The following is a 235,035-nucleotide window of genomic DNA, read 5'->3' as shown; positions in this document are numbered from 1 at the left end:
GCCCGTACCTGAACCGAGACAATGGGAACTGAAGTTATATCTTTAGTAAGTTATATCTTTAGTAAATAAGTAATCAAACGCCCAGATCTAAACTAAGGCTGTTTCTGAAGCTTTATACGTGTGACATACAAACAAAATCACTGCTTTAATGGCACACAACGGAAAGCATACTTGAGAGAGACAAAGATGACAAGAAGCAAGAAAAAAGAACATGTGATTTAATTCCGTTCAGGCTTTTATTTTATTTGCTGCTTTATTTTGAAATTTACACACTCCAGTGTCCTTTCATTTCTGTAACTTAAAAAAGTACGAGTGGAAAAGAGCATGCTTTCTTAATCACGCAGCCGCTGTCCTCTAAACTGGCTCTGTAAAGAAGTGAACGTACTTTTCCACGGACATATAGCTTGCGCTACAATTTAACCAGCTGTTACTCTTTGCAAACTTTGCAGACACTTTTTATTTCAAAGTTTCTCGCTATACCCTGCTGTGCTTTCCTGAAGAATTTCGCTTTGCCTCGACTTTTCTTCCTCGTAGATCGCCAAGCCAGCAAGTGCCCTCTTACCCTGTCACCGCACCGGGCTCCTTTGTGTCTCAGACCTCCCTCGAATCCTTCCCGATTCTGCTTTATTAATGACAAAACCAGCAAGAAACGCGGGCAGGCAGGACTCCAGGAAGCTGTCCGCATTTTATCATGTCCTCAGACAATACGTAGAGGCAGGGCTAAATCCGCCCGGGCTCCCGGACAGCAGCGCGGAGCCCTTCGGCATCCTGCCACCTAGTGGAGCCGGACCCGGGGCGCCAGCGCATCCCGCACCGCACCGCGCGCAGCAGTGCGCTCCCTACTGCACTGGGCACCGCACCGCGCACCGCAGTGCACTCCTTGCTGCACCGCATCCCGCACCGCGCACCGCAATGCACACCCTACAGCACGGGGCACCGCACCGAGCCGCACACCCCAGTGCACCTCCTACTGCACTGAGTACCGCACCGCACACCCCAGTGCACCTCCTACTGCACTGAGCACCGCACCGCGCACCGCAATGCACCCCCTACTGCACTGCGCATCCCAATGCACCCTGCACTGCACTGCACCGCACCCAGCCCCGCACCCCAGTGCACCCCGCACTGGACTGCACCGCACCCCGCACCGCGGCAGACGGGAGAAGGCGAGATCAGCTTCTCCGAGCGTTCGGTGCCGGGCACCTGGAAGGCAGCTCCCGCCGCTCCCTGATGCGGCAGTGACAGCCCGCCAGCCCCCAGCCCCTCCAGAGTTCAGGGGTCTTAAGTAGGAACGTGAACCAGGATACAGATCCCCCCCCTGCGGGAGCCGGGCAGGGCTGGGATCCCACATGCTCCATCGGCCTCTGAGAGAAGTTCTTTGGATAAGCCCTGACATGCAGATCACCTAGATCTACCAAATTTTTTCACTTCACTTAAAATAATGAAATGTTAATTTAGGGACAGAATCAGAGAAGCAACTACATTGGAAAAGACCTTTGAGATCAACGGGTCAGACTGGAAACCGATTATTCTAAACAGTACACACTGGCCTGATACGGCCTCTTCCCCTTCCTAGCCTTTGGATCTCTGGCACAAGTGAATAAAGCAGAAAATGAGCAGGGGATTAGACTTTTTTTTTTAATTTACATTAGAAAGTGAGATATGTTAGTAATTTGAAACCATTAGTGGATCAGGTCCAAACTAGTTAAAATGTCAATTGATAATGAAGTATTCTTCATAACAGTATCTCCCTGTGGCTATTACCATAAGAGCTGATCTGCACACAGGTAGCAAATTTGGGACTAACAAAGACATCCCATCAATCATCACTGATTATGTAATTTTTCTTACATGAAAAATTCCACGAACTTTCCCTAATTTTGAACACTTCTTCTCTAAACTTAGAATATTTCTTTGCCTACTTCTTAAGTACCAGCTATGGTTCATCAAAACCCATGGAGTGATGACTTCCCTGCTCTGCTCTGGGATCCAACAATTTTGCAAATAAATCAGATGCTTTCACATTCACACATCCCTCAGTCAAAAACTCCTAAACCCTTGGTTTTGTTTTACATATTTATTGTCATTTTTCTCTCACATATCCAGAACATTTCCACTGGTACATTTCCTTGTTTATTTCAGAGTCCTAACCTTCCCAGAGATCTTGAACATACTCAGCTGACATGAACGTAAAACTTGTCATTAGCATTACTGTGAGTAGGAATAAACTGTAATATTTCTGTTCTTCTCTAGGGACTGAAATACCTCCAACTTAAATATTATCTATGCATTTCATTTGAATGAACTTCTTTCACTTTTACAGAAATGCAACTTGATACAACAGTTACTTTATCCTTTAGATGTATCCACATCCACCATCTATCGGACTCTGAAGAAAACACAGCGAGGCTGAGTTAGACAGCCAGGCATGAGAACAGGAGGATGAGTAGAGCTGGCTCCCTGTGCCATCCCAGGGATGAGTATGTGAGTAGGGCTGGTTCCCTGTGCCATCCCAGGGATGAGTATGTGAGTAGAGCTGGCTCCCTGTGCCATCCCAGGGATGAGTATGTGAGTAGAGCAGGCTCCCTGTGCCATCCCAGAGATGAATATGTGAGTGGAGCTGGCTCCCTGGCTCCCACACTCATGCAGGGGTAACTCAATGAGGTGAGAGCTAACAGGCTGTGGGCAGTCTGAAGTCCCCACACACGTGAGGAACAGACTGGCTGGTTAGGGTCCTTTCATGTTTATGCCAACTTAAAGTGATTTCTACCCTGGGGGCTGTATCTTGACCTCTCTCCTGCCTTTGGGTATGTGTTCCCATTCTGCTCCAAAGCCACCAGACTGCACGTAAAGCTGTGTAGGGCTTCTGATCTAGCTGAGAGCCCCACCAGAGTGGTGCATTTTCACTGGGATCTGAACTTAGGAGGAAGAAAACTCACTTAGCACTTTGCCATGGTGAGTAAGGGTACAAACCCATGGCAAAGGGCAAGGCAGAGAAAGGCAGGGCATGGATTTGCTTTACATGCCATGAAGTCAGCAAAGGAGCTTTGCATCCCCTCCCCTAGGTACAGCAATACACTGGGGGTCTGGGGCTTGTTTGTTTTTTAATCCAGCTGCTGGTTTTCAAGAAGAGGAGAAGAAGATGATTTAGTTGATTGGTGGTGATTGTTCAAAGATTGGACTTTATAGATCTTGATGGTCTTTTGCAACCATAATGATTCTATGATTCTAAAAATAATAATTATATTTGGATTTTTGATTAATATCACTGGACAAAGGGGTAGAAATTTTTAGTAGAAAGCATGATCATATGATCATATTAAATACAGTCTCCTCAGAAAATGAAGCTAAAGAGCTGTCAAAACTAACACTTGAAGTCACTGTTTTTCTGTTGTTGCTTAAAATAAAAAAGTTCTTTTTTCAGTCTCTCAATTCTGATCTTCTGAAAGAAAAAGTTCTGCACTGACCTGTCAATCACATTTCTAACCAAACCCACAATTTTTTTCTGAATATTTTAATTAACTGGAAACTACTTTTTTTTTTGTAATTAATTTTGTTTTGCAATGTCTCATTCAACCCCAAAGAAGTCTGATTTATTTTCCTTTTTTTTTTTATAAAAGCAGAGAACTCTAGCCACAAATCTGACACTGGTCTTTATGTCAAGCTTTCCTGTACAGTCAGTTGGACCTGGGTTCCCTTCATCATTCCAAGTAATTTCAACAATGGTGAGAAGCCTTACTTCAAATCCTTTTGAAAGAATGACCTTTACATACGGGTCAGGTATAGGTCCTCATACGTCTTACAAGCTGGGAAAGTAGTCTGGCCACTTTTCCATAGGGTAGGGCTTAAATCTACCCTGTAGCTGTCAGTTACAAAAAAGTGATTACTCTGTCGCAGAGCTGCTTGCACACATTAATAAACTACTCAAAACAAGCAACAATGAAAGAACTCTATCAACTACAGTTTTAAGTAAATGTATAATTTATTATTCAGTACAAGCATTCTACCTGATGACTTATGAATATCTACTCCTAGTTGCTAAAGTCCTCAGAGTATTCTCTAGCTATGGACAAATTAGCAACATCTTACTTTACATACTGTTTGTCAGTTTTGGCTTATACCACTATGAATTCCAAAGAACTTCTCTATTCCCAGTAAATATATTGAAAATTGAATCTTAACCAAGATAAAAGCTATAGCAGCATTCACTTGAAAAGTAAACTATTCTCAGATATTTACCAGACAAATATTTTTTGAGTCCACATTCATAATACTTTTAGAATATAGATGGACATGCAGAAAATGCCAGACTGACAGCTGTTGGATCCATTTCCACAAGCAAAAACTGCATCCCAGTACCTTGTCTTAATACTGCTAAAATTGATTCAGCCAATGTTTCAAGTATTAGCAGATTAACATTCTTAATCTGTGCACACTGGATACTTTTGGCAAGCAGAGTTATGTATGCTTCACCAGGATCTATGTTAATTCAATACGTAGTCACAAAAAATATGGAAAACAGTTTAATATTCCAGAGAAACTAAACAGATCTTTTATGAGGCATGTGCTTCTGTGGCACAACATATGCAGCTGGAAGGTGAAGTACCATCAAAGTACCAGACCTTTCATTCTGGGCAGGTAAAATGGGCAGATCCCATTTTGGTAATATCTTACATGGAAATAACAAGAGGGAAAACAGTGAAGAATACATCACAGGCTTGATGAAGGAATAGCAGCATAGCTGTCTGTTGGTGCTCTGTATGGTGCAACTCGTACTGAAATTGCAGAGGTTGATTTTTCAGGCACTACACACCAACTTCTTCAAAGCACTTCAAATTGCACACAATTTTCAACAAAAATTGTAACATCATACTACATGGAACCATCAGAAAAAAGTCAGATATGTTCATGTGCTGTCATTTGGTCCATGGAGTTAATAACTAGTACAATAATAACTTTTTTAACTGGAAATTGTAAACTTTTGAAATTGTAGACACACAATAAGGGAAATGTAAATGTATTCTTTCATTCAGAAGCACATGGCTCTGTGACAACCTATTTCTATTTATATATCTATTTACTGATGCATCAGAACAAGTATAAACTTTTAGACCTACTGATGTGTCATTTTGTTCTCCCTTTTTTGCATGATCTATCAAAGCCTGAAATCTTGCTGACTAAGTTTATGTCAAATAAAGTCCAAAAAGACCTAGAATCTGAACAGAGGTAGTTCAGACTTTGGCCTTGATTACATAAGAAAATGATACTACTCATTTTTCTAGAAGATTTCTTAAAATGGTGAAAACCCTTTGTTAGTAACTCTTGTAATATCAAGACTTGTGGTGGGTTTCAACAGTTTGTTCACAGCTTAATCAGAAAACAATAATTGTCCTGGCAGATAGGGTATCTATATAAAAATAAAAATAAAAATAAAAATAAAAATAAAAATAAAAATAAAAATAAAAATAAAAATAAAAATAAAAATAGAGACAACTTTTGACAAACATTGAAGCTAATGGAAAAACAACAGGTACCAAATGTAGGGTACATTTTTTCCACTTTACTTTACACTTGATAAAATATATTTGGTTCTTTGGAAGCTGAAGTAGAAAATAGTTTTCTGAAAACTTCAGGGTTTGTCTGCTTTCAGTCTAGAAGTAGTGAGGGGAGTTAAGAGCCTGAAAATCCAAGTCAGACAAGCTTGCAAGGTTTATGTTTCCAAAGATAGCTTAAACTTCTTCCTCTTCATACTGTCATGTAATAATCCCAGAACAATGGTATTATTGAAGTTAAAAGGGCAAAAATCCAAGACTGATACCTTCTGTGACTCAGTAAAAGACACACGCCGGCAATCTTAAACAGCTGAGCAACAAAGATTATTGAACTACCTAGAGCATAACAAAAAGTGCTTAATTATTTACAACTGCTTGAAAGAGAAAGGGCTTGAGTTCCTGTCAGAGTCCTGAGACTGGAATCATCTTTACTGGAATGTTACTGCAAAGATCATGCAGTATAAACTCTACCATGTGAATCCATGCAGCACGATGGATCCTTAACCCATTTCTTTTTGAAAGTATGCTTAGTTTGCTGTATGCTACTCTTGCCTAAAACAATTCTATGTGGGTCCAAATATTTTCTGAACTTAATGGAAAAAGTTAGGAGCAAACCACCATTATTCCTGTTGCAAAAGAACTGTAAGACTTGGTCTTTTTTTCTAGTCTTGAAATAGTTTAAAATTGCCTCTGCAATTGCCTCTTCAATAAGGAAGTTGCCTTAATACTCAGAATAAAAATAAAATAAATAAATAATGAAATGAAATGAAATGAAATGAAATGAAATGAAATGAAATAAAATAAAATAAAATAAAATAAAATAAAATAAAATAAAATAAAATAAAATAAAATAAAGTGGAATACCTGCTCCTGCTAAAGATATCCAAGAATTTTGAGATCACTGTGTGGTTAAAGGGGCAGACAGGGCATCACATGAAGACAAAGGGTGGGGTAGCACACAATTCCCTGTTTTCAATGCACTTCTCTCAGCCTTCTCAGCCCATATCCAGACCATTTCCAGAGGCCACGCTGAGATCCATGTTAGTAGGTTAAAGCCCTGTATTTAGTCAAGCTTCAGAAAACCAATAATCTTTTCAAGTACAAAAGAACAAGGATTGGGTCACTGACTGACATTTTCACAAAGGGTTTTCTACACCCAAAATGAGAAGTGATGTCTTCTTCTTTCTTGGTTTTTTGTTTGTTTGTTTGTTTTTTTATTTTTAGTGGCAGATGTCAGCAGAATATCATCAGTTACTGAGTTTAATCAACAACCTTTCCCAGTGGACACAATGAAAAACTGATATGAGGTTAAAAGTTTCTCTTAATGAGATCTTGAAGCTACTTGTGCTAAACCAAATAGGTACAGCTGTATTTTGAATAGTTGAGAATTTCAAGGCTAAAAGCAAGGCTTCTTGAAATTGTGTATATTTATGTCAAGCTGTGATTTACACAGGGGACAGCAGGAGAAACTCTCCTTTGTACAGCTATGGATAAAACTCCCTTTTCCCCCTCTTTATTTCTAAACTACCCTATGACTTTCCTGCAAGAAAAAGTTCATATTACAGGATAAGGATCATGTTAGATAGGATAAGAATCATGTTAGACAATCACAGCACAGTGATGTGCTATCAATGACAAAGCAGGTGTCAGTCTTGAAGCTCTCCACAGAATTGGTAGATAAAAATGCATTTCTCCACTTAAAAAGGAATTCCTGAGATGTAAGAAATAATCTTTTAAGATGACACTTTTTAATAAAAATTGCTAAACTGACAGAACATGAAATTTGATCATCAAGACCAGTCTGCCAATGTTGTAAGTACACCTGCAGAGCAATTCAATCCTACACACCCCTAGGTGATGCAGACTAAAAAATACTTCCCAGGGCTGTAGGCAAATTAAGGCTTATTGTAAAATACTGGCTATTGTAGTTAACACTGCAAAAAATAAGGGAGCAGACAATATAAGGGTATATAAAGCAACTGAGGTTCCTGACTTTTGACTTATTTACTAAAAAACCCAAAACTTTACATACTGATATAATAACATATGTAAAGGAATGAGAAGCTGGTCAACAAAAGGCTGAGGCCCTTTACAGAGACTTACAAACTGGTGATGAAATTCATGTTCCACTGCGCTCCGCCCATGAAGTAGTGCCCCCATCTCCCATGTCTGGTCAGAGATCTACCTGGATGATAATTCTGAGATGAGTTTTCTGAGTTTGCTCTGCTAAAGCTATTTGACTTGAAGACCGTCCAGCACTCAATCAGGAGCTGCTTTATGGAACCCAAATTGCAATCCTTTATTTGAACTCTGTCTTTCAAATGAGGGACAATGTAGTATTTTGTTTTGTTTGGCTTTGTTTCTCCATTGTTTGGTTTTTGGTTTTGGTTCTTTTTCTGAAAGAAAAGGTGTTATTTGATAGAAGGAAAACAAACAAACAAAACCAACCAACAAAACCAGATACATCACACTTCTCAGGTGTCTCAGTTTCTTCCCAGAGAAGAATGCTAGAATGTATCTGTGGGGGTTTTTTTTGGCATGAGAGGGACATGGTAATAATGCGTTCTGAGAGAAAATAAGAAAAAATTGACAGATTTAACAACACTGAGCACTGAAATTATAAACTCAAGCAGTTCTGAGGAGTTATCACAGAAAGCATTTTCAGATTACACTCTAGAATCAAAAAGGCTCTTTAAAAAGTTTCATTTTATTTCCCTACCCAGGGGTTTCTATAATTAGCTAGCTACAATTAGGACTATTAAGTTGGTCAGTGTCAGCACAATACTTTTACAGCAGAGTTTAAAAAGCCAGGTATACACAAAACCTGTTATAACTAACAAACTGGGTTTATTACTTAAGAAAGGCAAAATATTTGCAGTTTTATTTCTAACTGCATTTACCACAGAAATTAAAAATAGGAATTTAATACTATACCCTTACATAGACATCTCCGTTGCTGGCTAACAAAAACTTAGTTTACACTTCCCTGTGCCTGTGTGAAAGGAAAAATGCAATCCATTCATGCACACTAACAGATTATAAATTTAACCATTGCGGGAAAGAACCTTCTGTGGGTCTAATTGTAGACAGCACAATGAAAGAAGAATGGAGAACACAAGGTGTAAGCTATGAGATAGAAACTAATAATTAAAATATTGAATTATATTGTACAGAAATTAAATGATTTCTCATCAAATATTTGTTTCAGTCTCATTCATCTTTTCTCAGAACAATAGCATAGAAGTTAGACAACAATGAAAAAATTATGTATTTGAAATAGTAATCAGGAAAGACAAACAATATCAAGACTTCTGTTTACACTTTTGCATAATACATAAGTAAAGGGAAATGCTTATTTATTTGATGCATGGTTAGGCTGTGAAAGTCAATGACCCACAGCTTTGTTAAGCTCATAAGGAGTCAGGACACAGACACGCACACAGGAAGGGAAATATTTACCACATTTACAATAATTATTTATTAAAATAAAAATCATTTTAATTATTTTTAAAAATAATTAAAATCTGAAATGCCTTTTTATTGAGACTACCTCTATTTCTGTGAATTTAGGAGGTAACATCTGGTATATGTAGTTTATCACAAAACATCTCCTACTACAGCTTTACTTTTCTCAGTGTCATATCCTGGACAGGATCCTGGCTGGGTAGGCAACTGCAGTAGATAGGTCTGTCATATGCTTTCAGCAGCAGGAAATGAAATAATTTTTTTTTTGACACAAATAAAGACTATTTCATTGTGGCAGAAATATAAAATGGCTTTAGATGCTTCTTTTCGAGCTGGAAAACAAGGAGCAACACCTGAGTACTAGAAGTACAAGGAAAGTACATGTATAAGAAAATGAAACAATATGAACAGTTATGCATCTGTTTGCTGTAAAATAATTTCATTTTTATTACCTTGTAGGTTGTTTCCCCTATTGTTGCAGTGCTACCTAAGGTCAGCTAAATCAGGATTCTAGTCACTCTCCTCAAACTGCTTTCATTCTGAAGGTAAGATACAACATACAAGTGAGACAAACTTTTAGATAGTGAGAAAACCTGTAAAAAGAAGAGCCAGCAACATGTATATTAAAGTCTTCTCTTTTACCCTTTACCCAACCTCAGCTACCTTTCTGCTTGTCTCAGTCAAGCAGACCAAGCACACTTTTGAAAGAGCAGGTTCACCCAGTTATACCTGGGTGGGAAGAAGGTGGGGAGGGGTTTATAAGTGGAGAGAAGTCAGAAAGAAAAGTAGACATTTATGATTTTTAGAAAGAAGTAGTTAAACAGAGGTGTGATGAGATTCCTAACTCCCTTCCTTAAGAGATGATTAAGAATACCAATTAAAAAAACAAAACTAGAAAAAAAATGTTGGAAGTTGTGTTTCCTGAATTCTAGACACTAAGCTGAGAGTAGAAACACTGAACACTAGAAAAGGAGAGTAAGAGAAATAATTAAATTTTATTCTTCAAAGACTAAACTAGGAAAGAAAATAAGAAGAGAATTTTTAAATTGATACCATGCTGAAAAATGCAGATAGAACCACTGGTAAGGCTAGCACACCTCATTTTGTGTATGTATCGATAAAAAAAGAATATAGATTTTAAAAAAGTCCCAAACACCAAAACGGCAAACAAGACATTTGTCTTGAGATATGTCACAGGAATTCTGAACAGTGAGAATATGAGGAGGCAGCTTTTTGAAGCAACAGGACCCTTCTAGCACCTTTTTGTCTAACTATAAATATGCTTATTCTACTACAAATGCCTGGGGAAAAGTTCCCTCTCAAAACAGAGGCTAGAACACCAAGTGCCTACACCCAGTTGAGCACATTGTCTATATCCAATGAGCCTGAGTTGGTAGTTAGTCACAAATAGTCTGCTTGGGCAGACAGGAGCAGCAGATTCCATTGCAAAAAGGCAGCCTTTTAAAAAGGAAACACAGAGTAACCTACCTCTGTCTGGACATAGCTGACCCCCAGCAACAACTTTGTTAACATAAGAATAAAAGGTGATCTATAGAACAGTGAAGAAGAAATATCCTCCATATTAGAGAGCTCATGAGAAGGGGGTGCTAAAATTTTCTGTGTAGGTATATCAGTTGTACATACATAGAGACCAATTCATTCCCACTTGGGATACCCCCCTCCCCAATATATTCATGAGAAATTAAATTAAAACTGGTGTGGACAGTGCTGCCCCAACAAGGGAGCAACTACTGGGTGATATTTCCCTGCTTTATCCATGATTGTCAAGTACTGAGTTTCTATTTAAAAAAAAAAAAATCCTTTGTGTTCTTCTAGGAGGTTGGCATTTTTTAAAAATCATTTAGCCTAACCCAAGCCAGGATCCACACCCGTCACAGGCTTGCAAAACCCAGAATGCTTCAGATATTATTTATCTAAAAAGAGCCCTCAGATCTTACTTCCTGCAATTATATATATATATATATATATATATATATATATATATATATATATGCTTAAAAAATGAAGGCAGAGAAAGGTAAACAGCAGCTCAACCAAATCAAGTAGGTTGTTCCTTAAGTTTCTGCTGCACCTCAGTAATGGATGAAGCATGTGATCCATCTGCCTGATCAATCAAAAATCTCTTTTTTGCCTTTTAATCATCTCTGGATCAATTAGATGTACTACTCCCACATGCTATGCTTATGATTAAATATATTTTCAAACAGTAGTTTCAATGCCATTAACTGAATGCTACATTATCAAATGCCTTTCCTTATACTTAATCTACTGTTCTCATTATGCTTCTGTCATTGTTGTTTTGATCATTAACTGTATCACTAGAAGTGGCTTAATAATTACTCATTGCTTCTAGAAGCCTTAGTATAAAATGCTTCCTGATTCCTCGGGTTTTCTGGAAAAAAAGATTTTTTTATGCTATCATCTGTTAAAAACTTTTAACACTATTTCAAGAATAGTTGCAGTTTTTAACAGTCTCCTAAAAGAATTGCAACAAGTACAGCAGTGATAGTAACAGTTCAATAGAGCAATTGGATGTTCATAACACAATCATTACAAGAATCCATCTGTAACAAAAAGCAGTCCTTCCCAGAAGTTCTCCCAAATAACAGTGTAATGAATCACATGCTATTACTGTTTTGCAAAAAAATTCCCCAAGCCAAGATCTGTATTTATCATCTTATAACAAAGATGATCAAATTTAACATTGTTCCCCAAGACCTGGTGGTAATAGATTAGACAGGTAGACAGGTTACCAGGTTGTGAAACTTTTCCTCCATTACTCTAAATTTCAGAGACATCTAGACGAAAAGAATTTGTATAGGAATTAAAGCTATGTGCCTCTGCGTGAAAAAGGCCACTCACTTGAGCAAGACAAGGCAGAAGACTTCCTGTTGGCAGTATCCAAATAAACTATGTCAGCAAAAACTGCAATCAAGAAAATTGTCCTTAATCCAAAAACACTGTTCATTGCTTTTTCTCAAGTGAAAATGAAAAATCTGAATTTAGACAGTGCGGATAATAGAATCAAGCTTCCACACTAGAAACCATCTAGGAACTATTACTTCAGAGAGATCCTGCCCTTCAAGCACACCATGTCAATCATAAATGCCTTGCTCTTACCATGACTCTGTTTTCACTGCACCACCTTCTGTCTCACAGATCCTGAGAACAGATGAAAGCAAAATATCTTGGTACCAATTCAGGAAAGTGCTTCTGACAGATCTAAAGAGGCCTGCAAGAAGTGGAGTTGCAGTGACTCACTGTGAGAATATACATTGTCAATACCTACTTGTAGCACTATGGTCCCTGAATTGTCTGGGGCTCTGGCCAGTTCTTTGCCAGTTAATAGCCGGAACACAACATGATGTGACTCTGCTGTTGACTGTGATACTCTCTTCCACACAGTGACTCACAGCTTTGTAACCTCAAAGGTGTAACATCAGAACATGTTGCAAAATGATCAGCAGTGTCATGGGCAGGGAAAGCAAGACTATTTTGCAGTGCCTACAAATAAAGAGGCCAGAATAACAAATTGATGTTAAACAGGTGTTGTATTTACATACCAAAAGTAGAAACAGTGCAAGCAGGAGGAAAAAAAATTCTAAATTATTTGAAGGCATAGACAGCCTTAATATTGCTTCCAAATGTAATGAAGAAATCGAATTCCTTTTTTTTTCCCAGACTAATGATGCTCAAGATAAAATATGCTTTAAAAGTTGCATTAATTCCTTTAAAAAGTAGTTTCTTTCAACAAAAACTTCTGTCTACAGATTTGTTTGTAAATACTCATGCTATGCTCTTTAGGTAATGTGGATGAGACTTAGATGAGGTTTGTCCTATTTAACACTTCTGTGAAAACCTGTTTTCCAGTCATGTATTCTTTATATAGAACATCAAATATACATATAAAAAATTACAAATCCTAACTTAATTTGACTGAAAAGAGTCCTGAAAAGAGTCAAGGCTTATGGAAAAATAGAACTTTCCCATAGTGGCCACCTAAATCTATACATAACATGTAATTTCAAGTGTTACTTTCAGCACTAACTAATTTTTGCTACAAAGAAATTATTAGCCTAAGAACATAACAAGTTCAATTACGTATTTTCTTTCTCAATATGTCTTCCCCTATCTCTAAACAGGTACATTGATGGTTTTAATAGTTCACTGTTCAATGGAATTGAACTCAATACTTAAGAACATGTGACAGACAAAAACGTATGTAACCATAATGTTTCTATCATCACAGTCTATTGAACATTTTTTAAATGTTTTTTCTGTATTGTATTTCTTTTTGTGCTTGTTCCTGCAAAAGATTCGGTGTGTAAAGGCCTTCTCAGTTCAGTGTAAACACAGCAAAACATTAAAATTCCATTTTTGAAGTATTGATCTCACTTTATTTTAACCAAAGCAAAGTCTACAGAGGACTGTTGCATTTTTAATGGTATTTTGTTAGTTAATGATGTAACAGAGGGCTCAAGGAAAAAGTGATGACTTGTTAAAAAATGAGAAAGTCTCAAAAGGTCTTCCAAACAGCCAGCACTACTGAGCTGCACAGTTTTCCTTTTCCACTGGCCTGCTCCTGACAAAGGGAACTTTCTCTGCCCTCAGTTAGGTAGAAATCACAGGTTTACCTACCTCCATGATGAGTGCAAAGAGCAACTTACTTCCCATCCCTACCCTGTCTTTTTTTCCCTTTGAATGTCTTAGTGCAAACTTAACTGATATTGTATCATTAACACAGCCTTCTTTCCTTCTTGCTGTGATACTTTTAGCTCCTGGTAAAACTAAGCAAGATCAACTGTAGAGGCAGGAAAATCTTCCATGTAAAGGAGGAAGTATGCCTTGTTCTTCAGAGCTGGAATGGAATAAGGAAGGTTAAAAGCAGGAATAAACAGAAAAGCAGGCTAGGTAAAAGCAAGGTGAAAGAGCAGTGTATTTGTATCTCCACATAAGTCTTCTGATTTTTTTTAACTATTTGTATATACAGTGTTTGACTTTGAAAAATTCAATGCCTAGTAAGAACTAGAATATAAGCACTTCTAAAACTTGTGTAGTAAATATATGAACATTGCAAAGAAAAAATTCAAAGAGCAAGCACACTGAATTCCTTTTTATTTTTTTCTCCACAGCATTATGATATAGCCTTTACTTGTGTTGTCTCTTCATCTAAACCTGTCCATCCCATTCCAGGTAACAGAAACCAAGTAAGTCTAACAAAGAGAAAATCAAACCAAACAAAAAAAAGATGCTAGCTAGCACCACTGATTTCCCAAGGACTCTCCTAAATACAGAATCATAGGTTAGATATCCTGACACAAATTTCCATGTACCAGGAAAATCTTATTTAAAGCACGCTGTCTTTTGTCTGTTCTTCTAGATCCTGACAATAATAAGAATCCCATCAGTGTCACTCCTGCAAGTTAATTCTATTATATCATGAATTATTTAAGTAGAGATATTAGCAAATTATGAAGCATGTTGGTGGGAATATTTGCCTGTTATGAAATCCTGTCAGCTTGAAATGACCATTCAAAGCTCGCTGCCAAAGGAGCACGTGGAGATCTTGCAGAAAGTTAGTCAAAGGGTTAATTGGAGGTTTGTTACAACTGGCTAATGTGTACCAGGAAACCTATGATCATGGCTCTTTAGTGCCAGCCATGTGGTCCATTTTTCCCCCATATACATCTGGATTTCAGATGAGTCTGGATGATCTGGTTGAAGAAAAGGGTATTTCAGGGAAAAACATGGAAAATAACTATATGGACAGAGGCAAATTTTTTTATTTCCTCATAGGCAATTGAGTTTCCAAAACTTAAGTGCTAGTTAAGCTTTGTAGGAAAGCATTATGAGAAAGAAATCTATATCAAACAGCTGTTGGCAGCTTATATAGCTGCATTAACAAAGAAGGAGCCGTCTTCAAGAACTTGGACAGTTCTGGTATACAGGATGATTAGGACTCAGGGAATTTTACAGAATCAGAGTAGATAGGAAGTGTTGAGTATTTTACTGCACCAATTAGACAGAAGGTATCTTTTTTCATATACCAATGCCTGTTGATTTCATGCACTGAAATGAATGAGGTTTTTGTAACAAGAGAACTGTTATATCTATGGCAACAGCAACTTGAATAAAGCAGTTATGTCAGTGGTTAGAGACTTAAGAAGGAAAAGCTGCAGATACATATACAGGATCCTATGTACAAACATCATTCTACATGAGCAGACAGGAGGCTGGAATATGACCATTTAAATATTAGGGATTTATTAGAAGAAAGGAACCTTTTACAACCAGCTCAATAATCATTGCTTTTGAAGCATGGAATTATTACAGTTGGAAAAGATCACTGAGTCCAACCATTAACATAGCACCTCTGTGTTTACCACTAAACCACACTCCCAAATACCACATCCACATGCCTTTTGAACACTACCAAGATGGTGTTTCTACCACTTCCCTGGGAAGCCTGTTCCAAAGGTTGTCCACTTATTCAGGGAAGAAATGTTTCCTAATACCTAATCTAAAGCTTCTCTGCATATGCTCCAGCACCTCAATGTCTTTTTTGTAGTGAGGGGCCAAAACTAAATATAGGATTTGAGGGCCCACCACTTCCAAGTACAGAGGGACAATCATTGCTCTAGTCCTGCTGGCCACATTATTTCTGATCCATTCCAGGGAGCCACTGGCCTTATGGCCACATGGACACACTGCTTGGTCATGTTCAGTCTCAGTCTGATGTCAAAGACTATCAGGACATTCCCAGTGCATACCTGCTCCCACATGCCCAATAAGGAAGAGTTATGGTTTCTTGTTACTTGGACCAGGTGTGACAGAATAGCTCAAATTATCATAAAAGTCTCTTCCACACACTTTGCACATAAGTTTGGAGAGTAGAATAAGAATGCAAGTATAAGATAGCTAGAAAACAGTACAACATCTTTGAATGGTTTTCCCACACAGTTTGTTCTCATGACTCAACTGTTGGCATTTGTAACAATTTTAGTTTATACCACTGGGGATGTGGACAGTATCACAATTACTCTTGAAGACCTTAAAGCAGATGTAAAGGATATGATGACTTTGCTGGAAAAGATGGATGAGATTAAAGGAATGGGTAGCAAAGTCCAGTTAGCACATCCTAGGAATTCAGTGAGGGGTTGAACAGTTCCTCTCAGAAGAGAAACTGAGATTTTAGGAGCTCTGAATTACTAGTATCACTTTGGAGAGCCAGAATAACAGATCATAACATAAAATACCATCCTGACTTAATAAATTCAAACAAAATAAGTCTAAAAGACAATATATGTGTGGGAATTCTCACAATGCCCAGAGACTACTGGTGGGCAGCCCCAGCAGCTGTAAAAGTAAGAGATAACCAAAGACTTAACATCCTGTGGTAAACCTATGATAACAAGGCCATTCAGTATGAAGACATGACAATTAGGTTGTATGCTTTACTAACAAAAGAAAAGAAAGAGAAAAAAACAATATGAACCACCAAACATTGATTCAAAACTAGTCCCTTTTCCAAGAAGCCACATTCCTTTTGAATTGGTCAAAGCAAAATAAGAATGTGGCAACCAATAAAAAATACTACATATATGAATACACTGAAATATGTGGATAACCTTCAATCTTGATAAAAGTGGTAAGGCAAAGTGAGATTTCAGAATAAAAGGTAAACGGTGTAGAAAGCTCAAAGCAGCACTTGATCATTATAAACCGCCTTTAGAAAATTCAAACATTTGAGTTTCTAAGAGACAGGCAATACTATTACAAGTGGTTGCCTGAGTACCAGCAGAGAGTCAACAGGCTGAAACAAGAAGGTACTCACCATGATAACGAAGTGGGAGTACTGCCAGTTGAGATTAAGGGGACGAAACAGCATAGAACAGAGTAGAGATAGTGAAGGAATGAGGAATTTTTAATAGAGAGGTTGCATCTAGTAATATCAGGAATTGTTCTGACATGGATTTGCTACACAGACCAAAGCTTCTAGGTTATATGAAAAGAAGCTAAAAATCTGCCTGAGTGATACTAAAATAAAAGAAAGTATATCCAACATCCTAATTCTTGTTCTAGGTTTTTTTATACATTACTGTCATAATAAGAGATATTTTCACAAGAGGATTCAGATTTACATCATGTCCATGAATTCCCCACTACGTATGGGGAATTTTGACAATGGTTTAATGCTTCTATCAGAAAACAAATTTTACAAACAGAAAACCAGTTGGTATACAATTTATACTCACGTATTTGGCAGCAGATTGAAAGTTTTACATCAGGTACCATCTAGATAGATTTGGTAAAGTGTACAGGAGGAACACAGCCATAAAAAATGAATTATAAGCAAAACAGATAAAATGAAATGCTTTCCATATTTTTAAGCCCATTAGAATGATGACTGAAATAATTATGAGCAACTCAATTTGCCAAATTTCATGATGGCAAAACTAAAACTGATTTAAGACTAAGGGTGATTTCAGATCACCAAAAGAACACAGACCACTTAAGTGTTTTTTAGAGAATAAGTATCCATCTTTATATTTGAAATACCTTAAGTATAAGACATGCTACATCTGTTTACAAGTCAGCTGAAAAATCATCCAGGACAATATAAACTACTTTGTTTCCCACTTGTTTAATGAATGCGACCTGTTAAATTGCAATCACTTGTGCTACTTTAACTGGACTTTTTTTCAAATTATGCAATTTCCTGGATGTACTGCTCTTAACCATGGAACTGGTACAGCTGTTAGTTCACCATTTCCCATTTGAATATTTACTGATGGTAATTGGTCAATTCTGGAGACCCAGAGCTACTAAGCCTCTCTGAAAATGAAGATCTCTTACAATTTTCCCAGCTTGAGCCATTTTATAATCACCTCCTGCATGTAAAATGAGTACTGCACAGCAACAAGGAAAAGATGTTCGGAAATGTTCCCACAGGAGTAAGTAAAAACACACTGATATCTGGAAAATATGGATGACAGCCAAGACTTACCATACTGTCAACCAAAATAAGTCTGCCTAGCTGAAAAATCAAGACAGACTTCAAGGTCACAAATAAGCTGGAGTAAAAAGAATGTGAAAAAGGAGAGTCTGCATCAACAATAATGTCTGATTTACACTACCAAGCAAACACAAAAGGAGAGATCACCTGCTACCAGCTTCTGTGTGATTGTCTTGCTCACAGCTGAAAAAGCTATAGGGTACACTGGCTGCAAGGATACATTTCTTCTACACTGTAAGCCTTTGAAAGGAGCTGGGATTTTTTCTTTTTACACTAGGTACTATCAGGCCTGTTACTGAAAATGACCTTCCTAGACTGGTGCCCTTTGAGAAAGCAGCAGCATGCAGGTTGCATTTCAAGTGTCTGTTGTGACATTTTAATTTGGATGGGTTATAACGCAGAGAAAAGGCAAAAAAACCCCACAAACAAACCAACCAACCATCTCCAAATCTGAAACCTGAACCAGTACAAATAAATCACAATCATCAAATACTAAGCAACTGGTAGTATATTAAAGGTAAGGAATTTATTCATAGTACCAGCACCAGTCAGAAATAACTCTCTTGGAACATGTGATGTCAGTTGTAAAACATCACACTCAGTTGTCTTTAGACTTTAGCCACTGGGTATATAGGTTCTACTAGCAAGTCCATCTTCTGTAACACAGCTAAGCTAAATGAATAATAATATGGAAGCTTGATTCTGGTCATGGTTATTATAAAGTTGAGGACTGGTAGTCAATACAAATACAGAGAAGCTGCACAAAAAAGGCATAAGTTCTACTTTTCCTCTGCAGAAAACAAGAAATAATCAGACCAGTACTAAAAAAATCCTGAAAACTTAGAATAAAAGTTACAATTTTATAAGAACTGACATGGCTACAAAACCATTCTATTATTACACATGGCAAACAATACATCTTCATTACCAAAATATTTTAAACCGAGATTAAGTGTATACAGTTAAATAAAAAAATAAGCATATAAAGCTCATCCTTCATATAGAAGCATGTATTACAGCTGAGTCAATTTTAGCAACCTTTGCTCTGAGGAGGCTGTGTGAAAAGAAGGGGGTTTGAATTTCTATCAAGTTTCCAGAACTGGAAGTTTTTCTCATGGGAGTTCATTTAAAATGTTCACTTAGTTCTTACACCAGAGTTCCTCATTGTTAAGAATCTGACTTTCATTATACTTTAATGCAAACAGTCTGTCATATTTAACAGACAAGCAAATAAAATCCAGAAAATGCAGCTATTATAACGTCAAGTGGGCACTATTGAAATATGCAGACCATGCAGGTTTCTTCTGTAATAAGTGCAATTTTTATAGCACTTGGTATGTTCTAAGCATAACTCTAGCTAACCTGCAAATCCCAACATAGAAAAGGTTGCCTTACACATTGCATTAAGAAATAAAAGTTAAGCAAAAAATAAAATAAATAAGACAACTTTCACAGACACCTTCTGATCAAGATGAGGGTAACACATTTTAATTACATTTTTACAGTGTTATGTGCACAAGGACTACACTTATAATTTTGTACTCTTCTTCAAGACCAAACTTCTGCCAGTGGATGCTCAATTTCATTGGGGCAAAGCCTGAGATGAGCTCAAGGAGCAATGATGCCGGTGCATGTAATGCAGAACATTCTTCATTTGTTCTTCAAAGAGCTTCACAGGAACCTTGTGATGGATTATTATCGGTCATTAGAAAGAGCTCTAACCACAGCTCTGGAACTTAAAGCAATGCCCTGCGTAGCCAGGCGGGAGGTCCAAAGTCTGCCTCATTACTCGCAGCTGCTGTTCAGCGTTCCCACGCGAGTGTCCCCCCGCAGGCTCGGGCTCTGTGACACTGCGTGACACACACAGGTGACCTCGCAGGCTGCTGCAAGGTGAGGCGGGTGGAAGGAGCATGTTCATGACACCTTCATCTTTTACCTTGATCCACACATACAGACCAGCCACAGATCTACAGACACAACTTCACACACGGCTCTGCCGCGTCTACCAGGACCCACAAAGCAGCGGAGCCGCGAGTGCGCCGTGCCACAGCCGCAAGCGATAACAGCACCACTATCACTGATTCCTTGTACCCGGAGCCGTGCCGCGGTGCCCGGCGCGGAGCAGCGCCGCCCTCCCCTTCCTGGGCACCACTTCCTCCCCTCCCTGGGCACGGCTCCCGCCCTTCCCCTCCACGGAGCACGGCTCCCTCCCCAGGCCCGGCTCGGCCCGCGGCCCTCCCCCCAGGCCCGCGGGGCGGGGCCGGGGCGGAGCGCGGGAGAGCGGCCGCCTCGGCCACGTGCCCCGGCTGCGCTGAGGCGAGGCGCGCGGGAAGGGCCGGCATGGCCGGCGTGGTGTGCTCGTTCCGGGTCGTAGCGGGCGGCGACGAGGGCAGCGACAGCGATGGCGGCGACAGCGATGACGGCGACTGGGATATTGGCGTCGTGCGGCAGGAGCCGCAGGTGGGGCTGAGCCTCCCTGCGCCTGGGGCCCGCCAGCCGTGGTCGGGCGGTCTCGGGGTGGGGAGCGGCCTCGGCTTGGAACCGTGAGGGGAGCGGGGCGCGGGGGGTCCCAGGGGAGGGTGCGGCTGGTGCTTCCTCTCAGGCTGTTTCCTACCAGGGTACAGTGTACCCTCAATCCAGTAAATGAAACCTGGGCTGTAGGGGTTTATCTTATTACCAAACCCCTTAATGTTTATTTGAAAGCTCTTTCTCCCCTTAAATAGCAGTCCCTAGTCCTAATCATATTTCAGCATGAGAGTAAATTTGAAAGTGACTGGGGGCCTGTAAGGCTGTTTTATATCTTAAATTTCTTGAGACTGTTTCTGGCTAACTTGACGATTTCAGTAGTTTTACTGCATCTAACAGGTGTGAAGTATCCATCACTGTGAGGTAGAGGAGAGAAACCCTCACTATCTGTGAGGGTTTTTAAGCGTGGGTTTGTCTCATGACCAGAATTGAAAAATGGAAGTATAACTGAATTCTTGAAGTCTTAGGCTAAAGGTTATAGCCAGTGTTTAAGAGGCCTTGACCTTTAGGTAGATGTTCCTATCCAAAGATGTGTGTTGTTTGAAAATTGTTGCCTGAGTAGAATAAAAAAAAAAGGCCAAATTGTTCTGTTGACTGTTTCTCACCTATGGTTCTCTAGACGCTTTTGTTAGTCTCTACAAAAGTTATTAGAAAGATGGGTTACAATGTGCTGTGAAATTTGAATACTTCTAAGTTACAAATTGGGAGTTAAAAACTTATGATAAAAGACAACTTCATTTCATATCCACTTCTGTCTCTAAGGAAACTGGTGAATAATCAGTCCTCTGCTTACCAGCATATGTAAATGTTTTGTACACTTGATATAGCTCCAGCAGCAATCTTCAGCTGCATCTGCAGCTTTAATAGAGAACAAATCTATGATGCTTTTGAAAACAACTTAAATTAGGTAACTGTCTGATGTATTAACTAGTCTTTAGGTACTGACCCTTTTTTCAGCCAGAATGTTTATGATGCAGCACTACAAATGTCTCTGTCACCACAGAATTAGGATGACTGAGGAACTGTAGCCCTTCACAGCAGTAGACTTGGCTGTTAGGCCAGCCACTTGGTCACTGAAGTCCCCTGACTCAAACTTTCATATCTGTTAGTTGTATTTTTTAATGTTGTACTTCACAATATGTTAAATGTACAAAAAAACCCCGTACATAAATGCATTGCAAATTTTTTCTAGTGTCATAAGATGACAAAGAATCTTAATTGAAAACAAATTATGGTAAGTAAAATTGAGAGCAGCATGGGAAGATAGCAGGTCTGTTGAGAAAGAAGATATTTCCATTTTCAGAGAATGGGACCTCTCAGAAAAATTGATTTTAAAACTTAGGCTTTATAGTAGACCCAGATCTATGGAGATGAAAGAGCAAAAGTTATGTGATGCTTTCCCCCCTTTTCTTCTGTGCTGTCAGAGATTATTAGTGCTTTTATACTGAAACCAAGCTGTATTGCTTTTGCCTTGAAACAGTCTCCAGATTTTGATTTAATTTTTCTTTGTCTATCTAGCAGCTGGATCAAATGTTGCAGGCAGACAAGAATGAGGCATTAAAGAAGGCTCTGTTTCGTGGTGATGTGTCATTAATTGAAGAGCTCTTAAACTCGGGTGAGGAAAAGTCAGTTACAAAGTTGAATATTTTTTATTGAACTCAGCAAAAATTTCAATTCTCATTTAAAAAAAGACTTTATAGCCTTTACTGGAAACATTCACATGTTCCTACATGCACTCAACACATTATTTTGAAAGATTAAATTACTTTTTCAGTGACTCAGATTCGGTATTCCAGCACATTCCTTCTCTTTTGTCAGTCAGGAGACCTAAAAATTAAGAAAACTATGTTTGAACAATGAAATAACATGTTTCTTTGTTTTCAGATGTATCTTTAACATGCAAATAGCAATTAGAAACAATGAATTAGAGATGGTTTAAATTGAGGGGAAAATTCAGTGGGTGGTCATTGATTTTGAAAGTTGTACAGCATGGGGTAAGAAGGGGAGGCTAGGCTTTTTTATTTTCATGTTTCCCCAGTTTGGAAATTCCTTTTCCTCTTTTTTTTTTTTCCTCTCCTTCACAGCACTGGTAAGTGTCTGGTATGTGCCCTATGTGTAACTGCTGTCCTGGCAACATCAGCTGAACAAAGATTTTGTGATTCTGAAAGGTCTAGCAGGCTTTTTGTGGCATTTGTCGCTAAAAAGTAGTCTGTTTTAACACTGAAAAGCTTTTTCCCTGTTCTGTTACTCAGTATTTGTCTTTAATGTGTTTGTTAATCAGTGTTAGGAAGATTGGATCACTTATTCAAGCATCCAGGGCAATCAGAAACTGCATAGCTGAGTTGACCTGCCTAGTGATAATTGTCAGGAAGTTCTGCTTCAGCAAGCAAGGAGAATATAGTAACCAAGAGCTTGTTCTCTAAGGAAAATTTGTCTTAGGGAAGAAAGTAGTTTCTTGGTTAGCAATGGTCTTTTCTGAGTTTTGAAACAATGACATTATTTGCCCTTTTAGATGCCAACTGTTTCTCACCACAATGGGGGAATGGTTTTCTTTTTAAATTAAGCAAAACTGCTTCACAGACTGAAACACAAGAAGTGCAGCACAAGCATGAAATACATCTGTCTTGCTTTTAAAAAATATATTCTTATTTATGAGTAGAGTTCTAGTGATGTGTGTGTCTCAGATTGCTTATTTGTTTTGCTACACCATCCATTTGAAATTGTTGTATTGCAGTCAAACAGCAGTAGTTCACTTTCTGTGCTGATGCCTGCTACACAGTGGACATGTTTGTGCTATTGGAAGATGATAGCAGGTTTCTGTAAGAGCACAGGTTCAGGCCTAGGATTCATGCAGTCTAGTTTCCTGAAACAAACAAGGCAGTAATATAAAAGAATATATAGTTTCCTTAAAATGGAGCCAGCAGTACATTCTGACCCATCCAGTACTGTTCTGCAAAGTACTAGAACACAGTGCCTATTATGGAGGTCTTCCTGAAAAAAAGGTGACACTGTCCTTCTGGGGATCTGTGCTCAGATTAAATCTTTGCCACCAGCAATACCTTTAGTATAGAAGAGCTTGTAGGAGGCTCACTACCAGCAGTCAGCCAAACTCAAGGTTTTTGTTGGAGCTATTCCTTCAGGTAGAATGAGACTGTTGTCTTCTGGCTTGGTTAGATGTTGCCTTAGTATTTTTGGTGCTGCAGCAGTTTTACAGAGCTTCTTTAGGAGATGGAAAAGCACAATGTTTTTCCTTACCACTTCTGTTAAATGGCAACTTAGGAAAAAGTTTCTGAAGTACATGTCACAAAAAATAATGCAAGCAAGTAGCACCTTCCAAGATGATTTGGACATTTTGGTTTGTTTTAGAAGTAAAATGCTTAACGCCATGTGTTCCATTTCCTAAGATGGAATTAGAACTTACAACTCAGGACAGTTTAGGCTGATTAAAGATATAACTACAGTCAAATCCTCTGTTTTCCTTCAGCAGTTTGTTCCACATATATCTTTGAATGAATGCTGGAGCTCATCTCAAATTTTGTGAGCCAGTCCAGGGAATTATAAGTAGTACTAAACAACAGGAATGGGAGGGTGCCCAGTGTGTGTGAGAATAATTTTTCAGCTAGTTTAGGACTCTGAACCCTGAATCAGGTGACCACCATAGCTGGCCCAGCAGATGGAGACATCAGCAGCTCTTAAAGCAGACTCGGCTTTAGGATCGTGTGGGAACAGACCTAAGTGCAGACAGACTCAATACTTCTACTAGAGAAAAGTCTTAGAGCAGTATTTTAGAACTTCCTCTCAGGTAAATGGTGTCTGAATGAATGGATTCCAGCACTGAGAGCTGTTCTTTAACTGCATGGAAGTAAAGACCTCATATTTTTGGTGTCAAACATGGAATTATTTAGCAGAGTTACATCTTTCTCTTTAAAAACAGCCTTTCTACTATAGCTATTATTAGCCACAGTCAAGAAAGTATCTGAAAGGGTTATGGGAGAAACAGTAATAATCACAAAAAAAATTTCTTACTTTGCTGTTCCTTTGCTTCACTATCATTCATAATTCTTTACATGGTTTCTACTATACAGTTTGTCTGTGGCCAGAATGTGTTTATCCTCTTTGCTGCTCAAACAGGAAGATATTTATCTGTAACTCAAATTGTAAAGAAGAATGTTGCATCTAGTTTGTCTCCTAGCTGTAATTTGTGGGCCCATGTAACTGAAAAGTTCCTCTGCTCATACCTACAGAGGACCATGGATAATGGCAGGTGGGGGAGTCCAAATAATGCCATGTGTTTGTGATGCCAGCAGCAGGAGGGGATGGATGACATGCTGGTACTGGTGCTGCTGTGTTTTATATATGAGTGCTCTGTTTGTCTGTGTTGATCACTGTGACCAGTGGTGTGTGTGTGTGCCCCTGCTGGGACATTGATATGGGTTGGACCTGCAGTTCTGGAGTGCAGCAGCCTCTCTTCTCCCTGGCTGTTGGATCTGGCTTGATTTTTCACTAAAAAATGTTTTTGGGGCTTCACTGTTCTCTTGAGAAAATCTCAAGGGTCATTTTAAATACTGAACTAACACTGCTTACTTCAATAACTGCTCATGTAATGAGAGTAATAACCTATTTGAGTAGTCATCGAGGCGAGACATTTCTGGTTCAGTCAACAACTCCTATAACCAAGCAGCCAAGAAGCCGCATGTTCCTGTTTCAGTTGTCCTTTCTTCGTCTTCCTCTGGGATTACAGCTTGTTTGCATTGGGACCATCAGTACCACTGAGTGGTACTTCAAGACAGTCACTACCAAGATGGTAGGAGACTATGCTGGACAAACAACATATTGCCAAATAGACCATTCCACCTCTAGAACTTGGAAAAAGCACCAGCATCATAGCAGATACTGGCTGCTATCCAGGGACAGAAAGCATTGAGGAAAATGCCTTCTCAAGTGTTTTAATAGGTCTATATATAACTGCCAAGTAGGTCGTTACTGTTCTTCTGATGTGTATTAAAGTGAAAAGTTCTAGATGGGACTGCTTTTCTTCTCACAAGGAAAAGAGACGCAAAGACTGACAGGGTGACAGTTTTGGGGTATTTTTTTCTTACTAGTATTACTTCAGTGGGCTGTTGAATATCAGAGTTGCTAAATTCTTGAAGTGACTTAAAAGGAAGTTTCTGATATGACTGCTAAAGGACATTTGCTGGCTCCCCTTGTAGAACTTCTGTGGGCTTCAATGAAAAGTTTTGTACACTGCAGGTAGGCCAGTGTGCTAGTATGCAGCTAGTATGTGTGGGTTGCTGAGGAGATTTGATTGTAAATTCTGTGGCTTGCAGGTGTTACAATGCTTCAACACATGGCTTTCTACCATTGGATTGCTACCTCTTTATTGGTTCTGCAATCCCCGTGATCTTAAGAAATGAAAAGAATCAATCCAAGAGCAGTGACCTGTTAGTCCCTCAGATTTAATGACTTTATATTGCTACACTGAACACATCTTTGATGTAGTACCAGGACAGGGAAAGTACACATTTTGCATGAAAAAGTATGCATGTAGCTTAACTGTCACAAATTTCTTAGGATAGTTTTGGGGTTTTTTTTGGGAGTGTTTTTTCTCAAAGATGTGTTTGTGATTATCCATGATCACTCTAGGAATAATATAGAACCAACTGATGGAAGCTTTTCTAAAGGAGGTAATGTTTGTTCAAGGATTGAAAAATGCATGCAGGTGTTTAATAGAAAGTTGTCAGATGAGTCTCTCAGTCTGGTACTTGGTTCTCAGTGCATTTTGGAGGGCTGGGCTATCTGACAGGCATGCTTCCAGCCATTTTAGCCATTCTGGCTTGCAGGACAGAGAATAAAAGGAGTTGTCAAGCAGGAAACCCTAGATGTTGTGATCCTATTTGTCTTACAAGCAGTTTGCTTCTACAGCAGTCTTCTGGCCTTGGGAAGAGTCAAATTTTTTCATTTTGATTGAAGAAAACTATTGCACAGAGGTAGAGAAAAATTGTATATGCTTATATGAAATTACTTTTGCAGCTAAATGTTTGAGGTTTTTAGTGTAGTCTTTCTGTGGTACTTAACTCCTTGAGTTGAGAACTGGGCTACATTGGTGTCAGTTTTAAAAGTTGTTTTCTGGTGTTCTAAATAAAGATGTATTATAAAAAAGAAAATGTCATAAGAGATTTCTCTCCCTTTTACTAAATACAAACAGTAATGATACATACTGAGAGTAAGTTTTATAAAAAGCATGTTTGTAGTGATGCAGTTTGATGATTGTAATTTCTTCAATTTTGACAGGTATCAACATAGAAACTAGCTTTCAGTTTGGATGGACTCCCCTAATGTGCGCAGCCAGCGTGGCTAACTTTGCAGTAGTACGTCTTCTTCTGGACAGAGGTGCTAATGCATGTTTTGAAATAGGTAAGATGGAAATGAAGAATACTGGCTGGTAATGCCCAGTATCAGACATTGTCCTTATCTTTATTCTCTTGTTTATATGTGTTGGGCAAAAAATCAAAAGTTCACAGCAGAACTGAGACCCACTTGACCTTTCACAGTTTTGAAGGAAAAGTAGTAGTTTTAAAGTTAAAATTATGTTCTTGGAGTTGATCTAGAATCAGTTGCTGTGTTTTCTTGTTCTTTCTCTCTCAATTCCACTTTCTCCCACAACCTCCCAAATCCCAAGTACTTTTTAAAAAAGTACATGCTCAAAAATTGTAGTATAAAGCTGTACAGGTAAAACTTGCTGTGTTTGATCTGGTTATGAACTATGTATGTGCAGAAACCAGATAGCATCTCAAACAACATGAATAGCTTTCCAGTTCATTGGAAACTAATGTGGGCCTCTCTAAAACTAGAGTGCAATTTTTCTATTAAGAAAACTGTTCTTCATTGTGTTGCTAGATCACCTTTTTCTGCAGGAGTTCAGTGTAGCTTCTAAGCTAATATCAATTCCTAAGCTAAGTAATATCAGTTCCTCTGTCAATTTTACTGGCATATTAATAACTCCTTTTGTACTTAAATTGTGGTTATTTTCAATCTCTTCCATTGCACTGGAATATTTATCCCACAGTACTGCCAAATACATAAGAGCAGTAATCATATTTTCCAGTAACTTGACAGTAGTTGCAGTAGTAGTAGAGTGAAATGCAGATGGTACAAATCTGGTTCTGAAAATTTTCTCTAACCTCTTAGCAGTTGATCAGAGTATGAGATTAGAGTAGATTGCCTGCACCAAAAGCAATAATGCCTTCTTCTAATCACTGTCCTTGTAGCCATTTGCAGAGAACTTCTATGTGTCTGCATACAGCTTGTACCTGTTACTTGTTTATGGCTATAGAAAGCTATAAATGGGGCAGAAACTACTACGGGCAGTAGTTTAGGCTGCCAGGTAACAAAATGCATGGCATTTTTTCATGTGTATGATAACCTATCTCTGCCCAAAGTGGCACCTCGCTAGGATCAGGTTTCTTGGTTTGTTTCCCTATTAGACTGTGTAGGGAAACTGTAGCTAGGGCATATGGGCAGCAAAGTACAGCCAGGAGCAATCTTGTAAGTCATTGATTTGTGTCAGGTCATGTATGTTCAGTAAAGCTGTGCTGTCCTAAGGGGTACTGAATCTCGCCAGCCCTGCTGCTATTTTTTACGTCAGCAGGCAGTCATACAAGTGATCCTATAATAATAACCCTTTAATGCCTACAATCCTAATAAACAGCTGTACTGTTAATCACCTTGAGTCACTCTTCAGTCATTCTCTATAACTAGTTACTTAATTTTACCCTTTTTGGTAGTCCGCAAGAACTAATATATCATTCACTGCGTGGTGGGTTCAAAATGTTGGTTCCTTGACGAATAATTTCACCAGAATTACTGGAGTTTTCATCTAGTCTGAACATAAACTTATATTTTTTGCAGTCTTTTGGCAGTTATTCTCTGTAAAAGAGAAATCTAAGAATTCCAAGGTGTTTCTTCCCTTTCATCTCTTGCTCATGTGTATGAGCTATAGGTAGGCTGACAGAAATTAATTTTTCACTTTATCACTGCCTGAGATAATGAATACAAATACAACTGCAGGTCCCTCCCATATACCATTCCCAGACTAACAGTGCTTTAAATAAAGTCCTGCCATCTTTCCATTCATGTTGTAGTTGATAATCAGGTTAAACATTTTGAGTAAAATTTGTCAGCATATAAATTAATTTCTACATGAGGCAATTGAAAATTAACAGATGGTATATTAAAAAACCAAGTGAATTTAAATGTAGAACTAAGTTGTAGAAGTGGAGGACAAGAGGTGGTAAGAACAGTGGGGGTAACGTACATACCAAACTTTTCACGTCTAAATATAATGAAATCTGACCTCATTGAAGAATGAAGATGTTAATTATACACAGTCTTAAAATTTCTAAAAGAAAATTAGAAAATATGTTCTAACACTTGATAGGATATGCAGCTAATATAGGTGCAGCTAATACTATAGTTCTTAAATGGATGAAGGCATGTTGGAACTTGTGAACAAGTTTGTGCAATAAACAAAATGGGCAGTTACTCAAATGGCAGTCTTCTAACTGACACTGGGGCCAGCTAACTAAGGTGCTGTGTTTCCCAGATGGAAACCATGGTAATCGTGGGAAAGGAGGTCTCCTGTGTTCTGTGTGCAAACTGCAGTTGTACAGTTTTAATTTGTGAGCCAAGGTGGTATGTAACACCCAGCTGATGTCAGAGCTGGACAAGTGAATATGCTGGTATTCCTATGGACTGTGTAGATGCTCTTTAAATCCACATCTAAGCCAATACTTGTAATACTTTTCCTGCCACTACTGGGCCATAGTAAGTTAATAAATTTAGTTCTTCCTCCTTAAGACCTATCATGAAGCTCTTTTGCTTCAAGTGTCTTTTGTATGGGCCTCTGTTCTCCCCAAAATTGGTGTCATTATGTGTTCATTATACATTTCGTGTACCTTTTGCTATCCATTGCAGCTGTTACTTCCATTTACTGAAGGGGAGGAACAGGGAGTAACTCTACTGGTGTGGAATGTATTTTGAGAAATAAGCATCTATAGTTAAGCTCTAATTGTAACTTTGGGGCACTTTCAAAATATTTTAAATTTCAGTAGGAATAAATGCTTTACTACTGTGATTCACTCTCGCGTTTCTGAGTATCTCCTCAGGTGCCTTTTTCTTACCTGATCATTCTAGTGATTTTTACAGACAGGAAAACAAGATTGTTAGCTTTTTCCAAATATCATAGAGTATCAAAGTCTCAGTAGCAACTCTAGCAAATATAAAAGCTTTTAAAGGAGCTTCTGGATTAGCATGGTATTTACATATGTAATTCCCTAACTGCAAATTTCCAAACAGATAAATACACCGTGTTGATGGCAGCATGTACTGCACAAGCTTCAGAGGAGAACATCTTGAACACTGTTGAACTGCTTTTATCAAGGAATGCTGACCCTAACCTTGCTTGCAGGTATTGAAAACCCCACATTTGTGAATACAGTACAGAATTTAATATTATTATACAGAGACATGTTTATAGACATAGCTGTTGGTGGTGGTGAAGATCAAGTGTATGTACTTCTTGTAATTTCACTGCTGTTTGTATAAGAAAAGATTAGTACCCAGATACTTACACCTGTTAGTACAGTTGTTAATCTGAGTAAATAAGACTGTGATCAGCTTTATCAAACTTTAAGTATATTCTTCAGCTGAAAAAAATAAAAATTAATCTTAATTATTCACTTGACTGAAGTATAAGGGCAAGAAATATGTCCTCTGCCTTTCCTAAATCATATTACTTCTTCTGCATAGGGATGGAAGTCAAATAAATTAATTCTTTATTTAAGTTCATATCCTACTTTTGAACTTTTTTGTGGATATCTGGCTATATTCTTTTCACAGAGTGCTTCCTGTGGAAAACAAAATTCTGTAAATAAAATACATTTATTCCACTGCAATCTGGAATAATTTGGATTAAAGAGGTTAAGCTCCTTTTAGAAACAAATAATAGTGTCCTTCTTCAATTACAACTTTGTGTCTCAGCAGTTTGAAGCAGTGCATTGTGAGATGTCTGTAGTTTTACAGTCTGATGAAATGTTTCATTTTACATAAAAAAGAAATAAATTCTCGACTGACCCCAGGATAAACTGTCTAACGTCTGCTAAAAAAAATACTGCTTAGGTCAACTAGTTTTTCATCTAACAGCATTTTTTGCACCACACCTCTTTCATCATATTACCTGGGATATATAGACTGGGTAGCTCTCTAAAAAGAATAGAATTGAAGGCCTTTGGTTTTCCTTAGTAGAATTCAATTACTCAAGGCCCTGAACCTTGCTATGAGCAAGTACTGATAGACAAGGAGGAAACAGAGTTCTCCTGAAGTGCAACTGATGTCTGGTACCAAATGTAAATGCCATTCTTTTATTCTTACCAGAGAGACTAGAAATTCTTCATGAGAGAAGAGAAAGCTACATACTCTGAAATAATGACATATTGTTGTTGTCACATACATGGGTGTTAGAGTAAACATCTTGCTTTAAAAAGTAGGGGAAGTCTTTGCATTATTAACTTTGTCTTGGGTATTGGAAATGGAAGCAAGAGTGCAGTGCTGCAGGTTTGCATTTGGACAGGCCTTTGGCTAAACTTTGGGGGAAGAGAGTGTGAAAGCTGACACAAGAGGTAGGAATTCTAATTTTTAAATTTTATTTATAAACTTAGGGTAAACTTTGCATGGTTGATCTTTATATACAAATATTTATTTACTTCATTTTTGTGTCCTTAGACCTTGTGCTAACATGACCTATCCGTGCATCCAGCAGATATGGTTGTGGCGTTTTCAGTCCTGTTGTAGTAGTCTTTCTCAAATGAAAAGATAAATTAAGTGACAATCAGAAATGTCATATTTGTGCTAAATAAATGCAGAGACTTGAAAAACCCAGACCTTGTAGTCTCAAACCTTTGAGCTGCTTTTGTGCTTTTCCAGTATTTGACATATGTGCATGCCACTCTATCATTGGGTCTGCTCAGACAACAGCTGCTGTTTCTCATGGACTTCGTGCTCTGTGCTCAGAAATGAGAAAAAACCACAATAAACTGCCTTATGTGACAATAAGGGATCAAACAGCCGCTCTCTGGGGCACTGCAGTCCCATTCCACCTGTTTCATTAGAGCAAGCAGGATGTTCTGTGGGAGTGATCAAGAACTATCAGTGAGTTGAGATTATTGTGAAAGTGCTTCCTGTGTGATTGGCTTGCAGCAGGGGAAGAACTAAGGTTCTCATTAGTCTCATGGTTTTCTCAGCATGTAAGAACCAGAATGATTGTAGGAAGCTTCTCTTTTGTCCACTAGCCACTGGAATGTGTGTGAATGCAAAACAGAATACTTAACCTTCATGTAAGCAGGGTTTATTGTTTATCCTTTCTCTTTTGCTCCATCTGGGCAACCAGTAGGCTCTTTTATTTCATGTCATCTGGAGGTGATACACAGAAACTTGGAGGGAATGGGTCTAATTTATTAAGTGTGTGGAGTGGGAAAGGACTAGTGGGAAAGACATGTGATTTTTGGAATGCAAATAAAGGAGGTGAGTTTAGGAATGGGTAGGTAAATGGTTTCTTTGCAAGGGGATATGGTTCTGAGCCGAAAGTATTCAGTAGCGTAACTTAGAATATTTTTGATAAATGAAAATTAGAAACTGAGTATTGGTGGCTGTAAAAACACTATTGTTGATGAGAATGTAGTGTATCAAAACATAAGTGCTAGCTGAAGTGTTTTGAAAGTCAAACAAGTAGAGTAATGGCTAGGTGAGACATGAAGGCATTGTAAGACCTGCTCTGAATAGCCATTGCAAAGTACTATGGCCTGAATGCTTCATTTAAGTGAGTGCTACCTTGAAAAATTTGTTTTTCTTATCTCATGTCATTCACCTTCCTCTTGCTCCAAAATGTAAATTATATACTTTATCCCTTTGTAAGGCTTGGAAATCTTTTAAGTAGTGCTTTTTAACCTGCAGTGCTTTCCTAAAGTTATACTAAAATATGTTCTTCCAATATTACTTATTATATAGGATTTCCCACTTCATCACTAAATCCCACTAAGCCAGAAAATGGGCAAATAGATTATCTTCTGTCACTGTGAACACACTGTTGCCACTTAATTTCTCAGTTCCAGGCTTAATGTGCAGCAGTGGAGTGGGGAAGCTGGCTCCAGAAGCTTCTGAAGATGCTTCCTGTTTATCTGAAGAATTGTTCAGTTTACAGATCAACAGACTAAAATAATGTCTTGCAGCATCATTTCTTTGCTTTGGGATCTCAATAAGAAAAGATTTGAGACTAAACTCTGGGTTAAATTGTTTTCTGCCTGCTGTATTTTTTCTAGTATTATTGGTACACTGGTCTAGTTGATAAAGACGTTTTCAGTTACGAGGCTTTACTTAAAACTTGTCAAGATCATTAACTTGAAATACTGAAATTCTGTGTAGATGGCTCCCCAGTGGAAAGAAACCTGTGTGTAAATAGGAGACATCTCCTCTCCTTCCTCTTACGAAATTTTCCAGGAAGGTGAAGTTTGTCTTGCTTGAGATCGTGATCCCAAACACAAGCATGTTTATTTGTCAAGAGCAGTGAATTCTGCACCACAGATCCAGTTTAGTGACTTCTTTAAAGCTGTTCAATACATTTTTGAGTCAGATGCTTGCCATCTAGGAGGCAAAACTTTATTACCAGTTCTGTCATGGCTCTTGATTATCTGGGATAGACAGCTTCAGGGGAGTAGGTCTGTTCAGCTTGTTGTCTTGTGATATAAATTTTACCCCATTTTTTCCACAAGGTAAAGTGAACCGGTAAGAACTTCTGATTGTATCTATGTGTACGTGTCACATACAAAGGTTGGGATAGCCCTAAAAACTAAAAAAGCTTCCATTTTTGTCTTTTTCTCCAGTCTTCATGTAAAAGCAGGGAGACTTAGAGTGTGCAGCTGTGTTAGAGGATGTTTACATTGGATATTAGGAAAAGGTTCTTCTGCCAGAGGGTAGTTGGGCATGGGACCAGGCTCCTAGGAAAATGGTCATAAGCACCAAGTTTGACAGAGCTCAAGAAGCATTTGGACAATGCTCTCAATCAGGTGGTGTAATTCTTGGGCTTGTCATGTCTGGGGGCAGGAGTTGGATTCTGTAATCTTTGTGGGTCCCTTCCAACTCAGAATTTTCTGTGACTATAAAGATAAACAAACAAAAATCTCTCTTCATTTGCATGAGACCCTGCTTTTTATATAGGTGCTGCAAAACTAGAGGCAGACATAGTGTTTAATTAATAAATTGCTTATATGCCTTTTAAGATTTTATTTATTTACTGACTATAACTTGAGTATCATATTCAGTGTGGAAAAATGTCATGTGGCAAATTGTACCATACAAAAGGACATAATGGGTGTTTGGACAAGGTCACCTGCAAGCCAGACTGCTGAAATGCAGCAGTTCCTCAAAATTATGAAAGGATTCTTAAGATCTGTCCAGATGATTATCACTACACTCTCTATGAACATTTTTCGATTACACTAAGATGTACCAATACGTTTAGTTTCTCTTCAACTTAAGCAGGAAACAGTGGATTTGCCGTGTTAAAGCTTGCTGTTGTGGTTGTGGGGGTTTGTTGCAGGGTTAGGAGAACAGGGTTTGTTTTCCCCAGTGCTCTTGTCTCCCTCCTGTGGCCGTACATTTAAATGGATGCTGCTTTCATGGGGTGGCTCAGGATACCCCCCTGCACCTAGAGGTGCAAATTTGTGCAGCAATGCATGTATTTCTATCCTGAAACAGCTTGTAGCCTTCAAAATTAAAACTCAAGCATTAAAATTGAATGCTTGCAGTACTAATTACACAGTCATGTTGATGGATGGGCCTTTTAAATGTTGTATTTATTGAATTTTACCTGCAAATTGAGCAGTTCTTTTAATGGCTTTAGTGTCATTGAGTTTTTGGGTTGATTTCAGGTATCATGCCTGCAGTACTATACAGCTGTAACTACATCAGATTCTTTGGAGAAAAGACTATTCTGTAGCCTCAGGGCTTTTGTTTAGTTTTTTGCTTTTGAAAAAGCAGAAGATAGTTGTGATGTAGTATCAAAATTGGAAAAAAAAAAAGGTTGAGAGTGGGAGAAATGAAAATGAAATCAGGTGTGATTGGACTGGTTTTGCAGTCAGATGTAGATGGTAAATACTTCAAAGGTGATGGCATGGTAAGTTAGTCAATGCTAACTACCACTGAAAAGAAAGAAGCATGGAAGTGAGTGTCCATGTTGGGCAAACAAGTTTGCATTTTGTTGCTACAAATTATTAGGTTATCGTCAACTTCTGCTCATTCTTTAAAATACAGATTTCTGTATAGAAAGCTCTATAGAGACCTATAGAGATAGTGAGACATATGGATATCAGTTATTAAGTTGAAGATGGAGATTATAGTCTTTCTCTATTTTTATAGTAATCTCCATAGGGTAATTCATGTCAAGGGATTTCAGGAGGTTTCTAGTCCAACTTCTTTAAAGCTATTTCTGTTGTAGAATTGGGCTAGGTTGCCATCTGGTCAATGAGACTGGAGAGTAAAAAATTTCTCTGAGCAGCCAGTTCCACTGATTGGCTGCGCTCCATGGTGAAATGTCTCCTCACATACAGCCAGAACTTCTGCTTTTGTAGCGTTGATGAACTAAGTTAGAGACTAGTTCTAGAAAATAAGAAATAGAAAATAGAAAGAAATAGAAAATCTTATTTTCTGTTCTAGACTGATGCAAGTCTTTTTGCTTCATTACCAAGTTACTTTGTGTTGTTGACTGTATGTCTTGAAGGTCTGGTTACCTTTCATTTTGCTTATCTCTGTGTGATTGACCTTTTTCCCCTAGCATAAGGTTGTTTCAAATTTTTAATGTTACTGTATTACATTCAGTACAATTTTAACTGTGTTTGCATAAGACAAAACATTATCCTTGTATGAATGATCGAAACCAAAGAAAGATGTGCAAAGCCTTAGTTCTAGCAGTATTCTCTGGAAGGAGGGAGAAATTTTAAGGCAGTTGCTTTAAGACATGAATTTGGGGATCCCTCTAGTGGCTGATGAACTTATTAAGAAACCCAGTATTGGGAAGAACAGTCCTCCCATCAGGTATATCCTAGCAAAATAGAATAATCTTTAGAAAGCAGGTTTTTGACATGAAGCTATACATTACAAGTAATACATAATATTTTTCATTAAAAACTATTGCTTTTTAAAATACAATAGATTTTAATTAAACAACAGTAGTAAAATATTTTACCTTAAATCTTATTACTTAGTAGCAACCAGAAACTCTACAATATTTTTCCTCCAATACTGCCTTTTTATTTCTTAGTTCTGCAGTCTTATTCCACTAAAATGTGTCAGACATCTGGAAAGATAGTTTGCAAACAGCAGCTTTTGAGCAGTATTTCATAATGGCTTCATCTTGTAAGGGTCTCTAGAAGCATAAGATCATTTCTTGGTTTGAGACACTTCAAAGGAGAGCTCTTTGGAATGAATCATCTTGTTTAAGTATTCCAACAATCCCTTCCCACCAATAAGAAATGAATAGTAATAGATGAAAGAGAAAAAACAGTGGTTTATTAACAAACAGAATGCTGAAAGGCACAGGAAAAAAAGTAAATAACTGCTAGACCTCATACCCCACTGCAACAAAGAGAGACCCAAAATGTTGGAAACTCTTTGTTTCCGAAATAAGCCTGGCAAGAGAATTTCAGGCTTTGTAGGACAGAGTGATAAGATGGTGTGAGAGCCCTCCCTGGAAGGCAGGAGCCTCACAGAACTGTTCCAGCAGCAGACAAAGAGCTTCCCCATGGCAAGGCACTGCTGAGTGGGCACAGCAGGTGAAACAGCTGGGCTGGAGCTACACAGTGCATCCTCTCCCAACTCCATGCACTCAACAGCAGCTTGGGCTGGAGCAGGGTGGCTCTGCTCCACTTCTACCAGCATGGTGCCCCCCTGGATTTTCAGACAGGCAGCTGCAGAATTCACCCTCCAGGTAGCTCAGATAGTGCTCCTGCAGCTTCTCTGAGCCAGGGGGGGAAAAACCAAACAGAATGGCCATTACCTGAGCAAAGATCAAGCAGGCAGTGGTGCAAATACCACCCTGGGAAGAGACCCAAGGAGAGCTTTGAAAAACTCCAGCGTAAGAGCAATCTCCACACACACACACACACACACACACACACATATGCACACACACACAATGTCCCCTACTGCAGGGTCTTAAAGATACCGATATTTTGCTTACGCTAATTCTACTGGAGAGAGTTTTGCATTTATGAACATAGTTGTTGTTTTTAATATTCTTTCTCTTACGTATTCAGTTGTGATTTACATCTTGCCCTCAATGAAACCACACATTTTTTCCAAACTTTGGACTGAAATTGTTCTGTATGTAGAACACATCACTTAGGCATTGTATTTGAAAAATATTTTTTAATGAAAATAGAAGTGTTCCAACTTTTTTTTTCCCTTTTTCCATTTTGACATACTTGATTTCACCTGGCACCTTTTCTTTCAGGAAACAAATGACTGCACTGATGTATGCAGCTAGAAAAGGCTATCCTCGGGTTGTTGCTTTTCTTGTTGCTCATGGATCACACATAAATGCCCAAGATGAAAATGGATATACAGTAAGTGATTTATTTTGTGTGTTGTATTTAATAATAAAAAATTTTAGAAGTGTGTACCCTCTTGTATACACAAGTGTAGTTTGTTTCACAGTGCAGCTTTCTAAGAAATATTTCTCAGAATTTTCTCCTTTAGCACTACTTTGAGATCCTCTTGCATTAATTGTCTTTGTTTCCATATTGGGCTGTGTTTTATTGATTGAAACTGTTGTGTTTTGCTTCATATGTAAAATTGGTAAAACAAAGTTGTTCTTTGCAGGCATTAATATGGGCGGCACAGCATGGACATAAAAGTGTAATTTTGAAGTTGCTTGAGCTAGGAGCTGACAAAAATCTACAGACCAAGGATGAAAAAACAGCAGCAGACCTAGCAAAAATCAATAAACATTTAGAGGTATTTAATTTCTCTTAGAAATGCAAATTCTGTGTTTTGTGTCAAAAGTGTTTTCATTAATCATCTAACTTTCTGTAGAAATATTACTTTAATAACTACATAATAGCAGCTAGTTGAATACTAGTGCTGTAACATTTATGTTTATAGCAGACTATTTTCTGCTATATCACAGCTTTTCACGGGTCTGTAAAGGCTATATTGTAGTGTTTTGGAAACATTTTTTCTTTATTCTTTCAGAAGCGTTGACTTTAGATGTAGAATACAAAACAAGGGATTATTCATCTTTGCAGTGTTAATATGAGAAGTAGAAAATGTATTTTAATCTATATGCCAAAGTATGTGTGAGAATGCAGATATCAAACTGATTTGTAGTGTATAGCTTCTCATTGAGTTTGGAAGTGAAAAAGCTAAAGCCAAAAAAAAAGAGTAGTTGGTAGTGGCCATTTTCAAAGTCCATTTTCTAGAGAAGGTGTGAAGTAATGTACATTGGCCATCAGATCATGAAAGAGCAGCTGCAAATTACCAGTATAAAGAGCTACTGAAGACAACATTTATTCTTCTAAAATAAATGTTTACTGCTGTTATCAGATGATACATGGTGGATCAGTCAGACCATATTCCTGTGTATTTTGTTTTGAGTTGCTCTTACCAGTGATGTGGCTTTTTACACAGGCTCTTCAAAAATGTATGTGTCACTCTTATGAATTGTAATTTACAGCTTCTTACCTCTTTTTTTTTTTCCCTGCCAGACTCAAGGGCTAGACAGGAGCAAAAATGATAACTATGCACAGAGCTGTCAGTGGAAGGTAGCAAGATCTGTGTCTGAGGCTTAGTGATCTGCTGGCTCAGGTTACTAAGAAGGCTTACAAGTGCCTTCTGCCTTTGATAAACAACTTGTTCAGCAGGTTGCAGCCATATAATCTTATAAAATGACTTTCTCTGACATGGAAGGAATACAGGCTTGTCACACTTGAGAGATGGCTCTTGCCTCTTGACCTGAAGTGCTAACTTTCACACAATTGGTGCAAAGTCTTGCAGATGGTCTTGAGATATTTAATGATCATGAGCTTCTTCCAGCTTCAGGGTCTGCTTTCAGGCTGTTAACAACCCAAGGGGCTGTCATACAGATGATGTCTGCAGAAACTGTTTCTGGGAGGGAAAATATTTTTCTTCTGTATTATTCTGGATTTGTCTGGGAGTTATTTTTCTTCCAAACAGCCTGTATGGTGCTGTGTTTTAGGATTGTGACCAAAACAGGGTTGATAACATACAAGTGTTCTAGCTGTTGTTGATCTGTGTTTGCACAGAATCAAGACTATCTTTATTTCTCACTCTGCTCCCCATCTCTTGCAAGTAGGCTGAGAGTGAGAAAGAGGTTTGGAGGGGGTACAGCCCTGGGCTGCTCACTCCAGTTCACAAAGGGTACTCCGTGCCCTATAACATCATGCTCAGCAATAAAATTGGAGAGTGGCTGGGCTGGTGGGAGGTGGCAAGTGCCTGATTTTGCATCACTCTCGGGTTAGTTTTTTTTGTTCCCCTTCATGTATCAAATTGTATTATCTCAGCCCATGGAAGGTCTTCTCACTTTTACCCTTCTCATTCTCCCCCATCCTGCTAGCCTCAGTAGGGACTTATTTTCCAGCTAGGATCAACCCACATACCTGTGTATGTGTACAAAACTGTCCAGTCCAGTTTTAAATTCTAGGCAAGTGGTTTCACCATTTTTTTAATCTTTATTGAGGTTCTACTTCTTTTGCTGAATTTTTTTGTAACTATCTCAAAACCCACCCAGAGGCAGTTCAATGTCTGCAATTCATCACCAGTGCGTAGTGATGCCTACCAGAAGGCTTCTTCTTTAATCAGTTAAAAGAACCCCTGTCTGTCAGATATAGTTAACTCAGATTGTCGGTTGTAGATTGGTAAATCTTATGTTTATATATACACTGGAAGTGGAGATGTTAAAAGAGTCATGTGCCTTTTGTTCTTTAGAGAACTTACTGCATAGAATTCTTGTCTACAAGCAGCAAAAATTACTTTGTTGGTGTTTGGCTTTTTCTGTAGTGGTAGATTCTGTAGTGGATTTTTAGACCGTGTAATAGATACCACTGTGCTCAGTGTTCATCATTGTGCTGGAATTTGGTTAATCCAGAAATGCTCCTGGTAAACTCTTAGTTTAGTCTTAACTTCTCATTATAGATGTATGCTTTAGAGAAGTGGCAGATGTTCCATGTTCCCTGTAAGTAGTAATTGATTGTAATCTTACTCCCATGTATTTTTTATACATTTTGAGTTTTAATAATAATTAATTCATATTGACTTTTCCAGATATTTAGTTTGCTCTCGTTGGCTGCAAATCACTTGCAAGGGAGATACCATAAAGCAGTTGAGCAAGAGGCTATCTGCAAATTTCTGACGGCTGTCTCTGACCACAGTGTTGGGTAAATACAATCGTAGTGTCATTTTAGCTTATAAACATTCCTAAAATATTGTATTTGTTCATATCAATGATTAAGTTGTTCTGATACATAATGTGTCTTGTTTGGAGTGCTGCCAAGACTCCACAGTAAGTATATTAATGTACTATCAATTTTTCAAGACTGCGAACTTCCTTGGCAATATAAACAAAGAGCATGCTCTAGATTTTTCTTACCTCTCATTTAGTGTAAAGTGTAGGAGTGACAGGGTCCAATGTCACTTCATTTCAGCTCTGTTAAATTTGTATGCTTCCCTGTTGCATACTTCTTGTTCTGTTCTTATCTTCGTTTGATGTTAAATTTTTGATGCTTTCACTGAATGCCTATGTTCAGCTTCATTGCCACCAAGAGCTATGCCCTTTTCTTTTTTCTGTAATCAATTGGAGAGTCAAAATTAAGTGTGAACACTAGTTAAACCCCGGAAGTTTTGGCAGAGTGTGCCCTTGACCCTGAGGCTTGAAGGTGCCCTATGCCTGAAATCAGCACCTGCTTCAGCAATTTCAGAGATTTCTGATACGATTTTGTGCAAGAACTTGGCTAAGAAGTCCTCAACAAAGCATCTACTTGCATCCTTCAGCTTGAGCTGTGTGGTCTTAAAAAGACAGCTTGCAGTGCCCATAGTCTGTTCTAATTGGTCAGATCGTCCCTGCTCAGCCAGAGTCCTGCTGAATTTGGAATATTCTAGTTTTGTAGCATTAGGCTGATGGGCTGATGGCAGTTCACAGGGTAGCAGTTCACAGTGAGGTAGACTCAGACTTCAGGCAAAGCCTCACCAGATTCTGTTTTTAGAATCCTAGAATTATTTAGGTTGGAAAACACCTCCAAAGAGGCCTACCAAACACTACCATGTCAACTAAACCTTAATACTAAGCACTGTGTCCAGTCATTTCTTGAACTCTTCTAAGGATGGTGACTCAACCACCTCCCTGGGCAGCATGTTCCAATGCTTGACCACCCTTTCAGTGAAGAAATTCCTTCTGATGTCCTGCCTGTCCCTTGTGTCAGCTCTCATTTTGTTGCTGGTTGCCTGGGAGAACTAGCCAACCCTCCCACCTGGCTACAGCCTCCTTTCAGGTAGTTGTAGAGTGATGAGGTCTCCCCTGAGCCTCCTTTTTCCCATGCTAAAGAACCCCGGCTCCCTCAGCCACTCCTCATACAACTCACTTTCTAGACCCTTCACCACCTCCATTGCCCTTCTCTGGGCACGCTTCAGCCCCTCAATTTCTTTCTTTCGTGAGGGGCCCAGAATTGGACAGAACTTGAGGTGTGGCCTCACCAGTGCTGGGTGCAGAGGACAGTCTCTTCCCTAGTCATGCTGGCCACACAATTTCTGATCCAAGCCGGGATGTTATTTGCCTTTCTGGACACCCGGACACACGCTGGCTTATATTCAGCTGTCAGTGAGCACCCCAAGGTCCTTTTCTGCTGGGCCGCCTTCCATTCACTCCTCCCCCAGCCTGTAGCGCTGCATGGGGTTGTTATGGCCGATGGGCAGCACACAACACTTTGCCTTATTGAACCTGATACAATTGGTCTTTGCCCATTGATCCAGCCTGTCCAGATCCCTCTGCAGAGCCTTGTAACCCTCCAGCAGATCAACAGCACGGTGTCATGTGTGAGCTTACTCAGGGTACCCTCGATCCCCTCATCTGATCATTGGTAAACTGTTAAACAGGACTGGCCCCAGCACGGAGCCCTGGGGAATACTGCCAGTGAGTGGCCATCAAAGGATGTAACTCCATGTGTCACCACTCTCTGGGCTGGGCATGCAGCCAGTATTTAACGCAGTGGGCTGCCAGCTTCTCCAGGAGAATGCTCTTGAAGACAGTATTGGAAGCTTTACTGAGGTCCAGATAGACAACATCCACAGCCTTTCCCTCATCTGCTAACTGGGTCACCTTGTCTAAAAAGGAGGTAATGTTGGTCTAGCAGGACTCATCTCTCCTAAACCCATGCTGGCTGGGCCCCATTCCCTGGCTGCCCTGTACGTGCCATGTGATGGCGCTCAAGATGCTCCTTCAGTCTTTGAGGGGAAGAAGAGGCAGACCTTCATTTCAGGGCCTACAACAAGGCAGAGCAAAGCATGTCATAACTCAGGATTATGGCAAAAGATTTATTGTTGCAAATACAGTAGTCCTTTCAGAATTTTGTTGGATTTGCTCTTCCATTTAATTCTTTACATTACAGTTCATCTGATTGTTGAAAGCTGTTTAGTTATTTTTCCTCTTACACTTTTATAACCCTTGGTAGAGTGGGGAATCAAAATTGATATTTTATATTTGTTTATAAATGTTAAGCTCTGAACTTACAGTTCAGTGTTAACTACTTCCTCAGTCTACCTTCTGAACAATAGTCTTCTGGTGAGTTTCTTGATGGAGTAATTTCCACTATTTTTAATTACGCACAGTCCTGTTTTCTTGAGAACCTCTTTTGGCTTGACTGGAACGGGAAGGGTACCAGTTGTGGACTTAATCCAGTTAATATGAATATTATGTACGTAGTTGTCTTCCTTTACCCCACTTCCACATTTTTCAGGCTTTTGTGACCCAACTTTAGGGTTCATTTGGAATGTTTTGTGACTTAAAGTTACCTGTAGGTACGAAAGTCATCCCCCTTTGGGTTCAGTTCAACTTATTAGACAGAAAAAACATCTGAAATTTTTGATAGATTACGTTGTATGCTTGTAAGGTACTTCTGTTGTCAGGTGTGTGCAACTTCAGGTTCCTCCCAAGTGCTAGGGGGGAGGAACCTGAAGTTGCACACACCTGATGACAGAAGTAAAAGGCTCTGGGGAGCTTTTCTGTAACATTTTGTTATGAATGTCTTTTTTTTTTCTTTTTTTAATTTCCACTGTTTCTAACTTCAATCTCATTAATTATCTTTACAGTTCCTATTCAACTTTTCATGACATGGAAGTGTTTTTACATGGTCTTGGTCTAGAACACATTAGAGAATTATTGCAGGTAATTTTGTGGTATATTTGCTACCTGTCAAGTAATCCATGAAAGTAAAATGCACCTACTGCATTAAAAAAAAAAGTTATATGACCATTAATATCTTAATTCAAATAAATTCCTTAAACAGATTTTTATTTTTTTAATAAAATGGGAAGTTAAACTGCAGTGGACTAAATTGGTTTTCTTGATTACATGCCTTGGTCATGGCATTTGATGTTTCTAAACTAGACAGATCTTTCATTGCTTCAGTAATGACGTTTTGTAGCTGATATTATTTCTGAAAACTGAAGTACAACAGGGAAGAAAATCAAGTTTGAAACTGTTTTATTCTGGAATTCTTTTTGATGGCAGAAACCCCTTTGTTTTATACAGGAGCAAGATATAGCTTTAAGACAACTTCTGACCATGCAAAAAGATGACTTAATACAGGTCAGTTTACTACTTTAGAATATAATTTAATTTTGTCCTCTTTTTTTAAAGTGTTTTTAATGTCTTATCTTCTCATTGTAAATGTCTAACTTTGCAAGAATTCTTTCAGCATCTTCTGCAACTTCTTGAATTTTAATGTGATTATAGACAGGCTTTTTCTGATGTAATCTCACAGATCAATGAGTGATCAGGGATAAGCAGGAAATAGTTCTAGTTTAAATGTTAGTTACCATTTTTAGTTTTTAATTGTGATTTCTCTGAAGGGAAGTCAGTGCTAGGATAAGCAGTAGATACTACTGAACAACTACTTTAGATGTGGTCCTCCTTTGGAGGTGGTAATTTTTGGTGGAGAAAGAAGAGCTCTCTTACATTACAATTGCTTAAATTGTAGAATCTTGTATCCCAAACAGGTTTGTAAAACCTTATCCACCCCCCAAAAATGGAGGAAAGAGAAGATTTTGTTTCTTACAGTTTACTGCAGCTGGGAAGGTTCGTCCTTTGCTGTTTGCAAAGGTTGGTCTTTTGACTAAATGATGCATTATTACAAGGCTTCAGTTCTCAGCTGAGATGTGGTGGTTGCTTTTCTTTATTCTTGCTGGAATTTTTCCTGTGGGAAGTGAAAGGACTTTCTGTGCTTACTGGAGGATGCTATAATAAAATCCAATTATAGGAGCCTCACTGGAGCAACATAAGTACTTCAGGCTGCAGGATTCTTCTGAGTGCTCTGTACTGGGGAACTTTGGAATCTCTGGTCTGGGATTCCAAAGACACTTCGTAAAAACAGCTTCTTAAAGCTGCTCCCTGTACTGGAGCTAGCCATGTCCTTAGTGTCAGCTTTTTTTCTCCTAAGCCTGGTACCAGGGAGGTGTGTGTTCTGGCAGCTGGATCCAACATTGTATTCCTTTAGAGTCGATGTCAGCAAGGATTGATTTGCTTGATGTTTTGTCTTGTAACTGAATAGTTAATCACTTGCAATTAATTCTGTATTCTCAGGGGATGTTAATATAGAGAACTTTGTCAATGAAGAGGCTTTTATGACTTCACCCAGGGCAAAATATTGTAAGACATGTCAGTGTGTTTTGATGTTACTGCTTTTCTGAAGCCTCAGGATCATTGGACAGCATCCTGGTCTCCTGGGATTTGTAGAATTCTAAAGCCCCTGTTGATAGTAGTTTTGTCCTCTGAGGAGATTCTTGTGGATTTCCTCTCATTACTGTGTGAGCTGCTGTGTTGGGCATGATTGCATTAAACTGTAAATCTGTGATCATACTGATCACTTGCTTTGGTATTGTAGTTATTGCTTGTTTTTATCCAGTGAACACTGGAGGAAGGGGAGACAATTGTGAACTTCAGTGAATGGCTAAGCTTTATGGTTCCCTCTCCGAAGAGGTGGAATTTCACTCAAAATCAAAGCTTCTGTTTCATTGTTCTAAATTGTTCGAGGCTCATTATTATAAAAGCAAAAAAGCTTTTAACAAACTGAAGTAACTGCAGGGATCAGCTGCTTCTACACAGGAAGATAATATCTGTAAGAATTTAATTGCTTTGTCTGTTAACTTTGCAACAGCAGGAAACAGTTCCTGAAATATGTCATGCTTTGTGCATGGACATAAATTAATTAGTGAGTTTTCAGTTGAGAAGTTAAAAAATGGCATAACACTCCTGGCTGATTAGCTCTTCATAAGTTATCCAAAATTCTTTATGCAGTCTTGTTTTAGAGCTCTGCTAACGGTTTCTCCCCACGCTGCTGATAGAAGAAATCTAATCTGTTTCCTTGTAACTTCAGAGTTGAAAGTTTTCACTGTGATGGCAGACTTTCAGCTAACAGCCAGCTGTTCTAAAGAGCCTGGATCTTATTACTACAAAGATTAATGATGACCTTTGATGGATGCCTCTGAACCAAGCTGCTTTGTATCCAGAGAACTGGGGAGAAATCCTGTCATTAACATGATAAGCTTTCTTCCATCAAACAATATAGGATATTTTCTCTGTAAATACCTTTATCTGTATTCTACAACAAAGCCTAAACAATGAGTCTTTCAAGCTGAAATCCTTGCATTCCTTAAGCTTATAAACTGTTCCATTCTGGAAAAAAATGTTTTCAGTATACTGGGACATGTCTTTTCAACGTTTGGAGGTTTTTGTCTGCACCACTTGTGACATATTTTTTATTTTGTTTTAAGCATTTTTCTGATAAGATAGCAACAGAAGTAATTTAGTGTCTGGATGCATTTAGGACTAAAACGGTTTCTTTTTTACATTTAATTTAATTTAGAATAAGAGAAATTGACATCTTGTTTTAGATTTGAGACTGTGTAATGAAAAGTTGACACATCAAAATTCAAAATATAATCCAGAACTTCACATAATTGGATAATTATCTGGTCTGTGTGCTTCTATATCACAGTTCCAGGACTCATTCCTCTGCCCCCACTCCCTGAAAAAAGCACTTAATATTTGACAGAAATGTGTCAGATCTTGTCACTAATTAAAATTAGTGGTTACTTGGGCAAGGTAGCATTGTTGTAAGAATTTGTGCATAACTTCACTGGTTTTATCTGTGCAGTATATCATCTTTCATGTGCTGAGGCCATCTTATTCACCTCTTGTCACATTCATGCTGGAGTGAAGTTGGGGCTTGGATTTTGAAGGGCTGCCTTGTATGTATTTAAGCAAAGAGTCAAATAGATGTTCATAGAGTTGATCTGGCTAAAATTGAGAGTGCATATAGTCTGTTTTACAGATATGGGCAAATCATTGTACAGCCCTTGCATGTTCTTAAACATGGCCACTTCACAATAATACTTGCAAAATTTGGACTGCAGAACACAAGTGAACCAACATCAACTTAAAAATTCACTTACCCATCAAGAAGGGCTTATTGCACTGTGGTTGTTCCATGCATTCATTATTGGATGAACAGTCAGGTTCTGGGTCACTTCATGTTCTTGCAGAGATGATCTAGAAATTGGGAAGTAGTTTGGATGGATCTATCAACCTTCCATCTCTAAGTTCTGCACCTTTTACCACTAAATGCAGAATCAGTATGGTGGTAGAAGGCTTTATCTGTAGTGATATTTATTACATTCTTTACTTCCTGACAAATATTTTCAAGCTGTGGTGGTGCTCAGTGATCCATTTGCAGAAGAACAAAATGATGTTTTATTTCTAGGGGAACAAAGTGCATCTTCCTGATATGCTGGTCAGAAAGCTGCATCCTGATTTGCTGGTTTCAGGAATGGGAAGGTGGAGTCAAAAGCAAAGGCAGTCTTCACAATAGTTCCTACTTTAAGCAAGATAGTTTTAATTCCTCAAGAATAACTGCTGTTGTAGAAATCTGCTAACTTATTAATGATAAAATAACTACTGCAATGCTTTGTAAGCCTTAAGAAAATATTAGCTCATACCAGATAGGGCTCCACAAGGCAAACCTGAAATCTAATGAATTGAGCAAACTTACAGCTCAACACAAGTGGAGCAGATTATTCATACAAAACTCAGATCTTTCTATCTTAAGGCTGCTAGTGATATTCGCTAAAAACACTTCATTATCATTCATTCAGGGACCCATGGAAACCTACTAAAAAGTTCAAAAGTTCTTGACACCTGTAGTTAAATTCCCAATTAATCTTATTGGTATTTTTCATTACTGAAGAACTTACTTGTCTATAAACGTAACATGGTTTTGATATGTTTATGGGCTCATAAGTGTACTTTTAATTATTTTTAGCTGTGATTGGTGGAGAACCTGGAGTACAGTTTTATGCAGTCACAATGAACAATGAGTGTCATAACATTGGGTCTCAGAAAAAAGCAAGCTTTTCCCTAGGCACAATCTCTTCCCTAGAATGTCAATCTGATGTGGGTTAGCAGCTGTTCATTCAAAATTCTTTCCAACAGAAATCTGGGAGACTGCAAACACTAATATCTTCCAGATTTGTGAGGGTGCAGAAGGTAACAAGTCCACAGAATATCAGTGAGGGTCCCATATAGTCTATGTTTGGAGACTCTGAGATCCTTGCAGTCTCAAATGCAGGAGTGGTCTACCCCTGTTGAGTCAGGTACTCAGCTGGTCCCTTAGGAGCAAAGTCAAGAGGTTTTTTACTTGTGTGGGGGAGCATGTTAGTGCTGCTAACACCACAAGTCCTGTGTTGCACAGCAGCCTGTCAGATGAGTAAGGGAAATACTGAATGTGGCACAAAAGCATTTATTTTTTTTTCACTAAGTGTTCTGCAAGAAAACTCTTAGTCTAGGATTTAAATATGACTTAAAATTTAATCTGAGATGCTTGATGGATAGCACAGCTGTCAGTGTTTTCTGCTCCAGGCATCACTTGGAGAATCTGCTACATAGTATGTATCTTTTCTGTTTTCCTTCTGTTAAAAAGATGTCTTTCTCTAAAATTCCCCATTTGATGCTGAATTGATAATTTCCACTCTTTCTTTCTGAGTTAATGCTGTATCACTATCACGATGATTCGTTATCTTGCTGTCAGAGATGACTCAGATCATTCTGAAATGGAAAGCCTAACATCCTAACAAGACGGGGGTACTTAGGCAAACTGCTCTTTTTTTTTAATAAACCCTAAACAGATTTTCTGAATATCCTGTGCAGTTTCAGTTCAGCAGTTCCTTGTCTCTTGTCATTTTGTTCTGCATCATTGAATATTTTCTGTGGTTTTATTTTTTCCTTTGTCACTACATGCATTGTAGCTGGTTGCAATAACTTAAAAAGAGTTTCTTTTAAATCTTAATATTTAGAAGCTAGTGAAATGTGTTACTGTACTGTTATGTCTGGTAAGTTTAAAAGTAAATCATATTTGGAATTACTCTTTAAATTTAGATTGGCATTACAAATCCTGGAGATCAGCAGAAACTCCTGGATGCTATTAACGATCTGCAAGTGGAAGAAAAAAAATTTGAAGACATCTCTGAAATTATGAAGCTGGAATTGAGGTATTAACAGTATATCTAAGGAAATGGAAGTGAAATGCTAACAATTTAAGGTGACCGTGTTATTTTCTGTGGCTCAAAGGTAAAATTGTCTCACCTTACCCTTAATGGATAGCATTCATGAGAATATGCAAGTTAGTCGATTATGAGAGCTAGTGGTGGATGTGTTTTGCACAAACAAAGTTGGAAGCTTAGACAAGGTAGGCTCTGTTAGTCTTCCAGTCAAATTTGTCTGATTTTAAGATGCAGTAAAAAAAATGTGTGAGGGAGAGATGCATATAACTTCTGCATAGGCCCTTAATTTTTACCTCATAAAATAATATCTTGTACATGTGTATCTTAAATCATAAATGCTACTTCTGTTTAGATTCCAGATTTTTTCATTGTTTTTCTCTTCCATTGGAAGCTTAACTGGCTTCTAAAATATCTCTTTTTTTAATCTTACCAATTAAACAAGTTTAGAAGCTATTTTCCTTATTATAGATTATATATATCAGTAGGTTTATAAGGAGAATTTTTTTAAGAAAGTGTTACTCTTTCAGACTCCCATTCCAACTTGGTATTTTTTCCCATTATGGTATTAAGGCATCAGCAGTGCAACACCTCTCATACTTTTAATATAGTCTTGTGCAGTACCATAGAAGCCAGGCCCCAGCTGAGAGGTGTGTTCCTTAGCAACCTTATTAAACTTCATAAGTTCCCTAAGCACTGCTAGAGCGCTCCATATCCAGCACAAAATGAAGTATGTAGTAAGTACAAGGGAGCCTTAAGATTTCTAAAATCTCTTATCCTTTATGTGTAAGTAATTTTTTTTTCCTGGAGGACACACCTAGACCTCAATTTAAATTCCATGCTCCTATCTTTCCTCTTCCTAGTTCTCCAACTTACTGACGTATAGCTACTAAAAATGGATTAGATAGTAAAAGTTCAGTTCCTCTTTGAAGTGTGTGAATTTCCCTCTTGAGTAGTGATCTGACAGCTGTGATGGTACCCTCAGAGATATCCCTTCCCTCTCCAAAATACTGGGTAGAGCTGTCAGTACTACTTGAGTGCTGTAAGGCTAAAGTCCCTGTTAGTTCTGTTGTTCATCGGCCCAAAGAATATGCTTGGTTTCAAATTCAATCTGTACATGTCTCTGTGCTTTGGAGGAAACTGAATTGCTCTGACACTGTGCATTAGCAGTCAAGTCATGATGTGAGCCTGCCATGGTGTTGTCTTTAGAGTCCCAGTTACATGAGACTGTCCAGTATGTATTCCACTCCCAACCAATCATTCAAACACTGATTGCTCCCAGTGCTGGTGCTGTGCTGGTACCTTTATCCATTACTGTGTTTATGAAAAAGAGACTTTGTGGCCTGCTTGAGGAACGTTTTTGCATCACAATGCAAAGTTTGAGCTGTCAGACTTGGGAGAACATGCAAGGCATTTGAGGAAGCTCTTGAACAGCTGAGATGAGCTGGAAGAGCAGAGAGTTCATGTCCTGATAGAGGACTTTGATGTTTCTTCTGGTCTGTGAGGAGATTTCATTCAGAGACCACTCAAAGATAAGGAATTGGCTGAATATTCACACTGGGCAAGAGTTGTGGGCAATGGCTTAATGTCCAGATGAGAACACTGAGTGACGCTCCTCAGGGGCTGGTGTTGGGACTGGTGCTGTTTAACGTCTCTGCTGGAGACATGGAGACTGGGATTGAGTACACCCTCAGTATGTGTACCAATGACACAGAGCTGTGTGATGTGTTGGAGGGAAGGGATACCATCTAGGGCAGACCTTGACAGCCTTGAGTGGTGGGTGCATGAAATTCAGCAAGGCCAAGTGTAAGTGTCCTGGGTTAGAGCAATCCCAAGCACCAGTACAGGCTGGACAGAGAGTGGATTGAGAGCAGCCCTGAGGAGATGGACTTGGGAGTGTTTGTTGACAAGAATTACAGAAACACAGAATATCATGAGTTGGAAGGGACCTACAAGGATCATCAAATTCTCCTCCTGGAAGAAGCTCTACATGACACAACAAATGTGCACTTGCAGCTGGAGCGGCCAGCAGGTTGAGAGGGGATTCTCCCTGTCTATTCACTGTCATGATACTCCACCTGAACTATTGCAACCAGCTCCAAGACCCTCAGCATAAGAAGCACATCAGCCTGGAGGGAGTTCAGGAGAGGGCCACAAAGATGAACAAGAGGGCTGGAGCACCAGTCCTATGAAGACAGGCTGAGAGACTTGGGGGTGTTAGCCTGGAGGAGAGAGGGCCTAAAAGGGGTCTACCAGAGAGCTGGAGAAAGACTTTTACAAGGCCATGTAGTGATAGGACAAGGGGAAATGGCTTCAAACTGATGCAGGGAGGTTTAGGTAATAAAGACATAATAAAGAAATTCTCTGCTGTGAAGGCAGTGAGGTGTTAGAGTAAGTTGCCCAGAAAAGCTGTGGGTGTCCCATTCCTAGAAGTGTTCTAGGCCAGTTTGGATGGGACTTTGAGCAAGCTGGTTTAGTGAAAGGTGTCCCTATCTGTGGCAGAGGGATTGGAACTAAATCATCTGTAAGGTCCCTTCCAACCCAGATATTCTATGGTTCTGTAATTCTCCATCAAAACAACTGTGTACTTTCAGAAGAGGATCCTGCAAATGTGTACATGTGCTGCAGTACTGAAGAACTAAACTTCAGCATGCAGGAGGGTATAAACAAGTATGATACAGATACACCATAAATTTGTATTAAAATAGAGGTTTTGCTGCTGAGCTGGTGGTAGACCAGGGGGATCTGTTTGGTGCCTTTGGAAATGGATGTTGACTCTTCAGCAAGCAAAAATTAGCTACAGTTTAAGGTGACTTTTCCCAGTTTAGGCATTAGGCATTTTTGTGTTAAAGTGTATGCTTTTTTCAGATTGTTCCATAGTTGTGTTTAGTACATACATTCAAGCAGAGCAGCTTAAAAATCTGAACAGAAGGAGTAAGTAGAGAAATACAAAAAAATTATCTATTCACTGTGTGTGGCCAAATACAGTGAAATACCCACACGGTATCTGGTGCAGTCTCACACACCAGTGACATATCTTACTCCTAGTATAGTGTGCATTTAGATCATATGTAGTTCTCAAAACCAGAAAATAATTGAATAATTAAACATTGAAGTACACAAAATATGACAGCACTTCAGTTATGGCAAGCACTGCATAGTTTTCTAGAAAATTGCCTGACATGTATTCTAGGCATCTGACCTTTAGACTAAAATCTTCGGCTATGTTTACATGCTATTATATAAAGATTTTACTTCCCACTTGTTCAAAGTCACTCTGTGAGAAGGAGAATCAGTCATCAAGTCATAGAAAAACTAACATAGTAGAAAATCTTGAACTGATTGATTATAAACTTACAGAGTGTCCAGCACTGTGTAGCCACTGATGTTTTGACAGCCATTAGTTCTTTTTTAAAGTGATAATTTTTTGAAAACATTATTTCCATTTCTAAATATAAGAACATGTCACCACAACAAGTATAACATTCTATGAAAATGGGGAGTTTTTTAAGAACTATGGTGTAGTGAAATAGTATAATAGAATAAATGTTTTTCTTTCTCCCCCTCCCTAATTCAAGCCTGTGACATACTTTGTATTTGCCAAGAATCCTTCCAGAATTCTGAAAGATAATTTCTTTTGTAATGAAACACAAAAGATGCCAGCTAAAAAGTTATCTAAGTAAAAGAAAATATTTATGATTATGACTTGACTACAGTGATGTGGGAGAAGCTTTTAGACTATCTCCAGATATTTAGTGTTTGGGCTCTTTACCTGAAATACTCAGTTCAGTTACATTGTCCTGAAACAAGCAATAGTTTATTTTATAAAAACAAACTAATAAGCGTTTGTACTTCTCCATCTTCACGAAAACCATGTCCAGTACTGGTTTTAAACCTCCAGCATACCTATTAATGTTTCTTTATATTGCTGTGTTAAATATTAAAGTCTTAACAGTACAGCACTATTGCAAATTACAGATGTCCTGAGCAGCAGCAGAAATTTTACTCACTAATGATCCTGTGGCCAAAGTTGAAGGAAAGCACTCTATGACACTCAATGACCTAAATTCCATCTCCATTTAGATACATGCACTGCATTGGTGTGTAGCTTAGTTTAGCTGTTTGACAAATTTTGTGGATACCTTTTTGACCTCAGAAGAAAGAAGCAAGTGGTATGGGTATGTTGCATTTAGTTATATGTCTGCATTTAATAGCTGATTGCCTAGGGAATAGAGGAATGTTGTAGTCTGAGTTAGTTTATTCAGATACTATGGCTCTGCAGAACAAGAAACTCTGCAGGAGGAACTTGTAATTGTCTCTTGTTTTGGCCCTGCCTGTTATTGACCCAAATATCTTAAGAGTCAGCAGAAACTTTCCTACTGGAGATACAGACACTTCTCAGGAGTTTCAGGGTTTGAGAGCTCAATCAGTAAAAGCAATTAGATTATCTTCTTCCTTGCTCTCTTTCCCTCTTCCTGGTGAGCAGCAACAAGTTTCTGGCTGGCACCATGACTTATGACTAAAATTCTCTGACATTCCAGTAAAGTTGAGTCAGTGTCATGTGGAAGCTTTAGAAACTTAAAGCTTAAAATAATCTGTTAATTTTTTCTATCCTTCTCTCCACTTTTTGGAGACATGGGTCAAACTAATTTTTAGAGTTGACTTCCTGCTTGTGTTTGAGCACCAAGGAAAAATTTTAGATAACGTCAGATATTCTAGGCTCTGAGGTATATGTTTCTAGATCCAAGGGCCAAGCCAGTATTATTGAATTCTTATTTTCTTCAACACTGTTGGAGACTGTTACCCTAAACCTAGTCATTTCAGTCCTAGCTCCAAAGTACAAACCAGACTTTTTCCCTCATATCTACCTCAAAAATGTAAGCTGCAGGTCAGAAATATTCTCATTCAGAAGTAAGGCATGGGAGGGAGAGGATAGGACAAACAAGGGGAAAAAAAAACCCCAACAATTTGCTAAGATATTAAATGTCTTACACCTACTCACTTTTAAAATGATCCTGGGTTTTTTGTGTGTTATGGAACTGCATGTCTAACTCACTAGCCAGTGTTGAAAATTTGTATGTGATATTCAGCTTGCAAGAAGTTACAGCATTTGACAAATAACAAACTATTTTATTTTTCTAGTGAAGATGAATTGCTCAAGTTTCTTCAGAAGTTGAATAAAGAGTGTAGTAAGCTGATCATTCCTGTGCAGACCATGAATAACCATTTCCTCAAAAATTCTCACAAGGTATTCAACCAAACAGAAGATTGATTTAAAGTGCATTATTCCACCTTGTAAAATAAAAAGTATGAATATTCATCAACCATCTTGGTGGTTATGTAGTTATAGAAAGCTGTCCAGTGCTCTTTCTCTAAAGGACACTTAAAAATAATATATTTCAAAGAGTTAAGCCATACAACTAAACGAGATAGATTTGTTTCTTCATGTTTCTACACATAGGAGAGTTAAGGTGACAAAAGTTTCCAGCAAAGGCTGCTAGGGAGTAGTAGCTTATTGTGCATAAATCATACAATTAAAACCCAGCATAAATGCAGTTACAGACCTTTTCTGGCACTGTCTTTTGTGATACATGAACTGTAGAATACTAAGTTAAGATCTACAATTATGTAATTATGGCAAATAACTGTAATTATTAACAGATGGTACTGCAGTGGGCACCAACTAAATGTTATATTGAAGTCTGCGAAGATGTGATTTGCAGTGTTAAAAAGTTGGAAGAAGAAGTTGACAAACTGAAGGACCTCGTGGTGGAGGTGGGTGTGTGTGAGTGAGGCTGTTAAATACTGTGTACAAGTTTCTGATGCAACCTCAAATGTGACATATGTCAGGGAAATGTTTCATACCTTGGTCTGCCAAAGGCTGTTTAGCCTTAGCTTGGGCATTGCATCAATCTCTCCCCCTTCCACCTTTTCATGGACAGAAAGAGAAATAATCTCTAATATTCCATGAAAGTGTGGAAAATCTCCAAAAGAAAGCATAATCTACTTTTTTCTTTCTACTGCACAAAGGAATTAATTGGAATGTATCCCTGTACTCTTGGACAACCACTGTGGCATAGAGGCCATGCTGAATACTTACACTCTTACTTTTTAATTAAGGAATCTTTTGTTTGGGATTATTGACTCACAAGGAAGATACTAAGGTTTTATGGATTGAATGGGAGGCATCCCAGATAACTCTGCAGAGTGACAAAAGAAGAGGGTGGGAGAGGTCAAGGCTAGATGTTAGCACCACATCAGTCATTCTCAAGCCAACACAGTGACACTCTCTTGTCAGATGGGGTCATTTTAAGTAATAGGCCAGTAAAATGAACGGCCGCTGGGGTAGGGTAAACGGAGCATCAGTGTCAGAAAGGAATCTGTTGCTGAACGAAGCCATGTGGAACTCAGACCTTAAGTATAATGCTACTAATGCAATTTCCTGTAGTTTAAGTAAATTTAATGTAATATAACAGCCTTCTCCCAATAAATCACTTAACACCAAATATATTAAGGGGTAGCAACTGTGGCAAAGAACTTATTAGCTATTTATTCCTTTTTTTGCATATGCAATCATCAATTGTGTATATATTTGCCTCCTATATATGCAGGCCAGTTATAAGGGCTGGTAGGTTTCCAAGTTTGGTGCCACTTGACTTTATCTGTATTTAAGGTTTTTATAGCTATCAAGACAAATCACAATGTCTTTGTATCCTGTGTGGAACAGCCTTGTAATTACTTCAAGAAAGAAAATCCTTCTTTTTAAAATCCCGTTATGTTTTATGAATTTTGCTTATGAATACTTCAATACAAGACATTTTTGTGCTACTTAATTTGTGATGGAGCACTTTTGAATGTAGAGCACCCAAGCATATATTGTGAACCTGTGAATCTTAAGTGACACAGTTTAACCTCTTACATAAAATGTTTGTATAAATTCCCTTGAAGTTTTCAGTACTGTTTGCTAAGCTTAGTCATGACAAGACTTTGCCAGCAGTAAATGTCTTAGCATATAATTTTTGAAAGTATGGTAAATGAGACAGTCTTCCAAGCATTGTAACTAAGGTAGGAAATCAGAACCTAACCCTGCTGTCCTTTATGACAAGGCTCCACTCACATTCAACATGTGTCTGAGAAGGCACTATTTAGGTACTTTCCACTCTCCCTGTAATTTTGAGTAAGTCTAATCTGTTACCTATTTAACTTTCTTTTTAAGTAAACAGGTTTTTTTTAGTAATTAAATGGCAGAAGTTCTAGCTAAAACATTTGACAGTCAAGGTTCAGTTATTTTGTTGTTAGATTTTTGTAGCATCTAATAATAGCAGCGGTTTACTCCTGAGTAATTACGTTTGTAAATGAACAGTTTGTTTTTCTTATATAAGTTACAGAATAATTGAATATCAGACAAGGTGAACGTTTACACACATTTATTTCAAATTAAGTGGGACAGAGACAGAAAGAAGTAATATCTATCCTAGATGCATGCAGATTCTTACGACTGGGTACTTTATAATCTACTTAACAAGCTTTCACACTAACTTTTTTTTTTCTGCACTTTTTACATGGATTTAACATCTGTCTCAGTATGAAGAAAAGAATAAACCTAAGCAAGTGAAACTTCCAGAAAAAGCTGCCACCTTGGAAAAAAGATTAGTAAAAATGGGAGTGGTAACATTGCTTGGATTTGGTTTTTTCTTGTGTGTAATTAAATTAGTAGCAAAGAGAACCTGAATTTAAGTTTAGTGTTGTTTCTCATCATATGTGTAGTAATTGTATCTACTGTGTACTTTGATCTAAAAATAAAGTTATTAAAAATTAAAACAGTTATGTAAGAGTATCTTAGGGTTTTATTTTGAAATTCATTGTTGGTATAGAATGTAGATCTAAAATCTTGTCAAAGCTGCTTTTCATTTTTTGGCATAAAACTGTGATTATTGCTTACTAATTACTAGTTTTGTTTTTTTGTTTTTACCTGTTCAGAGGTGAATATAAGCAAATTCTGATTATATATCACATGTTTCTATTTAAAATTTTAATGCAGATGTGTTTTGGTGGTTGGCAGGGTTTAAAATATTTTAAGTATCACTTTCAATTTTATGTTGATAAAGATCTTTTCTCTTGCAGAGAGATATAAGTATTTTTTTCTTTTCACAATCAAGAGAATTGTGGAGATCTTGTTGCATTTTGTCTAAAAAGTCACTTCCCATTGAACTATGATACTTATATTATGCCTGAAATCTGCTTCCTTAGGGATACTCACCTCTATTAAGAGTTTCATCACATCTTTTAAAACTATTATAGTAGTACTTTGCTGTAAGAATGCAGACAACTTAGAAAGCATAGCAGCTTGGTTTTTCTTGGTCTGGTCTTTCACTACAAATTTTTTCATAATATTTTCTCCACTTAAAAAGGTGTTTGTAATCCCACAGTGAAACATTTGTAACTGGTTTTGATCTGCTTACTAAACTGAGTATGTTGGGAGAAAAGGAAGTTGGTGTAAGTGAATTCAAACTAGTTATGTTTTTGTAGGTTTCAGTAAGCATCTGTAAAAATGCTGAATATTTTGGAAGGAAAATTTTTCTTTCAAAATGAAACAAAAAGAGTCTAAAAAACATAAACTTGAATGGGTGTGTGAAACTTGGTCTCTAAGTTTTCAGAATGTTGTCTGGAGTCTTAACCTTTGGTATTCCCTCTAGAGACTACAAAGGAGAAGATAAAAACTTGGGTGCTATTCCAGTCATTGTTACTGCTGTTTTCTGCTTTTCTTAGAGAACTTCAGTGGGTGTTAGTGTGTTTCCTTGTTACTGCAATTGTTTACCTCCTTTCGTCCTTTGATGCCAGGAACATCCTACAGAGTGATGAGGCCAGAGGTATAAACAACATAAGTTGGGTTTGTTTTTGGGGTTTTGTTTGTTTGTTTGTTTGTTTGTTGTTTTTGTGGGTTTTGTTTGTTTGTTTTCTTCTGCTCCCAAACTGGTGTCAGAAGGGATAAGCTGTGTTCACCACCATCTACCAGAAGTGAAAATGAACATTCTATCAGCATGAACAAAGTATATAAAAGGAAATACTTAAAAAATAGTTCTCTGGTTCTTCATATTAACTTTAAATTAATCCTAAACTAACAGGGCATGTATTGTGGAAGGAACATCACCTTTTACATACACACCATTCCTGCTCTAATTAGCTCAAAATACAGTTCAAATGCAGTTGCTCAGTGATGGGTTGGCTCACAGGTAGTACTAGAACTTTGACACCTAAAGTCTTTTGGGAGTTTTTGTTGGATGAAGGTGTTTTGGGGTTTCTGGGGTTGGTAGTGGAGGGGGAGTGCCAGGCATGTTGTACAGACTGTTTCCTACGTGTATTTTTTGCATAGTTAAGTAGAATTATTTCAACTGCTCATAAGGTTTCTGCCCTTCAAAAGATTCTGCTTCTTAGCCCTTACTTCCCCATTTAAGTGACCAATTGCATTAACAAAGCCACTTCAAAGGACACTGAATATAGCTTTCATTTCAAGAGATGCATTTCTTGCCACTAGTAGATCTTGACATTTGAGACATCAAAAATTCAAACTCTTTTTCCATCAATTTGAAGAAAATATCTGGTCAGTTGGAGGCCTTTTAAGCTTAACTTGGAGCTCTTGCAGTTGAACTGAAAATCTGCTCCAGAAAAGGTTTTTCAGTATTTAACTAAATTATTATACCTTTGGTGTAAAATACTTAGCGGAGAAAGAAGTAATGCATGATAGTTGCTGGTAATTCTTTTTCAAGTGTGAGCATTATAATAAAGTGGTTTTTGCAGAAGGGAGTCAAAGGTCTGAACTTCAGGAGATGATGTCCAAAATACATTTAGAAGAAGCTGGTCTTTTTGAATTATCTTATGGATCACCTGTTTCTGATGCTTATAGTCTTAATTGCAAACACACATGTGAACATAATTTGAGTTAAACATAGGCTTTATGCCAGCAGCATCCTCGGTATCCTGTACTGTTCAAGTAGAGTGTTCGCAATTCCATAAACCGCTCACAAGAAGCAAGGGTCTTGGAGTAACCACTTTAAGCTGTTTTCATTAATTGGTCAATCAGAAACTGCATTGCATGACGAGGACATTTTAAGAGCCAAATGAACAGAGAATATTTTAACATACCATATCACTTTAAAAAAATGAAATTGCATTTACCTTCTTGGATTCCAGACTCGGGCTTAGATGAAGCATTTCAATATCCCTTATTCACTTTCATGTTGTTTCAGTGCCTCTTTCAAATTCTCTGACAAGGTGTCACAATATAGTAGTGATAGGGCTGGAAGCAAAGAAAAAGATTTCCTTCAGTGTCTGGCCCTTGAGCTACACTTTCAGAATTCTTACCCCCACCAGCACCTCCTAAGAGAGCCTTCATATGAAAACGTCCCTGCTGAGAGGCCTCCTTCTGCAAGCCATCAAATTGCAGTCTTTATCCCAGAACAGTAAGAATACAATGATTTGCACATCTATGAGGGGATTGGAGGAGAATGCTAAAGAGCTTTGCATGTATTGAGCAGGTAGACTGTGGCAGCCCTGCTGCTGCTGTTGTTCTCCTCCTACAGTAGTGCAAATTGGAATGCTGAGGATTGAGTGAATTGGACTTCGGACCAAATCCTGTGGGATACCTGGTTGCTTAAAGATGCAGTGGGTTCCTACTTGCAACTGTCATTGGATACCTAACTTGTCTTCATAGGGATGATTATTCATACCATGGCCTTTTCTGAGTCTATACGCTGTTGTGTAAAATTAGGGCCTTGGGTGATCCTGTGGAGATCGGAAGGAGCTGCAAGATTTAGTTTTTTTTAATTTTGCTGTCTAAGATAGGCTGTGACTTATTTGTCCTGTGCCTCTTCTGTGCTTTGGGATTTGCCCTGCTCTTTAAATTTGACTTGTGCAGTACCTGGCCTTTTGTAAGACATAGCCCTGAATTATTCCTGCTAGCCAATTACAGGTAATAAAGAGCATTTTGGGGTATTGTTGTATTGCATAAGTCTTACAGGGTATGTGTATTAAATTGAGAAAGAGTGAGGGTGTATTTCTATTATATTCTCCACTACCCTCAGCATGTGTTTGGTTTATCTTCTTTTATTTCATCCAAGTGCCTTGTTGAGGACAAGACTTAAAACGTACAATTTATTCTATCTTTTGTTGTCTTTGAACCCTTACAGGTGTTTCCCAAAGCTATCACTTCCTCATGAGCAGATGATTGATTGCATTTGCCTTCTCTATTTCACCAGTTCTGCAAAAGCTACAGTTTGTCTTTCTCAAATAAAACTCCTATGTTACTACAAATGTAATAATACACACTATGAAGTCCTACAAAATGTTGCTTTGGATCTTTATGTACAGACTACAGTTTTGATACCTGTTAGTAGGTAGCAAGGCTACAAAGCCTTGAAGTCTTAACAGGTATCTGAACTGCAGATTTCTGCTTTTGAAGATGTGCTGTCATTTCGTTGTTCTGGAGGCGGGGGGTGGGGTGGGGGGAAGTGTGTAGTTGAAAACTTTAATTCCCCTATTCCAGAAATAGGAATTTTCAGGTAATCGGGCTGTAGTGAGATCTGAGTGAGATACGACAATGGGGTATCACTGACATGAAATGAATTATGTGATATTAGCAGGTTTAATACCTGATCAATTACTTGTAGTTTTTATCCTGATCCAAATGGTGTAGTTTATAGAGCCATAGTCCCTGGAAGTGGGACTTAGAGAGATACCTCTGAGAAAGGATTTTCAGTTCTTTTAAGATGTGCTACTGGCTGTAGTATGTATGGGAATATGTGTTCTACTTAATAGTTTGGTGGGGGTTTTCTTAAAAAAAAATTCAGATGAGCCTTCCATGCCTTCATCTTTCCTGAAAATAGTCTTTTTTGAATGTAGAAATACAGGTTGAACTACATTATTTTCATTACTGTATTGAAAAACCTCAGCTCAATTTCAAAAGGTATGCAGAATGGGGCTTTCTGTGCTCTGGCTACTCCACTGTCACCTGTTTTGCATATGGCATGATTTCTTAACTGTATGAGAAACTGTGAACATAATACTTGTTGAAGACACCTACAGATTTCTAAATTCAGTCTTTTCTTGCAGCAAGGGAGGCCAGCAGCCTCTCCCAGCTGTATTAGGAACCAGCCCTCCCTCTAGAGAGACAGTCCTCCATGAACTTCTTCAACTTGAGTCCTTTCCGCAGGCTGCAGTTCTTCACGAACTGCTCCAATGTGGGTTCCCCCTTCTCCCCCCACAGGATGCAGTCCTTCAGGAATAGACTGCTCCACTGTGGGTCCCTGTAGGGCACAAGTCCTTCTATCCTTCTATGACCCTGCTGTAGCATGGGCTTCCCACAGGGTCACACCCTCCTTCAACCCAGTGTGGGGTTCTCTGTGAACTGCAAGTGGATCTCTGCTTCACCATGGACCTCTGTCAGCTGCAGGAGGACAGCCTGACTCACTGTGGTCTGCCTGGGAATCCGCCCTGGCAGCTGGAGCACCTTCTCCCCCTTGTTTCTTCACTGGCCTGGGTGTCTCCACAGCTGTTCTCTCATGTTGTCTAACACACTTTGGCACAATTGCTGTTGTAGAGGGGATTTTTGCATCATCAAATAGTGGTCCCGTAGGTGCAGCTACATCACTGATGGGCTTGACCTTAGCCAGTGGCAGGTTCATCTTGGGGCTGGCTGACATTGGCTCTGTCGGACATGTGGGAAGCTTCTGGCACCTTTGCACAGAAATGACCCCTGTGACCCCCTACTACCTAAACGTGGCCATGCAAAACCAGTGTGGTTCCCCATGTTCCTTTCCAAACTTGCCTGTTTTGTCATTCTCTATAGTGAGACTGTGGTTAATAGAAATAATGGATCCAAGGTGAACTTCTGTAGGGCTGGCACAAAGTGGAGGGGTTGGAGAAAGAATCTGAATAGCAATAAAGCTGGAATGCAGATGGGGCATATGACTAATGGAGGGGAAAAGGATGTTGTTGATAAGCCACTAATGCAGTAGGCACAGGTTAAAGGAGCTCCTGTTAATACAGAAGGGTGTGAGAAGTTCTGAGAAGTCAGCTTTTTACTGCAAGCCCGAGAAAACTGGTAGCAGGGAGGATTGTACCTTTCTTTGTATGGGTCTAAAATACTGCTGGAATTTGCTGTTCTTAGTGGTATTTCTCTGCCCCAGTAATTGACCCAAAGTGTATTGTAAATGCAATAAATAAGTTGGCCAGAAGCTAAAAATTGGAGTGTTTTTACACTGGTTGCATTTTATCAAATAGATACTGAATGCTCATCTGTTGCTTTTAAGACCTGCTGGAGTTAGTAAGAGGAGCTGTAGTTGCCTCTGGGCAAGTACAGTTGTAGAAGCATTCATGTGTCCCAAGCTTCAATTATTCTTACTCGGAAGTCTTTGCAGTCAAAAGATTTTGACATTGCAGTTGTGGGTGGTAGTTTGGTGTTGATTTCTGAGGGTTGTTTGGGGTACTTCTTTCAGGTTAAGTTAGTAGTGGGTGAATGTTAGCACCTCAGAACTTCACATAATTCTACGTTTTCCATTTTCTTTCTGAAATGGTGCCTACATCTAGTTCAGTGTCTGGAATCTTGAGAAGTTGTACCGAGAAACACGAGAATGGCTGTAATATACAGCCTGAAGAACAGCTTTTAAAGGGTGCTTCCTTGCTTGCTCTTCCAGGATTTTCACCTGGAGTTAACAACTGCAGGCTTCTTTTAGTAACAAGAGCTGCGTAGTCCCTAACTCGCTTAGCAACCTTGGGCATTTATTTGTCCTTTTTTCAGACAACGAATGCTGTCTCGGAAGTGGGGCATCTCCAGATTGGTAATGAGGGTTCGTTGTTTGAAATATGTGTTAACCCTGTATTTGCTGTGCAGAAATGATACGAAGTGAAAAAGTTGCTAAATCCTTTCTCGCCTTGGCTTCCAGCCCCGGCCGCATCTCCCCTCTTTCGGGCGGGGGCCGCCCGTCGCCTCTCGGGCCGTGGAGCGGTGCGGCGGCGGATTCCCCCATCCCGGGATTCAGGCGCGATGGGGCGCGTAGCCCGTCCCGGTGTCGGAGCCCGTGGGCCGGGAGTCCCCGTGGTGCGGGGCTGCGCAGGGACGCCGCCGGTGCCCGCGGAGAAGCCGTCCCGGCTTTGCGGGGCCCGTGGCGAGGGGAGGCGCCCAGGCGATGTCCACCTTATACTGGAACTGCTCTGGTTCTCTCCTTCTCTGTTTGCGCCGGATCGCGGTTCCGTTCTGTGCTCGGTGTTCGCGAGTGCGCGTACCGAGCCATGAATTGCCGTTGTGCCAAGCCCCGAGAGGTGCCAAGTGCTGCCGGTCTGTAACAGCCTGCCGGGGCCGCCGCCGGCTCCGCAGCAGGTCGCGTAGCATCTGCTGGCGGGTTTGAACTCACTGTCTGCTTGTGGGGTTATTGGAAAGCAACTGGCTCCTCGGGATTCCTTGCCTAATCAGAGGTGTTACCTCCTCCTCTTCCCCCAGTGTCTCTTGACATCATTTCATCCATCAGAGTTTCAGAGGAAAAAAAAAACACCAACCAAAGCAGAACCCACCCAGTCTGAGAGCAGCCCACACCAGCCCCTCAGTTTTGCCGTGACTGCAGGGAAGAGCTGGATCGGGGCAAAGATGAAGGATGGGAGCGGGGCTGAACTCCATGTCCTGAGGGATTTGGTGCAGGGCGAACCGAGAGGAATCCAGAGCGGTGCACCAACTGGCATCCCCCGTATCCCGGCAGAGGATCAGTAAGCCCCGCGATCGCGCGTAGAGATGCGAAGGTGCTTTTGTCCCACGGGAAAGAAGTAGCCCTCAAGCTGCGTTTGCCCCTGCTCGTCCTTGTTGCTCCATGGGATTTCTTCTGCCCCTCGCAACTGACCTGATGTGGACCGAAGCGTTTCTAACATGAACTTTCTCCCTGGGATCTGGTGGTCTCTTCCCTTGATCTTGGTCTGGGCGACCCCACCAGTCACCTCCTCATGGTGGTAAGCTGTGCAATTCCAGAAATTTTTATTTGCTCTTGGGGAAGGTGGGGTCGGATTAATTGTGATTTAGGGAAGGTGGGGGAAGCCTCTCCCTCTTAGTCTCGCAGAAGCAGAGCTCGCTGCTCCCAGCTGCTCCGGTCCAGAAAGTCCGGCCTTAAAGCGAGCGGATTTAGACGGTCCCGGCTCTCCGACCTCCTCCTCCGAATAAGCACAGCGCAGCTGCGGGGGCTACCCGGGGCTTTCGGCAGCGGTGCGGGGGTCCCGGCTCGGCGGGGGCAGCGGGCACCGCCCGGGGCCGCGCAGGGAGCGGGAGGAGGGCCGGGAGGCGGGAGGGGAACCCGCCCGAGGGGCGCGGGCGCGGGTTGCCGCCCGCCGCTGCTGGCAGCCGCCCATCCGCGCCCCGGCGGCCCTGGGAATTGGCTGCAGCGGCGCTACTTTTTTATTATTAATTTATTTTTCCTTCTTCCTCGCCCTCCCCCGCCCCTCCCTCCTTCACAGTCCTCGCTGAACTGCAAAGTGCCAGAGCAGGGGGCTGAGAGCCCGGCGGGCCGCGCAGGGCCCGGCTTCAAGGGATAGTTGATGTCGGCGCGGGGCGTCTCAGGCAGCTCGCTGCAGAACGGGTTAGAATGGAAACGTAAACCTGCCCCTCAAACTGGGGACCCCAAACAAGACCAGACTGGAAAGTCGTGGTGTAGGAAAGGAGTTAAACCCCTTCGTGTAATCCTGGGGAACACATTTAACCTTGACTCTGGCTGACGCACGGTCAAAGCCCGATTTATCAGACTGGGCATGTTTCAATAAAATGACTATCTGTGTCCTTAGTCGTATAAACGTTATTTATTGTGATGGCTTTTTGTCATGGTGTCTTCTAAATGCGACTTAACTATATATTTTTTGGAAGTTACGGCATTAACGATTTCATGATCGTATAAAATAATGAAAATTCAAGAAAAGGACATTTTCGTCTGTTTGATCTCTTCAAAAGACACCTATAGAAGTTTGGATTTTATGAAAGGTACCTTTCGAAACGTTTCAGGACTAATAGAGACCATCTGGATACAGATGATGTAATTTAATTTTTTCAAGGTTTGTTTTTCCTTTTTTTTTTTTTAAGTACTGCATGGAGCTGCAATAGCGGGGCTTGGGGTTCTCCTGAATGCTTCACGTTATTAAAAAAACACAGGGTCGATGACTAATTGTAAAGGATTCCCACCAAAAAGGCAGAGGTAGCTGCAGCTCGGGACCCGCCAGAGGAAGGCTCCGGGGCGCTGAGGACCCTGCTTCCCTCGGGGTCGGTGCCCGGGGGTCGGCGCGGCCCCCGGTGCTGCCCTGCCCCTTCCCTCCCGCAGGTACATGGGCGCCGTGGGCTCCTCGCGGGTGATGTGCGACAACGTGCCGGGCCTGGTGAGCCGGCAGCGGCAGCTGTGCCGGCGGCACCCCGAGGCCATGCTCTCCATCGGCCGCGGCGTGGCCGCCTGGACGGCCGAGTGCCAGCACCAGTTCCGCCGGCACCGCTGGGACTGCAACGCCCTGGAGCGGGGGCAGCGCCTGCTCGGCCGCGTCCTGCTGCGCAGTGAGTGCCGGGGCCCGTCGCGCTGAGGGAGGGGCTGCCCGGGCCTGGGTGGGGCCTGCAGCCCACGGCCCGAGGGTAAAAGGGGCTTTGGAGAGTCAGCGTGACGGTACAAGTGCTCCTCATAAGGGTAACGGGGCTGCTTTGGGGCTGGCACCCCCTGGGCAGTGTGCGGGAATGATGAGAAGCGGTGGCCATCCTCCTGTATCCTTCATCCTTAGCAAGGGTGAAGCTTGGTTTTACGTTTCATGAGGAAAGGAAGAGGACATGCAAAGTTATTTTAGGGTCTCAGACAGCAGAGCAGCATATATGACAACATGAACATTAAAAACCTGTATTGAATCAGAGAGACAATGTGGGGCTTTGGCATATTAGGAGCTAGCTCTGCAGCTCCCAACTTCTCTTCTTCTCTTTTTTTTTTTTTTCCTTTGGTGTGTAATGGATATCAAACCCACATATTAAGGCCTACAGGGAAATTGAGGTATCAGAATGTGGCAGCAGGATAGAAGACTTTCCATCACACCCAGCCTCAGGATACCAGGACTCGGGATGGGGCCGGCTGAGAGGGGCAGCTCAAGTGCAAACAGAGCCCAGTGCGTTGGGATGGCAGGAGACAATTCCTCCTGAGGGCCGATTCCCGCTGGGGCATTTCGCCGGGGAAGGGCAGCAGCAGGGGCAGTGCCTCCAGGGCTGTGCTGTCTGCGCCCATGCCGGGGCAGCACTGTCCTCCAGGCACTGCGGCGTTTCAGGTCAGGCTCCGGGAGAGAGAGAGGCAGGGCGCACACATCTGAGAGAGGTGAGCCGGGCTTGTGCAGACCCCAAGCAACTGAGGGAGCAACACTCTGCTTCCCACCCTGAGGGAGTAAGCAGGTTAAGCAGGGAGGCATTGTCATCTAAAGGTCGGAGTAAGGCATCTAGTGAGTCTTCAAATCTCAGATGTGGCCCTTTTGACCCTAAGAAGTGACTGGGATTTGTTACAGGGTCAGAATGTCCTTAGTCGAGGGATAAACCTGCTGAGATTGTTAGTGACTGCAGCTCTTGTCACCAAGTGCCACACCCTGTGCACATGGCCTTCCTTGGTGCACAGCCAGTGCGCTGACCCTGCCCTGGCACTTGTGTCCCTGGAATGTGCTCTGCATCATTCTGAGCTGTGAGCAGCCTGGCACCTGCAAGGAGGGGAGGAGGAAAGTACCCTGGGACCATTGCCCCACTGGTGGGGACGAAAAGGAGGATGGCAGACACTGGGCACACTGACCCAGGCAGGGGGATTTTCACTTCGTGCTCGGTTCTGCTGCTGGTGAGCCATTGGTTCCTGTAACCAGCTTCATGTTCCCTTGAGTACTGGTGAGTAACCAGTAACGTCACCCATAGGCTGAAGTTTTCACTGAGATTTGTCTGATATTCAGGAAAACATGTCTGGCAGAACATAGCCTAATAATGATGAGGCTATTTAATAAAAAAAGTAAAAATGCGGTTTTTCCAAAAGTGAAGTTTTCACTGTTGGCTCATGTGAGAGAATGACAGCATCAGGCTTCTGAGCTCTGCACTGAGCCTGATCAGGCTGTGATTGCCATGGAAATGTAGCTTGATAGTGCTCTAATAAAATTGATTAGTTCAATAAGCTCAAATAAACCTTTTCTCTTCCAACAATATCAAGTGTTTCTTTTTAATTAACACTTCGCAAATTTTCGGTATTTCTGAAAAAGTTTTCTCAGAAGTACATCTTCGAAAGTGTATGGTTTCTAACAAGCCATGGCAACTCCTGCCTGATTTTGAAGGCAATGTAGGGAAGGTATGATTTGCCCAGTTGCCATTTGCAAAAGACTTGTACAGCATGTGGAAGTTGAGGGCCCATTCATAAGATAAACATATTGGTGCTGCTGCAACTGAAATACTAAATATTAAATTCTATGGTGTAATTCTGCCTCTACAAAAAAAGTCACTGTTAACATTTGTCTTTGGGATGCTCTTTTACTGTACTAACATTACTTAGGGCTTACAGCCCTGCAAAGCAGGTTGTCTTAGATATTACCCAAAAAATCTACTTGCTCTTTCTATGCTAAAAACTTTAAAAGTAGGAAAATATTTCATAACCATAAATAGATTTGTGGCAGTGTAATGTAGCTCTGTATTGTAAACTACTGCATCTTAAAATAAAAGCAATTATTACATTGAAATATGTATCTAATTGCCTATGAGTAGATATAGTCTAGAAATTCAGATAATCTTTGGTATAATAAAGTATCTTGGTTAGGAGATGGGAAAGCTGCCAGAGCAGCTGGCATGAAGAAGTCACAGCTGCCAGACCAAATCCTGCCTCAAGCATGACACAAGCAGTGCTATTGATTTAATGGAACTTATTTGTGTGAATTACAGTTATGGGCTTGATTCTAAGCAGAAAACATAATATTAACTTACTTTTTAGAGAATAACACCCAAGTTTTCTCCCTAACATGGTCTAAACAGGAAAGTCTATTCCAAGAGCTTCAGGAGAGGAGAACTTAGCTTCAAGAGTTACTTGCAGTATTTTGCAATATGCGTGTTGTTTTAGTGTCCCTATTTAATAATTTCTTAAACTTATCTCTCACATAGCACTTCATATATTCTTCTAAATTCGTGAAACATGATAGGAATACCAGCTGTCCTATTCACATATCTGTACAAAACAACTGATCCATGAAAGTATATGAACCAATATCAAAAGCAAATGTTTAATGTTTTCCAGCTCTAACACTATATTGATGAGCTTTTACCAGGGAGGGGTCCAAGCTTAAGCCATGACTAATTCTGGCTCCAGGGAATGTGTATTTGTGTGATTTCAGCCTAATTTATCTTTTGCTCTGCAAAAAAGTCCAGTCTAACTGTCTTGGATATAGGACAGCCACTCTACCCCAATGATATTTAAAGTGACTTTTTTGTTTCAGGTAGTCGAGAATCTGCTTTTGTACACGCCATCTCCTCTGCTGGAGTTGTTTTTGCCATCACCAGGGCATGTAGCCAAGGGGAGCTGAAATCCTGCTCTTGTGACCCCAAGAAGAAAGGCTCTGCCAAGGACAGCAAGGGCCATTTTGACTGGGGTGGCTGCAGTGATAACATTGACTATGGCATTAAATTTGCCAGAGCCTTTGTGGATGCCAAAGAACGGAAAGGAAAAGATGCCAGGGCACTGATGAACCTTCACAACAACAGAGCTGGAAGGAAGGTGGGTGTCCATGCAATAGATGCCTAGAGATGTTCTTGAACAGCTTTGTTGTGTCTGGGGCAGTTAATGCTTGGCCCTTGCTGTCTGTCTCAGCAGTTATGAAGAAATACAGGAAGAGCAGGAGCCTGAGTTGCTGTTTCTATCTTCCTTGGAGGTTCAGTGTGACAGAGATCTACAAATAGACTGAATTCAACTGCCTAACAGTATTCCTGTTGGAGTCACTTCCGTCACTCCTTGTGTGGGAAGTTAAGCAGGAGTCTAAGCTCAGGATCAGTTTGGATGGAGGTTTTGTTTTGAGCCTAGTTCTTATATAAGCAGGAGTTTTATTTTTTCATTAATACAGAATGTAAATTCCTAAGAGAGGCTGAAGATCACATGGAAGAACAGGCTTGACAAAGAGCAAAATCCTCAAGAAAAAAACCCATTCTATCAATTTCTGTATGTATATGGTAAACTTAATCACAAAGTGAGCAGAGATAAAAGGTAATTAGGTCACTTTTAAAGAAAAAAAAATTCAAAATACATGTCCTTCCAAAAGGCAATGGCCTCAAAGCATGACCTGAAACCCCTTTCCTAAATATTGTATGAAAATACCATTCCTGAATTTCAACTAAAAAAAGTCTTTACCTTCACATTGAAAGTGAGTAGTTGCCAGGTGTATTGCCCACCTGTGGTGCAAGGGCTGAGGAATATCTGCACTAACATTTTGTGGTTGTAGCTATAAAAAGTAAGAATGGTGCATGAAACTGGAATATGCTGTTTCATTTTTTAAAACATGTTAAAAATTTTGTGCTCCCATGACATCTGAAATACAGAAAAAAAAATTTATTGTGCTAGACCAAGCACATCTGAAATTATTTGAAGAGACTTTTTGTGTCTTATCTTTATATATATTTAATGCATAAAATGTTCCTTAATGTCTTCCTTAATGTATATTTAATAGGAATTAAGTTGTTTGTATTCTGATCTTTTTTTGTACTGCAAGTAGATGGTTTTCCTGAAAAATTTTTGTTCTTCATCATCTTTTCTCCACCTACTTATTGCCAGCAGATGTAACTAATATGTAATGTAGGCAGATGAGACTTTTCAGATCAGTAATAGGCACGCGCAGTACTGTGGTCATGTTTCTGCTACTGTCCAAAAGAGGCTGAAGTCTACAACACAAAGATTCTTTTAGGGTTGAATAAGTTCCATGATGGGAAGTACTTTCTTTAGTATTTGAGCATCTTATTATTTTTAAGTTTTAAAAACACCTCTGCCAAATACTAAGGTAGTACTGGTAAGGTAGATTTTTAGAAAAAGATAAAGAAATTTTAATAAATATATTCAATCAAAAATAATGAACATGTTCTCATATGCTCTAGGACCTGCTTTATGGACAGAGACACTGTTTTTTATTCATAGTGCAGTAGTTTAGGTTTAGCTTTGTGGGGATCTCACCACCTCAGCTGCCCACATGCCTGGCATTTTGACCTGGGTAAGACCATCTGTGCCCTTGGCTTTTTCTTGACCCCAAAGGGGGTGTTGATATATCTCTTTAAAACCTAGACTATTCCAACTGTGCTGATTAAAAAAGAAATAGAACAAATATTTTTAGTATTCCCATATGAATCATAGAACATAATATGCTGTATATCAGTATAGGAACATTACTGACAAAAAAGAGACCATATTCCTATGTGCTTCTTACACTATTCCAGAAAGTTATTTTAAACATACAAGTAGTTAAATTGATTTCTGCTCAGATAATTAAAACCAAGCATCTGCTTAAATCCCAGATTTGTGATATGGCAATGAAATGCCAGTGACTTCTTTGAAGTATTCATGTCATTTACAAGTTGGAAAGAAAATTGAACATCCTTTGGTTTTATAATACATTGTCACTTTATTAGTAAGTGCTTGACTTAAAAAGGCTGCCCCACTATGCATCAGTCTCACTTCTAATCATGGAGCTTTCCTCTCTCTTACCTTCCTCCCATGATGACATTCCTCTTGTACAAACTCTAAAAAGTTCATATTTCATGAACCCTTAAGGCATAATATTTATAGATCAAATATCCATATCTACATAATTAGGAATGAATTATTTACTGTCTATGAACCCATCTGTTGTTCTCCAACATCATACAGATAGCTTAAATGTCTGAGATGAAGCTGAAATGGCTTTAATACTATCCAGATGTTAAATTAATGATAAGGATGATCTCTCCAGTGCAAACTAATGAAGATCTTATCCTGAAATGTTGGTTAAAATCTGTATAAGCATTTTAAGTATACTGTGTTTTAAAATTCTGCATAGGTCTGATGCCTAGCACAGGTACAATGCTTTACACAGTCTTTTAAAAATAATTTAAATATGAAATGCCTATGAATTTCTGGGCAATATTTGAAATGCTGTTCAGGGTAAAGAGCAACTTCATGGAGATGAGCTGGAGAGGGTCAGCGTGGTCAGCGCGGTGATCCTGCAGCTGAAACCATGGGGAAAGGCGGCACCTTCACTTCCCAAGGGGCTGAATGACTGTGGCCATTTCTCATTCTTTGCTCCTGTCCAGTCTGTGTCCTGGCACTATAGACCCCGCCGATCCTTGGGCTGACTGGCAGGAGCAGGCAGGTAAGCCCAGCAGGAGGATTGTGTGCACGGTGAGTCAAGCGGCCAGAGCAGAGCAACCACATGGGGATGACTGGATGCTACCAGTGGGTGTCACTACAGACCGTAATTTGGAGACCCATCGTAGGCCTGGCACTGCAGGATGGCTGGAAAAGGGCTGAGAAGCACTTAATTAATTACACTTTGTTTTACCCGTGTATATTTATATTTACCTGGGCATTTCTAAACAGGCTGTGAAGCGGTTTTTGAAGCAGGAGTGCAAATGTCACGGTGTGAGTGGATCCTGCACCCTAAGGACCTGCTGGCTGGCCATGGCAGACTTCAGGAAAACAGGAGATTACCTGTGGAAGAAATACAATGGAGCAATTCAGGTGGTCATGAATCAAGATGGCACGGGTTTCACTGTGGCTAATAAGAAATTTAAGAAGCCAACTAAGAATGACCTGGTATACTTTGAGAGCTCTCCAGACTACTGTATCAGGGACAGGGATGTAGGTAAGCCTCTACCATTACGTGTGAATGCTTTTATTTAAGATATTTGTACTTCAAAGGCAAAAAATTATAATTTTATCAAGTCTGTGTGTGTATATATACATATATATATATATATATATATATATATATATATATATATATATAATCTATAAGTCCATGCATGTAACCAGCAGGAAACAGGAAAGATGATGTTTTGGAAGGACTCAGTACAAGAACAATAGTTCCTTGACGTCTCTATGTGTACAACAGCCAGTTGTTCTAATATAATTCAGCAGTTTTTGCCAGATGCTATGGAGCTCTGGAGATGCTGTAAGGCAAAGCTGCTTTCAGGACAAGTTTGAGTTGTTCTCTGGAGGCAGGTCCATACTGGGCACAGCCACACTTACTCTTGTGTCACACTGCTCCCTCCAGAGCTGCCCCAAATCCTGTTGATGCCACCTCCTGTTGCACTGGTTCCTTTCCACGTTGTTGTGCTCCCACTGCAGTGCCCTCCTTGATCTGCACGTTCCCACAGCTCCCTGTGACTGTGGAGCCCGGTCACAGACACGCCTGTCCCCATCTAATGTGGGAGACACAGCCTGTGACAGTCCAGCCCTGCCTGCACCAGTCAGGGCAGCTGTGGGTAACGGGGGTGATGCAGCTGGGGACGTGCAGGTGGATAGAAGAGCAGAGGTGGGTGGGACACAGCAGGTTTGGCTGAGTGACACAGCTGTTTATTCCTCTTTTCGAGGCGGTGCTGGCTCTGTCCATGACAACCATCACATTTTCTGGAGAGTTGTGCCAGCCCCCGTGGGAAGAGATAAAGTATTGGTGCTGCTGTTAGCCCTGGATTTTCCTGCTTCAGAGATTCAGTAGAGGCACTCTTAGCAGTGTTACAGAATTCACGGCACTGCCAAGCACCAGGAAACCTGCTAACAGCTCTTGACCCATGTACAGTATTTCCTGATATGGCAATTAAATACTAGCAACTAGAAAACCAGAAATTTGGAAAAGAGAGGCAGACTGAGTAATGCATGAGAGAAGTTGTGGAATTAATTAATAAGTTGTGTAACGGGCCAGATTGCACCCCCTATGACAAATCTGTAAGTATCTGGATAGCAATGCAGCTCAACACTTTTTGGCACTGCTGCATGTTTACAATCCAAGTTTGCTTGGAATAAACATTGCAAAACAGCTGTACTTAAATAAGAACAATATGTGAATTCCTGGTCATGTACTATTGACTTCAATGAATGCAGAATTTCATCCAGTACAATTACATTGGACAGTGTTTCTGAATAGTTGAGTTGTTAGCATAATTTTAAATGTTATTTATTATTTTGGCAGGTGATGTTTATTACCTGCATGAGCACATACCATTCCTGGAATAGTGGCTGATACTGTAAAGTCTAATCCAAGTGAATAAATGGACATATTGTGGCATCATGCAGAGATAACTTTGCAGACTAAGATTTTTTCAAAACATTTATCTCTTGGTGTTGCCTCATTCATTGTAAGAAATATGATTTCTTTTCCCCTGGAAGAACTTTTACACTACCCAATTCTATGTCAAAAAGCCATTTAATCATCTCTTTGTACTAAGGCTAATCTCATCTGTCAGTCTTGTTATTGTGGAGGAGAGTGGGCATTTTTCACCACAGTGTATTACATGCATTTGCCAGACACTGACAAGCCTGCCCAGAGATGGCAAAGTCTGATATATTTTTTCGGCTCAGCTCAATATAATGCTGCAGCTGAGGTGGTGTTTCTTTGCTGCTCAGAATTCAGAGAATGTGGTTGTTTGGAAGAGCATATTTTTAGAAAAATGCAGTAAACCTTTGCTGGGATGTGGGATGCCCTGCTGCTTGCATGGAGCAAAGAAAGAACCACACAAAAAAACCCCTGGTCTGACTTTGAGGGAAATGATTTTGGCAGCTGCACCACATTTTTTTTGTTTGCCCTGTTGAGCATTGCAAAGTAGCAGTCTTGTTAAATGACTGCAAATGAAATGAGATTATGGAAGTCAGAGTTTGGAAATAGCTGGGGAGCATCTCAGTGTCAGCTGAACCTAATGCCACAATGTTTTAGTATGTCATTGAATACAGTTCTGGTTATCATTCTCCAGGGAATTCAAGTGATTTAGGGCTTCAGGGGGAAAAAAATATCTGGAGGCTGATTAGTGTTGGAGCTGAATGAAGGATTCACAGAGAAAATCTTATGAAGCGTTGTGACTTGACCAGGAAACAACTTCACAAACTAAAATGTCCAAGCCAGTGTGCTCTTTGGCTTGATTGTGCTAACACATAGGAACCAGTGAGTGAAAAGTGCTCAAGGATTCCATCATCAGCAGCCTACCCAGGAAAAAAGCACATACCTTCTCTTCCCCCACTGCAGCTTTCACTCTGGGTCTGGCATTCTGTCTGAGGGGGCAGCTGGACATACATATATGGAACACCCCAAAATGTAGGGTGTTTTTTGTTTGTTTGTTTTTTGGTTTTTTCTCTAGAATGGAAAAGAGGAGTAATTGATTTCAGGAGGGATATAATATGGGAAATCACTAATAGTAACTCAATGGCAAGATAATCTAATAACCTAACCACCTCTTTCCTTGCCTTAAGATTTCACAAAGGACCAAATAAAAATTTTTCAAAAGTGTTCAGAATTCATTTAACCCTACACACATAACTCTGCTGAAATGATTTTTGCTCAAAATTTCATGCTCAGAATTTGATAGAAACAGAGATAGAACATCCCAGAGAGCTTTTAAAAGTCATCCTAGGTAAACTGTTGTTTTTATCAATACATGGCCATCTCTTCAGCGCTGGCCTGGGAAATCCCAGCCCCTCCAGACAGATCTACCTCCAATGTGTACTGCCTGTTCTCTTGAACCCTTCTCTACTGAGTGTTGTCTATAAGATCCAGTAGCTCCAGAGCTACTTTTCTGTGAACATTTCCTTCAATTGTTTTTTCCCCAAGAATACTTGTGAGAAAACGATAATTGGGAATTTCACTGGTTTTGCACCTTTTTTTTGCTTTTGTTTGTGTGTATATGTGTCTGTGTGTGAAAGTCTAATAATGGATATTATTGCTTGACACCAGATTTTAATCAATAGAAGTAGAAGGAAAAAGCTCTTATTATATACTAATAAATACATTTTAGGGCTTTAGGAATGGAAAGAAAATATTTTTCAACATAACACATGTTGACTTCCAAAAATAACTGTGCAAACTGAGAAGAAAGGACTTGATGTACAGGCTGTGAAGTTGGCAGTGTGAAAAGCTGTGGATGTCTTGGCAGGTAAAATGCGTGTAGGCATGGCAGTTCCAACATTTTAAATAAAAACAAAGAGGCTGTTTGTACAAAAGCTTTTTACAAGTTAGAACCTACTCCTGCCTCGTAAGTGATGAGGAGGTGCATTGCAGGTAGCAGCAGAAAACTCTGCCTTATTTTGTGCAGTGTCTTCTGCTGCCTTCATCACTCAGGCCTGCCAAGGAGCTCAGTAATTTGTCTGGCTCCTCACTGCTGGTTATTGTTCCTTTTCCTTCTCACTAGAGAAGCTGCAGAGATTCTGAAGATGCTGTTTGAACTTTAAAAAAAGGTTGGTTTTGCTCAAAAACTAAGCCATTGGATGAGCTTGTTTTCACTTTTGTCACAATCTGTGACAATTAAGTCCCCTGTTGTAGTCATTGTAGTAAATGTTGACGTTTTGTGGTAAGCATCAGGTGAGTTCTAACTGTCTGTTAGTGGCTGAAATAATTTTGGTTTTGAAGCTGGTGGCAGATCTCCTGTTGCAAGCAGTGGGTGCATCCTGCTTAGGTTGTCCTTTAGTGCTGTGTGATTTCCCCTTACATCTGGAAATAAGAACATTGGTCTTGGAAACTAACTTGTGCCTCAGCTGAGGAATGTGGTCAAACCTTTCTGGGCAGCTCCTGATGGATGTGGGGGAACATGGAGTCTTCCTTCACCCCAGCAGCCAAATGGCACAACCCCACTCTGCTCCTGGCTGGGAGTTGTGCTGAGGTGGAGGGCAGATTTGCTTTTCCTTCACTGGTGTGAATTCCTGATGCAGAATGTTAATCATGTGGGTCACAAGCTTGGCCTTTGTAATATTTTTTTTGGTCTGAACAGAGAAAGCAGGACAAGTGCCTTTAAAAGTTCTTCACAGAATCAGTTAGGTTGGGAAAGACCTCTGAGATCATCACATCCAACCTTTGGGCAAACACCACCATGTCAGCTACATCATGCACTAAGTGCCACACCAAATATTTCCTTAAACATCTCCAGGGCCAGTGATTCCACCCCCTCCCTGGGAAATCCATTCCAATGTCTAATCACCCTTTCTGTGAATTTGGTTGTATTTTGCACAGTCTGGGATATGATGGATATTGCTGTGGGCTGACACAAACACCAGAACTTACATTCAGGTATCCCAGCTGTTTGCTCAGCATCATGGATGGAGGAGAGTGTGATGGCTGGGAAGCAGAATCTGGCTTTTCTTCTGCCACAGGTTTCCTGTGGGACCATAGGTGCATCATGTAGTTCTGCATCCCCCTGACTCTTCAGCTTGCCTAGACTGGGGGCACTGGAGGCCACTGGAATTCTCTCTTCCCCCATCATGGAGTGATTCCTGAAAAACAGATCTGGGAGAGGCCTCTTGGCATCACTGCTATGCCCGCTATGCCTGTTGCCCCGGTGCAGCTGTCTCTGCAGGGAGAGCGGCATGGCTGAGGGATTGCTGGAGTAGTGTGTGCCCATGTGGGTCGCTGCTGGGCCACGTCTCCTCCCCTCCTGCAGGGGATCCAGGTGCCAGCACTGGCTGTAGGGGCAGTAGCCAGGAGCAGGAGTTGCTGCTGGTTTCCTGGTGCAGGGTGTGCCTGATGCACCACATGGCTGGTTGTTACAGCCAATGGAGATGCTCTCCCAAATATCAGAGGTTTACTTTAAAGTGCTGTTCAGCCATCTCCCCAAGGACATTATGCAGAGCATTGGTCCATAGGAAGCAGCATTAACATGCTCAGACCCCAAGGAGATTTGGGATTGTTCAGGCTGCAGGTGCAGGAGCCTGTTTCTGGCTCCATTCAGTGGGTTTTCTCTTCCCACTGCCTGTTCCCTCTGGGGTGGCTCAGCACGTCTCTGCCGGCTGGTGCAGCAGCACCTTTGCAGCTCAGGAGCCCTGTGGCAGGGCCAGGGCTCAGCAGCTGGGAGCAGCTCTGGGGTGGGCCCTGGGCCCCTGTGCTGAGCCGGGGGCTGGTGGCCAGGAATGCCCTTCTGCTCTGCCTGCAGCAGAGATGAACCAGCCCTTCCTTGGTGATGCTCTCCAGGTGTATGCCTCTACCCAATGCATATTTAAATATTTAAATAAGTACAGGAATCTAGGCCATGGGAGGGAAGCTGAGATGTGTTCTAGGGGCTGAAGCACTTCTTCAGGACAGCAATTGAAGACTGTCCTAAGTTTGATAAAAAAGAGGAAAATTTGCACCCCCATGGCTGAGAGGCTGGATCGTGTTGGTCCCATGAAAAAACACAGTTTGAGAAGGTGACTTTGGTCCAGTTCCTGAGATCCCTCATTGCATTAGTGGTTTGGGGTCAGCCCCCATATAACATGAAGTCTTCCTGATACTGGGAGAGCAGCAAGGAATGAAGAAACAGTAAACATTTGTATGTTATAAACTGCTTTGAGACAGCAGTATCACTGCATACAGCATGAATTCACCATAGGGGGGAAAAAACTAAAATTGGAATTTATTCAACCTAAATTATTAATAATTACATTTTAACTGCAGTTTACATTTTATTAATTAAGATTGGTTTGCTATCCTAGCTTATGCAAATTTTAATTAATGTTTGCGTGTATTAGTTTTCCTTAAGAAGGTAAATTGTTCATGTTCGGTGTGCGCCTGCAAATACGCTTTGTAAAATAATTCCAGTTAATTTACTGACCACAACCATTACTTAGGGAATATCACCTTGCCCGAGAAGAGAATGGAGTTGTAATCAGGTCTATGGAAAATGTCAGAAGAATGTTAATTTTTGGATATATCTGCATTTGATTCATAATAGCAATACATAGGAAATTAGGTGAGGCAATTAATTTTTATGAAGTTTTCAGTTTGGTGGCAATAACCTGTCAGGAGCTGTGGTATTGATCCTAAAATGTCCCCTAAAATCAGTTTGTGTTAGATGAACAGTGGCTCCTATGTGGTACAGTCACTGTTCAGACTCAGACAAGCCTTACAGAGCCATTTGTGCCATATAGGCACAGGCATTTCAGCCGCTCCTCCTGAGTGTTTGAAGAACGTGACAAGGTGTGGTATGGTTCCTCTCCCTCTTTCTGTCTACAGCAGGCTGTAATTTAGTTCCTTCTAATCTTGTCATGAAAACGAGAAGAACCCTTGGTGTTACCCCATGGAGATGAGGCATGTAGAGCAGCAACTCTTCAGCTGCCACCTCAACTGCTGGAATGGGGCCTGTGGGGGGACACAGCAGCGATGCCAAATGCCCAGGGTGCTTCTGCTCTCACTTCTGCACAATTTATCACAGGCAGCACAGTTATTTTACCAACTGAGTCACTCACAGCCGCCAGATTTGGTGGTCTTCTCTCCTATCCCTCTCCTGCACACCCAGAGCTCCTCAGTAAAGCCCATGAGATCCTGAGCACCATGAAGATGCTCCACCTGGGCATTCCATTTCAGACAGTCCTGGGGGACTGGGTGCAGGACTGCCTTGGGAAGGGTGTCTGCTCCCTGGAGGGGAAGAAAATTCCAGGGAAAGATGAAGCAAAACATGATGATATGAACAGAATCAGGCAGACTCTTAAAGTATTTAATCCATTTTCTTCCTCCTCATCTCCAGGCCTGATTTCTAGGGTAAATATAGGGGAAATTTTACCTTTATAGGCAGTTTCCTGGCTTGATATTGAATCCTGGGTGATGTGATGTTAAAGGATCGAATACATTGCAAATTACGTCTCCCATACCTATTTTCATATGCTTGCTGTCTTTCCTTAAAATCTGCCTGCTGACTTTAGCTGCGTTCCCTCTGCAGGGTCCCTCGGGACAGCTGGTCGGGTGTGCAACCAGACGTCCCGCGGCATGGACAGCTGTGAGGTGATGTGCTGTGGGAGGGGCTACGACACCGCCCGCGTCAGCAGGATGACCAAGTGCGAGTGCAAGTTCCACTGGTGCTGCGCCGTGCGCTGCCAGGACTGCCTGGAGGTGGTGGACATTCACACCTGCAAGGCGCCAAAGAGCCCTGCCTGGATGGCCCGGACATGACCCACAGGCTGCTGGGGCTGGGGACCACCGCCTGTGCCCTTCCTGGTCCATGCTGGGACCACTGCCTGTGCCCTTCCTGGTCCATGCAGGAAATGCATCAGAGATCTTTTTCACTTCTATGCTTGGTTTGCCTCTGTTGTTCATTGCAGAGATGCTGCTGAAAATTTGATATAAACTCTGCAGCATTTACTTTGCATTTCTGCATGACAGTGTTGCTGCAGAGTTGTCTCTGCATAAACTGATGCAGCTCTGGAAGGATGTACTTAGCCAAGACTTCCAACCACCATGTAACTCTCCCCCAGAACCCTTGTGGCAATTCATTCCTGCCATCAGGAACACAAGAAGATACAAAATATGGACTTTTACAAGATCACCACCACCAACTGCATGGGCTGGGCTTGCTCAAGCATCTTCTGAAGGATCTTGGGCGGGTCACAGTTGAGCCCTGGATACTGAATGGCTCAGGAGTTTGAGCACTGGTTGGTGATTTCCCCATGGAAGAAAATTTGCAGCCAGATTGGTGAAAAACTTTACTTGGAAGGGTGTTTGTTCATCCCTGGTGGACTGGAGTTTCCAGCAAGGTGGCCACCAGAGGCAACCCTGGCCACGATTAGCACACTGTGGCTTCCTGTGGGGCAGGAATTGGCCCATGGCCTAAAACAAAGGAAATTGCAGGAGATCTATTCAGCCACAACACTTTGATGAACTATTAGAGTCAAAGCAAATGTCTTAGTTATATGTTTGTGAAAACTTGCCTTAAAAGATTCTAAAAAATAATTAACTGCTGAGGACTTTTGTTTCTGACCTGAAGGATTGAAGAGAATGGTTTTTCACCCTAGTGAAAACTGGGTACAGGACACACAACTACCTAAGGATAAGGTTTCCTCTTTTTCACATACACAATAGTGGAAAAATGATTGCGACCAGTGATGGAGAAGGAAATGCCTTGCCTCAGTAATGATTTGGATTCTAAAGTTATCAGCTTCTATGTTCTTTTAAAGTTAATAAATCTATTAAATGTGCTCAAAATGATACTTTCCACTCAGATGGCGACATCCAAATTAGATTTTTTTCTGCATATTTTCTGCAAAACCGCATATCTATGATTTGGACTGTATCAGCTTGTAATGGAGGCAGTTACAGGTTGTGCCAGCTCCATATGCTGGGCTGGGATCAGCCCAAAACAACAAGTTGCTGTAAAAATGTGCAGGCATATGAGGCCCAGAAATTGCAGCCTTGGTGGAGAGGAACTGGGTCAGAGAGGGACCAGCTGCCTCTCTTCAGGGCAGAGATCAGCAACACGAACCAAGAGAAAAATGGGTTCTGTGCCAGTAAGTATAATAAGGCTCTGAAAAAGCACCCATGAAGAGTAGGGACAGGCAAGATAATGAAAAAATAACATAGGAAAAGGAGGTTGAATGAGTGATAGAACACATTGTAGATGAAAGTACAATTTCCATATGAAAATGAAATACACTGAAGAACCCTAGCAGGTACAAACAGTGCAGGAAAAAGTAATATCCAAGTAGCTAACCAAGGCAATAAAGGGAATACTCTGGGTACATTTTGCTTTCGGAACTTTCTTGAAAGACTATTTAAAAAGGGGGTTTGGCATTAAGTGGTCTTGAGGGAGCAGTCATTTGCATCTGCAAGGCTTTCAAAAAAGTTTGTATCATTAAAATGGGTAATTCATTTCCAGAAGGCACAGCTGGTGTTAAAAGATTAGGAGGCTCCAGAAAGTTCTTTATTTGGACAATAAGACAAGGTTTCAGTTACTGTATATGGAAATGATCATGGCTAGAGGTAACAATACTCACACTTCTGTCTATAAACCAACTGCTGGTGGGAACAGCCGTGCCCACGTGTCCGTGCACGTGCAGTGTATATATGAGATGAATGAGATGTATATATGTACCCATGGGCAGCTCAGGGATTATACTGCTGGCCTCTTCATTGCTGCCAATTCTGGCTCTGGCCTGGATAAGGGAAATTTCATACATAATTGTATTTAAAGGTGAGCTCCAAGGAGAATTTTTATTGGGACTTCACTGTGAAATTAAATCCACATGTAGTTCGTAGCCTCAGCAATATCGTACTTTAAGGCTTAAAGAATTTAAAAGCAGTATAATATTTTTTAACCTTTTAGAGCCGTTTCTTTTTTAAGATTTAAGGACCCTGAGTAGCCTAAAAGATTATCTATTTAATAAAGCTGAAAATATTTCAGTGTTCTGGAAAAAAGAAAAAAGGCTCATTCTTACAAGAGAATTTGTTCTAGGTACTTGAATGAAGGGTAGTGAAATCAGATCTCTTCTTAAATCTGTTGTTTAATATTCCAGAATATCAACTCACCTGAATTCTGCAGTCCCAGATAAAGTGTTTTTGAGTCACTGGGTTAAAAGTGTATTTACTTTTATTTCCCAACCTGGTCCTCCTCCCTTAAGGCACATCTTCCTGTTCCAAACCTTCCTCTGGGTCAGAGGCCTGTGGTACTGAAGGCTGGTCTTACCAGTAAGACCAGGAAGAAGGGGGCATTGAGTCCCTTGGCCTTTTCAGTGTCCTTGTCACCCTGTCCAGCAGCAAGGCCACCCAGGTGTGCACAGCAGCTGATGTTCCCACTTTGGGCACGTGGCATATTGATAAGCTGTGATGCAATGCCTGCATCAAAACCACTGCACCAGCGGAAACACAGAATATTTCACAGCATGACAAATGGGTAAGTGCTGAGCTGGCCACTTACTTGATGACAGTTTTTTCTGCATTTATGGGGTTTTCTTGGGGTTTTCTTTAAGAGCTCAATATAGACTTCTTACAGATGTAGGCATTTCTGCTGCCTCTTCCACAAAGAAATGCACTCCCAGAAACTTTTGCTATTTCTTAGTGGCAAAAGACACTCAGAGATGCAAATATTGCTAGGAAAGGCGACTCCATGATCTTCAGCAAATCCAAAAAAGAATATAAGAGGGGGAAAAAAAGAGAAAACAAAAAAGAAGAAACAGAAATAGGCATGGCAAATGAAATAATACTGTAGTTTTGTTCTATGGAATAAATTTACTCATGTACTTAGTCATGAAGAGGAAACAGCTGTCTCTAGGTAGACATTTTAATGTCAGAATAATGTTAGCTGATGCTAAAGGTTGTAGGATTATTTTTTTAAATAGGCAGTCAATTTTCTTGAGGGAGTTCCCTTTAATTTGCTGCATGAACTCAGGATCTAGCAGCGCCCTGAAACACTGTTAGCCTGCCAAGCTTTTTGGGATTGCTTCCTCCCCACTATTTTCAACAAACTTTACCCTAAAAATTGTGTTGTGCTGTTAAAGGTGAAATCTTGTAAAAAAAGTTTAATTTTCTTTTACCACATGGAAAATGAGGGATGACTTAGGAATGGTGGTGTATATTAGGGCATGTGGGCATTGAAGCTTGAGAGATTGCTGCTTTTTCTTTTCCTGGAAAAATATCTAAAACCAATTTGTGCATCTCATCCTGGCCTCCCATCCCTGTGTGCACTTCTTTGCAGATGTGGATTAGAAATAAAATGCTGCATTTCTGGTACTGCACAGCTGCTGAAGGGCGTCCAGCCTGCATGCCCAAACCACAGCTGGGCACTACCTGCAGGCCTCATGCCCAGCTTCTTGAGGGGCTCAGTGCATGGGGGCAAGGGGGAATGGAATGTTCAGGGATTAGTGAAGAGCTGCATCTGGGGAGGGTGCTTTTGCTAAGAAAAACCAGCTATTACTGCAGTGAGCAGCACAAAGTGTACCAAGGCTCTCTCTCCTCCATGGCATGTGCCCCACACTCTTTGGGAGGGCTCCTGCAGGTGGTGGCTGCCTCCAAGGGCAGAAGGGGTTTTGTGGGCACATGTCACAGCCTGCACTTCAAATGACAGAAATTAACTTACATTATTATCAGAAAGACAGAGACAGCTCATGGGCTGTAAGCACAAACGTGATTTTGGGTTGTTACTTTTGTGTAACAGCTCATTCACCTGGGGAAATGGATGCAACTTCATAAAGATCTCTCGTGAGAAAGAAGCAAATGCATATGAGTCAATACATTGACAGCTCCCTCTGTTGCGGGAGCTGGGCAGGAGCCCTGCTGGAAGTTGGGTGGAGCCAGGGGCTACCTTTTACAATCTGCTGTAACTAGAGCCACTGATGTTTTCAGGGCCACCACAGGGTGACAGCCACACTGGCTGTGAAGGGGTGTGTGTGACATGTATGTGCAAGAGATGCAGCTTCCTTTGGATGTTCAGCTTCTGCAGTTTCTTCAACATGGCAAAACTCCTGATAATTTTCCTCCTTTCTGCTAGGGTAAGGACTTCCATGCTCTGAAAAACCAGTCTGGAAGTTCAGCATACACATCACATGATAAAAAAGAGAAAGCAGCACCTAGAGAAAGCAACAGCCCTCCCCTTGCTGTAGCACTCACGTCCCTGAGTGCAGTTCCTGCAGGGAGCAGCTGTTATCTACCCAGTGGGAGGGAGGGACAGAAGGGGCCAGCCTGACTTGACACTCCTGGGGGGGGGGAAGGGTCCTCTCCTTTTTTATTCTATGCAGGTTGTAGTGTAAAAAGATAATGTGCATACAAATTCTATTAAGTTGTCTTTAAAGAAAAAAAAAAAAAAAAAACAAGCAGGAACTGCTAACATTTGGAGTTAAAAAGCTTCCTCCACCCCTAAATCTGAAGATGAGTAATTATCTGAACCAGATTTCCACAAGGCTCATCTCTGCACTAAGCCAGAGGCTTTCCATCATTATAATCATGTGCTGTGTTTGCTTTTTGATCTAAGCCATACTGAACTTCACAGGAAACATGTCAGAGGCAGCAAAGCCTAAGGCAATAAACTCTGCCCAATGAAAAAGAAAATTATTTTGTTTGATTTGCCTAGTCTTCCTGATGCCTAGAATTACAATTAAAGATAGATTTTCCAGATACAAAAATCCATGGTCCATTATGGCTTATTAGGGAGATAGGTACTAGAAATTGTAGAAATTGCACAAAGTTATGTTTGAATTCCTAAATATTCCCCATGGTTCAAGGAAAGGATGTGATCCTTCTAGGAGTTAAGCATTCCTTTTTATCAGAGTAATACAGATTGTAATTCCCACACAGATCATTATATCTTCGAATAGAAGGCCAAACTACTACCTCAGCTGCTGACAAACATGGAGATTTGTATACAGCTGGTATACACTGATGTGCAAATGCAAGCACATTTCCATTTAGGACTGTGAATCACAGCCATTTATTCTTTTGAAATGTAGGGTATAGGTGGCTGGGAATAAGTGATACAAAGCAGCACAGGACAAGAGCTGACTATGCCTGATCCTTCTGATTTTCAGCAGCCTTAAATGATTCTGACAGAGCTGTTTTGAGGCAAACAAATCAGTATGGTTACCCCCAGTTTTTCAGCTGGAGATACACAGCAGTTCTGCTGAAAGGGTGTTTGCTGTGGCTGCTCTAGCAATTCAGATGAAAATAGGAGAACTCAAATATTGGTCCATTTAATACTTCCACATGCTTATCCACTAGCAATCCATTACCTCTAATCTTATGTCACATCCTACATTTACTGCAACCCAGACTAATTTCAACATTGCAGTGAATTGTTTTGCAGGAGTAATAGCCAGAGAAGATAAACCTGTATGGAACCAAGAGCCACACCAGGTCTAACATTTGTCTGTGGGGCTCTCTGCTCCTCTAGACCTCGGGGCTTGCCCAGGTCTCACTCTTACAGATGATTTCTCCTGATGTGGGGCTGCCTTTTTTTAATCTTGTAGCATAGTAGTGTTTGCATGGTACTTCTGCTCACTTGAACAAACATCTGTCTTCTACTAGACTAATGTGTCTGTGATCAAGTGAAATAATGTAATGCATCTTCTATTGTTAAGAAACACCTTCCTTTTATACCTGTTCTAGTACTGGGAGTTTTGTCTCTACTCACTCATTTCCTCACTGATAAACAAACCTATCTGCTAGTGATCACAGTCCCTTAAACTGCTCTGCATTTTAAGAGCAACAGCAAAGTTGAAATGGTAAAGTGACATTTTTGACCCACTGCATTAGGGTTATGTTCCTTATCTGGAAGTGAGCTGGAAAAAAAAAATCCTTGAGGCATCTGTAAGGATGCACTTTTAATTCTTGACAGAGAGGACTACTTCCTTTGACTTCCAGATCAAAATCTTCATTTTAGAGCTGGCTCAGTAATTTCCATCAACTGTGGCTTAGTCATAAATGAATACTTAGTCTAAACAGTCACAGCACAAGGATCAGATTTCCTGAGGTGAGCACTAATAGTGAAACACCAGCCTCTCCATTAATTGTGCATGAACTAACACCCATTTTGCTAATGAGCCTTCAGAAGGTACCTGAAACACCAGGGGTGTGAGGAAAATCTGTCAAGTATGTGTGCTTCTTGAAAAGTCAAATGAGGATACGGTGGCCTCTGTGCAGGGAAGGGAATCAGCCCAGTGTGCCATCCAAACTGCCTGGAGAGCCTAAAGCTGCTTTAGGCAGGAGCTTTAACTGTCTAGAAGCCTCACCTAGACTGCAGAAGTGAGGGCCCCGCCCTAACTGAGCTCCACAAGAAAAGGCAGTGACAATGTTGTTTAATTGTAACATTACCAGGTGTTTCATTACCTGAATGTGTAGCTACACCCTAGCTATGGCCAAACAGATACCACAGGTTTAAAAAACAAAACCTAGGATCTGTGTTCTGAAAAAGTCGAAAGACAGCAATGCTACAATACACAAAAGTTTATTTTTTCTTTTCTGAAGGCAAAATATAATAGAACCTAACATCAATGTATTTTGTACAACAAAACAGTTTTTATATGAGAACAGACAATCCATGAAGAGTTTTTAAGTCTTATAACTGCTTCCCTTTTTTATCATGCTTTCTTGTGGTCAACAGAAAGTTGGCACAGAAGATGTCATAGCAGTCAGTCAGTGGGCATGCTCCCTCAGATCCTTGTCAGCTGGTGCCACAGGCTGGAGGGCAGGATACTTTCCACTTTTTCCATCACAAAATTTAAAGGGGCAAAGAGGGTGCTGAGAAACTGCAAAGAAATCAGATACACATTCAGATCAAAATCCAGGAGACAATACACCTCAAGAGAAAGCTGTCCAATAAGATAAGACATTCTTGCTGTGTTTCTCTGTAAAATCCTCCAGCATGATAAAAATTACATAATTCACACATAAAGACTTTCAAATTCTTGAACCTTGCACATACAGAGATTTATGGATTTTGCAGTAAAGAAAGCAAGAGCCCCATCTTTACAAAGATCAAAGTGATGAACTACAAAAGTTTCCACACATCTCACATCCTAGATTGAAGCTCATACAGAAGCCACTAAAAGCTCAAACCAAAACCTAGTGAAGAGAAAGAGAGCCTTTTTCATAACAGGGGTATGCCACACCTCACAGAGACAAACATTGTGTCTTGAGAGTCAAGTTTTAAATGGTTCAGGGTTATCTACAGATCTGCTCTATACACTGAGGCATCACTAACTCTAATCCTAACATACTCTGCATCACTGACTAAAATTTATCTTAACATGTTCTCTCTAGTATAGAACACATCATTCAAAGAGTCTTCAATATATTAGTTTTCAGATAGGTATATGAAAAAATTCAAGATGAAGGACATTTTATCACAGGAAAAAACCAATGGCAGCTACATGTCACAGAACTCAGGTATTCAAAGCACGCCTGAAATACATATTGAAATACATATTAATTTTAATTAATTATTAATACATTTGAGAAATACATGTTAACTTCTTCTGTGGCAGAACTAAGTACAAAATCTCATTATGCTGCCAGTATATAGTCTCTGTTCAGGATACAAGGCTGAAAAACACAGGAACAAGGCTAACAGGGACAGATTTGGGATCTACAACTGTGACAGTATCAGAAAACTAAAGATTTGACTGAAAGAGCCAAACAAGGGTCATACATTTCAGTAACTTCAATAACTAAGAAACAGGAAAAACCCAACCACTGAATCCAAGAAAAGCCTTACAGAGAAGTTTACGATCATATGCCCAAGTTAAACACTTACTGTCTACCTAACACCTATGTACACACTCAAGAAACAAGAAGGGGTAATAATATTTCAGGTACACTTCAGCACTTCTTGCTGAAAGAAGAGGTATCTTCTGCTGCAACTGATCTTACTTTGTGTCTTCTACAGCTAATGAAAAAAATTCTTGTTGCATGAACTGTTGCTGGACCAGACCCCACTCACAGGCCTGGGTTAACACAAGACCCAGCTCACCTGCCAAGGGAGTCTCTTCCCCTTTGCAAAAGGGTTTCAAGGAGTACTGACAATCTGGAACTTGCCAAAACCTTTCAGCCTGGCCTCATCCACCCCACTCCCTCTACCCCCAAATCAAAAGTACCAAAGACATTAAAAACAAAGCCAGGAGGCCAGTTTGGAAACATGAGACCTAAAACAGAGACAAATATATTTGAGAAAATGTATTACAACGGAAGATACTCATTATTTACTGGAGAAGGAATTTTTTACTATCCTGGAGCTTTTCTGTTAGTGGATTTTTCATCTCCCAGCATGCTGGAGCAGTGATGTTCTTGTTTTTGCAAAGAAAAAAGTTTGGTTTAGAATAATTCATGGCTCTTCCCTCTCATACTCCAAAATTTATTAATCCTTGGTGGATTAAAAAAGCAGAATTAGGAGAGACTTCTCTGGACGTAGTTCAGGAAAGTTATGGGGGAAACATTGAGACTACTTCCTCCTTGGCAGTTCAGGGAAAAAACACAAAAATTTGTCCTGGTTAACAGGACTCTATTTCTGCTCATACTGAGAGCTTCTATTGCATAGGAAATCATATCAGCCTTTACGACTCTACACAAAATAGAGGGGTTCTACTAATTAAGAACTGTTGTTAGTTTATTTTAGTGGATGATATATGAAAATCCAGATACTCACTTCTCCTACCAAGCCCTTTTTTTTTTTTTGCAAAATTACAAGACATCAAACCTAACAACAGAGCCATATAAACCAGAGAATACCACCAGGCAGGTCTTACTGATTAGCAACCTTGACAGTTGTGCACATATCCCCTGCTCAGACATGGACTGATGCTTCTGAGTGGGCAGATATTTAACACCTGGCAGTATTTAGCTCAGCTTTTCCTGCAATGGTGTCTTTATTTACAGAAGGGAGCAGCAGCAGAGAATACTCACAGCTTTTGCAAAGACCCCCATGAGCTCTGGGAACTGATGTGTCAGGAGGGCGAGCATGGCTGTGAAAGAACAGAGGCCAGCAGTGAAGAGGATGAAGAAGGGAAGCTCTTTCTTGGGATAAACTGAAACCTCATGAAATGCTGTAGAAAAAGATATGAGAAGGGGAACGCATTATACATTGAAAAAAAAATCAAAACACAACACCGAGCAAAACCTAACCAATGTTCTTACATAGTTTGAACAACCTGAGACACACAAAGATGCTTTTGAAGGAAGAAGAAGATGGAAGGTCTGATACATCTAGGGACATAATTGTTGTGTCAGTAGTCTCTGCCAAATAATTCTCTCTAAAGATACTATTTCTGGTTTACTCTGGTGCTATGTACACATCACTTTTGTCTTTCTTGTGTCAGCAGTAACTATAATGCAGCTCTGCAACAGCTAATTCCAAAAAAGAGACTTAGAAATAAAGCATTTTAATTTTTTTTAATGTACATTATTAACTAACCCCATGGCTGCATGTTTGCTGATAGACAGAGTGCAGAAACGTGCCTGGGAGCAGCAGTGAGCCCAACCATATGGAAGCATTGCTGCAGACCAGTTAATGGCGGCTGTAAAACTACAGCCTTTGTAACTGTAAATTCTGAAGGTTTTATCTGTAGAGCAAGAAAAATTATCCTAACAGCAGGACGTATAGGCATGTATTTTAAAACCTGGAAATTAAATGAACAGTGAGTTTTTAAGATGTTTGTTAATATACACTGATAGGAATACTGAAATTTCCTTGACTCTGGTATAAAAAAACCCTTCATTGGACTTTGGAAAAAAAGGCACTGAGATGACTGAAAGGGTTAGAAAAGGATAGTGAATATTTTACCAGAGGGATATAGCCCTTGAACTTTTATGGCAACTCAGATTCAAGGTGAAAATTCCTCTAGGTTGGCAGAAGGTTGAGTGAATTCTTACCTTCAGTCTGTAGTTTAGAGCTACAGTCAAGATAAAATGCAAACTTTGAAACACTTTTTTCTCATATAGGACCAACCTCAAGGCTTCCCATATACTCAAATCCTATGGCTATTCATATATATGAAACATTACTCTTCCATTTTGCCTGCTTTCTTTGCTTCAGTGATCAGCTCTCATCTCTTTGTACTTGCAGATGACATAAACACAGGGCAATCCAGCAACATTCATGACTGCATTCATCCAGAGTGGAGTGGTTCTCAAAACCAAAAGCAGGAATTCGTAAGAGTTTAAATTAGAATATTAAAAACTAAAAATATGGATGACTTTTGAGTTGCTAGTTTGATCAGTTAAAAAACAAAAGTAGGGATAGATTACAACTTCTCTTTGATTTAAAATAAATGCAGAGATCAGAAATACCAGAACATGGACTTTGTAAGTCAAAGACCTCTTGTGCTTTTCTTGCACTGCCTTTTCACACAGGCTCAACCCTGCTGTCCCACTCTGTTATCCAGTCAGGGTAGAAGTTTTGTAATTGATATTTTTAATTTGGAGAGCCTATCAGATTGTTGTGTTCTGATATAATTCCAGGTGTCTCTCCCACAAAACACGCACAATTAAAGGGTGTGGACAGGTATGCAAAACCCCTCTAACCCACCTGTGTCTGTCAGGCGTTCTAAACCCTCCCCTCCTCTAACCCAGGAGATTTTGCAGTGAAAGGCATTTCCCATAGCTGCCAGAGCAGAACACACTGCCTGCATATGCTGTTAAAGAGTCCCGCTGTTAGCTTGTAACATTTGACAAGAACAATTAGCTTTGCATCTAAAAAGAGAATGCTGAGCTATTCTGCATGACTTTGTCATTCCTAAATGTCCTGACACTCCACCCTCCCCAGCTCAGCATCCCTCTGAGTACAGCAAGCAGAGCACTCTGAGAGGTGTTGTTATAATTAGGATGATTATAATGGGGTGGGGAGATACTGCCAGTTGCCAAGGATTTCTGCGTAATATCAGCAGGAATGTGCTGTGAAGGAGAGACTTGCAATGAGTGGATTTTCGCTGTATTATTCTCACCTAACGTTTACTCATGTAGGCTTATAAAAAGAGGCAACACCTTTTTCAGCCCAAACCAGAAAGGTTCTGAATGAAAGACTATAAAGGATGCAAATGCCCTCAAAAGCAGCCTTCCCAGCAGAAGCAGGCTTCATTTTACTTGTTCCAGAACAAATATTTCTTTATTCCTTCTTTGGGAGAAAGAAAGTGAGAGAAGAATCTTCTTCTTGGATCAACTTTTATTTCCCTCCTCTGCCCTGACCCTGCAAAATTGTGTGAGTTCCACTCGTGCTCACACAAAGTCCCACAGAGAGAACACGTGAGAATGAAGTGTAACTGCAAGATTGGCTGCTTTGGCTCTTCCTCTGCATTCCTGTGCTTCACTGCATGCACTGCAATGAGTCTCATTAGCTTGGACTGTAATGCTTCTTGGGGGCTGGATCTCTCTTTATATCTGCATCTGGGAACATTGCTGGCACTTTCCTAGCACACGCTATAAACGCACATAAAAGTGACTGAGATGACTTCACATCAATCTCTTCATAACAGTGCACACGCCATAACATGAAGAAAACCCTTTCTTTAAAGCTATTTAAACTGCTTTTTGGAGAATGTAAGCACAGCCTGGCATGAGTACTGGCTGCAGGAATGATCCAGCTGTCCTCAAGCAAGTTGGATCCTGCCTCGGAATTCAAGTAGCTGGTGTGTCTCCCAAGGATTAACAAGGCTGTGACACTGTGCTTTTGGTTTGAGGGGATGTTAACACAGATGAAAGATCAGTGTCTTGGCAACAGAGAATAGCAAGATCTAACTGATTTGGATCTCTTTGGTAATCTCTCTTCCTGTCTATAAGCTGTCAAAAATAATAAATACAGCTAATTGTTATGAACTGTGCTGAGGACCTGCCTCTTGAACCATCACAGCAGCTCCAGAGGCTCACTGTCAATCTGGTTATTCTAATCCAGTGTGCTCAATTTAAAAGGCTTCAAAGGAAACCGGTGCTGCAAGACTCAGGTAAACGATTCTTAGGTGTCAATCATAAGAAGAAAAACGTTGAACATACATGGTAGTAGCTCTCTATCTGCAGTTTCTGTACAAATAGGGTAAGGGTAGAAAAGATGTCCTTTTTCCAGTGGATAAGGGATCATTCTGAAAGCTGAAAAGAAAACACGGCGCGTAAGTTGCTGTGAGTCTGGCAGTTATACTTAAGAATACTTGCAATTCTGAAAAACATACATAGAAAAAACACTTACAGTTGCAAACAGCATATAAATTGATTAATGAAATGCCAAAATATAAATCTACATTGAGCTTTAATAAAAAAACTCATATGTTTATTTTTATTCTTGAGACAATGTTCATGAATGTCAGGTGAGACCACATTACAAGGACATACAAAAATGTTTGCATTATCAAAGCCCATTCTGCTTCCAATTCCATAGCCAAATTTACACATTTTGTCTTAGGCCTTTAGGCTGCAATTATTTTCAAATTTCAGGGGAAAGAAGTGTATCTGATATAACAGGTATAGCCTACAAAAATGAACAGCCAAGCCTGTAAATGCAGACCAATACTCACAGTCCCTGTGCATCAAGAATAATAGAAGTTTTTAATGAAAAAATACACTACTCTTTTTCCATCACACTCTAGCAAGCCAGCTAACACAAATGACATGAGCACTGAGGACCAGTTTTCCAACACAGTCATGTTTTCATTTTCTATTTGGCAATCAAAGATTAATACTAAATTTTTAAACCCAGTTTCCTCTCATGCATTCTTTCAAAATGCAGCAGATCAAGTCAGGTTTCCAATATAAATCTTCAGGTCGTGGATAAAATAATACTTAATCTTATGAATTTTTAAAATTGAAAATAATAACAGAGAGGAAGGGAAATGGATTACTAAATCTTGACAGTGCTGATGTCATAGGCCATCTGAGTGTGGTTTATGGAAACATCAGAATACTTGACTGAAATACAGCTTTGCATCAAGGCATCCTTTTCCATTATTCTGTATATTATTTTCACTGTTAAAATGTCATCAACATGTTATTCTCACTACTCTATGAACATCAGTCACTGAAGCAGTATTTTCCCCCACAGATGTCCTAGCAGCACTGTACACTTAAGTTGTTAGGTACAGCCCACTGCCACACAGTAACACTCCATTATCCCTGGCTCACAAGGCAACTTAAGGATTTGTTTAAATACACAGTCCCCCAATATTTTCAGCTGTGCACACTGCATTTGAAATGATGTTAGCTGTGGTTTTTTGTGAAATTATATTACGGTATTTTTTCTTGATTGCTGCATTTAAAGCAATAGTAAAGAAGGCAGAGATCCTAAAAGCTTGTAAACCAACCTGGGCTGTAATGCTCTTCCAGCATTAACCACCCCTCTCCATAGCAACCCAAAAAGCCAAGTACAAATACAATATCCAAGCAGTGTATGATCTTAACACACAACAAACTTGAGTGTCTGTACAAAAACATATGTGGGACGTGTTCAATGCTCATTTCTTCAAAATCCCTGACACAAGTTTTTCCTTCCAATTTGGCTTAATATTGAAACAGACAATCAAGCCTCTTCTGCCTTACCCTAAGCCACAGTAATATTAAAATTATTAAGATTAATAAAAATAAAATGTGAGGTGAAGATGTTGCTTTTACAAAGCAAGGGAAAACTGTATAGATAGATGTTACTCAATTTAATAATAATACTAATAATACTCAATTATAATAATACTCAATTATGCTTGACTTGAGACCAACTATGGGATATTTACAGCAAAATAGCTTTATTTAGCAATGGTATCAGCCATGGAAGGAAATGCTCTGGTTCATCTGGACCAGTTTGTGTCTATGTAGCTACTTCTCTGCCTCACTCCTATGGTATTATCTGATCCTATTTTACATTAATTGACTCAGGTAGCACAGACAAAGTTTGCCACTCACCATGTGCAGCAGCTGCAAGGGCTACTGGAGCATTTGGGAACCCCTAGGTTTCTTTCCTCATGCAAACAGTAGGAATTTTGACACATATTTAGAAACCAATAGTGACAAACCATCACCCCAGACACTTTAGAGACTTGGTTACACTTGAAACTACAGACCTCCTGTACAGAGAACCTGGCCCAAACACAGTGGCGGCACTTGGGCTTTTATAGTTGTACTACGAATAAAATACCTACAAACACATAGAAGAAAAGCAAGGGCAACTGCCCATGGATTATATGTAGACTGTTGGTTAAAACTAGTATAATTACATTTAACTTCTCTGCCATGTCTTCACTGGTTTTCACTTAGTTATGCAAAGATGCCAAGATATGAACCAAACATTATGATTATTGCACTTGACGCTGTGAAACCATTAAAACCCCTGCTTGTCTTCATGTGTGAACAAAATTTGAACAAAAATTTTGAGGACTCATGCACAGTTCGCATTTTTCCAAAATCACTGTACAAAATGAATTATGGATTTTTCTGCAGAAGTTATGCAATTATATTCATTTACATCTTTACAGGCTATTATAGAGCTATTAGCTAATAAATTATGTGTTCAGATTGCTGAGTTTGGAGATAATAAGAAGGGGAATGTAGTTAAGATGAGAATTCCCTATGTTGCCTTCAGGCACAGATGACTTGATTCCTAAGTGGCAGGAGGACTGCAGGGCAGCCAGACTCCTGTGCCAAAACTGGTCCTGGTACCAAGCCCTTTAGAGGCTCCCCAAACTTCTTTTGCTGACAAAGCAAAAGAAGATTTGTTCAGGATTCCCTGCAAAACACTTCTTTTACTGATGGACTAATGAACCCTGAGCTAAAGAACTTCTGCAACAACCCAGAAGAGAAGGAACACTGCTTAAAAGCAAATCATTAAAAAAAACAAGCCATTGGGAATGAACCTATAACAGAGAAAATAATAGACTGGGAGAAATAATGGGAGAGGAGCTAGCAGATCTGACAGAGAACAATGCAGCAGAGCAATCCCCAGGCAGCACTGGTATGGGTTACTGAGCAAGGTGTTCTATACACCTAAAAATAAAAAACCAGTGACCCTCAGGGAGCCTACAATGCAAATTAAGCAAGTGAAGGTCATTTCATACTGTAACTGAGATAGTAAGTCACTTTTACATTGGAGGTATTAAGTGCATTTCTATAGCAATTATCATGGTAACAAAAAATCTTTTCTATCAAAGCTAAACGACGACAAAAAATGGCTAAACACACACACAGACAAATTGGTATAATAACATATGGAGAGGATGAAAAAGAACAGAATAAAGCAGAGCAGAAATGGGGAACTAGATTACACTAAATCAGAAAAAAGGCCAACAAAAGCTGATTATAATTTGTACTTTTAAATTTTTCAGAAACCTGGTAAAAAACACATCTCAAAGACAAGATAAGATATATTAGAAGGTTAGTATATGACCTTTGGAAGTCATATACTATACATTGGATTGCTCAGAACCATGTCAAGCTGAGCTCTGAGTATCTCTGGGGCAGCAGATCCCACAGATCCCTCTCACTGTGAAAATATGATTCTTAGGTCTGGATTAAATTTATCTGGTTTGAACTTGTGTGTATTGCTTCTTGTCTTTATGCTGGGCCTTTCTGTGAAGACTGTGACTCTCTCTTCCATATCATCTCTCTGCTGGGTGGTGGAAGACAGCAACTGGATCATCTCTTCACCTACTGTAAGACTTCTCCAAGTTGAACAAAACCAGCTTCCTCAGCATTTTGTCCTATACAACATAGTCCAGTCCCCTATGCATCCCAGCAATCCTTCACTGACTTCACTCCAGTTTGTAAATTTAGAAAAAAGTCATAAAAATACAGCATTGTTTTATATTTCACATTAATATATACCTGTCTGTAAGGCACACTCATAATTCCCAAATATCAGAGCATTCACTGAATCACAAAATGGCGTGGGTCGGAAGAGACCTTTAAAGATAATCTAGTTCCAACTCCACTGCCATGGACAGGGACACCTTTCACTAGACCAAGTTGCCTGAAGCCCCATCCAACCCGGTCTTGAACACTTGGAGGGACGGCACATCCACAGCTTCTCTGGGCAACCTGTTCCAGTGCCTCACCACTCTTATTGCAAAATATTTTTTGTTTATGTCCAATCTGAATATACTCTCAGTTTGAAACTATTCATTCAAATAATGACAAACAAATCTCTGGAATGAAATAAGTTAAATTATGATCTCCTTATCCATGAGCAGGAAAATATGTCTCAAAGAAGTTGAGAAATGTTGTTCAGTATTAAACAGCAAATGCAAGACTTCTAACCCCTTTTACTCATTAAATGAAGTTCATGTTTTCAGTTCAAATTTCACATAGTTCAATGCTGGTGAGGATGTAACAGGTGTCCAAAATTCTCACGTATTATACTTGACAAAAACTATTACTTTTTCATTAAATTCAATAAAAATATTTTATTAGCTCCTTTGTAAGAAAGAGGATTACTTACTGCCTTCCCATGTACAGTGTAAGAGGTTCAATGCCCCCTCCACTCTTTTCCAGTGTTGAAGATGAAAGAAAGCATATGCTATTGCTTCACTGTCCCCTCTCTTCAGAATATGTTCAGGGGGCAGAATTAGGCTTTTCATTTCTAGTAAATACTGAAATAAAAAAGCAGAGCACAATTATTGCAGAGGTAATACAAAGCACAGAAAGCTGACTGCAATTCTATAATGCACGCTGAAAGGTCTATTTCTCTAAAGTACTTTTTCTCACAAGATTTCATCAAATGTGTAATATCAACAACTGCACTTGAAGACAACTATTGAATTATTCCCAAAGACTAAGATATGCTGTCAGATGGTTCTGCTCTACAGCAGTGGTATTGGAGCTACACAGAAATTCAAAATTAAACATCTCTCTTATTGAAGGAGATGAAAAAAAGGGCTCAAAGCAGAAAATGGAATTTAATTACAAGAGCTTTTTAATTAAAAGTGTTTATAATAAAATGAAGAAGAGTTTAAGCATTTTGATGCACAAAGTATTTCTATAATGAAACATACAGCACTCCTAGTTTGCACACAGGTTGCTGCATTTACTGCATTGTCATTAACTGGTTGCGAGGTATATGAACATGCAAGCTCGGCAGCCACCTAAGTAGCTAAGAAAAAGTTACAAGGTAAAAATGCTACAAAACTTATCAAGAGCCTGATTTCCAGGGGTGAGGTAGGGGTAAAGTATAGGACCTGAAAGCTTGCTACTTGTAACAGTTGTTGAATGTGTCATTAAAATGAAAAGGACCATTGTCTAAACCCACAAGCAATTTCCACTGAAATTTCCCCGTAACTGGCTCCCCCCATCAGAAGAAGAACCAGACAAAACATGCAGAGGGTTCATGACACAGGAAAAGACAGAAGTCTCAGACATTATTCAAGCAGATGATTTTTCTCCCTCCTCAATCCATAAACTAGACAGGTAACTAGACAGACAACTAACACCAGCTCGGCAGACACCGCTGGTGTTAGCGCGTTCCAGTTACTGGAGGGGGAAGAAAGAGCAGAGGGTAAAGACACACCCCTTGCTGGCATCCTTTACAGAAAAGGAGTAACAGACAGAAAACAAGCTGCTGAATCAGCTCCTGTTGGTCAGTTCTCCTGAGGAGTGAAACATTTCCCAGCTGTGTTCTGACTGCTCTTGCACGGCGCAGGGAAACTGTCGCTCTCTTCCAGGATGCCCAAGATCAAATGTTCTCCCCAGACCGTTCAAGTTAACACAAAAGGCAGCAGGTGAGTCAGCCCTAGCACAAGGTTGGGAAAGGAAAGGTATGGCTGCTCACTGGCAATGAAGGAGGGAGTGTGCAGCCCCTCCATTTCACCCTGTGCTGCAGCCTGGTCTGGAATGAGGACTCCAGGACCCAGGGACTGACAACTTCCTACTGCAGGCACCCATGAGGAGCAACCTGGCACTGGAGGCAAAAGGGGCCATGGGTGGTGTCAGCCTTGCCCAACCCCTGATTAATGCTGGCTTTTGTGAACAGGATGTGCTGGTGCAGAAAAGAAGGCAAAAGAAAGGAATAAGGATTGAAAGTCAGGCTTGTGGAAAGGAAAATGAAAGGGCAGAGGGAAATGAGCACCAACAGCATGATTTTGTGGAGGATGTCCCAGAGAGTGTCACCCCTTTGTCTGATGGAGATGTCATGCAGGTAAAGGATTTGGAGAGCTCATGATCAAAACAGAGAACTGTCAGTCCTGGGGAATAAATAAATACCTCAAAGAGAAATCACATGTTTCTGATGTAGGTAACTATTATAAGTGGAAAACCTGAATCAGCAGTGGGAGCAGTTGAATATGATACTGGATTTTGCCTAAAGCCTTTCAGAAAAATCTGAGAGAGCTGCAGAGCAGGTGGATTAATGAAGGAAGTTGCCATTTAGAAGGCAGTCCAGGGGATTAAGGGTGATAGAACAGAATAAAGAGTTGACAAGAAGGAGGGAGCTGCCAGGCTGACATGAATACAGCAAACGTTCACTGCCCTAATGAATGCCTCACACCCTTTTAAAAACACACATTATACCTGTTGAGCAGAATGGAATACAGCTGCAAGAGCTGCAGGTTTCTACCTGTTTTATTAATTCAGAACATTAACTCTTATTTCCATATTTTATGCAAAATTAAATGAGAAAATAAGTGCTCAATGTTCAAATGTTTCAACCAAAGCAAAAACCATAAACAAACCCAATGACATGTCACTATTAGTAGGGAAAGAAAAAGCAGGAAGGAATGTTGTATTTCTAGGAGCATTAAAAGAAAACGTTTTGATTCTTATATATTGCTTGTTATCAGCAATTAAAAAGAAATCAAGTGGAAATACCAGATGGAAGGATATATCTTGACACTTGCAAGATAGTCCTCACTCAGTTAAGTTGACTTTTCAGTATGCATTTTTCTCAGTTTCAGACAGAAATTATTTTTAGAAGCACCTCAGATCAAAAATGTGAACTCCTCCTCCCCTGTTACTGTACCACAGCTACCTTCCCAAACAAAAGTCCATAACCTGCTCTGGTGATATTCAGTAAGACCTCCATGCAAAGTTGATAGGTGGCTCAAGACTCATTTGTGACTCATAAATGTTTTTATTTTACACATAAATGTCAGCCACACCTTTTGGGCATATAAACTGCCAATTAATTTATTCTGGAGGCATTTCCAGCAGGAACACTGACTGTACACAGCCCCAGAGAGATCATGTCTGGAACACTTTGTACAGTTCTCATCAGGCACTTTCCAAAACAAAAAAGATCAAATTTCTCAAGCACACAAAGAAATGGTTTTGGGAGACGGCACTTGAAGGCCTCCATCTCCTCAAGTTCTCTGAACATTAGTAAAGGGTACCAAAAAGTTGCCCAGCTGTAAGTAGGGCTTGATTATTATGGAAGTAGAGATATGACTGTCCATGAAAATTAGAATGGTCTTGATATCCGTGAATATCATATCCATTGGCACATGTTGTATTTTCAAGGAGAGTTCAAGAGCTCAGAGGGCATTCATTCATTTGCTGGCAGGGCTAAGGGTCTACCTAGAGACACCAGGGGCAGCCCCCTTTTTTGGTAACTGCAGGCTACTGGTCCTGGATCTTTCAGAGGCAGGACTGAGCCCCAGCAACATGCTGGGTTTCTAGCAGGATGTCTGTGAAACCAGCACAGTCCCCCTGAAAGGCTTTGTACTGGACAACAAGACAAATTCCAGTCAAATGAACTAAATAATAAAAAAAATCAAAATCTTTCTATAAAAACCACCCAATGAGCTGCAGTCCTCATGCTGCCCATATAATGGGAACTACAGCCTTCATGGACTACTGCATGCAGCAAACATCTCCAGCTCTTGCAAAAAATCAGCCAAAGACATCTGACTGCAGTTTCCAAGAGGCTGCTGTTGCACTTCATCGAAGGCTAGACAACTGCAGTCTTCTCTTGAGCCAACAAAGACTTCATATCTCAAAATTTCCAAAGCCTTTATTCCAGAACACAGCCTTTGTTGTCACAGGACTAACAGGGACACAAAATCCAATCATACCACTAGAATTCATACTAGCAACCTACATCTCTTGACAGACTCCCTGTTAACTCTAGCTCCTGATACACTGGCATCCACCCAGATTGAACCAAACCCTTCACAATTTAAGTAATAAAACTTCAATACCTTATCAATCCTTTGAAAACACAGGGAAGACGGGAACCTTCTCTCATCCTGACAGAACTCTGAACCCAAACAGGGTTCCACTTCAGAGGGAGAACCAAACAACAGGCTAAGTAAGAAACCTAGCTAAGAGCTAGGCATTCATGGGGGAAATCTAGATGCTAAGACCAACACATCTCCAACTGCATTTTTTTTCAGGAACAAAGAAGAAGTTCAACTAGAACAAGAAATAAAATGCCATCACCATCCGGGCTTATCATGTTCCTTTAAAAAATGAACCAGCTCAGAAACAAACAGCCTAGAGAATTTCTGCCAGAATGATCTCTTCGCTCTTGTGGCCAGTGACAGGACTTGCTGAGCACTGGAAAAGGCTCCTCAGGGAAGTGGTCACAGCACCAAGCCTGACAGCATAAGCTTTTGGGCAATGTTCTTGGGCAGATGGTATGACTCTTGGGGATGGTCCTGTGCAGGGCCAAGAGCTGGCCTTAATGATCCTTGTGGGTCCCTTCCAACCCTGGCATTTTCTTTGATTTGATGATTCTATGACCCAGCCTCAATGACATTGGAAGCAAATACTGGAGTTGCACAACGATTTCTGCCATCATAAGATAGCTCAATTAGCCCTTTGCCACTGCATTGTTCGGGCTTGGATTATTTTTTGGATTGTCTTTTTTTTTTTTGCTTTTTCAGATCCCTCTCTTCTCTCCCTCCAACCTAACCTTTTTTCGTCAAAGTCCTATATTTAGGAGTTACAGTGTAACAGTAGTTTTCATGTACTTCTACAGAGGGCTCCTGGGCCAGTTACACGACATTTTGTGATAGATACATCTCAGCTACAGCCATTCTGCGCACGTACAGGGATGTGTTTTAATGAGCATTTGGAGAATGACAATGGACTTTGTACACATGAAGTGCAACAGGGTGGAATTTATACTTCTCTTGCTTCAATCAATCGAGTATACATTATCTATTTCACAATATTGACAGCTCTCTGGCTCCTAATTCTCTCCTGCTGGGAGTGCTTTTAGCATTCCATATTACTCCAATGACCTTTTATAAAATAAATCAACCTAACTCAGGCAGGTTTCCTTCTTTTCCTCAATTGTACAATCTGACTCTGAAATTACAGCTCAGGTTGCAAACAGGCAACAGTCACTGCTGCACCTGTGACAGCGTCCTTCCAGGCCAGAATATGAGAATCTAACATTGAACAGGAACTCTCATCTTCCCAGTGGGATGAACAGCATAAGCTTAAGAAAGTTCCAAAATACTGGTTTCTACATGCCTAGTGAAGCCACTTTCAGGTCACCTTTCACATTCTCATTGAACTGGTTGCAATTAAGAGGTTTGGCCTTTCTGCTAGAAATACAACAACAAATCAGTGTCTCACTGAAGAGTTAAAAACTCTCTCAAACATATCTCAAATAGTTTCTCTATAATATCATGGGGTGTGTGGAACAGATTAATTTCCCATCTGGTCTATGAATTTGTTTGCATTATTTGTTTCTATTAGCAACTAAAACTTACTAGAAACCACACAAGCATACGGACAGACACAGTTCTTACTAAGAAAACCAAATAAATAAGAAAAAAATTGAGAAGGGATGCAACAGAGAACAGATGCATCTTCAAAAGTGTTTAAGTCAATGGTTTGTTACATCCTTTTTAGAAGTTGTTTATAGACAAAATTGGCATTTCTTAAAGTAATATCAATATTTAAGTTGCCTGATTGAAATGCAGCATACTTCAGCAGAGACTCTCTTCAAATCAACTCAGCTCCTGGCTTACATACAAACCCATACAACTGTGTGCAGGACATAGTTTTGGCTCACTTTTAACAATCAGATATATGGACCATCATCTGTTTTCTCTTTAATGAATACCTCTAGTCTCATACATCACAGAAAGGAAGGGAGTGCTTTTCAGGAGGAGTTTGAATGAAGGGAGAGAGCTCTGCAAATCAGTTCAGGAAGGGTGTTCCACAACTGATAAATGTCCAAGAGACAGCTGTGGTAGCTTACCAGCATTAGCTTTTTATAGTCCTGTTCCATACAAGTAGGGAAGCCCCAAACACATATAAATAATATTGATGAAATTGTGTGTCTGTGTATACACATACCTTTTCCTCCAACCACTCCACAAATTATGCATTCGTCATGATACAGTATGTACATAAAAACCCCTCTGGAATAACAGCTTCAGTGGCAAGACAACCCTCTCTGTTTAACTCCTAAATTTTTGTGTAGTATGTTAATTAATTTGTCACATTTTGTAGTTTATTTCTTCCTCACTCTGAACAAAAGACTCATTAATATTTAGATTCTAGATAAGCACACATTTGTTTTATGCCGTTAGACTTCTTGTGATGCTGCTTGCTAAAACTTATCCTACCATTTCATTAAAAACAAATGGGATATGAATTCAATTACAACTGAGTGGAAGCTGAGGTGTAATATCCGCACACTGCATAAAATTATAACCAAAAATGAACTTTCACACCTTAATATCCTTTAGGTAATAGCAGCAGGAATGAGTGTGAAATCAGCTGTATATTAATCTATATCAGGCTATTCTGTTTCAATGTTAAAATCTGAACTAAAAGAACCTCCGGAGTCTGCTCCTATCATCCTACCTTGTCATCCTGGTAATTTATGTTTCACAAAGGTTTTCAACTTCAGAGTGTCAGACTTTGAAAAATAGAGGGAATCAATTTGCAATATGAACTTACAAGAGACTGTGATGGAAACATTTATCAATAGCATGGGGATAAGTGACGAAGATGGAACAGGCTCCAAAGGATTGCTTGTGACAGGCTAAACTGGTATTTTTCCTTGGCAAGATCTCCAATTTGGCCTCAGTAAAACATTTAGAAAGGTTTACCCAGAGCAGGACTGCACTAGAGAGTTAACCTGACAAGCGGGCAGAAGCAAAACACCAATGGTTGTGTTGTTGCAAGAACCATTGGGATGGAAGAAAGTAAACACAGAAGGCCTGGAGTCAAGCTTCATTAAAGATATTAATTTTATGGTAAGGCACAAAAATAGAAGTTCAGCTAATATTACAAAAGGACTCATTCTCACCTAAACTTGGTTGTCTAAACATCAGGCTTTTACTGGAAAAGAGTTGCTCCTTTCATAGTCACTGTAGAAACACTGAGGAGGAAAAGTCTGTCTAAAGATGTCTAAGGCAGTTCATTCTTTCCACTTCCTGTAGAGGGAATCTAGATGATTTTATTGAGACAACAGCCTAACTTTCAGACAGCTGTTTAGTGGTTGGCATTACAGACAAAGCTCACAGAGAAAACATTTAATTCCTGCAGTACATGAGAATTAACTTTCTGGAACCCATGTGTACATATGGAAGAGGGTTTGGGTTTATCTTGACCAGACTTGGTGTTCAACTGTACCTAATGACAAGGCTCCTACCTAATGACAAGGCTCCCTACATTAACACATCCCAGTTTTCCGCTGCTCACTTTCAAAGGGCAATACTAGCCCAAAGGTTTGTGGGGTGAAGTTCAGAGGCCAAAAAGGTCCAACTGGCAAAAAAATCTGCCTTTAGCCTTCAGCAACCTCTTGGCAACATTCTCATTGCTGAGATACAAACCCCAGAGCGCAGGTATGGGAATTAGAACACAAATTCTTTTTTTTTTTTTCCTTTGCAGTTCTCAGCAATTCTTCCTCTCTGAGCTTTGCATCCTCAGAACTTAATGACAGGTTGCTGCATAAGGGATTACTAACGCAACTTATATGAAGTACAACATGAACTCCAAAGATAGGTTGTTTTGTACTGCATGCCAAAAACATTTTTTTACATATAATCACCAAAACAAATAAAATATGCTACTTTGAACTAGAAGATCTTTAATGACTATTTTGCAAATAATAACCTATCTTTATGCATGATCTGCCTGCAGGTCAGCATTTGGTGAAATCCACATCAGTTAAAATTTCAATTTGCACAGTCCTGAATATGCGATTGCAAACCAAAGAACTGTGCATACTATCAGCTTTTTCCCCCTTTCCATTGTTTGCACTCTTTTCCACAACATCACTCATTACTCTAACACAAAAATCAGGAGTTATATCCTCAGCAGTGCTAGAGCTACAACGTTTTCTCAATACTCACTTTTGGCACATGTGGATTAAATTCTACTGCTCTGTGAATAGCTTCTACTGCATTCATCTCTGCAGTGCTCAGTCCTCGCCTTGAAGCAGCCTCTGGAGAAAATCTACAAAAAGCAAAGAAACAAACACATTAGGCCAGAAATGCTAATAAGAAAAAGTCAGAAAAGGAATCTAGAACATGGGCCCATGTAACCAAACTGAGTAATTTTCCTATGCTCTCCAAACTTCCATAGCAAGTGGAAACTCTGAGTGATCTATTACATCAAGGCCAATAAAAATCCCAGCAGAAGCGGAAAGCATGTTTGTATCTAATCATGGCAGAAAGTCAATTCGAACAGTCCCTTCTCTGTCACTAACCTACATTTGCTCTAGGTACCTTGCTAGGGGCATATTCAAGGCTGAAATTGCAGGGAAAAAAAAGGAAAAGAAAAAATAACAAGACTAAAAAAACCCCCAAAAAAACAATGTCAAATTATTGTTGGAGGGTTTATATTAAAAACAGGTTTGGGGAAGTTTTAGGAAGGTTCCCAACCCAATGCCCCTGGGTCAGGTTGAGATGGAAGCACAATGCAGCAGCAGTAGCAGGTGGTCTACTGGCTGCAGCACCATTGAGGGTAGCATGCCCAAACTGTGGGCAAATCATCTGCCCCAGTGAATAAAAAACCAGACCATGCAATCTCTTTCTCACCTCACACCCCACGGCTAACTCCAGAGCTGTACTTGGCAGGCAGACACCACAGGGAAAGCTGTGACAACCTTAGCCCTGCCCTCCCAAGCTGGAGTCGCTGTGTAGGGAGGAAAGATGTTGCAGTAGGTACTGGCGATCTACAGGATAAAAAGAATGAAAGAAAATTACTTAGATCTTGATGTGTACATACACTTTAAAAGCAAAAACTGTCAGGTTGTCAGTCAAGAAAATGGCTTTCCACTCCACTTGCTTTTCAACTTTAGGGGGGCATTCGACCCTCAGGTGCACAGACACAACTCTGCCTGAGATTTGTGTGAAGGCATCTGAGAGCAGAATGGGGGTTTTTGAGCTCCATCTCACGAGGAGCTGAGCACCCTTTCAGAGTGGGCTGGTGCTCCCAAGTCCACAGGCATCAAACAGATGTGCTCAGCACCTTGGAAGGTTGAGACCCAAGAGAAAAACATAAAAGGAATGAACAGATATTTGTGTCTCTAAAAATATGAATGTCATCTACCTCTCAGAATCCCTGACATAATGATGCTAAATCCACCTGCTGCTATTTAATTAGATGAGCACTCTGCTGAAAGCAGTTGTAAAATGACATTGTTACCAGTGCATCCACATTTAGTTTTTACCTTTTTGGGGTCAGGTTTACACAAAGTTGAAGAGGTTCAGCCACACAACCCTTTTCAGTTGCATCTTCACCATACTATCTAGGAAGCCAAAGCTCACCCAGACAGTATTTATAAAACTGGAACAAGAACTGAATTTATGCTATTTCTCTTCTTCTTTCTTAGCATCTCAAGTGCAATGTTTGATCACTACAAATTTTCTATATATAAAGGAATTTTATCAAAATTTTTATATTATTAATTATTTTTTTGTATATAAAGTAATTTACCGCAGGTCTTAATTTTCCTGCTAAATCAGTAGATTGTTAGGGTGTGGGCTTAACTAAGAAAAATCTTACATTAAATTAGGAATTTTGCTGGAATGTGGTTCTTAAGCACTTACTTGTCAGAGACAGCTCTGGCTTTGAGCAATGCAGCTGTGTAGCATATTGTTGCTGATTTTGGTAAACTTATATCTGTTGAAAAGAAAGGAAAAAATTAAGTATTTGAACACTTAAAAGTGTGCAGAAGAAAAGTGTTTGATTGATACTTTAGAGTAAGCATGACATATTCAAAATTAGTATGTGAACTCAGAATACTTTCTCATCTTGGGACTTATGCTGCCATGTCACATGGATTTTTAAATTTCCACCTGATATACAGGCTTTAAAATGTATGCTAATGACCTCTGGAAGTGCTACTTAAACAGCAACTGGTATCATTAGAGAGCTAATTCAAAGAGTGATATGATGGAGACATAATGAAAGAAGTCATTACTCCATAGATAAATATATAGATAATTTGGAATATCTGGATTTTTCCATAGTTCACAAAATATCTAAGTAACACCTGAGGGCTATCTACTTCACTCTTCATGTTTTCACTGAGATGCATCTGTCTAATATGAGTATGTGACAGCTGTAGAAGTTAAGACAGCTATTCAAGTAATAATGGATTTGACTTGCAAGCAACTAACCAATAGATTGATTGAAGTTAAAGATCTACAGTAAAATAAGGTGTTTTGCCTCTTAAAAAAATATTGGACCAAAACACACATCCACCAGACACTCTCTAGCCATTTTATCCTGTTCCAGAGACACACAGGACCATAAACCCAACTTAATCCATTAGTTAACTTAATTTATACATGTTTTCTACCAGCAAATTTGCACAATGCATTCAAAAGGTAGAGAGAAGTGCTGCTTAAGAGACTTGAGTGATATATTTGTTCTCATTGTTACAGAGAATTAACTTCCACATTTTTAATCTCATGGTGTGATCCTTGGAGATGTCCTGTGCAGGGCTAAGAGTTGGACTTGATGATCCTTGTGGGTCCCCTCCAACCCAGCTTATTCTGTGATTCCGTACTCTCCCCAGCAGTCACATACTGAGACTGTAATATTCCAGCATTAAAAATTTAAAGATAAAAGCTACATGAAAAAAACCCCAAACCACAACAAACCAAACCCACTAAAGGCTGGATTCTGCAAACCCTTCTGTACACACTGGTAACTTCCCATGGCAAACAGGAAACACAGCACAGCAAACACAAGGCACTGAGGTAGGTCCACTATAGAAGGGAGGAGCAGCTAATCTGACTGTTGTTCTAAGAAACTATGTGTCCCTTGGTTTGTCACTAAACTTGATTAGAAAGATGAAATTGCCATAACTTGGTTACTTCAGGATTAACAAACACTTGTTATTACTCATGTGCCTTGCAAGATAGGGCTTCAGAAGGGAGTTAAACAGAACAAGCAAGGCCTATCTCAGCAGTCACCATCCTTCACTTAATAATAACCAAGCAACCAGGCACAATGTTATTCTGTGAGACAGAAAACATTGCCAGAATGACTGTGGCACTTTGAAAAGGCTACCTGTTAAATCCTGTTATCTTTTTATGCACTTGCATTTCAAGTATGAGGCGTACAGATCCTGCTGGAGGCTTCCCTATAATGTATTGCAACTATAATTTCAAGAAAGTATGTAACTGTAGAGACTAAAGTAATTAAAATCAGCAGCATGCAGAGCAGTTTGGATGACAGGTTAATTACTCCACTAATAGAAGACAACTACAGACACAGGCATGAGCACATCTTCAGTGACAGGAAGAGAAAATATTTCTGAACACATCCAGTAATCCTCTTTATATCAAGTTTTCCTTAACATCAGGAGTTAAAAGTTATTTCCAGTAAACAGAAATTCCTTTTAAATATAGTTAAAACAGTTTCACAAAACACTGTCTTCTAGTAGATAGTAAGTGTTCCTGAGCTGGAAACATATGTGCACATAGATTGCAAGATGATTCAAAATGAACAGCTGGCATCTGCAAGGAAAAGAAATGTGGTGAAATGAGCTAAGGCTCAGATACACCATGTGAGTCCTTTTTGCAGAAGAAATGGGATTTCACAAAGAATGCTGTGTTCAAATCTGATCACCCATGGTCAAGAACAACAAAAGCAAATAGAAGGATTGGACTGTTTTTGTATCAAACAAAATGAAATAAAGACTGAGAGAAGATCCAGCTGTTTCCTATGCAGACCCCCATGGAACACCAGGAGAGAAGAAGGGTTGCTCAGGTAAATGACAGCATTGGCACAAGAATAGAGTTCAGAATTAAATTTAGGCCTCAGATTAAAAGAAAGTTTCTGTGAAATTAACATTTGAGGGAGATTTCCAGGTAGAACAGCAGGGCAAAAAAACCCAACTAATTCTAGGATGGGGCTTGCTGAGCTCATGGAAGGGGCAGTTTCATGCAGGGAATGCAACAGGAGGGGCCCTGATTCACCAAGGGGGCCTCTTCCAGTACTATGCTGCTAGAGAGCAAGCAGCACTTGTTTGAGGATAATACTTATAGACCCCTGGCAATGGATGAAATAGATACAAATGTTCATGTTTATCACAGAAGCACAGAGTGGTTGGAGTTGGAAGTGAGCTCTGGACATCATCTAGTCCAATGGAGACAGCTCTAACAGGTACATGCCTGCTTGCTTTCAAAAGTGTTTTTCTTTTTGTTTGCTACATATTAGACCAAAAGTATTTGGTCCTGCTATATGCTGGACTACAATGCTTCAAAATAATTTTGGTGTTATCTCCAAAACTTCACCCTCGTATTTTAAAAAGAAGCATAAACAATTATGTCTGGTAACAACTTGAATATAGCAAGGGAATTGTGTCCAAACTAGCCCTAGGAGATATGTACTCTGTCAGAACCAAAGTAAAGTTTTAATAAATGACTGTGTCCAGCTCTCTGAGCCATCTGGCAAAATATCTTCACATACACTGTTTCCCACCCTCCTGTGATTACTTGTGGAGCTCACACAATGTGCTGAAAGATGTGACTGCTATTCTGTTGTCAAATCCATCAGGACATTTTTGCCTAATAGAAACTGATGTGTCAATCTAGAAAAGACTCTCCTTCTTTCTTATTGCTTGTATTGTTAAACAGAATACAAAAATCTAGACTTAATTTATAAAAATTTTCTTTCAATAAGCCCCGGTCATGTATGAGGAGGGCTGGAAAGTGAATTCTTACAATTAATTTGCTTCTTAAGCAGTTGCTTACGAGAATGAACTGATGGAAAGATGCTATGGATATGCAGAATATGCCATATATCATCTAAAAAGGTCATGGGATCTAGTGTTCTTATCAATAGCAACGAAAACAGAAAAATTATTAATCTGGATATGGAATGATGCAACATTCCCTACCAAGTTAGCAGAAGGCTCTAAACATGAAGAGACAGGCATGTTGCAATTGCTTTAGTCATTAATAATATAAGTCACTAATCACAAATTATTCCCAAGTTTGCACAGGTGATAGGAAGAATTGCTTATAGATTGAAAGCACTCTAGCATATAAATAGCAGGCTGGATCAGTGATGACAGAAGAGAGATGCAGTCATCTATAAAGACACAAACATTAAGAAGGAAAGTGAATTAAGCTGATACAAATGGTTAAAAACAAGAGTAATGTGATGGAAATCATTAAAGAAAAGTATGAGATGAATATCAGGGGAAAACCACTATCAGAAAGATCTAATATCCCATTAGAACACTGATCACGTTTTCCTACACAATGTAGTAGAAAACATGCTGGAGGGAGCACAACTATATGTATGGTGGTTATGAAAACCAGTTCTGATTCTCTGTACTTTTGGCATTCTTTCTCAGTCATGGGAAACACCCCAATCAAACATAACCCCTATGTTACAGTGGGAAAAACCACAAGTAGCCTTTATTTTGCCATAACCACAACTAAAACGTACACTATTCAGATATGGGAAGATTTACAACTGCTGATTTTAAACATTTCATATGCCATTCTTGCTGACAAGCACATCAGTGACCAAGCAAGTGTCAGCCACTTTAACTTGATGAAGTTCAATCCTAAATGCCTGTAGAGGGGAAGGAAAATTTTCTGCTTAAGAAAGTTAAAGAGAGCAAGACTAGTAAAATTACTTTAGACTTCTCGTGTTTTTGCACAAATAGGCAAAACAAAAAATGTCACAGAATCATTTGGCAAAAAAAAGAAACCAGATGGTATGAACAGACACAAACTGTTGCTGAAACCTAGCTGAAGTGACAAGTGATTTTGATATGGAGGAAAGAAATCAGTTCTTGCAAGCATAAGCTGGAAAAGATGTGATAGGAACAAAGACAACTATTCTCTCGATACTACTGTTACATAAACTGGAAGTCTTGATTTGTTTCTCTTGGACAAGGTAGATTAGATTTTGGTATAACCATAACTAAAAGGAACTTTCTCTTAAGATATCTCTTTCAAAGAAACAAAAGGGTTATAAAATACCGTATATGAGGGAATGGCTGCTTCCATACTGCCACTTTCTGAAGAAAACTCTTCACTGCACTTATAACAACTACCCAGTTAGCTCCACCAGGTAGAATACCTCCAAAACGTCAAATATAAACATGGCAAGTAATAAAACCCCTTGAGACCATAGCTAATGTAACTGAAGGCTGCATACAATTGCTTCCTCAATCTGCAACTCTCTACAAAAGGATTGCCTTCAATACAAATAGAATTTACATGCATAATCTGTAAGGACAATAAGAAACTGGACAAAAGGGGCAGAGAAAAGAGAGTAGACGTGAATTGGCTACATTTTAGAAAAGTCACTTCTCTGTGTTAAGTGTTAGGATTTCACTAAGTTATAAGTATTCCAAGACAAAGAAATCTTTGTTTCTAAAGTTGTCGTGGATTGCAAGATGTAGCTGGGGGCGTGTATTCTATTGCCATCTGTTAGAAATGGGGCAGTTATCTTCTGTTCATTGGGCAGTTTTCTTTATCTCTTCCACAACCAATCCTCTCTCTGGGAAATATCTGCTGTTAATGAGACACTGAGTGTCACTGCATGACTGACAAAATTACATCATCCCACTGGGAGATGCTCCACCCAGGGGGGGAGCCAAGCATTCCTACCTGGATATAATCTGAGATTTGGAACACCAGAGACAGCCTTTTCCCACTGGATTCCCAGAGGAAGACCAGGCCCATCCACACCCCTACCAGACCTTCAGAGGTTTGGTACAGGCTCCAATAGAACCACACCTGCCACTCCAGGAGGACTGCAGCCACCATTTAATCAGACTGCTACCAACACCCTGACCCACATGGTGTCAGGTCATATTCTGACTCTGACAGTGGGTTTTTTTTGTACTATTACATTTGTATTTTTAATTTTTCTATTAAAGAACTGGTATTCCTATTCCCATATCTTTGCCTGAGAGTGCCTTAATTTCAAAATGATAATAATTCGGAGGCAAGGGGTTTACATTTTCCATTTCAAGGGAAGCTCCCGCCTTCCTTAGCAGACACCTGTCTTTCCAAACCAAGACAAAAGTGTTTCTTTAAAGGCCTGCATTTTGACATAACACTAATTTAAAGCAGGATTCTGCTTGAACAAGCTGTTACCAAATAGAAAAGTGTCAAAGCATAGAGTAGAATGAGATCTTTTGTATTTAAACCCCATTTCCTGTGTGTCCTTTGCTCTAAAACATTGTCTCAAGTGAACTCTGCATTTGGGACTGGCATGGTAATGTGGCCTTCCTCCTTCTCTGCAAAGAGATACATATAAGTGAGAGAAGAGTCTGTGTAAGATGTTCATTCTGCAAACCAGAAGGCTTTTAGTCTCACTGGAAAACACTGTGCTTATAAAAAATGAAAGCAAGGACAGGTTTAGAGAGGAACCATTACATCACTAAGATTAAATACAGAGGCATCCATTCTCTCTAAACCTGACTTTAAATTGACAGAAAAGTCTGGGTTTTCACACAGTGCCCAGGTTATCACTTAATATCTATCAAAGCAACTGGCTGCCCAGGGAAATTAATAAATCAGTTGCTCCAAGCATCACTACAAGCAGACCAACTCCCCCAGCCATAACTATTTCTGCTGTAAATAATATGGACATGTGTTAAATCAGAGCCAAAAATATTTTCAGAATTCAACAGTATTTAGGTCATCCTCACTCTATTGACAGACACTGAACTCTGAAACCATAATGATGTAGCTCAGCAACAGTCCATGCTGTTCCACTAATGAGACCCTTTTTCCATGAATAATGAGTATGGACATCAGCTCTGTTGCCAGGTACATAATATAAACACAATTTAACACATGGCTTTTGGTAAAGCAGTGCATCTGCTTGCAGAGGCTGAGGTTTCACATGATGTGGTCCAACATTTTAGCCCAGGGTGGGAGTAGACTGCTTGAGGAAATAATTTGTTCATATGTTATCAAAATACAATAAATCAGGTTTGGTCTTAGTCAAAAAAAAAGCAGTGGAGTGGGACCAACAGAAACTGCAGATAGGAAAGTATAAATGAGTTCAGTGTTTTATATTCCAATAAATCTTACAACACATGAAGCTGATGAGTTCTAAAATGAGCTGAGACTCCCTGAGACAGGCCTTCTGAGACGCATGAACTGTGAGGGTTATACTGGTTAAGCCTGTGTTTGCTGAGTCCTTTTGCAAACCTAGTGCATACACACACCATACCAAAGTGTGAGTTGAAACTGCCTATGCTCAAACAGCCAAAGTAAGAGCTTTATTTTTAAAAGCCTCATTTGTTCTGACTCTATCATATGCTTTTGAGAAAATGAAACACACTTTCAATTTTTATCAACTTCCATGACATAAAGTGCTACCACAGTATTGTTTAAAATCAGGGATCAGTGCTTTCAGTATGCCAAAGAGAGCTGGCACTGGAGTTTAGTCTTGAGATTTGAGAATATAGGCTTAATACCCTGTTCTGTCACAGTTCTGCTATTTCCCAGGACTATTACCTCATAACTACATTGAAGACTAGAAGGTGCCAACATACTGTAATGCCTGGGGAATAAAAACCAGCATTTCTACTTTTTTTGCTTTTTAGCATGGCAAAATAAAGAACACAGACATCTCTCCCAGGGTCACAGGAATTACTGAAATACAAGGAGCTACTAGAAAGACTCTGATGTTACCATTTTAGCTGCCAATGTCTTCAATCAGACTAAGTACAACCAAGAGCTCTTCCAGAGTCATTACTGCTACTGAATGGCAGTATTCAACGGCCTGGGTGACATTTTGATCTCTGCTTAGAATGATTTGACTCCAAAACGGTTGAAAACATTCCAGACTGGACTGGTAGAAGCGATTAACACTAATCTTGCTTGTAACCAGCTGCTTATTTACGGTGGTTTTTTTTTAATAGCCTTCAAGTGTAAAGACGTAGAGCTCCAGCAGCTGTGATTTGAACATGAAAAGAGTTGCAGTGCTGCATGAAAAACAAAACAAAATAATAAAAATGTTCACCTAGTCTTCTGAGCTTTCCAAAGTTTCCCTATGAGAAATGAAGTCTGCTACTCACTAGACTGCTATGAAGTTAAATCAATGTTCTCTTCCATGCTACTAAGTCAACAATCACAGGTAAGTCCATGCGGAAACTGATAATCTTTTCTTCAGAAAAGGTTTGAATAGCATGCAATAAAAATTCAGCAGAACCTAAACAGTCATTCTTTAAACATCAACAGAAAAGAAAGAAAGCACAGGGGAGCTGCTAGTGAGTGCCATCACCCTGTACAATGACTTCAGCATGGGCTGGCAGAAAAAATGCACAGTATGTAATCTTTGGATAAAGGATTGTGTAAGGGCATGTATGAAGCTCATGGCTATCAATTTAACTACAGTGTTTCCTAAATATTAGGAGTTTGGCTTAAATATATTTCTTCTGTGTGTATCACCTAGAGAAAGTACAAATACATATTTGAACTTACCATCATACTTTGCTAAGACTGCCTGGACGTCTGCATATGCTTGCAGTTCCAGCAAAGCCTCTAGCAGGTTTTCGTGGATGTTGAACATGCTGAGCAGGGGAAACTCTTTCATCAACTACAATCAATAACACATAAAAGGGTTAGATTATTAAAATGGAGAAGGGTTTCTTGTTCAAAATGCATTGAAATAGACAACACCAAGTTAAAACTCCTCAGTTCCTCTTGCTCTTAGTTCTTTCCCACAGCTCACAATTATCTCAGAAATTTCTGAGCTTATAATGGATACAAAGTCAGGTTCTTCTCAAGACATGCTTGTATAGGATGTAACTAGTCAAATCCAACAATCCAGCTCTCTGAACACATAACTCTCCTTCAATAAACAGGCTTCTTCAAAGTGACAAAGAGTTACTGTTCTGGGGAAGAATCCTCACCAGTGTACTGCCAGTGTATCAGTAGTACGTAACAGAGCACCTCTCTGGTGAAACCATAAAATACATTGAAAAACCACAATAACATCAAATTAGAGATGTTACATATCTACTTACATAGATAAGCTTACATATATGCAACCATATTATCAAGTATGTGATACCAGGAAATTAATTGTTAATACTCAAGAACAAATTGCAATTGTGGCCAACATAAAAAAAAAAGAAAGAGAAGGAGGGGAAAAAAAGAAAAAGGAAAGGAAAGGGAAAGGAAAGGAAAAGGAAAAGGAAAAGGAAAAGGGACAGCAACAATAGGAAAGGTAAAGCTTATGCAAATCAAACGCTGTAACTAAGGAATACATCTTGTATGACAAACTGAATGAGATATGGAGTTAAAATAATCTGATCTTTTCACATGTAAGTGCCTCTACTTTATGAACTAAGCCATTGAGAGATACCAGGAATTTGTTTTTAGATACTCTCAGTTCCAGTATCTGGATAGATTCAAATGGCTGAAGCTGATACTCAATTGCAAATCTTTTTTAAGTCACATCTATAAGAACCATCCATGTTTTTTACTGCAGAATTATTAAACAACATTTTTTATTGTCAGAGTGATTCTCTAAAGAACTGAAGTGTTAAAAGATCCTTGCTTCCTTGTGTCCTCTTTATGGTTAACTGCTTTCATGATGTAGATTCAGCACAAAAAGGTCCCGGACAGTGAAGAATTGGGGTAGCTGATATTACCACTGCTTCTCAGGAACTTGCATGGAAATACTAAAATTTACAATCTCTCTAATAGGGTTTATGAGAACAGAAATACTGTAACATGCCAAGTAAAGAATATGATTCAAGGTCAGCCTTTCTCTATTGGAAAATAACAAGCCAGATCTGAAAATTCTGACAGTTAATAAACCTACTTTTCAAGATGTAAACAGCAAAACTGATGAGAACCAGCAAATCTTAATCTCACAAACAGATAAGATAAAAGTAAAAAGGATTGAAATGAGGGATGGATATTCACCAAGAACTTCAAAAAATGAGAAAAAGGTAATGCACTGGAGCTTCTTCACTCTGTTAATAAAAGAGGCCTTAACAGGTAAACAGAGAAGCAAAGCACAGAGAATTGCTTTCTTGTGAAATGATCTGGTATAAGCTAGTGGAGGAACTATTCTGACCTTAAGACTCTAAATTTGTCTGTCTGGAATAGCATGGACTTTGCTGCAGTTTGAGGACTATTAGAAGATGACAGGCAAGAATGGCAGTGTTTTATTTAACTGATTATACAAATTTCTGGTGAGAATCAGGATCACTGAGAGAGCAGCTGAAAGAGGCCACTGAACTTTTCATGTTAATGGCATGGGGATGGCCATAAACTCCTGGTTTCATTGGCAGGAGCTGAACCTGTGAAAAAGAGCACAAACAAAACTGCAAAGCTTTTCTCCTCCATTAAAAAAAACCCCACAGATCTTGAGATCTTGATGCTCACATAACTTAAGTGAAAGGGTTTGAGAATAAAATAAAAAGTTTAAGTCATTGTTTGTGAAGAGAAGTAAGTGCAGGTGAAAATTCATATAATTGGATTCATTAGCTAAAGATCTATCATTAAGTTTACTTCTCTTTATTCTTGTCCTTACTCACTATTGGATTTTTGAGAGAGGAAGCTACTATTTGGCAGGAAAGAGCATGACAGAATCTGGCTCTACATAAATGTGATTTAAAGTTCAAAATGAACATCTTGCAAAGAAACCTCTCTAAGGGATTAAGAAAGATTATCCCTGCTCATTGAGAATGAATAACGGCTGGCAAAATAATATTCCCTCCATCAGTGAAGGGAAGAGCTGCTAGTTATAGATGTACTCTGGCCAGTAAAAGCTCTTACTCTTGTTCTCTGCCTCTCACTGACATCATTCACTGATCACTTTTTTTTGCTATTTTAATTAGGTTCTATCGGAGTGATAAAGCCTGTCTCAGACAGCAGAGGAATAAAGGTCACTGTCTGGACTGCCAGGCCTCCAAACTGAAGTGTTAATAAAGGTTTCATCTGGGAAAGGTCAAGTGTTAAGAAGTCCAACCCAGTAATATTGAACTCAGTTAATACTGTAGCCTCAAAAATAAAACACCTCTAAGTGACCACTCAGCTATGTGAACACTGACTGTGCATAAATGACAGCATGTTTGCTATTAAAAAAAAAGAAAAAGAAGATATTAACTCATTTTTCTGTCATATCTGGATGTAGAGTTTCTAGTTCTCACTGCAAATAATTTCCAGTCACAGTAAAAATTTGTTTACTGAGAAATCTGCCAGAAAGTAAAGCCACTTGGATGGAGGAATATTATGACAGGTCATCTTTCAGGTCTCATAGTGAAAGCAAACACTGGGAAAGAAAAAACCTGCCACACAGGTCTGGTGGCTGGTCAGGGAAGGCCACACACTGGGTCATGCTGAGGAGCAGTGGGAGCAGACTGAGCTTGCTTCGCTCCCTAGCAGATGGAGGGGGAGCTGGTTCATGCTCCACACAGAGATGTAAAGATGGGCACGTTATTCCCAAACACAAGATGAAAAACACACCCTTGAGTTCCCCAGACCCACACATCACTGAGCTCTAACTGGCCTGCAGTTTAAGAGGCACAGACATCCCTTTGCACCCAAAGATTTATTTTCTGCAAAGTTATAGACCAGTAGTTGCCAAATCATTTGGATTATAAATTTGAATTATTTTCACTTTAATGTAACCTGAGAAATTTTTTTTTGAGTGGCAAGCACTGCACTTCAAGACAAGATGAAGGCTCTGGTATCATCTTTCTCCACACCTTCAGACCACAAGAGACAGCCACCAAATTCAGCACTCAAGATTTCCTGAGCCACAGAGCCACTACAGCATTTCACATATACACTACTTAGGACTAAAATAGCCATTGTAATATTCAAGTTGGTTGGTTTCTTGGCTGGCATTAAAGAGAAGTGTTCCACTGAGCTAAACTAATTTTCACACCATCTGAAAACAGACACCACATGGCTATAAACGCATTCCCTCCTTACAACATGAGGATATTCAAATGGCTGTTGAACATTTCATTCCAAATCTATGTTCACAAGGATTTTACTTTGAACTTCTATCGGTCAAAATACCTTCTGGAAATCCAAGTCAGACCTGGAGCTGGGTTTGTACATATTCCCTTCCAATACCTCTGTGTGTTTGGGGGAAAATAGGTACAGGTGTAGAAAATGGAGCTGCTTTTCTTTGAAAGAGTCATTATGTATAATGCAAATATACAGAAAAGGTAGTTTTGCAGGTAATGCAGTTTAAATTTTTTAGATAAGTAATATTTTGGGAATGTAAGTTTGCAGAAAAATTCTGGAAGCAAGTCTGACACAATCTGAACACTAGTCCAAGAAGCACCCTATTCCCAGACTCATTTCAATTCACATTACAGGGCGCAGGTTCAATGATTTTGTGATAGATATGAGAAAATGATGATCAGGAAAAATATGGTACAAAGAAATCCATATGTGATTTGTTGGATGAGGAACAAGTTTAATCTCCCAAAGGACATTTATTGAAGAAGATTCCCTAACTGAGAGTATTTCAGTTATTGGAATTTTCATTTAGATCTATTTTTGAAACATTTTCAAGGAATGTAGCTTTAATGTCTGCATCCATTATTCTCCCTGTGACAACATTAACATCATGAACCAATTAACCAAGAAACATTTGTGTAGAAGCCCACTATAACCTCCAGCTTATGCCTACAACTAGACGCCAGGACTCAAGGGAATGCCAAAGGTGGGCAAATGAATAATGTTACACACAACCTGCTGTTGACACATTTATTCTCCATTTGCATTATGATTGTATACATGGTCACAAATTTTATGGGCAGGGCATGCAATCATTCATTGCTGCTTGTACTCCCATCTTCTCCACAAACAAACAGTAACATTAGGCAGATCAATATATTCAACTGAATGCATTCAAAAAATGAAGTGTGAGTTTATCTCAAAATAAAGAAACAACAAGAAAACAAGGGGAATTCAATGCAAACAGTGAAACTGTTACAACCTTAATTACTAGTGCATATGTTTCTGCAGTGGGTATCTGAAATGGAAAACTGTATCCTAAAGAAAGAATGGCTGAGGCTGCCATCTTTCAGGTCCAGCTGTCCACCAAACCTGAAGGACCAAGCACACAGTATGGATAGCACTGGCACCTTCACAAGTGCTTTGCATAAACTGCTGTTTGGTATACGACCTATAATCTGCTAACTGAACAAGGTAGCAAAGGTAAAACTCCAAGCCATTTCTGAGTAGAAAAACAGAAGTTTCCATTTCTGTGAGCTTCACTGTCTGCAGATGACCTTTCAGATGTCTAAGCTCTGACTGAAGCTCACCCTGGGCTTGAGGCATTGGCAACATGTCACTCCATGCTGACCTTCTGATGTCTAATTAGATGCACTAATTCTTAAGCTGTTCTCCTGGCCAGCTCAACTGGCAAGGACAGAAGGGCAGAAACACTGTCAGCAGACTAAAGTTAGCACACAAAAAGCCTCAGATGCTTAAAAATGAGTCTAACTCCTGGTCCTAAAAGTGCAACTCATTCCACCACTGTCCCTTTGTGAGTGGAATTCATGTGATAAAAACACATCATAGCTCTTGGAGTTGGAAAAGTATCTAAAATACACTGGATCTACCTGAATTAAAGTTCTGCTTAATTATAGCAACAGCAGGATTCTGTCAATTCATTAACTCCTTTAAGTACTGCATTCCTTTTGGTAAATGATCACTGGTTTCTTTGGAAGCAGCTCTACAGTTACCCTTTTACAGCTCAGACAGGATAGCAGCTAAGAAACCAAATCAGTCAGATCCTGTTGTTTTGAAGCTTGGAAATTATTAGCAGTAAGATCCTTGTATTTTCCTCATACGTGGAATTCAGGAAATTTGACAACTTCAGAGTGTAAGAAAAGAGACCCAGATCCAGTTCACACTAACTCTGGGATGGCATGGGTTTATAATTTGACAACATTCCATTTTAAACTTGAATTTAGACCTAGTGCTGCATAATATTCAAAGACAATATGACTTCTCTTCAATGTAGGATTAACAATGAGTAAATTAAGTGAAAAATAATCTTACTAAATATGCAAACTCTAAGGAAATATGTTAGAGCATGAAGCCTTTTTGTTCTCTCTTAATTGGAGGATTAAAGTGTTTAGAGTCTGACAAGTTCTTTAAGAAATACAATTACGAAAATGCTATTATTTGGATTATGCTGTAAAAAATGAATATATTTCAGGAATAAAGGGAAATTTAAAGACAGATGTGGCATGAACCCAGAAGAACACAAGTTTTTTCCAGATTTTACACTTACTACTAAACAATCATGTTATATAAAACATGAAACAGTTCTAAATTATAATAACGTTTGTCACATCAAATATTAGTAACTTTATAAGGTATGAAAATAAAGTCATTACTCACAGTCCTGCTGAAAAAAACCCCCTTTATTTGCATCACAGATTCACAGAATGTTTCGGCTTAGAAAGGACCTTACAGATCATCTAGAACCCCCCTGCTGAGGGCAGGGATATCTTCTACTAGAAACAACCTGCTCATGAAAATTCATATTAAATACATCTAATTCCTCCTGCAAGTAAAAGTGGCTACTAAGAGGTGGCAAAAGCAGTAGACAGAATTAATTCTTGAAAGAACATCCCAATGTACTTTTTTTCAGAAATGGACATATTTTTAGAAGTGGATTTTTAAGTGAAATAAAGTAAGGAAATTATCTAGGAGCTCAAAAATGAGCTAGGATGATCCAAAAAGATGGAAGACCATAATTAAAGTACTGTACAAGTCTCTGAATACTGACTGATGCAAGATGGGCAAAAAGGAGTCCAGTTACCAGGGCTGCCACCAAGTCTATGTGACTGTATTCTATCTTAATGGAATGACAATGCTAGAAACCTGTAATTTATATGAGAAACATTATTGTCAGTTTAGGTAGTAGTCACCAAATTTTTAGCTTTTGAGAGTTCTGAGCAGAATCACAATCATGACTAAAAGTGAGGGGTCTGAGTCATGTGAAGATAAAGGAAGGGATGAATATCATTAGGGGAATCACAGAAGTCTCCATTTTAAGAGCCCACTGAAATGAGGGATATTCCAACTTGCTGTACCCACTTACCATACCATATGAATCTGTGAACAAACAAACTCTATTTGAATATAGAGACATATGAAAATGTTAAAATCAGCATTTATCACTTGCCATTATTGCAGTGCTTGTGGATCAGAAAAAAGAGTTAACTGAAGACATCAGTCTGTGGTGGAGACTGGCAAATGTCACCATTCACAGGAGTAGCAAAATATATGTAAAAGTATAGTATAGTAAATAACAGTAAAATCTATGAGATAACACTGGTCTCATTGAACCAAGTACCTTTCCTTCAAATTTTAATAAATGGTGCTTGAAACAACTGCTACAGATGTGAATAAAACTAGAATCCCACTCACAACAGAGCAGCCTGCCTAACCTGACTTGTGTAACACAAGCCAAAGAGTCTGACTCACTAATCCTTGCCTCAAGCACAGAAGCATTTGGGAGACACAGACAGCAGCTGTCACACAGAAACTGTGTTGTTAAGTTGCTAGGGACCATAACATCTTTATTAGGAATACTTTATTAGGAATAAGTACTCCCTTTGTTTCACACAACTTGGTAATTCAGGGTGCAGAACACTGCTCTGGCTACATATATGTCTTACTCAAAAAGTAATCAGCAGTGCACTCAAGAATACAGAACTCAACAGAATCTTGAATAGAAATCTTTATTCAAAGCTCAGTAAAAGAAGTTGCCAAGAAAGTATGCTAGATTTGCAGAACTACCATACCAGCAAAAATCATTAATACAACTGATCAGAAGAAGATAAAAACCCAGCCTACCCATATCATTATAATTGATTTAGTGTGGTTGAGTACCCTTTCAAACCCTTCAAGTGACATAACCTCTTAAAACTATTTCAGATGCTTAGGGCAGCCCTACTATTTACAGAACTTTTCATGCAGCCAATGGCTAAGCATGCAGCACTCTTGACAATACAAGCTGCTTAGGTGTCCTCTGTGGCATAAAATACACATTTAGTGACTGCAGGTGAGCACCAAGATGAACACAAAAACACATTCAACTGAAATATCCTCAGCAAGGTTCTCAGAGCTAAATATGTAGAAGCAGACTTCTAGGTCCTTTATTCCGGTCTAAAGAGTAATTTCTCAGCAGATATGACTGATACTAGAAATAAAATACACTTTTCTGACCCTGAAAAAGCGTTTGTCATTCTTTCCTCTCCAGACTTAAGGACAACCTGGAGACCCTCTTCTCTCCTTAAACCTCACTCAATTCTGAACAAAGTTGCTGAGCATAGAGCAAGTTGCAATTCCACTGTCTCAGAAATATGTACTTAATAAGAACACAAAGCAATCTTCGAGGGAGTGCATGCCCATGGGGCAGGAGATAAATACACTCTAGAATGAGTTTCTTTCATCTTCTCTCTGAAGGAGGAAGCAATTAAGAACTTTCACTTGCTTTGTCTACTAGCATACCTTTTTGCCTACCACTCTTTTCTTTCATAAACATACATCTCCCTTCAATTAAACCTTGTTTCACCAAATGTTCTCCAGAACAATCCCAAGAAGCTCCAATTAGTTTGACAATTCATTTTCCTGCATGGTACATTTTCATCTGGATACTCTAGTGACCCAGTTAAGAAAAATGACACTGCTGGCCTGCTCCTGAATTCATTGGTGCAGCCACTGATTCAGTCACCCACAAAGCAGAGGGGGAAGCGCCTTTGCATACCCTCCACATCCTCTCTGTTTTCAATCAATGAAAAACATTAGATGCAAACTTAGCACATTCCTGTTTTCTTCCATTGTAATGGCAAGGGATTCTGAAAAGAGCAGATGGAAAGCAGGTGGCACAAAAAGCTACCCTTGCTCATCACCACTACTGGCTTGCAACACTGTCCACAAGGAAGTTTCAACACAAGAGATGCTAAAGATTACACACAGCCACCATTACGGCCTTTTCCCTCTGCACATACTAAATCCTCCATCATTTAGAACAAACTACTTAAAATCCTCCTAACATAATCAGCACAACAAATAAAACAACGAGAACTGTAGACTTTCTCCTCAGGGACAGTAAAAGCAATCTAGTTCCTTCACAGACCATATCATGCTCTGTATAAACAATAATAAAACTAGAATAATTCTGTTGACTACATTGGAGTTATTCCAAAAATACACTAATCAAAATGAGATCACAAGCTAACTCAATATATACAAATAGTGACAGCTGCTGGTTTCTATAGCAAAATATAGTAAATAATTATCATCAGAAATACAAGCAAAAGCAACACCTATGTATGATTCCATTACATGCTTCCATGGAAACTACAGGTTTGTATTTCCCATTAATTCAACTGAATGAATTACATCCAAGCAGCAAAGCCAGCAAAAAAATACTGTCTCAAAATCAATCATAGAAGCAACAGAAATTCCTATCCAGTTTTTTAAAATTAAAGCACCCTTGATTTTAAACAGTTTTTAAAATAAGTTTTTAAAAAAGCCCCTGCTTTTAAAAACCTTCAATATAATATTAAGAAATATGATTTTCCTATCAGCAGTGTATATAACCATAAAATAAAACTCTTATTTAAGTCACCAACAGCTCATTTTCCTTCCATTAAGGTGCTTTAAGTAGGATCTCAGTCTTTTCCTACAAAAAATTCAAGCAAGACGATCTAAGCCATCAGTAATGTCCTCAAGATGGCCTCATATATGCAATAAATTAAACACTCTCAAATATTTTATTTTTTTCGAAGTGGCAAAGACTCACTACATCCCAATCATATTTCCCAGATGGTGTCATGAACCTCTTAACACTTCATTTCCATCATGTTCCATGTCTTGAGAAACCTGTTTTCAATCTTTCAAACACAAACAGGGCCTCCACCCTCTGTTCCCTGATGTTAGATTCAGCCGTCCCCAGCCAACATATTCTTCGTATTCTTGTTAGGATTAATAAATTCATCTCCTTCCTCATCAATCACAAAGAAACCTTCAATGACAGATTCATGTTCTTCAAAACTCTCCATAAGTGTACTATTTATGTCTTCTATGAAGAAATGAAGGATATGCATTCATCAGAAATAAGTAGCTCCAAGCCAGTCTAGGAGAAGCATCTGCAAAGCTGACTTGACCCCAATCTTGCTCCCAGCATACTGGAGCTGTGACCTAGAGTTACTGCTGCTTTAATATTTCATCTAGAGACTTGCTAATTCTCAGCTCTGCTTGCTTAAAAAGAAGAGCTGTAAAGGTATCTAAGTTCTGAGAATTTGGCTCAGCGTCTCTACGTGGAAAAACACAGAAAGCATTGATCTGAGTTGAAACTCCCTAAAATGAAATTCCGTCTTTATACCTCCTTTGTCTCGCATCCAGTCCTTTCATTTTAACAAAAGATTCCTCTTGAAGAGTGTTTTTTATTTTTAAGTGTCTAATGGATGATGACTTTTTCTCCCTGTTATTGCTGCCTCTTGAGATCCATGTTGTACTTAATTTCAACGACTTTCTGTTTTGCTTATAAATTTCAGACAATTTTATCTCTAGTGAAAAATAAGTCCTTCACTAATCAAAGCTCTGTTTCTCGCTTTGCGTAAGAAATCTCGGACTAGACAGACCACCCAAGTCCCCAGACCAAGTGCTCTGCATACACAACCATCCATACATATTGACACCAGCAGAAGAATGCTTCACAGAGTATCTGTTCCCCATAGCCCTATCTACAAATCTCAAAACACATTTAACAGCCCTTAGTAAGCTCCAGAATTTGCCATAATTATGATGTGTGATATTTGAAGGGGAAATTCAAGATTTTATCTTTCTTGTGTATTAATGCCAGAACTTAGAATTCCAATGTCTGTCCCAAAAACATTTCAGTGTTTGTCCCACAGTGCTTGTGTAACAAAATTCATGAAGAATCAGCGGAGCTGGCTGGACTGAAAACAATGTTTTTGAAATCAACGTTCTCCCAGCTGACCAGAAGACTGTTAAAACAGGTCTTCCTTCCTCATCCCTCTTTCTCACACTCCTAGCTGTACAAGGGCTGTTTTTTTGACAAGCTCTTTTTCAACAACTCTGTTTGGGATTCTAGTAGTTCTGGAGATTTAGAGTTGTGTGCCTGAAGAGCCCCAGCAAGAGTCAGAAAACAAAGTTACTCACCACTTGGCATCTGTAGATACTTAGGATGAGAACCTCCATTATGACTGTGAACTCTGCTCAGTGTTTTCAAAAAATGCTTATGAGTGCTCCAGTTTCAAGAGATGTCAAGTCCTGGATTCCAAGCTGGCAAACACACTTGCCCTACTGCCCCTGATGCAAGTGCCTCAGCTCCAGATAAAGTCACTTTCCTTTTTACATTAAAATTCCTACTCACACGTAACAAGAATTTCCCTTTTCACTAGGCAGCTTCCTGGACCATTCATCTGAGCTGCCTAAAGCACACTTTACAGGTGCTTCATTCCAGTCTGGGATTTAATTTTGTGCATTTAAAATTTAACACTTGCATCCCAATTTGCAGAACTATGCATCTTGCTGTACTCATCTCTTCCATTTTTTTGTGGGAGCTGGAATATGAAGTGCAAGAAACAAAGGAAACTGGGAGGTAGTTTTACCATCATTTGCCCAGAGGTGTAGGGCTCCATTCCTCCTTCTGTCACAGATTTGCTACCTCAGGCAATATAGATCATCTCCTCAAAGAACTGTGTTCCTAATCTGCATTGTGGGAATATCACTGAAAGAAATTCTGGGCATTCACTGCTACATTGAAAAACTTGAGCATTTTACATATTTGAAACATGTACATTGCCTAATGTGAACAGCTGCCCCTTCTGCCATCTCCAAAATAGCTACTGTTCGGTGCTTCAAGTCTGTAGCTTTTTAGCTTATAACTACCACTTCTGGCTCCCCTGCCTACAAAGACACAATACAGTCAGCCCCCATCTCAGAGGGGGTTCAGTTAACTACAGATTCTTAACTTGGGGTTTGACTTTCCAGTGATAGGTTTTGCATGAATAATTAACACCCTCAGAGCTGAATAGTGTGACACAAAATGCACAGAGCCAAACTGCAGCTTTGAAGGAGAAAAGAGAATACTTAAGACCTGCTTATGAAGTTAGCAGCATTCACCACATGGCTCAGACAAAAAAATATTGCTAACTTCATGATCAAATAATTAAAGACTGCACTTCATTGCACATGTACCAGGATGGGAAGTTCAGTCTGCATGAGTAACCACCCATCTGCTATTTGATGCTGCTTTCATAACCCTATAAATAAATGATCACATAACTTTGTCTTTATGTACATTACACATACAAAAGAAATACCAGCAGTGCTTACTGAAGCAGGAGTGGCTGATAACTTGGAAGAAAATGTATAATTTCTATACCAAAATTATGTAAACATCACATGCGAAAGAAATCCAAACTCACATCTCTCATCATTTTCACTGCTTCCCTGGTCCTTCCCAGCTTCCTTGCACACATTGCCAGCCTTCTTTTAATATATACTAACACATTGGTGTCCCTTCCTGTATAAGAGGAAAAAGAAACAGCATTGAGATAAAACAAAAGTTCATTTAGTATTCCAACACAAAAGGAAACACAGGGTTTTTTTTTTATTTTTTCTTACTCACTACCATCAATGCTTTCACAAGAATTTTAATAAAACGTTACCAAAATCTGAAGATTTAGATGTGGCATAACAGAACTGAAATCTGTGGAAATAATCAAGATATACAGTGGCACAAATAAGTACTATTGGATTGGCCTTGCACTGTGAAATATAAGCAGATCTGAAGGTACAGTTGTGTACATGCTTGTCAAAAAGAAGTATTAAAGCAAATCCTCATCCTCCTAAGAATCTTTCTCTTAATGATTAGAAGAAAAGTATACTCTGAACTATTGGTTTACAGCCTTTATTCATTACCCAATTACCATCTTCAAATTCCTCACACCACTAATTAGGGATGGCAAATTAACATATTTCAGATATGATAGTCCTGTGTGCCAGAAGATTCCCTAACAGCAAGATGACAGAAACTGAACAGCAGTTATAATTATTCTCTTGGAGAATTCTTACTCCTTCCTTCTCATTCGCTTCAAATGTGAATTCTTAAAATGCTTCTGGACCAACAGGAAATGAGTGGACAGATAATAATCTATAAAATTACTGAATCATGAAAATGTAATACACCTGCTACAAATTATCTTTGTGTATAGCATGTTCTCTGTTCAGATTTTAGCCTATTTCTAACATTTTCAAGCCTTTCATAATAAGAACAACATGTGTGCTGAAAACATTCCAAGTACCCACAAATCGTTTTAAAGGTGTGATTAAAATTTTCAATAGATTAAGCAGCAGGTCAAAAGGACTTACGTTAGAGGAAAAAATAAATAAGGAGAGAAGAATTTCTTTAGCTGTATTCTGTATTACCTAATTCCTTATCTCTCTATTGATTCCTATATATTTAATACACAATTTATTAGTTACATCTGTTTCAATATGTTTATGCAATGTGCTATGAGGTATACATTTCAGGTTAAGCTTCTTTTCAGGAGTTTGAGCAGGAATGGTCAAAAGGCATCCACTTACTATGAAATCAAGATATTTTTTCAGGCCAAAATTCTCTGAGGTTACTAATGACTTGGGATGCCTAACATGAGCAACTTTAAAAATAAAACTGTCCTTGCTTTTAATAGGCTATCACCTAAAGAGGGCAAGTTGGGTACTCAAAGTCATCATTTACTCTTTATGGTTTAACAAAATATTTTATGAAGGAGGTGGAACATGTGAAGCAACAGAAACATAGAACAGTATGTTGTGGTTCAAGAGATTACAGTGTATTTCACCTTTAAAAGATGAAATGCCTACTCTTCATCCCAGAATTAACTCTGAAGACCAGAAATGGAATGCAGGACTTCTCAGAACCATGGAACTGCAACACATGTTCCTCCTCCACAGTCCCTCCTCTCCACCTTTGGAAGCCATGCAGAAGAATTCTACCATCAAAAGAATTCTATGTGAAGCCCCTGTGTCCAAGGCAACATCTGAGGCTGGAGATTCCCTAATTTCTGTGGGTGCACACTGACATTTTCAAGGGGAGACTGAGTGCTACGGAACAGTGGGATGATCAGGCCCCTCCCGAAGATACGGTCAGAGCTGGCAGTCACTTTTCAGCCTCCCTGCTCTGTGACAGTGCGCTTAGCTTTGTGATTCAATGGTTACTTCCTCTGCTGCAGTACCGAAGGGTGTCAAATCTGATGATGAGAGAAGCCACCTAGCACACACAGGTTACAGAAATACCATGCTTGTATCTGCCTGCACAAACTTTCCCAGGTTACCTCGGACAAAAACATCGTGACAGTGCTTACTAACCACTTATTGTGTACTTTTCATCGAATTGTTGAACTCAGGATGGATTGAGTGCACAAATTAAGGTTTCACAGATAACTATAAGCCTGTTTGAGCCCAAAAATTGCTTCAAAGGCTCAGCTGCTTTCTATTTTCACTTTCACCAAAAATGAAGAAATCATCCTAAATATGATTTTACAAATAACAAATTATTTAAACACTATCCCCAAGCTTTAGGAAACCTCGGGTTTTCAGGTATAGACTTGCATACACATTTGAAACCAGGGATCACAGACAATTTTACTATGTACAATTTTTATCAGTAATCTTCAAATTAAGGAGGAGAGCCAGAGGCTGTGAAATCAGGTCCTGAGAAACCTGAAGACGCCCAGAAGTATGCTAGTGCTTGTATTTATGTAATTAATTTGTGTTATTTTTGCCTAAGGTATCCATTGTAGTCTAGAAATAACCTTGACTGTTTGCTTTATTATCTTTTTTACTAATTTACTGTCAGTGAATGTATTTTCTTAGATTTAAGGAGTATCTAATAAATAGCACATCAGATAAACCTGCCTATTCAAACTTTTTAGAAAAGTAGTAAAAATCTAGACTTCCAATTAAAGCACTTTATTACTCCATTTTTTAAATTTTATGTTTCTGTGACCTTTCTTAATGAATGCAACTAACTTCCAATGTCCCACTGTCTAATGGGCCTCAATAACTTTTACACAGAACAACACAGTGTAAGCATTTACCCCTAGAGCTGATGGAAAAAAGCAGGCAAAGCATCACTTTACTCCAGTTTCCACCATTCTCTACTGCCTTTTCACAACATGAGCCCAGTTTGCAAAAAGGCGACTTCCTTAAAGGGTGTTCAGCTTTTTCTGAATGTCACATCTCTTTGACTCTGATACCTTTTTTCTTCTGTTAAGTACATGCTTATGCATCTTCTGCCATGACAAAATAAAGGTGCAACTGTAATCTGAGCATTGACATCTCAGCAACATAATCAAGCAAAAATACTAAAACAGAATAGTCAGGCTCTAGGACCACATTCCAGCCAATGTCAAACACTGACTGCATAGTTCTTAGGGGGAAAACAAAAAACCTCCAAACCCCAAATCCAAAGAACACTTTGGAAGTTCTCTCCCTCCTAATAAACTTACTGTGTTGGGCTTCATATTGGGCACCATGGTGCTGCAGCTGCTGGCTGCGCCTGTAACAGCCCTCTCCAGCTTTCAGAGCCTGTTTGAACAGCTTCTCTGCCTCTACAATTGTTGTTGCTTCCTCTTCAGCTAAGAGAATATAAGCAGTAGCACACCTGCAAAAATATCAGAGGAAAAACCATGAGAAAGGTACCTGATGTAAAAACTGAAGACATGCAGACTGGAAAGGATGTACTAAATACAGAGGCAAGGAAATGTTGTCCATGTACTTTTCTGATGAACTATTCCAATGAATAAATATTCTGTCAACAACACGACGACTCTCATTTTTAGGACCTGTATCACTCAGCTCTTGAGTACACCTACTGACAACTGTCCCAGAAAGTAAAGCAGCTGTCTCACTAATCCTACATGCCTAAAACTCCTTCTGGAAATCAAGACTAGTTTTATGCACTACTGTTTTAATATAAACCATATCCCGTACTGTAATGATATGAAAAGAATCAACAGAACTGTAACACTTGCCATATAAAAAGAACAGATTATAAATGTAGTTGTAAAGATAAAACAACAACAACAACAAAGAAAACCCAACCCAGACCAAGCAAAAACCAAAACAGCAACATGCCCTTGCAGCAGAGCTGCACTAGAAGTGTTTCCAGCAGGTTGAGGGAGGTGATCCTTACCCTCTAGTGAGCCCTGATGAGGCCACATGTGGGTGTGCTGTGTCCAGCTCTGGGCTCCCCAGTACAGGGGACATGGACATGCAGAGAGTCCAATGAAGGTGATTAGGGACTGGGACATCTCACATATGAGAAATGTGTGAGAGACCTAGGACTGTTCAGTCTGGGGAAGAAAAGGCTTTGGGGGGAATTTGTCAAAGTTCGTAAATACTGCAGTGGGGGTGCAAAGAGGAAAGTACCAGGCTCCTTTTAGTGGTTCCCAGTGAAAGGATCAGAGGCAATGGGTACAAAAAACCACACAGGATGTTCCCCCTGAATCTCAGAAACACTTTTACTGTAAAGGTGACTGAGGACTGGTACAAGCTGTCCAAGGAAGCTGGCAAGTCTCTCTCCTTGGAGACATTGAAAAGCCTGCTGGACATGTTTCTGTGCAATGCATTGTAGGTGGCCCTGTTTGAAGGGAGAGGTTGCATGCTGACCTCCAGAGATCCCTGTTAACCTCAACCATTCTGTAATTCTGTGAAATGGGAGTAGAACAGGCTTATAGATTGCTTTTCTCTTTTATGCTGCATGTTAAATCATTATACAAGAAGAAAAAATTCTTTCTTTTCTTCTGATGAAACACATGAAGGACTATCTCTAAAACACCAGTTTATGGAATTCTAGAAGCTAGCAATCTAACTTCAGCAACCTAAGGGATTCCTTTATGCATGTTAGCAACAGTTATACAGTTTGCCATACCAGTAAATCGTCACAGCACTGAGTTTATTGTGGGATCTCAAAATGCTTCACTTCTCATTGAAAAAAATAAATAACAGACTCAAGGACCAAAAGTCACAGCAAATTACATCATGTTCTCTCATATTATAAAATGAGTATTTCAGAATGTGTTTATGAGTCTCTTCTTTCTTGCTTCTGTTCTTGATGACTGAGAAATCCAGAAGCGAACTCTCCATCCTGTAAATGCATATTTCATATGCTCATCAGGAGGTAAATTAATTAGCATTTTTCTATGCTGTTCCAAAGCCTGCTGACATCAATGGGAAGACTCCCATTGTCATCACTACCCTAAGGATCTTCTGGGTAGCTAGCACGACATGCAGCTGTGCTGGTTTCCTTCTGTTGCAGGCCTTCCTTTGACAGGCCGGTAATCGTGGTTAAAAATTACTACAGCAAACCCCCGCCTTAAAATATCATCAAATGGATGTTTAAAAGACAGGAAATAAATGTTAATGTTGTTGTCACTCACTCATTCAATTCCAAAGCTTCATGTGCTGCAGAAATTCGGGCTTGAGGGTTTCTCTCTCTCCAGGCTTTTTGCATTACTATTCAATAAACAAAGAAGGAGAAAAAAATATCAGTTATTAAAGGATTAACAAGGAGAATCTACTGCCCTATAACAAAAGAACTTATTGATCTCAGCTTAACACACTACAGAGCACTTAATATAGCTCAGTGATCATTCAAAAAGACACATAACAAACAGGAGCTTTTGTCCCAGATACTCAGTGTTTTTTCTTCGTTCATTTAATTAAACTTTTTTCTAGGAGAAAGTCTGGCTGAGAGATCAGGCTGTCTGCATTGCCAAGTATAGAGGTGACAAGCAGCTACTTCCTCGAGGTGTAGTTGATTCCACAGGGAACAAAACAATAAAGGGATAGTTGGGGTTCTTACTCTAGCTCCTTATTGAGCTGTTGATTTATGTGAATGCTAAGCAGATACAACTTCCAGGCTAATATTACCACCTCATAATTACACCACCGAGTTCAGAAAACAGGACTCATATTTATCATGTGCCAAAAAACCACAATATGCTCTCCTATGTAACTATGCCTTCAAAATGGAGCACCCAACTGTTAGTATCTCTCCTTTCCTAAGAGACAAAGATTTATCTCTTCAGAGGCAAATTCTAATGACTGAAATCATTGTTGTATATTTTTAGTAGAATGAAAGTCTGTATATGGACTTCACAGTACAGGCTTAACGCAACTAAAGCTGCTTATACAAATTCAGTTGTAAATGTGCTGTTCCCCTTTTCTTACAGACCTAACTACATCAGGGAATGAAACATAGGTCTCAAATTTTACATCAGCTCTCTCTCTCTCTTCTGTCAGTGTAGACCAAACGGAACCTGGACAGTGTAACTCAACCTACTGCACTGCAGCTGGAGGCAAATGTATGTTTGAAGCCACTGCAAGAAAGAAGATGAAAGGAACAAGCCTTTACACTTTTAAATGACCTTGAATGACTCCAGCAACACAGCAGAACAACACAGCAACACAAATTAGATTGTTTACATATATAGACACTAGTTCAGACCTAAAATTCTATAAATTCATGATCAAACTTTTGCCTTTTCTTATCTACATGAAAAAGCTGATGTCTCACTGCATTTTTCTTGCATCAGTTTAAATCAGCCATTAATCTATGATTAATCTATTATCAATCCAATCGTTCACAAGGTCTCTTACTAGCATCTGCAGGCCGTAAATGATCTGTGTCACAGGTAAAGAACGTCTGATGGTCCTGTGCTGAAAGATTCATATCATAGTAAGTCAAAGGTTCTCTTCCTGTCACCCATGTGTACCTGCAAACATGCCAACAAGAAGACATTTTGGTTAATGAGGTCAGACTAGGCAAAACAAATCCAGAAAAGAATCCCAGACCTCTGAGATAGGGATAGCCAAGTAAGTTCACCTGGCCAATCTTCTAACCAATATACACTGCATTTCACCATACTGGGATGGAGCAATGGCAGCTGAGCCTAAGCTAATGAGGATGTTGAAAAGTACACACTAGAACCTGGTAACACATATATCCAAACATTAGGACTCGATGAAACCTATATGGAATTCATTAGGTTTTTTGCTATAATGGATTTGAACAGAAATGCTGCATTAACACCAGGTACAACACATTTAGGTAACTCGATCTTTTTTTATGAAGTTGCCAAAAATTGGAGAAATATCAAATATTTGAGAAATAAGAAAGTGCGTCAGCATGAATTCAAATTCCTTTCAATTCAGGAACATTTTATGAATTACAGAAAAACCTGACATGAGTGCATTTATCCACAGTTGATTTTGTTTTTTCATCTCTTAAGTTAGATTAATGGAAAAGTACAGTTAAGCTCCTTAAGGCAGTACTATGCCTGAAAACTGTAATTTTGTAGCACCTACCGATTATATTCAGCTCCTCTGAACAGATTTAAGGGATTTCGCCAGACTTTGCACTCTGTAAGAAGCAGACACACACAGAATGAATCTCTCCCAAATTACAATGGTACTTGAGGTTTATAAAAAACATCAGTTACCATACAATGAGCCTTACCAAATGGCTTGTTTTTTATAGGTGCAAATGCAAAAACCCATCAAGAGCACCAAGATGAAGGTAATCAGACTGCTCTTCCTTTCTTAAATAATAATTTAATTATAAATTAGTGTCAACAAATGCAATCATTCCAGACAAATAACCACTAACAAAGCCCCAAATGCCACATGAAAAGATAATACTGATTAGTTCCAGGACTCACATTTAACATAATGCAGAACTGCAGAGGGATCATACTGAGTTACTGCACTGAAAAAGCAGCAATTAACCCAGTCCCTATGGACTTGTTATTTCTCCAGAAAAACATCACTGTCCAGTTAATGCTGTAAATCACTGTGAATCTCAGCTACAGTTGCCAAATTTAATTCCTCCTTAGTTTGTGAAGTAAAAATCCATGGAAACATCTGCTGATCTTACTTAAGATAGATGCAGATGCTGAAATTGATTGGCAGAGAAAAGTTGATTGTGTTCCAAAGGTTTCAGAATATTAGAAACATTTTATAAATTTCCCTTGGGGGGAAAATCGTGAATTTTTCACACTACAAGAAGTAAGAGATATGGAAATCAACAACGCAATTTAAAGGGAAAATTGAAAAAAATGCTTGAATCAATTTGTTTGTACAGCCTTTGAAACAGTGATGTCTTGATTCTGGTTTTACCTTTAATTTAACACCACATTTATTTTCTTAACTTTCAACCGAGACAATTCACTCCAGTGAAGGTGAGACCAGAATAAACCCCACTATTTGCACAAGGACTCACTGAGAGGCAGGACGTCACTCCACCTCAGGTCTGCTACTGGATGAGCCTTCACATGGGGCTCTGCAAAAACTCACCAGTAGCACTGGCCCTCCAGCATTTCACTAGGTGCTTTCTACTAAAAATGCTAACCAGCATATTTCTCCCTATTAATTTTTCTGACATAATTTCTGAAGACATCAAACCAACAGTTTTCTGGTAGAATATTGAATCAGAGGGGTATCCTTATGGTAACAATATGCCTGTTCCCTTTATGCCTGTTCTGTTAGGACAAGAAGTACTGAACAGCAAGTCAACTCCTCCTCTTTTCTCATGGACACAGCCCCTACATCTGAGTATGGGGCTACAGTGGCACAGACAGAAAGCATTTTGCATAAATTACTCACAGTAACAGAAGGACACCCTCAGCAACACAGAAACTACTCAAGTGGAATAGGAGGGGGCCCTCAGTTTGCTGCCTACCCAGCAAGTGCATGGAGCAGACACAGCAACAGGCAGACTGTAGGGAAGAGTGTATTTGAAGTACCCATTTCAGCAGGCACTAATATTAGAAAGTTCCACTGGTTTACTCAGCACAAGTGCTTGATTGACATTCTGCTGTGCTCTGTAGTGCAGCCAGAGAGTATGGCTATTTGAAAAGCTTCAACCCCACAGTTTTTATATAAAATGACTTTCAAACCATTATAAATATTAAATCAACATCAGACTTCTCAGTTCCAGGTGTCTTGACCTGCTCTGTTGGCAACCAATGAGATTGGGTAACAAATATCTGCTTGCAATGACACTTTTTGTTCATCTTATTTGAATTCAAGTGGTTACACTTCACCCAAAGTATGAAGTATTTTGGAACTTAGCAGGGAAAGCTTAAACTGAGCAACAAGAAGGGGAAGTAAAGAAGGCCTTTTATTGCCACCTGAAGGCACAAATAACAGGCTATCCATACAGACACACTGTCCAGAGACACTGAGAGTCCCAGCTCAGTGTCAGTGCACTGAAAGCAAAGACACCTTGACTATTTCTTTGTATCAGAAAATTCAAGATGTTTGTGTGAACCTTATTAGTCAAAATACTGTGCCTTTGCTTTAAAATGACAGGAGTTATTTTGAGCTGCTGAAGTGTGTCTGAGCCCACTGATGAGTGCACACAGGTGGTTCCAAGCCATCCCACGCTTTCTGCCAGTTCACCTAAATCTAATATCCTGGACCATGCAGTGCTGCTATTCACAGCCTCTCTTCAGATGAGAATGACAACAGCTGAATTTGCTGTGCTACATGGAAACTTCCTTAAGTAGACTTAGTAAATAACAAGGTTTTGTGAAGCCATCTATATTATTTAACATGTAAATTCAGAGCTAATTCTTGTTTGCAGGTTTTCATGCACACTGAGGAGTAGAGATAAAATCTGACAGGTACAGACATAGGGAGCTCAACTGTGGAACAATGTCTTCTCCATAAGTGAATTTTTTTTCTTTTCTTTCACTTTTCTTTACCTGTAAATTCTGATATATTCTAAAAGCCTGCAGATGAAATAAATTTAATAAAATTCTGGTTGATTCTAGGGGCACATCCCTAAGATTATAGCCTGTAAGCCAAGCTAGGACAGAGACACATAAGCTTCGTTTTGCAGATGAGGAACACAAACCCAGATGCTCCTGCCCTGACTTTAACAGTGAGTATCTCTCACTCAAGCCAGAAGCAATAGCATACCAGCATTTTCATCACTCATGGGCTAATTTTTCAAACCCCAGGCAGCTAAGTCACTCAATTAGGGAGACAAGTTTCTCTGTGGCTCTTCCAGTCCACAAATTTCAGTGCTTGAGGGGCTGATTCATTTTAAGCAGGCTGGGACCATCGCCCAGGCACCTGACTCAAAGTGCCTCAGGCCTGAATGACTTAGGGTCACAGCCTTCACTCCTCACACTGAAACTTGAAGGGGATGTGAATGCCTGGAAGCTTGTAAAACTCAGGCCACAGAAGCCTGAATGCATGCCTCCTAAACTGGGGGCCTTTTAAAAAACCCTAACTATGTTAGGACTTGTCCGAAGTCACAAAGCAAATCTGTAGCAGACTCAGGAATGTAACAAGCCCTTAAGCTGTTAAAAGCCACCATGCTTCCACTTACTAAGGTGAAATCCAAATGTTGTTTAGATACTACTTACAAAAAGTAAGTTTTTTTTTTTAAATTTACTGTTTTTATTATCTAAAAAATAAAGTGATGCAAAACCAGATGAACATTTCTAACTTCTTTGTCTGATTATTTTTTTAAATAACTTTGTTATTACTTTAAATGATTTCACTAAAAATACAGCCTGCCTTTAGAATAACAGAATCAGATAATTGGTTGAGTTGGAAGGGACCACAGTGGCTGACCTCATCCAACCTCCCTGCTCAAACAGGGCCATCCCAGAGAACATGGATTCAGACGGTGCTAGAGTATCTCTAGGGAAGGAGACTCCACAGCCTCTCTGGGCAACCTGTTCCAGTGCATGGTCACCTGCACAGCACGGAAGTTCTTCCTCATATTCAGGTGGAACTTCCTGCGCAGCAGGGTTCTGCCCGCTGCCTTTTGTCCTGCAGCTCGGCACCACCGAGCTCACCCCTTGGACAGACACGGATGAGGTCCCCTCGCACTGCCTCTTCTCGAGGCTGAACAGGCCCAGCTCTCCCAGCCTTTCCCCGTAAGAGATGCTCCATCCCCTTAATCATCTTTGCAGCCCCTCCGCTGGACAAAGGACACTGCAGAAAAGGCACGGGCAATTTCGCAGGGTTCTCACAACGCGGATAAAACACATGCATTGACCACGCAGCCTGAACAAAACACACCGCGTGAATTCGGAAGGAAGCAATTAGCAGCTACCGAGGAGGCAGCAGTGCCATTTCCCCGGGGCAGCAGGAGCCCGGGACGGGCCGGCGCCGCTCACCTGAGACGCTCTGGCGGTTCGAGTCCGCGTCCCCGCCCGCGGCGCTGGCGGCGCTGGGCGCGCTGTTGTCCACCCCGCCCAGCAGGGGGCGCAGGTGGCTCACCGAGACCTGCTCGATGAAGGAGGTGCCGTACTTGCGGAAGTACCACCACTCGAAGATCTGCAAGGCACACACACGCCGTCAGGGCCGCCGGCCTCCGCCCCGACTCCAGCCCCCTCCTCCGCCCCGACTCCAGCCCGCTCCTCCGTCCATTCCTCCCCTCAGCGCTGTGCCGCAGCCCGACAAGCGAGGACGCGGCCTCCTCCCCGCGGCCTGCCTGCCCGAGCACACGGAAAATTTAAATGTGACCCAAGTTTCGGTGGAAAAATCCGAAATCTTGTCAACGCAATGTTTGGGTTTTTTTAACCCAAATAACCGCATTAATCTCAAATTATTTCAGCTGTTAGGCCTCTTTCTTTAAATTTACGTCTATAATACAGCTCCCCCCGCAACCCCCCAGTGGGCCCGATGGCAGCCACGCCGATAGGATGGATGCTGCGGCCAGGGGTGAGCCTGCCTCGCCTTGCCTCAACTCCCTGTGCAGTCCAGGGAATGGGAGGAAAAGCAGGCTTGCTTGTTTCCCCAGTACATGCTTCCAAAGAGTTTAATTTAAACTGAATTTGATTTCCAGTGAGTTTAATTAAAAAAAAAAAAGTTAAAAATGCCAAACAAACTCCAGGAAGCTGAATCCTATTCCTTTTAGGATTTTTTTTCCCCCTAGCTGAACGGTGTTTTTATTTTGTTTGGCTGACTTGGGCTGACTGCGAATTAGTTTTATTTTCAGGCATTTAGTTGAGCTAGCAAATCCGAAAATAATACTATTTACAGAACTCTATTTGGAAAATAATTTCACAGCCTTGTAATTGAAATTATACACATAAACATGTATCTGTGGTATTTTCACAAAAAAAATATATTACTCAGTAAGAATACACATATTTCAGGAAACCACATAAACCTGGAAATGAAGAATAATTCATATAAATATGGAAAAGGTTTAGACTGTAAAAATTGTAAAGAAACACATGCTTATAATGAATAGATAAGTTGCACTTGAATCATCACCCAAACATCTACACAGCACAAGAAACAAAAGCAAATCTAAGGAGTTTTGAGAAATTTGGCAGGATTTTGCGATAGTGATTGCACTAAAAATTGGGAACGAACAGTTTCTGCCCCTCCATTTTCCTCAGTATCTCCATGTTTTACACCAGTCCTGAAAGCTTTGATAAAATCTCTTCCTACTAGGCACAAACAACAATACGGGAAAGGATTGTGTTCACATCTTTGTCACCATCAGCGTGCTGTTGGGCAGGTTTTGCTGGGTCAGTCAATAGACAGCAGGCTCTGGAAGGCCTCTTTGGGGTCTGCCTGCTCCAGAAAAGTTCAGGCCAGGCTTCACATACTTCCTTCTTCAATTTTTTTTTATTTTTACGTTCTCTTGACGTCTTTATATAGTTGAAATTAATTCTGTCTCCATGAGATTGGATTGTCTGTAGACAAGACATACTTTTTACCCCACCCCCTTTTTTAAAGAAGTGGGAGACAAACTTTCTGACATAGAAGGAAAATGTTCCTCTCCAAAAGATGCTCCCAATACATTCTGCACTGAGGCTTCTCCTGGATTTAAATGTGTTGTTAAAGCATCTAGAGCATTAATGGGGAAGGACTCTATCTGCACAGGAGTGAAAGGGAATGAATGTGTGAATATGTGAACTTGTCTCAAGGGTGGCTACTTGAGATGAGTTCACACAAGATTGTGTGGCAGCTCTGGAGATCACTTCCCAAAATAATGTAATGGCATTTCTGGGAGACATCAACAAGAAAGAGTGGAGCAGTCTGATGGGAAGAAGACAGAAGGACTATGTGAACACATAGCATTTGAGAAGATAAACACATGGTCACAGAGAAACCAGAGCATTAACATATTCAGATCTTTGTGAATTCCTTCCCACCCAAGTCACCAAAAACCCACACAACCTGGACAGTTCCTCCTTACACAGAGTCTGAGGTGCATTTGTCACTGTTCTGGTTCCACTGGCATGTGCCTGCAGCAGCAGCCAGGTGGGAATGCCAAGTGCCAAGGAGAGAATGCTGATGCAGTGTCACTGAACACTTGTTCCACACTGCTGATAGGCTTCCCCTGGCACACATCTCTGCCTCTGAATGCTAGAGATGGTGGACAGGGAACTGGCACACATGTGTCAGCTTTGCTTTTAGCTGTTCTCATGCTCTTAGGCACACCACACTTTTTAAAGGGGTTAAAGTTCATATCTTATGATTTAAGAGAGCATCACAAACGCGGCTGACTGTAAGAGAAAGGCTACATCGTAAGATACAGTCATAGATCTGCTGTGAACATGTTTCTGTTCTGTCTTTGAAAACCTTGGAACAAAGCAAGGCACAAAAGCCACAGTTCTACCTGTCCAAAGCCTCAGAGGGAGAGTGTGCTAGGAATGAAGGATTATAGTCTTGCACTGAGGCAAGGGACACTCAGGAAGAATTTCACTATAGCCTAAGTCAGGGACTCAGGTACAGCTGATAGAGTGGCTGTGCGAAACTCAGACCATATCTAACAAGTTTTTTACTTTCTCTAAGAGAGGAAATAAAAAACGTTTTGCAAAATGTGCTAATAAATTCCTGCTCATTAGTTCAGTCATGATCAGCTTTTAGATGAGGTCAGTAAAACCCAGAGAGGGAGTGAGCAGCACAAAAGCACACTTGAGCCCACTTGTCCTGCACAAATGTATACCAGCTGGGAAGCTGTCACACTGAATTTCAATGAAACTGAGGGGACAATCACAAAGAACGTACATATACATAAGTGTAGTCTCGGCTACAGTTCAGCTGAGTGACAGAAACTTGCTCAAACATGTGACACAGCTGTAAGTCTGCCTCCTTAGACTTAAAAATACATTAATTATTTTTAAAAATGGCATTAAAGCTCATAAATTGTTTAAGGCAGCTTTGAAAAATATTTGCTATGTTGAGGGAATCCAATGCCAGGAAACATCAGCCAGATCTCAATCCATACCATCTCTCAGAAATTAAAGCCATAAATCATCATCATCATCATCATCATCACAAGCCTTTGCTTGGAGTGAATTGTTCAGCATGTATGAAGAGGTAAAATCAGTAATTTGGTACTTAAGTCAAAACAATAAATTATTTTTAGAGAATTTTTGCATCTTAGCATCACCTGGTTTGAAACCTGATTTCTATAAATCAAATTTGACTTCTAACTGCATCATGTAGTTTGAAAGCCATGTGAAGTCAACATGTCAATCTTTTAACAGTTCAGCAGATGCGAGATCATCTGATAGAATAAATTACTATAAGGATTAATTACTCACTGACAGAGATCTGGAGTAGAGAGGAAATTTATCAGAAAGGTAATTTCTGCACCACCTCTGAAAGAAAAAGCCACCTCATTTCTGTCATATACATACAGTGGGACGGGAGCTCATCTTCAGAGCTCTCCCCTTCACAGCAGTGGCAAACTTCTTGGGGATCTTTCTAGTTGGTGCTTTCAAATTGAAACAGGGTCAAACATCTCCAAACTCTCAAGGGATTTTTGGGACCATAATGTTCCCAAGGGCCAAGTTAAAACCCTGTTCTGAACATTTCCAGCTTTGTGCATTAAGAAGTGCAATTTAGAATTTTTATTTTTTTAATCTGGTATAGGTATTGCTTAATGTGAGAGTACTTGATTTTGGAAACGTTGTCTTCTTAATGCACTTCTCTTCCCTTGTGCAATGAAAATGTTATAGTCATCCTCTTTCTTATCTCTGCTCTCACATACAAACAATCCCAGATAATTTTATTTAGCTCTGTAGCAATGAATCTATTTCCACATCACTTGGCTATCAGATCTGATCTTCCTGCAGTTTTTCAGAACAGATACTCCATTATATATGCATCAATTCACAAGGGATGGTTTTGGTGGTGGTTCTCACTGGACCAAGGAGCAGTGTCTGTCCATGATTTGAATTACGCTTTACTCTTTCTCATATCTGAGACAGGCATCGTCTCTTAGACATCCCCTCCTAGTGTATGTGTATGGAGTCTTCAACAGAAGCACTAAAGGATTTAATTTGCCAGCAACTTCCACAGCTCAGATTTCTCTTTCAGCCTTGCAATAAGACTTTCAGGTCTCAGATGGCTAGATCTGGAGTACTCTTTAACCAATCTAATGGATTTCAAGGAAACTTACTCTCTGGAGGAACCGCATAGTGCTAGCAAGACTTGATTCCATGGTTAAGCCTATTTTATAAATAAAAGGGACCACAACACAGGTTTGGCTCAAATAATCCATGCTGTTTGTTTGCTGGCACACTACCTGGCCTGTGTCAACTCCCCAGGCAATGACTGCAAATGTTCCAGGTGTATTACAGCCCAGGGGCTGTTTCCAGTAGACACTATGGAAAAGGTCATCCATGTTTTGGAAAGCAAGAGTGTTCATCCATATGAGTAAGACTATACAATGCTACTTGCCTTCCAACAAAGCAAGCTGCTGGTCTGTTTTATTTAGCTGTTAGGGGTAGCCAGTGGCTCCTGATCCTCCAGTCCTGCCCATCTTGGATCTAGGAAAACAGCATGCCTCTGACCATGCTGAGTGTCCTTGATGACAGCCTTGAAGGATAAGCACCCCCTTTCCTTCTAAATTAAATACACCTACTCAGCATCCTCCTAGACTCTGCTCCTGGTTACTGAACCTCCATTTGTCTTATCTCAAAGAGTTAGCAGGAGAACATACCTGCACTGCTAGTGAGCAGCGTATTCAGAATTAATAGCTATTTACTTCATCCACCTCTGGAAATACAGAAACTCAAAAGAAAATAACATATTGCCTGGATTAAGTGTGTTACATCTCTCAACACTGTGTAGACCCCACCTAGTTATGACAGCATTTTCTTGTCTGTGGACTGGGTTACAGCCTGCCTTCCAATAGACCCTTCCTCTCTCATCTGCTCCTTGGCAAGTGTTTCCAGTTTCTTAGGAACTCCCTACAATGACTCTGCCCTTCCTGACCTTGAGCCTTCTCTGAGCAGTACAGAAACTTTGAACAGTTACCATGTATTGCTTTTCAGCCCTCAAAGACTGTCCCTGCACAACTGTCAGACTTTCCCAGAGCCTGTGGCAGCACCCAGAACTCAGCCACCTTTCTGGCTCTCTGCAGCAGACTACACAAAGGTAGTGAAACAATTAATATCTACAAAAAATAAGTCCTGTGTTACTCGGGTTCTCTCTCAGACTTCCTGTACTGGTACCATTGGTTACAAAAGGCTGTCACTCTGACAGCCTGCTATGTACTTGGGTAGCAGCAAACAGCCTAGCTGCTCAGTGCTAGGCAGTGTCCAGACTCATGCTCTACCTCTGTAGGCTGGCTTTCTAATTCTTGCATCTGAAAGACCTGGTATTTACTCATTGCAGAATGTTTTTTCATTGTGTAGCAGAAGACACTACTCTCCCAAGCTCAGAAGTAGAATAATGAGGAATTCTTGTGGAGATTTAAGTCTGAGGTTCGCTTCTACCTGTGCTTTGTTAGAACTGAGACTCTATCAGTTTGCGGTGTGAGTGCCTCACATGCTTGCTGAGCAACTTTAGTGATAACTGTATGTTAAATATCTGGCTTTATTTAGAAATCTCAGTGGCATTTGCATAGTTCTAGTTCACAGCATTTACTGGATGTCAGGTGTGTTTTGTGACAGTTTTATTACCCTGTGGAAAACCTCAACCACCCAGACATTGAATACAATGCAGCTCATTGTATTCTGTGGGACAGCACACTGTATTTTACTGGATCAACAGTAACTGTGGTGGAACCAAGTTTCCAATACAGTATTTCTAATGCAACTGTGGACTGAATCTTCTTATTTTTGATGCTTCCAACAGCATGTGGATGAAGTGAATATATGCCAAATTGTTAATTTTTAACTATGTGCTGTAGTCAAGTAATTGTTAAGGAAAATGCTTGAGATAGAAAAGTATTTTCTGCACAGTTCTGACTTATAAGAAAAAAGGCCTGAAATCCTTGCTTCAATTAAGTCACATTGCCTGCAGTGAGGCCAAAATTTTACCTAAAGAATTAAAACAAAGTATGAGACAAAATAAGAGAGGAGTGTAGTGTTTTGCAAAGGAGTAATGTAGTATTCAATTGCCCAAAACTGAACTTTGCAGTCATTGTTTCATGACCCAAACATGAGTTAGGAAAAGCAATCACTTTCCCATCAGTTACCACACTTCTGAAATGATGGAATTTTCCATTGTTTCATAACCTGTGGTGCTGTGATTTCTCCTTCTGATTAGGAACTGGAGCCAACTGATAATAGAAAGAAATCTGACAGCCCATATGGTGGAAAATTCCAAGCAATAATAGTACATCTAGCCTAAAAAGTACCCCAGTGATGCAGATTTGACAAGAGAATGTTTATTTTATATAAGAACTTCACTTTATACCATTAACAGGACTAAGAATCCTTTAGAACTGATGATGCTGTGTAGTCTGATGTGTGTGGCAATGTGGGCAATTCACCATGTTACTGGTCATGGTAAACAGCATGTAAAACTGGGCCACTGGTAAACAGCAAGATTAAGAAATATTTAATCTGAAGCACACTTGGGCTAATGACAAGCTAGCACTACCTCACTAGAACTTAATCAGCTATCTTTTCTGATGTGTGATCTGGTCAACTTGCAGTTTCTTCTTTCCATGACCACATCTGCTTTGCTCTTTTGCCATTATCAAATCTACAGAAAACATGTTCCTCTCAGCACAGACAGTGGTCCCCACAATCTAAGGTTCGTGGCTGTTACCTGTCTGGCCTATATACATTTTTCACATTTAGGAAGGTGCCATATGAACAGCAAACAACTGGTGCCAGTAGTGAAGACACAAAAAAGAAACAAAAAAAAGGCTTTCAGTCTGATTTCTGTGTCTACACCTCCATCACCTCACTGTTTCTTCAACTTGTTCATAATGGACTTTCTCAAGTAATACTAAGTGATTTCTTTTGATTAAGGCTCAATCTGATTTTTTTGTGGAAGGTTTCTATTGGTGTCCTTGTGCCCCTTCTCCATATCATAGTCTTGAGTATTTCTTGCCACTTCCTTCTTGTACTTCCCATCAAAACACAGCACGTAGAAATTTCTTGCTCACAAGTTGCCTGCTGAGCTCATTCCTCAGAAATTGCCTTCATGAGTACAGTATAAAATGTACCCACATTTGCAATGATGAATTTAGTTCCACATAAATTAGTCACTCTTCAAAGTTTTTATTCCTGATTGATTCTGTAATGTAATTCAATAGGGCAAAAAATAAACTGTCTTTGTCTTGCCACCTCCTCCTGCTGTCTTCACCCTGTAGCAACAAATATGGAACCATGTCTTTGAAACCCATGTTATTTCTCTCAATCCTTCTCATCTTGGTGGTGGCACACAGCATTTTCTTGTTTCTGAGTGACAGTGCTGCGTCTAACTTAATTTTCCTCCTGTGCATTTGAGTGAGTTCTGCTGAACTGAATCCAAGTCTTACAGGTCTGGCTCTTGTTCATATTCTGAAAGTTCTGTTGATCTCTCTGGAGCTCTGTCGAGTGCTTTGGGGCTCAATCCATACAAGACTGATGAATGCCCAAGGTGCAAACATTAGGTAATTGCCTTCCACTATGAGGAAACTCAGAGCAAGGCACAGCAGCAGTGCACCTGCTGCTTAATACCTGAAATCATCTAAGTGATGCGAGTCTCACAGGCATTTAAGCAGTCAAGGATGCCATTTGTTTATCTACATAGGCTACAGGCAATGTGGAAGTGAGAGATGTGGATTTCCTAAACCAAACTGATAGTATTCACTTAGGATCCTAGCTGCTTTCAGGTTTCTCTGAGATTAGTAGATCTGGGGTGAACCAGCCTCTAGACATGTTTCTCTCACTCCTCTTTCCACTTACCACTACAACAGCTGACACTTGGTCTCATTGGTCCCCAGTTACATGCCTAGATTTGGTGTGGTGAGGGACGGTCTACAGCTTGTATCCAGCAGATTTTAAAAGTGTACAACTTGAACAAACAAGACTAAAACAAAGGCAACCATTCCCTGAGGAGGGGAAGTGGAGAGGGAGAGGCTGATCACTTCTTCTGGCTATCTAGAGACAGGTCACATGGGAATGGTTCAAAGCTGTGATGGGAGGATAAGACTGAACATTAGGAAGAATATCTTCACTGAGAAAGTGGTCAAACACAGGAACAGGATTCCTTGACAGGTGGTGGATGCCCCAAGCCTGTCAGTGCTTAAGAGGCATTTGCAGAATGCCCTCAATAACATGTTTTAACTTTTGGTCAGCCCTGAAGTCATCAGGCAGCTGGACTAGAGGATCATTCTGATCTGTTCTGTGTTATGCTATACTGTTCATTTATGTTAGCAGTAAGCCAACTCTCAGCACTGAGGAAACAAAAAGAGACCACATACACATATGTACACCCTGTTAATTCCTACATTTTTAATTTCCATTTGTTTCTATGAAGATATTTAATAAAATTCAGAGAAAATGCTCTGCTTTGGACTCCTGCATTATGATCGTATTATGATTCACTCCACTGCATCAATTTGCATAAAGAAGCCCTCAAGAATTACATATGGGAGGAGGGTTTTTAATATGGTTTAAAACCACAGATATTTAAGCAAATAGGCAGCTATGTACTGGGAAAGATTCTAGAAGTGAAGATCTGAAATAATTATCCCTTGGAATCCTGGCACCAGAACTGGTGTTTCTCTAGTAATTCCTGCTGTATCTTTCAGAAAGGACCACACTACACTGAGATAGTTGGTACCTTTCCTCCTCTTCCTTTTATTGGCCTTTTTCATTTCAGTAGTACTTGTCAAGGAAAGCACTTAATGTGCAAACACTCGTTAAGAATTACTGTAGGGTTGTTAGTGAGTCACATTGTTCTTCAAGACTTTTTTTATCTTCAAAGATACAGCACTGAAACACTTTTTTTTCGTTTTCACTCCCACAGAAAGAGACATACAAATAAAGACAAATTTTATGTGCTGCAGAACTGTAAATTTACAGAAGAAAAAAAGATACCTATTAATCTGCATGAAGCCTGAAATACAATTCTGGATATCAAAAAATCAAATTCTAAAGTGGTATTAATAGATGTAGTACTTACCAAAATAAGTCCTGAGATTAATGAGGATGTGCCTGTCAGGGCAACATAGAACTTGGGGGTTAATGTGTTCAAGAACATACTCACTGCAAAAGAAAAGAGAGGAAACCATGGGTACAAGAGCAGGACATGCCCTCCATGTGTTGCTCCCTCCTCCCACCTGCAGGTAAATTATTACCTTAGCTTTGATAAAAAAGACAGTTAAAATAACAGTTAATATCCTGTTCCATTTGACTTAAATGTTATAAAGCAGAGCATTAGACTGCCACATGCACAATTTTGTTTTCACAACAAAGTCAATCACAAGGCATTGGAAAACAGTTGCACACATGTCTGGGACTTTCCTATTTCAGACAGTGCTCCACTGACATAGAGTTTAGGATTCCCCATGATATATGGAAAACATTTTATTATATGCCTTTGCTAATTCACTGCAGTTAGAAATCTTGAAGTCCATGTCAATGTCCTGCATTCAACATTGTCTGAACATCCTGTAGATCTTGATAAAAGTTTTTTTTATGCTTTTTACTTCTCAGTACCTTGGTTCCTCACTTACAAAGTAGAAAATAATGGCATTTTCCTAATTTGTTTTACTGCTCCAAAGTTGGTGAACTACTAAGTATGACAATAGTGAATAAGTGATTAGGAAAAGACCTAACTAGCTTTTTTAGTAAGGGGTGAAAATCATGATAGTTGTCCAGATTATCTGAAATCTAGGGCAGAAGTGAAGTCAGATGAGCAATTACATCTGTATGGGCCTCTGGAAATCCAAAGGGCTTTTCTACTCATATCCCATCTTGAAAGCTGCTGAGAAAACCACCAGGTAGTCATGCTCATCCCTCACAGAAAATCCATATGGCTGGCCTTAAGAGTACCCAGAAAATATTCTAGGTTTTTGATGACTCTACAGAAGCTAATAGTGAGAACTGGAGTTCTACTAAATTCTAGATGTTTAAAGAAAATGCAACTTTCCCTCACTTCCATTTTCCACAAATGAAAACATTCCTTATTAAACCACATAAAAGATTAGAATGCCTTCTGTAAACAACCCTACTGGTCTCATCCTTACCCAGTGCCAAAGAATTTATCATACATATATACATTTATGTATATACACACACACATATATATTTGTATATGTACATGTATCCAGGACTGCAGAGGGAACTGACCATAGTTTAGCAGATAAATTTAGAAGGCTTGTAGCACAGTATATGTCATTAAAAAACATTGATAAAAGACCTGGATATGTAGGTGTGAGGCCCTCAGCTCATTCTGTTCTCTTTAGAAATAACATCTAGCAGAAATTAAATAATATGAAGCCAAAAAATGAAGAGGAGACAACAACAGCAGAATACAAACCATCAAACATATGATTTAATTTCCATGACCAGTAAAAAAAACCCGTTTTCCAGAAATGAATCACTAAAAGAGATTAAAGCCCTGCAATTTGGCTGCTTTGTTTGGGTTTTGGCTGCTTATTTTCTGTGCTGTTTATTTTTCTTGAAGAGGCTGTAAAGTGTTAAAATGGAACTGTCCTTTCCTAGTCCACTCGAGTGGCATTAAAGTACCAAGCTGATATAGCAAAGAATAAATCTGGTGGGTTTTAATGCCACTGTACATTTTCTTTCCCAAATGCACTGGATGCCAGATTCTCAGCTAGTGTAAATCAGCATCACATCCTCTCAACTGCTGTCTGCAACACAGCTACACTCTCCTCTCCTCTCCTCTCCTCTCCTCTCCTCTCCTCTCCTCTCCTCTCCTCTCCTCTCCTCTCCTCTCCTCTCTCTCCTCTCCTCTCCCTCCTCTCCTCTCCTCCTCTCCTCTCCTCTCCTCTCCTCTCCTCTCCCTCCTCTCCCTCCCCTCCCTCCCCCCCCCCCCTCCCCCCCCTCCCTCCCCCCCCCCCCCCTCCCCTCCCTCCCCTCCCCTCCCCTCCCCTCCCTCCCTCCCTCCCTCCCCTCCCTCCCCTCCCTCCCCCCCCTCCCTCCCACTGTATCTAATAAAAGCAGACTTTATGTCTAATAAAAGCAGACATTGAAAAAGTAGTCCCTGCTTTCTTCAGCCACAGCACCTACTAAGAGTAGGAAGAGGAATGGAGAGACTGAAATAGCTTTGGCTTCACCAACTACCCCGAGTCTTTTAGAAGAAACATTCCTCATTTTGGAATGCAAATGTAAGCCAGAGACATACTCAAACTATGTCACTGGGGAAATTTCAGACTGCCAGAGAAACGACTTCCTTTGCTTAGGTCAGGATATGCCTGAGAGAGAATATGCTGTGATGGGATATAGATGCCTGTGTTCTACCTTGTAACATAGTGCCACTGCAGTGCCACCATAACATGAAAAGCCAGGCAGCAAGAGACTTCACAGGGGAGCTTTGTCTTCCACTCTCCCACCACAGCTTCACAACTTATGGAATACTGGAATTTTTTCTATTAAAATTTCCCATTACCCTGGAAGTAATTTGATTTCCAAAGTTGTGAGCCATCTAAGTCTACTGTGAAGATTCCACATGAGCATATCCATTGAATAAGGATATAGTCTATTTGCTTTAAATATTATTACTGACTCCCATCCATAAAAATTGTTTTGGGAAATAGATCCCCACTTGGAAGACCCCTCTCAACAAATTAGCTGTATGGAGCTCATCAGTGGTGTAGACTGAATAAGGCTCATAGGAAATGCTATTAGCTTTCCTCTGTCACCACTCTTTTACAAGCAATGTATAGTGGTTTATAGAGAAACTCTCACATGTGAATGGAGACTGGATCTTATTTATCTGTAATTTCCACAAGCATTACTGCTTTCTTCTTTGCCTGCACATATACTGGTGCTCCCTTATCCTCCTCAATATAAGCTGTTGCAATTCTTCACTTTTACAGCTTAGTCACAGGAACTGGCAAGGTGAACAGATATGATGCTGGATGCTTTTAGATTTTATGGGTCAGAATCCTAGATAACTGAAATTACTCAGTAGATTTGATACATGTGCACTCCATGACCAGAGCTGTTTATCTGGACTGTATCTCTCTAATCCTTTGGCCATTCTTTTTCCCACTCATTAAATATAAGAATCTTCTACTTCATTATGAAAAATATCACCTTTAGCCAATTGTTAGCTACTCTCCCAGTTCCTTTGTCTCCATAAATATTATTAACAAAAGGAAATACTTTCTAATAAGAAACATATTTCCAAAACTAAGTAAAACTAAGCATGTGTGGTCCAACTATTTTTATTCTGAAGTCAATGAGAACTCAATCATTGTTTCAGTGGAAACTACATCAAGCCTAGTTCTCATAATTATTAATCTCAAGAGTAAAAATCAATCCCTTTTTGCATTGTGATATATATCATTATCCAAAAGGGAGCATTTCTTTACAATCAGCATTCTGACACTGAAGAAATTGCTATTATATCCAATATCTCCATCTCCCAGTGGAATCAGGGCTCCTGAGTATGTTGCAGTAAAGTAGAGCCATTAGATATTACTACCTGTCCATCTGCCTAAATTTGGGTAAGAGTGTTTTATTTCTCTATTTCCATTTGATGATGCAGCAGGACTGAAGAGCAGAGAGATTTCTGAGAAATGTGAGCTGAACTCAATAGCAGATGACTGCAGAATAAAGAAGGCAGGTAGAATCATCAGCAAAAGGTACTACTCTATGTCATTTCTTCTGAATTCCAGTGTATGCCTAATTATTTCTGTTCACAAAGGGAAGATGTTGCAGCTATTCAGTTCACAACATCATCTCTTGTCTGTAACCTGGTAGGACTTAAAAAGTGCAAGAAATGAGTATCTAGACAAAGAAACTTGCCTGATGTTCCCACAATGGCAACTTGTTTGAAATTACTGTCAAATCCCAATTATTTGCACAGACTTTTGACAGTGAACAATCTATTTTAGGTGTGTTAGTACAGCTTGCTTTGTATTTTTTAAAAGAAAATCAGCATGACCTATAAATTCTGTCTAAAAAAGCCAAACCTATTTATGAGAGACTCCTGGCCTTCCATCCCCTCTTTCTTCCCTTCTCTTTATTGCTTTCATTTTAATAATACCTGAGACATCCAGAATAAGGCATATTTACATTTTCAGGAGTGCCTAAGTTACACTGATAAGTAATTTCATCCTTCTGTATACTACCTAGGGAAGGACTGTTATTTCATCATTAACTGTGCTTGTTCACAGAGATGAATTTACATCCTGTTCAATTCACAGCAAACAAGTTACAAAATCTAACATTTATATCTAAGATTCCCAGTTGAGACTAATTGAAAGAGGTGATTGAAATATTTTTGAAAGCAGATGTCATTTCATTCCTGTCATATGTATTTTTCATTTCCAATACTTGTGATTCATTCTGAACCTGGAACTCAACACAATAGGAAAATCCAAGTATTTTTCAAGTAACAAAATCTGTGAAACATGTAAAATGTATCACTCAAGATTACGAAAACCACTATTGCTTTATAAATTTCTTCAAGGCATTCAAAAATTTCTTGAGGCATTCAAAATTCAAGCATGTGAGGAACCACAGTAGAAAATACTGGCTGAACTGCTAAAAGTATCCCATTAACTGCTACATCAGTTATTTACATTAGAAGGTCAACTAGGGGAGGGAGCACTGCAAATACCAACTATTCCCACATGCAGATGTACTGAAATGACAGCCCCATTACCTACTTCTGAATGTGAGGTGATAGAAGTGTACAGTAAGGTCCAAATAAAAATGTAACAGCAATGTAATGTAAATAATATATACCAACAGAATCAAGCAGAGACAGGATTGTATCATTTATGGCACTCTTTGTTATCTCAAAATGCAGGTAAAATGATACATATCTCAATAACCTTGTTAAATAAAAAAATATATTATGCATAAATAAATAATATATAAGGTAACTTAAATAAATAAAAAATATAACTGGGTACAGTACTTAATTCTGTAAGAATAAATTGCCAGAAAATATATACAATTTTATAGACACAGAACCCTTCTAGTGCATTGCCAGTCCTTAAGTCATCATGGCTATAATATTTGAGTCACTAAGAAATTCTACTGTACTTTCTCCTCTGCATTCCATAATATTTGCTTGGTAAGCAGACTGATGCAAACTCTTTTAACACCGGTGCCAAGAGCCCCAAATCCCTTAGGCAGGCAACAAGCTAAGAAACCTATCATTGGAGACCTGTGACACAGCAATTTAATTTCTTTTCACTGCAACCATCCATTCAGGCTGCTGTTCCAACACGCTACAGAAGATAGGGCAGTGACTGGCTTGTTTCACTGGGGCTTCTGCTTGGATTAATGAAGCTCCCCAGTTCAAAGTTGTCGCAGCAATGAAGAACTCTTCTACCAAAGTGTCAGCAAAGAGGGCAAAATTAAGTTCAGTAAACCTCTTTTACTAAGTGTATAAACTTTCCCTCTCTGAGTATGAAACACTACATACTCTTAACTTTAATTGAACTGTTTGTACATAAACTTTTTGAACTCTCACCCCTCCCTCATAAGAATGTTGCCTATTTTTTGGGAAAACACACTAGGGTCAGGCTGAATTATGCATCATATACTGTGATGGTTTCCAGCTAAATGTAAATACAAACCCCATCAGATTTAAAGCTAGCACAGAGTATTGTCTCAGAAAAACAAAAGCACTTTCACCACTTACCAGGATTTCCCCTGGGAAGCTATCAAGATTTTTTTAATTTCTTCAGACTTCTTAAAAGAATTACCAAAGAAGAAGCAAGCATTCAAAAGTTTCAGAATGCTGCAGAGATTTTCCATTTACTTGTTGCAGACGCTATGCAGCATCCTAAGGCCTTTTGTCTCAATCTGTTTCCAAAAATTTCCAAAAATTTGAAAAAAAATTCTCACCCGTAAACAAACGTGGCCATTCCAGGCAGAAACAGCTGGTGTCTTGTCTGTGCACAAGGAAATCCAGATGCCCACTCACTGTTCAACCACCCAGTCCCATCCTAAAGGCTGAATGAGAGTCACATTCAACTGCCTGGAGCCTGTGCTAATGGCCAGGAGTCTGTAGCTCTCAGTTGCCACTGGATCAGAGCCTAGGTAAGAGAAGATGGTGATGCTCCAGAAGCCTCCTGTTACTTCAGCTCTGATCACCTACGTAGTTGTGCATAATCAAAGTTCTACCCACACAGATATTTCAAATTAGTGAAATAAAACTTTCTGGATGGAAGACCACCACATTCTCTCTGCCATGTTTCCACATCTTAAATACAGGTTTTCCCTTTCAATAGAGTGACACAATAAAAAGGGAACATGAGTAGGGACAGGCTTCTGGAGTAAAATTGGGTATGATGGAAGAGGCTTTCAGCCACAAAGCACAGCCCAAAGAGAAGAACGAGCAGATGGTAGTAAACACAGGACCAGTTATGTGTCAAAAACTTTCAGGTTCATTTACTTATAACTGAAAAATAAAGAGTTTTGAAAATGGTAACTAACATTCTTTCCACTTTGCGACCCAATAGCCCACTAAGCAAATTGTATCCAGCACAGAAAACCGAAACAAATCTTACTAAATTCAGTCCATCTTTTCCCAAAAAAATTGCTGTCTGAGGATTGCAAACAAATCCTATTTAATCATTCTTGCCAACATGCTAACATGTTAAGTATCTGAAGGCCAAAGTGACACAATGATCTGTGCTGGCTTGCTTTTCAATACCAACTCTATATTCATATTATGATGTTCAAAAGTTATCTGATTGATCAAAATCCTTGTCTCACTTCTTAGCAGGACATTAGTAATTATAGAAATAAATTAGTCTGTGCTGGCTGTGGAACTTTTGATACTTAGACAAAAACACTACATCCTTCAGAGTGCATTAGCCATTCAGCCTGTTCCAGTAAGTTTGCTTATCCTCACTGTGAATAGTATACAGGGAAATGTAACTGATAAGAGATAAGAACCAACACAGAGCTGAGGGCAGAAGGGCATACAGGTGCATCAAGGAAACCAGATCTGTGAGACAAAAAGGCACTTAAGACCCTACTGTGACTTGGGAAAGGAAAAAGAAAACCAGGTTAGAGGTAGACTAGTAAAATACAGAGATGAGTTTAAAGAAAATTAGAAAATTGAATGACAGTAAAAATTATCATGCATAGAAAGAAGATGATAGAGGCAAGAATGGCAAAAGTAAAAAAAGACAAATTACACAGGCAACATGAATGCAAACAAAGGCTATTTTTATTTCAGCAAGAGATGCTTTGCATGTCAGAAGTACCTTTTCACTGGGAGAAATAAGACTGCCAACAATAACAGCTTTGGTCATTTGGGAAGGGATGGTATCCAGAAGTTATTCCTTGCTACCAAATACACCCCAAAGCTTTTTCTCACAAACTATTAAACCCTTAACAAAACGTGCTACTAAAGGTTCCCATTCCCAGCTATATTTTCCCAAAATGTCCTGCTGTGGTCAACAGCTACACTATGCCTCAGGAACGGAGAGGTTAGACATACTGGCTGAAAATGCACGATAACTATGCCCACCCCAAGGAAAACATTCTGTCTTGGAGTTTGAATACTAAAGCCAGCTTAGTATCACTACATCCAAGCACAGTATTTTGCTATTCCATTTGTCTGAGGTCATGAGCTCCCTACCTTGCAGATCTGGAGAGAGTAAAAATATGAAGAAAAGAAGATCAACTTTCCCGAATGCAAGTCACTATTATAATGCAAATTTCCTGTCACATAGTTACCCCTGCCAAGGGATAGGGACATTTGCTCTTGCTTCCACAATGCAGCGGCGACATGAGTTAATTACACAGCTTCTGTTAATTGCAGAGCATGCTGCATGAACACCAAGATTTGCTAATAGCTGGCAGCAGAAACCCTTCTAAAAAAACCCACCCGTCCCCTCCCCCCAAACCAACAAAATCCCCACAGCATTTCCATTTAAAGAAAACGAGGGAGAAACCACTTCCCTTGCAGCCCTCAGCTATGAGGGGTTGAACTGTGCATTTCTTTATGACCATCACGGTGTCCTAATGCTAAAAGCAGACTAGTGATATTAATAATGTACAAGTGGAAAGGGAAGACTGGGTCAAATAAGAATGAGGCATCAAGGATGAGCAATGACGTGTTAAGTACAGATATTAATACTTGGATTTTTAGAGATGTGGATGCATAAAGTCATGTTGTTGTCAAGTCAAATTCTCTTGCAAAATTCACTTTCAGCTTTAATTCTTCTAAAATCAGCTTGCTTGCAAATTGATTTGAAACACTGTCATTATACATATCTCCCCTGCAGATTTAGTTTCAAGAATCATGAATTCTTGTCAAATTTTTAGTTCAGCATTGCACTGCATGAGGAAGTGCTCTCTTAGATTTGTGATGGATGTCTTTGTAGGCAGAACCATCCAGACACTGGAGAGAGCACCTTCACAGTTAGGTTGTGGTTTCCTTTACTAATCACACACACACCAGCACATGTATCACCCAACACAAAAGCAAAGGAAATCCGGATGTGATGCAGCAGCCAAATGAGGATGGATTGCCAAGAGGTCTCTCAGGTGACTGCAGAGCATCACCATGCAGAGACATCTACCTTCTCTTGGATACACACTTGTAAGAGAAAACAAGAATAGGGTTAGAGTATGGATGTTGCACAGTTTATCAAGCAGATGTTTTAAAGTCTTTTAGGTCTTCAGTTTAGGGTGCACAGCAATTGGACTCTTCCAAAAATCATAACATAGTAATGTATTTCATTGCAAAAATGTACTTAAACACTGCAACAAAATACCTTATTTTCCACTCTGCACCCCAAAGTGTTCAAAGAAATCCCTATTTCAAGATTCCTCTTAACATCATGTAACTGAATCGACAGATCTTTATTCAGTTTGGACTGGCACTCTTTGCAAAGTTAAACACACCTGGTACCTTAACTGCTGATTATTCTGAGGCATTACACAGATTTATGTGGTTTAGCCTTTCAAAGCTGTATTAAAACAAAAGCCAATTACTAAACCTAATTATCTAGAGTCATTTAAGAAAATTAAGGGCTTTTGTTCCAAGTACCAGATCAGTACAGCTCCTTCAATGGAATGGGTTGAGTTTTGCCCTCTTCTTTCATGCAGCACTCAGGGAGGTAACTGCACCATTAAATCTTTTTGATGTTGGTTCATAAGCTGTGTAAAGAATACCCTAAACTAAAAGTTTGTCACAGTGATTAATTCCAATGCCAGAGATAACAAAGGCTAATCTGCTCTAGAGAGACAAATCATGCAAAGCGTTTTCACCAGCATTCCACAAAAGAGAAAATATCCCATGGGTTCCCATTATCCAGGAACCTCTCTCAGAAGAGGTATTGCCCTGCTAAGACAAAAGAGACACATGAACAAAGCACCCTCAGCTGCCCTGCAGCCTCCTTTTGTGCTTCCTTTTGTTCCAGGCAGGATTTGATAGGAGCACTAAACCAACAGATATGAGCAGTGCTACACTTTCCATCTTTGCTTGTGTGTTGCATTCCTCGGCATACAAAAAGACAGGAGCACCATGATTTGTGCAACAAACGAAATTGTCTTAGCAATGGAAAAAAAAAATCAGAAAACTGGGCTGAAATTTGTACATTGACTAAAACTTTTTTTAAAAAAACATTTTAAAAATTCTGGAGAAATACTCTATTTCAGACGTTTCTGTCCTAACCTTGGCAGCCTGACTCTATATAGTAAATCTATTTTGAGAGTCTCTAAGATGCTGATCTCTTTACATACAAGAAGCTGCAAGGTGCTTCTTGGAATAGAGGTGACTAGAAAACATTTATAACTACAGCCAGCAGTATGACGACAATTCCCTGGAGATCTATAATAGCTGATATAATTATCCTGTCACTGAAAACTCACCTACGTACAAAATCAATAAGGTGTTTGTGCCGTTTTCTCCCATAAGAAATTTCAACCCATGATAGATTTCTATATGAGGCAGGGATTTGTATTTTTCCAGTAACTGATGGCCTGGGTAATGTGGCACAAAAATAAGGGGAAAATGATTTTTCCAGCAAGTATGATTCATTATTGCTATGTACCTAATAACCAGCTTTCCTCTTCAAAATATTCTTAACACTGTGTGACTCACGCAGTAATTGTACCAAAAGAAAAAGAAGACAAGGCAAGTAGAAAACTTTTACCTCTTTGCCTCCATTTTGGGGTATTTCAAAGAAAGCACAGCAGCAGGTTTGACAAGTACTATATAATCTCCATTGTCTACCAGTCTCTTGGGATATCCAACACTTATTAAAATGGAAAAGGCTCTTGAGTAACTCTGCAGACAGAACTGCAATCTGCATTCAGGACCTGACTGATGAGGAGACAAACGTCAGGGGGGAATTTTGCATAATAAAGATTTTCAGTAGAATGTGCTCCAGATTAAGAATTTCCAACCAAATGCAAAGCAAATGACGCAGTGGAAATTGAGGGAGCACCACTCTCACACAGACTAATAGACAAACAACATGAAGTTAGACTTTTTAAAAATTATCATCCTGTGGCTGGGGTGGTCCTCCTGTCCCCCATAGGCAGTGAGTCTCTCTCCAGTGCCATTTCCTCTAAAGGTCCTATGTGCCTGTGAGACAGAACTAGACTGTCCACAGTTTTAAAGTTTGGTTTGTTTCATGAGAAGACAAATTAAATGCCACTTAGTCTACCTCATTAACATTAACAATAATGATATTATTTGGTTTAGCCTCTGATGAAATCCCATGAGAAAAAGCAGTGCAAGACACCCATTATTTTTCTTATTGAATATTTGATAGCTTTAATTCCAAACATGACCGTGGCTGACTCGGCTGAAAATAACCAAAACAGCATTCTGTCCAAAAGTGTCTTCTTTAATTTTTCTTCCTTCTGTTTAAAATTACTGAATCTTTTAAGAGGTGATTCTCCTCATGCAGGTAGGAGGGCCCAGAGGAGTGGTGGAACAGGACTTGCACACAGGATTCAAACTGGTACTCTACCTGCAGCAGCAGTCGGGCTGTTCAGAAACACCACCCCAACCCCCTCCACACATTAACCCCAGCACTGAGAGTTACCTGGCAGCTACTGTCAGGTTTCTTTTCCTCTAAAGCCAACCACCATGGAGGGACAAGTGAAAAATGCAGGACTATATTAGCCAAATGTGGCACCCTTGGTAGATGTGAAACTCATACAAGGAACAACATCTGCACAGAACTCAGTGTAACCTGTGTTCTCATCCCTGTTCTTGCTCTACTCACATACTGCATCACCTCTAATCTGAAAATTCAAAGCGGTATTTGGAAGCTCCCACACTTAGATCCAGCTGGGAATGTGTGGAAGTAAACACTCATTTACCTGCCTGAATTCCCCAGGTAGATATCAAGGAGCTGAAGAAAACATCCCCACATTTTAGTAAATAACTCTCAGGAAATACTCTGCATGTCATACCATACAAAACTGTAGCTGGATTCTAGAAATGATGATACAGAAAGCAACTTTTAAAAAGCCCCTCTGTGATTATGTCTATGCCTTGGGTTTTGCACAGTTTTTTGCACACTGGCTTGTGAAAAAGATGCTGAGCTAAAGGGAGGGTGTGCCAGAAATGTGGCTTGTCAGAAACTCTGCCCTTCCATTCCATTGCATCATGCAGATCTGGGTCTCAAAACAGGCAAGTAAACGCTGAAGATCCTCTTGGCAAGTACCCCCCTTGACACTGACTAGAGCAAGTTCCTCAAAAAGCAGGCCACAATGGCTCAAACTGAACATCTACAATTAGGAAGTGGCTTTCAAAGTCTGGCCAGGCAGGCAATGTCACTGAGGTGAAACAAATCTCAGGAGCCCAGCTTTCCATTCTCTACAGCTGATAAGACCTGAGCACATGACCTGGTGGTCACTGCTTCTACTGATTTCCAAACATGACTGAGTGCCACTTATCACTGCACTCAGTGACCAGAGGAGGCCATGCTGCAAAAACAGCCCATCAAAATGCTGTGGTTTTCTTGCATCTGCTTGTTCCTCTTCTGGTCATGTTAAAGTATCTAGGACTAGTGACCATGGCTATGCTAATCTTCCAATGCTGGTGGTTAATTACAATAATCACTGCATTGGAATTTTTGCTGCTATCCATTAATTTGACCTATTTAGATTGCCCTGGAAAAGTTGTCTCTAAAGCCAAAACTTACCATGTTTTCTCTAAATGAAGTACCAGAAGTTTCTAGGGTAGGGGAATGCCAATGCAAAAGGATTCAACAGCTGGGGAACCTCCCATCCACTCCCAGTTGTCCCTACCTGTGGTGAGGAACTTTCTATCAGGTCTTTAAGGGAGAGTGAAAGTGTGTGGCACGTGGAGCCAATTCCCCTCTGAACACACATCTGAATGAGCAACTGCTTCAACAGAAAAATTCAGAACAAAACTTTGAGAATGGCAGAATACAAAATCAATACAGCAATACATTCAAAGTGGGCTCTGGTACAGAAAGCTCAAAGAGGGAATGCAAAATTATTGTAGGAGGCTACTTAACTTAATGCTTTTCAAAATGCCATTTGGCTGAGAAACAGAGAAATTCAGAACCTGTTAAGTGTGTTTAAGGACTTGGAACTGCAGCATATCAATGACCAACAAAACCCCTATTGCTTATTATTCAAAGCACCGAATACCACCGAGAGGGCAGCTGACTTTCTGGCTGGATCTGCCCATTAGAGAGGTGTGCTTAGGGATATATAATACTGAAGCAACATGGAACTTGCAATGGATCTTGGCTTCTGCTCCCAGCTTCATGCCTGGCTTGCCTGCAGTCTTTCCATGCAGTGCTTTGGATCCCTGACTGTGCTTTGGGAAGAGACCTAAGCAATCTTTTGTGTGCAAAAGCAGCAGAGAGATCTTTGCACTAATTTCTGTCCCCCCTACTGGACTCTTCACTTGCATGTAGCACCCAAAGTGAACTGCTCTGGCCTTTTCCAAGGATTGATTTTGGTGGTGTCACCCTCTGAAATCACTGACTGTATCCAAAGGAAGGCATTACATCCAGTACTTTCCAGCAGACCTGGTCTAGGTCCAGTCTGTCCTAGGACAGCACGGCAGTCTACACCACACCCATAGCAAAACCTGTGAAGCAAACTTGTTTGCTTTTCACTATATATAAAGGGGTTGGGAGACAAAATAGAGCATGAGAGCGTATGTAAAGGTGATTAGAACAAAACGCTAATACAGACTTGCAGACTAAAAACCTCTTTTTTAGCAGAAAAAGTGAAGACAACATATAACCTACTGTGTTGGGTTTGGGTCTCCCTGTATTTGGCTATGATCTCTCTCTTTTCTTTGTTACTTCATAAAAAGAAAAACAGTTCCCCAAAGGAGGTTTCTTTGAGCTGCAGCAATATTGGCACTATTAAAGAATGGGTCCCTTGAAAGAGCTATTTTTCATATTAAGCAATTAATCCTTCCCATGGTGAAGAGCTGCCACTGAGCAGGAAGATCCCAAACTCTGAAACATCATCATATAGGGGAATTAAGGAAAACCATCTGGGCTTGTTAAGGCTTTGCTGCCCGAAGGAAACAGCACACCAAAGCTTGCCAGCAAAGCCAAGCTCAGAGTCTACACTGTTAGCAGAAGCCAAAGGCAGGATATACCACAGGTCTGTGAGCTTGAAATGGTGTCAAGAGATGCTACCATCTTGCAGCTGTATTAAACAATGTACTTGTCTGACATGGAGTGGGGCAAGATGTGTTTATTGAAATGCATGAATACTTCAAGAAAGAAATTAACCCTTTCCCCAAAACATTCACAGTTTTCTCAGCAAAGCATAATATTAAAAAACAGTACTTAACTGTTTTTCAAAATCCATGGGGGTTTTTTTTCCATTAACAAGTTCTTTGTCCTGAGAACACTTAATTTTTGGATTAAAAAAATAAATCCAGTATTTTTTACCTTATGAGTTATGAACCTGGCATAACTCATTGTGGGGAAAACGCACCTCTCGAAATGGAAATATTATAGGCTTCTAGACTTCTCCAAAATGGTGGTTACCTTTTCCTGGAAAGTAAAACTCCTGAGAAAACTACTCCAGGTTTGTTGCTCATGAAATACACTAATTTTTAAAAATAATTCATTAAATAGCACAGAATCATTACCTTCTCCCTAAAGCTTTTTTTTTGTCCTGTAGGAGTTTTCACAATTTAATTTAATATTGCCAGTTTTACCAAGTTAAATAAATACCACCAGACAGGTAAATCCTTCAGAGATTAGTCTGTCTCAAACCAGAGCAGACAACTTGCACTTGGTTTTGCTGCAATTTTAAGTATGTTGCTCTTCTTGGTTTTCAGAAACAAGAAAACATATTTAATCCTATGCCTGATTGTTCCTCTGAGGTACAGCAAGGAAAAAATGGCCAGAGAACATTCTTTAGAAAACTAAAGCTGTCTTTGCCCCATCTGCCATCAATGCTGCTTGGCTGTGAGAAAATGCTGACTACATGGGTATGTATGAGGAGAACTGAAGTGCCTCAGAAGGCCATGACATTTTTCCCATACTCAGGTTTTGGGAAATTTTGGCAAATTAGGCAAGCTAAAATCACTGAGGCAAAATTACAAATGAATACGTAGCACAGACATTCAAATGAATAATTAAAGCAAATCCTCCTGAGTTACACAGCCTGCTGCCTGGGTGTTTGAAAACGAGCTCCTGAGGAGCCTCTTCACTGAAGTGGACAAGGACTCAGGGGCTGGAGAAGCTCCTTCCATGCAGACTGCACTGGTACCAAGCAGCACAGCTCGCCTTGAGCTTGGCTGCAAAGTGAAAACAGTATTTATCCTGCAGTTTCACACTTAGCTCATATTGAGTCAAGCAATTTCTGCCAAATCCTCACTGATAAGATTGAATAAGTAGAAAAAAGGAAAGCAAAATTGATAAACAAAATGAAACATCTGGATTCTCTACTGACAGCCTTGAAAAGTATAATTTTATTTCTGAGTAGACCACTATTGATTTTTATGTTTTGCTCTGAGCAGACAAATTTTTTCACCACAGTTATACTCCCTTGCTTCAGAACTGTTCATCACCAGGAGCCCTGCACAGAGCTGCCAGGAAAGCAGAGCCTCTGCCAGCAGATGGGCCCATTAAGATCTTTTGCTTGAGGCCAGCATGAGTGGGACCAAAGTGCTGTCTGTAGGTCAGATTACCTGAAGTGGTCACATGGGTTAAAAGTTATTTGCTCCTCCACCTCTTCAGGGCACACCTGAGTTTGTAAGTTAATTTCCCCAGCACACCAACATCCAGTTCACAAGGCCATTTTTACTTTCTTCCACACTGCAGTAGTTTGAAAGCCTCTTCTTACCTTCACTTCTATTATGTGCTTCTATTATGTGCACTTCCTTACCTCCACTGCAGTTCCTTCCTCTTGGACTTGTAAATTATTCATTCTATCATTTAGCTCAATTTAGTTTCAATTTGCAACATAATTCAACATAGCACAGTAGATTTATCCCCTCCCCTCCCATCCCAATGCATTGGAGACGGTCTCAAAAAGAGAAGGAGCCAGAGTGCAAAACTCGTTTGTCTTTTCTGACAGGAATACATACCAGCACCCATTTCTGAAGAGTTAAGCAGGAGTTGCCACTTCTAAAATCTAACTGTATAGTAAACAATGATGGGCCAAATGTATAATGAATGCTGATGGGCAAAACTCTAGTCCAAGTTCCCACTGACACAGAACAATTTCCCAGTAAATTATTTCATAAAGCTTTCCGTGAAATCAGATATCCTTACAGTTCAGCTAAAAAGGCTGGGAGGAAACTACAAAGAAGTGGTTGATGAACAGAATTAAAGGACAAAGGGATTTAATCAGGAAATACAGATATTTATTTTGTTTAAAGGAAGAATAAAAAGTTCCTTTAACCTTGAAGGAAAATAACCCTGTTAAAGAAAAGGAAACCATCACTGCCAAGGTTCTATTGCAAGAATAGTCTGTAACTGATATTTGTATTGCCTGGTGGGGTGAAGGCAGTGGGATTCCTGGAGGGGTGCTAATTCATGGGGATAACCTGGGGATGCAGCAGCAGCAGCTTCTTCTTTCGATTTGAGGCAGGGCAGCCTCTGTACTACTGAACTGTGCTTTGAAAGGGACCCCCAGGAAGCTGAAATCAGTAATTGAAGGAGTTGCCACACACTGTGAGCCAAGCCCAGGTGAGGGGCAATGCAGGCCCTTCCTGGACAAGGTCCTTTAGCAAGAGGGATGCTGTCTGGGCAGCAGAGCAACAGGAGGAGTGGTAGAGAGGGATCAAACTCTGTCCCATAGCAATGGGCTACTAAACCCGATGGATGCTGAAATCAGAGTTTGCCTTCTGCTTGCCCTCACTCCTGCCCATCTGTTAGAAAATCCACATGCCTTATTTTTACCAGGTATTCCTAGATTTTGTGTTAAAATCCTCCAGGTACTGCCATTTCCTACATCATCCCAACAGACTCAGCTACTTGGCTGCACTACCAGGGGATCAGAGAGCCACATCACTCCTTCCTCTAGAAAGAACTTAGGAAGAGGTTAAAACCAGTTCAGTGCCAAGGGGCTTGAGGTCTGACCCTGCTCCTCTATCACAGACCTCAGACTATCTGGCCTGGGCACAGCACCTTTTGTGGGAGGGCTGCCTGGACCAGAGATGCAGCTGCAGCTGTCAGTGTCCAGCACTCAGGGCAAACACAACTGCACAGATAGAGTTCATCTCAGCAATCACATGTGCTGCACCACATGTAGCTTCATTTCAGACTCACAATTCAAAGAGTGACACAGTATTATAACCCACCTTATAATGCCAAAGGAGCAGTTGTTAAAATATATCTTAGAAAAGCCAAAATTCACTTCTTGTATTTTTTTTCTTCAGCTTTCCTTCCTCCTTCTCCACTTTCATGTGATACTAAGCCACAGATTCTCCAGGCAGTTTCCCAAATAATCTATGCTTAAGATGGACTCCAAGGAGCAGATTTCCAGCCCAGGGATTTAGCTTTCCATCTCTAGCTAAGAGTTCCAGCAGCTCAGCAGCTGAACCTTTGTGTGTAGCACCAAGCATTTGCTTGTACTATTATTTAAACTGAGGGGTTTAGTGAGATTTTGATTGTTTGATTTAATTCAAGAACTTCTCCAAAGCTGTTTGCTCCAATAGCAAAAGCTTCAGGACAGCTCCATACCCAGTAATACAGGACACTCAGTCATTGAGTGCAGTCATTCAGTGGTTTTTTAGGTTCATGGCCTTGAGCAGTTGTGGGAACTCTGCACATCACTTGGGATGTGAGGAGTCCCCGGAGACCACGTCGAGAGCCGAAACGGCGTGAGGGGGCTCGGAGATCTTGGCATGATGCCCAGAACACTTGGTGGCTGGATTTCGATCCTGCAAATGAATTGCCAGTTTGGTATGAGGGCTGGAAGGTGTCACAGGTTTAAAGGGTGTTTTTATAAGGTGTACACAGGGTGAAAATATAAGTTTTAAAAATTTTTGTATAAAGGTAATGGGGACAAGATGGAGGGGACAGGGCGTGTCTCATCCTTCTTCCTTCTTCTTCTTGTTCTCCATCTTCTGCTGTGGTGATGGCACTCAGGGATTGGTTTGGGGAAGGGGTGCACTGTCCAACATGGGTGATAGGTATTGGAAGGTAAAGGTAAATATGATATACGTAATTTGTGGTATAAGAGACGGAGCAGCCTTGGAGGCGGTCGGAGAGTGTCGTGGCTGCCTTGCTGGTAGACCTCTGTCTGCCAGGAAGAAAATTTTGTAGATAAGACTTAATAAACAACCTGAAGACCGAACAGCAAAGAGTCCAGTCTCATTCTTCAGAGCCTGGGGTCGCTCCCTGGACCACCCAACTCACCTCGGGGGCAGAGAACAAGCAGCCGACCCCGAGAAGCAGTATTTTCACATCTCTTTTTCTGAACCACAAAAACGAGATAATTTACTGTCTTGTTTCACAGTAAAAGGACATTGTCAGCCTAAAATAAGGCCTTAACAGGCACATGTTTCTTCCCAGTTAAGCAAAAATACTGTGTTGAGAACTCCTCATATTAAATGGAAAAGATAATCTATCCTATTGATGGGACTTTTTTCCCCAATCTGTTTGTCTGTTATCTCTTCTGGAGGAAAGTTTCCAATAATGTAATTGCTATATTCTGGCCTTTCATACAACAACAAATGAAAAAATCTTCCAATACAGACATTGATACAGATATTACTTTCAACTACAGATATTACTTTCAATTTATAAATTACAGCATTGTGAAAGCTTGTAACAAATGAAGATAGTCATAATTTTGATGAGAATTTTATAAAGAGTTAATAAACACCGTCTTCTGCACTTGCATCTTTTGTCTCAATGCTCAGAGCACTTAAACAGAAATTAAAACTCTTTCTAATCCTGCAAAAATAGCCTAATATTATGTCATTTTTCATACTGACACAATCAGAGTTAAAGGGACAGAAGTGCACCCTAAAACCTCGGTTCTCCTTTTCTTTATGCTCAGCCTGATGCTCTACTATTAGATTTTTAGTCTGGTCTGAAATCACTTTCTAAAGTGGGATTAAGTGCAGCTGCTAGACTGCAGAATAATAATGGTGTTTTCTAATATAAAACTAATAGGAGAGTACCTTTTGGATATCTAATAAAGGAGGCTTTATTAATGAAGTCACATATGCACATTGCAAGAAGAGCTAGGACTCCAGGGAATGGCCAGAACATCCCAGTTGCTGACTTGTTGGTTTTGGGTTTTTTTAGTCACATTACCATAGAACATGAAATACTGATGAAAAGACAGCATGCAGAGCATGTTGCCTATATCTGCAGTACATGGACTGGTGTTTGCCTATCATGAGACAGGACTAAAAGCAGGTATACAAAGAAATTAATAGAACTCAACAGCTCTTGCCAACCAAAATCGTCCAGGCTTTGCCTAAATACTCATTTTGGTCATTCTAAGAATGTTTACCTTTGCAATTTGCCATTGTATTTCAATATTTGGGATGTTATTTTGCCCAAATAGAAAGGACAGATCCAGGAAAATCTAAACAAATCCCAGTCTCCGAATGGACAAAATAACATCTGGTAAAGAATTAGTGAAGTGACTGTAATCTCTTTTTCAATCTCATGTCTGTCTTCAGACCATCACAATCATAAAATCTCTGCAGCCACAACATAAAACATACCAAAACTTGATGTCCAAAAGCAAGGCTCTATGACTCAGAGGAAACAGGAGCCAGTGACATGACTTCTGTTTCAGAAAGGACTGCAGGTTGGAAAAATACTTGTTTTTTTCCAAGTGTAACAAGTAATCTAAGGAGATTATCTCTTCTAAAAAATTTTACTTAACACTTTAGTGTCCTTTCCATTGTAAATCTCAAAATGCATTGCTAAACAGTGGGCAATAAATTCACATTTTTGAAGGGAAAACTTATATAGAGAGAATCACTGATGAACACTGAGTCTGTGTTTGACCTCAGACAGGAATCACAGGGAAACTCACTTGCTCATCTTGATGCCAGGGAAGTTTTGCAACTGATGCTAACAGGACTAGGGTTTCACCCTAGCAATCTGCTGGCTCTGCCATTTCCTTGGTAGGGTTAACAATTCCAAAAAACTCACATCCCAGTAAGGCTATGTTGCTAATTTTGCAACATAATTTTGCAACTCATATCCCAGTAAGGCTATGTTGCTAATTTTGCTCCCAGAAGGTGGTCACCCTAACAGTGGTAAGCTATGCAGGGGGATCTTTAAGTGTTTACAGCAGAATGAAGAGTTCTTGGATACCTTCTCCCTTGCACTTTGGCTATGGTTAACAGTCATATACATTAAACAGAAGAAAGCATCACCTAGGCCCTATTTCCAGGCAAAGAGAGGCCTGATAGACAAAACCCATCTGTATCAGAGCCAATTTCTTTATTTTACACATCTGCTCAATTAATTTCATTTGGTGTTAATATACTTCACAAGAATCTTTACCAATGAAATAGCTGTTAAAGAATAATAATTTGCTTGATTGACTACTGTTCTCTGTATTTCTGCCTTTTCTGGATCTCTCTCACAGTGCAGAATTTTGCAATCAAAATCCCCACAGTGTTGGAAATAAGCCAGTCACCCTTGGTGCCTGAAGATTTTTAGCTTTTTATTTATATATGGTAGATTTTTAATGCATAGCTGTTTAGTTTCTAACATTTTCTTACACTTTAGAATAATACATTACCCTTTCTCACACATCATGCCACTTTCTTGAAATTCTGTTTAGCATTATTTTCAAGGAAAGAATTTCTAACAAGGACAGCCTGTTTTGCACCAGCACCCTGGAGACACAAAAAAATTAAAGGCTAAGAACCTTTGAAGAGAAATAAATTTAAATTCATGCTATAAAAATATAATCTGCTAGGGAAATGGATATATTTTCTGACAGCAGCTAGTTCAATTTTTCCCCACCAAGGAAGGACTTAGAATTACTAATTAGTCAATACAGGGTTGAGAAAGAATAAATTTTTTCTGGTCCAAGGGAAATAAATGATGAAGGTATCCAGATATATCTTTATATTAATACATGGAAATCATTAATCATGAAAATCTACAGGGAAGGCACAGGCACTTGCTTCACTCAGTGTCTCCCCTTCTCCCAGTGCCAAGTGTAATTACAGACAGCAGCAACATGTTGACAATAAACTTAGAAGAAGAAAGGGAAGTGGTGGGAATGGAAATGCAGCGTCATGTAGAGAAAAAACCAACAGGAGAAACACCGGAAAATGCAGTGAACTTCTCTTCTCAAAGGCAGAGCCACAGAAGCAGTAGGTTATCCCCACTGCAGTTAAACAGATGGCTGCAAAGGCTGTAACAAAACACAAAGATCACAGAACATCCTGCAAAGCCATAGAAGGAAGGAAACCAGTAGCATTGCTTAATAGTCTGCTTATTTTACAGTCAAGTGGATTGCCAAGTAACTAAGCTGTAACAAGCTCCATATTTAGGGGAAGAAATGTTTGTCTTCTGTCTGTCCTTGCTTGCAAATGGCAAGTGGAGGGCATTTCTAAGCCAGATTATTTGAGTACAGCATGTTCCACAAGCCCTGAGCCTGGGCTGCTGAGCAGCCGGTGTTAAACACGGCAACAGTTGACAAGCACGCCTTGCCAGAGTCCAAGTTTGTCACCATCACCGTGACTTTCACTTTCTGCTGCTCAAAACAAAATGCGAACAAATGACCCCCAAAAACCTGCAGTTACTCAGGAATCTGAGATTCCCACATCACTTAACATGACTGTGTCTCTTTAGAATACAAAAATGACAACTCTCTATGACAAAAAGAGCTTGATTTGGTTGTCTAAGCAGGTGCTCCAAAGCTGTGTGAGATGCACAGGGTAGCTGACACACTGACACAAAGCACACATAGAATACCACAGGGACTAACAGTTGGAGGCCAGGTGAAATATGTTCCATGGCATTTGAAATTACTCTATTTGCCTCATTTAGGCAACTGATCTGAGCCCCAAATGACCTTTTTATTTCTTGCATTCGTCAACCGTGTCACCACCCACAAATAAAAAATGAGTTAGTATTGCTATTTGAAAGCACCTGTATAGAAGTACAAATACACAAAGTATGTACATTTGGGAGCACATCTGAAATCATTTGCAAAGACTAAAAGTGTAGTATTCCTTCTGACAGGCACATACTGGAGACACTCACCCAAGGCAATCATCTTGTAAACACAATGCTCAAGTCTGAAGAAAGTCCTGATTAGGACAAATGACAGAAGACTTAAAAGGATAACACTTCAAGATCCAGGCAGTCCAGTCCCTGTCCCAGGGCATCCTGCTGCTGGAGAAGGACAGTGCAGGAACACAACAAGCCCAGGTCATTCATGTATGTGGGACAAAATGACCCCAGCCTGGGTGACTGACACCCACAACATTATTTCAAGGATAAATGTGGTTGGTTAAACTCAGCACTCCCAGCCCACAGGAGAAGGCAACTATCTGAATGATTATCTGATTGGTGGCTTTTCAGGAAGCACCTGACTACCTTTATTCAGAAGACACATCTTTTTCCCTGGCTCAGCTCTCTGCCGTCCAGGATCCTGCCTAATGGTGACAGAGTAACATTTAAGCTATGATGAAAAGCTATAAACTTAAGTGTACAAACAGCACCACAACCAAGGTATCTTACACGGTATTTTACCAAGGTATATTACATTAATGCCCAGCTAAAATATTGATGAATGAAAAATAATTGCTAAAAAGTAGTAATTTAAAATAATCAGCCAATTTTGAAACTGATTATTTGTTGGCTTGTTTTACTTCAAATAATAGGATCAAATTAATGACAAAATCACTATTTTCCTGCAATCTGAAAATGAAATTATTCTAAGAATCAAAGTAGGATTCAGCAATGAAAATATCCACTGGCTGATCAGAACTAAATTTGATTGAAATATGACTAAAATGTCTTTTGCTTGGGAAGTTATTGCATTTAAAGTCACTGTTTTCAGTTCCAAATTCATGTTTCACAGCCTTGACTCAGTTCCTCTCTTTATATACCAGCAACGAAAACTGACAATAGAAACCCACAAACCCACAACTGAGAACAAGCCTTTTCCCTGAAAGAGGATGTCATGTAAAAGTTTCTTTATTACATACTAGCTATATAAAATCCTCATTGTATGCACGTGTAAAATGTTTACAACATACAGTATTAGCACATACATGTGCTCCTGTTCTTTCATCCAGTAACTACCACAGTTACAATCAGAGAACACAAAACTAGGGGTATAAATAACTACAACATAAAATTCTGTATTGCTTTAAGCAAGTGCTGCTTTGCAGGCATGGCAGGTACCTTCCACTCACCAGAGGCACTTGCTGCTAAGCAACTTTCAAATCTTGTTTGAAGCAGATGAAATTAGTGACTGGAATTGGAAGCAACTTTATGTTGTGCAGAGATTTATTGGGGTGAAAGTGTTTCTGGCTGAGAAGCTGGAGCTGAAGAACTAAATTATCTTTATAGCCATTAAAGATGGCTGTTGTCAGTCCACTCAGAAAATCCCACTTAGCAGAAAACCACCTAACAAGACTTGATGAAAAGTCAGAATGAGGTGCTTAACAAAATAACTCATGAATTTGCTAGAAAATGTCATGAACTCTAAGTGCACAAACCAGAGTGGCCATAGCATGGAGCCCGAAGACCAGTCAGATGTGTTTGTAGTAGACAAAATGAGTAACTCTGGTGTCTGAGACACGGTGTGCATCTGATTGAGCCTGATCAGCCAAATCACATGCACTGCTGGGAGTCAGCCATGAGTAGCAAATAAATAAGTGACGGGTATGGGACAAAAATATGATAGACTGCTCCATGCCAAATAACTGAAAACCATGTCATAGATAAGAGTAACTATTTTCTGTACATGTCTGTCTGCTTCCCATTACTGAGAGGATAGGCTGGTTTAGGTCTTATCTTTCTTACCACTTCAGGTATTGTACCAAAAAAGATTTAGATCTTTTAGCTTCAGAGAAGATTAGTATCTACTTTAAAATACTCAATGCCTATCTGTTAATTGAAAATACATACTATCTTCTGGCTACCTATACTTCAGACACTTTGGCTCATTCAAGCCAGACACCTAGTTAAGTCCTCTCTGTAGCAAATGATGCTCTTTAAACCACATCTGTCCACCAGAAATTGATAAATATATTTTTATAGATTTACTGAATTAATTTAGGGCACACTTTTATGCTCAGCAACCTCTCTGGCATGCTATATGGGCTGTAATAGAAAGGAGAGCATTGTGTTTTATACAGTTGATCTGAGCTGAGGACTGTAAAGACTAAATGCCCAGGAAGAACCTGAAACACCAAATGTTGGAAATTATCATACAGCACATGAAACATGGCATGCTTGGCCATTTTCTCCACTGTCACCTGTAGTGTTCTGAAAAATAGGGAGGAAAATTGAGGTAGCTCTTTAGCAAGTTGGTAATACACATTCTGAAAATAAAGAGATTTTGCAAAGTAAATTTTTTCAATGCAGTAGGAAAATCTCTGGGGGCCATACTAGTGATGCTGAATGGGGGAATATGCCTGTGCTCAGAAATCCAAGTTATGAATAAAAATGCCAGTGCTGCAGCTCGAAGCTGCAGGAGATCTTGTCAATAAGCAGATACTTTCAGTTATTTTCCCTGAACTACAAGGTGCTAGACCTAAAGGAAGAAATGGAAGGGATCTTACCATAGATGGAGCTAAAATGAGGGGAGGCATCACTGTGAAGGGCATAAATGCATCTCATGTGTTCATTAGAGAAAGGAAAAAATGGAAATAGCTCATTTTCACAGCAGCTGAAAGTAGCATGGCAGCCTATGGGAAGGCACCCAGGCTTACTGCTGCCATCAAGGCTGAACAGCCAGTGGGATTAGGAACAAGCAAGGCTCCCACGAAACAGCATCAGGTGGTTTCACTTGTCCCCAGCTCCCACCTGGCCCCAGTTCTGCCCTTTCCTGCTCACTATGCTGTTAATACACATCCCACTGCTAACGCAACTCCAAGCGGCAGCCTGAGCGACACGGGAGCAACATCACAGCCTGGCTGTGCCACTCTCCTACAGCACAGATTGCTTCTCCTGCTGGAGAGGGAACCTCTGGGAAGCAGAGCAAATGCTCAGCCACTTAATTGGTACTTTCAGTAAAACAGACCACAGAAAAGATTGACAGACCTAGAGAAAATCACAAAGGAAACCATCAGCCATAATCAGGGAAGGAAAACAGAGCCTGCTTCCACTCCAAACTCTGAAAGACTTGAAAATAAAGTAGGAGCTGTGTCCACCCCTCCAAGCCTGGAGCATCTCAGTAATTGCAGCTTCTAGAACCACCCCAGTCCTAGAGACCCCGCCCCATCTTCCCACCCCAAGCAGGAGCGGGGCTCTATGGATATGATGAATTCTTGTTCCTATATCATTTAGTAAGGCAAATCATCTGCCACCCACCTTCTGATCTAGATACTGGAATAAAGGGAGACTGATGGCTAGTTTTTAATTTCTAAAATGGCCTCATTTACTAAAATCACTTAAATAGCATTTACAACCATTTCTATTTTACATTTTAAGGATGTCTCTTGGCTTCTTCATGGGAATGGCAGCACTCTTTAAAGAAGGATGGGAAGGATTAAGAAAGCCACCATCAAAACTGTTCATATCTGTCCCCCTCACTCTCCCTTTCTTACACATATACACTTACACTCCCTCTCTCTCACACATGCACAGCACACATATCTATCTGGCATATGAGATTTTAGCTCTTACACTTGCCAAATCATCCACAATTTGAGAATTTACTATTCCAGGATCTTCTGTGTTGCAGACTTCCTTCTCTCTTCTAGCTCATCACACCTCAATTTTCTTGTTATTTAAGAAAACTGATGATCTGACCTCTTCCTTCAGCTTTCCAACCACTCTTTTCAGTTTATTTCAGTCTCCCCAGATCAGCCACCTGTGACTGATTTTGCAACAGCTTGCAAAATGTATTTTGTGCTCAGTTCCTGTTTTTGTCAGAATCTCATAGGTTTTAAAACTAGCTCAAGTTTAGTATTTTGCTTCTGAAGAGTACATGAACAGTAGGCTGTTCTGTATAAAGAGTTACTTTTATACTACCTTGGACAATGGCTTAAGTGCTGACTACTAGAGATAACATCCTCAAAGAGGCAGCCCTTCTCATCTCATGTTCTCAGAATTGTTGATGCTCTGCCACTATGGATCAAGAGAGATGTCTCTAGGCCTTCCCACCAGCAAGCACCTAAGGGAAGGATGGCCCTATCCATGGGATGGGCAATTAAGTTGCTAGCGTCCATTTTCTTAGCATCCTCCAAATATATGTATGATTAGCTTTGCAGAAATAGCACCAAAGGGCTGACTGTACAGCAGCAAGATGAAAGAAAACAAAGCTATTCATTTGTTATGGTTAGAAACTGCAGTTCATCTTTGGCAGATGTGAACTTCAAACCCTTTACCAGAGGTCATTCCTGTCTATCAAAAAACCTGAGAGCACAGGAAACAATGTGATATTTCATCTTGAATTTCTGAAAACTACAAGGAGTCTCACGGAAGGCATTATAAACAAAAACAAGAAAACACACTGTCATTTTTACTCTAATATTACTATAAGTAAATTGACCTGCCTGCATGCATGTTTTGATGCAGTATGTATATTCTTGGACAGTAGCTCATAAGTACTTTCTTATTTTAGCTAAGGAAGTTTACTACCATTAACCTTAAACCCACACCCTTTTAACTCAGTCTAGTCCTAATTGAGAATCTGTAGGGTTTTTACACAATCTTAATTAAACTTCTTTTAAAAAGACACACTTTTATTTAAACCTAAATAAGAACAGATCCAGACGAATCTTGTAAGAGATAATGTCCTATTTTCAAGAATAGCAATCACTGAAAAAATTGATCTCGTGAATCAGCCTAAACTCTTAAGAACCCAGCACACAGATTTTCAATACCCATTTAGTACAACTTGCTCATTGTTTAAGCCCACCTTGATATGCTCTCCCCAAAGAAAGATGACCAGCTGCAAATGACCAACACACAAAACTCAACTGCAGTGCAGTAACTGCTGTTCTTGACATTTTTTGCACATTAGGGTCCTACTAGCTGGTGTCAAATAATTTTCAAAGATAAAACATGAGTCCATGAAGGTTGTTTTTTACCTTGGACTCATTTATAAGGCCCTGGAAACAGCAACTTTATGAAGAACAAAGAAGTTACCTCTACTTTTCCTTATACCCAGCTCTCTATTCTTCTTGCAAAGAATGAAAGCAAACGAAATGTTGGAAAATAAGGTCATTTTTACAATATTTAAAATATTTCTTCACAGAATCATTTAGGTTGGAAAAGACCTCCGAGATCATTGAGTCCAACCTTTGTCCACTTGATCTCTACCTTATCAAATTAACAGCGGCACAAAGTGCCGTGTCCAGCCACTTCTTGAACCCCTTCAGGCATGGTGACTCCACCATCTCCATGGACAGCCCATTCCAGTGCTTTCCATGAAGAAATTCTCCCTGATGTGCAATTTGAACCTCCCCTGGCCCAGGCTTGAGACCATTTCCTCCAATCCTGTCACTGGTTGCCTGGGAGAAGAGGCCAACCCCCACCTAACCAAGCCTCCTTTCAGGCAGCTGTAGAGGGATAAGGTGTCCCCTAAGCCTCCTCTGCGCCAGGCTAAACAACCCCAGCTCCCTCAGGTGTTCCTTACATGACTTTTGTTCTCAACTTTCCACCAGTTTCACTGCCCTTCTCTGGACAAGCTCCAGCACCTGAAAGTCTTCTTTTGAGGGGACCAGAACTGAACAGAGGACACCAGGTGTGGCCTCACCAGTTCTGAATACAAAGGGACAAAGAATGCACCTGTCATGTCCTTGTCCTATCATGATTATCTCATTCATCAATAGTTTATAGATTAATATTAGTCTTAGATTACTGTTAAGAAGTTTATTTTGATTAGATTTCATTCTGGCTATAACCACTGATAACTTTAGTTATTATTTGATTGGATGTTCTCATTTTCTTCTTCAAAATTATTTAATCAGATCATTTCTGTGAGTTTGGATGTTAGAAAGCAAAAGGACAGCCAGACAACTGTGATTCAGTTTTAGAATTTAACTGCTGAAATAGCTGTGCATCTTTTCCTTTGAAAGGTGTTTTCAGACTGAACTTCAGAAATAAAGACAGGACTAATGGCCAGATTTTAGCCAATTAAAAAAGAAAAAACCAACCAAAAAACAACCAACCCAATCCCTAGAAAGCAATTTGCTACATTCACCAGATGATTTTCAGAGATGAAATTCCAGTTTCTGAAAGCCAGCTTGGCAGTATGATCTTCCCTGACTTGTACGTAAGGCAGCAAGCACCTAAGTCAGCTGCAATGCAGGCTCCCCATGGCTTCTCTGAGACACCTCCACCCCTGTTGTGTCAGTATGTCTGAAATGCTTCTGGAGATGAAAGCATAGTCCACTTTTCTATTTATGTAAACTTTTGGCACACAAGAATAACAAGACTTACTGCCTGTCAGGGTACTGAACTCCCTGGCAAGAAACAGGAAGACCACAGCTTCTCATCAGCAATGATATGCTATAGAGTGAGACAGCTTCAGGCTTTCCTTCACTGGGAAAAAATGCTTTAATTTCACTAAACTAGTCTGTTAAAAATAAGGCAGTTGTAGCTTTAACTAACAACAGCTGTCAAAGTAAAATAAATAAATAAATAGATAAATAAATGTACACACACATATTACATACATAAATAAAAACTGGCAGATTCCTTTTAACTCCTTTGTCCACAGTTACATTGTTCAATGACATAAAGATGCTTCTTTCTTCCTTTGTAAACCAAACCAAATCAGGAGCACATACAAAGCCGTGGCCTAGGGGAGAATAGCTGAAAATGCAGACACCCATATTTGCTGCCAGCCTGCAGACAGCAGCTGCTGCCTGCAGCGCCTCATCCAACAGTGACGGCGCTGCACTGACGTTCCACATTAGAGAGTCATATTGCTTTGTTCCCTCAGGGGAGCCTCTCTGTTTAAGGGGATACTATTAAGGATGGCAAGTTCAAACATAAGCCCCTTTTTTTATCTCTTTGTATAATTCTGCGTGAATATTTATCTGTATTTTATGGAAGAATTAACTGAATGTCACTATAGATGCAGAAACAAGACAGAACCTAACAAAATGCCAGGCACGTCGTTCACCAAACTGCTGCAGTACAGAGCACTGGTTTGAAATCTACAGCTTCATTCCTCTCTGACAGGCAGCCAAACCCCACAGAGACTCTAAGCCATTAGCATACATGCAATGCCCCAGAGCAAGCAAATGAATGTCTCTCTGCATCCAGACGGTCACTGTGATGCACAATGCCCACAGCAGTGCCACCTCCCTGCTGTGCGTGCACGTGTAGCCTAACACAGCAAGAACTCTAGCTGTGAAAATATTCACACCTATAAAGGTAAGTTTAGAAAAGGCCCTGTGTAAAGGCCTTTGAATGCCCATTCTCTGTGGGACCTCCCCTGTGACAGACCACTAGTGCTTTATCCTGAGCAGGCCACTTAATCTCTTTGTTATCCTAGCTGCTGTATCCCTAGGGGCTGGGAAAACATGCCCTAGACCCGCTAGGATGTGGTAACTGCAAGTGGTACTAAAGGTGATGTAGTATGTCTTATTTAATACACTTGAGAAATCCTTCATCCCACTGCTATCTCCTTGTGCTATTGGAACATTCCAAAGTCTCAGAGAGACATCTCCAGCAGGTCAGCAGTTGTAGAAGAATCTGCTCCTGTTTGTACTGGCATGGGGTTGCTCCTCTGTCCTGTGACCAAGGACACCGCATCCTCCTGTGCGAGGTTTGTGCGTCAGGCCTCTCACACTTGGGTGGATCCCTGGAGGAACTTCCACTCTTGATTGTGATGCTTACAGTTCAGATCTTGTTGCTTTTTATCTGTCTGCTCACTTCCATCATTTGGAGCCCTTCTCCATCCAATCACACAGGCAGCCTGATTATCACCCTCTTTGCTCTGTACAGCTTATCTGGAGTTATCACTGCAGGCCACGGAAAGCAGCAGAGGATGCAGAGAATAGCCAGGCTGATACATGTTCCAGAGTCAGAGGAATGCTTTCTCCAGCTCACTTAACCCTTAGCAGACCTTTGTGTCCACCCACAGCCTATAAAACAGATGGACTGCCTGGCCTCATGTCTGTGTGGATGACAAAGCACATGGGATCTTCACACGAAATTTGCCGTGCTTCCTTGCCAGCTAATTTGACATTTCTCAGCTACTGTATTCTCTTTGATAACCTAAGCAGTCTGAGAGTGTTTTATTAGCAGATGGTTTGAATGACTCATGATTACCTACCCCGACGAAAATACAGCAGCACAATTTACTGTTGCCACTGCAACAGTCCTAGATCCCTTACTAATGACAGTAATGAGTGCAGCTGACAGGAAAAAAGGTTAGTGGTGCCAATATTTTCCACATTCAGCTCTTTCAGTAAATGCTAAATGTATCTTTTTAGCATCTTTCAGTATTTCTTATCAGGATGCTTTTTTCTTTTGTGACCAGCACTATTTGTATTGTGCTAAGTCAGTTCAGAATCAATGTGACTCTTGTCAGCCAGTGATTTATATAATTGAGCTTCTGCCTGGGATGGTATCTTCTTACAGTAATTTTTCCTTCTCTTATAACAGAGGTCTTACAAGTGGAGTCTGCTGCAATTTTCTGACCTCCCTGGAGTTGTAACAGATGCCCTTCCTCTCAGAACTTGCTTTCTAGTGGTGTCCTCATCATAGAATCCTTTACTTCATGGTAAAAATGCAGCTAGCACATGAAGTAAAAAAAATATCTGGTCTCCTTTTTCTATTCCCATCTAGGAACTTTTAAAATATGTAATTGAGTACATTTTCCTTTTGCTGCACTTGCACAACCACAACTCATCAAGACTATATCCTCTCAAAACTTCTTCGTGTGCTATCATATGGGTACTTCCACACTCAAGAGAGTGCAGCAGGAAATCCGAACACACAACAGCTTTCCAAGACTAGTTCCTAGTGGTAACAGGAAAGCTGGCATTTGCCTGAGTGATGACATACATGAAATCATATCATCACTGCAATTTGCAAAATCACTGGGCTAATGAGTGGCATGGTAAACAGGAGAGGTAAAGGGAGATGGATAATCTTTCCATTGACCATCTTCAAAACCTCCTCATGGCTTTTTAGGCTACAGACACTCTGAGGACAAGGCACTTTCTTCTAGAGTTCCTTTTTACTCTCTCTCATCCTTCCTCCCTGCTCAATCAAACCTTTAAAAGAGCTACCTAAGGACTATACAAATGTGGAAAGCCCTCAGTATAGCTATGTATTTTCTCTGACAAGCTCACTGGCTTTGTGTCATTTTCACCTTAGGCTCTTGCTCTAGGCTGAAACATGATCTAGCACATTTTAAGGGTCTGCTCAGCATCTCTCTCTAAGCATGCATGGAGGAAGACCTTCCCAGCCACTCTGTTTCTCAAAGGAGGTCAGAAATATCATACTTTAATTTTGTATCACTGGCATGTAGTTTCACAAGAATTTCCCTTCTCCTGTACTGATCACAACACCTCAAGATACCATTTCCAAATGAATTTTTTGAGAGCCCTAAGAAGTTCTAAAATACTTTCCATCTAACTCTGGGAAGCAACAGCACATTTCTTGGTCTAGCCAGAATATGGCTTCTGTTCCACTCCCAGTTTCTAGGCATCTTAAATTGATCTCTCAGTGTAAATTTCACCTTGACCAAACACACCAGTCAGACAATTTTTCACTCAGCTCCACGAGATTGTGGGTAGAAAGTGTTTCCTTCTGTAGCTGTCCAGCTTATTGGGTTAATACAGCATCTTATCCTTTTCAATAGGGAATATATTGTCATTTTTAAGATACTTTAATTTCATATTATACACAGTGACCTTCATATGAAAGGGTCTAAATGGTGATGCTACATCAAAGTGATTTTCACCAAAAGGGAAAGAAATCCATTAATCTAGAAAATCTGGAATACTCTGTCCCTCTGTATTCCACATGCTTTTCTCACAGCACTTCACAGACCTTTTCCTGCTTCCCTGAAGCAGACAGGTGCTTCAGGGATCAAGCAGGGCATTTTAGCTCAGATGAAAAGAGATGGCTTAGATTCTTCTGTGAATAAATTTTTTTGCTAGGCATAGCCATTAATTATCCCCAAACTACATGAAACACTACTGCTTCTACCCCAGCTCAAATAATATGACAGTCTTCACTGCATGTACTGCACTTCATATCTGGGTCACATAGCCCAAAGGGACTCTAATATTAATCTTTCAGGCGTCCTTGGTCATAAAGATCTTTCCCTATTTCTGGTTCTGTAAATTACACTGGTCAAAGCTGAAGCTTCTTTTGATCTCACACCATTCTGCAAATATGCAGACTGATTGAGCTTTATCTATCACTGGCTCTAACTAGGAGATTGGTCCTGCTTTGAGGAGGGTGCTGGTCCCTTCAAATCTAAACTATTCTATGATTTTTGTTTTAAATCTGAAATACCTTTTGTCATCTTTGACCATTTACAGACTCCTCCACTAATTATAGCTCATGCTTTTAGCTAATGGTGAGGACCAAAAAATGTGACAAGCTGAAGAAAAGCCTGTAAAGTTCCCTTCATGTACCTTCAGATTTCCTCCCCACTGCCGAAGCTGTGTGGACACAGCTGCCTGGGAGACCATCACTGTATTTGTAACTTATATCAGAACCTTGCAATTTCTAAAGCAATGAGACAGGAAAGGTGATCCAGGGTTGCAAGAGACAAACCACCAAAGACTATCAAATTCATGAGTCAAATCCAGCCTGTGAGATGTCTCAGCCCACTTTTTGTTTTTGGAGAAAGAAAGGGCAAGGTGCACTTAAACCCTCACAACAGCTGCCTGCTTGTGAGCAGCTCAGCACAGCGAGTTCAAATTGCCAGTGGTGCTGCCTGAGTAGGAGGACTGAGATTCAAGCCCCTGCCCTCCTGAGCATGCAGTCAAGCCTTTTGGAGACCACATCTCAGGCACCTTACAAGGTGTTATACCTAAAGGAGTTTAGAGATCCCTCTCTTATCTTAGGTTTGTATTTTTTAAAAAAACATTCATTTAGAAAGTAAGAATACTAATACACAGTCAATCCTCAAAATCTACTGTACGTGGGATGTGAGACTACATTTTCTCTCCAAGTATCTTGGAGTTTCACTGATGAATTTGTCAAGTTATTGGAGCTCTGTAACCCCAACCCCTTTCATAACCCAGGTTTATTCTGGCATTTGACAGTGGTGTAGCTAAGCCTCTCTTTGACCTGGTTCTGCAATATTTTCACCCGCTCTGAGTCTACAGGGAACATCACGAACCTCAGCAGCTACATATATTGGTTTACACTTACAACTTCTGGTACTTTCTGTAACCTCTCTTTGGCATACTGTTGCCTAAGAAACCAGTGTAACATCATTGTGGAATCGTGGCTGTACTTACTGCTCTCAGCCTTTTAAGATGGCAGTGGGCTATTTATGCTCAAAAAAGGAGCATTTTGGTCATCTGTTGGTTCAGCGGAGCCCTGTCTCACCAAGGCTGCTATCTCCCACAAGAATTTCAACAGTCATGTCCCACCCCTCCTGTGCTGATGCCCATCTAACCACCGTGAACAAGCTGGCAGAGCCAACATGCTCAAAACCTGCAGGAGTGGTCAGGTTTTGATTGGTTCTCCAACAGCTGGGATGAGTACCAGTGCTGGGAACAGAGGAGGCAGGCACATCACCAGGATGGCAATCAGATGCCAATCAGATTGTCCTTCACCTCCATATTTGATGCCAAGATCTCCCATTTCTCTACTGCTGGCTGCCACTGTTTTGCACAAGTTTATAAGACTACTTACTTTAATGCCATAAATCACTTATCTTGGTGTAACCTTTCCCATTTGTCCCATCTTGGCTGGAAGAAATTTTGGGGAAAAAAGTGCCTAGGAACAAAAGCAGTTCCTGAACAGACAGAGCACAAGACAGTACAGTGAGCCTAGCACAAGCACAGAAGCTTTTCCTGGCACATTTAAGTGAGCAAGGTTTCTCATTCCCCACAGCAGCCCTCAGCCTGCCCACAGAGAGCCTTCTAGCATTAACCTTGCAGCAGAGGAAAGCTCCACTTTCCCTTTGGTTTTGTGTTTCTCTGGCCCTTTGGTCAGCTCTCCTTTATTTCAGAGTCCTGCTTTCCAGAGTGCAGTTGCTGATCTACCAGACCATGAGTGTCTCCCAAACAGCCCAGGCTAGAAGAGCATGTCCCAGACAACCCCCCATGACCCCCACAGTGCAGCACTGCTGCCAGGCTACAAGGTCCTGGCAGGAAGAGATGCAGCAGTACTGAGAACATCACCTTTCACAGCACACATCTGGGCCCTTGTAACAGCACTGGGGCAAGCTCCATGGGCATATGAGTGTGAATCCCTTCCTCGCAGCTTCCTGCTGAGTTCCTCTGAGTAGCTGAAGCACACAGGGTGCATATTCTCAGACAAGCACAAAATGGCTCTCTGAGCCTCTTCAGTTGTTTCACAGGCTCTAAACTGCATCCTGTCCCATTCCTCACCAATACCCAGTCAGATGTGATGGAGCTGCATTCCCCTGACCTCTCCTAGCACTGGTAAGCCTCACCGACTCTGGCTGCTCTCACAGTTCAGTTTAATTTGTGCCTCTGTTGTCTCTGCTGGAGGCCTGCAACTGCCAGTATTCCTAGTCAGAGAACGGATGCTTGCTGCTTATTTCTGCTGGGCTGTTTGTTCTACTTGTGGGGACCACCCTGTCCCTTGTTCAGAGGTCCACCACTTCTCTGCTTTGGTGCAGCCCTACAACACCATCGTACCTTTAAAAAAGAATTAATTCTCAATTTTTATTAAACCAGATTACCTCCTACAGAATGTGAAATTATTATGGTAAGCAGACAAATCTTTCAGGTCAGCAGGAGTGGTGGCATGGGATGAAAAGCTGCCCCTCATGCACAGAGTCCCCCACACCTCCCTGGCAGTGCATCTGAAGTCTCTCTGACACATATGTTTCCTCTGGGAATTATAGAAAGAACATATGACCAATGGAAAATACTGACCATGACCACATGGCAACTACCCTACCCTCCCACAGTGCCCTTGCACAGACATTTCTTGGGTTTTTGCTTTGCACACCCTATTCTTGCTCATCATGCACTGGGAGTGCCAGCAGCTGTTTGTGCCTCGCCTGCTGCCTTATCCCCCTTTATGGGCTGTTGTCAGCGGCTGTTTGTCTTTCCCTGCATCCAGGAGGTGATAAGCAGATGCCTGTTCCTACAAAGACTCTCAGACTATCTTTTACTGCCCTTCTAACTGCTGCTAAAAGCAAGAAGAAAAAAACAGGATTGCCAAAGGAGAGTTGGTTCGACATTTAAAATATTTTGATACTGAGTGAGACTAAAGGTTCTGAACCAGTATTTGCTTCTGATCATTTTTCTTGGCTTTTTAATCAAAGCAGAGAGTAATGAAATCCTAAATACTAAGGGTAAACAGCAGGATTAAAAGAACTGTAATCTGCTCATTTCATGCTTTTTGGACAGCAGCAGCAGCAGCAGCAGCAGCAATGGCTTCTGACATATTTCCAATGTCCAAATAACGCTGACTCTTTTTTGTCTTATTTGATGCTCTAGCCAGACAGAAACATTAACAATTAGTAGCACTGTTATCATTTGACAGCCTGGAAGTATGAAGAAGACAGGAGGAGAGGGAAGACAAAAAAACCTCTCAGCATTTTGACTGAAGTAATTTTGATACAAGCTTCTTTCTTTGAAAGCAAAGCCACTGTTCCCCCAGCAGCAGCGAGGGCAGGGCTGGTTCGGCGAGCACTGACCCGCACGGGCAGGGCAGCTGAGCAGGGCAGCACCAGTGACCCTGCTCTCCTCCTGCCTGGCAGCACCTGGCAGCAGCAGCCAAAGGGACAGCCCTGTCCAGCTTCAACAGGAACCCTTGGGCTCAGGTTCAGGCCTGAGCAGAGTTCAGGGGAGTTGGCCACCACACTGCCTTCCCCTTCATCTGGCCAGAGTGTTCAGGCAGAGACTGACCGTAGTCTCTGCTCAAATCGATGGCAACGAGCCATGATCTGTTTAATCCCATTTTTAAAAGCAAGAAATGCTTCTAGACCCTTCTGGGAAACAGAGAGTGGCTGATATGGAAGCTTCCATTGCCCTTTTCTAAATTGTGGGAACCATGGAAACAAAAGCAGCCACAGCTGCTGGTGCACAACCCCTGTGACTTTAGCCAATGCACCTTGTAAACCAAGAAAGGACCACGAAAATGAACAAGTGCATACTATGGCTTTCTGCTAGAGGGCAGGTGGGGCACAGATTTTATCTCAAAGCCTGTTCATGTGCATTTTGCAGAAGTAGAGCCCACGGACACAGACGCTGGGGCTCACAGATCTGTCAGGGTGAAACAGATGCAGGTACAACATTCAGCATCTCTGTTCATGCTCTGCTGACCCAAAGCTGCAGACATGTTTACGACTGTGCATGAAAAATGCATCCCTAAACAAAAGAAATCTAAAGGCATATTTTGTTTTTATGCTGCCTGACCTTGACTGGGTGTTGTGACAGAGGAGGGGGGAGCTGCCAGAGCCTGGTCACAAGAACAATTAACCCTTTGGGAGCAAGGGGTTTGACAGCCAGGAAGGCATAATTATGAGGCACCCCAATGCTCTTATCACTTCCTAGGAAGAGATGAGCCACAGAACAGGTCTCAGTCCAGAAGTGTGGAGACATTATACCATGCTGGATGTGACAATGCTCTACAAAAGCCATCCCTTCATATCCAAATGAGACATGTTTTCAACACCCAGTACTGTTTTGTGCACAAAACACAGCATGAACCAACTGTTTTCTGTTTTTTGGTTATCCAATAATCACTGGATCAGACTGGTCCCCACACAGCCACACTGTCACCAGCAACATTATTTATACATAAACCCCCAGCCTTCCTCTGCAGCCAGATTTGCCAGGTAGGTAATTGTTGTTCCCATCGAAGCAAAATTGGCTCGCTTTCAATGACATGCATCTGCACTGCTATTATACAGCAGACTGCCTCAGCTAAGATTTTCCAGCACAAAGATGAGGAAGAAAAAAATAAATGATCCTTTTCTTTTGCATTTTTCACCTCATATTTAGAATTCCACCTAATTTAATTGTGGATTCTGCAGTCACAAGGGGGAGGGGGAGAAATTGCAGAGAAGCCTTTTTCCTCCCAGAGACAAAAATGAAGTAAATCAGATAGACAGGAGATAGCAGTCTTTTCCTGCTGGCTAAATCACTTTCCCCCAGCTCTCGCCCATCTAATACTGCAGCATTCTCAGTCCCCAAATGCACCATCTGAGTAGTGCATTCATTAGAGTGTCTGCAACTCCTGATCACTGACAGATGCGATCTTATCAACTGCCACATTCAAGCAAAACTGCTTTTTCCCCCCCAGTCTTCCAGTGGCCTGAATTCAGCAGTGCTGACAGCCCTACACTGCCTTGCTGCTTGCATCGAGGATGCACCCATAGTTAGGAGGTAGATGCTTCCCCTCCAGCATCTCCCATCCCTCCATAAGCAGGCAAGGACCACAGCTTTAGCCAACGACCTACGGCAAAGAGAATGCAGCGTGGCGGGTACAGCAAGGATAAAACAAGCCCTGTTCTCAACAGAAAAAGGATGTAAATGGGATGCATTTACTTACATGACGATTCAGTGCCAAACATGGCTCGCCTCAGATGCTGCTATTTTAAAAAGGAAAGAAGAAAAAAGAGTGGAAGACAGAGGGAGCGTATGAGAGAGGGGATGAGACTGCTACACAGCAGGGGTCATGAAGCCAGACAATGCAGTCCAGGCTATCCAAGCTGCCAGATTCTCCTCTCTCCTGCTCCGCTCCGCTCCACACCGCAGACAGCTTTTCCTTGCAACCGCAGGGAAGGAAGGTCCTTCTAGAGGAAGCAAAAAGCAGGAGCCTGTGTTTTAAATCCGAGTGCTAAGGGCAGGCCGTTGTCCTTTCTGTGATAGCGGCGGGCAGAAGGGGTATCAGCCACCAGATACTGCAATCCCCGGCGCCGCTCGCCGTGAGACAATAGCGGAGCTTATGCACACACGGGATGACGTCAGGACACTGCAAAGACTGACTGCTGCTAACCCAGAGGCTCGCAGGGGGCTTGGACACTGCACAGCCACTCGGATGGCAACTCCTTTGTCACAAGGAGCAGAGGACAAAGAGCCAGACGTGTATTTCCCTCTGTGATGCTAAAGCTCCCGCCCGGGATGGTAATGCTAGCAGGAAAATATCTGCCTTGAATTCACGCTGCTTTTCTCAGCTGCACAAGATGCAAAGCGTCTCTGTGCAAACAGAATAAATTTCAGGGACAAGTATCCTAGTAAATGCCACTTATAGCATTTTCATTAGAGAATAACCCCAAATTTCTATTACAAATTCTTTTTATTATTTTTCCCTCAAAGAAGCAATAAACTCCTGGGCCAGTCTACACTCCAGACCTAATTTTCCCATCAAAGTGTTAGCCAACTGTCTCTTTTACTTAAATTTATTGTCATAATACACTGTAACAATGCTCTAACCACAATAAATGAGTCACACATCTAAATAAAAATAAAAACCCCAAAGCACACTGAATTCGATGATAAAAAGGCATCCTAGCAACCAAAGAAATACGTCCTTAATTTTTCTTTATTCTTCAAAACCAACTAGATCTAGTGCGCATCTGCAAGTGCATTTTTTTAGTGTACTAAGCATATTTTTTTCTTGACATTTAGTAATTGAAAAATGTTCAAACAAAGCCCTAAGTTTGCTCCTTCAGTCCTCTCACAGACAAAAAGAGTCGCCTGTCCTGTGCTGGTGAGAGCAGCCTAGCAGGAAGGTACCAGACATTGGGGGCTATCCACAGAATGGCTGTCCAGAGGGGGCAAAACCAAGAAGGATTCTGCAAGTCTCATTGAACATGGACATGCAGTTCCCAAGATGTCAGACACTGGAAAGTACTGCTGGTGGATGAGGAGGAAGGACACAGATACAGGCCCATTAAGGGAAGCACTTACAGGCAAGCAACCACTCCTCCTCCCATTTCTCAGTTTTTGTGGGTTAACCATTCCCAAACACTCCTGCTGCTCTGCATGCCAGGGGGGTTTGTGCTGTTTGCAGAACACCCAAAGCCACCATGAGCAGCAGGCCACAAAAACAAGAACTACTGGGGGCTGGCAGCACCTGCCACCTGAGGAGCTCAGCATGCTGGAATCATTAGGGAACCAGGGAGGTGTTGGCTGGGACCACTGCAGCCTGAAGGACAGACTGGAATGCAACACATGGGGTTCAGAGCCACAGCAGTTGGCTGCCAGGCCAGTCCCTCTGCTCCTGGGGAACGTGGTCCCAAGCTCACAGAGCCTGTATGCCCACAGACATCCTTATGGACCCTCAATAGCCCTGTGCTGTGAGACAGGGAAGAGTGCAAGAGGCTGTACAGAGCCTGATCTTGTGCTTCCCACAGCAGAGGGGGGCACCCACAAGGCACAGCAAGCTACTCTCCTGGTAACATCTGTTGGCACAAATGCTCTTCAGATGTTTCCTTGCTTTCCATTCCACACACTGAACAGTCACTTTGTGTTCTGGGCACACCATAAGAATAGTTAGGGCCACCAAGCTCATGGCAACATTTACCTGTATTTCATTGCTGGAAGAAAGTCAGGAGAGAGGCCATATCCTGTGGTGAGACATCTCACAACACTTTCTAGCAGGCAGATTTTAGTCTCCATCTGCAGACAGGACATCAGTGCTCATAATCATAGTGACTCAAATCAACCCACAGATGTCCTAAATTAAGCAGATGTCCTCAAATATGTACTTAAATACCTGAATTAACAGCCTAGCTATCCAATTGTCATGATTATTTGCAACCACGTGCATGGATGCCCAGCACCAAGAAGCCATGTCCAAACTGGCTTTGACCATGACAGTGGCATAAATTCTCTTACAAGGACTGTAGCTTTGCTGTTCCCAGAACTGAATTAGCTATTTTGACTATTTGGAACAGCTAACACCTCCTTCAGTCCAAACAGGTTGATAAGAAGCTTCAGTGCATCAAACAAACTAAGTTCTGGCAGGATTTTCCAGCAACTGGACTTTCCAGCAACTGAAGCAAGTTCACAAAAGAAATGGGTCTATTATGTACCTGTAAGCCTCCAAGCATCTTTAAACATAGGTCTCTGCAACAAAATCCCAAGTGCACTCATGCAATGGCTGAAGAATAAGTTCTGCTCTGATAAGCAGATCTGACCTTCACACAGCATTGTTTCCAAGGAAGAGACAAAACCTCAGGGCTTTTCCAACGACATCCTTGAAGATGTCACAGAGCCCAGGCCCTCTGCCAAGTTCTCATTACACTGACGCATATAGGTAGTTGAAAAGCCCAAACAACCCATGCAGTATCTCTGGAAGGATTTCATAATAATCTATTTCATTAGTTTTTGCCTTGGCAGGTAGTAAGTTTCCTGGTGGGAAAGGTGACCTACTACAGGCTACTGAAGGATTTTCTCTGAAATTCTTTCACATTTACCTAAAACATCTTGTCAAATGACTTTGAGAAAGTGTTAAAATTTGTTTCTGACCTACTGCACTTTTAAGACCATAACCTTTCCATTTGCTAGCAGAATTATGGATTTGTTTCCAATGCTGAATATTGCTATTGGTTTATACTGCAAAGAAGAGCCAACAAATGGTTTTTCTCTCTTATGTAGCAGCAGAGATAATGTAATTGGTGTACATAAAATGTCAAAGGAAATCTGCAGCCAGCATTGCTGTGATTTGCTTACAATGTGCACAAGACATTGTTCAAGTATTAGATTAATTTATAATGTACTTTCATACATTCCACCACAAACTAGCATGAAACATTTAGATCAGTAACAATATATGCTATGCAAAGCTGTCTCCTGTACATTGACATTTTCCAGAGAAAGGAATGTGCTTCTCAATTACTGCCATTCCTGGAGCAGATATCTTTATTCCTTACTTTATCACTGCAGAAAAATAATACTCATATAATACTTTGTTTTGTAAGGACACATATGTCTAACCCCTAAAGCACAGTTTGAGTTTTAATAATGAAGCTGGATAATGAAACATAATTTTTTATACAGATGTAAATTTCTGCTTTAGAGTAATTTCTTTCTATAAAAGCAGTGCAAGCAGGAAATCTGAGCTACCAACAGAGGCAGCTTTGTACATGTGCCTTATGCTGATCCATTAAAGCATAAATCTTTATTCTCTCTTGTCACCAGAAAAACATTTCATTTTGCATTTAACCTCCTTTTTCACAGAAGAAACTCTGGAAGCAGGAAATAAGTCCATCCCTCCTGTGAGGTTCTCCTGTCCTACTGCCCTGAGCAGCTCACCTTGACAAGGGAATTCTCACCTGTATTCTCCCCAGAGCAAGGGAACAGGTCCCACACCTTCAAGTCTCTAGAGATGAAGCACAGGATACTCTCAATAAGCCTCAAAGGTAGGCAAGAATTTTTATTGTATTAGTTAAACTTGCCTTTCCTTAACCAAGTCCCCTGTTCTGTAAGTTTTTGAATGCCTGAAAACTGATTATTTTTTTAAGACACTGAAAAACTTAATCCATTGAATGTGTTATTGGAAACCTCAGAGTGACTCTGCAATGATTCCACAGCATTCAGCAACCTCCAAAAGGAATTTATTTTGCTTGCAGTAATGTTAGTTAGCCCCCTCCTAAAAATGCAGTGAGACCCCCAGCAACCCACACACTGTGACAGTCTCTAGCTTGTGTAGGTATTGTCAGTTCTGGCAGCAGCAGCCACACTGATTATTCATTTACACGGCACCCACAAAATACTGCAAGGTGGTTTTTTATGCTCCAGAAAAAAATGAAATCAAGCGGCAGCACATATTACAGAACTGCAGTTCTTTGGCTTTATGCTCTGCTCAACTTTGCTGACCCTAATTATCTTTAATAAGCATCTTTGGTGAAAAAGTTGACATCATGATTACATCAATGTAATCCCGTGTGGTGCAACAACTTCAGCATCTTATCTCACAGGGGCCTGTATTTAAGGTACAAACAACCCCCCAAGTGATCAAAAGGAACACTCTGCACTGATGCTGCTCCATCAAGTCCCCACTGGAGAGGTGCTTCCAATACCTCCATCACTAAATGAAGCCAGTGTCCCAGAAATGGCAACTTTGGAGCTGTGGCAACAGAGGGAGGGACCATGGCCAGCTGGGAAGAGGACAGCCCTGACAAGCCCTTCCCAGCAGGAAAGCTGGCAGCAGGGCACAGGTCCAGGGGGCTCTACAGAGCATTCAGAGCCAAGTCAAGCCAAGAAAGGTATGTTCCACTGGAATGAAATGTCTCAAGGGCTACGTTTGTGCAAATGCCAGCAAGCTTCCACACAGAGCTGTGCTGGACAACCAGGAGCAGCTCAGGGAGTAAGGAAGGCTGACACAGGACCACAGCACACAGCTGAGACAGGGAGACAAAGAGACTGGCTAGCCAAACAGGGGAAAATATCTCTGAACATCTGAGCTGTCTGAAGGGCTCAGTGTTCTCCTCATAGCCTGGTCTTATCACATTTTGTTTGATGTTTTCCACCCGCGTTCTCTCTGTACAGCATACCGTTCCTTTGTTATGTTGGCACAGAAAGGAAGGAGACTGCTGGCAGAAAAGAAGTTCACATCTTTGTCCTGTTCAACACAGACAAAGGATTTTATACCAGATTGATTCGCAGACTGTAGGGATATTTTCCTGTTTTTATTATTTGTTCTTGTGCTGATTTTTAAAGTATTTCTGCGCAGTCCATATTGCATTTATGCAACCCCATTTCATGTAAAAATTCTTTCTCTTCACAATTTTTAGGCAATTAATGCCTAAAAAAAATTAAGCTTTTTGAGTAAACACACGTGCATACTCACACAAATAACAAGACAGACTGAAGATAAAGTACTTTTGCCACCAAAAAATATTTTTATGTCTGCATTGGTCTTTACCTGAGAGATAAAGTTCAAAAGACAGAATTCTTTTCAAAAAATAAATACAATTAACTATAATAATCCATTATTACATTACTGTAATGCCTTCCAACATCTCTTTTATGAAGATCTTAGCTTCACCACAGCTCTGCACATGATTACTGCAAGCCAGTCACCAGGGGGAGGAAGAGGCAGCTCCCAGCAGATGCTCAGCCATTAAAAGAGGAGGTTCTTTGTGTTTTGTCTCTCCCAGGCCACCCAGCCATCTGAAGCACATCTAATGGACTTAAGTTATGAAGTTCCAGCAGTTATGAAACGGTAGAGTATTACACCCAGAAAAGTGTATGTAAAGAATATAAGAATATTCATGTATACATACGTGCATGTAAGAAAGAAAAAAAGAAAATATATCAACCCAGCTTAAGCACCTAATTCTAGAGTACAACTGAGATTGTGGGTCATGGGCAGGTGTCTAGCTAGATTTCTTTGCACATCTGGCAGCAGTATCAGGCAGTAACACAACAGAATGGTGCTCCCACTCCCTACAGCAGAGGATACGGAATGAATCGTCAAACTTCAACAAGTTCCCTTGCATCATTCAGTGTGGGACTGGTAAAAAAGGCAAAAATAATTTTGTAAGTGGCAGAGTACAGCTCACCTTTTGTATAATATTGTCAAAAGATTACAATGGTGATTCACCTCTTTTTTGTTTCGGTTTGGTTTCCAGTTTAGTTGGTTTCCTTTTAAATGCAGAACTGTTTACCCACAAATATCTACTCCCAGTGTGCAAATGAGATATCAAACCCAAATGAAATATGTTATTTTTTCAATATTATCAAACCCCATGGCTCATCAGAGCATGTGTTATGTCTTGTTAAATCCTGAGAGCAGTTTTTTGTTCCAAATGCATGCAACTGTGTGATGAAATGGGGCTACTACCATATCTGAAAAATGTTCCAGCAGAACACACAACCTTTCAGTATGATCCAAAGAGAACTTAGAAATCAAGGAAGCAAATAAATCTTCAGTGTTATTTGTTAAATTAATTTAAATAACCAGCAATAGCTTTCTAAAAGAAGAAAATATTGGAAGACAATAAAGGTGTTTCTTTTCTACACTGAGGGAAATATTTTGGATTTTTTTTTTGTTTTGTTTGTGGGTTTCTTTGGGTTTTTGTGGGTTTTTTTTGTTTGTTTGTTTGTTTTGGGTTTTTTGTTTGTTTGTTTGTTTTTGGTTGGTTGGGGTTTTTTTTCTTTTTTTTTTCTTTTTTGTATCCTTATTTCAGGTCATTTCCAAGGATCTATACCACAGGCCTGCACATGAGGTAGATATGAATGTTTCTAATGTCAGAGCGAACAGAGGTAGACAACAAATTACAACAAAGGATTATAAACAGACTGTCATGATTTTTATGTGACTCTGAGGGATCAAAAACTAGGATTAAGGCCAATGCATAATAAATCACTTGGAAACTGGAATCAGAGGGGACATGTGTGCCCCACATAAACACAAATATCCAATTTGTAAGTATAAAAATGAGTCAGAGAGACTTAGAGGAGCAGCAAGTATTGCCAACATTGCATTAAAATCTGCATTAATAGTGTCTGATCTAATGCCAAATCTTCATGATTAGCAGAAAGTTTGACTGTTGAGAGAGGAAGATCAAATTCAGATTACTTCTCAGCCACAGTATGAACATTCAATCTGGCATTACAAATAGCCATGATTTCATCATAAATACAGGAAAAATGAAGGACTTCTCAGCCTAGAAAAGAATATTCACAAGACCAGGTAATCACATCCCTGCTGGATAGGTGAGTGCTGTGTTAAGCATACTCCCTAGCAGATATAAAGGAATCCATAATACAGCCATGGGAAAAAATCAACTGTGAGTTTTATTTCTATTTTCCCATATGGATACTCCTGTGCATTACTGTGAATAAGCTGATACTGAAGCCACAAATATAACATAATTGCAGAGTCAGTGGGGAAACTGAGTCCACTGGAAGCAGTTTGACTAGTAGCACTGCACATTTAAGGATTTCACTTTTCCTAAGATGCAGCATTTTGGTGGCGTCCCAGCTCCTGACTCCAGGGGTTCCACTCTACTTCCCATCACCGCCAGCCCCAGACTGGAGATCTAAAATTCTTTTCTCAGAATAAAAAAAGACTAACCACACAACTAGTAAGTGCTTGGATGGTTTGATTATCATCATTTTTCTTGACCAAGAATTGCTTCTGTGAGTCAGAGAAACAACCAAAGCAGGAGGCCCTCCTGATCCTGCACTGGGATCGGTGTTAGGTTGCAGTAGCACTGACATCCGTCCATCCATCAGGATCCAGCCACAAAGCCTGGGCACAGCACCCTCATGTGCTGAACACTCAACACCAGAAGAATAAAGCCCCTCCTGGAAAAGCAACATTCTGCAAAAGGCTTATGTGGATAAGTGCTAGCCTGAGGAACAAATGCATGGTGAAGAGGAAGCCCCAGCAATGCACTTAAGCACTGTATCACCAGCTTTTAGGAGAAGGCGGCTCTTAAACTTGACAGACACCCTGGAAAAGCTCTCCTGAACAAAGCACTAGAGAAAATGTGAGGCTTTTAGTCATGGTAATAGAAACCTCATGTAGACAATTAGAGGAAAACAGTGGAGATTGAAAAGGGTGGTGGCATCTGCCCTCCTCATTACAATGAAGTATACCAGCAGCCTCCTCACCTGGCACCAGGTACAAGGGAAAAATGCACAGACTCCTGAGTCTAACTCCACATGGAAACTCATCTCAGGACACAGAGCAGACCTTTTACTAGGAGCTCACAGCACTAACTGGTTCACAGGGTTCCTCTCACAGCACATCACAGTGCTCCAAAGCACAGCAAGGCATCAGCAACCACAGCTTACTCCTTCTGCCTGGAGATGGTCAGTGAATGAACACCACAGAGAATCATGACTCAGGACAGGTCAGATGGTAAGTGGCACTGGCAATTTAATGACAACTACATGATCAGACATTATAATATTCAAGTGTCTCAAAACTCTGGTACTAATAGTGGGCCTCCCTCTGAGAAGAGCACACTGCTAGGCGCTGGTGTCACCCTTTATGGCCTCTCCCCTGGAGTGGTGGAACCCTCAGAGCTGCTGTATTTCACAGCATAATGGGACAGAGGAGACATGGAGGTTACAGCTTCAGTCTCCACAACATTCATCCCAAAAAAGTCCTGGTCAGCATCATTAGAGAGCACTGATTTTCTAAATTAGTTTTGTTCTCAGTTCAGCAGTTGTCAACTTCAGCAGTGCCCATTTCTCTCCATTGACTACAGAGAGAGCACACACAGAATAAGGTTTGAGCAGCTCAGGGGCAGACATCTACACAGAAGTGCCTCCTGTGCATCTGGGAGTCTTAGGGGAACTACTGGAAAAGGAGATGGCTATGCTAATGGCAGGGGCCCCATAATTCAAGGAAGAAAATGTAGACCCCTGCACTCCAAACCTACTTTTTTTGAACTGTGGCCTCTTCAACAGGTGTTCCCCCTGAACAGGTCCCAGAATGGTCAGGTCATCTAAAGAGCAGCTGTTCAGCTGAGAGAGACACCCTTTTGCCCCCTGCAGCAGCAGAGATCACCTGATACTTCAAAGCACTGTGACACTTCCTTCAATACCATGGAAGGTTCAAGGGCTTGTGTCCAGTACAGGGCAGCACACTGAGTTTATCAACTTCATCAGCCCAGGCAGGAAGGTCATGCTGAGCACAGTTTGCAGATACCAGAAGTTGATAAAATCAGCAGGCATCACTTCACCAGAGTAAGTCTTCCCTGCCATCTGAGACATGCTACTTCCTAACAAATTTAAGCATGGACACACAGTCCTTTCTTCAAGTAGAAGTGTTTGTGGCCCTTCCTACATACCTGATTTGTTTACTTAATACCACCTAACCAGTTATCAGACCAGGCTGAAGAGCTTCACCTTGCAGCAAAGCAGGAGCATGTGGCTCTGCTCAGTCTGCAGGGGAGTGAGATTGCTTCCAAACATCAGTCCTTGATGCCTCCTGAAACCCGTCAGCCTTTAGATGTCCACCAGCTCTGCTTAGTGCTGTTTGCTGTCAGTGATATCTATCCACTTGAGCTTCTGGCTCTGTTTACACTATAGCAAGTACTGTTTGATACCACTTATCCTTCACAGAAGATGGTTTGGTGATTGGCCAAAGCACAGCCTCAAGCACAAGGACAGACTTGCCTCCTGTATTCAGTGGGTTAAGGCTGCCCCTGTGGGCACCCCAAGGGCAGAGGCTTGTGGGTCCCTTAAACTTCAGTCAAACAGCATGAGACACACGCCTTGTGAAAATCTTTAACAAAAATTTTCAAGAAAATGTATTCCAAAATAAAACACAGATTATTGTGTATTTACTTCATACCAAACATCACTGGAAACTGTACACTGGATGAATGCAGTTCAGTATGGTACCTTCTCTGACCTTAACCTTCACATCTCTTTATAACTGGTACAAACAAGACTTACAGGCCTAATTACTTTTGTTGCTAATGATGCCTTTGCTTGAAATTGATACAACACACTACAGATAGGGAAAAGCAAAGGGTTAGTTACTTGCATAAGGAAAGGCTGTGTATTATCAAGTGTCCAGCCAGACACACACAGACTCCCCTGGCATGCAGAGTCAGGTTCCAGGAAAAAGACCTCAGTGGTCTTTTCTATTACTGTGTTTTAATCATGTGTTTGTCATGTCCCTTATTCCAACTATCTTCCTCATGTCTGTGCAGAGAGAATTAAGACTCTTCTGAAACACTGTGTTTTTTTCTATGAAATAACTGCTTATCAGAGCAATTACTTTCATACAATATAGCTTATGAAAAAGAATTGTTCACTTGGTTCTACTTTACCCCTGCACTACAGATGGACCAGAAAGCAACACACTGTGAATTTGTATTTCACCAGGAAATGAATCCTTTGCGGACTTTTCATTGTTACTTGCAATCTTGAACTAACAACAATTTAATCACGGTTAGTAAGATAACCTCATCACCCAAAGAAATACCAAAACCTTTTATTTTCTTGTGATGCAACATTAAATATTTTAAAAACCTCCTTGCTGAAACGCCCCTTACGTGTCTTTTGGCAGGGGCCCACCCTGGCTCAGGCAGTGGGCAGACACAATGCTGCATTTTCACTGTGGAAGCCAGAAAGGGACTGAACACCTTACTGCAATAGCCAGCCACAGCTAACTGCTGCAGAGTGCACCAGAATTAGGTGTACTGTTGCAGAGCCAGATGTCTCCAGGGCAGGAGCTTTCTAAAGGGGTAATTTTTGGCTAGCAAGCTGCAGCTAAAGCACTCTTTTCTCTAAAATATTTTTAATTTTTCTTGGGTTTTATTGCTATTAAAATTTAAGCCAGAGCACTTCACTAGTTTATAACAGACAAAGACTACTATGCTTTCAGCAATAAACACAAGGCAAAACCAGATCAAGCAAAAGCCTACAGGGCCAGGTAACAGATACTGTGGACAGCCCCCTTGCAAAAAGTCATGGTGAAGCAACCCTTTGAGGATGGTTCAAACAAAGCACATTCCGAGAACTTTATTCAAGCTAAAACCCAAGTTGGATGAAACGGGTATAGCAAGGTGGCTACTTGTTCTACCTACCTGGCTATCACAGCATACACCACAGTGGAGACAGCCACAATACACAGTGTGCCACACTTTCAGAAAGCTTCAACCCGTACAGAGTAACACCAAACTGCAGCAGAAGGCTTCAAGTCCCTGTCCCATCAGGACTAGCTGGGGTGGGGTATGCATGGTCACATCCACTTGGGTTTTGAATGTGTCCAAGAATGAAGACTGCACAGCCTCTCTGGGCAACCGGCTCTGGGGTCTGAACACCCTCAGAGCAAAGAAATGCTGTCTCATGTTCGGACAAAATTTCTTGTGTTTGAGCATTTGCCTGTTGCCTCTTGTTCTACCACTGGGCCCCACTGGGAATCCAATCTGTGCATCCAAGTCCATCTCAAAGACTGCAGCCCCTCCTGGCCCAGAATTCACCATTCCTTACAATCTCTCTGTCAAAATACTCTTCTGTCTCAATCAGAGATCCCTTATTGTAATAAATTATGCACATTGTTGTGTCCTTGGATGAAAAAAAGGATAAAAGAATGTGCATAATTTATTTCAATAACGGTACTTAAAGCAGATGGATATATAACTGCATTCTTTTTGTCTTCATTTTTCCTAAAATCTGAATATCAAGTTTTCTGCACATCTTTGGAATTAACCTCAAACTGAAATTCAGCCTTAAGAGCTGAGTATTTTTTAGGCTTCTATAATTTGTCCAAGACTATTCACATCAGAAAAGTATTCTGTCCATCACTGCATTTGAGGCAAAAGAACATATAATTAAGTCAGCCAGGCTATAATAACAGTAACAACAATAACACTAATAAAAATATTGATAATATGTACTCTATATATTATGATATATAATAATATATTATTTATAATAAAGGAGCAGGAAGCCTTGATCTAAAAGCACAACATTGTGCCTTCTCCTAATGCAGAGCTACTGAAGGAAAAATATATATCTCTGTGAAGAACATTCTATAGTGAAAACTTTAGCCAACAATTCTCGACTTTTGCCAAATTAAGACTGAAATAATGCTTATATTGAACTAATTTTAAGAGTGCATAATAAATAGATTTTAATACATTAAGAAATACTAGCTGTAAGCCATAGGAACTGTCTTTGCTTCCCCCTTTCAGCATCTTTAAAAAGAAAATAAATTGCAATAGTAACAGGAGAGTTTTGCAGATGTAATAGTATGGAAGTAATCATTTCAACTACAGTCTAAGGAAAAAAACTCATGCAGTGATGGCATGACTAAATATTTCCGTGTCATCAAGCCCAATGAAACAGATTGTGTCAGGAAGTTCTGAAGTTTCTGAAGATAAACAAGGATTATAAGAACCTTTGATTTTCCAAACCAAGGACTTTTCCATAATGTACTTTGGCGTACTGCATGGTAAATGGGACAGATAATACTTCAGAACCAATTAATGGTTTATATATTTTTTAAAATTACTGTACTTTTTATTGTTTCTTGAAAATAATCAGACAACTGTTTAAATTGGTTATTTACCTTTGTTGTGAAACAACTGAGAGTTTCTGAATTTCCTTGATTTAAGGCACCACTGACCTCATAGAAAATATGATCTTAATCACATTCACATTTTCTTCTTCCAACTGACAGATGAATATGCTGTTGGCAATGAACAAAACTTCTAATCCTCTTAAGATGCAGCATTTTGGCTCAGGGTGAATATTAAAACCTCACCTGTTTTAATTTTCTTTCACAATCAGTCAGATCCAGATTTCTGACAACACTGCAGCATCATTTTATTGCTTCTGCAGCAACAAAATGTCTTTTTTTATATCTCACCATCACAACTTCACTAAACCATAACTTTAGAAGCCCTACAAAGCTGTTTATGATCCCCTTCAGTTGCACGCACTGCTACTGAGCCTTCAGCTGCTGTGTGCTCCCCGAATGCAGCCAGGTGAGCCCATGCTCCTCAAACCCACCTTCTGGCACTCGCCCTCCTGAGCAGCCTGTGGACAATCAGGGCTTGGAATGGACTTGGCCCAGCAGAACATGGGCAAGAGTACACAGCAAGACAGGCTGCCCCACACAGCAACCTGCTCAAGTCACTACTGACCTTCAGCCACCTCTGCCACCTTCACCCATCTGCAGAATCAGAGAGTTCCCACTGCCTGGGATGTTCCTACTGCAGCAAATGTTGTGGTCATGAGCAAATACAGCCTTGGGTCACCTCTATACTCCCACATACCAGACCATTATGTTGGAACTAGCATTCTCCAAACCAACAGAATTCAGCCTTTGGATAAAATAGCCTCTAGACACCAACAGAGTGAATGTATAAACTATTTTTTCGAAGAGAGCACAGTTCTTGTGGGAAATACGAACCATCCTTTTTCATTTCAATGATGGTTGAAGTAATTTCTGAATGAAGCTTGAAAAAAAAGTCTTGATTTAGAGGTGCTGCTTAAATGTAAACCTGAATGCTGCATCTTAAATGACAGCTGCTACTCTCAAGGCACAAAGGTAGTTCAGGGAAATGAAGCACAGTCCCACAAAGGGATTTGGTGCAGCCTCTGAATTCCCACTGCCGACAGAGAGCTCAATAGGCATCTTTCACACATTCTATTTTGTTCTTTTGTTTGTTTGTTGCATAGAGTTTACTGTCTTCAAGATGCCAGCAGGACCTTAAGAAGGCTTCTGCCCTTTTGAAATCTCCCTACTTCCCCCTACACTCAAAGAGAAACCATTTCTCTTTTCACTTCTATCCCACAACTCTCAAGCTGCCTTTCTATAACTTGCATAACTGATTAGGAAGTGCTGATAGCAGAGTGCAGTGAGCCTCCCAGTGCATCCCCCAACTCCAGACCCTTCCCCTAGGGAACAGCTTCCCAAGAGCTCCAGCACAGTTTCTATTCAAAAGCTTCAGACCCTTCCAGAAGGAGCTGGGTTGTCAAATTTCCAATCTGTGCTCTGTACACAGTACTCAGATGTGTTTCTGCAGTAGTAAATGTTAGCTCTACCCTGTGGCATGCACTTACCTTTTAACACAGCCATGACCGAAACCTTGCACAACCCTCTTCCTCTCTGTGCTCCTATTCCTCACTTCTAATCCAGACACAATCTCCTTCTGAGAGAAATAGTGAAGAAGCAAGGAAATAGTGACCATTTGAGGAATGGAGGGACAAGCCTCCACCCACCTGGGGTCCAGAGATCCTCATCAGTCACTATCACTCATTCTATCCCCCAAAAATACTCACATTATGAGCCTCCTTGCATGCCTTGGAGCCCACCTTCACCATTCCAGCACAGACTTGGTAATCCCAGTTTTTTCAAATCCCTGATTTTGCTTTCACAGGGAGCTAAACCAAGTATCTATACATTGTTATCAAAACCCAGGGGTTCTTCACAGGACCCAAAGGACAGCAAAGGTCTTGCCTGAGAAATAACAGGCTAATGAAAGAATATGCAAGAGACTGTCTAGTGCCATTACAGCAGTGCAATACAGAGCCCTCTCCAGCAAATACTGAAGAACCCAAATTAAACACTGCTGTATTGCTGTGCGGCAGCAATCCACACAGCAGACTGGGTTCATTTCCCAGGTCAGCAAAGGTTTTCCCTGCTACAGGGATGTACTTGAATTTGCAACACAATTTAAAATCTTCATGAGGCAGCAGTGGAGAGCTTCAGGGAACAGGCTCTGCTGAAGAGCCAGAGACCTGGTAATCAAAGTGCACTGCAGGGGAGAGACAGAGTCAGGGCAGGCTAAGGTGTGAGCACAAAAGAATGTCAAGAGATGGCAGAAGGCTAACAGAGTAACATGGCAGGGAGCATCAGCCAACCCTCTGTGTGCAGCCACAGCTGCCCGAGCCACATCCTGTGACCGAGGAGAGCATCAACAACAAACATCCTCTGAAGCAGCACGGCTGGCAGAGGAATTTTCCCACAGTAAAGATCACATTCATCGCTCTGTGTCAGGAACAATATTGCATTGTAACAGCCCTGGGATTCCAGCAGATGGGAGAACACATTCAACCTCAACCACAAAAAAAACTCCAAGCTGAAACGGTGAAGTGCAATGCTCCTTTGGTGCACTACAGTACAGCAGATTTTATACCTGTTACCCACATGGCCAGCACAGTGGCATGAACTCAAATGAAGAATGGAGACTAAACCTTAATAAACCTGAAAAAGGACAGAAACCCCCTAGCATCAGATAAAAACAAGTGTCTGAAATTTATGGATGTATATGATTAAAACAAAATTTTAAAAAGAGAAAATAAATAAAGAAGTAATAAAAAGAAGAAAAAGGAAGCAGAAACACTGAAGAAGAATTTGAAGTGCTTTCTTTACCTCTACAGTCTGACAGATCTGTCTGTGGGAAGGGAATATGGTGATGGCCATGCAGACAACATTGCAAACGTCACTGCTTTTAAAAAAATAAACAAACATTTTCAAATATTTTTCCAGGGTTCTTCCTTTTTTTTTTTTTCCTAAGTCTCCCTAATATGTGGCAAAGCTAACATCCTCTTAAGAGCTAGACTATTCTTCTTATGTGTAATAGTCACTGTTATTTTTCTTCCTATGTATTTTTCAAGTCATCTTTCTCAGCATTCATATGAGTACAAGATTTCACAGACACTCTTGGTTTTTTTTCAGTCTGGGACCACTCTCTGTCTTCTCACAATCTTTACAGCAGGAAAGCTGTAGTCTGCACAGAGAGGAAAGCATAAATTACACTATGACAGGTTTATAAGACTAATTCTAATAAATATCTCTCAGTAGCCTCCTATTCACTGTCTCCCTAGAAGAGCAAGGAGGGATTTTTCTGCTGGCAGCATTTTCAACTGCATCAACATATTTCATGAAAGTGCATGAACTTGAGCAACACTTTGCCAAGGAAGCCCAGACAGGCTTATAAACCAGGAGGCATGAGGAGGACTGCTCAGAGCCCCTGGCAGGGCATTAGCCTGGGCTAAGATAGACCAGAGACTGGACCCTATTTCAGGACCAGCTGTATTCAATCTACCTTTTTTAGCTCAAATCACTGCAGGTCAGCCTTTGATCAAAACTTCTTCCCCTACAAGACACTGCTCTGGCCAATTCAACAGACCAGGAACTAGGCAAGGCAGAGATCATGGACATGAAGCAGTCCCAGGATGCAGCCACCAGCACTGGCAAACCACCCGAGCCTAACTCACTTCCCAAAGGCACCTGGTGTTTTGTTACATTGTTTCATGGTGTTTTGTTTGGGTATTCAGAAAATCCAAATCTTTTCATTTCATCAGGACCTTTAGACATATCTTTGTTTCCCTCTACCTACTGCCGCTAGATTTTTATTGAGAAAAAAAATGCACTGCAGACAGAATTTACAGCCTAGAAAGAAGCAGTATCCAATCAAAAACAACTATGCCATGTGCTCTGCATGGAGTACACACATTTTTCTTTCAGTTACCCTTTCATGATTGCTAATTTCTGTGTTATGATTGTTTCAAAAACCATTTCATGTCTTACCTGCATGTATTTATTTGAATATTGGTTCAGCTGTGTCATTGAAACACTCAGAAACCCAAGCACATTTTTCAAAAGTTATTTAGGAACTTCTTTATTTAAGTACCATTGGCTTTTCATTAAAGTCACATTGCTTCTGCAAATAGGATTTTGATGCATGACGATATAGAAGGAAATTGAGAACATCTTCATTGTGGAGACATTAAACAGCCCAACACCGACCCACATGCACATCATTTGTTAGCAAAGTCTTTTACTGCTGATATTCAAGAGAATGCTGTGGAGAACAGAGAGGTCTTGTGTTCATGCCTGTTTAAATCACACAAACCATGAAAGGTCTGCGATTAAAACCAGAGGCTGAAGGATGATGTCCAAAGGCTAGAAGCTTTAAGTACTAAAGCATCTCCTGCAACACTCACAAGAGTTTCTTCCCGTGTTTCATTTGACATACCAAATTATGGCCTTTTATCCTTAGACAAACTCAGTTCTCTGTATCAAAACCTGATTACACAAAATAAATAAGACTCAAATGAGCAACATCAGAAAAAAAAAACCACTACATGAAAATGAGAATTGATCTAGTGGTGGTGTTCTTGCCACTCCATCTGTTAACTCTCCTTTTCTGATTATATTGAGAATTGCATTGACTTAAAGAAATACTGAAAAAGTCTTTTAAGCTTTTCCCTTATGCAAGATGTGCAGCTGGACTTCTTTGGTGTCCATGCCTGTACCCAGTATCTCTGCACTTTTCCTTTTCAGCACAAGTACAAAGTATCTAGCCCCACCCCTGCTTTTTGTTGTGAAACTGGAACATGCCCAACATTTTTTCCTCAGTAGACAATTTATTTTTAAATCCACAGCTAAGAATGCAATGTAATATATTTTAAAACAAATGTTCTTAGTCATCATTTCCATAATATTTCAACCCCTTCACAGGAAATATTATTCACAACACCAACAGAATAAAAACCAATGGGTTTCTATTAGCAAGTGTCCACAAGTCTTTATTTCAATTCTCAACAATAGTAAGAAACTGCTGTAATAAAAAGTTAGATACTTAGGACTGATTCCTTGCATTAGCACTAGTCATCAGCTGGAGATCTGTCTGGAAGATTATTTCAGTGTGACATAGTTGATCACCTTATTTCAGTGTGACACACCTATTTTCAGTGTGATCACATAGTTGATCAACTACTGAAATGAATCCTTAAATTATGTTGTCCTTGTTAGGAGCATGACAGACCTAAGCTGTCAAATAAGTAAAGTTTAATATTTATCAGGAGGTATTATAGGTCTAAAACTAAATTGCCTTCCTGAAACAAATTCTCATTCATGGCAACTGGCCTGTTATCGTAAAGAAGGTTTTTTTATCTCAGATGAGTGATAAAGTCTCCTATACCATCATTTCCCGTTCTTAAAAGCACATCAAACATGCACAGAAAATGAGATTAAATGAGTGGTGCTTCTACCAAACTAGTTTGTTCTCCTTCTTTTTCCACATAGCCCTGAAAATAAAGATATATTTTGTGTCAGTGGGAATGGAGAATATATGTCAGCTATGAGGTGTCAGATTCAAATTGTAAGGTTTTGCAAATTAAGTTCTTATAAATGCCAAGTCCATGGACCTAGACCAAGAATCTGGGCAGGCAATTTCAGTCATCAACAGGAAATATTCCTTGGTTCCCTGATTATTGCATTACTATTTGGTACAAAAGTGCTCCTGCCATAAAAGCAGATGAAAATCTTCATTGCACTTAGGGATTTTGTAGAAAATGAGATACTGTATTGACTAAATGTATCTTACTGTGCACAGCTGGGGAAAAAATAAGTTGCAAATTACTACAAAGTTTAATTTAATTGCTACACCCCTTCGTTCCTTTAGTTGAATTATTACTTTGACTTTGACTTTGCTTACTGTCATGACTTCTTATTTTTAGGTTCTTTCTACTAAACCAAGTAGGAATAGGCTGTATGTGAAATGTTGCTATTTCTCCTACAAAATTATTCTAAAATACACACAACTTAGGCAGAAACCAAGAATTTATGACCAAACACGAACACATATTTTTAATTCATGTTGCTGTTGACATCACTGTGAGCAGGTCAGACCATTCAGACAAAAATGTAACAAGATAATGTCCTATGGAATTTAAAAACTAAGTGTCAGTCAAAACAGAAAATGGTCTGACCTCTATTAAGCATTTTCTCTCAACTCCATTAAAAGATTAAAGGCAGTTTTACACACACAGTTTTCTAAAATTTGCTTAACAGAGGCAACATGGGCAGAATCATGGAGCATGTCTACATCATGGCTTAGAAACAGTTTTCTCCAATTTAGCAGTCCAGCTAAAACCAAGCTGCCTCTCACTCCCACACCTTCAACTGGAAGAACTAAAGGCAAAGATCATGGTTCAAGATAAAAAAAAAAATAAAAATTACTGGAAACAGGAATGAGATTAATAAACAACAGAAACAGCAACAATGTTAGTAACAAAAGGTATAAGACTAAGAAACAAGTTACACCTCCTTACGTTTTATGGACAGAAAGTAACCCCAAACAGAGTCCCTTTCTCTTGCCCCTGGCAGTCTCATGAGATGGTACTGAATAACATTCGGGCCTGGCCAATCCCAACTACTGCAAAATATTAATCCTGTTCCTGGCCAGAATCAGGACAGTCTGATGTTCAAAAGCTACAGCTTTTCTTGTCCTGCTAGCACTGCAGTTTGCTGAGCGGAAAGAACAGGATTAGAAATTACAGCACACACGACAGTATTTGCAATGAAGAGGATCCAAGCTTTTGGGTAGACCTTACACATCCACAGACCACAGCCTTTTAGAGTACCTGCTAAGAAGACATTCACCTCCATGGCCACAGAGCTCCCAAGGATACCTACATTCCATGGCAGTCATAAATAAGAAAAACAATTCTACCTCCACAGTTACTTTTTCAATTAGATTAATTCAGAAAACCTATTTGTAATCACTGATGAACAAGCTCTCACCTCATATTCCTGCCAGAGCCCAGTGTTTTCAGACCAAGAGCTAAAAAATGAGTTTCCTGCAGCCCTGTGTATTTAAGGCAGATGTCTCCTAGAGAAGGAGTATGGATGTGCCACTGACCAACTTGTACTGACATGGAGCAATCTATCCAAGGGAACTGGCTAAACAGAACATTTCTAGTCACAAATGTCTTACCTTGAAAAACAACATAAATCCAACACACCCTACAAGTTGGACCTCATCCCATCCTAGAGCCTTGGGTTTACCCAAAACCCCAAAGCCCAGCAGTCCTCTTGCCTCTTGTCATTTTTGCCTATTCGGATGAAAGATCTAATCTGTATAGGCTCTCCCTATTTCTCTTACTGTTCATACAGTTCATAGAGCAGAAATCCAGCTTGGTTCATAAGCGTGGCTGGTTTCCACCTAAATGCACAAGGACTCATTCTAAAGCCATGGGTCTCCCTGGCAGAAAACAACTGCTGGCTTGTTGTGCCACAAAGTCTCTGGCCCTGGCTGCCCACGAAGTATCACATCTGTGCTGAGACAGAAATGGTGTGAATCAGAACACCAGTTACAACTATCAATGGTTTTCATACAGCAGATGGAGTTCCTAACTTCATAGGGGGATGTATCACACATGGTTACAAATACACCTAAAAGCTCCTGAGATACTCACTTATTTGCAAGTAACAAAAAAGTTACAGCGATTCCTTAGGTTTCTGCTTCTCTTTAATGCTGAAGATTTAAAACTTTAAGATCAAGCACAGAAAGAATAAAGAAGACAAATACCTTGTAAAAACCTGTTAACCTAAAATAAATCCCTATGTACTAATCTGAGATAGAGAAGCAGGATTTTTCAAACACACCTACTGTTTGAAATCTCTTCCAAGATTATGAACTCTTCTGAGTCCATAAAAGAAGTAGCAAGTATTGCATAGTTCTTTTATGGCCTCAGAGAAAATGAGTAATGGAAAAATTCATTAAGTGTCTACATCATACAAATTAGTCAAACCACAACACACAGTTAACGTATTGTTATGGGTGAAACATTCCTGTGTATGACTTTACAACATTAAACTTTAAATATCCACAATTATTTGGATAATAAAGTGTAAAACACTTTGGTACCTTGTTTGTGAAGATTTTTCAAGGAATCCACCACCTTGCCATCGGCAGGGACCCCTTTCCACTAAATCATGTTGCTCAAAAGCCCATCCAACATGGCCTAGAACACTTACAGGGATGGGGAATCCACACCTTCTATGGGCAGCCTTGTTCCTGTACCTCCCAAACTCACAGCAAAAATGTCATCCATATATTCAATCTAAACTTACCATCTTTCAAGTTAAAACCACTGCCCCTTCTCCTGTCACTACAGGCCCTGGTCAAAAGTCCGTCCCCATCTTTCTTATAAGCCCCCTTCATGAGGTCCCCTTGGAGACTTTTCCAGGTTAAACAACCCCAGCCTTTTCAGCCTTTCCTCACAGGACAGGTGTTCTGGCCCCAGAATGAGACATCAAATGTGACACTCAAATCCATCATGTTTATTGGTCAGACACTGGAAGGAGTTTCATTTCCATCTCATGGATGTTAAAACTCACACAACATGCACACAATGACAGATGACACATGGTACACGGAGGAAAGAAACCAAGCTCTTGGAAGGCAAAGATACACCCCAGAACATCAAACCACTGGTTTGCTCCTGTTCAGCTACATCACTAACTTCAGCTCAATGACCTTCCTCTGTGCCACATGCTATCTCCTAATTTCAAAAATCTTGACAAAACTACATGAAAAGAAGCAAGATTCTGAAGCAATTCAGGTAACCTGTACAGACAGTTGAGTCCATGGAAGTAAATAGATTCTGACAGATACAAATGCAATGACCAAATTTAGGTTTTTTGCCTAGAAATCTCTCCTTAGTTCACCACCTAGCTCCTCATCAAACTTTGCAGCCTTTGTGTAGGAGTTTGAACAAGGAAGGCATTGAATTCCTCAGACTTTGCTTTCAATGACTTGAAATCATAGAGTCACAGAATATCTTTGGTTGGAAGGGATGGCCAAGGATCATCGAAGTCCAGCTCCTGAGCTCGTCAAATTGTCTTTGCAAACAGCCCATGGTTATCCTCAAGTGTCTGCCAGCTTGGCCTTGGTCTCCCAGTGTAAGTGATGTTGTGTTACCTCTTTTGCTTGTCCCAGAGGACAGCAATACCTACTCATATCCACCTTTTACTGCTCCCTAGGTTGCCAAATGAGGTTCAGAAGCCAGGGCTTGACAACTTCCACTACCTACAGACCTCCAAGAGAACCTCGAAAGCATGAAAAACTAAATCTGACAGGATTTTTAATATATAATGTTTTACATTAGCCAGAGGAGCTATAGAATTCAAGCTTCTGGTCAGTCAATGCCCTTCTGTTTCCATTTACGGTTAAGAATGCAAAAACTTGATGGTAATTTCTTTCCCAAACTCTCTTCAGCCTGTTCCAATTTTGGGACATAATTCAGTCTAGTCAAAAATATTTTAAACAATGTGGTTTATTTATAATCAGAAAAGGCATCTTAGTAATCATCAAAATTACCAGAAGTTACTAAATTTAAAGCACAACGACAGCATTTTCTTCTCTCCCCATACAGAGCAACAGACTGAGCACAAAATCTAAGCCCTGCTGTACACAGCTCAACAGAATTCTCCCCGCCCATGAACAGCTGCAGACAGAGTCAGAAAAATAAACCTTTTTAGGTTTGCTAACCAACCAAAATGTGGTATTAGGAATGGCAAGGAATATGAAATAAGTAATCTATTTTATGTATTGTAGTTCACTCAGACCTTATGAGTACTGTCACCTATCCAAAACCATGACTATGGAGGGAGATGTAGCCATGTTAATACAAATGATAAGATTTAAAAAAATCAGTATGGCTTATGTCACTTAAGAGTTAAAAGAGAAAGGATACTTCAAGTGTCTGTAAAATAAAGCAGCAGAATTGCAAAAAAGCAGCCATTCAATAAGATAAGGGACAAACTGAGAACTGTACAAGACAGGAATCCACCAAACATCATTTACTTGCAGCAGCCAGTATGGTTAGATGCTGCTGAAGTCAAGAACTATGAAAACTCAAAATCGGAATTACAGTAAAACTATCCGTAAGTGTGTAAAAAGGCAAGCCAAGTAGCAAACTCACATGAGAAAGTAAACTAGAAATGAAGGAGGGGCAGATCACAACTGTTGCCTGCTCACTGAAAGTTATTTTCCACTGTTTGCGGAATTTGCATCTGGTATTACCTATTCTCAAGAAAAAAAATGCACAACCCCCATAAAAAACAGAAATCTGTCCACATCTCCCCTAAAACAACACTAGAAATGCTGAGTGACTTCACCACAGAGGTTTCTATGTTCTGTGTAGTTTCTGGAGCATAGCCTGGTTGCACACACAAAACTCTCTACATTGCTCAGAAATATGAAGAAGACATAAGAACCCTTGGTTTACAGGGTACTGGTGTGACCCTGGCTGGATGCCAGGCACCCACCAAAGCTGCTGTACCACTCCCCTCCACAGGACAGGAAAATAAAACAAAGAGTTCATGAGTTATGAACTGGGAGAGATCACTCACCAAATACCATCACAGACAAAAAAGACTCTACTTGGGGATATTAATGGAATTTATTACTACCAAAATCAGAGCAGGATACTAAGAAGTAAAATAAACCTTAAAAACATCTTCCCCCCACCCCTCGCTCCTTCCCAGCTGTACCTCCTCCCCAGAGTGGCACAGGCAGACAGGGAATGGGAGTTATGGTCAGCTCATCCATCAGCTGTTGTTTCTGCCACCATTCAGGGAGAGGAGTCCTGCCCCTGCTCCAGTCTGGGGGTCCTCCAAGGGCAACAGTCCTCCCCACATTGCTCCACTGTGGTTCACTGCTCCCCAGGGTGCAATCCTTCAGGCACAGCCTGCTCCCCACAACACCACAAGCCCTATCAGGAAACCTGCTGCAGCATGGGTTCCTCTCTCCTGGGTCTGCAGGTCCCTTCCAGGAGCCTGGTCCAGTATAGATTTCCCACATGTTCACATCTTCCTCTCAGGCGTCCACCTGCTCCAATGTGGGTTTCCTCCATGGGCTCCAGGCGGATCTTAGTATCCCCATGGATCCCCAAGGGCTGCAGGGGCACAGCTGCTTCACCATGGCCTGCACCATGGTCTGCAGAGAAATCTCAGCTCCAGCACCTGGGGCAGCTCCTCCCCTCCTTCTCCACTGACCTTGGTGTCTGCAGAGTTGTTCCTCATATTCTCACCCCATTGTTCTCTGGCCACAATAACTTCTGTGCAGTAACCTTTTTTTTTCTCTTCTTAAATCTGTTACCACAGAAGTGTTACCTTAATTTCTGATTGTCTTGGTCTTCCGTGGAGTGGTGTGTCCCTCCTGGAGCAGTGGGTCCACCCTGGAGGCATTGGCTGCCAGACATATGGGAATGTTCTGGCAGCTTCTCAAAGAAGTCAGCCCTGTAGCCCTCTGGCTACCAAAACCTGGCCATTCAAACCTAATACATACAGAGAAATACTTGAGAAATTAATCAATAAATTAGCCATTTGCCTTTTCCTTTCATAAGAAGAATTGTTTTTATTTAAAAAATACACAGTAAGCCCCGCTCATATTTCAGGTTCACTCACTTGTTCTCAGCTGCAGTTGTTACAATACAATTGGGCAAATATAGCTATTAAAAGCATTTCCACAGCAAACTACTTCACACTCAAAATCCTTTTAATTCTTCTGACCTAGCCATTGTTGTTCAGCATTAGAAGATGTAGTAAGCTAAGATAGGGCCAAGGGCTCGTCTACCAAAGCAGCTATTCTTGAAAAGTCACTGCACTCCCAAATATTTATACCATGTTAAGTGCAAGAGGAGACAAGACTTGAAAAGAGACATAGGAGATGACTTGCTAGAACAGAACTCCTATGCCTATGCCCTTGAAATTCAATGTGAGTTGCTGGTAATCATACAAATTTGTTTTCTTGTATTTTGTCTTTCAAATCTCTCTAGAGTTAGGATGCTGCCTTGAAAGACATCAGACAATGTTTTATTCCATTTATGGATATCTGTCATAAAAGCATGTCACACGTGAGACTACCCTCACGAGAACACTTTACAGAGAAAAATTGTAAGTACTTCAATTGCTTGTACCTAGTATGCCTCATTAGAAGTCCCTTTACCTTGTGGTTCATTTACAACAAGACACACAAAAAGTCAATCCAATAAGCGGAGAACAGGTGGTGAGCTGGCATTACAAACCCTTGAAACCCTTGGCAACCTACTCCAAACCCTACCTGCAATGCTGCTTTTCATCTTTTATCACTTAAAATTTATCTTTGGTCTGTCTGGATGGCAATAAAGGTGGGAGCTAGCATTTAACACACAGCCATGCAAAGACCAGGCACTTAAGCACCAACCTGGCTGAAACTTTCCAAACAGGCTCATGGACAAAATTTCAATGAAGTAGACAGACACTATTCCAGAGGCTCCTGATGCTGAAGAGTCTGTTTGAACTGTCTGATCAGTTTCCAACACCTACATTTTTTAATAATGATGTTGTGTACCCACAAAATATCAATGGCAGTCCAGAGAAAGAATATAAAGCAGCTCAAGAATAAACTGAATTAACAGAACTAGAATTTGATGGATTTGATTTACAAAAGAACAACCTTGTATACATTTTTTTTATCAAGGCAGACATAAGTATCAAAAGAAGGCAGCGATTTCTTTCCTGAAAAATCATGATAAAATATTCCAAATGCTAAAATAAGCAATATGCATATTCTTTTTATAAGATTTATATTGAAACAAAAGGGATATTTTTAAAAACTTTAATCAGTGTCCATGGATACAGACTCCTGAATAGATTAGCTGTACTGGGGGGCAAGGATACACAAAAAACAATGTGCACCTTTAATTTGTTTCTACATATACAAAACCAACAACAAAGCCATGTCTGCATGTATGCACAAATGCTCAGACAGACATGAGATCTATCTAATAACAGCTGGGGAGGAGACAAACCTTCAGGAAATAAAGATAATTTTGCCATTTGTACAGAATAAGTCAGCCAGAGTCAGACACATGTTACACCACAATAATTAGCACAAATTTTCCAGAGCCTTAGAAACTACTTTGTGTCTGTAAAAGCACAGTGGCCTGAACAGTTGAGGCAGTGGGTGGAACAAAGGCAGGCAGGCTGCTATTACTCACCTCCTCAGCACCTCCACGTAAACTGTCCTCACTGCCTTACAGCCTGCAGTCTGCAGGAGCATGGGCACATAAATGCAGCACCTAGCACCACAACTGGTTTTAACTTGCTGTTTAGCTTATTTTGTGGTAGTCACTTCAGGAAAACAAATATGAGACACTTTCATTCAACAACCCCATTTTTTGTCCTCCTTAAAATAATCCAGCTTTATGACAGTCATCATAGTTCTTTCAGCTTTCTGTAGACTGAGATTTACACGTCATGAACCTCATCTTTCACCTGACCTTGTCAAAGCCATCTACAGGACCCCCTCCCAAGCAGACTTCTGAAGCTCAAGGATGGGACTTTGCCTTACAACTGCATCAGCTGTAGGATGGCCCTACAGCTTTATTTCTTTATTTCATGGCACTGTGTCCCAGGTAGTACCTCCCCTCTGCGGGTGACACGACGAAACGCAGGGAGAGCTCAGGGAGGGACAGCTCAGGGAGGGACAGCTCAGGGTCCCCACTGGCAGGTGGAGGGGCTCCCCACACTCCTTCAGTGCAAGGGGCTGTGGCCGCGGGTGCATGTGCCTGCTCGTGGTGCCCTTCGCCATTCCCTGACGCGCAGGCACCCCCAGGTTTGTGTCGGACTCCATTGCCCACAGGCCCAGCCGCTCCCTGCCCGGCCCGAGGCCGCGCCGTTACGAGGATGATGCCCTCTAGTGCGAGCACGGCACACGGCGCAAGGCCTTTCCCACTTCTGCCACACTGCCGAGCGTCAAACGCAAAATCTATTTACAGCAGCTGAGCAAGACACGGTGAAGGGCTGGCTCAAGCACTAAGGAAAGGACTGGAAGGCAACCACCAAAGACAAGGGGAAAAAAAATTGTACAAATCAACAGCACAGAACAAAACTCTGATCTCACTGTTCCCAGCAGAATAGCAACCACTAGGAAACAGACGACTCAAATGCCAGCGCAATGCCTTCTAGTTAGTTTCTGCATGATAAACATCTTGTGTATCAGAACTACAATTTCAAATTCAATGAATCCTTTCTACTAAATTTTAAACTGTGATATGCCAAACAGTAGGGTTAACTGTCTCTGTAAGTAAAAATGCCATTTATTTTGTTCGCTATAAATTAAGAACAGTATTCAAACCTCAGACACTTCCCCTCCACTGCCACACAGTGCTGGCGACCATCAGACCAGAGGGACCTGTATTTTAACAACAACACTGAGGACCCGAGTCAGCCAATGTTGTTCTTGCTGAGCTACAGCATTCACAGAAAGCAAACACCATAACCAGATTTGTTTGAACTGGCACATATTTTAGGTTTATTGTTATTTTACAGTATTCTCACATCTCTCATTAATATTAACTTTTATTCCAAACTGACCTTCCTGCAAAGGCAATGGCTGTGATGTGCAGAATTACACTAGCATATGACTAAAAGAATACTGTGCCATTACAGATGCACCTAATACATTGTGTATCAGATATTAAATGCTTTTCTTTCAGTTAGCAAAGCATTGTTTGGTTTATTACTATGCTTAGTATAAAGAGTACAAGAATAAGTACATGTTAATAAGTAAACTAATGGCTAACTAAAGCATAGGTAATTAAATACCCCAGGTGCTTCTGAAAACACTGCCTTGCAGATGTAACTCCAGTCTATGTGTTAAAAATACATATCCCAAACAAACTAATCTTGCAAACTGGAACAGAAAATATACTTTTAATGAGAATTTATCTTCACCTTAAAGACCAAAGACAGATTAAACCTGCCTTCTGCACATAAATAAAAACACATCCTGAGAACTGTAAAGCCCACCAGACACGTCCCTATCTACTGCATCAACACCATGGGGTTTTGATGCTTACACAAGGAGAGAGTTTCTGAGGGACTAAGCTCAGGGACCCACGGCCCTAGCCTGCGGTGCAAGGCTTTGCAAGGGAATGTGGGCCACCGTGGGTACCACCAAGCTCCCTCACTCCTAAAACAAAGGCATTTGTGAGAAAAGGCTTTATAAAATTTCATCATTCCCAGCATCCTTTTCCCTTAAATGCTTCTCTGTCACATTAGATTAGAAAAGGAAAACAAACATGAATGCAAACAAGAGAGATTTTGGTTGGCAGGCTTCTTGTTATTCATTTACTGTTTATTATTGATTTTTGTGCCCGTGCAGAAGGATCACATGTGCACTGGAAAGAGGACGATGGCAATGTACAGAGGGCTGTGTATACCAGGGAGCTCGTGGCCAGAGCAGCTGTCTGTAGGCTCTCTGTGGCTGGTTTTTGGATTGTTGGTTGTTTATTTTAGACTAAGAAAGTCTCCAGTGTTCAGCCTGGACTAAACCACAAACTCCAGCTCTAGGGGTCCATCGCCAAGATGCAAAGGGGTCCTAACCCAGAGTGGAAGAGCTGAGATCTTGGGTGATCCCCAGGGTGGGAGTTGCCCTCCCAGTGAGCCAAGCTGGGTCGGCATTCCCAGCCACGGAGCCCCCTCACAATAACTGAGGGTGATGCTCTCACTCACACCAACAGACATGATGGGCCACTACAGCCCGGCAGCACAGCCAAGAGCATGGCAGCGCCCAGAGCCACACTCTGCTGCCATCTGGCAACTTCACTGCACCTAGGGAAGAACAGATTTGTAAGGAAGATACTGTAGGATATTTATTTCAGGCCTGTATTACTGGCTCACCTAAGGAAAGCAGCAAACAATGCCAATGAGTCCTGCCCATCACTGACTTTGTACCCCAAATGATAAATGTGTAGCCTTGAACACAAGGGGGACAGCATTGTATTTTATTACATATACTTTACTAACAAAAATATAATAGATAATGAAATACATTTTGTATATACCATATAACATATTTGATCTATTACTGTATATATTGCTCAAAAACAAAAATAAAAACAATCACCCAATAACAGTATTGTTCCATAATCAGTCATTACCAGTTTGAATGTGGCCTGAAGAAAAATTGGGATTTTTAGACCTACCAGACTCACAGAAGAATGGAATAGTACTTGAAGCACCCAAAGTTTTCAGTGAGTGATTTATTAATTACTGGGTTTGGCTTATGTTCTGCAAAATTCATCACACTGTCAGAAAGCCTATGATACCTTGTAAAACTGAAAATTTATATTACAACTTCACCAGTTATAAAAATGTGTGGCAAGAGAACTGATTAAAAAGTTTTAAACATAAAAGCAGTTAAGAAACTTTGCAAATTAGGTTTAGACAAGTCAACTTCTTTTCATGCTAAATGCCTTTATTTAAGCTGCACTGTCATCAGTTCTCAGTGTCTTGATACCTGTCATATTTCAAATCTAGGAAGGCAGCAAATGTGCAAACTTATTTCAGATTGCTGGGAGGTGTATGAGAGTCATTCATGCTCTATAACCTCTTCTATCGAGACTAATGTAAAAAAAAACTCTTGGGGCAACATTATCATTTCCTTAACTCAGTAGGAGTTTTATCAACTGCTTCAAGGAGACCAGAATTGTAACACACTTTCACAAAACAATAATGGAAAGTAATTTCAATTTCTACCTCATGATACCAGTCTATCAGCTAAGACCTTCAAATAAAGCAGTATCAGCCCTGTACAAGTAACACCTGCAAAACCTGGGATATTCAAAGATTTCCCTCTGCTTTGGTGAGGACAAAAGGCAGAGAAATAAAACTATATCTGAAAAAGTCAGACTAAGTCATAACTTAAGATCTGTATAATAGATCACAAACCAAATCCAACAAACCAAGACTATTTCAACAAAATAAATAAGGACACAGCAAGGTAAAAAGCAGGATATGGTAGTTTCCAAAGTGAATACTCATTACATTTTTGAATGGGAACAAAACTGCTGAATGTGGGGGGAAAAAGTAATTGAAGGGCAAGAGAAGAGACACTGTGACAGGATAGAGTGAGATATAATTCAAAGGACTTAACATGTTCAAGACATGTTTGAGTGTAAGATTAAGAGAATCTATAGAAAGCTACTTGCTGAAGGAAATTACATTTGTAAAAGCAAGCACCATATTGAGACAGTTTTAATAAACTGTTCAAATCCCCCAAATTATGCTAGAGTACTTAATATTTATGTTTTTAAAATGCAGACCCAAACTACTGAGAATTTGTAGAATAACAATAAATTAAGCAATTGAGGTACACGAAAAAATAGGATGAAACACAAAATAAATCAATCATGCCAGACCAATCAGATGTGCCTCTTTACTGAAAATATTCAGGTCTCTTACCAAGAAAAACGTGTAGCTCTAAACTGTTTGGATTCAGTCAAATACTGACAGTGCTGGAAAAAGCTAGTTAAAACAGGAGAGGGAGAAACCTGCAGCCAGGCCGGACCATGTGGAGAGCACATGGAGCTGCCAACTGAGCCTTACAGGGAATTTTCATTACCAAAACCAGGAGGTGCAGAAGGCACCTGGCATGAGCTGCCAGGACACCATATCAAAGTTAATGGGGCAAAAGGCAAGGAACCAGCAAGGAAAACTATTTTCACTGGAAGGTGAGAAGGATTATTACACTATATAAGGCAGTTAGTGAAGCCTTACCTTGGCATATGATGGAGAGTGTACAAACCCAGTTATGAAATGGCCAGAAAACAGAAAGAATAAAATACTACCAGCAGAATCAAGGACATCCAGCAGTTTTAGGAGAACAAATGAGGACAATCCAATTGACTCAATCTTATAAGGGACGGACAGGCAGGAAAAACCCCACATTAGTGCACTAGGAACCAGTCTTCATGGTGCTGGTGCTGCTTCTGCAGGTAAAGGAGAGAACTGTCACAAGCACAAACATGTGCAAGTCAGCCACAAATACATCTAAGTCAGAGTGAGAGCAAAGCTTCTATCCATGAGAATTCTCAAGTTCTGGAAAAAAGTCTTTCAGTGCAGCATTTTATGGGAAAATAATGTAAAATATGACTGAGTGTTGGAGTCAGGACCCACAGAGGCCTGTACACCTCTCCAGTGGCACAAAGCACAGCCCCAACATACTCCTCACAGGAGAGCATCAAGGGTGGAAACTCCACCTTCTGCGGAGCTGCTGACAAAACACTCTCAGCCATAACACAGGCCAAACCCTCCTGGCCAGGTTTGAGGAAATCCTGCAGCTCGGACACCTGAGGAAACCCTGGAGCAAATCATAGACTTGTGTTCCCCACAAGACTGTGTGGCTTTTGGAGTGACTGCTAACACAGCTGTCATCAGCACTTTTAAGCAGTAAACTCTTGACAAGAATTTCTGGGAATATGTAGAACAATATTAACTGCTAAAGCGATTCACTTGTGCTTGAACCAATCCTTTGTCCTGTGACCCAATGAGCAGGACAGTCAGACACAGGGACCAGAAGGCACTTTTATAACAGCACAGCACAATACAGGAGCCTACTCTGAGTAGGCAGATAAATCTATTAAGTCAAGCACTACAGAGAAGATACTTCTGACTTCTAAGATCAGTAATTGTGCATCAGTGCAGCCCTGTACAAGACCTCCTCAGGTCCTTCTCTTCACAGGAAGGGCTCAGCAGCTCAGCTGCAGCATCGTGCTGCTGCAAAAAGTTAGCTTCTGCTCAAGAAGTATCTTGAGCCTCACCCTGGAACTCTGTGTCCCCTTGTCCCCTGCACAGGGTGCAGAGGGCCAGCTGCAAGCCTTCTCTGACAGGCTCTGGTTTAACCTTCTCTCTGAAAATTGAGGAAATGACTAGCCTGGGACTCTAAGCCGAGATTTGTGTAAAACATACCAGATGGGTACACTGCTATCAAGTTAACTTCAGTATTAAAAATAGCAAAAGAAATTTCACATGGAAGATTAAGTGCATTAGTGGATCATATAACCTTGCTTCAGACCAAGCCACGCCGTAAACAATTTTCAGCCCTCAGCATAAACACACAGGACATGTCATGAAAACATTTAGTAATGTGAAGTTCAGCATCTATGACACTCTCAGGTTACAGGCATATTTTCTTGAGAAATAAATGGCTGCCTTACAAAATAAGATGACAATGATGATAACAACATTTCTTGTGCTTTAAATTTGATCTCTGAGTGTCTTGCTGCTGCACACAAGATCCTGCATTTCAACCTAACATTCCTGACATTTAGTAAGCCAAGTTTATTTGTAGAAAGTGAGCTGGAAGTTAGTTCTCATGGTTGCAGTTGGCACACTACACAGAATAGGAATCTTAAAGATGACTGCATTTCATTTTTGCCCTATAGCTTTCATCCTTCTAACTGGTACATTTAAGTGCACTTAATTGCTTAAGCAATGAGTCTACCGCAGTGACAAATCTCCATTTTAGACTCCACAATAATAAATCTTTGTCTTCTCTCAGCAGCTGGCGAAGTTTGATTTGGACTTTGAATTTAAATCCTTTCCTCAGGCCTAACAGTTACAACTTACTACAGACAGTTTATTCTGTCTGCTGAAAGCATGATATTAACTCTTGTCTTTAAATGCATCATTGTTGCTTAGGCTTAGTGTTCTTGGTATTAAAACTGGTTCCCTTCTGCAGTGCCCAACTAAGACACACACAAAACAATTCCAATTAGTCTGTGCTAGGATTTCACAAAGCAACTTTAACTCATTAGTATTTACACTGCATCACTGGTCCACATGACACTTCATAGACATGAGGACAAGCTAGAGCTTATAACACCATCTTTCAATAGGTGCCTTCAGTGCACAAAGAGCTAATTTAAAAACAGGTGGAAGGAGCCTTCAGCCGCCCCCTTTAACAGCCAACAGAGGAGTAACATCCCACAAACACCTCATAGTCTGTCCACAGGACCAGGACAGGCCTGAATTCTATGACAGATGCGCTAAGTACATTCCTGAAACAGCTCTGGTAAAAAAAAAAAAAGGCGAAACTTAGGTGTCATCATCAAACCACAAGGAAAAACTCCCTTTGGGCAGAAACGACTGGGGACTCTATCCCCCATATTGCTACAGGCTCTCTGCAGTACCTTAGCAAAAAACTTGGCCCCAAGTCTTTGAGAATTCATGCATATTAATTACCAGTGCAGTAAAGCCCTAGGCCTATGCTCGTGGAACAAACTGAACCACTGAAGATTTGCAGCATCAAGGTCTCATTTCCCTTTGCCTTAGTTCTCCCTGTACAGTTCAATAGAACTCTCAGTTGTATTCAACATTTTGACATGTATCTAGAACAGGGCCTGATTTTGTTACATATAAAATACCTTCTTAAATAACTAATCTTGGATAAAAAAGGGTGAATCCTGACTTCTTGTGGCAACCACACAGAAGACTTCATTAGTATCCGACAGCAATGTTCATTCCTTCAATCCAGAAGAAACTGCTTTGGCCCTCCAACCTCAGTCACCACTGAAGTGGTTTTATTTGCTTTACCACTTGCCTACAAGACAAATAACTCCCCCTTAAGCACAGAGCTTGCCAGCTGACTGAACTACACACAGAAACCTTGGACTCTGCAGGGACTACTCTCTGGCATGGGCACAGAAGTCCGGGCACATCTGGGACTATCAGAGCCTCTGTGCACAGCATACCTGGACACCATCAGCAAGTGTTTTTAGCTGGGTGTGGGGGTTTCTAAACCTCAGCATGATAGTGTTTTAACTAGTCAGCTTTCCTGTTTACTATGGGCCATTAGCTTTCACTCCCAGATTCCCCACTGAAGAGCCTGGCAATCCTCATTACCCTAAGGGTCTTAACACTACATGAGCCAAAGATGGACAGGCATAATATCCCTTGCCATATCAGCCGGGTCCAAAAACACATCTTCAAAAATCTCCATAAAAAACACTTCACATGTGCATTCCTCTGGGTTCAGTTTGCAGCCACCCCTTTTTTAAGATCTGTCTTTCCTATATTAAAGGCTACTTTAGTACCTACTACTTTCCTCCCACCACAAAGTTTACAGCATAAGCAACCACCACTCTATTACAGCAAGGGCACTGCACGCAGCATGTCTCACAGTCAGGCTGCTTCTTCAGACCATTGATGATTTGGGCCCCAATTCTGACAAGTTAACATGAATTTTACCTCCAAATATTTAGGAAGCTCACTATATGTTTGTCAACTAGATTAAAGCTCTTACACCTCCTTAGCTATTGTCAAGTAGCTTCTCTGTAATTAGATTAACAGCTTGAGCTTCTTTAGGCTAACAGTGTGGTTTTGCTAGACTCTCCATAGCTCTTTTAAGAGAATCCATTTTAAAATACAGGCAGATCACTCCCTCCAAAATCCCTGTTTTATGAAACATCATCTTCCTAATTCCTGCCAGGTGCTGCTCTCAGGCAGGCATCATGACCTTCTATCTTTCATTTAATGTACAGCCTTGGCACAGATTTATAAACTTTTCTCTCTTTTCAGTCCTTGAGGCACTGACACCAGTTTGCACTTATTTTGTCTTTCACAAAGGCAAATTTATGATCTGGATATTTGCACTTGCTTTTCAAAATAACCACCAAAAATATTTAAGTTCTTTCTTTAATTTAGAATGGTGGTATTTTCACAGCCACTGAGACAATTACGACCTGTGACCCCTGTGAAAAATGCAGGGCTTATGCTCTTTTGGGCTAAATTTGTCCAGGCACTCAGTGGATGCTTTTGGGAAAATCCCAGTACACATATGCAGTTTTAGGAGCCTTTCCACAGATTTTCATCAGCACCCAGAGGACATCAGACCGCAGTTAGAAGCTGGCAGTACAGCTCCATGGTTGTATATCAGTCAGTGTTACAGTAAGCTCACTCAAGATGTTATCAAAAATTATTTTGAAGGCTCTGGCTTACACATTTCCCCTGAAATACTGACTGCAAATCTTCTAGAGCTTTTGCAGTAAGAAAGTCAATTTCTTAAAACAGTATTTTCTAAAAACCTTGCATTTCCTACAAACTTTGCTCCATTCCCAGCATCTGATCCTGACTGAAAAATTTAGCTCAACCAAAAAGTCAAGCTGGTGAAAAAATGTCAAAATTCATAGAAAACAAGTATCAAGTATAGTGCACCCATTAGGCATTGATCCAGCAAGTTCTGATATGGCTTTCCCCCCAAGAATCCCCAGTTTAACCTACTAAAATTTGTCTACTTTCTGTTAAAAGTAACATACTACTTTGAAGCACATCATAATCTCTTCCATAAAAAATTAAAGGGAGAGTTTTGAAGTGTACCATGATGAAATAAACATGCTTAAAACAGTTAAAATCTGTTTTATAATAACCTCCTGAATATTAGCCTACAGCAGTAAAAACTGATTTTTGCAAAACCCAAAAAAGCAAACTGAAAAAACCTCTAATATGCAAACCCTGAATGGAGGCTCAGCAGCAACTACAAATGCTTTGTGGTGCTGTAAGCGATAGAACTGAAGAGAGGGGTTAACAGTTAAGAAAACGCTGTTTAATTCCGCTAAGTAGAAAATAAGATCAGTATGTACTAAATACTTAATTTACATTCCAAGAAATACAAAAATTAATGTAAGTGATTTTGGGTCAGTGAGCAAACTATCTATCTGTAACTGATTCTGTGAATTTCATATGCAGGATTGATGCTGACCTTGACAGAAGTGGTCATGCGTTTGAAATTTCACTTTCAACAGTCAAGTTCTTAAAAATACCCCAAACAAATCTACATGGCACTTGCGGGGAGTTAAGAATTCTTCCATCTCCTTTGGTGGCATGAGAGTTGTGGTCCAGGTTTTATGTTGACTCGCCCACTACCACACTCACTTCTTAGCTCACACAGCAGATGCTCACAAGGAAACCCAGCACAACGATGGCAGATTGCTTTGAAGAAAGACCAAACAACCACCAACAAGTCTGCAGAACTAAAACGAACTGTGCTTCAGTTCTTCTTAAAAGAAAGAATCTGTTCACTGGTTTTCAAACTGTTTGAAACTCCTCGGCCTTTGTCAGGTTAATGTTTTCCAGCCCTCATGATTAACTGCACTAGCTTAAATTTATGAAGGGGAACAATACCTCCTGACCGGCTGTCAAGATACTATCACAGCAAACACACCGACAGGCTAGAGGCAGAGCAGGCACTGGCAGCCCCAGCCCCTGCAGCTGTGCCCCCCAGCCCAGGGAAGACACACTCCCAGGTGTCCAGGCCCCAAAAAACCCTTCTGTCCTAAGGGTGGATTACACGCACAGCTCCACATGGCCAAATTATCAGCAGCGGGGAAAAAGGGAAATTAGTTAAACTTTAATAACAGGCAAAAGTTTTCCGCTGCTACTTGAATTTGAGACCATGGGAATGAAAAGTTACTTTTTTCTCACACTGCAGCTTATTGGGGCACATTGCACCAATGTGCAGTATAGATGTGCAGAGTCAGGAAGCGCAGAAAGGGAAGATCAGAAAGATGAGATGAGCTTCGCTGACAGCAGCCACCCACTAAGACAGCACAGCCCAAACCTGAGAGGCAGACTCCAAATCTCCATGTCCTGCAGTACTTCTGCTAATGAAATCACCCTCAGCTTTCCTGCATGGTTTAACACAAGGTAGTTTCATAAGATGGGTCTTTTCCAAGTGCTTTGTTTCCTGAAGTCGTTGCAATGCACACGCTGGTGAACACATCTGAGGTGGGCCAGGCTGACTAAAAACACCTCTCCATTTTGTGTCTTCTGAGAGATTCTTGGACAAAGAGAAAGCGTTGTTATCCTAAATTTACAGGACTTTTAATTTTCGCTTCACCCCCTGGCCACACAAACCTCAGGGTGAGTGGGGACCTGGTGATGGCCGGTGCTGCTAGCCGTGCTCCACACCAGCCTCTTCCCTCTACAAATGGCCAGCACCATGCACACTGTTTCAGGTACTGGCTTTAAGAAGTCTATTACCTGATCACAAATCCCACATTAATTACAATTTTACCTATTTATTTCAGTATGAATAATAATATTTTTTAAAAATTCATAATGAAAAAATATACCACGTTTCTCAGATAACAACTCTGTCCTAGCCACAACAAGGTGATGGAGTCCTGCTCTTCCAACCGTGGTTTCCCTGGGCCTGCTGACCTCAGTGGACTGGCAGGACAACTTTACTTGTTTTCTTCTATTCTGCAGGCTTGTAACGCTCCCTTCTCTAGCAGCTCAGCTGGTAACACCACAGGGCCTTGCTCCAGCACAGCTGAATAATAAAAATACTCCACAGACACCAAGAGAGCCAGAATCAGCCCAGAGCTCATACTCATGTATTTATTTTTCACACTTTTAGGAAATCAATTTATGTGATTTCTCTACACTCGGCAAGCCAGAGGTTTCCTCCTGTCTGCCTTGTCACAAGCCAGTCGCACTTAATGTTCTGGTCATTAAATCCATCTTTCTGTTGCACTTTGAAAGGATAAATAAAATCATCAGAAACATTTTAACTTCAGTGCCTCTTCCCTTCTTAGGAATTGACTAGAAATCCAAATTCTTATGTCAGGAAAAACAAGCACATTTTTAGAAGAGGTGTGTCTTAGTTCAGATTAGTGTGGCATTCAGAAGTCGTGCAAGTGCCAACATGGGAAGAAAATACAGCCTGTTATATAAAATAGGCATGTTTCATTATTTTGGAATAAGATAATAACATCCGCTTCCTCAACTGCTTATTCTGTATTTAATATTCTAGCCTGGCATATTAAGTGTCCTCTCTTGCTTCCTGGCTAACGGTATGGTACAATACTTCAAATTCTCCTATTCATATTTTTATTATTTGATCTGGACATCAAACTTTAAAAAAACTTAAAAAACCAAAACCAAACCACATGAAACACCACAATCAGACTTACCATTAATATTTTTATATGACAGACTAGATTTCCCTTTTGTTATATCACAGTAATGAACTCCACTGAGGACGCTGAAATTATGCTTGGCCAAACTGAGGACCTTTGAGCCTGGGAGCTCACTGAAACACACGGGATGACCAACATGTACTAATGCTGGGGTGTGCACATCTGTACAACACTGAAAGAAGCAAAAGACCCCACACTTCCTACTCAGACTTTCTGATCCAAGTGACCAACCACCCTTCTATTTGGTGAAACCATCTGCAATGACTCTGACTGCCAGTGGTGCACAGCTTGCTGCCCTGTCCTTGCCAAAAAGCAATTTAAGGCTGCATGAACACTTGTGATTCCTGTTTCACCACTGGATTTAAAGACTTTCAGACATGCAAATCCCAAAGGCTCCTTTATCAGCTGATTCAAGTTTGCTACAAATTAACACCTGATTATGAAAAAAATTAGTCTGTCCTCTCCTTCAAGTCAACAATTCTTGTAATTCTTTTCATTATTAAACGGCCATTTCTTTCTCTCCATGACAATACTGCCTTACTGTAATCTTGTTCTGATGCTTCTCTCCAGCCCTGCAATCATTTTTCCACTATCTTCTCCAGCATTTCCACTTCCTTTTATAAATACTAACACTAGGCATGGGAAAACAAAATCGTACAGCAGCAGCAAGCACCAGGTCCTTGCGGCAGGTGCCCTCCCTGTCCTTCATATCACAGCAGCCCACTGTGGGCTCTGTTTAAAGTGTTTGATATAAATCCTTTCTAAACCACTACTTCATGAAGTACAAACCATACCTGTGGAACTGAGTTTTTTTAACTGGCCGCCTAAGCCTGCCTCTGGTGGTACTGAAAACCAGTTTGTTTGACCTCAACCCACCAACAGATCCAGCCTGTTCTGGGAAAATACCCAGTCATTTTTTAAAACACCCTACTATTTCTTTATGCCACATAGAAGTTTTAGTAGCAACATTTACACATTTATTTTCACATCACTGAAATACATGTGATTGGTATCACATCATCAGTTGCTGTGGTACTTCATGATCAACCTTAAACTAATGGCAGTAGAATTCAACTGTAATCAGCTGGGGGGACTAGAGGGGTAAGATGATCCACAATAAATTAAATCTGTTTTAATTAATTCACAGAAACTTTGAAAAACTAAATAAAACAAAAAATGATAATGTTATTACCAGTAGTAATTTTTAAATAAATTCCATTTAGGAACAGATGATGCATAAAGACCATACTGTGCCTATCATTCTCCTCAGTAACCCATATTTATCAGGCACTTTGGGACTTTCTTCAGCCTTTTTAAACTCCTCTAAGATTTCACACTGTCATTTTACTTGCATTTTGAGACATTTCTGTAAACCCCAAGATGACTCAGCTGGAGTAACATTTCAAATGAGAAAGTGCATCAAGAATTAGTTTGTTTGAACTCAGGAAGAAATCAGAGGGGGTTGATTAGGTCTCAGATGGATGCCTGTGATTTTTGCAATTGCGAAAATTATAATATGAAGCATTCTGACATTTCTGCTTGACAAGCATGGCCTGCAACGTCTACCTGGGACGTACGCATTACATAAACTATTAAGAATCAAGCAACAATAATTCCTTCCTGTTCTAATCAGTGAGCGGCAATGTCAAAAGAAACAGGATATTGTCCAAAGACATATTGTGAAAATTTCACCAAAATTACATTTGAAGTTTATAACTTATAAACGCAATTCATAATTGCCTTTATGCTTAAAGTGAAAGCTGCCTTAGGTTGAATCTTCTTTTCCTTTTAATTCTTCTTTGATGCTGGAATTGCCAGAGGCTTATCAAATGAGAACAGGCCAGAGGGACGGGTGAAAAATGCTCAGATAATGTTTGAGTTCCCAACAGCAGGGATGCCACATGGGTTACATGTCATCTGCCCCAAAACTAATTTGTCTTGTCCAACAGGGGGGTGCGAGGGGGGGCAGAAATTATATTATCAAAGTAGATGGGTAGGAAAAATAAGCAATTTCAAGATAAAGCCATAACTGCCTAATCCAGACCAGCTAACAGTACGTAAGTTACTGCTGATTCAATACAGCAGCGGCACACAACCTTAGCCTGAGCGCCCAAAGCAAAGTCCATTGCAACAGCGATAATCTTCCAGCGAACTTACACTCGTTATTTATTATCGTCCAGAAAAAGTAGTTGAGATCTAATATCTATCAGAAACACAACCGAAGTTTTAATCCTGGCTAATAAGAATGCCTGAGTACAATACGGACAGTACAAAGAGCTTCAGCCAGGGCTCCAGCACCCGAGGGGGCGGCGCTGGGCGCTCCCCCACGGGCAGCCCCGGCTGAGCCGCCCCGGGCAGGGCAGGGGGCAGAGGATCGCAGCCTACCTGTGGTTAAATTGTCATTGATCTTCAGCGGCACCCTTAAGATGTAGACGAGGAAGAGCATGATGAAGAACCACAGCGTCCAGAGATAAGTCCAAGACCAGACGATGCAAGACTTGAGCTGTTCCAAAAAGCCCGTCCCAGCTTCAGCCATGTTTTTTGGAGAGAAAAGAGAAAAAAAAAAAAAAAGGAAAAAAAAAAAGGGGGGGAGGGAGGGGACGGAGTGTGGGGGAAACCAACGCAAGCGCTGCTCTCTGCTGCCACGAGCTCTCAGCGTGTGTTTGTGGGATGGTTCACCCCCTCTCGCTGCCCGGGCCGCCTCTCCCCGCCCGCCGCACGCACCGCCCGCCCGGCGCTGCGGGTGCCCCCGGGCCGCTGCCGGCTCTGCCCGCCGAGCCTCGGCGGGGCTGCCCCGATAAAATGGTAAAATGGACTCCTGCGAGCTCCCCTCCGCCCGAGCGGGTGGGGACGTGCTGCGGTGGCAGCGCCGGACCTGCCCCCAGCCGCGCTCGGCCGCGCCCCGCGGCTCGGCCCCTGCGCTCGGCACCCCGGCCCTGCCCGCGCCCGCCCCCGCCGGGCGGCTGCGGGACACGGCGGGGAACGGCGGGGGCTGCGGGGCACGGCGGGGCTGCGGCACACGGCGGCGTGCGGCCACAGCGGAACCGGGGCAACTTTTCCCCCCCACGTCTTTACGATCTTGAGCAATGATTTCTGGCGGCATTTTCACCGCGCAACAGGAGTTTAAGCCTGAAAAGGGCTCGCGTAGGATGTTCTTTTGCTGTTGACTCGTCTGAGCTTCTTGCTGGGATAATGGAGCAGGCACAGAAGCCCCTGCGTGCGTGTGTTGGTGTGTACAGTGCTCAGCAGAGTCCCGAGCTGCAAAACTGTCCTCCTTGGAAGATAACCTATGGCGCAATAAATGGGTGGGAAGGGACCCATATCTACTTCCAGTCGCCCTGCCAGGGGCAGAGAAGACACCCACTAGAGAGGTGTCTCATTCAAGTACTGTCAGTAAAGCATAAACTTCATGTCAGTCAATTGTATTTTTGAGAAATACATTTTACTTCTTCCGTGAATGAAGTATTTATTAATGAAACAGGATTTGACAGCAGAATGTGATAAAAATTCAGGTCGGTAAACACGTCTGGTCCCTGCCTTTTTTGGTGTAACATAGCTTACAAACATTTAAGTAAATATGCACCACATACTGCAATTTGTTTGGATCTCTCTCCTGTGTTTTCACAGTCTGTGTCCAGTGGGATAACACTCTCCAGCATCTTAAGAAACAGGTACTATTTATAAACTATTACCAAAAGAACAAAAAATCCTTGAAAATTTCTCCCAACTGGTAGATTTCCACTTGAAAATCTCTGCGATTTTCAAGTCTGCCAAAGAAATACTCATCACAGAGAAAACATAGTAGCTTTCCTAGAATATTTACAATACCCAAAAGCATTAAACAAAAACAAGTCTGTAGCTGTACAAATTGAAACCGTCTCATGGTAGCAAAGGCATGAAATTTGTTCTTCCAGACTACTGCAGGACTTGAAGATGAATGAACACTGGCTGTGTCTTCTGCATTTGATGGTGACAGGATCATCTGGTTAAGGGACCAGGGTCCCCATATAAGAATATTGGTGCAGGACTGACAGAAGTTTTTCTTGCTAATAAATCACAGAACTTTTAAAAATAGATTATACAGATCAACTACATAAAAGGTCATGTATAGTTTAATTATATACCAAAGAAAACCACATTTCAAATTTTTCAGCTTCCCCTTCCAGTTTTAAAGGGAAGAAATTCTTAATACATTAGGTCACATCTGAAAAACCTCAACTTTATACAATCATGCAGCTATTTATAAATCAAAATATTCCTCTCATATTTTCTTGTGTATTAGGAAAAAGACCAAGGCAGTAGGCAATTTTTCACTTTTATAAATTTTCCTCTACATAGTTTAATTTTCATTATATTAGTGCTTATCTTAAAAAACTGACTATGACCAATTTCTTTTATGTATGAAAGACAGAGATGGTGTATAGGGCTTTTCCAAAGTTTCCGATTATAAACAACTTTCCATTCTATTGTCTTTTATGGAAAGGCAGGAATGAATTTTGGTGGTTCTTCCAGCTCTGCTTTCTTTATATCTCTTGTATTACTAAAACACTATGAACTGTGCCCACTTAAAGCACAGTTATTAATTTTATGCCTTCCTTTCTCTAAGCACCATTGCTTCTTCTTCCCCTGAAATTACAGAAGTTATTAATACTTTGCAGTCATGTTATGCATTTCACTTCCAGATCTCCAGTGTTTTTACAGTGAGCATAAAGTATATAAAAAAATAAGGGTTTCTCATTGGGTGCTATATGAAGAAAAAAAACCCAAAAAACCCCCAAACAAGCAAACAAACACAACAGCAAGAAACTGTGGCACAAACCAAACCAAAAAACCAATCAAACAAAACAAACCAAAACACCAACGCCCCAAAACCCTAAAAAAACCAACCTAACAAAAAAACCAAATAAAACCCCCCAAAAACTCAGGAAAATAAAAAGCATGTGTCCAAATTCAAATGTTTGTGTGAGGTGACGAGCAATTATGTGCTGGATATTGTGACTCATGACTAGCTTTGTGCATTCATATGACAAATTACATTTCTGCTGTTTGTTTTAAAGAAGCACCTAAGCTGACACTCAAGGCAAGTTCACTGTTCAGGCTCTATTTAACACAAATTATCTCTTGTCTCTCAGTTCTCTTTGAATTAATTCCAAGTAAATAGAAAGCCTTGAAATATGAATTTCACAAGTCAGAAGCAAACAGTTCAGTAATATGAAAAGACACCATTTTGAGTGTCATCTGGCTTCAGGCACTCATTTGCTAAGTCAAGATATGACAGAATACAGCTGAAGTGAATCATTGGACAAAAATAATTTTGGAAATAGTGCTTACCTTTCTGCTAAGATTTTCCACTCAATTGTCACTTGTTTAGAGTTTTCTCACACAAGGCCTCAGTTCCTACCTCAAAATCATACCTATAAGTGCAAACAGTACTAATTCATTTGCCATAAACCCAGTTCAGAGTTTCTAATTTCTCATATGACTGTTGATGACTTTGCTAAATGAAATCAGGAAGCAGAAGCCATGACAGTTAGTACATGAGGTACAGTGAAGTTTTGTTTCTTTTCAGAAGAAAGACTTTTTCTTGAGCTTGGGTCCTGGCAAATAAGAAAGAATAGATAGGACCACTGAGTAGCAAAAGTCCAGTTTGAAAATTTTGCCCAGCCAATCTTTGTATGGGTCCAAAGTAGTCCAAGATGCAAAGAAGCAGGGTTTTTAATCTTTGGGTGCTTTAGTAAACCTTAAAAAATCTTCTGTTTGATAATTTCAGAGATCAGAATGAGAGACCTTTTCTAGGCCCATAATGTGTAACTTTCTTGGAACCTGGCTATAAAATAGGATTGCATTGAGGTCTTGGCAGCCAAAAGATGGCCAGGCACACTAGTTAAGGACATTCAACAAGGGCAGAAATGAGACCTACCTGAGCTCCACATATATTTGTGAGCACTGGGAAACACTGTCAGCTTGGTTAAAAGGAGCCAGACATCGCTGTGACCTTCAGCTGATGCCTCATTGGCAACTGAATCCCATTGAGCAGTGTTATGCCCAACACGTTTAAATCCAGAGATACATTAAACAACAATGTACATACGCGTGCATGCCTATGTCCAGATGTGGATTTACATCCATATAAATACATATGCATATGGAGCACCTATTAAGTTTATCAGCTGCATATTAAACAATATCAGGGTTGAACTGGAGATGGCAGTATAAGCTGGAATCAGCAGTGGTTGAGAAGCAGTGTGCCAATGTGAGTGAAAGCACTGGAGGAGAGTTCATGGGATCCCATACACAGCACTTTCCAGACATACCAAAGTCTGCATAAAATGCTGTAATCACATACCAAAAATCTGTTTTCAACTGAAGTACACACAATCCTTAGTCACAATCCAGAGAACTGCAAATACGCTAAGAAACACTGAAATAAAATTTATGCTTAATTAACAATTTAATCTATGTATTTTTATTCAAAAAAAGATATTGCAAAAGTATGCAACTACAGAATTCTGAACAGTGTGCCCAGGCTGAAGTTTCTGTTCCTTATTCTAAAAGTCGGATATTATAGCATTACAGGAATAATTTTCTGCTTAAAGACAGTAATATTTAAAAACATGCCACCAGTACTAATAAAGAAAAGTCAAATATGCCTTGAGCACCTCTTGTCAAACAGCTTAAAAAAATTGTCTCCATTATTAACAAAATGTTGTCCATAACTATGGGTATTCTTCCAGAAAACGGGGTGCTCTATGATGTGTCAGAGTAGTTGGATGGGAAGGAGGAAAGCCTGCCTGAAAGTTGTTTTAAGGCCTTTAGTGACAAAAAATTCAACTAATCCGCTGCCCTAATTGCAAGGCAAGTAACAAAGCCCAGGTTAGAACTGGCTAAGTTAAAAATCAGATGTCAGTGCAAAGAGAGGGCAAAGGAAGGTGTTGGTAAATAGCTAGTGCAACTCAAGCAAGTTTCAGTATTTTTGGGTAGTGTTCAAAATAATTCATAACCAGAAAGAAAACCCCAACCAAATTCCAAAAAGAAAAAAAAGGAAAAAATAATCCAAACCTGTTTTCTTCTGCTGCTTTTTTGGCTAATTACATTTTTTCCCCTAAAAATGCGATGGGAATTTCACCCTGACTGTCAGCACACTTAGACATCTAGGTGGGGAAGTGCCCCACCCCAAACACGCACATTTGATAAAGCAAATTGTTTGGGGTTATTTTAAATCCATGGAAATATTCCCCAAGAGCACTTACGCATTTTTGCAACATGGACCCACATTCATTGAGGCATTTTTTTAAGCTTCTGTGTGAGAGGTGGTGGGGCAAGACACATCAGTATTTGCACAAGATGGGACGTGCTTAGGATTCACAGAGGAATCATGCAAGCTGCCAGGCTGGCCCCTGGTCCAAAGGGAGCTCTCCACAAGTCAGAATCTGGCATCTGCAGCCACACATGTTCTGTACGTCATGGGAGGCTGTGGGAGGAACAGGCAGGCAGAGACAGATGGCAAAAAGCCCGGAGGGAACCAGCACTGCTTTCTCCCTCCCCTGCTGAGGTCAAGGAAAAGGACAAAAGCTCTGCTTCTCACATCCATGCCTTGGACTGAAGCCAAACAGTAAATCTGCTTTTTATTATTATTTTTTTAAAGAAGATGCATTTGTGGGAGATGTAGAAGATATGGCCTTTTTTCACTGATTGGTAGCTTGACCTTTTACTTTTAAGGAAAAATATGTTCAGTGTGATCTTCAATTTAGTGAGTGTTGATATTATATTTAATGAAAAGACATTTTAAAGTGAAGAAAAAGTCTCAACTCCTCCCATTTGAAATCTGCAATTAGCAGAGTGTAGCTTTTTTTTCCCCTAGCATTTGCAACACCGCATCTTTGCCTGCTATGTATTGGTAGAAGCACAGAAATCCACTGGCAGTTACATTTTACTTAATCTCCAGAAATTCAGAGGACGGAAACAGAGCAGTCACAGTGCTGGATCATGTACAGGTAATTAATTATAGCTGCTTGAGGCTGGCAGTGATTACAGAGAACAAAAACAGCTCTGCCTGTAGGCAGGAAGGGATTGAGCAAGCCATGGAAGCAGGTAGCATCTAAATGGCATGTCATTTATTCAGATCACAGCTAGATTTGGCTCCCAAGCCAAATCTTGTTAAACCTTCGCAAAATCAAGGACCAAAATATCCTTTCGCCTTGTCTGATGCAATTATTTTTTCATTTGCTTGCTTGTCTTGCCTTTCCACCCCATCCAGTATACTATTGCTGAGAAAACCTCCCTCATAGAGCCTCTTCTTCTTACCGTCTCCACAGATGAAGGTCCTTATGAGCTTGTCTTTAAATTTAGGATACAGAACAATTGTCTGTCTTACATGTTGGCTTCATCACATCCTACTTTCTTTCCTCCTTTGCTCTTCTGTTTTGCTTGATTTGTTTTTACTGAGTCACAGTCTTCTTTCTTCTGCACCCAGCAGTCATTCTTCAGATCCAAATACCTTTTTCACAGCATCCTTTAATTCAGTCCATCCTGCCTCCCCTCTTAGTAGTGATGCAATCACTCTACCACATTACATTTAAGAAAGCTTTATCAGTGATGGCCATTTCTCAAGTCTTCTCAAGTCTCCTGGCTGCAAAAGTGACATTTATAGCAAGCCCTTGTCTTTAAAATAATTTTGTTCAGTTAGAAGGACCTGACAGACCCTGCAGCATGTCTTAGGCCCTGTATGGGGCAGGTGAGAGTGAAGCTTGCCACTAGTACAGAGCCCAGGGTTGCCCAACAACCTAAAACAAAGCTTAGTGTTAATTGTTGTTGCCAATGGCATATCTTGCATTGAAGTGGGATGCTCATATTCACTACCTGAAATAATTTAAAGAAGAAATTTTATGGAACACCATATCATAGAATTTGGGTTGGAAGGGTCCTTAAACATAATCTAGTTCCAACTCACTGTCCTACATTCCAGTAGATCAGGATGCTCAAAGCCCTCTACAACTTGGCTTTGAACACTGCCAGGAAATGGGTCACCCACAACTTCTTTGGGCAACCTCTTCCAGTGCCTCACCACCCTCACAGTAAAGAACTTCTTCCTAATATCTAATCTAATCACTAATTTTATTGATTTCACAGTAGGCCTTCCTTCCCCTCTTAATCTCTCCCCTCTTCTTCTACATTTTTCAAATAAAGCTCTTGGACCAAACTCAGGCCTAGGTGAATTCTACTTTATATCTATACTTTTATAAAAAATTTTGTAATTCGGCCTCCTTTCGATTGTGAAGAACACAGAAGGGTAAGGTGATGGAGTCACCTGGTTGAAAAGATTTTCTTCTTCTCACACCTGCTACTGTTGGTAAGCATAATATAAAATAACTTTCTCCATTATAAATTACTGCTGGCTGGTAGCCTACCTATTATCTCTTACCATGCAGCTCTGAATTTACTGCACAGCCAAGTGTGATTGGACAGCTTTAGCTGAGTCTGTCACAGATGTAGGAGTGAGGTGGGTGCCTGCAGCCCAGGAAACACTGGCATTTCTCACATAGGTCACCCACTTGTTGAGGTGTGTTTGTACTCCAAGCACCAGTGGATACCTGCAGTCCCATTATTCAGTACATATCCCTGGCCTCATTTACAACCTATTACTGAAATACGCTATATTATATAGTATTACTCATTCCATGATGGTTTCTTTCATGATACTTGTCCTGTGATCTCCACCACATGATTGTAGCAAACCCATCAACTGCATTGAAAACCCACTGTTATAGATAACCTTGGAACCTCTTTTACTGGGTAACTTTCATGATTCCTAGAATAATCATTGATTGTGACAGTGCCCCAATTGCATCTGCTACTGCCCTGTTTCTCAATGTTGTCATCACCTGTGTTTTGACACCAGGCACTGGGTTACCACTCTCTGTCAGCAGCTACAACCAGGGTAGCAACTTTACTGTGTCCAAAAGGACCTTACCAGGAGGGTGAAGTATCAGGTAGCTGGATTTATTCCTTGGGAAATTATATACTGGCACACTTCATTTACATTCAGGTGGAGTAACACTGGCCACATCAACTGCTGGTAGGACTGCAAGGCACGCTGTTTCCAGCTGAAAGAGCTAAGGAGAGGCAGACAAGTTCTTAAAGGGAAGATGACAGCTCACTAAGTTTAGTCATGAACTGGGAAAAGACACATAATAATTACTGATTAACAAATTCTTTTGCACCCAGACAATCAGTCTTGCAGAAACCTTTTGCTTGCACCAAAGCCTTGGAACAGGAGCAGCACATAATTCTTTGTGAACATATGGCATTTATTTTCTTAGCAGCATCTCTCAGAGAGCAGCATCTCTCTCACCTCAAAGGCTATCATTGCTCATAGCCTTTTGCAATTGAGCTGGCTCCTGGCACCAAGGACAGCTAAAGAACCTTTCATACTCAGCACATGCCTATAGGAACATTAAACAGGCTCTTGAATGACTCACACTTTTCTGATACTATAGAAGTAATTCTGGCCAGTTTGGTGGAGGAGATCTGTCTCTACACGCATTGAGACGTATGGAAAGTGCTTGCACGGATTTACACCAGCTACCTCCAGTTTTCACCAGGTGAGATACACCTCAGAGCTTGTCAGCTGACTGATCATTGATTCTTTTCCTTTTCCATAGAAAAAAAGGTAGGAAAGCAGCATATTAAGTGCTTCCTAGTACAAAACAGGGTGGTACATTTCAACTCCTCAGTTTTAAGTGACATCAGTACCTACTGAAAAACAAACTGCCTGTTGTTGGCACAATATCCTAGATAACAAGGATTCAGTTCATTGCCCTGGAAAAGTTCACAGCAGCCCATCTTCTCATGCCAAGATGCTCAGTTCAGAATCCATGTGCTGGCTGGTCCACATTATTAGGCTACAGATGGTCTCATCTTTTGTACACTCTCAGTACCTGCTTTGTAAGTAGAGAAGGATAACTTCAGGCACACATACCTAGCAGTGGTTGGTTGGTTGGTTGGTTTTAATCTCCTTAGTTCAGCATGGGTTTTAAAATTCCTAATAGCTGATGAACATAATACTAGAGAACATTACTACAGTCAAGATCAGATTCTAGCAAAAGGAAACCCAAGTACCAGCTTAACATCATGACAGGCTGAAGTATCATCAGGGCTGACATGAACAATACACAGAGAAAAACAAGTGTCTCAAAATGAGCAGAAAGCAAAAAGCACGATGCAAGGAAATTACTTAAGAGTATTGGATTTCATGTAGAAATTGGAGTTGCAGTATTCAGTCTTTAATCAAAAAACTACAGTCTGGGAACACTCTTCAAATACCTAAAATATGTTGCCAAGAGAATGGGAAAAAATCTTCCTTTTTGCTCACAGCTCAGTTAAAAAAGGTCAAGATCTGGCAGATGGTAGATTTATCTTTTCCTACCATCTACCTTAATACTAGTAATACCAAAACCTACAAGGACCTGGAGAGGAAGGATAATCTTTAGCAATTTATTTCAAAGCAGACAAGTCTGTCCTGCCACGTACAGTCAGGATGCAGTTGATGGTGTCACACTTTGGAAAAAAACCCCAAGATAAGCTTTCATATTCCATTCAAGGATTTCTAACACCACTATTTTATAGAAACTTTCCAACTGAATATTCAGCTTTGGAATCTGTAACTAAAACTGGTTTTTTGGCTAATTGTTTTTGCTACCTATTGTTCCTCTTGTTACAGTTAAGTTACAGACTTGCAAAGCTTACCAGTTTTACAGCATCTGAAAGCTAGTTTGACAATCACATGTCATGTAAAAGGGAAGAATAAAGCAGATTTTTCTTCCTCTTACTTAATTTAAAACTGCTAATGGCTCCTGAAAGCTCCAATTTCTACTCCAGTGCACATGCAGATATTAACCTTAAGTGTCACAGCAAAGTTGAAAATGTATATATTTTTAAAATCTGTTCCTATTTTGAATATTGATTTATTTAGTAATGACCTTGCTTCTTTTCTAAATCTGTTTCCCTAATTTCCAAATTATGTGGAAGTTATTACTTGGTTAGACCCAGGTCACTGTCCAAACAGCAGGTTATTAACAGAAGGACCACCAGGGGATTTGGAGCAGCAGCCTCAGTTGAGCCTGGCTTAAGACAGACTGTGCCAGGACAGGGAGAACAGCTCAGTCACCACTTGCAGCACGTGTGGGCCCATCACACAGGCGGGTAGCAGAGGCTGCAGCTCACAGCCACTGTACAGTGCATTTTGGCTGTGAGTGCTGTGCCAGCCTCCATCAAACCCCTGCTCCTGGGGCACAACTTTAATTGAACTGACCCTTTGCTCAGAGCTGCAGCATCAGGCTCCCTGTCAGAGGCTGAGCAGGAACTGTGGTTGAATGGAAGCATGGCACCTTTCTTCCTTAAAGAAAACCCTAACTGATCGCTGCCTTGTACCTTTTATCATCTTACTGACACATCTTGTGTTACAACTGGATGTGCTGCCTCACCTGGGAAAAGGCAGCACGACAGCATTCCATGACAGCATTCCAAATCCCAGGGCTAATCTGTGGCCCCCCTGCTGCCCAGCACAGCAACAACTTGAATGTTTTTGCCTTTGGGCATCTAACTTTTAGTACCCAGCCTCTGCAACAGATGCAACACCACCACCCACCACCCCAGCAAGCCGGCACAGCAGGCAGGGAGGCTGCTGGAGCAGGCACAAAGAAACACTTGCCATCCACAGCAGTCCAACAGAATAAAAAGCAAGTATTTTTCCTGCACTGAAGAGCTTGTGGCTGTAATTTTCAATTATGTTCATAAACACTTCATCTGCAAAAGAGGAGATAGCCTCATTTTCTTTTATCCTGTTAAAAGAACATTTGCTCCAGGGAAGTGGAGTCCCTTCTTTACCTCAGGGGACTAAAACTCAGTTCTCTGTGTTTGAAGAAAGTACCTTAGGTTCCAGATACACCACAAGCACACTGCTGCACTGTAACGGACAAGGCCTCTGGGGGCAATTTTACTTCCTGAGAAAGAGATACCCAGCATGTTTTTCTGAACCCCTCTTCACAATGCTGCGTGTCATTCACAGTGGTGTGGCAAAGCTGCTGCTCAGCCTTCTATATTATTTTTGAGTACATCCTGAAATAATCTTGAAGGGTAACTCAAACTGAGTGGCATACTGGGAAGGTACTTACTAAAGGAAGTAGTCTAATTTCTTTCACTGATGCCTACAACAGCTGTACTCAGTGTACACTTGAAATTGAAAATTATTAAGCACATTTAAAGGCAAAACTGAAATTACTACAAATCATTATGGACATATGGTGGTATCCTCCCAAACCATCCAACCAACTACAATATACCTACTTTAGTAAGTATATTTACAATCCATAAGCTAGAAGTTGTTTCTGATCTGATGTTATTTCAAACTGCAGCTAATCAGACAAAAAAGTCCCTACATGCTCCTCTTGACTGAAGAGAACAAACCTGACAGATTTTCCCCTGCACAACTTTACTGATTTGCAAAGACAAGATGCATAGCAAAGTCTAACTGTATCCTTTAAGACAATGATTATCACTCTGACCCTTTTTTTCTGATGAGCACATGGCTAACATCATGCTTGGCAATACCTGTTACAGGTAAGCAAGTCACAGCAGCAGAGGAAAATATTGCTAACAAGAGAACCTACCAAGTGTTAAGCATTCATTTTCACAGAAGGAATAAAGTGAATATTCACAGTTCCTTTCTTTTAGCTGTAAAGGAAAAAAATAGACCTTTTTGGTTAAAATATGATGCAAATTTTCCCCTTAAAATAAAGAAGTTCAGAGTTGACACTGGTACACAAAAATTGACACTTCAAGGTTATGAACAAACTAAGTTTAATCTAAACCTAGGTTTACAATTGCATCAGATGAAGAACAGTTTCAGTCTTTCCAGTCAACAAATGCAGCAGAAGCTATGTCTGTGTCAGCAAGTAATTCAATACGATAGGAGTGAATCCGTAGAATTGAACAGTTGATGGAACTTCTATACCTACAGTATTTACAGTCTGGAAATGAGAGGCCCACTTTTGTCTGAAGCTCCAGACATCCTCAGCACAGACAGGTGTGGGTAGGTAGGTGGTGGTTTCAAGCTGCCTGAAAGAAGCCACTGCTATGGACTCAGGTCACCATTCAGAGCTGGAAGGCACCTGGTGCACACCCAGAGCCCAGAGGCCCCAGTTCTGAGCTCTCCAAAAGGAAGCGAACTCAAGAGCACCAAAACGGCTTTGACAGCCAAACCAGTCTGTGAGATGAGGGGATGAGAGAGAGATTTCCCAACTGCACAAACTACATTGCTGCCACAGAAGTGGCTGGAGATATTCCCTAAAGAGAACATGTCTCTCAGGATGTTCAGACATCCTCACACAATGCTATTAACCCTTTTTAATCACCATTTCCTAATGAACTGTGTTGCAATGTTCCCAGTGGAAGCAGATGGCAGAATTGTTATCAGCAGGTAGGGCGGTAAGCAGCAGCAGCAGTGTAATCAAAATTACAATGATTTTAAAGTTTCATTCTAACCACAGTATGAATTTTAAGACAGACATACAAAAATGGGCTGCTCAGAAAAACCTGAAAGCAGAACTGCCACTCCTGTTGCAGATGTTTGCAAAAAACAGCTGCTTACTTGCAGAAGTTAAAAACTCCTTAATATAAAGGGGCACTAAGATACATAATATGTAATACACTTCAAAAACACAAGCATTTTACAAGTCCATTTTACAAGCCATAATGTCTATTACATCAAGATTCAACAATACAAAGCTTGTATTTATATTTAAAAATAGAATATAAACAAATAGTAGTTCACATTAAGACAATTGCCACAGCAAAATTTCTCAGAGAAAGTGCTTTACCTACAGAAAATACCCTAAAGCCTACCAAGCAAGCTCTAAAATTCTCCAATTTAGAAGTGGTAGGGATAGAAACAAAACAAAACAAAAAAGTGCAAGTGACATCCAAAACTTTGCTAGAAATCAAGAACTCCAATTGTGCCACATGCTTCAGCTGACAGTCAGGTCAGCTTCATCTGATGAGTCATTATTCCTAAATATGATAGGGCACACCATTTTGAAAAAGTAACAGAATAGTTGATTTACTTACAAATGGCTTTATTGAAGCTATAACTTAATAAATTTGATATTCAAGGTGTAAAGTTGTCTCACAAACTAAAATTAACACAACAAGAAAAAAACCTAAGTAACACAGATTTACTTATGTTATCCAACTGGTAGAATTGAATCTGAAGGAAGCAATTCTTTCAAAATAAAGAATTAAGACTATCTCAAGACTGAACAAACAGAGAGGGAAATACAGTAATAGAGTACTTCACAGTAAAATACCTCTTTATTTGGAATATATTTAAAACTAGCTCTTTATTTCAGGTAAGAAAAATAGCATTCTGACTTTTGGTCAGTGCTGATTCTGGAAATTTGCAACATTCTAAACAGCTAGAAAAGTTATTTGCACTGTTGTTGCCCATTAACAATTCCCCTAACTGTCCATTCACTGCCTTTTTTTACCTTGTTCTTAAATATGTTGGAAGAAATCCTTCAATAGTGTTTGTATTTAGATCTTGGTTAAGACTGACTTGACAGTGACTTAGCATTTGTTATTATCTCACATGCAGCTTTTATGAGCTAATCTGAAAAGAACAACATGGCTCAGGAGCTGAACTACAAAGACA

The 235,035-nt window shown here is 40.4% G+C and overlaps 3 protein-coding genes across 5 annotated transcripts; 2 read left to right on the top strand and 1 right to left on the bottom strand.

Annotated features, from left to right (window-relative positions):
* Window positions 1-20,394: 20,394 nt before the first annotated feature.
* On the top strand, window positions 20,395-56,196 carry ASZ1 (ankyrin repeat, SAM and basic leucine zipper domain containing 1). The gene is made up of 13 exons (XM_030960537.1): window positions 20,395-20,514; window positions 22,099-22,195; window positions 26,872-26,994; window positions 29,935-30,046; window positions 37,139-37,250; window positions 37,507-37,641; window positions 39,967-40,079; window positions 43,003-43,078; window positions 43,445-43,501; window positions 48,344-48,456; window positions 53,608-53,713; window positions 54,127-54,240; window positions 56,050-56,196. Exons 1-13 carry the CDS (start codon window positions 20,395-20,397, stop codon window positions 56,194-56,196), a joined length of 1,425 nt encoding a protein of 474 aa, XP_030816397.1.
* Window positions 56,197-63,046: 6,850 nt separating this feature from the next.
* On the top strand, window positions 63,047-79,604 carry WNT2 (Wnt family member 2). Of its 2 annotated transcripts, none has more exons than XM_030959934.1 (5): window positions 63,047-63,456; window positions 64,806-65,029; window positions 67,951-68,228; window positions 71,067-71,331; window positions 78,356-79,604. In XM_030959934.1, exons 1-5 carry the CDS (start codon window positions 63,377-63,379, stop codon window positions 78,583-78,585), a joined length of 1,077 nt encoding a protein of 358 aa, XP_030815794.1. In that variant the 5' UTR covers window positions 63,047-63,376; the 3' UTR covers window positions 78,586-79,604. The 2 variants fall into 2 exon arrangements, with proteins under 2 accessions (XP_030815794.1, XP_030815795.1); XM_030959935.1 differs by lacking the exon at window positions 63,047-63,456 and adding an exon at window positions 64,547-64,682.
* Window positions 79,605-85,323: 5,719 nt separating this feature from the next.
* On the bottom strand, window positions 85,324-222,190 carry ST7 (suppression of tumorigenicity 7). 2 transcript variants are annotated; one of them, XM_030960544.1, is made up of 15 exons: window positions 221,715-222,190; window positions 144,636-144,718; window positions 135,431-135,590; window positions 131,601-131,655; window positions 130,893-131,008; window positions 129,671-129,746; window positions 127,739-127,893; window positions 124,652-124,749; window positions 112,674-112,788; window positions 104,802-104,874; window positions 103,101-103,203; window positions 95,288-95,438; window positions 90,871-90,963; window positions 87,793-87,932; window positions 85,324-85,640 (listed from the first exon to the last, which is right to left on the bottom strand). In XM_030960544.1, exons 1-15 carry the CDS (start codon window positions 221,863-221,865, stop codon window positions 85,545-85,547), a joined length of 1,665 nt encoding a protein of 554 aa, XP_030816404.1. In that variant the 5' UTR covers window positions 221,866-222,190; the 3' UTR covers window positions 85,324-85,544. The 2 variants fall into 2 exon arrangements, with proteins under 2 accessions (XP_030816404.1, XP_030816406.1); XM_030960546.1 differs by lacking the exon at window positions 221,715-222,190 and adding an exon at window positions 181,903-182,608.
* Between the last annotated feature and the right edge of the window lie 12,845 nt (window positions 222,191-235,035).

The sequence above is a fragment of the Camarhynchus parvulus genome, chromosome 1A (genome assembly GCF_901933205.1).
Source record: "Camarhynchus parvulus chromosome 1A, STF_HiC, whole genome shotgun sequence".
Taxonomy (NCBI): Eukaryota; Metazoa; Chordata; class Aves; order Passeriformes; family Thraupidae; genus Camarhynchus; species Camarhynchus parvulus.
The sequence above is the reverse complement of the archived record's forward strand: the minus strand, read 5'-3'. Positions and strand labels throughout refer to the sequence as shown.

Bases quoted from the DNA above. Each gene is read 5' to 3' on its own strand.
- WNT2 (XM_030959934.1), top strand. From the start codon at position 63,377: ATGAACTTTCTCCCTGGGATCTGGTGGTCTCTTCCCTTGATCTTGGTC. The intron at 63,457-64,805 runs GTAAGCTGTGCA...TCCCTCCCGCAG, and splicing joins CCAGTCACCTCCTCATGGTG to GTACATGGGCGCCGTGGGCT. The intron at 65,030-67,950 runs GTGAGTGCCGGG...TTTTTGTTTCAG, and splicing joins CGGCCGCGTCCTGCTGCGCA to GTAGTCGAGAATCTGCTTTT.
- ASZ1 (XM_030960537.1), top strand. From the start codon at position 20,395: ATGGCCGGCGTGGTGTGCTCGTTCCGGGTCGTAGCGGGCGGCGACGAG. The intron at 30,047-37,138 runs GTATTGAAAACC...CTTTTCTTTCAG, and splicing joins GACCCTAACCTTGCTTGCAG to GAAACAAATGACTGCACTGA. The intron at 40,080-43,002 runs GTAAATACAATC...TTATCTTTACAG, and splicing joins GTCTCTGACCACAGTGTTGG to TTCCTATTCAACTTTTCATG.
- ST7 (XM_030960544.1), bottom strand. From the start codon at position 221,865: ATGGCTGAAGCTGGGACGGGCTTTTTGGAACAGCTCAAGTCTTGCATC. The intron at 131,009-131,600 runs GTAGGTGCTACA...GCATGTTTGCAG, and splicing joins AGAGGAGCTGAATATAATCG to GTACACATGGGTGACAGGAA. The intron at 103,204-104,801 runs GTAAGTGCTTAA...TGCTTTTTGTAG, and splicing joins GCCAGAGCTGTCTCTGACAA to ATTTTCTCCAGAGGCTGCTT.